At 38.6% G+C, this 288358-nt stretch overlaps 1 protein-coding gene across 5 annotated transcripts; it reads right to left on the bottom strand.

Moving 5' to 3' along the window:
• Positions 1-65929: 65929 nt before the first annotated feature.
• sema6a (semaphorin 6A) lies at positions 65930-198818 on the bottom strand. 5 transcript variants are annotated; one of them, XM_018090709.2, is made up of 20 exons: positions 198414-198818; positions 147510-147646; positions 143257-143374; positions 137516-137576; positions 135630-135692; positions 134600-134701; positions 130219-130309; positions 127127-127246; positions 125587-125675; positions 122591-122808; positions 120262-120393; positions 118725-118880; positions 117520-117696; positions 116984-117124; positions 116611-116691; positions 114462-114520; positions 114131-114151; positions 113944-113997; positions 108875-109015; positions 65930-68347 (listed from the first exon to the last, which is right to left on the bottom strand). In XM_018090709.2, the coding sequence occupies exons 2-20, from the start codon at positions 147607-147609 to the stop codon at positions 67740-67742; spliced, it is 2532 nt and encodes an 843-aa protein (XP_017946198.2). In that variant the 5' UTR covers positions 147610-147646; positions 198414-198818; the 3' UTR covers positions 65930-67739. The 5 variants fall into 5 exon arrangements, with proteins under 5 accessions (XP_017946198.2, XP_017946201.2, XP_017946194.2 ...); XM_018090705.2 differs by lacking the exon at positions 65930-68347 and adding an exon at positions 86147-88063 and having other exon boundaries at positions 198414-198817; XM_004910486.3 differs by lacking the exons at positions 65930-68347; positions 113944-113997 and adding an exon at positions 86147-88063 and having other exon boundaries at positions 198414-198816.
• Positions 198819-288358: the final 89540 nt, after the last annotated feature.

Here is a 288358-nt window from a genome sequence, read left to right as displayed (position 1 = left end):
ACTCTTTATTAGCCTTTCCTTCTCCTTTAATTGTAAAATTAGAATCCATTCACTTTCTTCTTATATTCTGTATTTGGTAATTAGATTCTTCTTTTTGTGCAGTAATTTGCTCCATTGATACTGGGCCGTTAGTAGTGAGCACTGAGAATGTTCTGTCTATTTATCCATGTATAGCAGAGCCTGAATGCTGTTCTGATTAAGGACAAAAGCTTCTTATTGTCATCGGCTTCACAAGTCAGAACATAATGCTGCTGGGAATAAGAGGAGGGGTGAAATAATTGTAACTATCGCCGCTTATAAAATGGTTTGGGGCAACTGACCCCCTGACCATAATCCCAGAGATCGGCTGCATTTCCTCAGAGCTCTTTTGTGCTCGCGTATTGGGGCTCACATTATAGCATAGAGAAGCCTTAGAAGCTTTGAGTCCTGTTAGGCAGCTTTAGTCACCATGGCGGCATTCTAGGCCTCTTGCTCATAGGCCAAATAGATTAATAATGTCAGTCTACCAACAGCCAATCAGACTTCACCTATTGAACTTTTTTGGTTTAAATTTATAATGCTGCCTTTCTCACATTATTTATATCAGGGTTCCCAAACGGCACAGTCACTGGGTGACTACATATTCAGGGTTAGAAAAAGTGAGCGGAGCCACCAACAGCTGATAACGTTTCTTTAATTGATTTCAGTGGGGAAATTTTAACTGCTGCCATTCTCACACGTTTAATGCCAGTGTCCCCAAACTTTTCACAGCTGGCCACTGAGGGACAAAGGTTAGGAAAAGTGGGTGGAGCCACCAACAGCCAATCCATTTCCACCCATTAAATGTCATTGGTTTATATTTATGCCATTATTTAAGTATTAATTCTAATGTTGTTAAACTTTGCAAAGTTAGTCACTGGGTATTTTCAGTTCAAAGTTAGAAATAGTGGGCGTAGCCACCAACAGCCATTTCACCTATTTATTTGGAAAAATGCTGTCAGTCCCACAATGTTTACGCCTGAGTTCCCAAACTTTGAAGAGTTAGTCACTGTGGGACTGCAGTTCAAAATTTGGAAAAGTGGGTTGGGCCACTAACAGCCAATCAGATTTCATCCATTGAATTTCATTGGCTTAAATATAAAATACTGTCATCCCACTGGGCGACTTTGACACCAACCACCAATCACAATTCACCTATTGACTTTCATTGGTTTAAACTTAAACTGCTACCATTCTTTAATTATTAATACTAGGGTCCCTGAACTTTGCAGTTAGTCACTGGGTAACTGCAATTTAAGGTTAGAAAAGTGGGCGGAGCTACCAACCACCAATCAGATGTCACTGATTGACTTTCAGCAGGGAAATTAATATTGCTGCCATTGAGCAATTAAAACCAGGGTCCCTAAACGTTCCACAGTGGTTTTTACTATAAAATTGTGATCCAAGGTTAGAAAAACTAGGTGGAGCCAACAACGTTTTTCAAACCAACATGAAGTTTGTTCTCAAATTTCCCTTTCTAGTTTAATATATATTCCTGTCAAAAGTCAATGTAAAAATCAGGGCGTTCGGAGCAGCGCCACAAAAAGACTGGGGCCGGGATCGCTTAGAAAAGCACATGCAACCTGCTCCACTGTAGGGCGACGAAGTGCCGAGAGTCTGGGTATTGTACCCCTAAAACTGTATGGGATATAACAGAAATGGAAGAACAGTTTTTTTTTATTTTTCAAACCAACATAATAAAAGAACCCTTAAATGTGAGAACACAAAATGTAAAAAAAGCTTCATGAAGTAACATTTTTGGAAAACTGGCGTGCAGGAAGAGTTTAGAGCAGAACCCCTTCTTGTTGTATATAGATTAGTGCTATTGTGAAACCACTTAGTAACTTGATACCACTATTGAAAACTCATTTGACCATAGTCCAACTGACCAATTCACTGCTAGGCATGGAAAAGAGAAACAGCAGAAGATAGCATTAATATTCATTAATAATCAAGCAGACAACCAATACAGAATATGTGGTATCAGATATCAAGCAAAATTATTTTTTTAATGTGATGATTGAAATGATTTGAAATATGCTTTGCAGATTGAGTCACATATGTTAAGATTTTGAAGAATGATTTAAAAAATGTCTTGCCCCTCAAAAGACCATTTATTAGCTGAATAATTCAACTTCAGGGAGGATTCTGACTAGGGTTTTTATTAAAAACTTCACAAAAAAGAATTAACAGAACTCAGACCGACATGCCGGCCAATAATTACAAGTTATAACCGAAATTCACCCCCCCAGTCCACTGGCCAAATGTCCCGATGACAGAGTCAACAGATGGTTTCAGAATGATTCTGGAAGAATATCCTTATACAGAACAAAATCTAGTGCCTGCTAAGGTTTTCTATTTGTTGCTATGTATACCCAATGTAATGCAGTGGTGTTCCCTTTACAGGTATTTCATTAGTTAAGCATCAAATTGTCCAAAAGCCCAATGTTTCAAGGAAATACTGATATAAAAATAGAAACTACTTTCTAATTGTTCTATTACTTTAATGTAGAGCTGCTGTTCTATTATAGGTACAGTACTAAAAGTCACAGGCAGTGATTTTATGCATTTACACACTCGTGACTACTGAACAAATAGTGTGTTCTGAAAAAAACAATTGGCATCCCTAGGATATTGGTTCCTGGAGAGGAATAATGTGCAATAAGGGGACAGGTATGAGAACACACACACAGCCTTTATGAAGGGTGAACTGCACCAGCATGGAGTTCACTGTTTCCTGCAACGCTTTCTGTTCCACACAGGAGGCATCAAACAGTTGCTCCTGCCCATGACAGACGCAACTCCCAGGGCATTTTGGCCAGAATAAAACATATTGTGCATTTCTGCACTTCTCCATGAGGTCTTTAATGGTATGTAAAACATCATAAACAGTTTCTGCTGTTGTGCCAGGATGTGTATTATATACAGTATTTCTAGAGCTTTATCTCTAATAGTGTATAGCAGGCCTACAAGCCAAGTTGCATAAGGTTTCTCATAAAAACCAGATGTTGTAAAATTCAAGGATTTTATTTATTGATTTGGTTTCCATCTTCTCTAGTATTCAGCCAAAGTTTCTGCCAGGCAGATGGGCTAAGAAGTCCTGAAATGATCTGGAGAACTGGTTACTCAATATCTAACAGAACCCTAGAGAGCTGGTTACTTTGTTATACATTTGTTATACATTCATGTGCTTGCTTTAAACAATATATTTTGGATTCTTCCTTTAAACACGTAGAACTCAATATGTCTATAGACAGTCTATAGGAGCAGCTCTATAAAACTTATTTCAGGAAACAACTCTAAAATAAATGATTTCAGTCAGGTGAAACAGGGAGTACATAAGAAAGGGTGGGCTTATGCACTGCGCATTATCAGATTCTCTACAAATTCTGTATTGGTGTGACCAGTGGGTGTTTATGAAAAGAAAATTAGCAACAACCCAATTCAACAATGGTTGAAATCATTTAAAACCAACATCACCCCCAAAAACCATCCAGTAGCTCGTGCCACACAGCAGTATCAGGATACACTGTTTACACAGCAAATAATTCACTCTACGATTTAAAATGTTATTCTTGGTAATATAGGTGTGTCGGATAGTGATGAGCGAATCTGTCCCTTCTTGCTTCGCCGCAAAATTCGCAAATCTTTTAAAAGATTTGCGAAATGGGGAAAATGTTGCATGTCAAAAAATATTTTTTGACACAGGTGACATTTGTTTTTGACATGCAGCAAATTTTTTCATGGTGAATTTTGTTGCCTGTTTCGCCCAAAAAACTGCCAATGGCAAAACGTGGTAATTTGCCGCAAATCCATGCCTGCCAAATTATTTCACCCATCACTAGTGTAGGTGCCATCTCAGTGCATTGTGCCTGAGTCTGAGCTTTCAGAAGGAGCCAGTGCTACACATTAGAACTGCTTTCAGGTAACCTATTGTTTCTCCTACTCCCATGTAACTGGAGGAGTCCTAAGCCGGACTTGGATTTCTTACTATTGAGCGCTATTCGAATATCTACTGGGAGCTGCTGTCTGCTACCTTCCCATTGTTCTGCTGATCGGCTGCTGAAATTTCAAAATTAAATATAAAAAATCTGTTTGTGTTTTTGAAAAACAGATTTCAATGCAGGATTCTACTAGAGAAGCTCTATTAACTGATGCGTCTTAAAAAAAAAAGGTTTTGCCATGACAGTATTTCTGTAAGTTTTACATTTATCCCACTTTCTAATTTTACTTTTTCCTGAGAAAAGAATCTACCCAGAGAGCCATGTTAAGTTTTAAGACACACGGAGCTACTAAGTAGCAGCTACTTGTCACAGCTATTAAAAGCCAGAAAATCCCCTGCCATAGACAATACTGAGAATTGCCTCTGCTAAAATACACACAGACAATTATCAGTAAATGATCAGCATTGTTTATTTAAGTAGCCACGACAAGTAGCTGCTACTAGTAGCTCTGTGTGTCTTCACCCTTATTGGGGATGTATCCTGAGTTTGTAGCCAAGGGAGGGAAATTTCAGGAAGGTGTCATTTAGCAAGGGCACTTGAACGAGCCACCTGGTAATTAAGGGACAACATGGGGGCCAGCAAACTAGCTCACAGCTGTTTGCTGTATAATATTAATTTAGGCACACTGGTCTATCAACAATTTTGCAAATGTATTAAGCAGAATACCGCATATTATTTAGGGCCACTAATGGTAAAAACAGAACTGTTCTAAAAAAAACAAAACGAAAGACATCAAATGTAATTAATATCCAATGGTCAGGGGCCCTGCTGCCATGGGGCGAGAAACTCATTTCAGGCGACAGTGCTTCTTTAGGTCTAGAAATGCCGCTGCCAATGGTTGGAGAAGTTCAGAAGTGCAATGATTAGAAACATTCTAAGCTCAGAATGGTTTTATCTGTTACATTTTTGGACTTCTCCATCTGTCTTTATTTACTTGCTCATTCCACTATTGCAATTCACTTTGATATCCATAAAATTTGTATCCATTTTGTGGTGCTTTCAACAACATCTTTTGCAGCCAAAAGGAGACAACACAGTGGAGTAACTAGAAGTTAACATTTTTTTGCTCCTCCATTATCTAAACCTTCTTTAATCTTATCAAGTGGAATTAATGATAAAAATATATGCAGTGTTGATACGTGTTGGATTTACAAAAAAGGTAGCTCAAGCTGTGTTAGCCATTATGAATTTAGAAATGTACATGTTTGAACATTATTTGCATTATGCACAATGCAGTAAATGATAAACATAATCTCCTTTTAGGTGGGTCTTCCGTTTCTTCTCATTATGGAATTTCATGCACAGTCCAACAGACATAAAGGGACTTTAGAGGAAGTGTATATATGTGTTAGTGAAAAGAAGAGCCAAAATGCACACAAAAAAACTGAATGTAAATATCTAATACAATGGGAAAGGAAGCAAATAAAATGATTCCACATTAATCCATTTGGCAATGTCTTCAGAATATCTATGCATTCTCCTATGATATGAGGATAACATGCCTATAGAAACCAAAAGCAGAATGGTTACTGTTAGATTTGGCACTTGGAACTGCTAGACTGAGATATTTGAAGGACTTTTGTTTGGGTTGTTTCCCTGGAACATTTATGAACATCTGGTCAATGTGCTGTTTTGTGGTGAGGGAACATCTGTTTGCTCTTTTCATCTGTGAAAATGCGATTATGAAATATTAACCTTTTCCTGTAGATATCCTGACAGTCACTTGTTCTTTTACTGGGAGGTTTGTTCCACTGGTGCCAAAAGAGAAAACCTCGAAAGGCACTCTCAGAGAAACTTAGAAGAAAGTAGTGTTGGATTTCTTATTCACTTTATGTGAACGTATTGGTTTTCGAAAATTAATCTGTTTTTCCGTTAGAAGAAAAAACATCAAGTACCATATGGCTTTGATTTTAGGAAACTATCACTTACTGAATGATGATAGAACAACAACCCATAACGTCACTATTTGCCTATGGCCCATCTGTCTGCTGGTAGCCTCTGTATACATAACATAGATCAGAGATAAGCAAACCAGTTGTCAAGTGTTTCATCCGCAGGTTGGTTCTGGTTCAGGAAAAGCAAGCCATAAAGAAAACAAACAGCCTCTTAAGGAAAGACACTCCACCATATTTCCCGTTCCCTGTCACTGGATGTACAAAAGTGAAAGAAGAGGGTTTCTGTCAAGCAAGCATTTCTCAAGCAATGCCCGAGGAAGAGATTCTCACTTAACTCCTTACATTTATCCAGGTATCCCATAAAATGACTGATTTTATCTGTGCTTTCATATACCACTGTGCATCTGTTCCCATAGCAATTTGTGTGATGGCTTCATGTAAATAAGAATTGGCAAAGCACTAATGCTGATGTCAGGGCGATTGAAGTATAATGTAAGTAAAGTCCATACAACAGCCAGCTTACTCGCACATTTTATTCTGATAATAAATTGTGTTCAGCCCTCATTTAATAGGGTATATGAATTTATTTTTAGATATACTGTACCTTTCTTAATTTAAGTTTGAGTCATGTGACCCTGACTGGCTTAATCTGCAGTATGCCTCCTTTTAAATTAATCTGAACTATAATATTTAAGTTTGCATATGATTTACTTCACATTGATTTAGCAATCATAGATTTCCTAGAAAAAGCAATTTATCATTCATCCAAAATATTACACTAATAGAAACTCATACTGGGGCCCCCTCAGCCACTTCATTGTCTTTCCTAATGGGGGGTTTCCCTACAGTTTGGCAGGACCTGATCTCAGATCATTGTTTGTGAAACAAACCAGTTTCCATGATTCAAGTGGTTGTATTCACAAAGACAAGAAAGGGCTTGAACATACTGCAGTCAGGACAAGATCAATCAAGATGGGGAGTATTTTTAAAGGATTCTAAAGCATTTTATGCTGCTCATGGTCAAGTTAGTCCCATCAAATGACCACTGCCTCCTAAGCACATCTGGTTGTCTGGCTTGGGAACCAACTGTTTCCCTGTAGTTAGAATGAATTGATCTAAGCCATGCCTGTAGAATATTGAAAATGACTTTCTTGTCTAAAACTGAGCCATAAACTCCTTTAGGTAATTATAACTTTTATAGATGTTGAATGTCTGAAGTTACTAGTACTGTGTCCTCTTTTCTCAAGATCCCTTCTTATTCTTCTCTGGTGCCCTCAAGAGAAAGGTTGAAAGTCATTCTCCAGTCTCAATAAACTGGGTTCCTTGGTGTTCATGTCTAGAGCCTGATAGAAAGCTCTTTTTGTATGTTTTCCTTCTACAAGCACACTGCCTGATTTTTCGAATGTATGGTTCAACAAAGGTTACAGTTTTCACATCTGAAGAGATTTTTTTTTCTCTTTTAGAGAATTTACTGTGAAACAAACCAGCTGTATGTGCAGAATAGTGAGCTACGTTATGTCTGTTATTTTCATGAGTGTACATGTAGAGGTTTTTTGGGGATGGGAACAGAAAGTAACACTTCAAAGGGGAATGTCTGACACATTTTCTGTGATGCCTCTATATTTCCAGACAAGAAGCACTTTTAAAGGATGAGTCTTAAAAGAAAACAAATTGTATTTCACATAGTAGGAGGCACAGACATGCTGATAAAAGCTGGCTATAATTGCCTTTCTCCTTATTGCTATCACCTTCACTACTGAAGTCTAGCCACAAGGAAGTTAATGAATGACTATAAAAGTTAAACACAATACTGCATCATTGTTCAGCTGATGCTCATGAATGGTACAGTTCAGACTTTAATCCTTATACAGCTAGTGCATGTACTGGTATTTAATATATAAAAAATCTGTATATTAGTATATTTACTACTGTTTTTTTTGTCTATGATTTTTTAACAATTGCAGGTTTATTGGAAAAAAATTTCAAGACATTTTTTGAGAAATTCAGGCTCGCCCTTGACTTCGCCAATGGAGAGTTCCAAAAAGTATTCAACTAAAAATACTAAAAACTTGAAGGCAAAACATTAGGTCAGTGTCGGACTGGGGGATGCAAGGTCCACTGGGGCTACGGCCGGGGGGATCGGTAACAGGGATTGGGTCTGGGCCACCAGGTTTTTTCCCGGTATCCCGGCGGCCCAGTCCAACCCTGCATTAGGTCTACATACAGAACTCAGTTGACATTAACGTAGAAGGTTTGTCCTCCGTGTGATACCTGGGGGGCTATGCTGTATACTTATACTACTGGTATTTGTACGTTTTTAATGAATTAACAAATTTATCAGTCCAGTTACATGTGTTGGAATGTGTTTAACTGATTTAAGCATTCTCCTTTGCGAGGTGTTAGAGCTCAGCAGGGGAATAACTGAAGGGGAATAACTATTCAGACACCTTTTTGAATGTTTGCATTCATGTTTTCTTTTGAACCTTTATTGTGAAAAAAAAGATCTCAACTAAACTCAATGAGATGTCAATGGGAACTGTCAAACTGTAATAATCATCAAAATGGTTTTATATTTGTTCAGGATTTTTTTGGTTTGGAAGTTCACAAAAATTTGTACAAAAATGTAAAAACCACAAAAAATTTGAGGTTTTCATTTTTGTTCCACATTTTCATTTGTTTGTGCTTTTTCAGTCTGGATCTTTTAACAACTTACTAGACATTTGTTATTTTTGTGGAAATGAGTTTATTGATTTCAAAAGACTCTAAAACAGCGGTTCTCAACCTGTGGGTCGGAACCCCTTTGGAGGTCGAACGACCCTTTCACAGGGGTCGCCTAAGACCACTGGAAAACACACCATTTCCGATGGTCTTAGGAATAATTTTATAGTTGGGGGTCACCACAACATGAGGAACTGTATTAAAGGGTCGCGGCATTAGGAAGGTTGAGAACCACTGCTCTAAAACCATAAAAACCTGAATTCTGATAAATCTGCCCCAAAGGGGGAAATGTAATGAAAGAAAAAAATATTCGCAATGCCTCCGTGCAAACAAATTTGCCATTCAATATGGGCTTTGTGAATGTGGACACAGTTTAGCGACCACTTCTGACAGTGAAAGAAATATTATTGATTGCGACAGGGCACAGTGTATGTAATAAAACTTCTTAATGAAGAAGCTGTTACATTTGCTCCAAAAGATTACGCCACCTCCAAGCATGACTTTAAGAGTACGCAATGCACAGTTAAAATTCGCAGTGCAATAACAGTCTAATGAACAATATTACATTGTGAAATGTGAATTTTTATTTGTGTGCATTTTGTTCCTTTTACGACTTTTATTACATTCCCCCATTAGAGTTTTATCACCAGTTGGAACATGATCCTCTTATTTTTGCTCCTGGGTATGGGGTTTCACTTCTCATGATACTTTGCAAACTTTCCTTAATTACAATCCCAATGGGCAATCACTCCAACTTCTTTTCCTTATCGGCAGCATTACTTTATTGTATCATGGATACAAATCATACAGGAACAATGAAGTTAATAATCCGCTAATGTGTTTTGTGCCCTAAACAGTGGCATTTTCTCATCTCATGACAATCTACTTGATACCAGGAGGAAAACCTACAGCTGGTCAGTAAACTGATATGTATTGAATGTGGTCAGAAAATAAATAGTACATGTTAAGAAACACATAACATGATAAGTGATAGTGCGACTCTCTAAAATTGGTTAATTAGTAAAACCTGTTTCTCCCCCTCTGAAAGTAACCTATTTACTGAAGTGCATAAGAGTAGTGATGAGCGAATCTGTCTCCACTTTGCTGAAAAATTTCCTAATCTGTGACTTTTTTTGACGTGACCATTGCTTTTTGATGTGTCCACAACATATTTGATGTGATCGCAACTTTCTTCCTTACTCAACAAATTTTTGTTGCGCCCAATTTTTGCAACAGTTTTGCGAAAAGATTTGCCAATGGTGAAATGAGGAATTTCGTAGCGAATCCATGCCTGCCGGACATAATTCCCTACATAAGGGCATTTTTCTGCTATTTCCCTGTGAGGTATCCTATGATTATTTGCATTTGTGTCCCTACATTATTCGTATACACTGTGTTGTTGGACACAATGGGGAGTTTTTAGCTATTGCTCAGTAGCACTTTTGGATTCTTACCAACAAACAAACCAATCAGAATAAGCAAGCGACTGACACACTAGTACTAATAAATGTAGTACTTCCTGTGTAATGAGTAAAGCTGCACCAACATTTTTAAGGGAAATGACTGTGTTTTAAGAGCAGCTGCACTGGTGAAATGTCCATTATATAGAGCAGGAATTCCCAACTTTTTTTTACCTGTGAGCCACATTCAAATGTAAAAGGAGTTTGAGAGCAACACAAGCAAGAATTTTTTTTCTGGGGTTTCAAATAGGGGCTCTGATTATTTGTTAGCCCCTATGTGGACTGGCAGCCTACAGGAGGTTCTGTTTGGCAGTACCCCTGGTTTTTATGCAACCAAAACTTGCCCAAAAGCCAGGAATTTAAAAATAAGCATCTGCTTTGAAGCCACTGGGAGCAACATCCAAAGCACTGGTGAGCAACATGTTGGTTGGGGGTCAATGATATAGAGTTTAGCATCTCTCCCTAATGTTTATGATAGCCATGGATATCACAGTAACTCTAAAAGCCACTGTAGAACATGTTGCCAAGAAAGAAAGACACCATGAGTAGCTCAGAAACCTATGAATGTTGCATAAAAATGTAGATTGACAGGTTCAGAGTTACTCACACATTTTCACATTCTTGGAAATAACATGTGATTCATTATACTTAAGAGAAATACCATACAAATACCACAGATGGAAAGTGAGAATGAACAGATATATTTTATTGATTAATGGCCAGCTAATGTTAGAAGACATGATCATGGTTGCTCCTCGGCAAGACCATGGAGATCATCCCCAGATGTATACAGGAGGGAGGATATACAAAAAAGCACAAGATTTCAGAGTGGAAGATAACATGTTACAGCATTGGTGGAAACATTCAATTCCTTTCTCCCTCCCTAAGTTTTCATCATTACTCCCCCCTACCTTTGTAACAATCGGAGTCTTTTTCCCAGTATGTTGTAACCTTTAGTGCTTGTCTTTCAGAACATCTGTCATTTAAGCCTTAAAGGGATTCTGTCATGATTTTTATGGTGTTCTTGTTATTTCTTAATTATACTGTTTACACAGCAAATAATTCACTCTATCATATAAAATGTTATTCTTGAACTATCAGTCTACTGAGTCTGAGCTTTCAGAAGGAGCCAGAGCTACACATTGGAACTGCTTTCAAGTAACTTTCTGTTTCTCCTACTCCCATGTAACTGGAGGAGTCCCAAGCTGGACTTCTTACTATTGAGAACTATTCTGATATCTACTGGGAGCTGCTATCTTTCTTTTTCAAAAAAGAAAACAGAAAAAAAGTCTAAGCCTGTCCATTGCTACGTAATACACAGGTAACTTCCCTGTAAGGACCTATCTCCCAAATCCCTACAAAGCATTTTTCACTTACAAACAGTGTTGGACTGATGTGTCTGGGCCCCCCACCCCAGTCATGAAAAACGCTGCTAGCATACACCTCCCCTCTGTCCTCTCCCCTTGACTTGCTTGGGTCCCCTTACACACATACTCAAACAGGGGAATGGCCAGGTCTATGTCTGTCCTTCTCATGTCCAAGTAAATAAATCAGAAGCAGTTTTGGAAATATTGTTCAAAATTGCCCCCTTTTTTTTTGCATTTCTAATGAATTTTTCACAGCGCCTTATATTAAGTATGAACTGGTGTACAATAATGGAGTAAAATATGGTGATTGGGTAAGATGAAATGAAATAAATACCTTTATGAATAAAGTGACCAGTTCACACAATATGCTGTTTATTTTACACAGCTTTTTAGGCAATTTTTCCACTGTAAAATAAAAACTTGTACACACAAAAATGTAGAGATAAGTTGATTTCCGTTGCATACCATAATGCTCATAGAGGTGGAAGGGGTGCATTAAAGAGATACTGACACCAGAAATTAACCCTTTTTTACATTTATCATAACATTGTCCTTGCACCTTATTTATAATTTTGCCTTAAAAGTATTTGACCAATGTTTGTACATTCCCTATCTGATCCCCCATGTCCCTCTATGAGGGGGCTGACTTATTTGTGAAGCAGGAGTCCCTTAGCATTAGAAAATTAAACTGACAGGCTGAGAAGGGACAGTCAGGTTGGTAAAACAGTCAGGTTTAGGAACTTCAAGCAACAAAAGCAGCCCTATCCGCAAAAAACCATCAGCATAATCTGTAGGTAACTTTTAATATACATTCATATTTTGAAGAGTAGTTTTTTGGTGTCAGTATCACTTTAACAGTAGGTGGAGAGGCCACCTCCACACTAACATTGTGTAGAATACAAATCCACCGGAAAGCCTTAAAGGGAAACGAAAGTCAAAGTCACTTGGGGGTGCCAAAATGTTAGGCACCCCCAAGTGACTTTAACCGCTTACCTCGTACCCCGGGCTGGTGCCCCTGTTAGGAGAAAACAGCACCAGCCCGGGGCACCTGGAGCGCAGCGCTTCCGTCTTCCTCGCTTCCTTTTCCTGAGTGCCAGCGGTGGGCGCATGCGCAGTAGAGTGAAAAGCCGACTTTAACATTTAAAGTTCGGCTTTTCACTCTACTGCGCATGCGCGCGCAGCGAATCAGGAAAAGGAAGCGCCGGCAGCTACCCCGGGCTGGTGCTGTTCCTTCCTCACAGGGGCACCAGCCCGGGGTAAAAGGTAGGCGGTCAAAGTCACTTGGGGGTGCCTAACATTTTGGCACCCCCAAGTGACTTTGACTTTATTTTTCCTTTAAAAGTGCAAGAAGTATAAATGTATTCTACAATATGAGTCCTTCCTCACACGTTGTGTGTTGTGTGATGGCTCTTTGCCATGGAGACTTGCAAATCACAATCACCGTGTTTTATACTGTGACACATACACATAGAAATGGATTAGACTGCATGTTCTATGGCATTAGGCACTGATGTGTGTGATTAAAGAAAAACACTTTAAAGTGCAGTGTAATATGCAAGTGCCATAAATAAAGTACTATAATTATGTGTAAGATAGCAGATATCAACTATTGTCTGGCAAGAACATCATATGGAACTATGAAGAATACCAAATTTAAGGGGGGAAGAACCATAAAATTCAGGAATTCACTGTACTTAGGCTAATATAACAAGTTGGAATGGAGCCGATGGTTTTAGGTTAAAGTCATGAGTATTAGGGCTTAGTCAGCAGAATTCTATGGCAATCACATCTATTGCCTTTACGAAATAAGGCAAAAATGTTCTGCTAATGTGTTCCTGCCCCTTTACCATTGGCCATTAGTGCACAGGCTAAACTGCTGTTAAACTAGAGTAATTTGAAAGAAACTAGTGGGGTAAAGATCTTTGTTGGTTATAATTGCAGTAGGTTTTGCTGTGAAGTAGCTTTTCTCAAGGCTGATGAGGAACAACACACAAAATGACAGATTTGCAACTAAGCAAAAGGCACTGTAACAGAAACCTAAAATATCTGCCTTTTCATTTTATAATGTGAATATACTGCCTTGCATACCTGTCAACAGGACATCAATGTTTGCCCATCACTTCTTTCTTAACAGACTTCTCCCTGAGTCATATAGATGCTCATTAAATGCAGATCCAGTATAAAAGGTGCCTGAAGTAAGTCCAGAATCTTGCATTACATCAACTGGATTATTTCATTTTCCTGGAGCTAATAGGGTATAACAGTAGAAGAAAGAATCAAATGAAATATACTTTTTTACCTCAGCTGCTGGCCAGTACAACAGATTACACTGTGTCCCTCTCTCTCTCTCAGGTGGGAGCTTGTGATTGTGTTGTAGAAAGGGTGATGAAAGTTAAACTGTAACTCTCAACATACAAATGCTTGAGACAAAGAATAGGCAATGGTCATTCTTAACCATCAATAGGATTTATTAATATTAGCAAAAGGTTCTCTCTCTATACAACAAAGAGTGAAGTATTATTCGATGACTGGCAAAGTAGCAGAAAAGTAGAGAGGGGGGATTGATCAATGCACATTCCCTGGTCCCCTGTTTCATAAGTAAATTATCTATGCTAGTGCATGCATTGACATAAGATTGGTAAGCCACCATACCACGTCAAGGTAAAAATATGACCAGAGGTAAATAGATAGGACCACCATACGGGGTTTACCTTGACGTGGTATGGTGGCTTACCAATCTTATGATCATAATTTTGTAACTAAAAACCCCTGTTTTTTGTCAACACATGCACTAGCATAGACAATTTACTTATGAAACAGGGGACCAGGGAATGTGCATTGATCAATTCCCCTCTCTTTTTGTATGCTCGTAGGTAATTTGGCCAGATCAGTGCACTTCCATTGTATTTGTATACCCTATTTAGCCTTGGAGTGCTCCCACAACCCCTTTCTGTGTACCTAGCAGAAACAAGTACATGGGATCATACAACATTACCTGTAAAGAGAGACAGTTTGCAGAAGCTAGAGATAACCAGTAGAGCAATATCCTTTAATGGTGTGGATCCCCACCTGAGCGTCCTTACACTTTAGGCAAGATATCACCTGAGAGAGCTCCTTTCTAGACAACCTATCTCACTCACTGCTCCTAACAGAATTCAGCTGAACCTGGACTCCATTACTAAGGCCTACCTCCCCCTTAAGGCCCTGATTGTCCCAAAAAATAAAAGCTAGGCTGATCCAGTTTGCAGTGTGCATCAATTGACAAATCAGTGCACAAATGAATGTGCAACACTTCTCAAAGATACTAGTTCATTCCCATGTGGCCATATTGCACTAATATTGGTACCCTGGGATATTAAGCCAGGTATTGCCAGTGTGTGGCCAGTATAAATGGAATCATGGTATCTATAAAACTTTTTTTCTTAGTAAGTTTCAGTAATTTCAATAATGTCTAACGACTCCAGCACACTATAGGGCAGTGATCCCCAACTAGTGGCTCTGGGGCAACATGTTGCTCCCCAACCCCTTGGATGTTGCTCTCAGTGCCCCCAAACCAGGGAGTTATTTTTGAATTCCCGACTTGGATGCAAGTTTTGGTTGAATAAAAACAAGATTTACTACCAAATAAAGCCCCTTGTAAGCTGATAGTGTGCATAGAGGCCCCTAATAGCCAATCACAGTCCTTATTTGGCACCTCCATGAACTTTTATGGTGCTTGTGTTGCTCCCAGAGTCTTTTTACATTTGATTGTGGCTCACGAGTAAGAAAGGTTGGGGATCACTGCTATAGGGGAACTATAGGGGAAAGAGAAACATTTTAATAATTACTGCAAACGTTATTTTGGTTCAATTTCTTCTATGTACAGTTTCACTTGTCACTTTTTATGTATCATTATCGTACAACTGTGCCAACCACATTAAGCCATTCATCCATTACTCAAAAGAAAGCATAAGCCAATAAATCATCTCTGTGCAACTAGTCTGGAGGTTAGGGATAACACCTGGATGCTATTTAACTGCTAAAAATGAGATTTAGAGGCAGATTTACTAAAACACTAACATTTACTGTTATATTTTTATTTTAAAATTCGAATAGACCCGTTTCAACAAATGTATTACATTTACTAAAGTGCCTGAACTGAAAAGGTCCACAGTGGAAAAGTCACAGAAAACATTCAGAATTTTTCGACTAGTTACATGAAAACTGCGACTTTTTCATATTGTCGCAAAAAAAAGCAAAGAAAAGGATCCTCCACCGAAGGGAAGGGACACTTGCCATTGACTTCTACATGAGCTCAGCAAGTTTTTGCTGGAAAATAATCGTATTCTGATTTTTAGCCATTTTGACGCATAGTAAATGTCGGAAAAGTTGTGAATTTTTTTCTGCAACTAAAAATACGAATCATATATTTTTGTGTTCCAATAAGCTCGCTATTACCTTTTGTTTCTTCACTACTTCCTGTTTAAATCTTCCAGCCTTGGTCCTCACACGCCTTCTATATATCATTTTGCAACTGTGCTGACATTGTTTACCCACCCCAGACATTTTCTCTCCATTAGCCCTTTAACTTGTAGCCAGAAGCTGTCTATTAACTCTGCTGTCTCAATGACAAACCATGAAGGAATTTTACATTGTTAATGTTGCTTCTCACCTTGTTCAACCCTATTTGCTCTTCTGCTTCTGACAATTCTGTAGCTAGGTATTCTGGTACCAAAGGCATCCTATTCTTCATCCCTAGGTCTTCAATGACATATTGGTAGTTCTTAGACACCCAGCAATGTCAGTGTGCTAGTGACTGCGGAAGAACAGAACATTCTGCAGTATAAAATAGCAACTAAGAATATTTGGTGGGAGGTAGTTTGGAACAGATGTGGTGTTGGCATATTATAAACTGTGACAACTGTACTCTGAATTGATTTGAACACCAGTGTGCCCAGGCTTTACTCCTCTGCCTAGCACTTATACCCTCTCTGGTCTCTGACTCTGTGGAGGTAATTTAATGAATCGTGCAAAGTCTGCTACTTTCTAGTGTTTGATGCATCTTCTGTTTCATACTGGGGAGCTGTAAGAAATTGTGAATTGAAGAAAAAAAACCTTCCAGCACTGTTACCATATTCTCTTTTCTGTGTGTTGCCTTCTGATCTGCAAACATATGTACTGTATATGCTCTGTTTATGTATAGCCTAAAAGGCTCATATAACTGCTAAGCGCATTTGCAGTTGTGCAAAGTTAGCTACAGTTGTTGCCTGAATGTATGCCATTCATTGAAGGTATTTGCATCTAGATGGGCCTCCACATAGTTGAGCTTGATGCTGCTTTGATAGGGTTACCACCTTTTGCCGTGGATAACCCCAGCCACGTCAATCTGAAAGAGTCCTGCCCCCTTTTCTAAATTGGGTGGTTTTGACCCGAACAGCCCTTCTGAAAAACGGGATGTCCAGGTCACAACTCAAAAGGTGGCAACCCTATGCTTTGCCCATCCAAACCCCTCTTATGAATAATGTTCAGTGTGCCTATTGAGCCACGGCCACCTTCATTTGCAACCTGAATAGGGCTGAAGCACATATTCAACTGTGAATGTTTTTATTGCATTGCCCACCAACACATGCCTGCAGTTATACTGTCATTTTTTGGGGAAACGCTGTATTTTTTGGAAAAACATTCCAATTGCACCCTAAATTGCACTTTGCACACTTGTGTCAGTCAGTAAATGACCCCTTAGATGTGAACTAAAGTATTTGGCCAAAGGTTATTCTGTACAGAAATTTACTTACTGTATGTGAGAGCAGGAACACTGCTTGCTCTTAAGCTGATGCCACAAGTAGCATGAAAAACTGGGTACAGGCACACACAGGTATAGCGGTGGATCGTCGTCAAGCGTTTTTCTATTTGCTGAGGGTTTAGATTTGGTTCAGTGGAACCCTTAAAATCACAAGACACCTGTATATTTTTATATATGGGCTATATAATAACATATTTTATTTAATCATTGGAATGCTAGGGAGGCAATATTTCACAGATTTAATGGGGCCAAAAAAACTGAAATTTATGATGCTTATTGCAAGCAAGGTTTTACAAGGCAGATTTTGGGGTGATTGCTTACAGCTCATTAGTATTGCCATAAACTGCAACATTGGCAGTGACAAATCTCCAAGTTTTCCATTGCCCTAAGTCTGAGCAGCTTTTACCCCATATGGAAGTCAGAGTACAACAACATACATTTATTCTCAAATTAAATGGTTTGAAAAGTGTATATATACTTAGTATATATATATATCTATTTCTAATTTCTTTAAACAGGTTAAGCCTGCTTCTGAAGAAGATATTTTAAAATTGTGTGATTATGTTTTGCAGGCATAACAGATAACAGTTTGAAGCTAACACTTAGCAGGCAGTGAAATAATTGACTTAGATTAGACTCAGCTGTGCAAATTACTCATTTAGCCTTTGGCCTAAAATTGATTGTTAGTTGGGTTCCCAACACAGAAACAGAAAATGTGGTCTTGTTAGAAAGGCATTCTGTAAAATTGAAATGCTGCATATTTTGGAAGAAATAAAGATGAAAGAACTATATATATATACACACATATATATATATTATTATTAACATTTATTTATAAAGTGCCAACATATTCCGCAGCGCTGTACAATAAGTGGGTTTCATACATTGGACATACAGAGTAACATAAAGCAATCAATAACCAATACAAGAGCTCTGGTCTGGCCTGAAGAGAGCCCTGGCCAAAAGAGCTTACAATTAGGGATGTAGCGAACCTCAAAAAAAAAGTTCGCGAACTTACGCCAAAAAGTGCGAAAGTTCGCGAACTTTGCGAACCCCATAGACTTCAATGGGAAGGCGAACTTTAAAACCTAGAAAAGCCATTTCTGGCCAGAAAACTGATTTTAAAGTTGTTTAAAGGGTGCCACGACCTGGACAGTGGCATGCAGGAGGGGGATCAAGGGCAAAAATTTCTCTGAAAAATACTTTGTTGACACAGCGTTGAGTAAAAACGAAAAGGCAGCTGGCAGACCTAGCGGAAATACGCAGCGTTTTTTGCTATTTCGCACTATTAGCACCATGGAAACGGGATTTGCTGAAAAACGCCATGTGTGGCTTGTGCGCCGTTTTTAGGCCGAGAAATAACGGAGCGGAAAAACACCACGCGAACCCAAATTGCGAACATACGCGAAAAGTTCGCGAACTTGCGAGCACCCGATGTTCGCGCGAATTAGTTCGCCGGCGAACAGTTCGCTACATCTCTACTTACAATCTACAAGGAGAAAGGGTTGAGACACAAGGTGTGGGAATGGGCTATATATATTTATGCAGCTTATGTTTATGTTGAGATGAAATGAGAAACAAGTTCTTTATGCTTTTTATACTATTGATTGACAAGTCCACTCATACCCTACAAACGTTACATTACTGATGAGCTGATTGAATTCAGTTGTAATAAATAAAGGAAGCATTTGTATAAGAGAACAGCATGTACACCAAATGGCCTACACATGTAATTTCCCGCTCCCTCAAAATTCTAAACTAATAACAGGTCCAGGATATTATTGGCAAGTTCTACAAACTCATAGAAAGTAGTACTGAGCAAGTTGTTTCGCCAGGTATGGATTCGTTGTGAAATTCTTATTTTCTCAGTGAAGTTTTTGTCACAGTGAATTTTCACAGCAGTTTCAAGAAAATACTTTCTAATGGTGAAATATAATTTGCACAACATTATTATGTCGAATCAAAATCACCCCTATAGTGATACTCTGCATAGTTTTAGAGCCGTCAAAATGCTCTTATGCCACCAATCAGATTACTAGGCTGGTGTGAAGAAGCACCAAAATAGTTGCTCTAGGTGGAGGCAGGTAACTCTGTTATTAAAAGCAGGTCTGGACTAACATTCAATATAGGCCCTGGTATTTCAAGTACACAGGGCCCAAACAGCCCCCCCAGCCCAATAAATAGTGACTATGGCACCTTACAGCAGCCCCTCTGGTATTTGCCAGAAGCCACACATTGGCATTCTGGTCCTGTATGTTATTATGTTCTAGTAATTACAAAAAAATGGGTTATCGGTTCAGTTAGTGGAACACTGAGCAAAAGAAAACCATTTGTCTTGCTGTTCCTAAATAAAAGGAGGTTCTCTTAACTCCATTCCTTCTATTCCTGTGGATCTCTTTATAACCAAGGGTCATGTGCCATCCTGTGAATAGGCAGCTAATTATTCTACATAAGCAATAACAGTTGCATTGTGTATTTTATTCTATTTTCTGCACTCTATTTTTAACATAGAATGAATTAATGAGACTGTCATATGGAGGATGAGTGTGTTAATCTCTTCCCATTCTGACAGCATGATTATGGTGCATTAATTCTGTTTTTCCAAGTACTGTAGGTGAAAGATTTTCTTGACAAAAGATAGAAATATCTTAGGAAATGAAGATTTCCCACCTTTCAAATGATTATGCATTTCCTTTTTTGCTAGTGATAAAATATGTGCTTTACTAATAACTATGCTGTGTTTTTAAAAAACAATGTCATACTCCAATAAATTGTACTGCGCCTCAGTGAAGCGGGCACTGTGTCCAGATTGAAGTTTCTTCTGTTAACTGTAATAGCAAATGAGCCAATATGGTCCATCATTCCCAAATGACCCAACTTTCAGATTAAAATCATTGTGAGAGCCAACGATTTCTGACTGCACATGTTTGTACACCCACTTGGCCAATAGTACTTTGGTGGCAAACTGAGAGTTAGGTAATGCCCATGTCCAGCGGCATAACTATAAAGGGAACAGACCCCAGAGCAGGTGAGTAAGTAATCTAAGAGCTAATTTGAAGAGACATGCCATTTAATATCACTTTGCCCGCATTCAGGTCCTTCTGAACAGATTGACAATTTTAACCACTTGTTTATTACATTTTATTCACTTGTTTATTACATTTTATTAGATTGGCCTGGTTGAAAGTTCTAATATGTGTGCCGTATCTGCTGTCAGATGGTGGTACCAAGAGCTTGAAATCACTTTCCAGAGTAGTTACACTGAGAAAATCATATCGCATACAGTTACAGCAGGTTGCTTGACCACAACCAGTTTTATACTTCATACATTTTTAACACAGTGTGCAGATTTGCAAAGCAAATCATAAAGTAAAATGCCTAGGCCTGTCCAGCTCTAATTCATTCAGAGTCCCTCTATACCTTTAAGGTGGACCTAGCATCTGGTCCTCACAAAACATACAGTGTCCTTTCTGCAAAGTGCTACTACAGTTTGCTGACTTACAACCTATTTTCAGAGCTCTCATTATAATCCCATATCCTCCTTTCATGATTCACAGGGCAAGAGCTACTGAGCTGCTGCACCATCATGGAGGCACTCTGAAGCTCATGCCTTACTGCCCAAGGGCAGTTACCGTAGGAATTCTGACTTTTTTTCCAACTTGTAGTAAAATGAATTGCTGACTGGTTGCTATTGGTAACTTCTGAAATTCAGCACCTATGTTTGTAAAGCAATCCCAAAAAAGCCTCAGCCGCCCCCCCAAAAAAAAATCTTCAGGGGGCCCTTAACTCCCCACTTCCCGCTTAGTTTTTGGCAGACAGTGAACTTTTTAAGGCAGAAATGGGACTGGGGAGAGGGGACTTCTATAGAGCAGACCTGGCCCATGGTGTTGAGCTGTACAGTTTAATGGGATAGTTTACTAAAAGAAATTAAATCACCTTACTTATAGTATGATGTAGGCAATAGAATTCCTGGACATTACAAAAATGTATGGGCTTTTAATTATTTTATTTATTGTCTGTGTAGAATATAAAACAGGTTGCTATGCTCACAGCCCCTAGTGTTAAGGCAATTGACTAAATGTCAGCTGAAGCATAAAGATGAAAGATATACAGTCACAATTAATAACAACAATAAAAATCAACTTCACATTCAAAGCTAAGAAAGTTAATGATATCAGTAAATTAAGTGTTTAGAATAATGCAAGGTTTGGTCTGATGGAACAAACAATTAATTTCCTTGTGGAGTCATGAAGAGCTAAAAGATGTAGTTGAGTGGAGCACTTTAGAAAATCTTAACTACCACAGCAACACATTTTGTATGCTCTAATGCAAAATTTATGTTTCAAAAAATTTATATACAGGTAAATGCTTTCCAAAAAATTATACAATATTTAGTCCAAAAGAATAAAATATGTATCTATTTTAGCATTCTTTGGTTATCTCGTAAGTCAGTAACTGCTACCTTTTGTACAGTCTGAGGAATGAAAGAATAATCTAGATGAAAAATGTGTTAATAGTCTTCTAAGTTCCAAATATTAGCTCAGGCCAGCAGGATCTCCGTGTAAAATCTTATAAAGTAGGTTGGTTCTTTTATATTCTTCTGATGTTGCTGTGTTCCTACACCAATCCAGTTTTAGGCAGGTTCTGAATGATAACAAGGTAGGAAGCTGAACTGTCTCTCTGAAGCAATGCTACATTTCTGTTCCATATGGTATGAAAAATAGAACTATATTTTAGGCAATATTTTTTGAACTTTGCAATGTAGCACAAAGACTTGTGCCTCTCCAGTATACAGTATATATATACAGTATATATATATATAATCAAAGTTAGGAACCACTGGCACTCACGTGTAAAGCGCAAAAAGATGCCTGGGTGCAGCCTTCAAAGTAGAAACAGAAATTGGAACTGAAGAAGCCGCTCTCACAGGACTTATGTACAAAAATTAAAATTCTTTTTTATTAAATGGTGAACTGACGTTTCGGCTGAACACCTCAGCCTTTCTCTTCTTCGTTTCCAATTTATATATATATATATATATATATATATATATATATATAAAATATTAGCAAAAGGGCACTCTCCTAAATCAAAAATTGGCTGGGTGCAAAAAAAAAACACGGCACTCACAGGTCCCAACATGCTGACCTGAGGATATGGCACCAGCCAGTAAGCTTGTATGTCAAAGCTCATGTCCCCGTATTTTTGTATCGCCACTAGAGGCACGTCTATGTAAAGGCGAGTTGCCATAGTAATCAGTGCCAGTGACAGACATGGAGAACAAGCGCGCCGCTGTGCCTTAGCATGCCAAATCAAGGTTTACAGCTGTGGAAGCACGGGCATGATCAGGGCCCGCCATCTCTTAATGTGGTTATGGTTTTGCCCACATACATCAAGCCACAGGGACAAACCGACGTGCAGGTCAGTCTATAATTGATTTTATTGATTATCTTTTGCCAGAATGGGGGTGAGCAAAACTACCACCTGTTAATAAAGAATTACATAGAATACAATTATTGCATTTATAACACCCTGGTTTAGCTTTGGGAAGCCATCAGCGAGTTATAGTGGGAGTGGGGGCAATGTCGGTGTGTACCAATAAATCCCTAAGATTGGGTCCCCTAAGAAACCCCAAAGCAGGGGGTTTCATATTACAAAAAGGAGACTTTTCATATGAAGACACCATAGGCCACAAACTGGTGATTGATTTACGTAGGGATAGACTATCAGTGTCAAATTGTGAACTGTAAACTAAACTCTGCGTCTGTTTAAACTTGTGTCTCTGATCATGTCTTGACCAATTATGTCCAGCCCTTTGTATCTCATGTTGTAGAAAACCCATAACCTCTAGTATTAAACCTTTTTGCCATTTAATCACATTGTATTAAGGCGGTTTGTTCAGAGGTGTTATTTCTGAATACCCTCAAAAATTGGGAGTATGAAATACTATTCACCAATGATCTGGGGTGGAAACTAGAGGCATGAAGTATGCTATTACGGTCCGTCTCCTTACGGTAGAGTTTGGTACCAATCAGGTGATTTTCCAAAAAACATTGAGAAAATTCACCTGTATGGGGCTGATTCAAGAGATAATTGGACATGGGGTTGTTCCATTTCCATTAAGGACTTGTTGGACCCATGCCAGATCATAAACAAATCGTCAATAAAGCGTTTGTAAAAAACAATCTGTGGTATATTGGAAAAATATTGTTGCCCGAAATTATCCATGTATAAGTTGGCATATGAGGGAGCCATGGACGCCCCCATTGCCGTACCAGAGCATTGTAAATAAAATAAATCCAGATATCTGAAATAATTGCATTTCAATGTTAGGCGAAGTAATTCTGTTAAGAATTCAGTAGGGGGGGCTCTCTGACCCGATGCATATAAGGCCTCTCTGCAAATATCAATCTCCAGATTTATGTGGAATAATGGTATATAAACTCTTGGCATCAAGAGTGGCCAAAAGACACTCATCTGGTAATGTAGGTATGTCTTTTATTAATTGTATAAGATGTTCACTGTCATGGATATGACTGGGTAATTTTTGGGCTAGAGGTTGTAAAAAGGTGTCCAGGTATAGCGAGAGAGGTTTTAAAAGTGAACCCACCAGCGATACAATAGGACGTCCGGGGGGCCTCCAGTGACTTGTGAACCTTAGGTAATGTGTAAATAATGGTAGTTTTTGGAAACTCTACCAATAAATAGAGGTATAACAATATTGTTTTTGTTTTTTTTTTTAACAATTCTTTTATTGAAAATTAAATGCACATAGTTTACAACATTTGTTTCAATTGGCATTTGTTCATTGTACATAAAGTAAATAAAGTAAGTTAATAACATAACTATTGCAGTGTCTTTCTTTTTTATTTTTGTTCATGTATTATTCATCTTACAACTTTTGTTTTGGCTAGTAGCTTGTCTTTCTGTGTGTTATTGAGGTATTGCTATTGCCTTTTCCCCTTGTATCTCTGTATGAGGGCTATCTAAGGGGGGGTTTGGGTGTGGGGTCTTCCCTAACCTCCAGTGTTTAGGAGGGTTCTGTGTCTATCCATGATGACCATATTTTTTCAAATTTTTGAGGGCACCCCCTCCTTATGTAAGTTAGCTTGTATAGAGGTATAGCCTTATCAATCATAGATTCCCATGCTGCCACTCTGGGGCCCTCTGGCGTCTTCCAATATAGGGCAATCGTTTTTTTGGCATACATACATAGTATTTGAATTAGTGTTCTTTCCGCCCTTTTGGGTGATAGATCCTCAACTTGGTTTAATAGGGTTACTGTTGGGTCTAGCTGAAGTACAAGATTTGTTCTGTCCTTTATAACCTTTGCTACTTTCCCCCAAAACCGTTGTGATCGTGGACAACTCCACACCATGTGTAGGAAATCTGCCGGGGAGTGACCGCATCTGGGACATTCTTGTCCTAGGTCTGGATGCATTTTATACAATCTTTGAGGTGTCATATAGGTACGGTGGAGGTACTTCAGTTGTGTTAGTCTATCTCTGCTACTAATGATCCCTTCGAATGTTGACTCTAGTATGTCCTCCCATTGGTCGGGGGTGAGCTGTGGAATGTCTCTTTGCCACTTCTCATATAGCTTGGTAAGATTTGTGCTACTTGCCCTCATCAATTGTGCATAGAATGCTGAGAGAGGTTTTTTAAGGTCTTCTATATGAGTTAGCGTCTCAATGGTTTTTGGGGCTATATCCACTGTTTGACCTCCAAATTGCGTTCCTGTGGCATGGCGTAATTGTAAGTATCTAAAAAGCATGGTGTTGGATAGTGAAAAGGATTGTTTCAATTCTTGGAAGGTGAGTAGTGTACCCTTTGGCATAATATCCGATATGTATTTAATGTTGTAGCGGGTCCACAGTTTAGGGTCAGGTATTGTTTGAAATTGCTCCAAGTTAGGGTTATGCCATATGGGGGTATACTGTGAGCAGTATGGTTGTGCTATCGGAGAGGTTTGTGATACCTTCTTCCATGCGTTAACCGTGGCTTTCATTGGTTGAGTGGCTTTTTTGGTAGATTTTATACCCCTATATAACAGGTTTTGTAAATTCTCCTGTGACCCCATAATCTGTGCTTCAAGCAATGTGGCTGCGTTAGTCGTGGATGGTGATACCATTAGACTTTTAAGTTTGCGAAAGGTTGTTTGGGGAATTGTTATGGGGGATTGCCTGTAAATATATGTTAGCTTAGGGATGACTACCATTTTAAACAGGTTTATTCTTCCCATTAGGTTAAGGGGTAGGCGCTTCCATGCTTCTGTTTTGTTTTCTAAGTATCTCATAATCGGACTGATATTTAGTTCTGTGTATTTTGTGAGATCTCTATGGATCCATACCCCTAGGTACTTAAATGAATTTACCCATTTTAGCTGGTGTATTTGGTTGGGCGGGTTGGGGAAAGTATCTATTGGGAGGATAACTGATTTGGTCCAGTTTATTTTTAGGCCGGAAAAAGAGGTGTGATCATTTATGATGTCTAAAGCCAAGGATAGAACGTGGTGCGGATTATAACAATATTGTTTAATATTGTTATCAATCCACCCTTGACATAAGACCCTTTTCAAAAAATCATTAATAATGCCTTTTAACTTATTGGTGGGATCAAATGTTAAAGGTATGTAAGTTGTGGTATTGCTGAGTTGGCCCATAAGTTCTTGTGTGTAGTAATGTTTATCTAGCAACACAATGCCCCCACCTTTACCAGCTGATCTGATTACCAATTCAGTATCAGCTTGTAGTGTTTTAATGGCAGCTTTTTCATCCCTGGTCAGGTTGTCATGTTTTCTGGACATACCTGTAGACATTTTTTCATTTTCAATGCACAACATGCGCTGAAAAATTTCTAATGCAGGTGAGTTGGTACCAGGATCAAAATTGGAGTATGTTCTGTATTTACCCGGAGGATTTCAGTCCTTGCCTTGCCTTGGAAGTATTCTTTTAACCTTAATTGTCTAGTAAATTTATGTACAGTATATCAATCAAACACTGAAAAGGTTTGTGGGTTAAAGTAGGTATATATATATATATATATATATATATATATATATATATATATACACACTGTTGTCTGCTTATAGCATCACTATATTAATGAGGGATAGGCTCGGGTTAGCAAGTGGGCAACTCCTATCTAATCCTCTGACTTAAGTGTCATGTAGACCAACCATTAGGGTTGCAACTTGTGCCAGATTCAAGGCAAAGTACAGGCTGCACTCAAATCCCCTTTGGCAAGTACTCTGTAAATAAGCACTAAGAGCATTTGAAATGATCCCTTTTGGCTTATAAGCTGCAATACTGTATAAAATGTTATCAGTTGTATTTTCCATATATTCCAAATATATTTCCATATAGTGTTTATTGTATACACCCATTTATTGTACATCGCTGCAGAATTTGTTGGTGCTTTAAGTACATGATGTTAGTAATAATAATAATAATACTAAGGTCAGTTGAATTGGAATTGAGTGTTTGGTTGATGGCAAGGATGGGTTACAGAACACTTTAAATCGTGTAACTAAAGGTGTTTAACTTTAAAGTTGTGTAACTACGAGTTGCACTGTTCTGTGAATGCTGACTGTGAAGAACAGTGTGAAGTACTGTGAAATATTATTGGCTTGTGTGAGTTTTGTTCTCCAGAAAGAATAAAGCTACAGTTATTTTATAAGTCAAGGCATCTTGTTCTACTTTTTGTGCTTTAGTGTTGGTTCCAATAATAAGAGGTAATTACAAACCCAACCATGCAGGTCAGAAAACCATAAGAGTTCCGAGGTGCACTGGCCGGGTACCTACGTGATTTTGCAGTTAATTGTGCAACTGATCATTCATAAAAATGTCTAGGGGGTCTATATAAACTGATGGCCCCCCTACACTGCAAAAAAACACCAAACTGGGCAGTGTGTGTCCTGCAATTTCATCACTACATAATTAGTGTTGTTTAATTTAAAATCAGACAAAAAGACAAAATATACTGCAAGTTCTGTACTGTACAGTTCAAATGACTTTATTCCAACTTCAGCTGCTGATAACTCAGCCGCCTCTAACTATAAATTCTCAAGAGCAAAGCAAACTCCACATCTTGTTTCAGTTTATGATCATGTTATGTGAAATTGCTCATAGTTCCTTTGTGTTGCGCACCATATCTCGTCAGCATTTCATAAATAAATGATAGTTAATCAGTGTTTGGGAACTTCCTCTCAGTGAGGCAAATATAAAACAGAAAAATCATAATGAAAAAAAACTGACTTTTTCCGGGTGTCCTTATTTTGCATCAGCAAATAGCAGTATTGCTCCTTCCAGAAATGCATGGACTGTATATTTTTTGTACAATGATTGCAGCTTGTACTCCATTACAATATCACCATCCAGGTGGCCCAGAGATACATTGGGGCCTATGTGTAACACTAGCTTTAAGCTTGCTGTTTCTTAGATGGTTCCTGGGTTGAGCCTGCTCTGAGATACCCACAAGTAAGCCTTAGTGCACTTGGAGCTATCTAGTGGTTCAGAAAGAGAATGCCTGTTGACTGCATGCTGTTATGGCAAATTCATTTAGAATGGGTGTGTCCAAAATTAACTGTATTGAAGAACTGTTGACAAAACATGGACTAAAGCCTCAACATTTTGTTGTTTGTGTCAACAGTTCTTCTAAAGCAATACATTTAGAATTATTGCACAAAGGCAGGGAGTGTGGAATGGCTATGATTAAGAACAACATGTATCATCCCATACTCAGCATTATTCACTGAATCATGTCATTTTTGTGTTCTTACAGTAGTGCGGTCCCATAAAATAGAAAATATGAAGCCTTAGTATGGCCATAATTTACATGCAGACTCGCCATATTTAACAATTAAAATAAGTAAGAACATTTTTCTATGCTTCACCAAAACATGGTGTTATAGGGGACCTGGCCACGCAGAAATAGAAAGCTGTATAATAAAATTGATTTTCAAATTAAACATGAAACCCAAACTCCTTTTTTATTAACATACTTATACCCATTATAAAGGCATTTAAAAGTCCCAGCTGTCAATCATATATTGCCTGCCCCGCCTCTATGCCTTAGGCATTTACTTTCACTTCCATTCAGCACTCGCTTACCCCCTCCCTTCTCACCATCTATTTGTGTAGCCAGTGCATGGGCATTGGTATCAAGTCCCCCATTCTGGCACATACACAAGATTTTGTGGTGATACAAAACTTGACTTAATAACAGTGTCCAAAAATGGCACCCTCCTGCTTGCTTTGATTGTGAATTCCCAGACTGCAGGAAACACGATTTATATCATTTATATAGTGTAAGTGAAGTTTATTTTGCTTTACAAACACAATGGCAATACATTTGGAAAGGTCCCCTTTAAAGACCATCCTATCAATTTGCCCAATTAGTACTCAGCACCCAGGGGGAATTCTCAAAAGTGGACATTTTTTTTTCTAAATAAAGTAGTTTTAAAACTGGTGTAAATCCCCCCAAATTCCAGCTCACCAATTTTAAGTTTTTGGTGGAAAAAAAAGGCAGACACTTTTCTCAATATGTTGTTAAAACCACAAAAAATGGTGAAGAAAAGTGACATTTCTAACAACATTTTTGCCCAACATTTTTAAAATGGAGTAAAGCTCAGTGTAATTCTCTGCATGTCCTCAGCTGTTCTGATCTCCATTCACCCCTCTTTCACTGGCAGTATGGGGGACTCACATATTCATGGGGATTAGCACGTCCTTAAAATGTCATGTGACAGGCAAATTTATCTGGCAACTGTCAGTTTAAAAGACAAATTTAGTGAACATGGCAGGAAATCCGACAAATCTATCACCCTCTTTATTTGTTCTCAATATCAGCACTTTTGTGAACTCCCCGCCCCCCATAGTTTGATGCAATGCCATTACTACAATTAAAAGAGTTTAAAAGATTTTCTTTTAAAGGTAGCAAGCAAACAGTAGCCTTGTAGCAAATTAATTCCCTTGTGGATGGAGATGTGCAATTTACAGGCCGATGCCTATAGTGAGCTTCATGCTGGTTTTTATATTACCAAGTGAGGGATACTTTGTCTATCCACTGAAAGGTGTCAGAGGCCAATTCATTTATTCCTTAAGCACCCAATAAGAGCAAATCTCGATGGAGCCATACATTTTCTGAGCTGTTTTTTTCCTACTTTATTCGCTTACATTAGCATCATAATCTGTTCAGAAAGCAACTCAAATGTTTTGTTCCACCATTTACAAGTATTCTATTTATGTAAGTTTTATGTCAGTTTTATATGGGAAACTCCCATCTGTGATCTATGCAACTCCATAAAGATAAAGGTGAATCAGATCTTGTACAACTGCAAGAAGGACCCAATTGCTCAAATATGCATTGTAGTGCCGTAATCTGATTGGCCAGACCACCAGACGGGGCACAATGCACTTCCATATAGCTGCTCTCAGTCTCAGTGCCACTCAGCCAGTGTTAGACTGGGATGCCAAGGGCCCACCAGAAAACTGTAGACCATGGGCCCACTCTCCAAACTATTTTTCATCCACTTCTTACTCAGTCTCTATATTGTCCTAGTTTTTTATCTTTACATACTATAATATATTCTTCTATATATTTAGTTGCTTTGTTCCCATATAAAAATAAGTAATGACCATGAATTAAACAAAATGGCTAGAAGCAGGAGGGTCCACTGACACCTGGGCCCACCGGATATTTTCCTGGTATCCCTGTGGGCCCAGTCCGACACCATTCCTGCCTTCTGTTCTGTATCAGGTGCTGCTGCATCTATTGAAGAACAGGAACCCTGGAGCTACACCACTGACCAGGCAGTAGGGCCAAGGTTTCCTTTGTGCCCTGTGTCAATAGGTGCAGTATACTTGCGCCTAAAGAATTGGGCACAGGTGTCACTTACATGCCTATGACGCCATAAGGACTTCTGTGCAACGGTGTCCCATTTGTGATGAAATGCACATGCAATTGCGTTAATTTTGCTGAATTGGATGCAGTTGTGTCAGATGCAGCACTACTGTCTCAGCAGCAATCCCTGCTCGCAGTTGCAATAACGCTTGAATTCTAGGGGAAAAAAATGCTGCATTGTGTTGCTCATTGCAGCTGAGGACATAAATGATCCCTATAAATTGTGTCCATGTTCATAAAGATATATTAAATTTAGACTAAACAGTACCCTATCAAAGAATGTCTATGAGCCAACTCCACCGGCCAAAGCAAATACTTCCGTTACTCCTTACTGAGACGCTCACGATAGCAGTATAAGCACTTAGATTGCTGCAGTTTTTCATTTGAAGATATAAAAACCCGGTGTGCCAATTTCCTGCTGACAAGAACATTATACTGATATGTAAACATATCAGTTAATCCACTTAGTTCATTCACTTTTGGGCCCTAATAAATGATAAAGGCACATTTTCTCACTGTTCCATGATGCTTAAACAACAAAGTACAGCAAGCATCAGCTTTAAAATACTTTGAAGTTCTTTTTCCAGAGACTGGTGACAAAAAATGTTTTCCTGGCACTATTCCTAGTTTTTAAAACTAACAAAGAATATAAAACTCTGGAATCATAGGCGCAAGCCATATACAGCCATATTTTATTGATTAAGTTAAGAAGTTAAAGGGAAACTGTTGTTATAAAAATCCACTAAACTACAGTGGATGTTTAATAAACCAGTTTCACAAATAGGGATTGTCATTTTTTCTTACAGTTGTTTATATATTATTAATGATTTGCTTGTGAGTCGCTCAACCTAACCTTTTTACTTCAGCTGCAACCAACACACTCGCTGTGAGTCGCTGACAGATCTGACCTGCCCTAATGAAAAACAGCTTGGCTCGCTTCACTTGTTTGCAGTAGGGGACAAGTGTTAGGCTGAGAAAGCACTAACTAAACTAAACTAAACTATTTCACAAACAATATGAAAAACTGATTAAATCTTTTTGAGAAAAAAGAATAATCAAGTATCTAAAAATTAGAGAATTTTTACAATAGTAACAATTTCCAGCCAGGGTCAAATGCAAATCGGAAATACTTGCTGCTTGACATAAATGTCTTCAAAATGTAAACATAGCTTTGGGCAATCAGAATATTAATTGTTCATACATTTTTACCAGTGCCTTACATGCTGCAAAATGATTACAGGTATAAGATCTGTTATCCAGAAACCCATTATGCAGAAGGCTCTGAATAACAGGTAGGCCATCTTCCATAGACTCCAAGTGCTGTTGATGACAATACTTTGCTTCTTGATATATTAAATAATGCCTCACCTCACTGCAATTATGCAATTAAGTAATTAGCTATTAGTCTCTAGTCTAGGGGGGTGACAGAAAGCTTAAAGGTTGCTGCAACATTTTTTAGGGTTAAGCTAAGGCTAGTGGCAAAAATAACATTCTAGTGGCAGAGAAAAATCTAATTCAGGTTGCCTTGAGAGGAAACTTCCGCAATTTTGGGAAATCGCGGCGCCGCATATGCCATCCCACCAGTGATTTACATTCTAGCTGGTGGGATGGCTTATCAGGGAGATTTGTCGTGGGCGACTAATCTCCCCGTCTGCCGCGGCTCTTACAATGACAGTAAAGCACATACCTATATACAGGAATGATATTAATACAGAGGGGCGGATTTATTATGTTGTGCAAAAAACAGCGTCTAAATTCAGTATACATCACCGGGCTTTGCCATACAAAAAACGTCGCGAAATCAGCGTAATTTTTTACACGTTTTTTCTTCTGCCGAAACTTATGTAAAATAACAGCGTCAAATCTGCTGTTTGGACGGTGAACTTCTCCATTCATTTTACACAGCTTTTTACACTGTTTTTTTGGCGCATTTCCTTTTACACAGCATAATAAATGGGCCCCTGAGTGTATGAAGTATCCAGCATGTTATGGTAATTTGTAAATAAGAAACACACAGGTTTAGGACACAAACATTGTGATTCCAATGAGCGCACTAGACTGACCTTTCTCTAGACCCCAGAGCTATTTTGACCATGAGAAAATGGTGCTTTGAGTAAATTGTACAAGATGGTACAGTTATGATTGCAAACCCCGTCTCCAGGTTTATGGACGTAATAACATTTCTTTTACAGAGAAACCAAGGGGCTACTAAAATCCACAGTTGCTATGTGAGAGATTCATGTTAAAATAGCTCTGCATAGCAAGTATCCCTATATCACTGCAAGTTCCTAATCTGCTAGTGCCATTTAAATTCTCCTTTGGTAGATGAAAAGGCATAAAGGAAACATAGCCAGGAAGTTTTAGCTCTCCTCTTCAACCATTTCAACTATGTATTTATCCATCACCCTGAATATCAATATAAATGGAACTGTGTGCCGTATTTAAAGTTTATAATGGCAATGCTTATGACATTATTACAAAATGCTGCCTGTTTCCAGGAGCTCATTTTCAGGCCTTTTAAATGCAGCTTGGTTACACAAGGCCACAAGCAGCCCATGGTTACAAGGGGGTTATGGGAGCAAATCTAATATACCGGTAACTGAATTGTAAGTGATATTGCCAGGGAAGGGAAAGCAATGGCAACATATGCTTACCCAACAGGATGGAATTTTTTCCCAATACTTGCTATATTGGGAATGGCTTACCTTCCCATTCTACTCTAGTTAAAGCACCTATCACTGGTTGTTTACAACATAAGATTAATTAATACAGATTAAATAGTCCAACACACAGTCCAATTTGTCATCTCCTTTAGAATATATGTATACAAGAAATCATATGTCATTATAGAACTCTGCCAGTCAGTCTGTAACCTAAAATCAGTTATTTCACAGAGTTACTGAATGCAGTTTGAGATTTCGTTATCACTAATAGATTGCCGCTTGCTGAGAGCTGAGTTTCAAACAGTGCTGTACATAAGCTTGCTGAACTAGCCTGGTTCCAGGTTATTATGGCAATGACCTACTGTTCCTTTAGTGGTGGTGGCCCCCTGCTTATTAATTGTATAAATGTGCTCACTGCACAGTGTGGTGTCTGCTTATATGTCTACATTTTTTCCCCTTTGCAAGACTTTATAAGCTGTGATGTATATATATAAATATATGTATTAAAAGTATTTAAGGTCTTTAAAGAGAAATGTAGCTTTAGACTCAAAATAGGGAAGAAAATGTAGGAAACCATTTTTGTTCTCCTTCTTGTGGCTATGTGGAAGTGAAAAAAAGTCATATAGAAATAAACAGTTTTAAATTAGTATTGCAATTTGTCTTAGCAGCAAAGGCTGTCGGTGCAACATAGCCCAGCTGTCAGTTTAGATCTACTACAGTGTAGACTCTCTTTATCCCTATATGACTTTTAAAATATAATACTATAATTACTACATTATGTTAAAGATAGAAACTCAGCTGTCTTTAAAAGGGTCCAAGAAGCTGTGATTTCCCTGGGCCCCCTACATTCTGGAGCTTCATAAAGGAGCATTTATTATTAGGAGGTAGGAGGTAAAGCTAAATAATGATCTCCTAAACCATCTTTTGAAGGTGCAGACAGCACACCAGCACCTACAGGTACAGTTATGTTGGGGTAGTATAATGACAGCAGCAAAACATTGAGATGGTTATTCTGTATAAAATGCAACTCACCACTATTAAAATATAGCATTAGCTATTGCTAGAATACCATCCTTCTAGTAAAAGCTTCAAGCTACTCCTCATTCTATGTGTAAGTGAATATACTCCTCCTTTTTGTAAGAACAGATTAGAAAGATAAAGACACTATTTTTTCAATAAGAAAAAGATTTCTTAGATTTTTTTTGTAGGCTGTAATGCATGGGTTCAGCTGTCACTGTTCCTCTGTTATTCATTTTCAAATGTCAGCAATTCCTTATCCATAAGTTAACTTTTATGCTGTCTCAAAAATGTAATAAAATTGCCAGCAATTTATCTCCAGTACGCTTGTGAGATTTACGTTGAACCTAGGACAATACAGCAGAATTCAGGATTACGCTTGGCAAGGAGCCCAGGTAAGTGCTTGTCTGTGCAACAGAGGCATTGCTGGATTGCTGCACTGCCTGACTGAATCCGTCAGGAATATTCTGGGATACATCTGTAGTTCATATGCATCAGGTTACTTCAGGATAGTCTAGAGACACGTGGAACAGAAACTAGAAACCCAAACCTATTACAGAGAAATATTAACAATAATATGAATGCTGACATGCTGGGATAAAACACAGGCCCCTCAAATTCATTGCCTCTATTTAGAACCCCCCGTACAATAGAATGGTTTATAGTTATTAGTATTGTCCTATATATTTTCATTGACTTTCAAATGTTCACAATATGCACATCGACCTCAGCATGGTGGGCAAAAGTTATTACTACAGCTCTGGTTTGATTCCAGTTGGGACTCTGTTCTCCCATATCTTTTTGGGTTTCTTCCGGGTACTCTGTGCAAGCAGGGTAAGATTGGGTGAATAAAGAGGTTGGGTGAGGAAAGGAAGAAAAATAGTTTGGAGAGCGGGCCTATGGTCTAAGGTTTTCTGGTGGGCCCCTAGGGTCCCAGTCCGACACTGGCAGGGTCTAAATAAATGGTATACGGAATATGTTGGTGCTATAGAACTAAAGAATAATAATAATGACAGGTGCACTTTAGGGCAAAATCTTTTGCTGTATTTGGAGAAAATTGGGGGAGTAAATCATGAATTGGAATATTTTCAAACTTGACTTTTCAATATTTTCCAGTTACAAAGAAATCTCCAGATCTCAACTGAAAAAAAACACAGAAACTAAAACCTGGTAAGCTTCTATTGAAGTCATTGGGGGGGGGGGGGGGGTGTATTTTCAATATTAGAATTATTTTATGATTCAAATATATTTTTTTATGGAAAATGCGATTTTATAGACAATTGTGTTTTAAATTATTTGTGAATTGTACTGATACAAGTTTTTTTTACAGATTATCTAGCAGTTGATTTAAAGGGGACTAAGAAATAATTCCAAATCTTTCTATATCATGTTAGTCCAGAAAATTGAACTTTACTTTTGCTGTATAAATTATTTCAATTATGTTCCTTTCAGTCTTGGAATTCACAATCACAGCAATCAGGCAGACGCCATTTTGTGGGCACTGTTATTAAAGGACAATGAAAAGTTAATATAAATTAAAAGTAAGTGTAAAGGCATCTTTTTAAGTACTTACTGCATATCTAAATTCCCAGATCCCTGCTTGCTTCTCTGAGATATGGTGCTGGCAGCCTACAGCAGTGTGAAGACTACTGTGACATCACTGAAATCTCTCTCCCCTTCCTGTAGGTGCCAGCGGCAGCCTTCCTATTCTCTGAGCATGTGTGTAACTTGATCCTGTCTCCTGCTCTGAGCTACACATGCCCACCAGCCAATCAGAAGCGGATCTGGCAGAGGGGAGGGGGGGGAGGGAATGAAACACATGTGCAGTATGAAGCAAGGAGGGAAAGGAAGGGAGAATACCTTTTTAGAGATGGCTGCCTGTTCTAGAAAATGTGAAGTAAGTGTGACTGAGTAAATATTAGATTAGGTGAGCCAAAAGTATGGGGTTTTTACGAAACAATAGGAGGACTATTGGGCAGTATGCTTTTTACATTTAGGGGCTGATTTACTAAGACATGAATTCCGACAGAATTGGAAGAATTCCGATTGGAAAACGAACATTTTGCGACTTTTTCGTATTTTTTGTGATTTTTTCGGCGCCTTTACGACTTTTCGGAAATTATCGCGACTTTTTCGTTACCAATACGATTTGCGCGAAAAAACACGAGTTTTTCGTAGCCATTCCGAAAGTTGCGATTTTTTCGTAGCGTTAAAACTTGCGCGAAAAGTTGCGCTTTTTCGTAGCGTTAAAACTTAAAAGGCGCAACGTTTTGCGCAAGTTTTAACACTACGAAAAAATCGCAACTTTTTGCGCGAGTTTTAACGCTACGAAAAAATCGCAACTTTCGGAATGGCTACGAAAAACTCGCGTTTTTTCGCAAAAATCGTATTGGTAACGAAAAAGTCGCAATAATTTTCAGAAAAAAATCGCAAAATACCGATCATTACGAAAAAAACGCAATCGGACGCATTCGGCCCTATCGTGGGTTAGTAAATGTGCCCCCTTGACTTGCATTCTCCTTTATGGCAAGTTTTGTATAATAATAATGTATGTGCCAGAATAGGGGACCTGATGCCCATACACTGGCTACACAATAATAGATTGTGAGGAGGGAGGGGGAAAGAGAGGGGTGCAGTGGCATCTAGGAAGTAATTTACTGTCCAACCTCTATGACTGAGGCATAGAGATGGGGCATGCCATATATGATTGACAGCTGGGATTTTAAAATACATTTATATCAGGTATATGTGTTTAATAAAATAAAGAATTTGGGTTCCATGTTAATTTGTAAAGGACTTTTGTTTCACAGCTTATTATGTGCCGGTCCCCTTTAATAAAAGATCTGTTTCCCAATTGAGTTTGGGAATGAAAAAAATTAGTAAATCTGCCTTAATGTAGCTAATTATATTCAAATGGAAAAGAAATCAGGTTTTCCAGGCACATTTTCTGTCATAATTACGTGACTTTGATAAACAAATCCTTTTGGCGTTGCCAGTTATATGTATTTTTTTCGCCCTGCAGGATATACAGCTCTGTTTATTAGAACTTTCAGGTTTAATTATAATTAATGATGGAATTCTGCTTTGCTCACAGCCTTGCAGCGTGTTTTTGAAAGTCAGTCCTACCGTATTACTGGCGAGAAATATTCAGATATCGCAACTTTCCTGCAAATCAAAGTGTCACATTGCCTCTGGCAAGAAAAGAAAGGTAAGAAAATACTGATTTGAATCATGGCTGTGAGGAACGTGGGCTTGCGACATCTCGCAGACAGCACTCACTTTGTGATTCCTATGCCTGTGTGCCAGTCTATAATTTGGGCAGTGCCAAGCTGGGAAGTAAATAATGCACATATCATTATGTGATAGATTGGTTTCAGCTTCTCTCTACATCATTTTCCCCCTTTTTTCTTAGTATCATAAAAACCAGAAGTTCTGAGGTGGAATAAATCTCCCCAGCTAACGATCTGTGTCAAATGTAGGAAATTTCATTAAGAAGCGGCTCCAGTTTGATACGGCCACAAGCAGAAAATTACAAAGGAAGCCGCTATGTTTAAAGTGCACCTTACTGCGTGTAGTTCCAGCCGTATAAATATTGCATGCACTCCATTTATTCTTCTCTTGTCACAATGTATTAAAGGTGAATATACTGGGAAATGAAGCATTTAATTATGGTAATGTTTCCTTGGGTGCTTTCGTTTTTTTTGACAAAAGGTGCCCTTAGGGTTTTGTGAACAGTTCAGCCGCTCATAACAGTGGAACCCAGAAGTTGTGCATGGCAGGTGTAGAAGAGTAGAAGAGTCACTTCATTCCATAGAATACGGCTCGTCTACCACATACAGCCCATGATGCCATTACAGTATGTATGGCTTGGAATTATGTCATTCTACTGCTTTCTTTGCATCAACAATAGTGATGAGCGAATTTTTTTGCCAGGCGTGGTGTCACAGCGAATTTCTGCATTTCGCCTTTGACAAATTGTTTTGCAAAACTTCCGTGAAAATTTGGTGCGTGTCAAAAAAAGTTGCGGTGCATCAAAATTGGGCACGGGTGTGTCAAAATGGGCACAGGCGACAAAAAAAGACGCAGATGACAAAAAAGTCACACGACAAATGCATTTTGCAGATTTCGCAAATTGCTAGGCGAAGCGAAACGGGACAGATTCACTCATCACTAATCAACAACTGTACCCTAAGGAACTTACCTGGGGACATTACCATTAGGTGGCACCTTTGCAGTTTTGTGACCCATACAGTTGCTCCTAGCAATGGAACCACATGCAGTAAAAACCATTATGCAATTTTATATGTCAACCATTCTACTGCTTTTCCTTAGAGACCCTTTCCAGCAATACCTCTACCCCAATGCACATAACTGGGAATACCCCCATTAATGGTTAGACTGTTTGGTGCACATGCATTTGGTCTTGTATTAGAGCGTTACATTGTGGGGTGGGTTCTTTACTATGCGGTTTTGTGAAAACTACAGTTTGGAATCTAATGAATAACTAGGAATTTGACAGAAATAGGAGACAGTATTATGGTGTGCCTTAGGACCCTTTATTGTGTTTAGCCTTTTCTTGTCCTTTATTAACTGGTATACCACAATACATATGTCAGGCACTCACAGATCCCATGAGCAGGCAATAGTAAATAAAAACAAAGAAGCTTTATTGTAGACAAGTAGACTGCACTGTAGCCTTATGCGTTTCGTGCACTTGGCACCTAATCATAGGCTAGAAAACAGGATACAGAACACACAATATATACCCTATATTCACAAATCACAAACACAGGCTCATTAGCCAATAGAATCAGGGAAAAAGGGAAGCACTTTAAAAACAAAGGGAAAATACAAATATATATACATACATCTTGGTTTGAAATTTATACAACATTATAGAAATATTATTCATAGTAACAAGAGAAATCAAAAGTGGAATTTAGACCTGCAGGCTACCTAGTCCCCAGATCAATTTTATTTACTGGTACCCTTAGGATTTTTTAAACTAAGCAGCTTCCCCTAGCAATGGAACCCTACCACATAGAGTGCAAGTCATGATGCCAGTATATATGGCAGCTATTCCGTTGCTTTTCCTCAGAGTTCCTTAACAGCAAAGCCTGTAACCAATGTTGCTCTCCAGTCCTAGCAATATTTAACTAAATATTTAAACATTTTAGATAATTTATGCACATAAATAAAATTAATTGGTACTATTGGACCTGGTACTATGGAACGTGCATTAATCTATCCCATTTTTTTAAAGTTTGAAGCAAATGTGGCCAGGTTAGTCGCACTTCCATTATAATTTACTTTTACTTTAATTAGCCTCGGAGTACAACCCAAGTTGTAGACAAAGGACCAATACAGATATATACTGTAAAACCTGGCTTTGCCATCCCATTAACAAACTGATGATCCTGTGCAGAGCCTAATCACACAGATTACACGCGGATAGTCTATATAGACTAGGGATTTGAGCATATATCTTTCAATAAGATTTTATACATTATACCATCTGTCTGTTTATATCACATACTGTGAAAGGCTCTACATAATGAAACAGGGAATCCAATATTAAGCTTCGTTTTTTCTAGAACTCAAATCTTAATAATATTCAGCAGCTTTCCCTGTCTCATATTACACATATTATTACTGAGTTTTACTTGACCCATTCTCCTAAGCACAAATACATGCTATAAAGTACTTATTACTTTGTGCAATAAAGCGGAACAAGAAGCTCGTATTACTCAATGGCTGGCTAGAGAGAGAGAGAAGCATTTATGATTTAGTCCAGACAACTGTTCTTTTACTTTGCCTTACTGACCCTTCTAATTTAGTTTTTTTTATCAGGACACCTTAAGCAGTGCAGCACCTCATCAGCCTCAGCTACGATACGCAGTTTGTCATTTTACATTCAATGGAGTTCATATTTTCAAAGGCAAACTCCACTCAAAATTGTTTTTGCATAATGAAAAAAAGATGTAATTGTATGCAGCTTTCCAAAATACATTTATTAACAGTGGTTTTAAAGTTATATGTTAAAAAATCACAGATGGTATATGTTATATAATTGCAATTAAAAGCAATATTTGTTTATCCATTAAAGATGTCTGGTTTTGACTTTTGAAACAATGTAGCAGAAGACAGCTCTGCTACATTGTTTCAAGAGTCTGAATCGGCAAGGCAGAGAATATGATCTAGACCAGTGCTGTCCAACTTCTACAGTGCCGAGGGCCGGAATTTCTCTAGCATACATGGTGGAGGGCCGCTAATGGAAGCCAGTTTTGACCACTCCCCTTTTTGAAACCACACCCACTTCAAACCACACCTATTTTATCACAATGGTGGTAGCACAGCAAAATCCCAAATGCTTGGTCCTTACTGTGGGGATATCAACCATCATTCATATGTGAAAGAATTATGTCATATTAAGATATACCCTTAAATTCCATATGCCTCCTCCTCCCCTATGGATAGCAGAGCAACCCCCAGTACATAATTACACACCTTTGGGACCATTTAATGGCTATTTCCAACTGCTAACAAACTCCCACAACAAACCCCTGCCAGGTTCACCTCCCACAAGCAGCATAGGGCAAGCAGAATATGGCACACACAGGCAGCACTCTGCCTGTCCTATGCTGCCTGTGTGTGCCATCCTCTGTCTGCCCTACCTTGCCTGTGTGTGCCATACTCTGCCTTCCCTATGCTGCCTCTGTGTGTCATACTCTGCCTTCCCTACCCTGCCTGTGTGTGCCATACTCTGCCTTCCCTACCCTGCCTGTGTGTGCCATACTCTGCCTTCCCTATGCTGCCTCTGTGTGCCATACGCTGCCTTCCCTACCCTGCCTGTGTGTGCCATACTCTGCCTTCCCTATGCTGCCTCTGTGTGCCATACTCTGCCTGCCCTACCCTGCCTGTATGTGCCATACTCTGCCTGCCCTACCCTGACTGTGTGTGCCATACCCTCCCTGACCTATGCTGGCTGTATGTGCCATACTCTGCCTACAGTACCTATGTCGGAGGTGTGAAGAAGTGAACAATGGGAGTGATTACAGGCTGGTGCAAGGTGTGAAAAACACAGTGGATTACATTTTTAAACAATACAGAGGGATTACTGCCTGAAGATTACTGAATCTGAGGTGAGAACCATGCAGGGGGGGGGCAGTTAATCTCAGTACTGATACCATTTAATGCTTACTCAAAGGTAAGCCATCAAAGCAGCCAGACAGGTGGGGGGCCACACAGAGGGGGGTCGCGGGCCGCATGCGGCCCGCGGGCCGCCAGTTGGACAGCACTGATCTAGACAGATACTGCATTCAGTAACAATTGTATTTATAAGTAACTTTAACACTATTGAACATTTTTAACTAATGTATATTGGATATATCTTCTTTCATTGTGTAGGAAAAGAAAAATATTTTCAAATGGGAGATCCTCATTCATACAGCAAGTTGCCCTGGATCATCAGAATGCAGTGCAAATTGTTGGGACAATAACTCCAGATGCTAGGCTTTCTATAGCATTTCCTTTTGCTGTTAGTGGCAATGACCCAAGCTTTCTTGCAGATGATTGATTATAGAGAGGCCCTCTAGATTACAGCAGTTTTTAGTAGCATAACCCATTGTACTGTATGTGATTTTTCAATCTCATTTTTATCCCAGAAATAAGCCCGCAGCCCAACAGGCTTCATTTTTACAGATCCAAATCAACATTTCTGTTCACCAATAAGGTCACCATTGAGAGAGTGCGCCAGCTAAGGCCATCCCTTAAGGATTTGACTGAAATGTCATCAAACTGGGAGCCTAAAGGCCATTTTGCAATGTTCTAAGTATCCAGTTGCTTTGAGCAGGTCCTCCCTCTGCCTACCTATAGCCCAAACTCTAAGTGGAGCCACATGAATGTAATAGGGTCACATCAGTGCAACAGTAACTTTAAATGGGAGACTTTATATGTGTTTAAATACCATAGGATTTCCCCTTGCATTCCAGCTAACAGCAATGAGCCATGGGATTGCTAATTAGTTTCATAGGGAGAGCGTTGATTACCCTGATCTCCGTCTCTCTTTTAGGACTTGCACTGAAGGCATATTCAGTAAATGGGTTATGGATTATGCTGTAGTAAGGTAGATGTAGATATAAAAATATTTTTACTGACAATGCAGATATGTTGTAGCACGTTATTTTATGCTTCAAAAAGCACACCTCATATTGTGAAAAGTAATAATAGATGTTGTTTATATGATTCTGATTAAGTAGGATGTTATGTTATCTAAAAGCCTGCCACATTGGGCTCATTTCTCATTCTAGAGCTGCACTCTGTACACTCTAGATTTCTCCTCTGAATTATCTCAATATTTAAACAGGCCACTAACTTGTACCAAGTGAACTGCACACTAAGGGGGGTTATGCAATGAAACACACTAAGGGGCCCATTTACTAAACCCCGATCAAGTTATTTATGAGATAAATTTGTATTTTTTCTAACTTAAAGAACATTTCCTAATATCCACAATCATTTTGTTAAAATTCCACAACTTTTTCGTGGTTTTCAGTAACTTCCATGAAAAAGTCATACTTTTCGCAAAGACTACGAACATTTCGGAATTCATTCAAGCTTTGGTATCATGACTATCTTTTCGCCAGGTTGGATCTGTCGAGTGTCATTGAGTCCTATGGAAGGCTTCCAAATACACTGAAGGTTTCAAAGCCAGAAAGGCTTTTGTGCCGTTTCTGAACGTTCGGATCCGAAAATGTTGTGACTTTTATATTACATATTGGGGTAACACTCTTATTCATGCAGTATATCAAGAGCAAGTTAGGGTTCAGACTATTATGCTGGAATTCTGGGGTAAATGTAATGTTTAAAAAAAACATGCGTTTAGCACTTTGCGCGTGGCGCTTGCATTCATTACAAGCCTTTAGGTCTGTTAGCTTTTTGTTAATAACTGATTCACGTCTTCCTTGTTTATCATTATTAAAAAACTTAATAGTGCTATAAAGTGTGATGCAAGGGCCCTAAATTCCTTAAAAGTGTGTGGGGATGTAAAATAGCAACTCCATCAATTTTTCTTTGCTAACATATCCTTGGTACATTTGCTATACAAATAGCAGCATTGTCTGCATTGCACACTCCCTAGAAATCATTCCTCGTGATCACACACAGCCGGCTTACATACCACGTACTGTCATGTCAGCTAAAGGGATTTTGGAGAGCAAAAAAAAGGACCAAAACTGCCCTTAGTAATTTCCCTTTCAATAAGTTTGAATCTCATCCAAAAACAACCAGGGAAACACCATGGTTCTGGCTCAACAACTGCTCCTGTCCCCCGGAAGTGAAGGCATTTAGAGACACTATTTTTTGTGAGTTGTGTAATGTTACATTTATGATATAGATGCTTTAAATGCTTGGAACAGTCTGCAAACCTCAGTGATGAAAGCTTGCTGGAATGTTGTACTTTATTGCTCGGTATAGGGTATGTGGGACATGTTTGTAACTTAAGAGATGTGCTGGTTTTATATACAAGCTAAAATATTTCTCTTCATATTTTAGATAGCTATAGAAAGAATCTAAAGAAAGAGTCTCGGCAGCAGGATAATCCCTTGCAGTTGATACCTGACCACATAAACCAGTTATATCAGAGAATCTTCTGACTCTTGAAGAACTACACTTTGCCCTGATCACTAACACCCAAAAAAATGAAAATAAATGTGGGCAACTATTTCTGAACTACAACTCCCAGAATTCCCCTGACAGCTGAAGACCATGGAAGAGCACAGATTTCTTATTTAATACGAACATGTTTATTTCTGTGTGACAGTTGGTGCCGCAATGCTAATTAGGCACAGCAGCCAAACTTAAGAAAATTCCTAGATCTTTGGTATTTCAAGCAGGGAATTTCTAAGTGTTTTTAAAAGCATACTGCCTTAGGGAATGTGCAAGTCTGCACTTAGCGTAGGCATGTGTAATGCAAGCCAGTGCATCTGAGCAATGGGAGAACAGGATCTAAGAGGATCCATTAAGAATGCTTTTCTGTTGCTTCCATGAATAATGTTTAGGGCTTGGGAGCACAGATGTGGAATATTTCACATTCTTACTAGAATTACCCGTTCAAGAATCCGTTCTGGGATAACCAAGTGTTGGAATAATGGCTGCTGAAAATCCTACTTTCGGAGCTGAAAGACAAAAGTATTTCTACTGCAAGCTTTGATGATTGCTGTTGCAAATGCAAATATTAAAGTAAAAACTATGCAAAATTTCCAGGAAATATCTTGTAGGCCAATGATCCCAATGTAAAACAATACCTGTTGGCAAACTGTTATACAAATATGTATGCCATCCTGGTTACATAGTGCAAAGAAATACAGGCAAATGAAGACATAAGAATCTATTCACTAAATTATATATTCCAGTGGCACCAGAAACAGACGAATAAACAACACAAGGCATAACTAATTGTATGATCATCCTATATTTATATAGTAACAGCATATTCCTTACTGTTTCACTGTTGGCTCCAGAGATTAAACATTATGGGCTTGTGCTTATGTCTACAAATAGATGCAAATGTGTTTGTATGGCTTTATTTGTATTGGTGGCACAGCTCACTGGATTTATTTTTGGAACAAACTGCTTACTAAAACTAAACTTCATGCTTTACTCACTCTTTCATTCCTTCTATTAAATTTATTTTTACCTTACACACTTGTTCCAAGCCTCCACCAACCAAACTAACCCCTACTCCAGCTCAGCATGACTGCTGCTACCAAATTCCCACACCTCTTGCCATCTGCCTCCTCTGCTGCAACTGCATTGGAGTATCCATTAAAGCTAGCTCCCAACCTTTTCAACTCCTCTGTATGTACTTATTTTATGATAATCTCTTCATTTAGTATGTATTATTTCTAAAAGTATTTCCCCATGGTTATACCTTATATTTCTGTCCTTTGGACTATTTATGATCTTTGGAGCTTCTGAACAGATCTGATAATGATACGTGCTGATATTCTTAACATTGTGGCCATGTATTTCTGCTATTTCCCCCCTGCTATTCACTCCACTGGTTACTTTTAACAACTCTGCTTTACCTTTAGATCTGTTCACAAATTATCTGTGCCCCAGATTTGGAAAAAAAACACAAAAATCTATTTTTGATCTGTGAATTATTTCTTCTCTATTATTCAAGTTTTGCTTTCTTGCATCCCTTTATAAACAGAAGCAGTGCTCCTTGAAAATTGCAGTCATTTTCCCTGAGGCCAACCCTTTACAATTTGGATTTTAAAGGCTTATTAATCAGATTTCATTTAGCAGCTGCCTTTGACTTTTAATTGAGCTCTCTACTATTTGGGTACTTTCAGGATAATTTATTCCAGGACTGAAGTAATGAGAAGCAATGCAAGTCCCAGGGGTGTATTTATCAATTGGTAAAACAACAAATTACTTGCTCTCTATAGCTCTCTATTTGATTGTATAGGTGAGGACAGACAGCAAAAGAATACAAAAAGGGTACATGGCTAGTTAATGTATTACACAGAAGAGCATCCTGGAAGTGGAGTAACCCGACTTAAGGTGGCCATACACGGACCGATTTTTTACTTACAAACGACCGATTCCCGAACGATCCGATGCTATTGTTAAGTTATCGTATAGTTGGTGGTGTACGAACGATCGTCGGCCCACTAAACGAGCCGACATTATCGTCCCCAAAATCGATCGGCCAGGTTTAAAAATTTTGGTCGTTTAACGATAAAATCTGCCAGTTGGTGTGAGTGTCAGACATTTGTCTTTCAACGATTGTTCTCTGCGCATGTCACGATTGCCAGCAGCGGAAGTCAACGACATCGATCGTACGTAGATGTACGATCGTAGGTATTTTATGATAATGATGCGACAAAATCTTTCCCGAATTATCGTTGCCCGTGGATGGCATATCGTATGGGAACTCGATCGCCATACGATCGTTTGTCGATATAATCGTTCATCGCACAACGAGCGAAATCGCCTCGTGTATGGCCACCTTTACACTTAGGTAGGGAGTTAGGGGAGCAGCCATGTATTTAAAGGACCAGTCATGCCACAAGCTGAACATATTTTTTTTACATTTAAAGTTTGCATGTTTTTATTGAGCCCCTACAAATAAACAATATTTATTGTCAACAAATAACAATTTTGTAGAAACATGAATGAACTAAACCACTGTATTCTGCACAGCTAATCTGTTATATTTTATGTAAATGTGCACCCTATACCATTTCAACGTTAATAGCCACTCCCATGGCTACACAGCAGCTAGCGGGATTTACTAACATTCAAATTTCTGTGGCTTTATAGTTTTTAGTAACCACAAATGAACGCATTTCCACAAATGTCAGTCATGTATTAAAAGACACAAACAAAAAAAGTCACAGAAAAAAGTCACAGAGAAAACTCAAAAAACGTAGCTTTCTCAATTTGTCAAACGAAAACTGCAAACTGCAAAAGTCCCCATTATTATACTCCTTATAGCAATACCATTTTGTAGGCAGGGAGTCTCATAACTGTGATAAACTAGACCCTGTTTAAGATTTGTGATTGTAAATATAGAAAAACAAATATACTTCATTTTTGACATGAGTTTATTCAGTTGGGTTTATTTAGAAAAGGTGCATAAATGTTTTTGAACTGCCAAAAAAATATAAGCATACCTGATTTCTCATACTGAAAAGAAACCATGATGGTCCATCGCTATTACTTTTCACTGGGAACCTCCCCTCCTTAGGCTCACAGTGTAATGCCGCCCATTTTTCACCTTGTTCCATTGTGAAGTGATGGATTCTGGGACCTGAATTACAGCCAAAAAGGGGTTACACTTTCAATCTGTGAAATCACGTATGTCTGTGTAAAAAAAAAAACATTTATATTTACTGGCTGAAGTTCAGATGGAATTTATGCACCTTTTGCACCTTTTTCTGAGGGTATATTTTCCCTTTAAACAACAGTGTATGTCTTGCTCTAAATCTATTAAAGATCTTTGCCTCTCTTTTTGACCTGTATATATAATAACAATTGTGCATTTTGCATTTAATTAGAAACTTTGTTAACAAAAATGAATGCCCTTCTTCCTTAGCAATCTCCCTATGAAGAGTGTTATAGTCTTTAGCTTTTCAACTTACCATTTTAATTTCAAAGTCCGTTAGAAGTAAACACAGAACATTAGGTTAATTATGAAAAATAGCTGCAAGCCATATCATGGGGAAAATTCCAACGGTGAGTAAAGACACTGTTTCCCATATTTGTCCTCAGACCTCCTCCCCCCGAGGCACTTGGTTTCGGCCTATACTCGCAGGAGCACAGGTGGATCATTAAGGGAATGAGTAATTCTGACAGATCCACTTGTGCTCTGCTTGGATATCCAGACAGCAAACGCATCGCTGAGGGCTTCTCTAAACTGTCTGGGAACACCTGAGCTTACGAGATAAATTACCATAGAAGACATGTTGGAAATGAGAAATAAAAGATACTATTGCTTGTTTGCACTAGAGACACTGTAGCTGCAGCCTTGTCCAGAGAAAAAAGTTATTTTGCACTAACAAGACCTTACAAGACACCTGCAAGTGTGTGTAATTATAACAATGGCAATGTTAAAAATAGCAGATATTATTTCAGCATGGATTCCTTGAGTGAAATGTTTTAAAAACTACAATCTGCTGCAATAATAATTTGCAAACAAAGTTTGAGTGCACCACCCACATATGCAGTTCAATACTAGCAGTGTGCCGGGTAGTTAAACTAGTAATATACAAACAACAAAACCAAAAAGAAAAATCCATACTGGCAACTCCCCACTTAGTGAATCCTTATTGAAAAAGCAGAGTTCGATACTATAAAACTTAACTTTTAATAGTATGCATTAAAAATAGCTATTCAATCCAATAGACCAGACACCAAACAGATATCCATTGAGGTGAAAAACCCCGCTCCGAGACACTGATCCTAAGTGGACCTATTATTGCAGAATCTTAGGTGAGCAATTGAACTAACCTAGGGCAACGTCAGGTGGGCTCAGCCTCACCTCTATCCCTGCCTCACTCTTCTCCCCTGTGTCCTTCTAGCCCTCAGGTGTATGGCTGACTCTGTGTTATGCAGTTGCTCTCACCTTATCTTAATCTGCTGGCACTAAGTACCATTCGATCACTACTCGAGCAGTCACATAAACTTAAAACAAAAGTAATGTCTGACATACATTTCGCTCATAAAAAAGCCTGAGACCCCTTAGCTCAGGGAAACGGACAAGCCCTATGCAAAAATGAAGAAAAAAGATGGGCGTTGGGCACTATAATGACCAGGGTTGGAACAGCCCGCTGGTCTCCCTCCCCTGATGTGATAACTTATGCAGGTTCAGGAGAGGGCATGGGGCAGGTGGCGGGTTCCCCTGCGGGGGGTTATGGGGGAGCGGTGGGGGCCCCTGTAGGGGGTGAAAGCAATGCAACGAGAGTTGTTGCTAGTGAACACAGTGACAAATGACCACACACATATGCTGACTAGGGTCTTTACACAAAAATACTGATCCGAGGGTCACCTGGTCAGAATTTGTTCCATCAGATCCCTTTAAACAATTGCTCTGTGTTCCATACCTTTAGTGACTCAACTAATTTAATCTAAAATGTCCAAATGGCAGAGGAAATCTGCATCCCTTAGAGTGTGCTATTAATGTACTATGGTTATTTATGTAGACTGGTGCTTTGTCCCCTGTGGGAAATCACGTCCCCCCAAAAAATACCTCCTCATCCTTATGAAATAAATATGGCACGATCTATCTTAATCATGCAAAAACGTTTTTGTACTATATAAGTGCACAGCAGCTCACACTGTGGCCGATAACATTCTGTACCATTAATGCATTAGGTTGCTCAAGTATTAACCAAGGTAATTATGATCTTTCTGTATTATACATTTCTTTTACTTGAACCTTAAGAATTATTTAAAGGAACTCTCTGCCCCACTTAGCACAACCTTATAATATTGTTTGGCACATAATTCAACATTCAGTCTCACAAATGTCCCTGTGTTTATTTGGGATCTAAAAATGTTTGTGTTTCATTTAAAGTCTTCTGTAGCCAGTAGTGTGGACTGATGTGAATGATGAACTGCCTGTGTGCAAAGTGCTGCGTAACATGTCAGCGCTGTATAAATAAAGGCTTAGAACAATAATTATACAGTTGCACAGTTTGGGAGGCAATAGAATAGATAGGATTTATAATGGTACTGAATGGAATGAGCAGTGAGGTTCAAAGGAGAGAACAAGTATTTTGCAGCTGCCAATGTGACAAGAATGTAAAATCATATTATAAGGCTACAACTGGAAGGAAGAAAACAAAACCACGGTAAATTTTAAATTAACAAAGAATAGAAAAAAATAGATTTTTTTGTTAAATACTTAAATTTGAAAAATTGCTTGACTAGTTATTTTATTTTTATATATTTTTATTCTAATATATTTATAATCTATTTATTTTTATATTACAATATCTGGAAACCCATTATCCAGAAAGTTCCAAATTACAGGAAGTCCATCTCCCATAGACTCCATTATAAGAAAATAATTCAAATTTTTCAAAATGATTTCCATTTTCTCTGTAATAAAACAGAACCGTGTACTTGATCCCGACTAAGATAGAATTAATTCTTACTGGAGACAAAACAATCCCATTAAGTTTATATAATGTTTAAATAATTTTTCAGTACACTTAAGGTATAGAGATCCAAATTACAGAAAGATCCCTTATCTGGAAGGTCCTGGTTCCTGCGCATTCTGGATAACAGGTCCAATACCTGTACTAATAATCAAGCTGGGCAACATTAAGGTAGTCACGCTTTTTACTAGGACAAACACAGTCCTGGCTTCATATACAGGTATAGGATCTCTTATCTGGAAACCTGTTATCCAGAAAGCTCTAAATTATAGAAGGCCATCTCCCATAGACTCCATGTTAATCAAATAATTCACAACATATTTTTGTTTTCCCTGTAATAATAATAATAATAATAATAATAAAACAGTACCTTGTACTTGATCCCAACTAAGATATACCATATATACTCGAGTATAAGCCGAGTTTTTGAGCACTAAAAATGTGCTTAAAAAGTGAACCTCGGCTTATACTCGCGCTTATACTCGCATATATACGGTAGCGCCGACCTAACGTGCGTGCTGACGCGCGCGTGCGCGTCATTGTACGTGCGGCATCGTTGACGAGCATCGGCTTCTCCTCACAGGTATGCGCATCAGGGCACCGGTCTGTAGCGCCGCTTTGTGTCATTTAATTATTAGTTTTTGGGTATTCGCTGAACTTTCAGGGCACCGATCTGTAGCGCCGCTTTGTGCCATTTCATTATGGGTATTCGCTGAGCTCTCCCCTTGCGCCTCAGCAGCACAATCTCTCATTGCACCTCAGACACCAGACCTTTAGCCCTGAGAGACTACAAATATCTGCATAGTTATTTTTTTAAAGGTTCATTGGGAATGTCAGATCCCTCAGACATAAGGCAGACATTATAGGAGGGGTGCAGGCACTTTCACATAAGGATTTCCTTGTATGCCCCCCTCCCATATTGCCAATAAAGGGGCCATAAAGTGGGGTGTAATCCAATGCAAACACCTTGGTTCCCACTTTCAATGGAGCCCCACAGAACAGTAGCTGCACACAGAGGCAATTGTGCCCTACATACCCATCCATAGGCGAAATGGAACAATATATATAATTACCCCTTATTGGGGGCAGAACAATCCTATTGGGTTTATTTCATAATTAAATGATTCCCTATCTTGCTCCCTTCCCATTGTTCTGCTGATTGGTTGATGGGCGTGAGGGGGGGATATCACTCCAACTTGCAGCGCAGAAGTAAAGTGTGCCTGAGTCTGAGCTTTCAGAAGGAGCCAGCGCTACACATTAGAATTGCTTTCAGCTAACCTATTGTTTCTCCCACTCCCATGTAACTGGAGGAGTCCCAAGCCTGACTTGGATTTCTTACTATTGAGTGCTATTCTGCTATGTATACTGGGAGCTGCTATCTTGATGCTTTCACATTGTTCTGCTAATTGGCTGCTGGGAGGGGGGTGATATCACTTCAACTTGCAGTAGCGGCTGCATTTCCCTCGGCTTATACTCGAGTCAATAAGTTTTTCCAGTTTTCTTAGGTAAAATTAGGTACCTCGGCTTATATTCAGATCGGCTTATACTCGAGTATATACGGTAATTAATCCTTACTGGTAGCAGAAGAATCATTGGGTTAAATTAATGTTTAATTTATGTTTAAGTGATCTATTAATAGTAGTAATAATAAGTAAGTCCCGAACATGTGGATAGTAGGTCCCATACCTGTATTGTTAATTAAAGGTAGAAACAATAATCATTTTCAAGTTGCATCTCACTTATAAAAAATATATCTGTACTTTTTTTGGTTTTCCTTCTTCAAAAGTGTGACTTAAACCCGTGCTTATTTCAACATAGAGCTGATAAAACTATTAATAACCAAAGGGCTGTTTTCCCTTTGATCCAGGTTGCGGAGCAGAGTCTGCTTATATCAAAGTGTTTTGTCGTGTTCTTTAATAATATGAAATACCTTAGTACAGCTTTTCATCATTTTAATATTGATGAAATTTGAACATGAGGAAGAAATGCTACTGAGCAATCAAAAATTTTCCACTGTTACTCAGCAGAAGAAAAAACCTAAATTGCTGATTTAAAGGAAGAATGTACATTGTTTATAGTTAGTAGAAACACCTACTATTCTTGTATATTCAATCATATTGATTAATGATCAGTGCAAAAACCTTCTGCAATCATATGCCTATTTGAGATAACTCTTGCATGCAATAAGTTTCTTCAGCTGCTTTGCTTTCAAGAGCAAAGAGAAATGGCCAGTATTCTGTTGAAAAGAGTCTTACATAGCGGTGAAAAAATATTGCCCCATATAGACTAGTCAGCAGGCCCGGACTGGCAAACTGGGGATCCTGGCAAATGCCAGAGGGACTGCTATAAGATGCCACAGACTGGGGTCCCCAACCTTTACTCGTGGGCAACACAAGTATCATAAATAATAATGAGCAAATCTGTCCCGTTTCGCTTAAAAATTTGCGAAACAACAGAAAAATTTGTGAAAAGTGTTTTTGCGTGATTTTTTTTGTTGCTTGCGTCTATTTTTGTTGCAACCACATCTTTTTTTGCCCGTTCCTATTTTGATGTGACCATGCCCATTTTGACGTACCACTCATTTTTTCCTTTTCGTGGAAGTTTTGTGAAACCAATAGCGAAATGTGGAAAATCCATGCCTGGCAAAAAAATTCACTCATCACTAATCATAAAAGTTCATGGTGGTGCCAAATAAGGGCTGTGGTTGGGTATTTGGTAGCCTCTATGCACACTATTAGCTTACTGGAGGCTTTGTATGGTAGTAGATTTTGTTTTTATGCAAAATCTGGCGTTCAGAAGGCGATCTTCTCCGTTTATTTCACATAGCTTTTTATGCCATTTTTTTTGGTGAATTTGTTTTACACAGCATAATAAATATGCCCCTATATGTACAGAAAACAGACATTTAGCATGGATGTGACTGGATTGTGGAGAGGTGCCTCTCAATTCCATGTTCCAGCAGATTGTGCCCAGAATGACTGAATATTCAGCTGAACATACAAGCCTATAAAACAGCTTTGGATTAATGTTATCACTAACCCTGCACATTTTCTGCCTGCTTTGGACACCATTCAAACTCCTACAGACATGAAACAGTCATTGATTCATTACGAAGTAGTAAAAATAAAAGTGTCTGGAAAGGGTGGAAAGCCCTCATTTCATTGGCGACAAAAATAAGTACAAGATCATTTTTCTTTCCCAGACATATTTGATATTTGCCAGTGTCTTTCTGGTGATACAAGTGACAATAAGTCTGATGCTGCTTTATTTCAGCTAGAAGATATTAAAGTGTCTCTCCAGTCTGCAATGTCCCTAACATAATAAAATCCATGGAACATATCCCAGCACACACTGCTACATCTGCTGCTCTATATATTGATGCATCTAAATAATGGAGTTCATACTAATACTGTCACAACTAAAAGAGCTGTTTTACTGCTTCTCTCGTGACATATCTATTTTTAGGGAAATGTGTCTGAGTTCATGCAAAAGGAACATCAATTCTCCCATTCAGTGGTATAGACAGAAGCAGCATGACCTTAAGTCTGCAAATGTCCTTCCATAAACACAAAATGTGGAACACTGGATATTAATGTGGTCATTTATGTCATTTATATACTGTATATATATATACAACTTTATAGTTTTTGAGTTATCTGCCTTTCTTTTTTATTTTTTTCCAGCTTTTAAATGGGAGTCACTGACCCTTCAGGCAAAAAACGTTGTTCTGTGAGGCTACAATCCTATTGTTATTGCCACCTTTTGTTACCTATCGTCTGATTCAGTTCCACATTTTCAATCAAACCACTGCCTGGGTGCTAAGAAAAATATTACCCTAGCAACCAGATAGCTGCTGAAACACCAAACTGGAGAGCTGCTGAACAAAAAGCTAAATAAAAAAACAAAAAAGGAGACCATTTGCAAACTGTCTACGTCATACTAAAAGTTAATTTATAGGTGAACTACTCCTTTAGTGGTATGATTGACAGTTATGCTCTGAGAAAGATATAAATAAACAGACTGCCAGGATAGATAGACAGATAGAGATAGATGATAGATAGATAGATAGATGATAGATAGAAAATGTGTGTGTGGGGGGGTCATTTTACAGCTAATTATATATTTTTTGCCATGATGTACGACGGATCTTTGTTATTTCTGTTTGCCAGAAATGATAATCTGAAGGCTATTTTTTATTATATGGAGGTGGCTTTGTAGATACAGCTCAGTGAAATGTGGCAAATAAATACAGTTATGTGCTTTAATATTATCATTGCATAGGAAATCTATTTTGTTGTAATAAAACCATTAAAATAAGCAAATGGTTTCCAATCAGAGTTGATGTTTCCTGTATTTAAGAAAATAATGTTAGCTATGTGCTGTTTACTCAAGGTCCTATTATTTAAGCAAAGGGCCCTTGTCTAGAAACAGAAGCCAGTCAGGCTTAGAAACCCTATTGCTTTTGTTAGTGCTGAATGCAGTTATGTATCAGCGAGCAGCATCAAGGTTTGCTCTTGCCTCTAGCTTTTCTTTACGGGACAGAATGGAGATAAACTGTAGAAAGCTTATACTTAACAAATAAATATATATATTTAGTCCTTGAACTTGATAATAACAGAAATTCTACCTGTTCACTGTTTCCTAGGAAACACATTTGCTTTTATTGAAATATATAAAGGGTGGAATGGCCATCAGATCACAAAAATGATTCTTACAAAATGATTGTAAAAAAAATGGAATATAATGTAGGAAACTATAATAACAACAATCCCTAAAGCTTTAAACCCTTCCTTATTTCACTGTTACTGGGCAGATTCCCATATATCTATCTTGCTATTATGCTGTATACTCACTCACTTTGCACAAGTGCACTTTGAAAATGTTATGTGAATGACATCTGCGCTTGATTCTTTAGATGCAAGTGCATCTGTATTGACACAGGCTGCTAAGGGGACCCTGAAACTGCCGCCTAGTTTTGAGGTAACAGTAGCTCGAGGGTGTGTCTACATGCAGCAGCGCTCAGTTCAGAATGGAAGGTAGAAAGGACTGCGATGAGTGCAACTATATGGAAGTGAGCAGAGCGCACTAAAGCAGTAAAAGTTGTTGTAGATGCAACTCACTGCAGAGAAAAGTGCAACTGCGGCTGTGGATGAGCCCTACTAACTTTGGTTGAGTTTAAATGGTAATTATAATACCCACAGATATGAACCACCCAGGCAGAGTGTCCCAAACGTTAACAGATAGCAAATCTATGAATTAAGCTCTTGCACTGAGCAAAGCATCTGCACTCTGCATTGAATTCAAATTTAATGAAAAAGCCTAGAGCTTAGTGCTGTCTGATCTACTCAGCTCCTTCCATTTCCTAGTGCAAAAATCGTATTGGTAACGAAAAAGTCGCGATAATTTTCCGAAAAAATCGCAAAATACCGATCATTACGAAAAAAACGCAATCGGACGCATTCAGCCCGTTCGTGAGTAAGTAAATGGGCCCCTAAGTGTGGCCCATGTTCTGTCCATTTCCTATGCAGTTTATATGCACTACTGCTGAACAGACATCGCTGTATACAAAGGGAGGGTGGAACTCTTTGGGGGGAAATTTACAAAAGTGTCAGTAAGTACACAGTTCTCAAAGTGTCGGTTGCCAAATTGTAAAAAATTTGTAAGCACAAAAAAAGCACAGAAGGTATCTTCTAGTTTTATAGATTTGTCATAATGCTGCCATAGTGCAAATTTGTTGCTATTGCACTATGAAAATGTTGTTTGTGCACCAGAAAATTTTCTTTTTACAGACTTAGGTCAAGTTAACCTATTGACATATATTTTCTGACATTTTTTGTTATGGCGGAGACACTTTGGTTTAAAAAAATGTCTGTAAAAATGTTGTGGGTACAATTAATTCTCAAAAAGCTTGTAAACAATAGCCACAACCACTTTTTAACAACATTTTTGAAAATTGTCGGCAGAGGAGGAAAAATGACAGAAAATTGGTCTGTGATTAAGTCGGAGCACAAATGACATTTTTATACTTTACCGACATTTTTGTGAATTTTCTCCTTTGAGTTTCATTCTAAGAGCCCAAGGACTTGCTTCTGATGGCGCACAAATGAGATCAGGGCAAAGTGCAAAAAAACAGGGTACTTTGTTTTTAGAGAGCTGCTTTGGTTTGTTTCTGTCAATACTGAGCTTTTTTCAAGCAGTTGAGCTTCAAGGTACTGGCCCCACATTTCACTGACTGAACTCATGCAGGGATTGATCTTATAATTATTGAAGATTTAAACTCTCAATATGCCATGTTGTCAAGAAATGTCTCGCTCCAAACTCCATTCAGCGGTTCGGCGATACAAAATAGTTTCAGCATGAGCCCTGTCCAATACTTGTGTTACCTCAATATGGATAGTGATTGTTGTATGCCTCTTATTGACATGAGCTCATTGGCTTATAAAGAAAAGGTGCATTAACACTATCTGAACATGCAAAAATAAATATAAACGCAGGAGGTGGGATGTTTTGTTGCCCACTGCAGCCAAAGGAGACAAAATGTCCTATGTGTCATTGCCCTAGGGCTGCGGCACACGGGGAGATTAGTCGCCAGCGACAAATCTCCCTTTTCACGGGCGACTAATCTCCCCGAAATGCCATCCCACCTGCGATTTCGGGAAATCTTGGCACCACGTATGCAATCACCGGTGGGATGGCATTTTGGGGAGATTAGTCGCCCGTGAAAAGGGAGATTTGTCGTGGGCAACTAATCTCCCCGTGTCCGCAGCCCTTAAGGACTGCAATGGTCTACAAAAGCCTTTTGATAAAGAGATTTTCCCTAGAAACAAGAAACTAGCAAAAATGTCATTGAGCCTGTATTTCCCATCTAATTATAAAGGTTTATAATTTATCCAATACACTCATTAACAAGCTCTATTGATCTATATTTAAAGGCACTAAAATTGCCAGGGGTGCCAATTAGTTAGGCACCCCCGCTCCAGTGAGCAAAATTGCTTACTGTTTGCTCAAAGCCAGTGCTTCTCTACTAAGAAAAAACAAACTTTCCTGGGCTACATTTCTGAGTAGTGTGGTTTCTTCAGGGCCTTTTATGGGTGGGCTTGGACTAGGTGTATGGGCAGGAACTCCATGGGAGCAAAAGAAACATGGCAACACCATGCTTACCAGTGAATTACCATGGGAATAGTCCAGGGCAGAAGTATATAAATGATGCACATAGAAGGTGCCTAACATTTTGCAACCACACAGTGATGTTAACTTTCCTTGTCCTTTAAAAACTAATGCTATTCTGATGTCATTATATTTAAGAATTTGATTAATTTTGTTCTGGGATTTGCATTAAAAAATGTATTATCTTCTGGTGCTTCTCACAGTCATTCTACTGCAATGGGCATAGCTACTTGGACTTTGAACAAGCACAAACACAGTGTTCCACATATGACTTGATGGAAAGCTTCTTTCAGTGACACATTGATGCTTTCTATGAAAACCCAGGGGATCGATTAAATAAACTTTACAAGAAACTCTTCAGCAAGACTTATGAGTTTGCTGAAAGCCTATTAGGCATATTACCCCTCTTTTGATAAATTCTATTCACTATTTTACATTCCTTGCTAGAATATCTTTCATTTAAGTATTTCCACACTTCCATTTAGATGTTCACCTGCATATATTTGCCTCAGGCATTACATGTTCAAATGAGATAAGCCTTCATAACAACCTTCAGAACCTCATTTTTCAACAGGAACTGAAAAGCTGTAATATAACAAAAATAACTGTTCTCGAGAAATTGTACTTAATTGAAAATCTCTTTGCATTACTGCCAGATAAAGGAAAGGCTATTCAAGTATAAATGTTAAGTAGAAACAATAATTTACACATAGGGCAAGGTTATAAAGTGACATTTTAAATACTAAGGAAAGCAGTTTAATAATAGTGTATTACATGAATCATGGGTTTCGCTGTACCCTGTGCATATGCTTTAGAATGAGCCACAAGCACTGAAGATTGTGTAGAGGTTTGCATTTCATAGAAGGATACTGTGATCACATAATTAGTCATTTTTTCTTAATATAATCATATCTGGAGAATGATTAATGCTGTTTAAAGAGACTTAGGGGCCCATTTACTTACTCACGAACCGGCCGAATGCGTCCGATTGCGTTTTTTTCGTAATGATCGGTATTTGGCGATTTTTTCGGAAAATTATCGCGACTTTTTCGTTGCCATCCGAATGTTGCGCAAAATCTGGCGATTTTTTTGTAGCGTTAAAACTTGTGCGAAAAGTCGCGCCTTTTTCGTAGCCATTCCGAAAGTTGCGCAAAATTTTGCGATTTTTTTCGTAGCGTTCGGATTCATTCCAGCTTCAGTATGGTGACTTTTCTTGGGCCAGGTTGGAGCTGCAGGGTGCCATTGAGTCCTATAGGAGGCTTCCAAAATCATGCTAAGTCTGAAAGTTTCGGCCGCCGCTTACGAGCGCTCAATACGAAAAAGTCGCGACAAGATACGAGCGAATCGTAATGGCTACGAAAAACTCGCGTTTTTTCGCGAAAATCGTTTTGGTAACGAAAAAGTCGCGACAATTTTCGAAAAGTCGTAAAGGCGCCGAAAAAAATCGCAAAAAATACGAAAAAGACGCAAAATGTTCGTTTTCCAATCTGAATTTTTCGGATTCGAATTTGTGTCTTAGTAAATCAGCCCCTTAGCCTATTTAAAACAAACTGCCATATATAAGTACACTACTATAAGCTCTTCCACGAGAGGGCATCTATTTGTAGTCTTCCCAGCACTAATGAAAACATCCTAATATAATTTCAGAAGTTGTAAAAATAACAAGTGCTGTTCAGCTGAAGCTTTCTACTGTGTTGGACTGGCCAGTAGGGAGCTGGACTTTTCCTGGTGGTCCCTGACCTAAGTGGGCCCTTTGCCCTTTCTGGTGCACAGAGCATTGGCTTCTTTCTACCTTTTCCAGGTTCTGCTAGTGTTTCATTTATTCCCATCAGTAAGAAAGAGAGCAAAGAGTTAGATAAGGAGTCTATGATGGGGTCAGGAAAATTTATTGCTACACATAAGCAGAAGAATCCAGAGATGCTTGTAAATATATAGGGCTGGCAAGGGGATAAATAAATGGCAGATTGAAATTCCAAGAGAATATTTCCTCCTTTTGCACAATGCTCTGTATAGTAGGTCTATGATAATATGAAATGGCATGCTTTTCTTAGTAAGATGGGCAGACATACAATTTTGGGGTACATATTTTGCTGCATTGGTCATAGCCTATGGAATGCTGAAATCAGATTGGTCAGAACATATGATGAATTTTTGTTGCAGAGGTACTAAAGCTTTGCAAACTAAAAGTAGTTCTTTACCTTCTCTTGGATAAGAGACTGGTACCTGAAAACCTATTTGAAGCATTCCACAAATGATTTGTGGTACCATGAAATAACACATGGCATTGCGCCCCAGGATATGCAGGGTCATCACACATGGTGGCTCATGGTTTTAGAACCAAAACTACTTGCTGACATCCTCGTGAGTTAGAAGATGGAGTCTTAGATGTTTCTTTGAATTCACTCATACTGTGTCCAAAAGCATAAAGAAAAAGGCAAAAAGGACACCAACCTCTTCTAAAAAAAGCATATAATTTTAAGGCAACAACAAAAGACTAATGTAAATACATAAATGTAGTCACACGCGCACACATCTATGTGTCCCTCTGGTTTGTCAGATATATGTCATCATTTTGAAGTAAGCTGTAACTTTTTGTGGATGAAGTTCCACCCTAGAGACCCCTTTTCTATTTGAACAATAAATTAACATTTTGTTTTTCCCTACCAGGTCAATATTTTGTGTATAACTGAAATAAGAAAGGCTGGTGTTCTGTCTAACACTAGATCCTCCTGACGTTGGAATCAGAAATAGAAATTTGCTCATTGCAATGAATTTAAATTGAACTGTCATCAAGAAAAAATCCATCTCTCTCAAATAGCACCGCAGTGCTTCAATAATCAACATAGCCGCACATGTCTCTGCGATGTAACAGGTTCTATTAATGATTATTTTGTGATTCAGAAAGGCATAAATAAAGTAGCCAAACCTTATCTAAAATCCTTTGGTAAAAGTCTGGATTGCAAATAACATATAGAGACATTTCCTTTGTAGAAGAAGGAAGATTTGCCACAGCTATTATAAGCCCACATTAGAGGTCACTATGCCTACAGAATTCATAACTTACCATAACTGGACAGGGATCTGGAATTAAATTAGATCATGGTCAGATCCACTTACTTTCTGGCTGGGTTTGGTGCCAAGATATATGAAACTACAGCCTAGGTTCCTCAGTTAGCCCTCATTTAGCATCTGTTAGATGTTCACTGGTCCTGTATAATTCTTTAGAAGGAATCTGACATTTTGCCAAGACCTTATGGTGCAAAAAGAAGGTGAAGAAACATTAGACCTACAGTTAGTTACAGAATTGTTAATGACACAAGGTGATTTTAGACAATAACACAGGCTGATAAAAACCGGACCGATGGATTTTGCAGATTATCGGCCCATGGATGGTGCCTTTGGACAGGCCCACCCAACAGATATCTGCCTGAAAATTGGGCTGATAATGATTGGGCAGATTTAAAAATCCCATTTGGATGAGGAGCGAATTGGCACGTTGATGTGGTTCTCAATACTTTATAATGAAACAAATAAGAGCTGGATACTGGTAATAAAAATTACATTTACTTATGGATATAAATATATAGTAAAGGTATATGATCTATTATCTGGAATGCTTGGGACCTGGGTTTTTCCGTTTAAGGGATCTATATGTAATTAAAATCACCATACCTGAATGCTGCTAAAAATAATTTAAACATTAAATAACCACAATAGGATTGTTTTGCCACCAATAAGGATTAATTATACCTTAGGTAAGATAAAGTAAAAGGTACTGTATTATTATTACAGAGAACATGGAAATCATTTTTCAAGATGTGAATTATTTGCTCAAAATGAAGTCTATAGGAGATGGCTTTCCTGTAATTTGCAGGTGTCTGGATAAGGGATCACATACTTGTACAGGTATAGGATATGTGCTATAAAATGCCTGGAACCTGGCGTTTTCCCAAGAAAGTGGATTTTTGTTACTAAGATGATCATAGCTGAAGTCTACTTTAAAACATTACATAAACCCAATAGGATTGTTGTGGCACCAATATGGATCCATGCAGCTTAGTAAGCTTATTAGGTTAACCTTAGTTAACATACATACATAAGTTACCTTTAGTATTACAAAGAACATAATTTTCAAAGTGTTTAAAACTTTTCTTAAATGCTTTCATCATTTATAGTTCTGCTAAGCTGCTGCCAAATGACATGGTGTCCTGCTCACTGGCAATTTTAGAAAAGCACTTACACTAATCCAGGCTTCATCATATGCTCCTGTTGTTCAGATGCCTGAGTTGCAGAATCATTGCCCACATACTGTTAGCACTCCACCCTTGCTTAAAATTATCTAGGGAAGATGTGATAAAATATACAGAAACGTTATGATCGTCTGGTTAAATATAGACTTTAGCTTTGCTCATTTAAGTTAGTACTTCCAAACTTTTTCCATGGAGTGGGCTGATTTTCTGCTATACCATATGTTCAGGGATGGACGAAAATAAAATGATGATGTCATAGAAGTATATGGGGGTTTTGGAAAACTAAGGGACCAAAAGAAAACATTTAGGGAGACAGATCTGGTCCCAAGGCAATAAATGGATGACCCCATTGTAAATTATTTGAATGTAAAAGTTTTTCCCTTTTTTTTAATTTTTACACTGAAATGGAGTAGCTCGTTCCTTGCATATATCCAGACTCATTGATATTAATTAAAGATGCATTTAATTTGGAATTTTATCATTTCAATACCCTTTTCTGGCATGGAAACTTCCATTTAAATCTCCAATTTCATTCATCCTTTGCCAGACCAGGAATACATCATTATTACAATGGCATTTATGATGTATATTTTCTTTGCATAACATTTATCTAGTGCCCCATAATTTTATGCCAGAATTTTACATCTTAATCTACACACAGTTTTATAAATAAGCTGACGTTTAGATGTTATATAATGACATATGGCAAACCAAAAGCCCAATAAAACTAGTGTGAAGCAAAATGGGCAACTATATCAGTCCTGGTAAGCTACTAGCATTAAGGCCAAATAATGCAATATTAATGTCTTAATGGGTTAATTAATAGTGATTACTTGACTGTGCATGTTAACATTACGACAATTACTTTTTAAGGAGTGTACTTCTGGTACTGAATAGAACTAGTAGGGCCTATGTGGGTGATTGGTACCCCAAGCACTCAGAGTCATTGGTTGTAATAGTGTTATAAGATCAGAGGAAAACATAAAATTATAAAATTACATTATTTAATCAATTTGATTCATTACTTGTTAGCTCCAAGTCCCTGTCACCTTTATGTTTTAGTGGGGAGACATGATTCCTGATCATATATCTAAATTGAGCCAAGGAATGCTTGGCAACATTACAAGCCAAAGTCGTTATGAAGGTGTGTATTTTCTTTACAAAACATTTTTCAAGCCCACTGATGTTCAGACATTTTAAAGCGAAATCCACACACTGTTTTATGAATAAGCTGAGGTTGAAATGTTATGTAGTGTATCTGATCACCTTTTTTGTATAAATAGACCCCAAAGTGTTATGAACAGTGGGGGCCACAAATAGAAATAAATATTTTTAAAGCTGCTAACTAACCATTGAGTACACGGTCCATGCTCCACATACTTGTGAGTGACAGTTTCTTGCCTGTCTAGTCATTTGACAGTGTCCTTTTTTATAAGTGTGGTGAAACTTGGGGGGAGGGGTATTTCTGCCAACCAGGTTTATTAAGTGGGCAAAAATGTAAAAGGGGACTGTAAAAATAAAAATACTGTCACTTCTAGGCAGATCCACAGAGGTCTAATTTAGCCTGATCTCTGCACTGGCACAAGTCTAACCATATCCATTCAACTGAGGGTGAATTTTAGTTTTCCTAGGAAATCTATCAATTTTAGGACAACCTGGACTTTCTAATGTTTTCTAATTTTTTGACCTGAACAGAAAGTGAGGGCGGAGCTTCACTCTGAACAAGGAAGGAGAGGTATCGAGCAGCTTGTAACTCAGAAACCAGGTCAGAAAGAGCAGAGGCACAAAGGTAGGCAATTCTGGGAAGCTGTTTAGAGTAATTTTATTAATAGAAAAAAAAGGTTTACTTATTCTTTAAGAAGCAAAATCAATAGGTTGCTCCATTCTTTGTTGAATCTGTGATAAGACTGCACCTATAGCAACATCTGAACCATCACAGGAGGAAGAAGTCACTTTGCTGATATCCAAGAGCTGAATTTCGGTGCAAGGGTTGGTGCTGAAGTGATACAATGTCTCAGGGTACAGACTGCTTGTGAACAAGCTGGTGTCCACTCTAATTGTACATTTTTTTTTAAGCAAGGCACGTAATAGTGTGATTTCTGCATAGTCAGCTACAAAATACAAATAATAGTTTGTAATTCTCAGAAAAGAAGCCAGTTCTGCTCTGTCTTTTGGTTCAGGTAATTGATGTATGGCCTCAACATTGGATTGTAAGGGTTGAATTCCTAGTGATGATAGTTTATGACCCACAAAGTCAACTTCAGATTGTGTGAAAACACCTTTTGCTTTTTTCAAGATGAGGTTACAGCCCATCAATATGATGAGTATGTCATCCAGATAAATTGTTACCCCACAGATTCCTGCAAAAACAGAGACCATCATTTTTGGAAACAGCTTGGGGCAGAACACAGCCTGAATGGTATGCTTTTGAACCAGTAAAGCCCCTGATGTGTAATGAAAGCTGTCAGGTTTCTGGCCTGCCAAGAGAGGGGTATTTGTAAATAGCCTTTACAGAGGTCCAGCTTTGTCAAAAATGTTGACCCATGGCATTGGGGAAAAAAAAACTTTTGTAGTTGGCAAAGGGTAACAGTTGGGTATTATTGCTTTGTTTACGTGACATAGCTCAACACTTAGCCAAATTGGCCCATATTTTTTCTTTGCGATTACTAGGTAGGAAACCAATAGGGAAGAGTCAGTTGGTTCTATAATATCATTTTGCAACAGCTTATTGAGTTCTGCTTCTACTGCATCAGGACTGCATCACTGGAGGTAACTACCGTATTTTTCGGACCATAAGACGCACCGGACCATAAGACGCACCAGTTTTTAGAGAAGGGAAATGAAGAAAAAAAGATTCTGAGTGTCCTAAAATATTTTATGTGCATTAAAACCAGCAGCACCCAACATATTGCCCCCATCTGTACCAGCAGCAGCAATCAAGAATTGCCCCCATTTCCTGTAAAAGCAGCCTACCTGTAAACTCCCAGCCAGCGGTCCTGCTCAGGCCTCAGGATGGTTTTCCCCGCCGCACAGCACACCAGCGCCTCTGTCCCTCTGGCTGCCATAGTTTGAATGACACGCATGCGTATGGGCGCGCTAGTGTCTATTATGCATGCGCACAGTGCCGGCCCTGCACAGAGACCACACAGAGCTGAAAAATACGGTAGTTGTTCACCATTGGACTGTGAGAAAAATTGCATACGCAGCCCAGTCCAGTAAATGCCTGAGAATGTTTTCCCTTCCAGACAGTGTCTACTATGTTTATTTCAGCATTTGTCTGGTCAAGAACTTTAAATCCCAGTGCATGAAACAAGTCCAGCCCCAGTAGGTTTGCCAACCAATTCCGGGGCATGTATGGCTAGCTTTAGACTTGTTACTACATGTATGGGACCTGTTATGCAGAATGCTTGGAAACTGGGCTTTTCCAGATAAGGGACCCTTCCGTAATTTGGATCACCATACTTTGTCTGCTAAATAATAATTTAAACATTGTTTTGCCCACAATAAGAATTAATTATATCTTAGTTGGGATCAAGTACATGGTTCTGTTTTATTATTACAGAGAAAAGGAAATCATTTTGAAAACTTTGAATTATTTAATTATAATGGATTCTTTGTGAGGTGACCTTTCTTTAATTCAGAGGTTTCTGGATAACAGGTTTTAGGACAATGGATCCTATAACCAGGGCCTCCATTAAAGGGGGTACAATGGGGGTACAATCGTCCCGGGCCCGGTGAGTTTTGGCTCTTAAGGGGGGCCCGGCCATGCTACGCTTACTTATATTAGCCGGCCCCCCTGCTGTCAGCACCTAAAGCTGGGAGCTTTCACTGTACCCTGCACTGCCTGCCTTATTACCGAGTGACCTAGCCCCCCCCCCCACAGCACTGATTGGCCTAACCCACCCCCAGCCCCGATTGGCCGAACCAGCTCCAGCCCCGATTTGCCAGCCCAGATTGGGCAGCAGACTTTGCACTTGTTCCTTTTTGTTTAGGTTGATTATGTAAATAGCAAGGCAGCAGTGGCGCAGCAGTATAAATGTACATTTTTTTTTATCATCTAACAATATTGTGCTGTCTGTGTGAAAAGAGCTGGAGCATTTCAATGAGAGCAGTTTGAGTTTCTTGTATTAGGGACATTGGCTGACAAGATTTGTTGCCCATGAAAAATTTGTGCTACATGCAACAGATCCGGTGAAAATACCACTCCCTTTACTAACATTCACATCACAGCATATAAAACACAGTGCTTGTGGCAATCCAGCATAATTACTGAAAAATTTGTAATCGTGAGATTTGTCGCCCACATAGAGCAGAGTTCCCCCAGTCTCCTCTTGTGCCATAACCATTAGCACTGCTGTTATCACATCAACTTTGGTTATACAGTGCCCCTGGCCACCAATATATGTTCTGGTTTTTAACCATTAGGCCTCTGGGGGGCCCTGATAATTTAGTTGTGGGTACAGATCCGGCCCAGTAGCCACTTCCATCCAAATTAAAGTTGGGGACAGGGCCCCGTGAATGAGGAAAAGACAGCATAGCAACATTTGTAATAGCACCCTCTAGGAGGTGTGAGATCAGTCAGACTTATTTAGCATCATATTCTACCTGTTGATCGTTTGCAATACCTATTGTGTTTCTGCATGCTGGTCTGTTTAACATCTGAGTGAGTATATTGAAATACCCTGAAATATCATTGTCCTGGACAATAAAGTATTATCTAGTTGATCTGCAACAGCTCCTGGCGTCCATTATCTATTCCTAAATCAGCATCTACACCTATTACACTACACCGTGGCAGTGGGAGGTATAGTCCAACAACATCCTCCATACAAGCTCCCATATAGCGGAGGCCCATCCTGATGTATGAGAGTCCAATGTGCCCCATGCTCTAACCATAGCCTGGGTTTAAAGTGCTTTTTAGCCAAAAAGGGGTTACAACTGTTTTAATTATAAACAGCTGACAATCATTTCCACATAAAGATAATCATGAACCTTGTTGTAAACAAATGATTACTATGAGAATAAAAAAGTTTTTATTGCATTTTGAGTAATACAATGACTGTAACTGCTTTGATTTCATATCTTTATTAAAATACCATATAACAACGTATTTTTGTATCTAACTAACAATAAATAGAAGCAAGTCAAAACAAAAGTGTGCAACTGGATAGTTTGGGTATAGTACAAATACTAGGAAAACATTTATACTCACTTTGAGGTAATATGCTTTTTTTCCCTAAGACTATATTCTAGCTCTCTAGCATTCAGTCTTTCATGCTATTGCAAAAAAACTAAGGTTCTATTGATTAGGGTATTCTGTAATGCTATCTAAGGCACACAACAAATTACACTTGAATGTCTTCACATTTTGAGTACATGGTGATCCTATCTGAATGCCAAGAATTCCTTTAACACTGTGTTTATTTTCCAGATCCCAATATTCCTGTGAAGAAGCAGCAACGTGTTTGTAGCAATATGCTTAAACAAAGCCCTGTATTTATCTTCCTACATGAAATACTATATTTTCCAATAAGAATATAGAGCAAATCTTACTCCTTGCACCCTGCTTCCTAAAGATATATGAATTGAAATGAATGATACCATAAAAATTAGGAAACTGCACTCGATGGACTACTAGTAATCCCCACTGTACTGTGGGATTCACATGGTTCTAACTTGCCCTTTGTGCAGGCAAAATCTGACCATTCTGGGAGTTTACGAAAACTTAAGAACTTCAGTATCTAGTGGATAACATTCTAGTTCCTTGTAGGCCATGTGCTTAGGGTTGCCACATTTTTGTCTTTAAAATACTGGCCTTCGAGTTTGGGGGGCAGGCAGGGATGTCACTTGGGACAGTGATGATGTCACAGGGTGGTGAAATGGGTGTGTGGGGTAGGGAAATGGGCAGGGCAGATGCTGGGGCTCATTTATAAAGTTCGTGCAGTGCAGAATTATTCGCACAATGAACATATTTGCCCTGCCCCTGTTATTTATTATATATATTTATAAAGCTGAATAAGATTGGTGCATTTAATGTGCAAACATAGTTGCGAAATTTTTTTTCGCAGTGTGATTGTCCTTAAGAGTTTTTTTAAATACGGCATAATTGCAAATCTGTGTCCGAAATTAAGCCACATCTTTGCTGGCGTAAAAAATATTTGCTAAATGGATTTCGCAAATTGCTAATTTATATTCAATAAGTGAAAATTGGTGCTATATTCGCGCACAACAAAACCGCACAGTGGCCATGCTCATGCAAACCACAACCTTATTTGTGGGCCAGGGAAGGGTGGGATATATAGGTAGGGTTGCCAGCCTGGAATACCAGCACTGGCCCTAGCTGGCGATTTGTTTGCTAGGGTGGTGAAATACATGTTGGGTGGCACATGTAGTGTGAGTCATATTTATTTCTGCCTATAATTAATTGCACTGTTTCCTTCCTAGTCTGTGTCCAGCAGAGTTTTGCAATTACTTAAACTAGAAACTAAACTGAAATGAAGCTTTTCATTTCTGCATATAAATGATAGGCCGAAACCTTTGAATGAAATGTTTCCCTACAAACAAGCTATTATGGTCTGTATATCTGCTTAAGAACAAGCCAGGCAGAGCAATCTCCATTGGAGTCATATTTATAAAGCAACCTATTGAGACAGCTATGTTTACAGATAATATCTATAAAAGAACTAAAACCAAATGCAGAATTAGGCTGATTTGAATTCTCCAATGTTTGGCATTGCAGATTTCCAGCTGATTGGTGATAACAGACCAAATGTGTAGGCAGTCCTCATAATGATTGATTCAGGGGCACTTTCTAATTTCAATTTCTATGATGTATCGCATATACGTTCACTTCTACAGTTGGAAGATGTTTCCTTAGATGAACTTAACACGTGTATGCCCTGCTGAATGGCTCGAATAAACTGCTGTGTGGATATCTGATGATGCTGGGACATTATTAGAAGGTTGGAAGCAATTTTCTCCAAGATTGTGTTCTGCTGAATAATCAGCTGGGAAGTCGTTTTTTGTGATGCTGTGATTTGCTTGATGGACTTACTCAGGTCCTTCACATGTGTATTAAGGATATTTAAATTTCTTGAAATCGTTCTTCTATACTGTTTCTGCTCTGCATAAAGAAATTCATTGTGTTCCTTACTCTGTGCAGGTATTTGATCACTGAAGAGTTGAGACATCATATATGGTACATTGGTAGGCTCGGGAAATGGGGCATCGAGCATTTTTGCTTTGTGATCTTTTTCCGTTTTTGAAACGACTTCCTCCATTTCTAAGACAACATAGTCCTCCCGTTTGATCGTCTCAGCATTACCTGCATGTGGAGTCATCATGTGCAAAGCAGCCACTTTCTTCTCCTGTGGTTCAATGATTTCGGGCTCCTCATGTTGTACAACAGCCACGTTTTTCTTTGCTGAGTGCCCTAAATAAAGCAATTGATAAAATTAAGTTTTCAAATTAAATAACTAAATTGTATGCTCAATTTATAAGTAAAAAAACAATATCTTTGCCTTGGAAAGTTAAAATTACAATTAACATTCCTTTCCAAAGTCTGTGGAAAGTCTGTATTTTTAAAGTTGGTATTTGGGTACTTTGTTGCATTGTTTACCCATCTGTCTTCTTACAAAGACTCATACCCCCATATGTAATAAAAGGCACTAAGTTTGTCCAGTAGCAGTAACCCATAGCAACAAATAAGGTTTGCTTTTAAACAGGTGACCAGTAAATTCTACCTGCTGAGTGGTTGCTATGGGTTACTGCACCTAGTGCCTGTTACCTAGTGCCTTTTATCACATAATTCCCTTAAAAGCTCTAAAGCAGGGGTACCCAATCTTTATAACGCATAAGCCACAGTCAAATGTAGATTTGAGAAGCAACATAAGCATCTTAAAAGTTCATGGGATGTGTTATTTGGTAGCCTCTATACAGAATCTCAGCTTCCAGGAAGCTGTTTGGTAGTATATTTGGTTTTTATTCAACCAAAACTACTGCTTTGGGGACACTTGAAGCAACATCCAAGGGGTTGGTGAGCAACAAGTTGCTTACAATCCACTGGTTGAGGATCACTGCTCTAAAGCACCTCCCACAAGCCTCTATTGTAGTCTAATGGGTACATTTTGATATTCAGCATTTTACTCATTGAAGGCATGTCTTGCTGTTGGAAACATCACAATGCTGTTTAAGACTGGGCAGTGTAATTGAACAACTGAAATAAAAATTCTAATTATGTGGTAACAGTGTCAGTAACTGGGCAAAGAACTGGTATATCGTACAATACCACCTGCTACCTCTGCATATTATCAAGGGGAAAGACAGTGGGTGGGTAGTCTGGAAAGGAAATACATTCTAATAGCCTAAACTTGGATCTGGGAGGGAAATAATCACCAGTGTTTATCTACTGAAACAAACATGTATTTCCAACAATATTTAATTCAGAAATTTTGTCGGAATGCTTGGTAGTTTTCCATGTTAGCAGATTCCATTATGCTCAAGGGCAATAGCACTAGATACAGCTGGTAATAGACATTTTATATGTAATGGTTTTATTAGATAACAAACTGCCAACCAAACTTTTTTTTCACAGCTGTTGAACTTCTAACTGCTACATGAACGGGGATTCAGAACTCCCAGCTAATTAAATTAACCATTTTGTTAAATAAAGCAAAACTTTGTCATGAAATACTAAACAGATGGGGAACTGATTTGTATTGGAGCCCCGGAGCTGAGCTACACTGCTTTCAGGCCAGAGTAACTGAAGTGGATGATTTGACATAACACTGATTTTATCTTTTGCTATTTCTCTGCTATTAGCCTTCTGGAATGAAATGACAAACCACTTGGACTAATGATATAAACAAGCAAAAGACTGATTGATATAAAAAAAAGGGCACGACACCAGTATTAATCATGTATAATTAGAATTAAACGCAGATGTTCTCCCACATACTTATTTTCACCTCAATGTGACTGCAATTATAGTCCTTCTCCTAGTTTTAAGCCTGCGTACATGGGGAGGCAAGAAGGAAATGTGACTTCCATCTACTTCACTCTGCATCATCTTTGCTGCTAAACCCTTTATTTTAATAGATGTATCAATTAACCTTTTAACCCACATTCCTTCATATGTAGAAATACATATTGTAGAGTAATGCAGTTGCTGAGTGTATGTGCACCTAGATGATCTGATCAAGATCTACTTGGTCTTTTTTTCCTATGTTACTAAACTGTCTAGTTAAAGAATCTGAATATCAGTTGTTCTTGTGCAAAAAAAATCTGATATAAATCTGATATGATATATATATAATCAAGTTAAGCTCACTACACTTGGAGAGAGCATCAGAGTGTTACCTATTGCTAACAATAGTTCTTAGGCCCATTGATGTAAGCTGATCCTTAGAAGGAACCTGCAGGCATCCTTTTCGGTACCTTGGAGATTAAAAGATTAGTCTCATGCGCCCATTCCAAGTTCATAGCCATAGAGTTATATTTGCCTCTATCAAATAATGACATTTTCTTATTTAAAACATTTGTGAAATCACCTTTTTTGTAAGTTGTTGTAAACTTTAATGAATGTTTATTATGTACTGAATACTTTAGCTTCCTTTCTAATATAATACTTTAGCTAGCTATATGTTCCCAGATTTTGGTGAGCAAACACGGCTGATTTTAGCCATACAGTAGAGTCCTGCGTGGATCAGGTCGGACAGACCCATGCGTAACCCACAACCCAAACTGCACCTACCACCCTGCTGTGGCCCCCTACCCTGGCTTTCTACCCAAACTAACCTGTAATGAGTTAATTTACCACTCTCCCGGGACCCACAAAACCGGAAGTGACACCACTATGGATCGGAGGTGACATCACTACGGAGGTGGATCAATCACATAAAAAAAAGTGCTTGAGCATCAGGGGTGGGTGGTAGGGCTAAGAGCTGGACTTTACATGGACTTTACATGTGGACTGCCCACACTGTTGGTAAATCAGGAAATTCCTACCCAAAACCCAACCACTTTGCGGCTATTCCATGGGTACCCATTGGTACCCAACCTGCTGCAGGTCTCTACCATACTGCCCCCACCACCTGGGATATGTTTGCCAGTATCAAGAAACTTGTTAGAACAGTTGACCAAAAGTAAGGCAAGAGTCATGGTTCCCCTTTACTTGCTGTTTCGATTGTTTGGGTGGTCAGCACAAATGGAACAATGGAAAAAGGCCATTCACTTGTACAGCCACTTGCACAATATCCCTCTGTCTGGCCTGAGGGTAGATCGGTTAGATGCTGTTCAGCCTCCCGAAAACGCAACTCTTTAGGAAGAATGCATTTGATCTGCTAGACATCTGCTAGCTTTTCACTTAACAATCTTAATAACACATTGTTATGCTGTTGGTTGACTCCTACAATGCAGATAAAGTTGAAACCGTATCTGTCAATAAGTAGTATCCAACAGCAAGTAGTATCTGACAAGAACTGAAAGTTCAAACTGCACAGCCTTCAGCCTCAGAATGAGATTACTGACAGTCCAATCATAACATCACCTGTACTGCCTCGATTCAGTGAGATATGCTCAACCCTGTCACAGATCTAAGATTAAAAGACTGAGGATCAGTAAAAGACTCTACAATCTTATTATAAAAAATGAACAAAAACTTTGTCTTAATTTAAAAAAAAAAATAATGATTGCCTGGGCTTTTCATCATTCCATGCTATCTTCATTATCATTTAGATATACATAACTCTTAATGAAAAAGGGTCTAGCTAGAGTGAGGTTTATTTAACACCAGGATTCTGGTTTACAATAACAGCAATGGAGCAGAGAGCCATTATTTTCATACCATGGTTTCATGGCGTCCCATAATTTTCTTGCAGGAGAAGTCTCAATGACTATCACAGGCTGAATTGTGGAATTGCTTTCAATATTTATTTCACCGAAACAAGTAAAACTAAATAAAACATAAATCATGAAGCTGGGATTATTATCTACCTCTGGATTTTACCTTGGCCTTCACAATAAACACTACTGTTCTGAGACATTTATTTTGGCTTGCCTAGCAATATTTTGAAATAAACAAAGATTAATTTGGATTTTTAATATTCAGGGCTAGAATTCTGCATTAGGTAAAACATAGCACAAATAAAGGCAGAGACCTTATTTCTTTCATGCTGTCATGGTTTTCCTTGCAAACAATGTAAACTCAAATGCACTCTATGAAAATATATTTTTTTCTAGAAAAGTACTTTTATAGAGATCACCAGTGGCTTCATTAACCAATTATTAGCTGGAATTGTTGAGAGATACATTGTGTTATGCAGTTTCTTTTGTTTGGCGATGTATCTGAGGCAGGTACCAGCATGTGTATATGTAAGTCAGGAGGTGTACAATATGGGAAAAAATATGCTGAATAGATTCTCAGCCCTTAGTTATTGCTGACAAAAGTGTCCTGAGACTCCAGTTAATTATGTACAGTGACCTTTCCCAACTAGCTAGGGAGCAATCTAAGCGTCTGCACTAGGGATAAGGGAATTTTCACTGCTCTAGAGGTTTAAAAGGCAAGGCTGTCTCACCTGAGATATGTATCAAGTTTCACTAAACAGGAGTATTAGTTCACACAACCCTATGTTCTAATTGTCACAGCTAACCTAAGCCCAAGATAGGAGCTAGATGTGACACCTGCATCTTCCAGATGCCTAAGTGACTGAACCTGCTCTTATTACATTACTGCCCTAGACAGGGGCATAACGGGGAGCCCAAATCTCTCACACTCACATTATATATATATATACCGACACAGAAATGAGACCTATTATCCAGAATTTGAAGCACCATACCCCAAGTCTGCAAAAAATCATTTAAACCTTAAATAAACCCATTAGCATTGCTTTACATAATGATTTATGAAATCTTCGTTAGGATCAAGTTTGAGGTACAGTTTTATTATTACAGAGAAAAAGGAAATCATTTTTTAAAAATGTCATTATTTATTTATAATTGAGTCTTTGGGTCATGGGTGCCAAATAAGGGCTGTGATTGGCTGTTTGGTAGCCTCTATGTGGACTGGCAGCCTACATGAGGCTCTGTTTAGCAGAACACCTGGTGTTTATGCAACTAAAACCTGCCCTAAGCCAGGAATTTATAAATAAGCACCTGCTTTAAGGCCAATGGGAACCACTGGTTGGGGATCAATGCTATAGCCATAAGACAGTTAGTTAAAACTTTGTGCTCAAAGCCTGCAAATTGTAGTTGTCATTGTTAACACAGATAGTGTGCTTTGTATATTCTAGTGCACAAAATCTCTATAAGTTAGTAAATAAACAGAATGTGAATATAGGTTAATGGTGCCATTTGTTAACATAGCAGCTGGCAGGAAGGGTTGAACTTCATCAGAAACAGCAGCAAGGATGGGCAACAAAAAAGAATACTGATAAAGCCTTAGGGCTCTGGCACACGGGGAGATTAGTCGCCCGCGACAAATCTCCCTGTTCGCGTGCGACTAATCTCCCCGAATTGCCATCCCACCGGTGAAAATGTAAGTCGCCAGTGGGATGGCACACACTGTGCAGGCGATTTCGGCAAATCGCCGAAGTTGCCTTGCGAGGCATTTTCGTCAATTTGCCGAAATCGCGCCGCCGCATGTGCAATCCCACTGGCGACTTACATTTTCACCGGTGGGATGGCAATTCGGGGAGATTAGTCGCCCGCGAACAGGGAGATTTGTCGCAGGCGACTAATCTCCCCGTGTGCCAGAGCCCTTAAAAAGAGAGAGATTTCATTGGGTGAACCTTGTTGCCTTGCCTTGTCCAATATTGGATGCACATTTGTAAGAAAGAGCTGAAAGCACATGAGAGCACATTTAGGACAGTCTCTAAAGCAGGGGTCCCCAACCTTTATTTCTCCAAGGACTGGTTGCAAGGAGAAAAAATTTTCCACGGACCAGAGCGGGGAGCGTGAATTGCAGGCGCGGTCTTAAATGCATTTGCGCATTGCACGCGGTGCATTCGTTTGCGCAATATTGCTTATGGCACGTTCGTTCGCGCCTTAAAATGCGATGCTCTTTGAATTATTGCCTCTCTGGGTACGACTTATTATGCTCCAGGGGAATGGCGGCGGCCCAGTGCCAAGCAGTCCACGGCCCGGTTGGTTGGGGACCCCTGCTCTAAAGCACATTTTGCTATGTGTGATGAAATTAATGAAAGCAGTGAAGGCTGAGCAGACCCTTCAGAATGTAAGGTAAATACTATGCCATCAATCAGTACAACAAGCATGATAGTTTGCTGCTCTGGTACAAAGGGTCCTACTATTGTTGAAGCTAAAATCCTTGAGCATTTGCCTGCATATACTATAGGTTCCTTCCAATGTTGCTAGACTGAGATTTAAAATCAAGTACAGCATGTTCAGCAGTACACTACTGCAGCTAGTACTATTTTGTTATTATGGTGTAATTAATTATTGGGTTCTGCCATCACAGCCCAATACTGATGCACTTCACTTTAAAGGAACAGTAACATCAAAAAAGTGTATCAAAGTAATTAAAATATAATGTACTGCTTCCCTGCACTAGTAAAACTGGTGCGTTACTACTACTACTACTACTATAGTTTACATAAATACTCTGCTATGAAGCCATAGGGGCAACCATTCAAAAGGAAAAAAGGCACAGGTTGCATAGCAGATAACAGATAAAACACTATTGTATTCTACAGAGTATATCTGCTATGTAATCTGTGCCTTTTTTCCAGCTAAAATGGTTGCCCCGGTTGCTACACAGCAGCTTATTAATATAAACTATAGTAGTGTTCCTCAAACAAACGCACCAGTTTTACCAGTGCAAGGCAACAGTACATTATACTTTAATTACTTTGATACACTTTCATGGGACAAGGGGAATATACTGCCTGGTATGGTTCCCACAGAAAGTGCATAAACTAATGTTTTATCATTTTTTAAATGGTAGTGGGTGTGTTTTTGTTACTGTATTCCAGTTACCGTATTCAGGTCCAACAACCACCCTCAAGAAGGTGAGAAATGTGCATGGAAGTTAAGAACAAATACTTTCAAATGTATTATGTTGCAAAATAAATTGTTTCCCCCACCTTTAAGGAGCATCAGCTGGCTGTTGGAGTAGAGAAAATACAGCCTTGGAGAAAGGTTTAGGTTGTAGACATGTCAGGTTGTTACGATCAGGCACTAGAGAAAAGAAGGTTGTACGGCTGCTTTGGAGAGGAGGAAAATGGTCAGTTATATAGAAAATAGGTTGTTAGAACAGTAACAGACTTTAGAGAGATGAAGGATGATGGGCTAGGAAGTTGGAGAAAAGTAACACTTTGGAAAGAAGAGAATGTTAGGTTGTTAGAAGAGTAATAATCAAACCCTGAAGGGAATGATGATGTTAGGTTAGAGGAGCAAACCACTGTCAAACTATTTTACTTATTTCATATCATAAAATGATTTAACTTCATATATTTTATGTGTAATTCTAACAATATAACTGGGAGTGTGATGATTTTGCCAAAAATACTCTCACTTATAAATTCAGTTATAATACTCAAATAAGCACCTCTATTCAAAAGATCATACTTATTGGAACTCTGTCTTAGTACAGGTATAGGATCTGTTATCTGGAAACCTAATTACGGGAGGCCACCCCCCCCCCCCCCCCCCGGTACCTTGTACTTGATCACAACTAAGATATAATTAATCCTTATTGGTTGGCAAACAATCCTATTGGGTTTAAATAATGTTTGAATTATTTTTTTTTGGTAGACTTAAGGTATGAGAGTCCAAATTATAGAAAGACCTATTATCTGGAAAACCCAAGGCCCCAAGCATTCTGAATAACAGGTCTCATAACTGTAATTCTCAGTCACACAGTGAGCAGAAATACTGCAACCTATCAGCTGAACATCCAAAGGCTGTGAATAGGTTTACAGTACCAGCAGCATTTTAGGTTGGACATCTTAGTTTTAAATAGAACATAATATTATTATATTAGAATTTCTTATCTTTCTAACAGAAGTCATTAGAGATTACAATGTGGGCAAGAAAGAGAGAGGGAGGAAGAAAGCTGGTTGTGGGCTTGTTTCTTTCCAGTACTGCTAGGATCATCAATTAACTATGGTACTAGGGGTTGTGACTCTGCCCTATCAATAAAGAAGCAGGTTAGGCATCTCAGGGTTAGAACAAACTGTTACATTACTCATGTTCATTGAATACAAGACATCATGCATGAAATCAATTCAAGAGAAATCAAGCAGATTCATTCACATGGGGTCAATCCAGGAGAAATCAGGCAGATTCATGCACATGGGGTCAATCCAGGAGAAATCAGGCAGATTCATGCACATGGGGTCAATCCAGGAGAAATCAGACAGATTCATGCACAGGTCCTTATTTATTAGAAGAAACAGAAGGTAGTGGAGCAGAAGGCATTTACATACCTCAGAGATCAGATGTGGCTTTTTGCAAGCAGGTTTGTCCTTCATACCTTGTACATGCCACATAACAGCTTCAAGGGGTATTAAAAGCATCTGTGTGATCATGCTCAAGAATTTAAAGAGAAAGGATGAAGAGAACTTTTTTTGAAGAAGAAAGGGCAGAATAAGACAATACATTCCAATAAGCAAAATTATCACCTACAAAGAAAAACTTAATGAAGTAGCAGAGATCCTTCATACAAAGCACAGACCCCTAAAGCCAGTGAACATTAGAAGTTTAAGTATGGAGAGGGACTAAACCTCTATTTTACTATAAAAATACACAGTGGGTCTAAAGCATATAGAAAAGCAAATGTCACTAATTTGTGACATAGATCAATAAGTAACAGCAATGTTTCGTCTCCTTGGAACACTTAGCAATGGGATAAGCTTGTTGGGGCTTTGTATCTGCTTGTACTAGTAGCTATTCTCCATACAGTGTAGTGGAACAAATATACAAAGATAACATATTCTCTTCTCTCCCACTTTCCAGTCTATATAAGGGAAGTTAATAAGAACCATGATATTTATAATTAATGTATTTATCCGTTTAAATGCCACTCCCAAAGAGCCTCATGTAAGCCTGCGTAAGAGAGCAACTTGTAATTGGAGCTTTTATTTTACAATATTAGCAGCTGTTTTGATTTTTCAGTAAATTTTCTTTGCTATGACTGTGCAGTGAACCACACATAATGGATGTACATAGGCTGTACGTACAGGGATTGGCTTTTAGAAGTGTTTCTGTCATATTTGTTTTCCTTCCTATCCATGTTCATGATTTCCTGTTACTTACGGACAACAGCTCAGTTGAAATTTGTTACAAACCCTTCCTCCAAATGAGCACACAATATATTGCAGAGAACGCTGAAAGCTGCCCAGTTTGTGTTTGGCAGCCAAACTATACATAATTCATACAGAAGAGATAAACACGTAGACTGCACTGTGCTAATTTTCTTGCTATCTCTTTCTTCTGATTCTTCCGAGTTAATAGAAAATTGAAGCTACTAAATAAAAGAACAGCTTGTAAATGTAATATTTCTCATAGTAAGATGTGTTTGTAGTCCATGACTGCCCATTGTGACTGTACTTAAACCGAAATATTCCTCATTTAACCGCTCTTTGCATATTAGCTCTTATTATCAGGTATTATCTCTTTAAACAAGGCCTTTTTTTTTCTTATTTTTTCTCCTTGTTTGCGCTGTTAAACCAGAGCTCAGGACTTGGCAACTGCATTGTCTTCATTAAAGACTAAAAAATGAGGATGTTTTGTGTATTTTCAAATATAACATTACCTTCGACTGTTAAAAATTGTATTTTTGATTCAGAAACACTTCTACAATAAGCTGCTGAGTAGCCACGGGGGAAACATTGGAGCAGAAACAGAACTATAGGGCACATATTTGAATAGAACATAATAGATAAGATGTGTAGCATACAATGGTTTTAGTTCTTCTAAAAGATGATAAACAGGAATCAAATGTCATTTTCATAGCCCTACAGAACTATTGAATAAAATGTATTTTATATAAAAAAAAAATAGACGTTTGATGCTAAGAAATAGTGTGTTGTTGCCGGCTAAACAGACATCAAATAAAAAAACTTCCTCTAAGGCATTAACAGTCTTTTAACTAATCTCCTTTCATATATGGAAGGGACTTTATGCAGATATTATTTTAGCCCCTAAGCTAGCAAGAGAAAGCACTGTAAAGACCTTTTGCCCAGAATGTAATTACTATTGCTTTATATACAACATATCATTTAGTGTTTTAAACAACTATAATTTTTAAGAAGAAACGTAAACATGTTTTTGTGCTAATACTCGGATCAACTGAATGCACTTGCTAAAATACTTGTATACAGTAGGGATGCACGGAGTCCAGAATTCGGGATTCGAGCAAGATTCGGCCTTTTTATCGGCAGCCAATCCACACTCCTGGCCAAACCAAATCCAAATCCTAAAAATCATGTGACTCATTGTCCCATAAACAAAGAAGTTGATTTTTTTTTTCCAATTTAACCCTTTAATTTTAGAATTTAACCCTTCCAAAGCCTATTTAACATATGCTAATTAGGATTCGGATTCGGTACGGTATTTGGCCGAATCCTTTACGAAGGATTCGGGAGTTTGCCTAAATCCGAAAAAGTGGATTCGGTGCATCCCTAAAATACAGCTTATATTAAAGCAACACCAAAGTATGTTTGAATACTATAACCCCCAAACAATGTAGGTCTCTATAAAAATATATTGCATAAACAAGCTCATATGTAAAACCCTGCTTCATCTAAATAAACCATTTTCATAAAAATATACTTTTTTAGTAGTAAGTGCTATTGGGTAATCCTAAATAGAAAATTGCCATTTAAACAATTAAGGGCCTCCCCCTGGGATCATAGGATTCACAGTGCACACAAACAAGCCAAGGCACACATAAATGCTAGGCCCCATCAGCCAATGAATGGACAGAGTTCGGCTTTTTGCTTCCACACTTCTTCCTGTTACAGTTAGAGCTGCATTATTTCCTGTCAGCTGATCTCTGAGGGAGCACCCAGCCCATCACTAAATGGTGGCTCAAGGGAAAGAATGTAAAAGGGCAATATTTACTGATATATATATTCCAGTTTGGTGAGATTCTTTAATAGGTCACTTAACATGATATAAACTATCTGTTGGTTAAGTATTTATTCTGGAGGTATAGTTTTCCTTTAATATTTTATTCACCCCAAAACTTCAGCTGCTGATCAAAAGATTAGGTACCGAAGGTCCTCAGGTGTGAAGTTAACTTTTAGTTCAGCGCATAAAGGAATGTTGCCCCCTTCGCCCTGCAACTATGATGCATTTTAACAGTAAAATTCTGCCTCAAGTTTTCAATAGATCTAAGGGGGAGTTAAGTACAGGTATGGGACCTGTTATCCAGAATGCTCGGGACCAAGGGTATTCCGGATAAGGGATCTTTCCGTAATTTGGATCTCCATACCTTAAGTCTGCTAAAAAATCTATAAAACATTAATTAACCCCAATAGGATTATTTTGCATCCAATAAGGATTAATTATGTCTTAGTTGGGATCAATTACAAGGTACTGTTTTATTATTACAGAGAAAAAGGAAATCAGTTTTAAAATTCTGAATTATTTGATTAAAATGGAGTCTATGGGAGATGGGCCTTCCGTAATTCGGAGCTTTCTGGATAACGGGTTTCCGGATAAGGGGTCCGATACCTGTATTAACATGTTTTGGCATTACTGTTCCTTTAAGACATGCATACTGTCATTTGAAAATATATGTTTGTTGTGGTGGAGTAAAACTAAAAGCACTTTCAGTTTGTCCTTCTTTCCACCTCCTTGGTTCTTTGGAACAACTGCGGGAGGAGAGGGTATTTAATTACATTTCCCTTTCGAGTTCCCATTTCCTAATGTTCTACGGTCAGTTCTTCCCAACTACAATAGAAGAAAAAATGGTATTGCCACTAAAATTCTTGGGAAATCTGTAAGAGAGGATTATTCTACCCTAGTACAGAATCTTCACTTCAAGTGAAAACAAGTGGCAAACATTAAGAACATAGTCATGTCTCCTCCCACTAGAAAGCTGCCTGGAGTTAGGATTTTGTATTTGTATTGGGGAACTGTTGCTGTACAAGAACATATATATATCATGTTAATGGCCTCTTAATAATTTGGATGTAGCATGTAATTTAAGGAGGGTCAGAAAATAGTGAGCCCAAGTGTTTGTAGAGGGCTTATTCTAAGTGTCTGTTTCTCACCGTTGCGGATAGATGTGTGGAAATTTTGTGGCTAAGTTGTAGTTTTTTTTAATGAAGGGAGCGCACATCTGGCACGCTTGTTAAAAACAATGCCCTTTGCCATTTGCAAGTATTCCTTTGTGTGATACTCAGTGTCTGGCTGACTTCCTCAGTCATCATGTTCCACAGCGATGAGAGATGTTATATACAATCAGGCGGTTTATGACTGTACAGCAGTAACACCTCAAGAAAATTGGCATTCATCTATTTTTCTATTTAAGTAACACATTTTGGCAGTCAAACAAAACTGCATATTGAAATATACCATGTTGCATCACACTTAAGTGGAGAAGAGAAACATCCCAATTTGCCAGAGCTAAAGCAAACCATTGTGTCACCATATCACCCTTTAAAACCTCACAATTTTGCTGCTAAGTTTGCTTAGTACAGCCTCTTGCTAAGCAACAAATCCATCCTTCCAGTTTTGTACTCACAAATTTTTATAGCACAAAAAGTCGTGATGACACACAGGGGATGTTTGCAATCACTTCTTTTAATAACGGGTGTATGGCACAGGTACAAGTATGACCTGATTCCCTTAAAGGAACAGTGACACCAAGAAATTAAAGTGTTTTCAAATAATAAGAATATAATGAATTGTTGCCCTGCACAGGTAAATGTTGTGTTTTTGCTTCAGAAAGACCTCTATAGTTTATACAAACTCTGATGCTCTGTAGCTATGAGGGTAGCCACAGAAGCTGAAAACAGTTCTCCAGTATATTCAAATCACTCTGCAGTGAAACATTCTACCGGTATAGGACCCATTATCCAGAATGCTCGGGACCAAGGGTATTCTGGATAAGGGGTCTTTCCGTAATGTGGATCTCCATACCTTACGTCTACTAAAAAATCAATAAAACATTAATTGAACCCAATAGGATTGTTTTGCATCAAATAAGGATTATTTATATCTTAGTTGGGATCAAGTACAAGGTACTGTTTTATTACTACAGAGAAAAAGGAAATCAGTTTTAAAATTCTGAATTATTTAATTAAAATGGAGTCTATGGGAGACAGGCTTTCCGTAATTCGGGGCTTTCTGGATAATGGGTTTCCGGATAAGGGATCCCATACCTGTACATGGAACCTTTTATTTAACAGAATTTAGTATCTGCATGAAAAATAACTTGTTTTCGAGCAAGAATTTGTTTTCGAACAAATTAAAAACCAAAGGATCAAGGACAGACCCCTACAATGCTTAACTATCAACACTGGTTCACCTAGAAAATGTTTCATTTACCACCACTGCAATTTATCCCTCAACCAGTATATTTGAGGTTTGATATATGTAAATATATATTCCAGAGCATCTGATACCAAAGTGTGGTTCATTTTTATATGTATTAATAATTATTGCACCATCCCAGTACATTTTTAACTAAACACACAGGGTTCATCTACTCTCAGCTACCTAAAAATATGACCTCTTGGTTTCTAACCTCCATAGTTAAACAAGATGTTGCAGCCACAAGCCATATTATAACCTTCCTCCTCTTGATCATAATTGAAAGTATTTTTTTCCATAATAAGTATTTTACCCAATCAATTTGTACAGATAAAGATTACTGAAGAATTCAAAAGAATAGAGAATGAAAAGAATGTGAAGATTAAAGGGAAAAAGGGAATGCTAAAGAAATGGTATCAGCATGGGCTTTATTGCTATTCCTATCTGCCCTCAAAAGCAGCCAAAAGCTTCATGCTCTTAACTAGTTCAAAATCATCCCAAATTGAAAAGACAGAGGAAATTTCTGTATTCTACGAGCATTTCAGTGCATTCATGTAATATATTCAGAAGAAGGAACTCACACTCAAATATACTTTAGGAGTTGGGAGTGCCTGGATCAGGCTTATATGTGTATTAATAATATAAGAATAAAATATTATATTATTAAAACACCAGTATATACACAGATGTTACTAATTCTGTTTAAACAAGAATAGAAATTCATCGGCTAAACAGGCTATGTTGCATTCTCTCCCCCATAATTAATAGCAAATGTATACAGAAGGAATATTATGGGTATAAAATACGCAGCGCCCTTATCTATTTAACACTTTCCCCACTGAGGTTTAGTCCCGAGTTTCTGAATAACATTTTACCATATGGAAACTGCGCATTGCCTAGAATTTTGGTGCCACCATAGCCACTATTAATGAAAAGGTTAAGCCTAGAATTCTTCATAGGGCACTGGAAAAAGTCCAATCTACTTGATCTCCTTATTGGCCCCTGTAGATAAGCCTAGAATTCATCATAGGCCACTGTAAGAAGTGCAATCTACCAGATCTCCTCAGTTACTAAAATAAGCTTTGAATTCCTAGACAGACATGCATGCCCTTTGGTAGCACTGTTCATCTATTTTCATGCTGTAGGACAATTATTCCCCATACTGCATATTTGAGGACCAAACTATAACAAAACAGGTGATGTTATTAACCAGTAGTATTAAAGAACTCAAGCTATGATTTGTCTAACAGCACTGCTTTTCAGCAACTGTTGTCTAAACATCTAGTATAAATAAATCTAAAGCAAGTGGACTTGTTAAGTAATAATTGAAGACGTTTCACTACTCATCCGAGCAGCTTCTTCAGTTCATATGTGATATTTTAAATACACAATGATCACCAGACCCAGAAAAAAAGTAATGAACAGTGATACAAATATGAGTGGTGCTAGGCAGGTACCCCTACTGCTTACCCCTAGTGCTCTCCTCCTGCCCCGCCACTGTGTCATTGCATGTTTGTTTGCGTATATGCATGGGGAGGGGGGATGCAATGCTGCCCCGGGTTGCCTAGGGTGCCTGGCTAGCTTGGCCAGCCCATGGTTGCTCTTATAGCTTTCATTTTGGATTTTCGTGAGAGGTAATTTAGCAGTTAACACACAAAAGCCAAAACATTTTTTTTGAACAGTCTGTTTTATTACCTTATGTAATAAAGAATTTATCCCGTTTTCATTTTTTTTGTACAACATACATTAATTTGTGAATCAGATGTTAAGGGATGTGAAGGTGAAGAAAAAAGTTTATGACATCACAATATTTTACAACAGTACACAATTATAAGTCAGATTCTGTTTCCAACTATCTGTCAGTGTATAGCAAGGGTGGAAAGGAAAGGCACATGTAGGTTTATGGATATAAGCCTGGAATACCAAAGTAACCGTTAAATATTAGAGTTTTGAATATCATAACAACACTGTTTAATGTCTTTTATTATGAGACATTTATGTCATTCTTGGTTCAAGAAAAAAGAACACCAAAGCAATGCAATATTGGCAGTAATGCATGTAAACAGGTTGTTGCAATTTTAATTGATCAAGATTAAGGAAATGTTAGTATAGTGCTGGAAAATTTCCATTCACCAGACAAACTAATTACTGGTGCCTGAGCTTTCAATTCTAAAAATAGAGAAGATGGTGTGGGGCAAGATTTGATAGGAAAGCACAGGGAGACTGCTTCCAGTTCAAGTGCAGCCTGCCAGTCAGTATGATTAGATCTATTCTCCAATTTAGTATTTTATTGGAGAACCTCCGGCCGTATAGGTATAGGATCTGTGCCAAGAATGTTTTGGTGTTTTTCTATGGCCAATAAAAGATGGAGAAACATGTAATAAAGCAAAGACACAGTCATTCTTTTCTGAACCAAATTAATAATGTGGCTGTGTGCAGCAGATGCATCCCTTAGAAAAATGCAAACAGGAGACCATTTAAACACAGGATTATCAGGTTATTCTCTATGCTGTTAAATAGCATTCAAGCACCAACAAAAAATATAAATTTGTTCTTAAGAATTAGAATCAGACTATGATGTTATAACCTATCTGTACCAGTACAGTCTAAACTTTGCACAACAACGTGTGTTTCAGATATGACACCTAAAGTGTAAGGCACTGCAAGAGTTCGAGAACATAAACTCTAATGTCTGTAATGGGTTATTTTGGCAACTGAACGTCTAACTTGTGGCTTCCCTAAGGTTACAGGACTACAAATCCTTCTATTATTGATCCACAACTGCTTGGGAAGCAGGAACACAGGGTAGACATCCCTGCCAAGGCACTGCGGGTTAAAATGTGTTACTCTTCTAGCTAGGCCACAGTTGGCTCTTAAAGATGACATTTTTTTGAAAACACCATTATCAACAAAAGAACAAAACAATAACTTTGAACATTTCCCAAGTATTCCAGAATATGCAGCCTACTTGATGATGATGATGCTCAATCAGTTTTTAACTTGTATGATAACTACTTTATCTTGCATCGTCAGAAACTTTCTGTTATGGAGTCTCACATGGTCTTTCCTCCATCCTTATTATTCCCCACTACCCTCAAGTAAAAAAAATTCTGTAGCAGAAAGTTTACCTTTTGTCTATTGTCACACATGTATGCATTTGTATTTTTGGGCCAGGCTTTAGAGTGTCATTTGTCATGTACACATTTCAACTTAATTTAAAAAAAACTCTTGCAGGGTCTTACACTTCAACAATTCAACATTGAAGTCATATTCATCAGTTTTCTTAAATAATATTAGTGAGCATATATGACTGTGTTTTATTTTTTGAAAACTAAAAGGGTAACTCTCACCATAGAACACAAAATGACAAAACAGAATTAGAAACACAATGATCTGCAACCACCCTTGTTATACACTGCCATACTGATTTTCTAAAAATCACATATCAGTGGATTTGATATCGTTTATTCAAATCAAATAATCGGACAAAATATTTTAAAATGTTTTTTTTGTCTTGTAAAAGAAATGGTATGTTCATTTTTTTTAAAAAAGATTCTGTATAAAGAAATTAAGGGGAGATTAAAAAAATTAAAGTAATTGAATGACAAATAGTTTTTTTTCTTATACCAACCAACCAAAATTCAATCATAGCAGGAGCCAGCCTGCTGTAAACATTTCATTCCAGACTGTACATACATATGGAGTGTAAGGTATTGTAAGTGTAAGGGTATTTCTTACGGAAGCCGGCCAATCACATTCCGTAAAGCAACCATTAAGCACAACAGACTTGATAAGGGCTTTTCCATTGGAAATCAGCCATTCTAAATCCATTTTACATCCAGTGATCACACCCAACAATAAGACAGTACATTAGTTGATGCTAATCACCATACTGTAATGATATGGTTTAGTAAAAAGGGGAGAGTAGAAGGGAAAATGCCACCCACAATAGTGTACATACTGCTAGCATGATACAAGAGTGGTTTAGAGAAAGAATTGGCACATCCAGAAGGGTTACATAAAGTACAACCTGTAGTGCTGCCAGATGTTCTGAGAGAGTCATGAAGCTATATATACCTGCTACATTCTTAATCCTAATATCTGGCAAGCACTACATTCAGTGGTGGGGAAAAGGATAGAAAGGCAAATAAATAGCTGTCTGAAGTGTAGATTTATAAGAACTTCAGTTCACACGTACATACAACTGAGGGTGTAAGGCACAAATTTACATGTGGAAGAAATGTTCTTCACAGAAAGAATTCTATGAAGATTCTGTGAGATAAGACCATAATTAATATGGATGATTTCAAAGCTGGCATATTACTGAGTTCACATCATTGCTGGATTGATTACCAAACTACATGCAAACAGGAGATGGAACAGCACAACATCAGCTGGTGCCTTCTTCACGAAAAAAGAATCACTACTGACAAAGCCATGTTTACAACTATGGTCTGGGCAGAGAAGTGCTAGATGAACTAAAGGGATTTTCTAACACTTGCTGCTTAAAAAAAAATCAAAGGACCAGCCAATGAATTCTCAAAATTAAAGAAAATAAATATTCCCCTTGGAATCCTATCAGACCTGGATGAATCTGCAACATATTCTAGAACAGCAAGTCACATACTCATTCCCAGAACTGAAAGACTTGAGATAAAACATAGCGGTAGCCAAGGAAAGGAATGAAAATGAAGAGAAAAGTAAATGAAAACGTAATCCAAAAACAAAGTTTACAATGCCAGCCCAAATGATTTCCTCGGCCAATTTATTGGGAAAAAAATTGTAATAAAAAGAACTCAACTACTCCAGTTAGCAGTATCATGTTAAATAGGAATCAAGTTCATTGTCTTTTTGTTTGCAGAGCTGCTCATAGAATGATTTGCAGGACAGTCATTTCCTTAGGAAAGACAAAATGAACAATAAATAATTGAAGTTACTATTGTTAATGGTCACATGTTATTCACTGACGAGAAGAGTAGCAGAGATATCATGTAGCTGTGCCCAGTTCGGCATTCATCGGCTAACCAAGTGGCTGTAACACTGATGGGCATTTCACAGTATCTGCACATAGTAAACTTCTGCCATTATTAATTTTGAGTTAACAGGTCTCTGAAGTCAGGCATGTTTCTCCTCCTTGTTATCTTTCACCATCCTATACCAGTCCTTGAATTTCAGGAGGTGAAGCGGCATTCGACATTCATCGTTGTGCTTTTGGCTCATTGGTCGTGATGTTTGTAGTTATTAACAACTGTCCACATCGTGCGAGAGTCCTGCAGTTGTAAATGTCAATCATACATCACATTGTTTCATAAGAAAATAGTTCACTTTCTTTTCCAAAGAGTCCTTAGCTTAACAATATAGCCTTCTTGAAAATCTGAGATTATTGAGTAAAACTGCAGTACAATGGCTCAAAATGGCAAAGTCTGCTTAGCTGGTGTTGTACCTTTCTACCACAATTATGTACATGCATCGTTGGATGTAATGGATGATGACAGTGGTGAAAATGTGGGTTTAGGTGGTACATCTGGTTTTATAGATGGTGTGCGTTTCACACCAGATCTTGGGAGAGAGTTATAGGCATTGATACTAGGTTGCCTTGTTAAAGTCACTGCCTGCCCTTGAGCAGCACTGAAATGTATAGAGTCTACTCTTTGTGGAGCAGGAGGTGGGTTGTCCCCTCTACCAAAACTCTGATGTCTGGAGAGATGAGAGGAATTGGAAGAATTTGTGTTGTTTCTTTTGAGTGTTGATGTCTGGTGAGTTCTTGTGAGAGAGTTTGTTGGATAGTTTCTCTTGTAATCCACACTGTAAGCAGATGAGTGTAAGTCTATACGTTTGCCCATTCCATTTTGTGACACTGAAGAGCTTGGAGGCCCTAAAGATGCTTCTCTTTGTGGTACCTTTGGTGGAATGCTGTCTAGATTTTCCACCAAATTTACACCATGGTTTGGACTTTTACTGGCAAGGTGTTCTTTAATTGTTTTGTATTCTAGGGTGGAACTCTGGTTTTCAATGGATATTTGAGCCACCTCTGTTAGTTTTGGCTGGTCCACATACTCATGTTGATAACCTTGCTGTGTTATAGGAAGGACCACGACACTGGGAATATGACTTGGTGATGCATGAAGTGGCAAATCGGTTGGGATTACTGGTGATACCATAGCAGACATGTCTTTTGTACATGCATTGATAATATTTTGGTTTCTTTCCCAATCTCTGCTTCCCCTGCTGGGTTTTCTTTTTTGTTGCAAAGTTGGTGTGGATTCGGGAGTTGGTAAAGCTGCAAGATCAAGATGATGTTGCTCAGCTTTAATTAACATTTTAGCAGTTGTGCTAGGTGTAGCAAGTTTCCCATTATGCATCAAAGGTGTAAGGATAGCCTCTGGCTTTGACTCTTTGGACTGACTGTCACCGAAGAGTCCACTTAGTTTGGTGACACTTGCCATAGAACCTCTGCGTGAACGACTCAGATCTTTGTCCTTCCTTTGGACAACATCAACATCCCTCCGACGGTGGTCACAGATACAGTATACAATAATTCCAGAGAAGACTGCACCCATGACAAAAGCAAGAATAACAGCAATGGCCAAAAGGGTAACAGGAACAAGTTGATCGTGACCTTTGAGATAACTTTCACGAATCACTCCTGCAACAAACATGACAAACAGTTAAAGAAATATGCACAGCATGGCCTGTCAAAATTCTCCTTATAATTTTGTTCTGCAAAGTGCCTGACGCAATACCATATTTAATATACTAGTTTACCTACTATTCTTTAGAACAGGAATCAATGTTAAAGGGGTGAAATAATGTATTCTGCCCATTAATATATATATTTGAGAGAGAGAGAGAGAGAGAGAGAGAGAGAGAGAGAGAGAGAGAGAGAGAGAGAGAGAGAGAGAGAGAGAGAGAGAGAGAGAGAGAAAGAGAGAGAGACTTGTTATACTTAGATGCCTTCTCTATGGTTCTACAAACCGATTGTTGGTGAAGAAAGCATTTAGTTTCCCAGACCAGTTAAACCACCAGTACAAGACACAGGCAGTTCTGACTGATATTTTAAAGAATGAATGAGCTCTGTATAATTAACTTATAAAGTGATAGTAAAGGTAACATAAAAAAAATATATAGGATAGGATCAAGGAAAGAGACAGAACACATTTCAAAACAACCCCTGTTTATATGGTTAATGTTTAACAAAATGTTATAATAAAATTTCAGATTAGCAATTCCATAAATCTGTTGGCAGCAATCAAGTGCTATAATAGCTTGAGCTAAACTCCAAATTATTTTCTTTTTTATTTTATATTCTTTCATTTCTTTTCATAAATAGCATCCAAAATTTAAGTCACAGCATGTGCACATAGTTGGTTTTGAACTGTGGAGGTCTTTGATTTCATGAGTTTTGCATGTAGGATTCTAACTGGGAAAAAAATCTACTTTATCAGGGCAATTCAGGGAATGTTGTAATTGTATGAAAAACTACAGAGAGCTGGGTCAACTGTCCAAAATTTGAAGAGGAGTTTAACGTCCTGTCTCTGGACAAGGCCTTAGTTTTTGGAACTGGACAACTTTCGTGGCCAGAAATCAGTTTTAATTGGTGCCTCCTCTTACTCCATAAACTATAGTTATTAAAAAGTTTAACTACAATCATGTGGGAGTGGCATGATTGCCTTAAATGTCTTTGATTTGCATGCAGATGTGACCAAATCCAGTTTATGTTTTTCTTATAGAGCTTGTGGATCTCTACATAATAATATTTCATTATCAGATAGTTTACTACAGAATATTTATCATAAATGATAGCTTGTTTCAAGAATTGGCATTGTGGATATATTTCTGTGAACAAACGCCAAACTGAGTATCATTTTGATGACTCATTTATGACTATTGACTTGCAGGATTAGGTTTGGGATTCAGCAGAATACTAAACACTTTGTGCAGGATATGGATTTGTCCAAATCATTAGGGTTCTCAAAGACAAAATCCAAATTCAATGTCCTAAAACTTTAAAGTGCTTGACAGCCAAAGAGGATAACTTTTTTGTTTATAGACCATGGAATATTTTTGAAAAAGAATTAGGGTTTGCAAAGGTTCAGGCTCTTTAGTGGAGGATTTAGTATTCGGCTGAATCCAAAAATTTGTTTTGTACATCCCTGTTTGTGACTGGTTTGATTTTGCAAATTAGCAAATATACAGCGAATAAAATGAATTACGCAAGTGTCATTTTTTGCACATTTGATCTGATATGAATGCATGCACAAAACATGCACTTGATGTCAAATGTATGTGTGTTTGGGGGGGCATGTGTGATGTTTGTAAAGAACTGCTAACAAAGTGTATTAAACAAACACATTCTCTGTGAAATATAATTATGCTGCCAGCAGATGTTAGGAGGGTTCAAACTGAAGACACAATTCTAAGATTCCTTTATTAAGGATAAATGATTGTACATGCTGGCTTGCCTTCAGAATGTCAAACATGAGGGACACGTCTTGAGCATTTCTTTCCAGAAAAAAAAATGAATTGCGGAGAAATCTGGCGGCACATTGGTTCTAAATTCTAAGCTTTATGCCATATTAGTTCTCTGTTTCAGAACAATGATTGAGCAATAATAAATTACCGAAGCAGGAATTTATAGAGGAAATTTTCTCCACTTGCCATTTCCATTTACTCTGAATTCAAGCGCACTCCGTGCAATTACACATATGTTGTCCCATCATCTAGGCAGGCTACAAACGAGCGTGTCATTTTGTCATGTTTGATTAAGTAGATCAAAATAACAGATACTTTTCTAAGTGCTCTTACACTAGCCGGGGGATTTTTTTCCCTTAAATCGTGTTTAATATTGACAGCGTCACAATTAATGTGGTGAATAATTTGAAGCAGAGGCAGTAAGTAATGAAAACATAGTTAATGCCAAGAAAATGTTATGTTTTAAGAAATGTTAAATTAGGCAAAGGACAGTAAGCAACAGCTATGTCTATATACAATACGTGGCCATAGCCTTCATTATGACACATCATATTTATGGTTTGCTATGCAAAGATCTACATTAATATTGCCACAAGTTTCACCAGGGGGCTTATTTAGCAATTTTCGAGTTTGAGAATTCAAAAGTGTTTTTCCAATTTAAATAAACTCGCATTTTAAAAAAATTAGAATGCTTGCTTATTTATTAATATGGAAAACCTGTTCCAATATAAAACCTCAAATACTTTGAATTTGTGAGTTTATAAACTCGAAAAGCTCGAACTGAAAATATGGCTTGACTTGCCTAAGACAACTCCCAGTGACTTCTAAATACACAGACAAGCTTTTAGATGGCGAAGTTTTACATTTGAGTTTTTGGGGGGTTTTTTTCACTTAAAAAATATCAGACACTTTAGTTATTGAAACATAATTTGAATTTTGTTAAAAAGCTCAAACTGTGAAAAACATTCAAACGTGAATGTTGATAAATCACCCCCCAAGTTTTATCAGTAAGGATAAAGTCCATTGTAGAAGTACAGCCCCCCCATCTTTTTAAACCCAAATGATCTATTTTACCAAGAATTTAGGAACCACCCCTATAGAGCCAGCAACCACATTCAACCTTATTTTTATTGCAAACACACATACAGAAGTATTTCATATACCACATTTTTCCTTGTTTGAAGACTTTCAAAGGCTCCATACATTTAGCCAAAGCTATTCAATACTGACTGACTATTGCAAAAACAAGAATTCAGTATACCTTGGTGTGCCTATCTTTGCTTTGTTATTACTTACTTTTGCACTTAGGACAAAAACTAAGGCAAAAAGAAATGAAAATTAATAGTCTCATATATCCTGTTCTAGTGAGTAAGGTCAAAACAATCCAGCAGTCCACTAAGAAGCCTCTATATAATGAGCTGCTCCTTATCTGACAAAGATGTAAGAAGGGACTTGTTTATACAGAGGGATTCTCAATGGATTGCTGATTCATTTTGATTAGCAAAACAAAAATTCTTAATTAAAACAACAGGCAAAAAGTTATGCACAAGCACTATTCACTAACCTACTACCCCTTAAGGGCTCTGGCACACGGGGAGATTAGTCGCCCGCGACAAATCTCCTTGTTTGCAGGCGACTAATCTCCCCTAGTTGCCATCAGTTGCCATCCCACCAGCGAAAATTTAAGTCGCCGGTGGGATGGCACACGCGGAGGCGCGATTTGGGCAAATCGCCGAAAATGCCTCGCGAGGCAACTTCGGCGATTTGCCGAAATCACCTGCGCAGCGTGTACCATCCCACCGGCGACTTACATTGTCACCGGTGGGATGGCATTTCGGGGAGATTAGTCACCCGCGAACAGGGAGATTTGTCGCGGGCGACTAATATCCCCATGTGCCAGAGCCCTAAAAGAAATGGCTACATCTCCCTGAACCACTTTGGACAAGTCTATCTTAAATTGGCAATACATGTACAGATGGCCACCTTGAGGAGGGCACTATTGGGCTAATCTGATCATTTGGCCCAAGGGCTAAATAATGATATGGCATTGAAGGTTTTCAGGGCATCAGGATGAGGGCTGCATCAATGCGCAGATGCAGTCCTTGATCCAAAGGCAAAATCAAACCTGCCTGATCGATATCTGCCCCATTTGGTGCAGGACAATAACACCCTTTGAACAAACCCTTTACTTGTTCAGCTGTCTCTCAGGAATTGGTTTGTGTGCAGCAGTGATTTTATCACAATTGTAAAATCATATGCACATCAGGGGAGGAGCTATGATAGTGTGATGATGGATTTGCAAAAAAGTGTGGCTGCAGATTGACTGGGGCTTTCATCAATGAATGCTTCTGTGAATCCAAAACAGTACAGGGCCACCCTCTGACTGCTGTCCTATCGGTTAGGTCTGAGGATAGAAATCTATGTGAACAAATTGCACAACATTGAGCCTATTAGCCAGTGAAACAGATATCCCACAAGCCAGCCCATGAGTGGCCAGCCTATAGATGACCATACACGTCAAGATTTGCTTGTCTGGCAAAGTTGCCAAATGAGATTCTCTCTTAATATGCCCATTTAAGGACAATATCGGGCCAAATCATCAAATCAGAAACATGGGTATATAGGCCATCAGACAGAGGACTAAATCAATGAGTCAATGTGGTCCCTGACCTGACAGGAAAATCAAACCTGCCTAATTGAGATCGGTCTTGTAGGCCCATCGGGGGTGCCCATGCACTGGCAGATAAACTGCCAAATCGGTCTGAAGTACCCAAATCGGCAGCAGAAATATCCCTGTGTATGGCTACCTTAATTTTCCTGGAAGTCACTAGAGATTATACTTGGGTGACCTGTGATACAATGTGAAAATAAACAGCCATATACACTAACAGGAGTAGTTTTTTAATTGTGTACGCTTCCTAGGCTACAAAGATGCCAAAGCCAAATTACTTTGCTTACTCTGCTGGGGGAATGTAGTGATTGGAAAAACTTAACTTGAGAACTGCAGTGTTTTCAAACAGTATTTGGCAAGAACTTTAGCTGGTTTGTTTAGGACAGTGATTAACAGTAAATAGATCTTGCCCCTATGTACAGACCCACTTAGGAACATTAGATCAATTAACGGAGAACCCCATGGCATGGCAACGCATTTAACAAAATGCACTATGAGCCCTGGGTAATGTGCCCTTTATGTTTGTCCCATAGCTGAGGGACTCTACCTGCCCACCTTACAATGTATGCAATGGTCATCGTTCATTTGAAATTGTATGCACATATGTAAGTGGGAACAGTTAAATTGCTTACCTTGTAAAGGTATTCTCTATAGAGAGCAATGGAACATTATACTTTATTGTCGTATAATGTATTACATTTTACAAATGATGTCTATAGAGAATGCCTCACAACAGGTAAGACATATAGCAGCTCCCATCACACACATATAGAAAGTAAAGGAATATTTGGTACATACAATATGCCAGACCCCTGTGTTTTAGTGTTTAAGTCAGAAATAAACAACTGATCAATATCCACAAATCATTACTAAGCAAATCTGACTTAAAATTCAACAGTTTTATAAAACATAATACATATATTTGAATGTTTAAGTATAAAATGGCTCACAAAAATCACTAATTACCAGTTCATTAATTCCTTAATTCCTTTTGCAATTAATATAATTGATATTCAGCTATGACCATTAAGGAACAGTCTCTTAGCAGTCACGTCTTTAACGTGCTCCAAGCTCAGGTCTCGGCTATCTCTCACTAATCATATACACTGCAGAAGTAGTATGACTGAATGCTCTGAACACAGACGCGCAGCACTTCTACTAATCTTTATCTTGCTATTATTTCAAGAGGCTGCCAGAAATATAATCTATTGATTAGAGCTGGTTACATGTGATGGATGTGTCAGTCACTGTACAGCACTGAAGTGATAAATAGGCATCTGTGTAGAGCTGAACAAATGGCCAGTGGCCTCCCCAACTCTCCACAATAATCTTTCTGTGTCGGTCTTATTTTTATTGAGAAACAGGAATTCTCTTTATTACAAGCGACTGCGTTAACGACAGTTCTGCAAATTAGACAGGGGCAGCCGAGTATACAAAAATTAATGTAAAAAGTCTCAATGTCTAAACCTCGGGAAATGCCACTTGGTTACAAACTGTTGATATTCTGTTCACTGACAAATTCAAATGGATTACAAAGCTACCTTTATCAATACTTAAAGCACTATGTGACGTTTTTCAATTTCTAGTCTTGCTTTGCCGAGCTAATAAGCTATACAATATAAAGTGAAATCCGAAATACAATTTATTGTTAAGTGTAAAGGATTAAGAGTTCCATGTTTTGCCATTACCCTAATCCTGGCAGCAGAGGATTTTATCCCTGAAAGCCATTAAAATAAAACAGCTTAAGAGGAAAATATAGTTATAGCAAGAAAACTATTACATGTGCAGTGCAGATCCCTTTACAAAAACCAAGGCTGCATTATTTTGCCATCAAGCTCATTATTAAATTGGGTTAATCCATGTTTTGGGCATAGGTTGTACTAACAAGTCATTATTTACAAGATGAATCTGAATTAAAGGTGTTAGCACTGCTATAAGTATAGTTGTGTTTGCCAGCTACATCAAACTATCTTAATGTAAAAATGTTAACTGTTTTATAATATATTGCCATCCATATATATATATATATATATATATATATATATTCCCATAAAGAGCAGCCAATCAGGAGAGGAATGCTTCATGCTTGGGGTGTACAGAGATGGGAAACTACAAATATTTGTTACAAAGCCTAAATATTCTCTTTGTTAACAAAAAAAAAACATGTTTTATCCAGCTTTGTGTTTCTTGTAATTGTGTCCTCTATAGATATCAACATTTTTGTCCAGGTGATGATGAAGTACAACCCCTAGCATTATCTGGCAAGTTACATGGAAACTGCAGATGCAAAACCAGCATTGGGCTATAGCAACTTCTATGTCACATTAGGAAAAGGCTTTTAAAGCCTGCAGCACTTGTAACTTTATTTTTAAAACAGGTAATGGGCAGAATTTTCATAGATATCATGAATGGTACGTACCCTATACAGCAGGACCCTGTCTGAATCTGGCTACTTTCACAAATGCCCTAACAACAGCATATATTTCAGTAATGTCATGCAAAAGCCAGCTCGCTCATTTAGTTTATATTTTCCTAGGGGTGAAGGGGTGGAGGCCATGTTCAATGCACCAGGGCAATTAGAATTCTAAGCAAGTATTTATTCCCTTATGCCCAGTCTGAAGAACACAACAGTTGGAATGTGGAAGAGAGGTCAACTCCCACTTAAAGGCATTAATCATTACCAAAGAGGGGACGTCTACTTGGCGCAAACAGAAGGTTCTTGTGGTACACAGACTATAGATTCTTTGCAAAGTACATGGATTCAGCTACATTATACTTACAGTGTAATATGTAACATGCATATTATTTGCTTTCTGTACAGGTATGGGACCTGATATCCATAATTCTTGGGACCTGAGGTTTTCCGGATAAGGGATCTTTCCGTAATTTGGATCTCCATAACTTAAGTCTGCTAAAAATCATTTAAATATTAAATAAACCCAATAGGCTTGTTCTGCCTCCTATAAGGATTAATTATATCTAAGTTGGGATCAAGTACATGGTACTGTTTTATAATTATAGAGAAAAAGGAAATCATTTTTAAAAATAAGAATTATTTGCTTATAATGGAGTCTATGGGAGATGGATAATGGGTTTCCGGATAAGGGATGCCATACCTGTACTGGGTCCAAAACATTTATTATAAACATTATAAACACCTAAACAAATAAAAAGACTTCCAAAAAAATGTACTCTTAATGATTCCCAGTATATTTCTGCAATTAAGGACTGGAATCTGGGATAAGGAACTGAATTATTTGGGTGCAACAGCAAGTTGAGACATCAGATTTGAAAGCTTTGGTGGGACAGGAGGTGCTTCAGTCTCAGACAGGGAAGTCTCACACATCACAGCAGAATATACCAAAAGAAATAAAAACTACATCATGAAAGAGGATGGCTCTCATACAATGAAGCTCGGTGACAGGAAAAGAGAGACACAATTGTTATAACGAAACTTGTTTCATTCCGACTCGAGAGAGGAACAAGTTGCTGTTCCATGCTATATGATCAAATGTCTGTATTTGATTTGGTCTCAAGTATAGAAAAAAGAAAATAAACAGACATGAAGAATGGCAGTTCTTTTGGACTGCAACGGAAAACTGCACAAGTAGCCCCAAACTACAATTATTGTCTGAAAACTTGTCAGCCTGCCGGCACAGCCCTTGATCTGTTAGACAATAAAATACAGACTGGGTGCCTTAAAATGCCTTATTAACAAATACATTTCTATAATAACAGGGAAAACATATCACAGGAGTTTGTATACTTAGGGCTAATTTGCACCAAAGCAGTGACTCTAATCCCTACTACACCAATTAGTTTGTATTGGGACTAGCTAAATCTTGAATGCCTTTTCCTAAAATATATAGATACACAACAAACCAATCTGAACCCTACCTTTCAAATAAAAGGACTGCATACCTAATTGCAACCCATCAGCCACACAATTAGAACAAAGCACTGTATATAGAATAATAAAAGCATCTCTCTATACAACCTTAACAATTTCACGGAACTTCCGCTGTTCCACACATTTTACTGTTGTTTCACAAATTTTCCAGTGAAGCGAAACGGGCGAAAAGTTTGCTCATCACTAATAGGCATATTTTAGGAGCAACTGAGCTTTATTATTTCGCTACAATTAGGCAAACACCACTGAGTATGTCTGAATTCAACCAGAATTGTATGGAATCCTCCTCAGGTAGCAGCAACTACACCATAGGGTGCATATGATCCTACTTAAGGTCGCCATACATGTGCCAGACCTTAAGATCCACAACATCGCCAAGCGAGCGGATCTTCTCCCAATATCTTTCACCTACGGGTGGGTGATATCGGGAGAATCCAGACTAACGATAGAATTATAACGACGGGTATAGGAAAAGTTGGTCTGGGGACCGTATCAACTAGCCGATGCGGTCCCCGATCCGACTAGATTTTTAAATCTGCCCGATTGATATCTGCCCGATTTTAGGCCAGATATCGGTCGGGCAGGCCCATCGGTAGTGCCCATACACGGGTCTGGGGACCATATCAACTAGCCAATGCGGTCCCCGATCCGACTAGATTTTTAAATCTGCCCGATTGATATCTGCCCGATTGATATCTGCCCGATTTCAGGCCAGATATCGGTCGGGCAGGCCCATCGATAGTGCCCATACACGGGCCAAATCGGTCTAAGGGACCGATGGGGAACTTTAGGGTACTCCAACTAATTGGCCCAAAGGCTGTTTATGGCCACGTTGGTTTTTGTATTATACTGTTCACTAAGGCCAACTGCTAGACTGTTCAGAACAGCAAGAAGGGAAAAGAAGATGGGGTTCCTCTTCACATCTTTAGACCAACATAAGAATCTGTGTAAGCATGGAAAATCTGTCTCAGTGGCTCCCAACTAGCTATTCATGCCCAGATGGCTGAGTAGTATGGTCATATGTGCCCAAAATATATGACTAACTCTGTGGATATTCAGCCAGTTTACTTCTACTAAACAAATTGGTCTAATTCTACCTGCAGGTAAAAGAGTGTATATCACTACTTTCCTCAGTTATTCAAGACCATTTTTAAATCTGCATAAATGGCAAGGACCTGTGCCTAGGCTCTCAAGTGCCTATACAGAAAATAAAAATACGTTTTAGCAAAAAAAAAAATACATATATGTATAATTTTCACAACCCATGGCTGGACACTTACTGCTATATCCGGTGATGTAGCTGAGGGTGGTTCTTCAGTGATCAGCACACACGCGCAGGCAGTACTTGGCGACGTAGGAGCGAAGGAGGTGGTTGGAGGTCTGGTGCCTAGGACAGCACTGAACCCAGACACAGCACTGATTTTATAGTCCTGTTTGCGGCCAAATGTTTACAGGGTTGTGTTGATGGGTTTGGAATTTTGGAGTAGGACCAGAGACACTACCTCCTAATTTTGTTATAAATTATTGAACTTGGTGCAAACTTGTATTCATTAACCCCAATGTATAATAAAATCTGCCACGAACTCAAAACACATTGCTTCGCAATGTGGCACATTACTGTTGTTTGTTGTTAATGTAAACATAGCACATTTCAGTGGCTATTAACTCTACTGCATATATGCAAAGCCTGGACAGGAGCACCAAGCAGGGGTTTCAGGTAAGCAATTACAATCACTGGGGGGTTGCCTAACATTTTGCCACCCCCAGTGATTGTAACTTCCCTTCTCCTTTAAAGGACACTGGAAATCATGACGAATTAGAAATTTCTTTCCTTCTCTAATCCATTAATTGAAGCAGCGTCTGGGCAGTAAGCTCTAAGTAGGACCCATTAGAAAAAAAATGTTTTAAGAAGCAGCCTCCGTTTTTTTAGTACTTCTGCAGTAATGTCTAACAGATGGTGTTGTATGAAGTCTAAACATTGGCAAATGGATGTGGAATGCAATAAATTAAAGGCAAGATATTTCACGAAGCTACTAATTAGTTGCAAACTCTAAATGACTGGATACGTTGCAGCTAGTAAGTTGCACATTCTGTGGGTGTTAAGTTATTTCAAGCTTCCCATCCTTAGGCAAAGCTTGTAGATAAATGCTATTCAACCCACTTGCCTTTCTGCCACCTACAGATTGTTTTTTATATCTAGCAGAAAATATTTCAATAATTTTTTGTTCCATTATTTCTATTTCCTATAATTTTTCCACTCTGAGAGTGGAATATGTTTTATACCAGGCTTAGGAAGGAATTACTGGGAACAAACATTACCAATATATATTCAGCACACACTAAATTAATATTTTTTAGAATACAATATCATCTATTGTCTGGGGGCATTCATCCCCTAACCAGTGGCTTGTAAATATGTTGCTCTTCCCCTTCCCAGTTGCCTTAAAGCAGGTGCTCCTGGCATGGAGGCAAGTTTTAGAGGTATAAAGGCCAAGTGTACTGCCAAACAGAGGCCCCTGGAGGCTAGCAGTCCAAATGGAGTTACCAAATAGCCAATTACTGCCTTTATGTTGCAACCTTCTGGAAGTTTTATCATGCCTTTATGCTGGTACCAGCTTCCTACCTTGCCTGCACCCGGAAGCATTTGTCTCTGCCCGGGTGTAGGCAGACGAGGCTGATTCCATAACATGCAGACCGAGAATCAGCTCCGTGTGGCACTAGCCTAAAAGTGTTAGGCTAGTGCCTAAAAGGGAGAATTAGCCTTTGAATGTAGCGCACTGGTAAAAAGTGTTGGGGACCCCCAGAGCATTAAAAACCACATGTTTACATGGTTGGCTGAACACTAAAGGAATTCATTGAATCCTGCAAAAAAGCTTCAAGTCATATGTCATATGAATACACTTGAATTAGTCCTAAAAAGTGTGATAAAAACCATTTTCCAACCATGTTTTAGACCAGTGCTCTCCAATTTATTACATGTCGTGGGCTGATTATATGATGATGTCATACAATAAAGTTTATGGATCCCCTGAGCTGATAAAAACCCCTTTGGAGGTCCACATTCAGCCCACAGGCCTCCAGTTGGACAGCCCTTTCCCAGACCATTTGGACTCAACCCATTAATATGTATTCTTTGAAAACAATGAGAATGAATGTATAAGCTATGCATAGAGAAAATAGCTCTTGGCACTGAGCAGACAATTAAAGACAGACACAAAATTATTGAATTGTATGTGAAAGTAACATATTGATGTTCCCTGTGCTTTAAAGGCATATTGACTTTGAAATATCAAGTCAATGTCCAAGGACTGGATATTGCAAAGCAGGGACTTTTTTTTTTTTGAAGTGCTTATTACAGCATGCAGCTGCTTGTATCAGGGAAATGTTTAAATAACTATCACGAAAATTGGATTTTCTTAAAAAAAAAAGTACCCTATCCCTGGGGTGAACACAGACTTTTTCTTTGATTGCAGTGTTCAGAAGCAACCAATCTATTTAATTGTCTCATTTTTCTCAGAGCATGTTTTAGCTGAATGTAATATATAAATCCCATAAATCCACATTTTTGACCCTTCGGTTCAATTTCGCATAAAGCTGTCCTAAGTAAAGTACAAACCCAATGGGAGTATTATATTTAGAAAGCTGTCCTGACCTTTACATAAGGAGAGGAGACACCACAAAGGTTTAAAAGACTTTCTCCTCGCCCTAATAGACACCAAGTCAAATAAATCAGAGCAGAGTCCATATTGTACAGAGCTAAATACAGCTAATGCCTTTCCACTTAAGCTCCCTTGTTGTAATGCATCTAATTGGCTGCCACCGTGTCTCCTTGAAAAAACATAATGGTTTAGACAGTAAAGGTAATGCATGGTATATATATATATAGATATAGATTGTAAGCTCTACGGGGCAGGGACCTCCTTCCTCTTGTGTCCTCGACTCTTAACTTATTGCTGCTGTATTTATCTGTATTTATTATTATACTTTGTATTTATCTATTATCTTATTAACACCTTGTTTGTATTAATGTATTCTACTGTACAGCGCTGCATACATAAGTAGCGCTTTATAAATAAAGATATACATACATACATACATACATGGTACAGAGGCACTATGGAGCAGAGACAAAATGATACTGCTAAAGGTTTGTCACTTAAATCATGACAGCATTCAATGGAAAGCAAGCAGAGTTTATAAAACTCATGGCAGGGATGAAAAAGTGCACAAAATCACAAAACTGACCAATGTGACATATACATAATATGGCACCCACCTACTAGCACTGGAAGACTAGACATGGAGATTTGTTTGTGCATCCCTTAAGTAACATAAAAATACAAATACTATGTACATCACAGCTGTAGATGAACAAGGTTTGGTACCCTTAAAAACCTCTGAATATTTTGTCGGTAACCTACTTTAAACTATAAGCACTTTCAAGTATGTTCTCTGCCCAGACTAGCTATAACACCTCACTGTCTCTAACTGGGAATCGTTTATAAAGAATCACTGTTGGCTGTCAAAACAAATCCAGAATCCATGTACCCTTGATCTGAAAATGTCTGTGGTTGCAATAGCTTTTAATAAGATTACAAATGATTCACACTACACTTCGCTAAGGTCAGACAATGCCAGAACACGTATGCCTTAAACAGATGGTCCTTATCATATGGAAATCTTGGTCTGAACTTGCTTGCTGATAATGCAAAACGCTCTCTCTTCTTGCCTCTCAGAAACAGTGGAAATATGTGCATATGTTAAGTGATCAACCCCTTTGGATTTACTCAGTAAAACAGCTTCCTTGAGCTATGTGGATGACACTGGGAAGCTACCACATCTTACAAAGTGGTATTACGGCTAAGCATAAGCTCTCTGGCAGGATCACTATTCGAGGTTCCTTTGAGGGATGTCCAAAAAATAGGCTTATAAGTCTGTTGACATTTCTAAAAATCAGTTTTGCCTTTAAACCAGTGAAGGACAATGAGCATCCCTTAGATTGTATACAATACTACAAGAAATGTAATATACATATAAAAATGTGAGGTAGACAAGAATACAAGATGGAAATTTATACGTCTTAAAATGTTGACAACACTCTGGACATGATATCTGTTTAAGCAACAAACAGACGCTCCGTTATAGTGTGCCGAAGACCAACACACATGTCAAGGAAGACAAATATGAATCTGTAGTGCAATGGGCAAGTTACAAATATATTTCCCTTCAACTGACTCTCTTGATCTGATATCAATAAACTAATAATGCAATGCTATCCAACTCTGTTCCATGGTTATTCCTTATACCATATGTTCCCATGATCATATCATCAAGAATTAAATATGGAACCCTCAGCTGCATTTAGCCTCTCAAAATTTTTTAAGAAAAAGAAGTGAGTAGAACGAACTACTACTAGTGGTGGATTGTGACTGACCACTGGGAAAGTTTATTCAGTATCTCGTGGTCAAATTGTCTGCCCCTTCTGGTGAAATTCTCAGAGCTGACCGATCCCTGCTACCTAGTACTGTTATCTTCCTTGAAAGCCCTAAGGGCATTTATGAAAACTGGCACGAAGATGAAATAGAAACAAAATAAAGATCTGTGCCAAAAACTGTAAATATTAATCCGCTTGCAATACAAAGTTTGCATTCTAATGTTGCCTGGAGTGCTAAGGAATATTTACACGTGAAAATGAGCAATTTCCACATTGCTGCCACAAACACAACTTATTTATGTGAATTGGTCTGATTACTACTTTATGCCACACTTAACCTTGAAAAATATTCCAGTGCTAAATCTGACTTGATTGTGTTCAGGTTTCCATTTTATTGATTTGATATTAAAAAGCTTAACTGTTGTATAATTTCGTAGTTGGATATTTTAAAAAGAATGCCCTTTTTACATGTAGGGTGGTGAATGTTGTGATACACATAGGCAAAAGCTAATTTGTCCTGATATCCTAATTATAAAAATTCACTCTTAGCTCCACAGACACAAATATTTGATGCCTCAATGGGCTTGGAGACATCCACAGAAGCTAATGGGACCAAAAAAGTCATGCTGAAAAAAAAAAATTGCATAAATGATTGACTTTATACTGACGATTTCTATTCTAGTCTGTCAGTACGTCACAGCTTTCAAACTCTGGGGGTTTTACAGGCTGAAAATGTGGCTCTGAAATTTGTAACTCTGTGCTGCTTATTATACTGCTTTCAACAAAATGGCTCTATATCATAGTAATATCATTTATTCATATGAGTGTCAGCTACCAGACCAAACATAATTAATATCCACAGATACAAGTGAAAAAGTGGCCAGTAAAAGTGTTTTTGTAGAAATGGCTCTGCATTTCAGAGCGTCACTAAGCAGGACAATGAGCAATCATGGCAGTTGCCATATAATTTAAATGTGGGTGGGAGATTTGTAGCATTTTGTTCCTTTCCCTCAGAGCTCCAGTGCTCTGTGTATCCTTGCCATTAAATATAACATGTCTAAGGAATGGTGCACCCTGGTTTTTAAAAATAGATAAACAGTTACAGTTTTCAGCAGAAATATGTCTAAGGGCTGTGACACACAGGGACATTAGTCGCGCCGCGACAAATCTTCGTCATCGCGGGCAACTAATCTCCCTGCAATGCCATCCCACCAACTAGAATGTAAATCGCCGGTGGGATGGCATACGCGGCGCCGCGATTTGCAGAAGTCGCTGAAGTTGCCTCTCAAGGCAACTTCGACAAATCGTGGTGCCGCGTATGCCATCCCACTGGCGATTTACATTCTAGCCGGTGACATGACATTGCAGGGAGATTAGTCCCCCGCGACAATCTCCCCGTATGTCACAGTCCTAAAGCAACTGGTATTTTTGAATGTGGGAACTGTTTGTAAGATTACTCAGCAAGTCCAGTTGCTTTCGACTTATCACTTATCACTACTAGACACTGTATATCATGACCTGGATAAATGAAACTCTTAATAGACATATATAGTTATAACTATTCTCAAAACATATCATGAGAGTTGGTGTCATTATTTATTCCCTTAGTATACTGCCGGAACCCTTGGCTACTGCCAATCTCTCAGTTATGGAATTGATTAGATTGCCTATGTTATGCATGTGTCTATGCCTATGTGTTACAGTGACTCTGAGATAGATAGAGATTTAATAGACAGGTATTATTATAATATCCATCCCAGAGTGCATACTTTTGCTGCCGCAGATTTGGCAGATTATATTTCCTTTTAATCAAGAACAGACAACATGGAGCCTGATGTTGTTCTCTCGTAAAACTCATGAGGCGCATAAGGAAAAGATGGTCCGTTAACTTAATACAGTTTGTCATCTCTTTGTTTGGTATTTCTGTTTATTTCAAAACCCGAGCTCTATGTTGAACGTAGCCAACTTTGCTTCATGAAAATCAAAGCCCAGACTAAGTGGCCAAAGGAAAGTCAGCATTCAGTCACTGGCCTCCCAGCCTGATGAGGGTATCTGGGGAAAATGCAATTACTCTGATTTTGGCCTGGGATGTGCATTCAGTTATAAATATACATTAACATCCCATGTGCTCACTGGGCTGCAAGGGCAGATGATATATGGGATTTGGATTCCTTTTTCCTATAGGGAGCCCTTTTGTAATAGTAGAATTGCTCTTTGTAAAAGGTTTATCAATCCAGAAAGATATCTTTCTTGTCATGCTATGTGGGTGCAAATAAATGGGTTAGGCACCATGCACCCTTCAGTGTGTGTAGCCCCTGTTTTTTCTCTTTATTTGCTTATCACACAGTTCTTTTAGTCAGCAAGGGAGTGCGCACAAGTCATTTTGATGCAGTGTTTTTAGTGTGGAAAAATCAAGGTGTGCCAAATGCCCTAAGCATCTCTGTCTGCCATTGCCCTAACTATATACATGTTTGAGGTTAATGGTCTTTAGAGGTGGTCTAACTTATTAAAGAATCATTTTCACTTTACAAGTGCCTGTTTTGTAGGAAAACCATATCAGGAGCCAAAAAGTAATCCAAAACAAACTGTACCTCATGTTAACAAGGCAAACATGAAAAAATGAACATTACTCTTGAAGAAATTACATTACTAAAACAGAATTCTACCCAACAGCAGATGGCACTAAATAATATGCCACTGATCTTTGAAGGCCATTATCCTTACAGTTCAATAAGGTTAAAAAAAAAACAAAAAAACAGCACAAATGATAAATGAACATATGCATTTGCCTCCGAACACTGGCATTCCATTTTCATATAAGTGTTCAAAAGAGAACATCTCTTGGTCTCCACGATTTTTTACAAAATATTATTGGTAAAATACATAACTACATTGTATTTACATTAGCATGGCCTTTCAGCGTTTGCTGTTAGTGGTTCTATATTAACAGCTTAAAGACTGCAGGTTGAGTGTCCCCGATTTACATCTTTGTCCATGATGGCATCTATTCTATCTCTAGCTGATGGTAATGAAACAAAAGCTGAATATTTTAATGCTGCCAAGTAGGTTATGACAAATCCCCTAATTTAAGAAGGTATACGACAATATAAGTATTAAAGGAATGCAAAAGCAGCTACTTATAAAGGCTGAAATACAAGCTGCTCATTGATAAAAGTGATTCAGTCATGTAATAAACTAGATATTTTTGATTGCCAAAACATTTTTCTGTTACTTAGGAAAAAAAAACAGCTTAATTTCCCAAGATTCCCTGGTGAAACCAACTATCTATTACAAAAAAAACCCTTCTCTGAAAATTTCTCTTTATGCATTTGAATGAGAGGGGCTAAGCTGGTTGCCGCAGCAGACTTGAATCCTGTGACTGAAACAAAAAAAGCTCAGATTTATTTTATTTTATGTTGTTGATTTCTATGATGAGTACCAATACTCCCAATCACATGTACAAATTTAGAATGTAGAGAAGGTATGAACATGGGATGTAGTGAGCTTAGCTACCATTACTCCAGATATGGTCTGGTTAAGGCAGCTTAAGTATAACATTACTCTTCTATGCTCAACCACTTTAAAAATTATTTTTCAATAGGAACAAGAACTTTAGCTATAGTTTTCCTACCTTCAATAGAAAAGGTTAAACTTGCCTTTCAAACATTATCGATCAAATTTTTTCAGCATTATCCAGAATAAATTGTCTGCTAGTCTCCACAATATCTTTCATTACAAAATCGTAAGCAGAAGAGAGACAAACATTGAATTGTTCAGACCAACCTGCAGTTCATGTGTGCTTAAAAAGACAATGCTTCTATTACATGAGTTCTGAGCAGCTTACGACTGTGGCTAATTTATCAACCTCATTAAGCAAACTGAGAAGGCTCCAGACGTTCAGGGACGTCAAGATAAAACAAGGGAGTTGGCTGCATTTACCTCTAAGGAGTAAATCTCATCTAGAGAAAGGTGTAAAGAAAAGAAAAACCAGACAAGGACCGACAGGGAAGGTCATGGGAAATGGGAGTTTCAGTATGGAAGAAAATAGATTCATTTTCTTCTTCCACATTCTACATTGACATCTACAGATTTAGTTAGTACATCTATGACACATAAACAAGCATTATGCCACTACCGAGAGGGTAAAGCCTTGGAACATTTCACACAAAAAAGGACTTGTTCTTATAATCTATTTATCTTCAGGGAAGAAGTCAGGGAGAGAGGCTAAGTACAATGGCAGCAGGGGGGTGGCGTTAGTGGAGAGAAAGTGAGGTTACATTAGCTTTGCGAGGTGAAGAAAACACACAAGAATCTGTGAAAAAAACACTGCACAGGAGTGAAAGATACACTGGAGTTCTCTTTATTTAACTCTCTTAATCTCAGAGGTAACAAGAGGGCAGCTTGTTCATCTATTATACAAAATGCACAGGGAGATTGCAATGTCAACAATCAGGGGCAATTATTGCAAGTACAAAAGTGCCCATGGGACAAATATAAATATATATATGAATGTTTATGTATATATAATACAAAGAAAATTACACATTGATATTTAATTTAAACTTGGGTGGCAGTTAAAATAGAAGGCAAAATAACTCCAGAGTATCTTTGTCTAATTAAGCTGTGGTTAACAAATGTCACATCCCCATGAGCAAAGCCAGTTTAAAAGCCAACTCCCGCTTCCAATGCCACCATGTCCCTGTACCTGAAACACATGCTGAGCATATGGATGTGACATCATAACACCACACGTGTCATAGCAAACAAAGCAGCGAGTGAATTAAGGATTAGTACACAGAAACATTAGTGTCAGCATGGAAATTAAAGAAACAATCTTCCAAAGAAATTACACTAAATAACACCACATCGCACTTTGCAAAACAAAAGTAAAAATTGTAGATTGACAAAACTGAATCATCAGCCAAAAGTCAAATGAAAATAAAAAAACAAAAAACCAAAACACACCAAAGAAATTAAACATAAAATCATAACAAAACGTCAAGCTTTACTTTGATTTGTATTGTTTTTATAGCAAAGATACTCCTTGTCTCTCTGGGCATGTGTAAAGAGTCCCTGTGTAAATGCCCAGAGACAGGCAAGGAGTAGTAAGCACACACATGTGATAATGAGGAACACCCATGCGTAACCACTGCTACCATTGTCTCTTCTGTATTATGTACATGGTTCTGTGAATGATGCTTTCAGCTAAGTCAGTATGCTCAGAGCAAATTGATTCCCCGATTATGCCTTGATATTCAACAACATCCCAAGGCTTTCTGGAAAAGAGATTATCTCAGAGATTCCATTGCATCTTTACTTACAAAATGCAGAAAAATAACAGAGAATGGAAAGAATTATTACCTTCTACATTTTGCAATTCAGAAGCTGCTACAATTAAGGTCTACAAGAGGTTATACTGCAATAGCAAGTTGTATGTTATGGTTCTTTTAACACCAGACAAAGAAATCCACCTCATCCCCCTGCACAAATGATCAAACCACACAGGGAAACATGTCATTGTTAAGCACATACGTTTCTATTCTACATACATTCTTCAAGGCAATCATCCTATATTCTAGTTATATTTCAGAGAACTTGTAGCCTAGGTCTCTCTTTCCTTAAATGCAGGTTGGTACATGGCTATAAACATATATCAGGGTTGAAGACGTGCATTTTACTACCTGTATGTAGTAGCAGGAACCAAGCAATGTCAATTAGTTGTTCAAATGACAGGAGAAAAAGCATTAGGATAATTTCATATTTAGTTCTTTAGATGATTTAGATGATATAATGTCCCCGGTGAGGGTGCTGTTTCTTTTTGAAATGATCAGAAATTGAAAACAGAATGCGTTCCAGATTTCCTACTCGAGTCTTTCAGAGCAGATGTTTAATTTACCTAATACATAAAGCATTCCGCTCTTTTCTGCAGGTTAATATGATGGGGCAGAGCTTTAATCAGTAAAAACATCAATGTTAGGAATTAGCTATGCTTTGCTTTCAGTGGGTGGAAAGAGAAGACAACAACCGTCAAGGGCTGATCACCGCAGGTTACAGGTCAATGGCTTCCATCTCAGATGCACTGCTTCAGTGTAAAAATAAATGATGCCGCAATTCACTTGTTTAATATCCTCCATGACGTAAACAGGACCTGAAAGTCCTTTATATCTTAATGCTACAAAACAATAAGTGCCTTAAACTACTCTACCTCAGAAAACATTCTCGGTTTAATCGTGACTCTAATATATCAGAAGTCACCCCCTGTGAATGCAGGTAAAGCAGAATGAAGGGGAATGTTAACTAAATCTAAAGCCTTTTGAAAAGTATTACTTGTTTTCATTCTGCCAATAAACTGTGAGGGCAGAGAGTTTATGATGAGGAAAGAACATACATCTAGAGGATATTTTTACTTGTACAAAAATGAGTAGCCATGCTACTAGGCTTAGATATTTTCCATTGGCCCCCAGTAACAGCAGTAGCCCTAATGCAAAGCGTAATGAAATGCTTTTTAAGGATAATAATATGGCAGCTCCAACTAGTGTATAAAAGCAAACGTACACATGGAAGATAACCCGACTTTAAATTATAGTGAAATACTCCTTGAACATTGGCCATGCCTCAGAAGATCCTGACAGTCAGCCAACCTAGCCTGGCTATACTATGGAGTGATTAACTGATTGACATGTATGACTGCAAAGAATCTGAAAATAGCACATATTTTACAGCTCCCAGCAGTGTAAATAATGAGTTGTATATTGTTAATGTGAACAACCTTTTCCTGTGTGGTTTTCATAAGTGTTGGAAAACAAACATTTGGACTTTTAGTCCATGATGGCATTAATGTATAGGTCAAGGAGGGTACATCCTTTGCTTAACATATTGCATTAGGCTGAAAGCATCAAGGTCACAAATAATACCTCCCTCCCGTTCACTTCTCAGTGTTTATCTAGAAGAATTATTTCCAAGGCCTTACCCTTTTTGTCTTGGTGATTATGAAAAGAGTCTGCGACGTGTGGATCTGTATTCTCAGAGGAGTCATAGATGTCTTTCCAATCCAACATGCTTCCCCTATCGTATCCCTCATGCACTCTGGAGTAGGAAGTGGTGCTGGGATCTAAGGAATTTGAGCGTTCTGGTTTAGCACAAGCATGGTGAGACATTACATATTTTAAGAAAATACCTTAACATCTTGGCCTCACACTTGAGAAATCTTACACACTATATGGCTTTTTCCTACTGGAAAGGAAATCCTTGAAACTGGGAAGGTTCACTGGATCCATTTAGCTCTCAAAACAATTTCAGTTGTATGTTTATCCTTTCATTAACTCTATAATATAAAATGATTATCTCTTTTTTTTTTACACCAAGGCCAAGAATTCCAGGTCTAGCTGTCAAATATGCATACAGATTCCCAGAGAATGCAATTAGTATCTTAACATAAAAATGTAAATGGTTTTAAATTCTAGCTATAGTTTAGTAGTTGAAAGTCATTTATAAAAACAGGATATTTATATGTATATATATATATTTTTTTTTTTTTAAACACAAAAACTATGCTGAATAACAACTTTCCCCAAAATAAAATATAAGGATACAATGTAAGTTTGGAGTTCTAAGACCTGTATAAAAGCACTTATAATATCCATATATTTTACATCTGTGACTCGCCATGTTATACCATATGTATACACAAGAGCCACAAATAACCTGTAAATTATATCCTTTTAAACGGTGCTTAGTGATGTCATTAGTTATAATCGGTGCTTAGTGATGTAATTCCTGTCACAGACTCACCGAAATTTGTGTATTTGTTTTATAATAAATGTACACCCTTTTGAAAAATATGAACTTCGGCCTAGTACTTTTAAATGGCCATGGCACTCCTCGGTGATAGGGGATACATTATTCACTATATATAAGCATCAGGTTTGCCATTATATATAGTATATCACATATATATTATCAGTGTAAATAATACATTTCCTTTGTTTATTTAAGTTGAATAAAAATACCATGCCTTATAAGTTGATATAACCTTCTTGGTAAAATATTTTACACTACATGAATAAATCAATAAACTCAGCAAACAAAGCTGTTTGTTCGGGCTATTAAGCTCTCAGGCATCTGTCAGTGACGTTGTAGAAGAAGTCAATAAAATAAATCTTACAACAAAGGCACAATGTAGGCCGAAGACAAACGCTACAGTGTTTGACCTACTTATGTTGTTTCTGTAGGTAACAAAGCAACGCCCTTCCACCCGCGAATAGAGACATATTGTCACAGAGAGTAACACTGAGTAGTCAGTGCTGACTGAAAATGAAAGACTATTGTGGCGCCTGTATATACTATACAATGGGGCTCAGCTTGGTGTTGGAGGAGAGATCAGCTACCAGTGGAGATGATCAGCCAGCACAGCTTCTTCATTGTTGTGCCGATTGGTGCTTTCTTTAATTGGCCTTCTTTTCCTTAATGCATGGATGGAATTATTGGAACAAATACATGTCCCCCACATCAGCACTTTCATTGGGTCTACGGCTAACATTGGCTAGGAAATAAATCCATTCTGCAGAAGAAGAATGGGGCTATTATGATAATAGTATTGAAAACTGTAATTGGTATTGTGATTAGAATGATCATTTGAATCTCAGCTAAATATGCTTTGGGTGATTTGTGGTATAATAGTTCCAATAAAATCATCTTAAGTGACAGTGACTAAATTGACTTTCAGTAATGTTAGTGATTATCATGAGCACGCTGCCTTTCTTGCAGGGTTTCGAGTTAAAATGTGTCGTCCACTGTAATCCAATAGCAAATGTATATCAGGCAACTCTCAATGAGAAGGGAAAATGCAGCAATAATGCTCCTATAACTAATAATTAGCAGTAATTATGTCAGCCCTTTTGTTTGTATTGCTACTGGCTGTCTTCTTTCCTATTACTTAATCCAGCATAAGGAGCCAGGATATAATAGCCACATGCCATTGCTTATATGTCTATTTACATATACAAGTATTTGCCTTTATGTTTTTTGAGTAGATGCTCAATATTGCGCCTTGGCAGTACAAAATAGTAGCATGCCCAGATGAGATATGCCTGAGGAATTTTAAGAATGATCTCAGTTGGAAAGAAGCAAAATTAAATTTCCCATAAATGCACTTATACAATGGCAGAACATTACATGTGCACTGTTATTTATGCCCCTATTTATTACATCATATTTAGATTTGAATAAATTGATTATTACTTAAAAATATTTTTCCTTGTGTTAGCAGTAAAACCTAGATAGTTAGCACCACAACAGAAGCAAGGCATATTTAGAATTAAATGTTGGCTTCTGTATGATATACAAATAAACCAACAGATCTCTAATATGCTTGTAGAGGTTTACACTATTGCAGATAGGTTTGGTGCAAAAAATTAGGTTGCCTGAGGTTAACATCACTTTAAGGCTCATCTAAGATCTATTTTGGGAGGTAAAAGGTACACAGTATGGGGGCAGACATTGGAAGGAGGGCCCTTTAATTCACAGCCCTGGTGGCCCCCCAATGCCACAGTCCGATATTGCATCAATAGGCACAATGCGCATGATATAGAAGAAGCGTGGGATAGACTGAACAGCTCCTAATTCAACTATGTGGAAGAGCAAGGAGTGCCTTAACATAATTACCTTTAATAAATAGACTATTTTAATTTATCTGACTGCAGCAAACTGGCAACTAGCAGCCAAAAATGAGTCTTTTTGTGTATATACTCTGGGGCTAACTGTGCTGCACAAGTTCCCTTTGTAATCTGGTTGACAGGCTGAAGAGCAAATGCTTGTAAAAGTCTTTTTTTGGTACAGCCCATGGGTGACAATATTCGCCAAACCTTTTGTTATTCAGTGAGCAGGTCCAATCAGTGGATCTATATGCATATAGGTGCATTATCTAGTTACCAAGATACTATATTCTCTGGGATGCAATGTGCCTATGTACTTTAAAGGGATTCTGTCGTGATTTTTATGGTGCAATTATTTAAATTACATTGTTTTCATAGCAAATAATTCACTCTACCATTTAAAATGTTATTCTTGAACCAACAAATGTATTTTTTTAGCTGTAATATTGGGGTGTAGGCGCCATCTCAGTGCATTGTGCCTGAGTCTGAGCTTTCAGAAGGAGCCAGCGCTACATATTAGAACTGCTTTCCGGTAACTTATTGTTTCTCCTACTCCTATGTACCGGGAAGAGTCTCAAGCCGGACTTGGATTTTTTACTATTGAGTGCTATTCTGATATCTACCGCTTTTAGCAATACAGATGAAAGGGAGGGGGTGATATCACTCCAACTTGCAGTGCAGCAGTAAAGTGTGACTGGCGTTTTTGCGATATTAATACAGCGATAAACAACAGGCGAACCCAAACAGTCAGTTTCTGGGAAATTCACCTTTTTGACATTGTAGTAGAAAGTTCACAAGAAATTATGGAGTTTTATAAAGACATCTAGTATGTGTTCTACATAAAACAATTAATAGTCAATGGAAAAAGATTCTTTTAACACTAGCTATTAACAGCTATAGCATCCTAATTAGACAGCTATGGACAAGAGGAAGTAGTACAAAGAGGATGGAATGTAACTTTAGTTATAGCAGTACAAAAAGGTCCCATTCACGAAAATTGCCCTTTTTTGCCAAAATACAGGCCTTTTATATTAGCAGGTTAATAACTCATCTCAGACTTTATTTAATTAGATGTTCAAAGCACGAGTGTTCGCTTGTCCATTATGAAACCATCAAAAACATGAAATAGCTCTCTACAAGGGACTAAAAGTTCTCTTTAAATTACAGCATGCGGTTTATTCAGCCACATGTTAAAAGAGGCGGCTATTGTTCATTTGTATGAAAATACTCTCAGCCAGGCAATTTCAAAGTCCATTACACAAGTATTATCAGATTAAAGGAGCTGAATACATTATTAATGTGATATCAATTTATTAAGGTTAGCAGTGGGGCTCGATGTGCCTCCCACAAACCTTAATAAGGTAATAAAGAAGAAAAGATTTCATTTGCTCTGTGGTGTTCTTGTTACAGATCTCATATCTATAAAGTAACCTGCTTCTGGGATTGTGTGCCTCTACTGCGTCCCTCCCACCCTTTCTATTCAGCAATCTACAGAACAGTTAAATGTATATTATCTACTTTACTGACCATGTAATGTGGCATGGAAAAAAGGGCCCTGGTTTAAACGTAGTGAAATCTTCCTTATTAAAAGGAACAATTATTTTAAATGGTGGCACAATTTGAGTTTCTTCTAAAAATTAGCTTGTGTGTAATGGCTCAGAACCATTAACTTCTGCTAGAACCATTAACTCCTGTTAGTTTAGTGGCTGTTCCATATATATTTTGTTTGCACAAACATGTGCAAAGTCTAACGTATCTTCTAGTTTAAACAGCAATAACATACAGCAGATAAACACAGGGCTGCAGTTTGTGGCACCTGGAAATGTCACCTGTGGATCAAGCATTGCTCTCTTATCTATGGGGAAACACATGCCTTCCCATTTCTTCTGCTGCTCCTTTACCAGAGTGCATTTTCCATGGTCTACCCACACTTTTAGAAATATGTATTCATTCTTCCATAGCATGCTTCTCTCGAATGCAAGCTACCTTAGATAGGAGAAAATCATCTGGTTTGGCTCTATATAGTTCTAAACTAAGATGAAGCCCAAACAAACCACTTTTAGCGTCTTTACTCTTAGATGGGTACAAATGTTGCCCTAATAGCTAATCTACTCATTAGTAAATAAAACACAACTACTAGTAAGAAGCAAAAGTCTACAAATTCTACATGGGCCAGCAGAAGCAGGTGGCCAATGGGTTATGTTTTCATACATCCAATCACAATGAACCAAAATCACTGCTGCTTTTTTAATGAATTAAATAAGTTAAAAAAATGGCAATTTTAGTAAAACAGGACCCACGTGAGAAAAATGGAAAGGCAGCTAATGCTAATGCTACTATTTAGGGTGCTTTGAAGGAATTATTTACACAACACAAATAAACTGACCATACACTGTGTGGTAATATATTTCCTGATCTGGTGGAGGAGAAGTTGCAAATTCTATGAAAAAAATAGTCAAGGGGTAAAAGATTTTTTAATCAGTGAAGCTGAAAAAACTGAATTTATGAAAAAGAAAAAGAAAAGAGGAAAGAGAAGGAATTCAAATTTTGAGCTTAAATATCTTATTTCTTACCATTCAATGCCACAAAAGAATCTGAAAAAAAACAGAAAGAGAAAAAAAGTTATTTCTACAATTTTCTGTGAAAACTGTGATGAGTGAAATGTAACCCCATCCCCATGGACCCCGGCTTCCTGCTGAGAGCTTCACCACATCAGAATAAACAGTGCATGTGGCGGCTATACAAACATGGAGATCCCCTTACACCTCAGGCACACAATGCTAGAATTCTTCCAGCCCATTACTGCAAAGCGTCTTTGCCATTATTGTTGCAGGTAATGTTGACTCTGGGAGTTTGGAAGGTTTATTTCACCCAAACTAAACATAGGGCTGATTCTTTGCTTACTTTGGCAGTCGCCTAAGCCGTCTGTATTGCCATGCTCTACGTCCTGCTCAAATGGCACTCTGCAAAGGCAAAAAGAAACACAGGATTACAACTCCCAGCATGCACAGCTCACACAACTGGCATAAAAACATCAACGCTTCACAATTTGCTGTCTCTAAAAGAAAACCATACAGGAAAAATACATAGCAGTAAGAAAACATGGCATTCCTGAAGAAGAGAAGGCAGTGGCCTGGAACGTTCCTTTTAATAACATCGTTACGCTGCAACTGAGCTCTATCTTTCCACTTAGTTAAAGCTGTGCTTCCTTATAATGTAAGCATTATGCATATAATAGGGTACATTAAAAGCACGGTGAATCCATTTCCAAACATGATACCCCTTTCTATTTTCCTCCATTGTTATATCAATACCATCCCAGGTGTCTAGGGAATGCAAAGGTAGCAGTAACATTTCTCAAGCTCAGATTAAGAACAGATGGACAAGGTGGCAGTTAGAACATCTTTGCTGTCAGCCTGAGGCCCTACAGCTGAAAGTATGCAACATAAGATGTTGTTTGCACTTTTATTCATGGGTGTATCTACAGAGGAAGCAAACCCTATGCTTGCAGGAGGGCCCATGAGTGTAGAGGGACCATAACTCCTTAAATAATGAACATCTTCAATATATCTTGATATCATAGGTCAACTTATAAATGTTTTGTGCCCCTGAATTGAATTAGCTGTGGGGCCCAATATCTTCTAGTATAACCACTGCATTTATCCACATTTTTTCAAGAGCCCTATTTGATTCTTAAAGACTGAGGTCAAATGTTCTGTTTCCCCTCCCCCAAAACCAGTCCTGTGAATACTCATTAGAAACCTTAATATTTAAAACCCACGTTTAACGAGATCTGTTCATTTAATAGAATCCTAAAAGTACCCAAGGGGCACAATTACTGTTTCCTATATGGAAGCCAATAGTCCAGTCTTGGCAGTATTTTTTATAGAGCCTATAGAGCCTAGTGTTAAACTCCGCACACAGTAAGTGCTATTTTCTGTGCGTCACCCAAGCATCCTCTCACACCCCCGCCTGCTACGTCACTGTTGCCTGAGGTGCCATATTACTCAGACGCATGAATAGTATTTTGGGAAACATAGCCACTCAGATGTTTGGGTTTTATCCAAAGCAGTTTGCTTTTAATTTAGTAAAATAAACAAAGACAGAATGAAAAAGGTTTTACATTAGCATTTATAATAATAGTCTTTTTTCCAGTCTGACTGTAATGTAGTGTATGAGATTAAAGGGGAACTGTCACAAAACTTAAAATGTAACAATTTTGATAATATGAAACATGGTCATGAACCAGCAATCCGTTGTCTCTCTACATGCAGTTTTGTTTCGGAGTCAGTTATTTTGAAACAGTTCCAATACATTGTCTAGCCAGAGCAAGCACATGACAAAGGGAAATAATAAAGAATAAAAATTTATTTCAGAAATGATAAAGAATTTTAAATTGATCATATTTACAATATTTCCTGTTTCTATGAGATTACATTTTATTTAATGTTATAGTTAGGGGACTGATTTTGAGAGCACCCTGGTATTAGAGCCAAATAATGAATTCTTTTATGGAAGACTAGCGTATTGTACTGACTTTCCCTTAGTAGCACTGCAGTTGCTTTCCCTTTATTCAGCATTTACTGTTGTCTTAATGCAACTGCAATTATAATATCAATATTTTTTCATTACTGTATGTCAGGCTATTTTTATTTATTGTTGACACAGGCTTCCTATAGAATTTATTTCATCTGTATTGGAAAAGTCTAAATATGTAAAAAAACATAGTGCAGAGAGCAATCAGCCAACTTTGGCTGCCTGCCATTTACACTGTCATAAATCAATCTAGGTAAGCCACTTCAAGAATCCTACAGTAGGTACTGGTCTGTTATGCTGGATCAGCTTCACCACCTACCACATAAATAAATTGTATACATAACGTAACTACTTCTAATATGAGATATGGCAGATGGTTACCAGGCATGGAATATAGGGTAAAGGATTGGAATGAATAACATTGTGCCTGACTGTACATTTTTTACTCTACCACTTTAGTATGATTTTCCCAATAACCCAGCAGTCAAGATTTCCAAGCTGATTTGTGTTGACTTACTTAGTACCAGTTAACAGCTGTGAACACGTCCCACCTTCCCGTAACCACACACAGTATGGGTCTCTGGAAGCAATGCAAGTCCTAAATTCAAACAAAAAATAGTGAGAAGAATGATTCATCTTAATTAATCTTAATTAAATGAATGCACTACTAACTAATGACAGACAGGGAATTTTGAGCAATTTTGTAAGGTTGGGAAACACACTCAGACACTCAGGAGTGTTCCTTGAGCTTGTTTTGACTGCTGCTGTTTTGAGCTTGATTAGAGCAGCAGTTGTAAAGCCCTGGGTGCTATAGCTCTTTGTACTTGGATTCATTTAAACACAGGAAAAATATTCTGACTGTTCTAAAAAATAAAGGCAGAGATACATACTTTTTGCACTTTGTATGGCGATCACATCTTGCAAGGGGAACTGAAACTACACAGGTGGAGAACGCCACATACAGAGCATTGTTGTGTTTGTCAAGTTGCATCCCCAGGATTCTTTTGTCTTCTGCACCATCAAAGCTGCACCTACGTTCAAAGAACATTAGTCACATGAATTCAGAATACTGAAGCAATGGCAGTTTAGCATTGTATTTCTTTCTAAATAAAATAAAGCAACTCTCATATGTAAAAGGAGCTGGGTTCAAGCCTTGCTACTTGATAAAAAAAGCTTAGCATGAATTCTACCAGACCCGATATCAAGACTCTATACAATAGTATAAGGCTTAGTCATTTTACCTAAACAATAGTACGCAGTATGAAATTCTGCAGAACTACAGAAAATGTAACAAATCTAAGCCAAATGTGGCAGTTGAAGTATAAATACCAGTGCTTCACAATGAAAAACCTTATATTTTTGTTCAAACAAAATGCAGAAGAGAGCAGGAAAAAAACAAAGGAAAAAAACAAAGTTGGGAACATACTTTTCTGAGTTGTAAACATTCATCTCCTCCAAAAAGAGACTGTCGCTAAGGAAGCCGCTGTATCCGGTCCTTGCCAGAAATTTGAGAACAATGCCTCTCTCTGATCCCAAGAAAACGACTGTGTGGTTCTGGTATGGCCCAGCTGCCGTGTCAACTGCTATTTTGGTTAACCGATACCTAGGATGAAAGGCAAATTATTGAGATTAATAAGGCGTTAAGCTTGCGTCTTTTAAAACCAGACGAGGTTTGCATTACACTCAAGTCAAAAGAAGTCGTTTTTGTACTCGATAGGCAGACTGATGTTAAAAATTAGCCGCAACGCATTGAATTCAAAGGAGCAGTTGACTCTACAACGGGCCTTTGCTGCAACAGGTCAATGAAACATGAGGAAACAAAGAGGCCGTTATGGATAATTAACTATTGCAAATTTGTGAAATTTCATAGCCACTCCAAAGAGATCAAAGGAGTAAGAGTTCAGCAATTCAGACGAATACCATATACACCTCACACACACAAATATGTCCAGAATATTAACTATAGTATGAAATGTTATCTGCTTTTAGCAAAAACAGCGCTGGTTGTGCCACGTGACAACCAGAGCAGGGATGTTCAATGAAATAAAGGTTGAATAGAAAACTGGAAATCAGTCCAAACCTGGATAAATACACAAAAATGGCCCATCCCTAGAATAAAGTCATGTTGCAAGAAAAATTCAAGGTTCATGTGAATGAGTCCTAAATTTTTAATTACCAACCAAGTAGCTGGCATGCATTTTCACGTTAAGCGCTTTTGTATATAATCTAGATTATTTCTGTAATATATAAACATTATCGGCCACCTCCAATTTCTATGTACATTTAGTTACATTTTAAATGGAAATAATAAATAAATAATAAAGCATGCCTAATGTGTCAGAGAGACATTTAACACCTTCTCCCTTAAGCACTAAATTTCAGCTAATAATGGAGGACCTGCCTGATCTCAGTCTACACTGACATCTGCTTTTAGCACAGCTGAAATGACATTTCATATCTTGAAAGCAGCCCTGGGACGTCTGTGGCATCTGCCCTACACTCTCATCGGTTCACACTGGAGAGGAGCCAAGAACAGCAGAAATGTTTACAGACCTTCAAAGTACCTGAAACATGCATCTTAACAGCAGTGTGTGCTGAGCACTTGGCTTCAGGACATCGCAAGCTGCTTACCTAACCATGGTCCGGAGAAATAAAGGTCTGTTTATTACTGATGGCACAGCCTCGTCCATGAGGGGATGGGTTTTAATGAAATTAAGAGTATCGTCAGGAAGTTCGTTTGACTTTGTTATTCTTTCCACTGTTGCAGACCCAGCACAGCAGCCTGGCCTAAAAAAAATGAAAAAAGGGACACTTTTTACAATGCCTTAAAGCTTAGCTTTGCAAAAGGAGGATAACCTGAATGGAGTGTGGGCTTATCATAGAGAATTACAATGATTACAGGTTTGAATAAAATGACAACTGAATATTAGGATGTAACCATGACATTAGATGGAGATTTCTTACAATATAAGCTGCACTTAAATTTTAATATGTGATGTCACCATTAAGGCAACTGCCATAGCCATTATGATTCAAACCCATGACCTTTATTTGTCCCTCTCCTGGGGATTCTGGCATAAAACAAATGCATTTTCACTACTAACTACTACAACAAGCTGGATCAATTGCCACTACGAGACACCGATACCCCAGTGACACCGGACACAAGGCTATGCATGTTATCACATATTTTACTCTCCGTTTAACAGAATAATTATTTTGCATAAAAAATGGCATGGCATGATGTAGTTTTATGTTACAGAGGGGTCTGGGATTTCACACAATGATATTTTAATGGTATATGGATTTGGTTGATGTATGTACATAATCTAAAGTCCTAATAACACAAACGAGAATTCAAAAATGGACTGCTCCAAAAAGGAATTTTCTACATGCAATAAACTCTTGGTTAAAGGGAATGTATGTTTCTAGTATTATTTCCTGCATAGGCTATTATAGCACTAGAATGTTATGAATCCCGGAGCTTTTTGTGGTACTGGCCAGCGGTATCGTTGGGAAGTGGCTATGGCTGTGGAATTGCTCAGTTGCCAATGTCTTAGGCTAGTGTCACATGTTGCATTCACTCTGCTGCCTTCTAACCTGTCTTTAGAATGTACTGATGGGCAAAGTATCTGCCTGTCACACATGGGGCAGATTTCATCAAGAAAACATGAAAGTGTGTGCATTCAGGGTCAGACTGGCCCACCAGGAGACCAAGAAAGGCCAGGTGTCAGTGGCCCTCCTCCTCATCCAGCCATTTTCCTTGTATGCCTAAACCATGGCCATGGTCATTTCCTTATTTCTATATGAGAACAAAAAATAAATAGAAGGAAGAATAAATAATAATATGCATGGGGAAGTGATTAAGAGAATAAATAATGCGAGTGAAGATTTTTGGAGACTGGGCCCACGGTCTAAGGTTTTCTGGTGGGCCCCTGGCACCCAAGTCCGACACTAAAAAAGTAGGCAGCGATTTGTAGACAGACCAAACACAACATGTGAAACTAACTTTAACTCTACTCCTCCTCATTTAAGCTCATATGCATCAAGTTGTATTGTGTATTTGTATTGTTTTGTGTCTCTGCAGTCTTTCAGGCAAAAACTGCAACAATTCTTCTTGTCCTGCACCCCCAAAAAGACTCATATAAATGGCTAGAGCCTTGTGTACCTCGGCTTCGGCACTCGTTCATCTGGTACTGGGGTCCATGTTGAATCTGGGGACTTCTGCTCCTTGAATCTCCCAGTGAATACGCTTGCAATGTCAGCCATATCATAGGCACAAACAGCCGAGCCGGGGATGCTGCAATGTGACATTTCCCAGAAATGATTACTCATTGCACAATTATGCATACAATTTTTGACTAAAACAGATTCTGTACTGAAGCTTTCCTGCAAGTTGTGAACTTTATAACCTCTGTCTATGGATAACACAGCATTTCCATGTAAAGCAGACAAATGTACCATCAGTTCAGCCTCACTTAGCATTAATAGATTCTTTTTTATGTAAAAAAAAAAAAAAAAAGCTAATTATAGTGAACTTAAGAAGAAGGAATCCCCCCAGAAACTCTCTCTCCCATACGCACTGCACTGACATTTCTATAGCTATGGTTTATTGTATCTGTAGAAATTAGCAGCAGATGTCCAGTGTTTATTCATAAAATTCCTATTGTGCTTCCTAACTAGGCAACACTGTACTAAATGAAGCACTGTACCAGAGAGCTTCAACTGAGGTACTACAATCACCTCACCACTGAATTAGCATTGTTTTACTGGAAAAGTGGTTGTGTCTTAATAAGGGTGATACAGTAACGGTCACATCTGCACATTATAAAAATGTAAGTATACTGCACCCCTCAGTCAGATTTTATTGGGCAGTTAATAAGCATATGATACTTGTAGTACCGCCATAAGGAACTATGTTTATTATGATTAGGACAGAATTAGCAGCTTACAAAGAGCTGATAGGTACAAGCTACAGCTGCATAATGTGTATAAAATATACTGCAGTCCAGATGTCTGTTGCCCAGTGATTCTGGATTCTATATTTCATATTGTACAGTCCCACTGGTAGACTGGTACATCTCAGACACAGAAAGAACGGAATATAAAACTACACAGAACAATGGGCCAACAGCAAGCGAGTTTCATATCTTTTTAACTAATATGCCTGGCAATACAGATTGCACAGCCCTTATAGGCAGCTAGAATTAAAGCTTATTACTATGCTGCTGATGTTGTCAACTCTAACCTGGTGTATTGCAGCAACTAGACAAAGCTACACTGGCCATCTTTGGAGGGAATCAGATTAATTGACTGTCAACCCAGACCACCAAAATAAAAAATTGTCCCTTAAATACCAATCAAAAAGCTACTCTTTACCCAGGTAAACAAAGGCAAAGTAGGCCTCTCATCTCACAAAAGGCAGGTGAGCTTGTGCCTTAATCAACACCTTAACAGGAACCCTTACTCTGCTACTGCGTAGTACTGCTGTACACAGGCTTTACAATTACAGGTAAATAACACATATGTGGGAAACACTGGTGGCCCTTACAAAGAACAGCACACCATAAAAAGGCAGCCTTAGGCAAACTAGAAAACTTGTAGCAGACAAATGAAAACTGAACCGAATAGTATTCAAATTTACTTTGATCTCTTTAGAATGTAAATCCAATTTTTCCCCTTTGAAAAGACAGGTTAACACATTTCCCCTGTTTTATTGTGCTAAATCCTCTATGGCTGACAAAAAACAGGCTATGGGATTTAAGTAATCATCGTTCAGAAATCTGCGCCTTCATCATTCTACAATCTGCTGTGTCACCCAGAGCGTAGTGAAGGCAGATCAGCAAGTATTAATGTGCATCAACATATTTATAAGCAGATAGTGTAATAGTGTAAAGAATTATTTTAGTCAGGCTTCCACTTGCATTCAAATGAAGCATGGAAATTGAGGATAGCTCTTTGCCTCGCTGCCTAGGAGTATCCATCATACAGGGTTTCACTGCTTTGCTTGAATGCATTGGCCTTTATGATTTGGAATGGTAAACACTTTCTGCCATTTAAAGCTCTAAGTAATGCCAGTAAACCATGACCACTTTCGTGTCCTACTCAAGTTTCTTCATAAAAGCATTCCAAGGTGAGAGGCTGCAGATAGCTATTGACTTATTTACAGGTCCTCAAGGGGGAAAAAAATAGGCCACAGAGAAATTCAGAAACGTTTGCTGGTTTATTCTTTGTTATCATTAAAGCAAATTCTTCAGGCGCTCTAATTTATTCTCCATTGAGTTAAAACCTGCAACTGAAATTCAGTAGAACTTCCAGCCTACTTGAAAGCCCTGGCAAAATATGGTGGCGGTGGTGATGGGGGTACTAAAAGTTGAACACAGATTGCACTTCCCTTGTTTAAAGTAATTGGGTAATATAAGTCAAATCCCAAAAAGTTAAAAAAAGAAAAGAAAGCAATTTCCCAGGAAGGCACATACACCAGTTACACAAGTTACCTGTTGTATGGTGTCGAAAAAGTAGCCAAGACAACATCTCGGCCATTAATATGAATCACGTCTGTAACGGCTTGCAAAATGTTGAAATAGAAGTGTGAATCCCCGGGAACCGAGCAGTTTAATCGAGCTTTAAGGAATGATGTCCACTGTTTTTCGAGCACCCTCTGAGATCCCCCCATGTCATTTTTGCACACCTGGGCGACTCTTGGGAAAACCACCTAGAAAGGAAAAACAAGGTTTTGTCGTGTCAGGTTAAAAAATGCCAGAATGCGTTAAGCGATACAAAGGCACCATCATCCTTTAAGAAGAAATGCCAACAAAAGGGAAATTCAGTTTTAGAACCATGTGTTCCGGAAGATAAGAATGTGCCATTTGAAGCAAAGCTATAAATCCCCTGGAAGATCACATGTCTGCAAAATATAAATTAATTTCCAGGGAGTCTGCTTAGCTTTCTATTTCTGCAGACAAAAGCATATTCGCTATCTCCAACACAGCACAGGGGCAGAAAGCTTGCAGCCCTTCCCAGCTGTTGCTGAACTCCATCTGATCCCATTTCTACCTCAGCTGTTGTCACATTTCAACTTACTGGCCCTGTCCAGCTGCTGTCAGGGAATTCAAATGTCTGAGGTTGAGAATGATGTTGGTTCTGCTATAGATGGAGAGCCTTGTGTGCACAACTCCCCGTCACCACCAGTAGACACTTTTCCAATCAGCTGTTCAGACTAACTGGGACATGTATTTCAGCTACTGTAAATAGGCTACAAACCTAGACTGGAAGAATTATTAACAACATCATTTGTCTAGGTTTCATTATAATACTTTAATTAGCAACTGGCAAATTATAGCAAATTGCTGTCTTTTATGAGCCATCTGGAATATAGATAAATGGTCAGAGGCCAACATACCAAGGTGGAAATTGCTTTATACAGTACAAAGAGAACCCTGTGTTTGGCAACTGGTATGAAGCAAAGAGATGCAAGATGATATTAAACCTGAATAAATCTGATCATGTTTTTATTATTATTTATGCCTGAGCCATGGATTGTACTTTCATGATGCACTAATCGATTGATGCACTATTGTTTCCTCAAAAATCAGAAGTAATATCCAGAACTTATTCCTTAGAAGCTCTTTAACCTGTTAGTCAGAAACATAAAGGGGGTCACCTGCATGCTCAGGATCAAAAGCAAACAAACTGAACAGTTATGCCCCATGTGGCCCCCAGTCACTGACTCATAACAGGTTAGAGAGATGCAAAGGAGAAAGTTGGGTTCTGGCTATTACGTTAAACGTTCTTTTACTTAAGCCTTTATACATTACATTTTGGCCAACTATATTTTTTTAACAACATTTTTTTTTCACAGCCTATTTGTTTAGTTTTAGTTTTAAACTGAACTGGTCCTTTGACAGCACTATACTCCACTTTAATGTAATGGTACGTTCATGGTTCTACTTCAAAAACATTTGGTTACTAAGTGGGAAACGCAAGATATTCTGGTTTATTTTCTTAGGGGCTGTCAGGTATAATAATATATAAGATACTTTATGTACCTATGGCAAGAGACATCCATCCTGAATCACATAACTTTCATTCATAAGGGAATCATAGCTCATAGGGAACACAACTCACTCACCCAACTGGAACTTGTCTTGTACTGGCCCCATTGATGTCTAACTAACCGGAAAAACAAGATCCATGTATTGAACTGACATTTCTACAAATTAAAAATTCTGTGTATATCCGAAAGGGATTTATGATGGGAACACGCCACTATGTATAAAAATATCATCGCAGTAAACACATTCCCAGCTGCCACAGTGTTGTTAATGATTTATAGGTTTCTGCATAACAATTCAGCATTCTTTTTATTACTGAAAGCAGAAAAAGTAAAGGTCTACGGTCTATGAATTTTATTTTCGTGGCAGAGGTTGTGAAGGGAGTATTTAGAATGAATAAAACTTTAGGTCAGTTAGAAGGTATCACTGGGACCCAATCTGTCCAGCTGTCTTCTTGCAAGTCAAGCAGAACCCAGAGACCAGCTCTTTCAGATGATGTCTGGCATCTAACATGAATTTGCCTTTCATTATTACTAAAGATAAAGAAATACCAAGGGCAGACTGCATGCAAAGATAAAGCTGCTCCTTCTTTTCTGGCAGGGCTTTATGATGGAGAGTATGTTAATCATACAGTAATTCTGTACGATTCAGGGTCTATAAAAAATTATGTTTTTTATTCCAGACAAACTGTGTGTTGCCTGGAGTTCAACAGCCAGGGGAGTACTGACAGCAGTATCGGAACAGACAGACATAGGGAAGCTACTACATTACTTACATTACTGCAATGCTCAGGATTTCAACTTCCAAGGTGACATATAGTTAAATCTTCATTCATGCTGCAAGTACCAAATGTTACCATGTCCAGTAACCCATAGAAACCAGTCAGATGACCTTGCTGATTTTATTACATTAGCCCCGAAGTAACCCTAGAGACTGCTAAATTATTACTGAGCATTCCCCACTGCAACTGCTATAGGGAAATATTGGTAGTTTTTACAGGATAAATAAATATCACTGCTAGATTTTTATTAAGAGAAACAAACTGTACTTCTCTGTATCACACAATAGTTTACATCTGTAAACATTTTGAAAATGCAGTAAGATGTAGAATTATATTTGTGCCTTTGGGGGGTTTTATGGAATACCAGTACATAGCTTTTAAAGGAGGAAAAAAATATTGCCACGGAGAAACACAGATCATTCTTGCATGGCATTCCTTTACAACACTCCAGTGAGGAATTAATGGTGACTTCTCTTGGTAATATCCCACATAAGGGCACTGTATTCAAGACACATTACAAAGTTTCAGGATCTGCAATGCAATCTTCCCAAAAGGTGGCCTTGTCGTGGTGATTAATGGCTCTCATAGCAAGGTCGTTCATTGCTAAAATGACTTAAGAGCAGTAACACAGGTAATTTACGTCCATTGCTATCCTTACCTTTCCCATGCTGTTGTATTCGACTGCAATTTCACGATAGAAGAAGTAGATAAGGTCACCATAATCCACAGCGTGCACAAAGTATGGCTCTGAAAACAAAAGAGACTCAGGATTTATTACTATGACATATCACGAATACTACTAACCTGTCTCCTGGGATGCACTTTACAAGAGGACACAGCAGGACATGCAAGTGACATTGTAGTATAGAGACCTTCAAGTTAATTGTGCATCTGTTTTCTTATAATGAAATCATAACATGTGATAGCTCATATTGGATTATTCTTTATGGTAAGAGCTGGAGACTTCCAACAATTGCTGTTAACCTATAGTTCTCTTGATTGGCAGCCAGATGTCTACAAGCTATAGTGGAATTTTAGCCAATCATCCAATGTGGCTGAGAATGAAACAAACTGTACTTTAATATCCATTTTGTAATTAGACCCTATTGTACTCAGTTTAACAGCAAGAACTAGCTTTAATTTGTGTTCCTGGTTCTTATGGCAGGCAACAAAACTTCTTAGCTCAAAAATGGCAATGGGACTAATCCTGGATCAGCACACACTGCATTAATGCCACTAGGTTTGTACTTCATCATGCCCTTCAAAGGCATCTAACCTAAACAATCTATTATACCTGCCAATGTAATGTAACCCAGGTGCCCTGCATAAACCATTACTCATAACAAAAACAATACTTTCCTATTGAAGGTGAAAACTACCTGCAAGAGATGCCCTTGTGGTACAGATTATTCCACACACAGCACATTCCTTGTTTACCAAACTGAGGTGTACAGACGAGAGGGAGCCGAATTTGCTTCAGCAGAGGTAAGCTTTCCAATTCCCCACAGATTAGAATAACTACAGGTGCCCTAGTGGCCACAAATAAATGGAGATGTTGCAGGCAGTTCTACAGGGCAGATCCAGTTCTCTTGTAGATGTGCAAACATGTAAAGTGGGCACAAAAAAGAGTGGGTACTGTTGCATCCATCATGGGGAACATGTTCTGGGCAACTTTCTCTAATATTTAATCAACACGGGAAACTCACAGTGATTAATCTCAGCCAAGACGGTAACAGCCGGTATCTACAGTGACTTGTGTATTTGATAATATATCAGATAAAGGAAATCGGTCTTATAAAAGTCATTTGGATGCCTACCCAGAAAAATATTGTTCTGCTGACTTTGTAGCTGGCTTATCTTTAAAACAAACTAATTGTATAACAAATTGGCAGAACTTCAAGCAGGCATCTTATATTACTTTAAAACATTCAATTTAATGTCACCTGATATAATTAATTTTCCACATTTCTAAGGCATAAAATTATCTAGACAAAGTATATATGTGATAACAGTAATAAGTCAAAATAAACTGCAGACTTGTGCCAACATGCTACCAGCCCAGCATTAAAATGCAATTGGTTCTAGTGAATGGAAATGAAACCTTGGTAGGAGACAGTCGCTGGCAGATTTATAATGACGGGATGGAATTGCACATAGAAGAAATTCCTCACATTGGAGACTAAGGGGCACATGCTTACCTTTCAGCCACTTGGAATCATACTTGACAGTCCGCAAAGTTGGACCATCCCCCAGACTTCTATAAATGACAGCATCAATGGCGAGGAAATCGGTCACGGTTGCAGAGTAAAGCTTGCCATCTTTGGAGATGATAAGAAACACAACAATCAATACTGCAGAGTTATTGCTTAATGTAGTATTTAATACTTGGTAAAAACCTTTATGAAGTTATTTTAATCATTAGTTTGTAACCTTCATAAGGTCAGTCCATGTTCTTGTAACTCATAGCACCCAATTAGCAGCAAGCGTTCTCTGTTTTTTTATTCTCTGCTGGTTGCTGTAGGTTACAAGGCCTAAAGTAAACTAATTTCCTATTATTCCATTTAAACAGCATCTAGAGCCCTGAATATTATTGAAACTATTGTGATAATTGAAATGCACAGAGATTCTTCTGGCTTGGAAATATATATGACTCTGTACCACCTCTATGCAAATTAAATTATCAGCCTTACAGGGTCTAAGTCACATTATAGTCCTGTCAACAGGAGAGGGCCAGGGCAGAAAGGCTGCACTGCTAGTGATGAGCAAATTTTTTCATCAGGCATGGATTCGCAGCAAATTTCCACATTCTGCCATTTCGTTGCGCATCCAAAAAAGTTGCAGTTGCGTCAAATTGGGCTTGGTCGCATCAAAATGGATGCTGCCAGGGCAAAAAAGGATGGAGGAAGGGGACAAAAAAGTCACATGACAAACGCATTTCGCAAATTTTTCGCCATTTCGCAAATTTTCTGGCAAAGCAAAATGGATCAGATTCACTCATCACTATACACTGCATATACTTAAATATAATTGCCTGGATATACGGATCGTGGATACTTAGACAACATTTAGAAGCAGATAACAGAGGCATATAATTTTCACTGTAGTGCTGCACATAACATAGTCCCAATCTAATTTCACTAGCGAAGAAGGAAATTTAAAAAAAAAGTTTATCAAGTTTTTGCGCCAAGAAAGGTAAATGATGAAAGGATATGGTGGTTTGGAACATGCTTGTCAAAGACCATGGGAAGCAACATCTGGTACAGACATACCACCAAACCATGTCATCATATATTATTCACCTAAGCCATGTATCATTTAACAAGGAAAGTTTTAAAGTCTGCTCTAAGCCCAGTGTGCTCAATATGAACCAGCTAAGTCACTACTCCAGAGTAAAAAATAAGATTCCATTAATATTCCTAATACATTATGTAAGCTTTACACCACTGAGATGTGTGTGAATGGAAAGTTCTCATTGGCTGAATACAAAAAGTTACATGTGAATACAAGACTCTGGGGTAGCCTGTTAATAGTTCATATGGTTCACGGTTCATATTTTTAACAGAACTCCCAGGAAAACTTATATTATATGAAGATTTACATGACGCTGCATATCCTGTTACTACGTGTGTTTTACAGTTTACCATTTTCTTATTCAGCGGTTGAATCATGTCTGCTTATTCTGCACACTTCTTATTCTAGCTATGTATAGAGAACACAAAGTAATTACTTAATGATCTAAATCCCTCGTATTACCAGCATAGAAATTCTTGTTATACAAGACATGGCTGCAATCAATATCTACAATACATTGTTTATGCAAGATTATAAGGTAAATGTAATTGGGAAGAAACAAGTAGCTCCCTTAAGCACAAACAAGGCCAGGCTTCCTTTGGATTTGTGTCTTATGGTTGATTGTTTCCAGAACAGAAGTTGAAATAGGTCTTTGTTCAACCTGGAAGAGACTGGAGTAATGTTTTGGAACTTCCATGCTAATGAAGATCTTAAGGGTGATGTCCCATGGGGAGATTAGTTGCACCCAGTTAATCTTCGCTAACGCAGGTGAATAATCTCCTCAAAATGCCTTTCCAATGTCAGTTAAGTGAACCACATATGGAAAGGAATATGTGCTACTTATTTTTTCCAAAACACCCTAAAGTAGCAGCAGCAGATTTTCTACACCTCAAGTCTAAAGGCTTTGTGGATACAGTGTTTATTTATGTTATTCATTTATTTAAATGGTGTTTTGGATGAGGACAGAAACTTGTGTTGAGTTATGGAAAATAATCTAACTTTCCATTCTCATTATTCTCAGTGGATATTTTTTTCATTTAATGCAATTTTTTTTTTGTATGTGTTTTTTAAAGGCCAGAAATAAAAAACAGCTTTATGTCCTGGCTTCCTCCAAGACTGAAATGCCTTTCACACTAGCTAGTGATAAGTCTCTACCTTACATGAGATTTATGCCTTTGGGGATTATTCCAGCGTTGGTGGTGAATTACAAACTACACATGCTCGCTGGAGAAGAAATACAACATTCTAAATCTTAGCAAATAACAGAAGTTTTCATACAGGGGTTTTATAAATGATCCCCAGTGTATAATAACAAATATAGTATTCTATGAACTACCCAGGAGCCCTGTTCAAAAGCAGGTTCCTTTTGCTAATGATAACATTTCATCCAGAAACATCTCAGTTTTATAACATTGCTGTGAAGTGTTAACTTTCTGTGGCAATCCAATACAGTACATTTCCGCCAGTTAATTTTCTTTCCATTATTACAGCCTTTCTTTCTCTTCACTGGAAAACATTAAAGTAAATGTATCATCTCCTAAATAAAGACTGCTCATGGTCTTATCTGAAAATGAACCCATTCATTTGTTCAATGTTGCATAAACACATATTGGGAAGGTGGGCTGTGGATCCTTTATATCACAAACCAACTGTGTCTATATGTGGGTGTATATTTCCCCTGTAAGCATTCTTTCGAAAACGACATTTTTAATTTCAAAAGATGTTGCGGAAATTACATTCAAGGAAAGAATAATTGAGCTGCACTCTCACTCTTGTACAGAAATAAACATTTCTATAAACAGCTTAATAAGCAAGGCTGGCTTCAGAGAGTGAGGCTTTGAAGATGCCTATAGCCCACTGGAATAACATGGGGTACAGTAAATGAAAGCTTAACAAAAGTTCAATCTTTCTCACGTGCAGAGGGGTGAGTGCCACTCTGCAAAACAAAGCACGGCTCAGTATGGGCCAGTAATAGAACATTTTTCAGTAACTGCTGTACCTGCAAACAATGCCACGTTGGCATGCTTAGCATCATATGGGCACCTTGCCATCCCACTTATTTCTTCATCAAGAAATTCAAGCGTATCCATCTGAAATAAAACAACAAAGCCATGAAATTATGAGTGCATTTGTAGTCACTCTTTAACAGCAAGTTTTATATGACCCCCTCCGATGCATAACGGATTGTATTTTGAATAATTAGTGTAGTGTAACTCCCTATCTTCCTGCTTTTAAACCATAGAAATGCCTTGGTGGTTACATGAATGGACACATAGGTACAAGTAATAATCAAATCACCCATTCTTTTGTCACACTATCCAGTGTATTATGGTAGGGAAGATTATAGATTTTATTAAGTCTTGGCTTTAACCTTGTGCTCCAAGTTCAAGCTATTCAAATAAAAAAAAAAAAAAGATGCACAATAGGAACATAACAAAACAAGATGATAATATTGCTTCCCACCCCATCGAGTTTATTATACTACATTCATAATTTCATGCTAAATTTGTAATTTCATAAAAATAAGTCTGGTACTAGCCTATTTATTAGTAAACTTTGCTTCTGGAAAAGCACAAAGTCATCTTTGCTAGGGTACTTAAACCTTCTTACCACCACTTTCCTGCTACCACAGGGAAAAGGATTATTAAAGGCTTCAGAAGATATCTTATCCGTTTATGAGATTGCTTCTGAGCTATGACAGACTATGTGGTCTGTGGTGTCTGGCTTTTTGACAAAAGTTCTCCTCAGCACACAATGATGCAATAAAAGAGCCTCTATCCAGAGGAACAAACTTGGAACACAACCAGCTAGCAGCCAAGCACTGGGTTATTTTTGTTGACATTTGCTCTGTACAATGAATGCTGCCTAGATGTTCCTCTATACCAAGAAGCAATTATCATTTAATGAATATGTGTGAGATAAAACTATAATGAGCTTGCTTTGTAGAATTGATCCTTAACTAAACTGCTTTCTTGTTATATATGAAAAATTTAATGAGCTGGATATAGATTCAGTATATTATATATATATATATATATAATGTGTATAATATGTAATAGCCCAGACATGCTTCTTGGGGTATCTATACCTTGCACTACGCAAGAGATGTGATATGTAACTACTGAGACTGTGTCCAAAAACTTTGTGGGATGTGAATGGCATCCAGAAGAAAACTGAGCAGAGCAAAAAACATATATCATCCTAGGCTTTGTGGTTAAAGTTGAATATAATCCATATAGCACAATTATGTCCCTAATATAAATCAAAAACAGCTTTAAGTAAAAAAAAAATGTTATGCATAGCAGCAATTAACTTTTCTACAGCTTTTAGCTTTCACAAAGGGGTTTGTCATTTGTTTGTGGACTGCAAACATAGGCTTGGATTTATACTGTAGTTTCAGCAGATGACATTACAGTGGGCATACTCAACATGCAAAGGCTGCACAAACTGATGGGCATCCACATTTGCATTTTATAGCCAAGTAAGAGGCTCTCTCGGCTGTTCAGCATGTCAGAGGTTGATTGAATGCCATCTGTAATGTGAGTAGAACAGACAGGGACAACACAGGTGTCCATGTAAGCTTCTGTGATCTCACATAGCTATCCCACTTGAGGTTCAAATGGCATGGGTAGCAGGTGATGAAATCAGCAGAGGCTAACAGATTGGTGTGAGGAAACATCTGTAGGAAAGAGTGAATTGGATCATTTTTATTCCCTAAATGGAGCTGCCAAATGGAAAAAAATACAATTCTTCTCAAAGACAACACTGTAGCTAGTGAGCAGGGGGTGCCTTTTTGATGCTTTTTAGAGGCATTAATTCTAATACGAATGAAGCAGTGACAAGGGGAGTAAGAACAGTCTCCGCTTGGCACAGGGATGAGAAAGCCAGCTGCAATCTCTACAGAGAGAGGGACAGAGAGAGGATTTTCTAACATTGAGTTGGCAATGAGCGCACACAGACCAAGAATTTGGAAAAAAGAGAACCTGATAAAGACACTATTTTCCCCATGGCAATTTGTTTTCAGATTCCATTCATTTGTCATCTTGGGTCTTTTAATATCTGACTGGTCAATTTTATTGCTGTAAAGCAATAAGAATGAGACTTAAATGTCTGCCTAAATTGTTGGTGTAGCAACCAATGATACTAGCCTGGATCAATCAAAAACAATGTTTCCCTCTACGTTGTGAAAAACATTTTATTATACATATTTTGAGAGTGACAGCTTGTGAACCACAATGGTGTACTAGCGAACAAAGAGCCAGTTATTCTCCGCAAAAGTAATATATTATCACAGAAACAGATAGGATAAAGCACAAGGTCTGGAGGGGGACACAAGATAGACAGAAAGGCGAACATTCCAGTACTTAAACGCAGGTGTGTTTGCCTGACAGAAAACATATATTATCCACCTAAAGTTTGCTCTACAAACAGCTAATTTATCACCCGAAAAGGAGGAATTTGGTGTGAGACAATTAGATATTGTTTGTTCGGCATTAGGAAATGTAAGCAGAATTGCCCAGACCAGAGAAAAGTGAGATAGAGGTGATCATGTACAAGGCTTCATTCTGCACTTCCATTACCTGTTATTTATTCTGCATGCTCTGCATTATATCTCACTGTCCTCACTAGAAGGTGTCCTTTTACATTTTTTACTGCTTATAATGTACATATATTTCCATTCAGTTTCCATTTTAGAATCCAAATGCTTTTGGGATTTTACATTGTATAACTTCTGAAACTCAAATTTAGAGTTCTATTCTCCAGTAAAGGTGCCAATGTAACCAGGGCTATAATCATACATATAGGCATACAAATTAAAACCAAAATCACTCATGCCATTATATAAAGTAAAAAGCTCAGCACAAATTTCACAGTCCTCTATTCACTTGCATAAGATGTATATATCAAAGGGTCAAAGTACTTTTCAACCCTCGATAAATATAACCCTGAATAAGCAGTAAAGTTTCCCTCTGATAAACTGTGGATATCTCTGTCGAGTTGCCCTTTTATGATTATGTCCCACTCAGTATTGTTTCCCCTACAGTTGCATATAAGCATGATAAAAGCCAACAAAGAGTTCCATGATGATTTAAGAGCACACAGTCTCAAAAAGTACTTAAAAAACACACAAAAAATAAATTTTAGATGAAAAAAAAATCTTAGGATCGGTGCTAATTTACATTTAGATGCCTACAGATTGCATGCAAATTGATAGTATAATTTACTAAGAAAAAATATTTCCTCATAAACAGAAAAACATTTAACATATGAGGCTTGATATACCCTATGTTTCACCATGGAGTAGATCTTATTACATTTAAATATCTGAACAATACCAATAATTTTGTTTCACCTTTTAAAGCCTTGTCCAATTCTTGTTATATATTTATCCCATAACATTAATGGATTATTTTACAAAACAATGCTATGGCACAGAGACCCAAACAGAGGAAGCTGCTTAAAAGTTGAATGGGTTTGGGGCAGGGTGGAGACATGGAAAAAGTATGGAGATAGCATATTCTATCATCGTTATATGTAATGGTGATAAAGCTGTGGAAATAACTGCTTCGCTACCGACTGGCTACAACAGGAAGTACAATAACAACCTGCAGTTCTGCAGTTATCAACTAAATCCACACACAGACATTTTTTTGGCAATGACTGATGGCAGTAGACTTCTTTCTGCACTTCCTATAGCTTTAATCCTCCCAGGAAAATAGGGGCAGCAGGACACAGTGTGTTTCATAGCTGTCAATGATTATGGATGAGAGAGACCATGGTATCCCATGAATGTACAATGGATTTTTCCAATGCCCCATTGAGAATTTCACACAGAGTATTCTGAGATGGCTTCAATTCTCTCATGGAGAATAGTTACGGCCAAAACCCCTTGCAGCCATAAATGCTTTCTTCTATATAAAAATATAATAAGTTTACTAAGAAGGCAGAATGATTGTTGTTCAGTGGAATAGGGAGACCTACTAGATGTGTATTTAAAGCTAATGTGAACCAGGTACTAACACCCCAGAGATTAGTCGCCCGTGATAGATCTCTGTTGCCGTGGGCGACTAATCTCTCCTAAATGTCTTCCCACTGGCAACAAAAGGAAAGCCAGAGCGATGTGTAGGCCTTTCCACTGGCAGAAAGGTATTTAGAGGAGATCTAGCGGGGGTGACTAATCTCTGCATGGGACATTATCTGTAAACTCTGTACAATCTGCTTGCACTTATTTTGGACCAAAAAATATATAAAGCAGCAACTTTCCTCTATGTCAAGTCCAAATCTCAGCCATTACACATCCTCTGGTGTCGTTAGTTTGGTATATTATTACTTACAGAACATACGTCAGGTGTGATGTGAATACAATAACCAAAACGTACCTTATAGTACCTGCAGGAAGGATTAAAAGCATTGGTTCCACAGACAAACAATGTATCTTCATCCCTCTTTAGCAGGACCTTAATAAAATTATGGCATTCATCCTGTATGGGAAAGACAAAAAATATCATCTTATCTCATTCATTCTGCAATGCAAACACACATTTGGTATACAGTATATAAGTCTTGGAGAGGTACCTGTAAACCCATATAGAACATCTCTCTAAGCTTATCAAAAAAATGACCTTGATCTAGAAGTTGCGGGCGGTGGGGGAACAGACTATACTGTGTTCCTACCAGATTATTTCATCTGCTGATGTTCCTACTTGGTGAGTGGACCTTCAATAGCAGATGTGGAAGGAAAAGAAGCAATAGTTTTTGCTTACTTCCTCTCAGATGGCCCAAAGGAACCCAAAGGTACTATTTGACTATCAAGTCAATACCTAAACTGTTTTATGGATATGGACAGGGAAAATATACAGCACCCAATAGATGCTGGGGCTCATTTTTCATGGCAGAACGCATTGCTGACAAAACAACATCATTTTTAAGGAGTCAACCACGTTCTGCGGCAAAATTTTCCAATATTTTCCATAATTCGTGTTGCATTTGTAATTGAAATTCTATAAATGGTGCGATTGTGCCAAAAGCAACAGGCCATCTGGGCATGCCCACCCATTTAGTTTTGGCAGCAGCTACAGTCGACAGCAAGGTATATGAGGTAGTAAGAGACAGCTCACTTTATAACTAAACAAAGAAGCTACTATTTAAATCAAGCTAAATTATTCATGGCAAAATCCAGTCCAAATGTATCTTTAAACACTATCATATAGATGATCCACATTAAAACCCGATCTTTATCAGTAAACAAGCAATTGTTCTCCAATTTAGAGACATAGATGAGTTAATTGAAAAGGCAATTACTACTGAAGCAGTAAGTGGCACGATCCATAGCATATCACACACAGCTACCACAGATAACCATCAAGAAGCTAAGCCCTAGTGGCAGCAGAAGAGATGGAAACTGCCTACCTTATGCTTCCCCTTCATTCTGCAGGTGTCTACATCAGACTGTTTAGATTTCCATGTCAGTTTCTGCAAAGAGCAGGGGAAAAAAATCAATTAGAGCCCCTGAGGTTCCACCGCCTTTGATTTTTAATGTCAGAGTTGAATTGAGGAGACAAGCTGCAGGACATGTGTTATTGAATACATCTGTGCTCCTTATGATTAATTGTCATCCATATTAAGCACCATACATCATGTTTTAAATGTCTTAAATGCCCTCTACGGCATTTGTAATGCTTATTTTTTATTAGGTCTTACACTCTCTTCCCCATTACGAGACATGTACCCGTAGGCATGTTTATAAAATACAGATAAGGGCTGTGACACATGGGGAGATTAGTATGCAGCGCGCCAATTTGCTTAAGTCGCCAGAAGTTTCCACTCAAGGCAACTTCCGCAACTTCGGCAAATTGCGGCACCGCGTATGCCATCCCACCGCCGATTTACATTCTAGCTGGTGGGATGGCATTGCGGGGAGATTAGTCGCCCGCGACACGGGGATATGTCGCGGCGCAACTAATCTCCCCGCGTGTCATGGCCCTTAAGCATCAAACAGTGCCAGGTCTGGACTGGGCTTCAAAATAGGCCCTGGAATTTCAAGTACACAGAGGCCCAATCATCCCCCCACCAGCCCAATAAATATTGACCGTCTATGGCATCTTACAGCAGCCCCTCGGGCATTTGCCAGAATCCAAAAATTGCCAGTCCGGGCCTGTTTGGAGTCAAGAAAAACACAAGCATAGGAAATAATAAAATGTATTAATGATAAGAATGTGAGGTCCCTGCAGTAGCCGATATTTTACCACTGCCCTAAACAACTTACAATCTAAAATTGTGGATTATGCCGCTACAATGCACAGGAGGAGGACAACCAAACTTAATAAAGGGAATAGATACCCCAGTTTGCCAATAACGATTCACCAAAAGGCACCTAAGAGGGCAATATGTACACTAAATATGCCCACCACCTGCACTTGTGCTACTGCTGTTTTCTATATACATGACATAGGTTTTACACTATATAGGGACAGCATCTTCCCCAGCCCAGTAGCCCATGGCAGCCAATAACATATTTCCTATTATTATAAAGACAGCATTAGAGCAGAAAATGCTCATTATTGATTTCTTTCTGTGTGTTATCCTATGGGTGATTAGACCTTTGAATTTTTATTTACATTACAGTCATTATTAAAACAAGGCTTTACTGAATGTGACAAGAACTGGAAGGGTTCTTCAACAAGGAAGAACACGATCAATGTCTTAGTGCATGTTACTTAATGCATGTTAGTTTAATAAGTAATTTGTCTAAAAAAATATAAATATCTTGTTTATTGTATGTTCATTATAAATATTTCAGTGTTTCTGACATGAAGTTGGGCAAATAATTCAACAACTATAAAAAAAATATATAATGAAGACCAACTGAAAAGATGTTTAGAACTGCCAATTCTATAGCATACTAAAAGTTAACTTAATGGTGGACCACCCCTTTAATTCTATAGTTGTTGATTATAGGAGTCTTATTTTATCTTATGAATTATTGATTCCTTAATAATTAAACATGTTTACAGTCTTACAGAATTCAATATTCAGCCGGTGTGCTTAGGTGTTAAAATGCTGAAGCCCTGCAATTATACACACAGCTCTCTAAAAGCCATTTGACGGATAATCCTGCTGGGGATTCGGAAGCATTTTGTTAAGGACTGCATTTTGCACTGGATGAACCCGACATCAAAAATGAAGGCGGAATAAACTGTTGTTTTCGGCTTCCAAATCTGCTTTGTCATCATAACGGCTGACAGGCGGCAATAGGAATAGCCTGCCTTGCTCAAGCAGAAAGGAACAGGACTTACTTTGCTGAAAAAGATTTCCTCTGTGTATGACGTCTCCAAGTCGACTGTGTAGATGTGGTCCCTAACAAAAAAAAAAAAGGAATAAAAAGGAAAAATGTTTATTGTCTTGTTTCAGAAAATGAATGATGGTTCTTGCTTAGGGAGTGATGGGACATAAAACATATAAAAAACGAATGATGTGTAACAGGCAGATATACGATGGAATCAGTACAACATTGAAAATGGTCCCTGGTGATTCCATCAAGGTTATAAAAATGACGTTGCTATCATAGCACCTCAGACTCTGATTAAGCAGAGGACTTGTTAACGTGTTGCATTGCTAACTCCCTGCTTTGAAAACTTTCCTTCCCCAACCCTTCAATAAAGGGAATCGAAAGTAAGAACAAATATTCAAAGAGTTCTGCAGTTTTCTAGGCTATTCTATTACATTATTATTATTAATAATAATAATAATAATAACATGGTGATTCAACATACACAACAAATCTAAGGGGCAGGTTTATCAAAATGTGAGTTTAGAGCTTAACACTTAAAAAGTCACCCACATTCTGTTAATTTCTATGGGATTTTATGAAGCGTATTTATCAATTGGTGTATTCTAATTTTCACCCACTGATTAATGTGCTTCTAAAAATCAAATAGAAATGAATAGAATGTGGGTGACTTTTTAAGAGAAAACAGAGTAAATTGCATGAATAAATTGCCTGATTACAGCACAAAGTTTATCTAAGCCTTTTACTGTAAAAGTTATCCAGGGAAACAATGGCAATGATTGCTGTGATTGTCCTTTATGTATACAGTGCCAGCATATGCCACAGAGCTTTATAGAGATTGTGCAACATTCACTTTAGTCCCTGCTCACTTGGAGCTTACAATCTAAGGTTCCTATCACGTTTATACACACTATGGTCAGTTTTATCAGGAGCCAGTTTTGGGAGTGTAGGAGGATACCAAGGAAACCCACACAAGCATAGGGAGAACTTTCAAACACCTTGCAGAGAGTGCCCATGTTGGAATCGACCCTAGGACCCCTATACTTAATATAATATGTAATTGATTCAAACATAAGCTATAACCTGCTACTGTTTATGTTTTCCAATAATAGGTCAGGAGCATCTTCCTGTTGTAAAGAGCAAGTGTACTTAAATCCATCTGATTCCCAGATATACACATGTACACTAAGTGAAGACAATATAATGATATATCTGCATGCCCTGGATCCCTTGTGGGAAAGATCCAATCAATCAAACCCTAAATAGTAGCTCTGTTCGATCGGTGAAGCACTCTAACATTAATTTGAAAGAAGGTGACATCCAACGAATTTGCATAGGTCAAGGTTCCCTGTAGTAACAAGTACATTGCACATAATGAATAGGGCACATAGCGGCATTTCGGACTGTTAATAATAAGAATAAAGATGGTACGTGTATCTTACAGCTTGTTCCTTGCCATTTTTAACACTACAATTCCACATAGGGCAGAGGAGTGGCCCAATTAATTGCTGGACTTGCAGGTCTTTAGTCAAAACTGTAAAACAGCCAGACTGCTGCACAGAACTAGTAGAAGATATGGAGGGGAAATGTTGGCAGCAGCTTCTAGACTACCTTTTTTATCACAGTTTGATGCTCCATTAGTTTGTACAAATGTACCCAAGCTAAAAGTGAACATTGCTTGACTACATTTACCTTCCTGCTTTGCTGTGAGCTAGGCTCTCTTTACAACTGTCTGTTAATCTCCCTCTGGAGAGCAGAAGGGAGTCTCAGGTGCAGGCCTATATTTAAACACTCCGGCAGTGTGAAAAGGACACAGGGGCATATTTGTCTGGGAGGCATAGACAGGGGAAAAAAAACATTTGTTTCTAATTGTGAATGAACACTAAAATCAGCAGTGTGGATAGTAGCAGCTATTTGCAGTTGCCCTTGGTGCATTACCAGGACTCGTGCTTCTTAAAGAGGCACATATGAACAGATGTCCAAAAAATAATTTATTCCCCAGGAAGGAAAAAAACATATGGCACCAAGGCAGCATGAATAGGGAGTGGCACCAAGGCAGTATGAACAGTATACTATACATAATGCACTGCGGAATATGTTGGCGCTTTATAAGTAAATGTTAATAATAAAAATACTGCATTTCAGATATACGGTTATTACACCTAGCATGGTGACAAAAGGGATTCTATATATTTTGTAATAAAGATTTAAAAGCCTGATAGTTAGGTAGATATGACTGCAGTGAGATATATTCTTTATTGATGGGCCTCTTTGGTCTCTACACTGTGGTTTAAGCTAATGGCAAAACAAGTTAACAGCAATGTATTGCTTTTCTCATTATCTAATGTATCTATTGAAAATTTAGCAATAGCGTTCATGGAAAGTAAGAGCCACGCAGGCAACATCTGTTGGCCCATATGTAGCTCAACTGCAGCCTCAAGACAACTGCGGACTTCTCAAGAAGGCTCAATACAGTTGGCTGCTTGGCATGTTGCTACATGTTGTGGGTCAAACTGCAGGGCTGGCTAATTATTGGTAATAACCACCACCATCTTTAGGGCTCTGGTACACGAGGAGATTAGTCGCCCGCGGCAAAACTCCCTGCTCGCGGGCGACTAATCTCCCCGAGTTGCCTTCCCTCTGCCATCCCACCGGCGAACATGTAAGTCGCCGGCGGGATGGCAGACGCGGCGGCGCGATTTCGCGCAAATCGCCGAAAAAGACTCGCGAGGCTTTTTCGGCGATTTCCCGAAATCGCCCCGCCGCGTCTGCCATCCCGCCGGCGACTTACATGTTCGCCGGTGGGATGGCAGAGGGAAGGCAACTCGGGGAGATTAGTCGCCCGCGAGCAGGGAGTTTTGCCGCGGGCGACTAATCTCCCCGTGTACCAGAGCCCTTATAAGGACAAACATGAAGCAACACGCACATCTCTTAACAGACATTCTCTCACATATGTGACCCTTTACAGGGAACTGATGACATTTAAGGCGCCTCTATCAATCCAGCTGAGTTGTGTGAGAAGCCATATGCCATCGAAAAAGGAAAATATCCACTTTAAAGGTTTATTATTCATTTTTTAGAGAAAAACTATACCCACACAATAAATACTTAAACAAGAGATCATTTATATTTCAAGTGACCTATTAAAGAATCTCGACAAACTGGAATATATATATCAGTAAATATTGCCCTTTTACATCTTTTCCCTTGAGCCACCATTTAGTGATGGGCTGTGTGCTCCCTCAGAGATCAGCTGACAGGAAATAATGCAGCTCTAACTGTAACAGGAAGGAGTGTGGGAGTAAAAGGCAGAACTCTGTCCATTAATTGGCTGATGGGGCCTAGCATGTATGTGTGCCTTGGCTTGTTTGTGTGCACCATGAATCCTATGATCCCAGGAGGCGGCCCTTAATTCATAAAATGACAATTTTCTATTTAGAATTACCCAATGGCACATACTACTAACTATGAATGTGGTTTATTTTTATGAATTCCATTGGGATTAGTAGCCCCCCACTTTTCTGGTTGTGGCGCTTAATCATTGGCATGTGAGAAGCCATAACAACCCAAAAATAAAACCAAGAATTGTAAAACTGGGATCCATAGAGTTGGAAATCACAACTCACAGGACAAACTGAAGACAGAGTTGTACAACTGAAGAGATGCAGTTTGGGACACCCCAGACACAGCTTATTGGTATTTTTTTGCAAAAAAAGGGTTAATTAAACTCTTAAACAACAACTCAACCGTTTATATTCACACAGTGCCAAAATAACTGAAAACGAGTTAGGATTTCCAGCTACTATTTACTGCTTGTGGCTAAATTCTTTTGTAATTAGGTTCTGTTGTCTGCCAAATGCTGCAATATGGAGTTTTCTGGCTTTTACTAAAGAAAAGAACTTCTGTTTGCGGCCTTGGAGCTGGATGCTGCAGTTTATCATGCAGTTCCCTTTAATGGCTCAACCACAGTCAGGGTCGTTAGAAGAATAATATTGGCTTTCAGCTTAATTTGCTGTGTCCACTTTGCTCTGTTGCAGGAGTAACATAATCATAGAGAAATCCATTCTGCTAAATGCTATAAAGAAAATGGTGCCGACTGCTGTTGAGCAACATCAACTGCAGGTTTTTGGTCATCCTCTTTGTGTTTGATTAAAGATTGTAAGATAATATATGAGTAATCTGTGTAAAAATGTTGATTTAGATGTGGTGGTCGGGTTGGCGGGGGGCACTAGAGGTCCTGGTGGGCTGCAGGTACCCCAGTCTGATGCTGTTTTATAAAGACAAGGTAGCTACAATGTAACCCTTATAGTGGGACAGAACTACTGGTTTGTGGCAAAACACTAATCCTACACTGGAGTTAATTTGCCCCATAGGATTTTTCTGCCCAGACAGAAGCACAATTAGTACAATTAACATAAGCAGTACAAAAATAAACCTCTTAAAATGAATACAGCTTTTCCAAGAAATTTTTTCAAAGAATTTCCTTGAGGTAGAACTGGTCACAAAACCGTAAACCTTTAAATGCACACTATTCAGTTACCAATATCTTGGTAAAACCCTTCACCAAAGTCCCATTATGAAATGCAATTGGGAATATGACGACTAATAGTAAAACAATTGCTTCTTCAGTTCTTTTGAGTGGGTCACTGTGTTACGGAATGAAAGTAGGAAATAAAAACCACAAGCCTTTTCATGGGGAACAATAAGACTTTGTTATTCTCAAAAAAATCGAGTTCCATAAATTCTATGTTCTATGTTCTGAATTAGCTGCATTAGCACAAAGTAAACATCTCTGCTTCTCACACCTTTATTCAGCAGTACTGGATTGTGTTTCCATGACATAATTGTGAGCAGGAAGGCTATTTGAATAATGCAACTGGCTGTTCGTGACCCATGGCCACCCAAACATTGTATGTCTACAGGAACTCCACAACAGCAGCTGCTGAATGAACAGCTTGGTGGACTGCAAAGAGGATGTGAATCTTTTGACATGGGTTCACCCAGCGCAGTTGGAAAACATTCCAGCTTTGGGTCAGGTGCTTGCCTAAACATGTGAAGACTTCCTTAAGGTTAACCCTTTATTGCAGCAAAATATTTCTTCACCAACTAATGTATATAGACTAGTATAATATAAATTAAGGGAGGTTCTACAATGACAATATTTTTCCCCTATGAATAATACGGGTTGTGGCTTAATGTTACTTTGTAGAATAAGCACCCACACTGAAAAAAAATATCAATTCTAGAGAATTATAATATTCCTTGTAAAGGCAAGATTTTAATACATACATCGGACCTATGGATGTTACAAGTATGGGATCTGTTATGTGGAAACCCGTTATCCAGAAAGCTCCAAATTAAGGGAAGGCCATCTCCCATAGATTCCACTGTAATTAAATAATTCACATTTTTAAAAATAATTTCCTTCTTTTTCCCTGTAATATTAAAACAGCACCTTGTACTTGACCCTAACTAAGATATAAATAATCTTTATTGGAGGCAAAATAATCCTGTTGGGTTTATTTAATGTTTAAATGATTTAGTAGACTTAAGGTACAAAGATCCAAATTACAGAAAGAACCCCTTATGCATAAAACCCCTGGTCCCGAGCATTCTGGATAACAGATCCCATACCCATATAAAACTACCTGTTGGAAGTCAGAGTTTGTCTCTCATTGTACAGAGCTGCAGTTTATGTCGGCACTTTATAAGCAGTAAATAAATGAAACCCAGCAGGAAACTACCAACCTAGCGGCAATGTATAGAGTCCGGTTCATTATCACGATCTGCTGGATGTCCATCTTATGCCTCTGTGTGCTGTTTCTTCCTGGTTTGTGCCCCACAAATACCGGATACTGTTTTGTGTCTGGTTTTAGAAAACAGAGATAAAAGGGAAAAGAAAATTGAGAAATGAGAAACTGCACGCTAAAATATACAGCTCTATGACTAGAGGACACCATCTTTCCTGGTGTTTCTTTGAAGCCTAACAATGAATATATCACATAATTGGAAATTCAAGAAACCGAGGCCTTGAGAGAACAATACTTCCCCCAAATAGTTTTTGCTTTCAGGCAGTGTCTTTTCACACCAGGTTCCTTTTATTCATGGCAAATTTTGAAGTGGCTTAAGGGCCTCTGGGATCATCTTTCTCCAGAGCATTTTTTCTTCTGTTGCTCAAGATTTATTGTTAGAAATATGAGACTTATCAGTTGTTAGATTGCATGCAATGAACTATGCACGGATAGGAAACCTTGACATAGTCATTTTTTCCCATGGATTAGAAGTAGGGTTCTCATCCATTCACTTTTGTAAGACTTTTCATTGATCAGTTATAAATTAGATACTCCAATGTCTGACAGATGTGGAATTCAAAGAGGAAATCACTATGTAATGCAAAGCAAGCATTCTTGCATTTCACAAGGTCATTTGGTTACCAGAGGCTAGAGGTTTGCAGGAGGTCATTCATGTGATCAATTAGTTGATCTGAAAAAGAATAATATGGGAATTCCACACCATTGGGCCATTGTAACAACAAAGGCAAAAAATCCAATATCTAGCAACCAATCAGATGCTTGCTTTCCAACAGCTGATCAGTATAGGACACCTGCTAATTGGTTGCTTTGGGTTAATAGAACTGTAACAAACTTGGCACCTTTGATTACTCCTTATAATAATAAAGACTGATTTAATTGCACAATTTCCTAAAAATGTATATAAAAATATATAGATCAATGTAAATTATACCTATATTGGTTATATGTTATTATCCTTCATTTATGGAACACTGGGACAGTAATATGGTGCTTAACAGAACCTGTTCAACATTTACATCAGTGGAGCTTACAATCTTAGGGGCACATTTACTAACCCACGAATCCGAATCGGAAAAATTCCGATTGGAAAACGAACATTTTGCGACTTTTTCGTGTTTTTTGCGATTTTTTCGGCGCCTTTACGACTTTTCGGAAATTGTCGCGACTTTTTCCGTTACCAATACGATTTGCGCGAAAAAACACGAGTTTTTCGTAGCCATTACGATGCGCTCGTATCTTGTCACGACTTTTTCGGATTGAGCGCTCGTAAGCGGCGGGCGAAACTTTCAGACTTAGCATGATTTTGGAAGCCTCCCATAGGACTCAATGGCACCCTGCAGCTCCAACCTGGCCCAATAAAAGTCACCATACTGAAGCTTGAATGAATCCGAATCTTTCGTACGCGGCGCAAAGGCTACGAAAAAAGTCGCGACTTTTCGCGCAAGTAGTAACGCTACGAAAAAATCGGCAAATTTTGCTCAACATTCGGAATGGCAACGAAAAAGTCGCGTCAATTTTCCGAAAAATCGCCAAAAATACCGATCATTACAAAAAAAGCGCAATCGGACGCATTCGGCCAGTTCGTGGGTAAGTAAAGTGCCCCTCAGAGTAATGTCCCACAGGGAAATAAGTCACTACTGCTATGTCACCGAAAGGTCTTTCCACCATCAATAAAGGCAATTGCCAGTGGAAAGGCCTATGCATCACTTTGGTTTTCTGAGGTCGCGTGAAATTGCCTGCAGGAGAAAACTTGATGCGACTTTGGAAAGCCGAAACGATGCATAGGCCTTTTCACCAGCGATGAAAAGGCTTTTCGGTAGGAGAGATTTATTGCAGGTGACTAATCTCCCTGTGGGACAGTACCCTTAGGTCTCTATCACAGCCACACTATAGCTGCATATTTACCAGGAAACATTTACATTACCTGTATGTTTTTGGAGTGTAGGAGGAAACCGAAATACCAAAGTAAACCCATGCAGACACAGGGCTAAAATAAAGCACCTTAAACATGACTTTATTAGCACTGTTTTCATATATCCTTATTATATGGTATTCAGAATTTTGGGATTCAGTCCTTTTTTGTTGCTCAGCTTTATGATTAATGAGCAAGAAGAAAACTTGGAATAACCTTTAATGGTTACTAAAACTGTACATTTATCAGAGCCCACAGAACATGTATGTGTGCTTCACAGGAGCTTTTTCAAGTGCATCAAAGTTCAAGAATACAACTGCACATAGCATATTCCTTCTCTGTATATTTGCAATTTTCTGTTCCAATGCAGGCAGCAAGACAGCTTCCAGCCCTGTATAAATGAAAATGCCCTGCCCTGAACTATGCCTTTACACCTTACTGGCAGATAAATGCCCAGCAGCTAATATCTAATTATAAACAGTCTGTATTTCACCTTGAAATAATCAGACAAATCAAGGTACAAGTTGCTGATGAAATGAGAAGGACAATATCAACATATTCCTTTATACTTGCTGAATATCAATATATGCCTGTTTGCTTTTAATTTCTTTGTAATTTAATAATCTTTTGTGTAAATTAGAGTTAATTACCCTCTCGTTCATTTTCAGACTTGTAATTTAATTTACAGTTATTATTGTTTGCAATTACAGACGCCTAGCTTCAAATATGATCGGTGGCGGCATTTCTGATCTTAAAACCAAACACACACAGAAGCCCAGCCGAGAATCGCCATTTTTGTTTCCATTCTATGAAGTATACAGATTATGCTAAATTCTTGCAAAGCATGTGGCTCGTTATTTAGTCTGTAAATAGCTATCAGCGTGTAAGATTATGGGAGGCATGCTTGTTAGTAACTTGGAATCCCTTCTGCAGGTAGATAAGACAGAAAAACTAAAGGACTGGCCATGGATTAAAGAAAGTATAGCTTTTAAGAAGGTTACTGGAAGAGATTAGCACCAGATATGCCCGGAGATTATCCCTTGCTCAGACAAGCACTTTATGTGCCGGCCCTTTATACGAGGCAACTAGCATAAGCCATTTCTAATTCATCAGGACCTTCAACAAAATGATTCCGCCATTAGCCCTGCATCTTTTTCCTTGTGGAGAAAATGAAGAATATAGTTCCAGTTTGTATATTGTGAGTTCAAATGAGAATCTGCACTATAGAATAAAAAGTGCTACACAAGTTAATTCTACACAATAGCTTGCTCTATTACCTAAAAAAAAAGTATATAAAAAATAAAGTATCATTTCAAAATTGATTGTTCACCCTGGCACAGCCTAGAGGGCACAAGAGAACATGGCATCGATGGACAAAAATGTCAACAATGTAATAAAATAATAAATAACCATAGCTTCCCAGAACTAAACATGATCAGTTTAAAAAATAAGCATGCCCAGGCTCCCGGGCAGTCTACATGTCCAACAGTTCACCTTTTTATGGGGGCAAATACAGTTTATTATGGAAGCACAAAATAAAATTAACTTGGGAAGGGCACATGGCATGGATGTGCTAGTATATTTCTTATATTTCTATACTTCACTCCCCAAACACTGAACTCTTCAGTTCCATGTCAGAAATTGGTATCTTCTTTAGGGGCATGGAGTGACACTATCAAATGAGTGTAAAGAGCATTTTCAGATCAGGTACAGGTATGGGATCCCTTATCCGGAAACCCGTTATCCAGAAAGCTCCGAATTATGGAAAGGCCATCTCCCATAGACTCCATTATAAGCAAATAATTCTAATTTTTTAAAAATGATTTCCTTTTTCTCTGTAATAATAAAACAGTACTTTGTACTTGATCCCAACTAAGATATAACAAATCCTTATTGGAGGCAGAACAAGCCCATTGGGTTTATTCAATATTTAAATGATTTTTAGCAGACTTAAGTTATGAAGATCCAAATTATAGAAAGATCCCTTATCCGGAAAACCCCAGGTCCCAAGCATTCTGGATAACAGGTCCCATACCTGTACAATATTTTAGGCTAGACCCTTGCCAACATGGCACTGTACCAATTACAATCACAACATTTTAGCGTGTAATGTAACATCTAGTAACAGTAGACAACCTTTTAAACCAGATAAATTAAATATAATGTTAGCTGGAAGAAAGGTGCCATTATTTAAAAAGGTTATAGAAGTCCTGATATCCCTTTAGGTGAGCATTTACATTTAAAAAATGTGAATATGTGAGACGGTCGATACTTACAGTTGCCATGCGAAATACTGATAGGCTCTGAGTCTTCTGGAAATCCTGCCCTAGCAAACTGTAGTATCGTGAAGTATAGCAGCAAACCTTCTGACCTCATAGTAGTTTAGCGCAAAGTCTTTACGTTTTACTTCACCCTAGAAAAAAGCATGAAAAGAAGTGTTAATTAACTTGCTTGAAACTAAATCCACTTGAGAAAGAGGTCGATAGCAATTTGATGAGAATGCCCAATTGTGATGGGTTGTGCCTAGAAAAAGAACTTAATGGTTAAATATCAAATTATCTACAGATGCCTTCTGAAAATCCAGCCCAAGCACAATGTGGTTCAGTGTAACTAAAGAGAAACAAAGCAGACCGAGTTGTAAGGTTGCCACCTGTCCAGTATTTTATTTAAGTGCTCTAGTATACAGGGGCCTTGCTCAGTTTTCAAAACCTTGTTAAACATTCATATCATCAAGAAACAGGGTGGCCACAGATGGGCAGATTTAAACTGCTGATTTGAGTTCTTCAGACCTATTCAGCAGCTTATCTGACTGTGTTTAATTTTACCAGGTTTCATTTTTGTGTTGGATCAAGGACCACATAGGCTTATTAATGCGGTCCTTGCTCCGATGTCTCCTAGGCCCAAATAATCAGATTAAGCCGATTTTGCCCATATTTCCCAAATGAGTGCATGGTATAGCGTATGGCCACCTTTACTTCACCCACATCCTGATATTGAGTTTGAAATAGTTGTATTGTACCTTAACATCAACCAGCAAATAAGGTGTATCCTCTTTGTAAAGGAGGGTTTATATTCTGGTGTTTTCTTGAAAACAGAAAATGCTGATGGCAAGCCTTATTCTGTCCATTGATGCATACTGGCATTATGAACTCAGATAGATTCAATACTGATGAACAAACTAATAAATTGCTCATATTTATGCATATATGGGGATTTTTGATTAATGCTTAATTTGCCTCTTTTCATATAGCATTCATTTACAACTAAAGAGAAGTCTCCTGTTTAAAGACAGCATTCTAGGCAGGCAGAAAAATAAGTTTAAGAAATAAAATGGTAAAAGCAAAAGTATTTTCATTAAAAAATACATTTTTATTACCTTTGTGTAAAGATCTAAATAGAAAAGGCTTATTTAATATTCCCTTTCAAGTATCCTTGGGGGACATTATATAATGAATCTGAGAATCTGTTGAAATGAATAGATGCAAAGGAATGTACAAGTCTATCTACAGGGGAAAAACAAAATCAAAGAACTCTAAAATAATCAACATTGCTGAAGAAGGCAAAAATGCACCAGTTTTTGATCTTAGTTAAAAATCACTAAAATGTATGGATACGGAAAAGCAGGGAACCAAGAAAGATAAAAAAAAAGAACAAAGAGTAGCATATCCCGTGAAGACAATGGAAATGGAAGCATGAAGCAGCTGAATGTGGATTAGTGCATTATACACGGCTTCTAATCTTCTAGGAAACTTTTGCTAGCATCAACATTTCCCTTAGTTACTTGCGTTTTGATATTTTCTGCCAGAAAATAAAACGATCTTTTATGAGAGAGCTTGTCATGAATCATTCAGGGCTCTGTGTATAAAACAATATGATGTGCATTTCATGGGCTCTAACTTTCAAAATTTGTCATGAACGCACCTTCTTATCCTTTGTAATATTTTATTCATAAGGCTTTCTTCTAGCTCAGCATCAGTTGTCCCAACCTACTCCAGGGAAAATGGTTTGTCATAGCTCGGACTGCTCTTCTTTAAATGGAAGGTTGCTCACAGGTACAGAGCTGCATAGTTTTATCTGCTTTCAAGCCTTGATTATGGTTGGGGAATGCCCTGCAGGGTGATGTAGTGATGGCAGATTCTATTAATGCCTTAAGAGGGGCTTGGATGAATTCTTGAACAAGCATAATATCCTAGGCTATTGTGATCTTAAGAAATACAGTTAGTGCATCATATAGTGCACACATAAATATACTTACATAATTCAGCATAAAGTGACTATGTAATTATGGTTGGTTCATGAAACAACCTACTTCACTGTTAATTCTTAATATTTCCTTAAAGGAAAGGACAAAAGTTAGGCACCCCCAGTGATTGTGACCACTTACCAGGTACCCTAGGCCAGTGCCCCTATCAGAAGACAAATGCAGCAGCCTGGGGTTCTTCCAGCGAGCACCATGGAGCAATCCTATTCCTGTTTCTGCTTTCTACACACTAGCACACATGCACAGTGGAGGGAAAAGCCAAACTTTAAACAAAAAGAGCTGACATTTTCTCTCTACTGCTCATGAATCAGCCCCAAGACTCTGAAGAAAGAAGAAGAGCAACAACAGGATTGCTCTGTGGTGCTCGCTACATACTATCAGATAGGTGATCACTTGGGGTGCCTACGTTTTGTTAGTATTAAATCTCCAAAAATGTGAAAAAAAAAAAACACAAACCCCTCTTTGCAATCTAAATTGCATTTCATATCCTTCTCATAAAAAGTAGAATACATAGATTTAAGTATGCAATCTATTAAATGGGGGCACTATCGCATGAACAAGGAAGATATTATTTTGGTTGCAGTAAGACTAATCATCCATGAAATGTAATTCAGCTGATCAAAAGCTTCAAATCTGCACTCGTTGGGTGTCATTTGGCACAAAACAGACTTGGCTTGTGATCTCCTTATCAGTTCCAAGGTAAGTACTTGTAGATTAAATATATATCTCTGCTCCTGCTCCAGGGTTTCTTAAAAAATTTTTACATATCCATAAAAATCCTATAATCTTAAATCTGTGTTAAAGAAAGTGATTGAAGTCATTCCATATATACTATTGTAAGAAAATCTATTTCTAAAGATAGCAAAGGTCTCTTTTCTGCGTGGCAGTTTACAGGAGCAAGAGAATTGCTAAATGTAATGCTTATTTATGTATTGCATTAGTCTAAACATCCAATATAGCCTTCCCCTTGAGGATTTTACTCCTGTATGTCAACAAGTTAATACTGTCAACAAGTTAAGAATACACGTGTGGAACAGACAGAGGCACTGAAAGCAATACACACACATCTTTCACTGGTTACACCTAGCTGGCTTACATTTGCCTCTGTTATTTATTTTTATTTCATTTGCCATCAGTTGACCCTGTTAGCTCTGAAATGCTTCTCAAAGTGTCACACAAACTAGATTCAATTGCATCTATAATTTGAGGGCTAAAACTACCATTAATAAGGAGTATTCACTTTCTATGTAGTGTACAGGATGTTCAGTAAGCATATTCTTGGCATGTTTCCTTGGTGTTTTGCCTGCAGATAAACAGTCTATAGACACCCTGATAAATCCCATGTCTCACATGGTCTCAAATATGACTCCAGTTTAACTAAAGAAGCTGCTCGGATAAGTAGTGAAACATCTTCAATGATTACTTAGCAAGTCCACTTGCTCTAGATTTACTTCTACAAGATATACTATGACGTGGATGAATGAAAACCTTAATAGTCATGTCTTAAGGCTACTTAAAAACTTTGTGTTCAAAGCATCCCATATGCTTTAGGCAACATTTAAAAGCCAACAAATTATCTACGGTAAAGAGTTAAGGTCCTCATACACGGGTTGATAGTAGCTGACGATATTGGTCCCTTGGACCAATTTGGCAGCTAATCGGGCCGTGTATGGCACTTCCGACGGGCCTGCACAACCGATATCTGGTCTGAAATTGTCCAGATCTCGATCGGGCAGGTTAGAAAATGTAGTCAGATCGGGGACCACATCGGCTCGTTGATGCGGTCCCGGGACCGAATTTACCTATGCCGTCATTATAATTCGATCCTGGGGCCAAACGATTGAATTACCCTAGATTCTCCCGATATCGCCCACCCATAGGTGGGGGATATCGGGAGAAGATCCGCTCGCTTGGTGACATCGCCAAGCGAGCAGATCTGCCAGTATATGGGGACCTTTAGGCTCACTGCAGAAATACCAGAAGCCATTGAAGCCTCCAACACAGGAAAACTAGTGCCCAGTCCAGCCCAGTAATTATTCCCAGAAATTATGAGTATAATGAGGATAACATTATTATTACATAGCTAAAAATGTTCTTATTAAACACATATCAAACACATTATCACACATTTCCAATTAAGGTTTAAAAAAAAAAGATTTATTGGGAACTTGATACAAGGTTGTTAAAATAATATATGCTACACTGAATAAGGACAAATAGGGCAAAGTCATTATCAAACTATTGACTGTGAATTTTCTAGCCAATTTAAGAAGGCTACTGAAACATTATAATGAGCATGATATTGATTTCAGAAACTGAAATTAATCTATTAAAGATTCAATGTATTTATCTACACGGGATATAGCTGCTGTCATCCAGGGAGGCTTAGAGTGACTGGAAATTGTTTTCCCTTCTACCCAGTAAGTACTGAGGATTTATTGGCTATGCTTTAGCTTCAGTCATTTTCCTGTGTTTCTTCTGCTAAGGTTCTTGGTTTACAGAAGCGAAAAGAAAACTCACAAAATAAAAGTCGTTAATGGAAGTAACTAGTTTCTATTTTCTGGAGTCTTTTCTGGTAATTTTTCAAAAGTCTCACCACATCTTGTAACAAATAATGCTATTTAACCCATTCACTCAACTATATTCCCGTTTACAATTGTTTAATTACTAAGTAGCTGTGCCACTTCCTAATTGTCCAGAGACAAAAAAACTATCTATACTGTTTGTATTCATTCACCCACTCACTTTGCAGAGTTAACAATAATAAGTGCAATAAACCAACCACGTCAGAAAAATGTAATCACTAAACATTTTAGTATCTAATACGGACGGGTTAAATGCAAAGCTGATCAATGGCATCTCGGAAGCCAGGTTGCTGGTAATTCACCACAGTAACACAGTCAATGGTGCATAAGCCTGTAGGGCAATAAGTGTGTTGGAATTGAGTATGTATAGTCATGTTCCAAACACCTACAGCTCCCAACATCCCTATTCTTCCACAACATCCAGTATGCCAAAGCTTGTCTATCTCTGCTCTAGATCCTATTAGACATCATATAATGCCAACTTCTATTGCACTATTTTTACAGACAGTACACACTTTAGAGGTTACAAGTGCAATCAACACTGCTCAAGGGGCAAAACTGCAATGAACAAGAACCTAGGGTGCAAGTTTGTCCAAGTTACCAACCTTGTTACTGGCAGTTTGTCCAGATCCAAGACTCAACTCACCAATCAGTAACTATCAGGTGCCTATAATGTTATACTGGCCCCACCTATTCTGAAAAGCTGTGCAAATACCAACAGCAGCCACTTCTATGAGTGCATGGAGCCAGCTACAAAGCGGACAACTTTCCTGACGTAGCTTATTCAGCTATTATATACTACAGACATACAGATTATGGAAAATGTTGTATTCCAATCCAATCTTTTATAAAGATATTTTAAATATTGTCTTTTTTAACCTGCCCTTATGGACCTTTATTTCATATTTTAAAATGTTTCTAAATTATTGAAACCATGTCATTATACAATAAATCTATAACTAGATATAACTACAAATAAGAATGCCCTTTCTTGCTAAAACACCTTTAAAATGGACAGCCTTTATGCTGTGCCAGTCCTTCATTTCTTGGCCAGTATAGACATTAAACTAGTTTGGAAACATTAGGCTGTGACTCTGCTACCTAATCAGAGACAAGTGACTTTAATAAATGCAGCACTAATGAGACGCTGATGTTTTGGCCAGTAAAGATGAACAGCCCACAGTGAAACCAGAAGCAGCTGAGGATGATCGATTCTGGTTGTAACCTTTACTGTAAACAGTCCCTAGGGATCCCATAAGCCACCTGTTCAGTGAGATTTGCATTGATATATCAGAGAGATAGGATGAGAAATGGCTTTTAATAAAGCATCTGCTCTTCTTTACCTTTTATGTTTGTTAGAAAGATACCTTTCAAAGTAGGGAATCTGAATGGTAGAAACTCCCAGGGTGCACTAATTCAAGCTTAGTTAGACCAAAGTCTGTTTGTACACATTGCGTTGCAACATAAAACAGTTTTTATTAAATAAAACTTTCAATCTAAGAAGATCAACAAACAATGTACTGTAAGATGGTTACATTAAGAGGTTTTCTTGTTTGGTAGCTTGTGTTGCAATGCTAATGTTGCACAAGGCTGATGTAATGGCAAGGTAAGAAGGTGCCCCCAAACTAACAACTGTCAAGCTTGTATTTGATAAAGGTCTCTGAAGGTAAATTGACTGCAAAAACATGTGCCTATACTTCAGAACATAGGAGACATGAGATATATTGCTGCAAGGCAATACTCATTAAAGATGTCCCAGAAGTGGGCTACTGGGAATGAAATGGTGAGACCTAGAACATGCTATTTTAAGGAATGACAACTGGATCAATCTAGGCACAGCCATGCATTTGCTGTAGTTGCCTTTCCTAGCAGGTATCATCATTGCAGGACTACACCAGCAAATACATGTCTGCGAGTAGAATCAATCCATCAGCAAGTTAAAAGCATGCTTGTGTGATATGCCCCACAGTCTTCATCCAAACAACGTGCTCAGACCCTAATCAATAAAGCTGAGGGTTTTGATGTACAGTTGGGAGAAAACCTTGCCAGCTTCCAAACTATATCTTTATGGCTGCCGCAGTCAATCGCAACCTTGAGCAAGGCTCAAGGAAAAAATACTTCGACACCAAGAGGATATATGAATCCTCACCACCTATATTAAACTGTCCTGTTTTAAAAATGAGAGTAGATTGAGAACATTTTAAATAATCAAGTGGAACATGTATTAGATTTACAACATGGTTGTCTTAGTACCATAAGCTTGCATATATAAAGTCATTCCAGGGATTTTGTGATTGGGTATAAAATGGGGATTGTTGCTTCTTATGGTTATATAGACAAATTGCCACACGCCCTCACCATTGTGGTTATCCTGCACACTGGATAATGAGCATTTTACACAGTCAACTAAACCAATTGGTACATTCAGGACTAAAGATAAGAAACTGCACGGTGTGTCATCAGCCTAAGAGGACATATTCCATATAAACATATAAAAATCCACATAGAAGCCATGAAAGCAACAAGCAGACAAGGGGAACCCTAACCCAACTGAGTTGCATGAGCTTCGGGACAGTAAGCACCATCAAAGCTGTTGACATTATTTAGAAGTAGAGATGTAGCGAACTGTTCGCCGGCGAACTAATTCGCGCGAACATCGGGTGTTCGCAAGTCCGCAAATTCGCGAACTTTTCGTGATGTTCGCAATTTGGGTTCGCCGGCACCGAAAAAATCGCAAAACTTACGATAACGGTACGAATGCTCCGAAAAAGTCGCAAAACTTACGATAACTTTACGAATGCTCCGAAAAAGTCGCAAAACTTACGATAACGTTACGAATGCTCCGAAAAAGTCGCAAAACTTACGATAACGTTACGAATGCTCCGAAAAAGTCACAAAACTTACGATAACGTTACGAATGATCCGAAAAAGTCGCAAAACTTACGATAACGTTACGAATGATCCGAAAAAGTCGCAAAACTTACGATAACGTTACGAATGATCCGAAAAAGGCGCAAAACTTACGATAATGTTACGAATGATCCGAAAAAGTCACAAAACTTACGATAACGTTACGAATGATCCGAAAAAGTCGCAAAACTTACGATAACGTTACGAAAGCTCCGAAAAAGTCGCAAAACTTACGATAACTTTACGAAAGCGCCGGAAAATACGAAAAAGTCGCAAAATTACCGATCATTTCGAAAAACGGCGTGTGTCAATTTTTCAGAGGTTTTTGCCCTTGATCCCCCTCCTGCATGCCACTGTCCAGGTCGTGGCACCCTTTAAACAACTTTAAAATCAGTTTTCTGGGCAGAAATGGCTTTTCTAGGTTTTAAAGTTCGCCTTCCCATTGAAGTCTATGGGGTTCGCAAAGTTCGCGAATATTCGCAATTTTCGGCGGAAGTTCGCGAACAGGTTCGCAAACTTTTTTTTTGAGGTTCGCTACATCCCTATTTAGAAGATATCCAGGAATCTAATTTTATAATAATTAAAGCAGTTTTTTGTTGTTATTAGGTACACTGCCTCCGTGCCATGTACAGTAGAGGCAGCAAACACACACAAACATACACACGCACACACACAAAACACACCAAGTCAGCCAAGGAAATCCAGGAGCAGCCTTCAGCGCTTGCAGAAACCCTGTACAAGGAAAATGATGAAACTCACATGCACTATTGCCACCTATCCATATATCACCAGGTAGCTTTAACGCTTTCAGTGCCAGACAGTTCCTCCCATAAATACAGACAGTCTGATACATGGCTAATGGGAATTTTTTTGAATCCCAAGTCAAATCCCATTAAAAAGAAACAATGATACCAATACTGTCAGAACAGACTGCTCTTTTATATATATGTATATATCCATTATTGATTTATTTTCTCAGCCAAAATGCAAAGCCATTAATAACAGTGATCCCCAACCTGTGGTTCAGGGGCAACATTTGCTCGCCATACCCTTTGATGTTGCTCCCAGTGGCCTCAAAGTAGGTGCCCATTTTTACATTTCTGGCATGTAGGCAAGTTTTGGAAGCACAGAGACACAATTTTACTCCAATCAGAGCCTCCTGCAGGCCAGGAACCTTTTTCATGCTTGTGTGGCTGAAAGACACTTTTTTCATTTGAGTGTGGCTTATAAGTAAAGAAGGTTGGTGATTTCTGTTCTATAGAAACCCATGGGTGGGGAATTTTAGCATTTTCCACAGGGACAGCAGCTGAAAAAAAGGGATAAAAATAGCCCTGGTAATTAAACATGGCAACCTAATAATAAACACAGTGCTTAAAGGGACAGCAACACCAACTGCTTATATACATTTACACATAATGATCATGTGTTTGTGGCCATACACGAACACATTTAAGCTGCGTATTCAAGCCCTTCAGACCGATTCTGCAGTTTATCTACCCTTGCATGGGAACCCCCAATGGGCCTACCCAACCAATATCTGGCTAAAAATCAGCTAGATGTTGATCGACAGGATCACAGATCTTAAACCAGTCATTGAAATTCAATTGTTGATTGGTCTACCTAAGTTGGGTATATAGTGTATGGCCTATTTATTCAGAATGTTCAAAAATTCACCTGCATTCAGCAGTTCAGTTGGGGCAGTGGGTACTGTTTCTATGGAATGGGTTTGTGAATTCATGCATTCCTGGTTGGTAAAACATGTAAAAAATTTATGGAATCACAAATGCCCGTGTGTATGTACCCACAAGAGCCTATTGCCAGGTTACATAGCAACCTATCAAGGAGGGCAGCTGCTGGTTAAATCTACTACAATCACCCATCAGCAGAAAAGTAGCCATTTTACTATCTGTTTTCCAGGCACATCTATATATGTTTAAAGAATGCTCAGTGATGTTCTTATATAGCCTATAGAAGAAAACCCATTGGAAACTTCTATTATAAGAAACATAAACAAACAGTTTCATTCCAACCCCAACTGAAATGTGAGTAATAACCAGCAATACAGCATGACTCCTATCACATGCACAAATCAGAAGCCATTCTTCTAGAAATTTTCCCAAGCCCCTGCAAATGAATATGGTAATATTCACCTTTAACGGAACTGTTCAGTAACTAAAGGGCATGCATTATTTTTTAAAGGTTCTGCTTATTCAGTATTAGTCACATTATGCAGCTCATTAATTGAATGAGAAGTAACACACTCCATTAAACTAGTTTCTTCATAGTAATCATGGATAAGGTAATAAGAGAATAGAGTCTGTAAGTGCAGATAACTGTAAATAAACTAAAGAACCCAAAGGCACACATTTGTTTTATAAGATAAATGTAATGTCATATATAATAGGAAAATGTGAATTAGATTGCACTGTTTTGCCTGGGTGATATTTTTTCAACAATCTCTTTGATGGGTATGAGTGACTGAAAAACTGTATATACATATATACTGTATCTATATATATATTCGTAAAGTCACTGCATTCCCTAGAGAGATATTCCAAAAGCACATTCTAGGGAGAAATAATCGGACAGTTGTTGTGAAAGCTGATTACATTATTATAGATACAACCCCCGCATGTCTTCCACAAGTACTGCATGCCCAGCAGTAGGAAATGAATGTAATAATTCTTTTTCAGCACATATATCAATGTACCAAGATCCAATAAAATAAGTCTGGTTTTTCAATCTACCCGGCCCTGCTTTATCCACACAGGGCCTGCAAGGCTTGAGTTGCCACCAATTATCCCGCTGATGTGTAATACCAACACTTACAGCAGTGCTACCCCCACAGAATGGCTCCTGTGAATCATTCCTAATCCTTCTTTATAAAAAGCATCCTATACACCTAATCCAGCAAATACAGGCATGCACAGAGCCAGACAAAAGCAGCTGTAAATCAGTCTGCAGAAAAACAGAAATATTTAATCCAGGATACGGAAAGGGTAATTTAGGGGCATTTACAAAAAAATTACAAAATACTAAATAGGGAATCCTGAAGTTTGACTTTTATTACATGCTACACACCAACCACTTGGATGTTGCTCCCAGTGTTCCCAAAATCATGGCTTGGTGGCAAGTTTTAGTTGCATAAAATCAAGATGTATTACCAAACAGAACCTCCTCTAAACTGTGATTATGCATAGAGGCTACCAAATAGTCAATCACAGCCGTTATTTGGCACCTCCATGATCTTTTTACATTTGACCGAGGCTCAGAAGGTGACTAAGAAAGGTTTTGGGCCCCTGCCTTTATAGGCACATTTATAAAGCGTATCTGCCTCTGACAAATATACCAGTCCATCAGCAACTGATTTAAGCAGCTGAATTCTGGTCATCCCTAACTAAGGAGCATTATAGAGGCAGAACCATAAAACCCAAACACAAGGAAAGGCTGCCGAATGAAAGAGGAGTATTGTGTGAGCTTTAGATTTGCTAAACTTCTTTTCCAATTTTTGCTTACATTTTCTACGCAGTAAAAAAATGATCAAAACTAACTGCTGATTGGTTGCTATAAGCAACTACACTCCAGCAATATTCTGAGAAGACTCATAGGTATGATTATCCCTTGCATAAAACTTGCTGGTTGGTCTGCATTTGCAGCCCTTGGAGGCCCCCTCAACAACTGCAATGGGAAAGACAAAAGGGTTGCTAGGCCCATCAACAAGAGCCAATGGGCAAAATATGCAAACTGCAGTAAATCTTACTATAGAATTGTAACACACCAAGCAACCAGAATTTAGTTTATTAGCTCTCATTTGCCCCTTGTATTGGATGCAATGGGTTACTATTAAGCTAAAATGTTTTTAATAAAGAGTCTCTTACTATCTTTTTAAAGTAAAAGCTAATGAATAAGTCAAAACACAAAGGATCCCTAGGGTAACTGAAAACACAAACACTATTAAGCTATTAATTAACAATAAAGTCCAGACATAGCAACCAATATACAATCAGCTTTGAATGGTCTGGTCTCAATTGACTGATATGGATTACTGCACTGGTGTAGAATAGTATCTATGCTCTGGAATTATCCTTAAAGCCAGTTCCAAAATGAACCCGTCATTAAGCAGTGTCAGTAAAGAAACAAGGAAACAAATGTAGGAGTGCCGGCCCAGAAGTTTTCACTGGTTTTATTATCAGTTTCACATATCCAGTCAAACCAGTTAATTCTAATTAGGTCTAATTATTAGGCTCCTGACAGCTGGTTGAACAATAGCACACCTGTTGTTATCAAGAATAAGGGAATGAAACAACATATCTTGCTTATAACAAAGTCTCAAATATAACACCAGGGGAATTACACATGGTACAAACTGGATTGTGTTTTCTTTCTTCCCCTATTGCCAGAGGAGAAGCATCTGTGTGCATTATTGTGCCAATTTATCAAAGGCCTGGGCACACAACATATAGCAACATGTTCATAGCTGAATTTTAGAGGGAAATACACCTTTTTATAAATAGGAATTCCTTTTCATTTACTTGAACTTATTTATGTGATACTAAGTCTGCAAATATATTTTAAGATGGGGCTAATCCAAAAAAGGGGCTCATGGTCAAATCAAATGCCATGCAAAGTTGTTAGCATATTGGCCTGTCTATATAGGATTGCTGTGTGTACAGAGCACTCTGTCTCTCTCACCACTATTTCATTAGAACTTTGCCCTAAATAACCTACTATTAAAGATGCTCTATTGCACTTACAGTACCTTGAAACAGGCAAACAAGCATGAAAGCCAAGCACCATTGCATGTAAGTCAAGGTATGTAGAGAAGAAATCTTCTATGTACACAATAATCTAAGCCAGAAGTGTGCAACTGGAGGCCGCAGGCTGGATGTGCCCCTCCAATAGATTTTTATCGCCCCCGTCTGCTCAGGCTTAACAGACTTCCCTGTATAACATAATTTTAATTAAAGTTGGCCATCCAACATGTTGTGATATAACTGACCCACCACATGTAATAAGTTGGACAAACCAACTCCTTGTCATCAGATCAAAGGATGATTGGCCATTAGTTAAGGTACTAAACTTGAGCATACGGTGATGCCTGAAACAGACCAATTTGTCTAAAATGTCTGTGTATAAACCGATTTCTAGTACAGTTCAATATCGTACAGGCCCAAGCCTCAATATTTTGACTTGCACTGTAGTTCACTATCTGGTACAGCTAGCATAGAAAGAATGGCCTTTATTTCTACCAATGAAACATTCTCATCTGCCCTATTACTCATAACATAAATAGAACAGATAAAAAGGCGTTGCACTTCCCAATAATGACAAGTTTCCATTGTTGGTTTCTGTTTTATCTACTAAACAAAACAATTCCAGAAAAAAAGCATAGTGTTCTAAGCGTCACAGCCTTTTCTTTTATTTTTTTTGCTATATGCGTAAAACAAACTGGGATCAGGTTTCTGTACAGCTTAAACTTGTAGCTTGAGCTTTTTTTTAACATATATATGCCACATAGTTTATAGAAATCTCTGTAGCCTTTGAAGAGTTTGAAGGCCCTAAAATCACTTGGAGGGCTACATCAGCTTCCAACTTGGTAGCAGTGGCCAATCAAAACAGCTGCAGCTTACAACAAGAAAAGCACAAAGACAGATTCCCCCCCCCCCCCCCATAAAAAATGATTGAGTAAGCAGACCCAATACATAAATATGTTGCAACACTATTTGCGGTTTACCACTAAATCTCAGTAGAACACATGTCATCAATGTATGGGTTAAGATTCAGAAGTCAAACTTGTCTCCACTTTCATCCTCTGCTCAGCAGATCAGGTAGAGTTCCCCTTTATTCAAGGTCTTCACACTTTTGGGTTCTACCCCTCCTCTGCATTTAAAGGGGCCCCAACCTTTGAACTCAAAAACACTGGTGGACTTAAGAAAATTCAAGAAATAACCAGTAAATAACCATTCAGACTTTAGCCTGGGCCCTACTTTAACTGCTTAAGGTCCCTTAAGGGGGCAGCCCTGCAGTGGCTTTACACCTATAAGTTTCATACCAATACAGACACAGATAAAACTTTCTGACAGGATACATATTTTATTTTCATTCACATTTTTAGCTTTAATCTGTGTGACTTTAACACTCACATGGTATTTATTATTTTCAGTTTACCAGTAAGAGGCTAATTTCCGTCTTCTTAATAACATATAATGACTCATTAGATTCAAGCTAGATTCAAGTAAACTCTTTGTTAGAAAAAAACTTGAAAGTTAAAGTAATGAAAGGCAACACTCGGTGTCCAGGGCTTTTATATGGATTAGTCTCAAATATCCACTCAGCTAATTGCCAATTGCCCAGACATGACAGCACCTTAGACAGATAAAACACCAGTGTCCCTTATCAACTGACTTTCATCTCAGTAATATTGGTATAGACGTGAGCACTGACCATGTAGTACGGATGTTATACATCAACACATGTAAGGCAAAAGTAAATAACAAATAAACAATCCGTATACTTGAATGGGAACCATATGACAGTGCCAGCAATGGTGCTTTCAAGCTGAAAATGCTGCAATCAGTAATAATAGTTCTATCACGTTTCCCATTCAAGTGAACAGGAGGTAGCAATGGTGGGTTCGATCTCTTCTCCTCAGTGGTGAATACACCTATTATTATTAACATTTATTTACCCATGTGCCATAGCCATAAGAGAAATTTTATATTTTACTTTAGGTGAATTTGGAAGAGGTCCCATGGAGCCATACATTCCAAACAAGTACACTAATTGAAGACTTCAGGAAGAATTTGGGGGAGTTTTTTTTATTTAATAAAGAAGAAAAAAAGAACAGATCTTGAATAAAGCCAAAGGCAAGTGTTCAGTGCAGCAACAGCCCCATTTTACACAGCAGCATACATAAAGCACTAGGAAAGGCTCCGCAGTGATCTAAACAACAATGACTGAAAATACTACGTATGTCATTGCCCTACAGAGAGTTCTTGTTACTTTGAAGGGATACTGGTAGGAATTTCATGTAACCATTTCCCACAACAAAACATGAGACATGATCTGCATATGGCAGACACTGGCGGTGGCAGACAGCCACTTCTAAAAAATGGATGCACCACATCAGTTAAAAACCCCCATGCACCACTGGCCTTAGAGTCCTAGCTAAAGCACAACAATTCAACCACTAAACTCTTATAAAGAAAATAATATGAATAATCTGACTCCTAACCAGTCTGAAATAAAAAATGTTTCTAATCTCTTTCATGCAGTCTTGGTCAGATGTACTAACCCTTTTCAGGTTCTTTTTACCAATGTAGCACCCTATTGGCCAGTGCATAGGGCCAGAATCTGATCAGAACTTAGCAAATAAATGGCAGGGTGGAAATCTTCAACAGCCTAGGACAGTGCTGTCCAACTAATTAAATACAGCAGGCTGATTTTTATATATATATATATTTTAATGTCTGATGTTCGAGAGCATTATTAAATTAAAATGGTGATGTCATATAGTAAAGTTGTTGGAGCCTTTGACAAGAATAGGCCATTAATATGATCTGGAAACATTCACCCTGCACAAGTACAGCATGTGTTACAGTTGTTGGTCCAAGCTCCAATAAAAGATCTGCACATTTGGCAAACTCTAATGGTGTCCATACATGGGCTGATTCTAGCTGCCGATATCTGATATTGGTCCTGACACTGATATCATTCACTTAGACCGATTCGGCAGCTAATCGGCCCGTGTATGGGCACTACCGATGGGCCTGCCCGACCGATATCTGGCCTGAAATCGGGTTGGACCAACTTTGCCTATACCCTTCGTTATAATTCGATCGTTTGGCCTGAATTAGCCTACACGTTCCCCAATATTGCCCACCCGTAGGTGGGGATATCGGGTGAAGATCCGCTTGCAAATCTTCAAGTAAAATGCCGGTAACTGTTCCCGCTTCTCACTCCATTTTAGTCAGCAGAGTAAAACGCCCACCCTCCCTCCCTATAGAGGTGGAGGTAGCGGAGTGTCGTTGGCGGGGTGATTAAGTTGGGGGAAAGCAATGGTTGGGTTAGGAGGGGAGTTTTATAGTTAAGTGGGGCTGGCATGCTTGGAACCTCAGGGGTAAGAAAGTGGATTAGGAGGTGAGTTTTGTTGGGTAGTTGGTTCCGGGCCAGAAGGGCAGCTGGCAGCGCCAGTTGCGCTGCGCAGTTATTGGATTGTTACAGTGTTTGGCTATTTAAAAGTTGATTTGTTTGTTATACAAACATTTGTGTTATGTTTGAGATGTTGTTTCACATTTGTTATTTATGTTATGTTTTAAATTAAAACTTCACTTGTTGTTAATAAATTTTCTGCGGCCATTTTTATCCCAAGAATTGGTGTCTGTGTGTTTATTGGGGATGGTAAGTAAAGAGGTAAAAGGGGGTTGTTGGTTGGGAGAAGGGCGGGTCAAGTTCCAACGTTACTCATGTCATGTGTATGGGGACCTTAAATGAGCAGTTCTTTGTGCATATGTCCAGTATAAGGTGTGTAAGGGCGTGGAGGCATACAGAATTGCAGTTCATGATTTTGTGTGAGTCTTCTTTAAGGAAATGGGAGGTGCGTATTTTATCAAAAATAAAATCTAGGTAAAACATACAGGAACCAGCTTAGTAACATTATACTGGAAAGGTGTTTACCTAAAGGCCTGCAGATGAATAGAACAGATTTCCTTACACTGTTTTCATGCAAAGGCTTGGGAAGCAGAGTAATGAGCCAATCTCTCAGGCTTTGAGTGCAATTAACTAGGGATTTTTGTTGCAAATCACTAGTGTAAGAGTCTAGGTACACTTGTGCTCTCATTTATAAAACAATAAAAATACATTGAATTCTCTAGTGGAGCAGCAGCTTTTAAAATAGGTCAAGCAATGTACTGAAATGCCTTGTGTTACTGAATTCTTAAGGGTGAAGGGACCACAACAAAAAAAGGCAGGTAAAAAAAAAAATATATATTAATATATATATAAATATATATTTATATATATCACAACAGAGATATTTAGGTAAACTCGCATATATATTCCATATAACAGTTTTAAAAACAAAAAAGGACTTTGTTTTTTTACGTAGATAAATCATGTTCATATCCATATGCACAGTCTTTATAAATGTTCTCAATGTTATGACTGATTAGGTACATAATAATAACAATAATAATAATAGGATGTTCACACATTTTTATCAAGATATTTTTAACCTTTTGGGATAAAGCCCAATATAAAAGTACCACTTTTTCTTTCAGACATGTGCCAGCTATAGATAGCAGCTTTCATCCCCCATTCAGTTCTATGATGTGCTTCTGATGTCTGTAGAAGGGGCACAACACTGGCACAAAGCACTTATCCAATCCAGGGTTCCATGTGTGTGTGTGGTATTGGTAACCTATTTATCAGTTACTGTTACTGTGCGCTCAAAATTCTGGTTTTAGCTGGGGTGATGTTCCTGAAACTCCCTTTTAATGTCTTATTCACCATAGTATTTTCATGAATAGCAATTAGCCCCACAAGACACATTCTACCGCTCTATTCATAAGTTGTTAGTTATGCATTGGTAAATAAGATGTTGCTCTAATGGCAATTTGTATGTCTTTTGTGAACCCTCCCCCTTTGCGAGCACGGCAATGACTCTTGTTCATGCAAACAAACCTTGACAACTCTTCCTGAGAACAAAAGACTGTTCTGCTCTTTAACAGGCTTGAAAAATAAACAAGTGCTCAAGAGCCAGGCATTCACTTCAAAAGTATAACCATTCTAAAGAAAATACATCATTTTTATAACAGTATATTATATCCAAGTAGATATGGAACTGTTTGCTTTTTCTACATTACAGTCCCCTTAACTAAAGTGCAATATTATCTGACATGTACTTTGCTGAGGGCTTCCAATTCTCCATAAGTATATGTTATAGTACAGCACAATGTTAGAAGATAAACTGCTTGTCAAGTGTATTATTTAGGTAATGGTTGCAAATTCTAGTAGAAATCATTGTGCAAATAAAAAATAGCACCTCAGAAGGTTACACAGGTATGGGATCCATTATCTGGAAACCCGTTATCTAGAAAGCTCTGAATTATGAAAAAGGACTTTTCCCAAAGACTCTATTTTAATCATATAATTCAAAACGTTAAAACATATTTCCTATTTCTCTGTAATTATAAAACAGTACCTTGTACTTGATCCCGATATATAAGATATAATTAATCCCTAATTAATTGGAGGCAAAAGAAGCCTCTTGGGTTTATTTGATGTTTAAATGATTCATTAGTAGGTACTGTCACCCCTTATCTGAAAAACTCCAGGACCTGAGCATTTTGGATAAGACGTCCCATACCAATATGCTATCTGAAATGTAATGAATAAATGTTCATTTCCCGGGCACGTAGATTGATTTAAAAGGACATTAGCTCCCTTTCCTGCATCATTGTCTGCTCTTACCCAGAATGAAAAACGCATAAAGAGTATTTTAATAAAAGGGTCAAACAAACAGATGCACACAAACAGGCCAAGAAACTGCAAGAAAGAATTCAAGGGAGAAGCTAGCCGCCATTCAACCCAGCAGCTACAAAAAGGGATAAAATGTTTCCTATGAAAAAGTTGCAGAATCACAAGGATTTGTTTTAAAAAGGTCAAACTTGCCACAGAGCAACCTGGCAAATACCCAATTTTTGTCTGCTCTTGAAAAGCTCATGCTGTTAGCATTCCCTGTGGGTTCTGTACTGTCAACAACAAGATGTTCTTAGTCAGCAGTAAAATACCGGATGCTCAATACGAGAAGCAAATGAATGCTTGACCAGCCTGATTTTTGTTTTTTATAGTACGAGTTACAATGGCAAGACTGGTGCTCTTTTGTTCATCATGATCATATTATAGAAGCTGTGCCCTTAATGGACAATATCTGATCTTGGCGTAGAAATAAAAAGAAAACACAAGATCAACTGGATAGCAATTGTCTGACTACAACAAGGCAAGTGTGAAGTGAGAACACGCTGTATGTTTCCAATATACTGCTTTATATTATGAAAAATATCTTTCTTAGAGTTGTGTATCCTTACAGAAGTTGAATTACACAACTGCGGATTTAGAAAGTTTAGGACAAGCCCCAAAATGTTTAAAAGTTGTCTGGGATTTAATGCTTTTTTAAGTCTATGCTTTCCATAGTGGTTTCCAACCATAGCTTGCCTAAATCCCTCTGTGGCGTGAAGAGGTTTTTAAAATAAAATACATAACAAGCAATCCAACAACCACAGTCTCTTGGTCATGACTAATTCAAGGTTGAAAATAAATAAAGAACCCAGCAGCGTATTATTTTAGCACTCGCTAATGGATTGCCCTACCCCAAATGGGTTGAATACAAAAAAATTAAAAATGGAAGTGCCCTGGGCAGCCATAGCAATTTTACAAAGAGCTAATTGCCTTCAGCTGAATTTTATGATCAACTGTGACAAAGGCCTTAAGGAGGTCAGTAAATGCAGCTTTATGGGCAAGGCTTTTATGCTCCTATAAAGCTCAATCATTATAGGTTATAGGCTATGGAATAATTGCTCAATATTCATGCCAGGTTATTAGTAAAATAAAACCAGCATTGTTTTTCCTTTAGAAACGAAAAAATCATTTATGTTTTCATAGACGTAGCTATGCTTTGCCAAATAGAAATTGTATTCCTTAAAAAAAGTGTTTAACCCTTTTTCTTTTTTCAAAGGAAAGCACAAGATCTGACAATCAATCACAAAATGTATTTGATGTACATTTCTGACAAACAAGTCACCCATATGATCGTAGCCTAAAGATATACTACCTTGTTCTAGAAAAAATATATGAGCTTGGACAGATAGGGGTCAGATTACAAACCGCCTTGTCAGAGAAGCTGTCCTTGCTTTGCCACATATGTTACTTAGACCTCCACACAATAAAAGCCCATTAAGGTCAGTCCAGTGACAATGTGGATCAGGATCTTAGGCCTGAGGCACATAGCATACAAATGCCAGTCAATGCATGCTTTCTGCTGCTGACTTCAATGGCAACTTCTGGTGACAAGAGGCTCCCATTTATCTCTGTAAGGCAGCTTTGGCAGTGTTCTGTTCGGATCCATTTCTTGGCTGGTCCATGTGCTTGCTCATGAATGTCATCAGCTATCAGAATTTCTAATGATGGGAAAAGGTATGATAATGTGAGGGCCGTACAACTAGGAAGATAGCCAGTCCTTTGAAAACTACAAAAGTAGCAGGTTGCTGTAAAAAGAAACCTTAAAGAAGCAACTCTGCCTAATCCCATCATGTTTATTAGATAAAAGGTACACATGAAACCAGGAGCAGCAACCTTGTAATTGCTTAGTAAAAATTCCCCCATTATATAGTGTTTGCTTTTTATTGGGCATAAAAACCTGCATCTCAATATCACGTCGATAGCATATGTTATTGTAGCTACTGAAACATTGGGGCCAAAGTAATAGGTTAATTGCTGCCTACTTATTTTCAAATTCCACCCCCACAAATTTCGCTTGTCAGAATGGAGCATGCATAATTGTCAGAGGTTCAGATGTTAATTACTACTTCCAGCGCACTTGACAATACCTCACACGAGAACGGAAAAGATAACAAAGTTCAAAGGATTTGTTTTTGTCATTTGCATGATAAAAGCTCATTGAACTCAATGCATACTTTATGAATTTAGCGTTATAATAAACACAGGCTTTCTATCTATAGTTTTCCCTTTGAGCAATTTTATTGTCCATTTTGTTCACCAAAATAACTTCTAAATAAAAAAAGATATTTATATTATCTTGCTGTGCCAAGATGTAACCTAGAGCTTTAAAAACATTAAATTAACCTGCCGTATGCCTGTACCTTTCCAACAGAGATCTACTGACCCCCAAACTCTGGCTGAAGGGCAACTAAAGCTATTAAAAGACAACCATACCTCAACACTATCCTACAGGGAGAGAAAATACATATACAGTCAGTCATGCAGAAGAGGTGCAGTTTGGCTAAATGGCCAGTGGTGCCACAAAGCAGGCATTTCATTATGTTTGCGTTAAACTTATGACTGTTTATAAAAAAAAAATCAAAATTACGTGATTGATGAAGCAAATAAAATCTTGACTTTCTGCAGAAAAATATACATAACCTTATGAGAGCAGAGTCTCAAGGGGAGATGAGTAATATTTGTAGCTGGGTAGAAAGAGATTTGCCAACTACATATAGCAGCCAATAGCCTCCCTACGTAACAATAATGTTTGGGAAGCTCTGATATGACATTGGAGTGCTGGTTTCAATGCAACATGGCCACAGCTCATACAAAAACCAGAACCAAACTCAAGCAAGAACACTAGACTCAAGCAAGAACAAACTAGGACTGAAATAAGACCAAACAGCACCACAATGCTTTACACAGCGGCTGACAAGTCCAACAGGAGTGGGGGTTAGGTCTCTATTTAGATTTAGCCACTGGATGGTTACTACTATGGCATGTCAATATGTCAATTGTGCTATTGATTAGGGCTGCAGTATGAAGCTTTTACAGTCATTGCCCTTTCCCCCTCAATTGTTAAGCAGGGTAATTAAATTAATAGCCCAAAAGGAATAATTCTGCAACGTATAGATTAACAGTGCAGCCCTTTCATACATTATGTGAATTAATAGTGCTCTATTTTAGATAGGACATTCACTTGCTTTTATTGTTAGTGTAGAGATGAACTGCACATTATGTAGTCTTCCAGCTGCTTTTGTACATGCCATTGCCATATGTGCTAACATTCCTGTACTGGGCCATAGCAAAATGTACAATTTTACACTTACTAATAATTTAAATTAAAAGGGAGATTTTTAGCTATGTACCCTCATCATAGATGCTCCTAGCTAGAGGGTTTAAGTATAGGGAAGTGGCCTAAATATCCATAACTCACCCCCTCCTCATAATACATAATTATAGCATTATATATTATATTATTATATTATAGCAATAATATTAAAGTTGTAAATGAAATAGGGATATGCTGGTACACTGCTGAATTAACTGTACTACATTCCTCTTATTTAAAATAATACATTTCCATTCTATATACACAATATTGCTTAAAAAAAAAAAAAAAATATGATATGATATTTCTGGGGACAAGTTCAAGATGGTATTCCTTCAGCTGCACAGTCATTTACAATTATAGGAATATGGCACTTCAGGCACAGTGAGTGATAAATGATTGTGGAATGACTTTGGTAGCCCACATCGCACAAAGCTGATTGCTCACCTTGACCTTGCCACAGATGATTAATAGAACGGTTGGGAAAAGGTCGCCTGTGTTTCTCGTATAACCTAAACTCAGAGCACCAACAACCTTATCCTTTTCAGTCATCAAGTTTCAAAGCTGGGAAGCACATATATAAGCCTGAATAAAGAATGTGCTAAATAAACAGAAAGCAGGCCATAGTTATGACTGGTAATACAATTTACCTTTCTGATACAGTTGTTCCATTCTGCAGTCAGGCTTTATTTGTCCAGATAGGACACGGCTCCAGCCTTATCAACTGCCTCCTTCTTACTCACAAGATCAGGTGCCGCTACCCAAGCAATGCTGATTGCATTTTCAAAGAGAATCGGCGTGTTTGTCTGGCAATAAAAATGGGTATCTAGTGCAAAACAAACGAGTCCCAGACTCCTGATCAATCGCAGGGCTAATGAGAACACAGAAATTCATTCATTTAATACCAGAGCAAAAACACTAGCCAAACATTTACAGCAAACAGATGTCTGAGAGGTTTAATTAGGTTTGAAAAGCAACTTGACTTAAAATTGTTTTAAATATCATTAACATGGCGTTCTGCTTGTTGTAGGCAACATAATAGTATTATGTCTAATGCTTTACTGGATAATTATTGTTAAAAGAAACAAACTGGAATCAAATACCATAACCTATTCAGATACAGGGTTATTATCCCTACTGTCTGGATATTACAGGCCTACATTTCAAAAATAGCTTTTATTATTATAGCACTAATATTTATATGCATTGCTGTATCTTGCCCTTTATGGCACCATAAGCATTTCCTAAACAGATTAGATTGCACGTTTGGTGCAGGGGCTAAGAACCTTGCATATGGAAGGGTACCAAATCTAGGTCACCTTAATGTCCAGTTAATTAAAGGATCACTGTACCATTATTATTTTTTTATTTCTTAAATGAATTTCTTAAATGGGAAAATTAGGAGCTGAAAGCATATTTATAAGCATATTTATATTTAATTCACTTTATAGCATCAAGTTTTTCTGAAAGTAATTTTGCAGTTTTAGCCTTGGCTAACCAGCCATTATCTCACTGACAGGATGACCACAACTCTCCTTTTCAACTTCTACAGAACTTCTGCTAATAATCCTAGAACAAGATGGAATGAGGCATGACCTTTTAGTCTAGAGCATACCTCCCAATATTTTGAAAATGGAAAGAGGGACCAAAAGAAATGCAGCGCAAAGCGGAGTGAAATTTTTTGACCACGCCCATTTTTGCAACCACCCCTCCGCCTAAATACCACCCCTATTTGACTACATTTGGCAGGTTATTTAAAGTTTGAACACATTTCTGGGGGTTTGGGGCTCTTGTTTTATGTGTTATTACAGTTTTGTTGAGCTGCGAGTCTCAGTTCCCCCTACAATTGAATCTGTGCAGGTGTGGCTTTGTTAACTTTCTGGGCTCTCTGCCAAAAGCTACATTTTAATTAAGTTTAATTGTATCTTCTGTAGCATTCAGTGCAGGAGATCAAAGGGAAATGAGGGATTTTCAGTAAGAATCTGGGACTGCGGGTTGAGCGGTCAAAAGAGGGACTGTCCCGCGAAAATCAGGACAGTTGGAAACTATCGTCTAGAGGGTGAGGTTTAGCGTAATTGGGCTACCTGAGTTGCACTATAAATTGCACTTTCCATAGCAGGGACAACTTCTTAGGTTGTCTCATAACTTACAAATGACAGAAATCATAAATGTCTGCTGCAAAATCAAGTATCATGGCTGCTTAATCCATCAACTATTCTTTCATGTATAGGGTTTCTCCTCACAAATAGGACAAAGGTAGCCAACAGGATGACTATTTCAGTGGCAGTAGCCACTCCAGGTGCCCTAGTCTACATGGTCTTGGTTTCCTTAGAGAACTATCCTGCCAATAAATTTCAAGCCTTTAAACTGAGGTCTGGTACAGTTCTGTTTAAGCAGGCTGGTTCTTGGCATTACAGTCAAATATAAAACATATGAAAAAAATGCAGAAAACATCAAATATCAGTAGCATTTGCAACAACCTGATAAATTGGTTAATTTGCCCAAACTAGAACCTGATTTCACTGTAAAAGGTTACCTGTCAAATTGAAAAGAGGCTATTGCTATCAAGTAACACATTTTATTGTGGGCTGATCACTTATTCCTCAATGTTAGCATTTTATAAAATATAAATATATAAAAAAAGGTCACCCATAAAAATATCGATTCTGATATCTTTAGATTTTAGTGCTGCCTTGAAAGGCAAAATACAAAAAATGGTACATTAGTCAAAATTAGGAAAATGTGAGACCAGTCTGGCCTCTTTACAGATGATGAACTATTTCACCAATTTGCCCCTAATTGCTGCATTTTTTTCTCCCACCAGCAAAATAAGTCAGACCAATAACCCAACCTGTTGGGTACATGTGGTTATTTCATGAACTGAGATGCATGGGTTCCCACATCTCCCACAAACCTATTTGACCAGCTGGTTGGTGAAACTGGTGGAATGAATGCAAGACAGTCAAACATATGAGACCCAGTTGTGCAAATAAACTTGTAGTTGGCCATCGACTACCACTAAGCTGGTCTATGGTAGCTATCAACATAGTAGACTCCACAATTCTTAAGGTGAAGACAGACGGGGTGATAAGTCGATGCAATTTTTAAAATACAATTGCGGCTACTAATCACCACAGCCAAAAAAAAAAATAGCAGTTTCACCCACACCACATATTTCCATTGTGGCGACTTGTACTTTTCCTTATGCAACTTGGTGCCACTGCAATTAGATTTTTACAAATCGCTGTCTCTAATCGCCCCATATGTCTTAAAAATACTACTTCACACAGACTAAAATAATATTGTCATTAATATACATATATATGATATGGGACCCATTATCCAAAATGCTCTGGACCTGCAGTTTCCCAAATAAGGGGTCCTTCTGTAATTTGGACAGTAATTAAACCCAATAGGATTGTTTTGCCTCCAATAAGGATTACTTGCATCTTAATTAGGATCAAGTACAAGGTACAGTTTTATTATTATTAAAGAGAAAAAGGGAATCACGTTGTAAAATTAAAATTATTAGGTTTTTATGGAGTCTATGGGATATGGACGTTCCTTAATTCTGAACTTTCTGGATAATGGGTACATGCATTTCACTGGTAAATAGCAGCAAACAGCAAGTATATGTTATACCATGTTTAAATCAGGAGAAAAATGAGGTGGTCAGAACCACAAGGGTCCTATAAATTCTATACGCAGAGCAAACATCCCTATACATTAAGCAAAAATAACAAGTAAACAGGGGTAGTTCCAGAGTTTGCTCCAGTTCTAGTAACCAACTGCAAATAGCGGGTACCATAAATAGCCAATAAAATGTATTCAACAAACAAAAACTTCTAAATAATCCCATTCATACTGGGAAAAGGAGGTACGGCAAAGTTCCTACCTATAAACAACGCCTTATACACAATATAACCTACCCCCTCCTATACTTATAACATGCTTCACAGTTAAATTAACATGAAACATCTCTTTTGCTTCACATCTTAAAGCTTCTAAGCCATTAGCAGAATGTTGCTTGAAGGACGGATCCTGGAGACATTGCAAGCTTTGTCTGCTAGGCTCATTAGTATGGCAGTCATACATAATTCCGTATCCCATTTCAAGAAAGCTCAGAATATTGGAGATGAGAAAATATGATAGTAGATGCAAGCCACCTGACAAAGGGGGAAGAAAAAAGGAACAAGAAAGCATGCTGTATCAGAGAAGTAAACAATTTTGCCAGAGAATGTGCAATACATAAGATATAGGTCCTCAATTCAAACAGGAAAACAATAGATTCAATAGCACTGGGCACTGCCGATTCAACTTGCCCTGGCTCTTTTAATCGAGGCTGTTTTCCATGCAAGTCGTAGTAGCAGAGGAACAATCAGAGCCCTTACATTTTGAATGCTATCACGTTCCACGGAGCACTGCCCCATGAATAAACCAATTGAGCCAGGAGCCATAAACAAACATTAACACAAGAAAAAAAATGCATGTATGCAGATTCATTTATAACTTGCATAAGACTGATCTCTACTGTGTTTGGTACAGTGGCTCCCAAAATGTGATCATTATGCAAAAACAAACAAGCTTCTTCATTCATACGCTGTCCCCAAAGAAGGGATCATAAATACAAATCAACAAAACACACAAGAACAAAGGAAATCCTGCTTTCTGTGCCAATAAAGGGACTTTATTTACTAACTTGTATTAAATAGAAATATACCCAAATTTAAACATGGTTCACTTTATTCTAAGTTCTAAAAGAGCCATAGTTTCCCCCCTCCATATAAGGGCTTGTTTATTAATGGGCAGGATCCGCCCTACATTCTATTTTACACAAAAATCAAAATATATTGTAAATCAAACACTGTCCCATTGGCCAAACAATGAAAAACACAGTGCTCCCATAATCTACTGCCTGCTTGAAACATAGGCCGAAACTGGCATTATAATGGGTGTGGCATTTAAATGAACAGGCAGTCAGAGACTTCAACTAACACCATGTCATTAGGGTGATGATCCATATCTGGATTTTTTAATCCTAATTTCTCTTCATACTAAATGGTAATATTAAAAATAAACTCTGAAAAATGGATCATTATCACCCTAATGACATGGTGTTAGTTGATGTCTGTGGGAAATACATAATGATATTTTTCAAGGGACTTTACCTGGCAGTAAGCAAATGTGGTAAAACTAAGGAATGGGGGGAGGCACTGTTACAGGGATATTTATTAACAAGCAGATCCCCTTAAAGTCATTCTATATTTTGAAGCATAAGGTGCTCATATAGCCACCTTTCCTGAAAAAATGACTGGCAGGCTCCCTTGCCATGCATAAAGGCTATTGGCTTGGAGATTTCTAGTATAATGCGTCTATGTAATGTATTGTAAGCTCAGCTCTGAGCTGCAAATGTCTTACTCTCATCGAAGAATTTCTTTTTCTGTTATTAAAAGAGCATTTGGTTTTGGCCCCGATTCAGCCCAGACAGTTTAATGGTAACATGCAATGTGAGGCTGCCAAAACAAGCAGAGAAAAGCTGAGGAAAAAACTTATTTCTTGAAACATGTCCTACTTTTCATCCGCCCCCTCAGTTCTTCTAAAGAACACCGGGCCCCTGTAACACTGAATAAAATACCAGCAATAATGTGGTGTGTAAATCACACTTTTTGATAAGAATGAAGTCAAGTTACATATTTCATGTAGCAGAAATAAATGCAAACACAGAAAACCTGTTAATTTCAGCCAGACCATACGTTCAAACACATTCCACAATGGAGAATCTGTTCATCTTTAAAAATAAAAAGCGGAATAGAAATGCCTTCCTATCATCCATGGGAAAGCATTGTGTGCATTGATTCTGAAGAAAAATACTCTTTAATAATCCCTCAAAGGGGCTGCCCGAATATTTGCACTACGTTTATTTATTAGAAATGGACTTGGCTGCTTGAATCCTCTCTTTCCCAAACAAAGCTCTGCTGCTCTGAGAACAAAAGACTCCCCAGACCTTCGGTGGGCTCGAGAAGCAAACAAAAAGCCCACCAATAAGGCACACCCTTTTTTTCAGACACGTACACCAATTGCTATTCTGACTGTGCAGGTGCAGGCCAGGGGAACATTACATTTTAATAGGTTTGAAACAACTGACATTACACATCAGAACCCTGTATTGACTGCATTAGATATGGGGTCACAGATCTGACTCCATATTTAAGGATGCAAACCCATCTACAGCCCATTAGAGAAGCAGCATGCTCCCATATGAAAGGCATTGGAATTATTTCCTCCCCCCCATTCTTTTGTCACCGAGGGATTCTCTCTGAATGATACAGAAGCCACAAAATGACCAAGGGCAGAGTACAGAGCAGCCAGGCGACGGGGGTGAAAGCCATTATATCTGCCTGAGTGACAGCTACTTGATGAGCCTGCAATTCAGTCCCCCCCTCCCAGCGCTCTCAGCCGAAGTCAGAAGCTTTAATTAAACACAAAATCTTATAATATGTAATGCGTGTCTGGGTGAAGGCACACTCTTCAGTGAACTTGGCAATACATTCATGCATTAATAGCAAATGCTGCTGGGCACATCAGCATAAATAGATTGCACCAGGCAGCCAGTTAAATGGATTCTATCAATTAATTTAAATAATAAACTAAATTCAACTAACTGTGAAAACTCATGTTCTGAAGCAGGCAGGGCTTAGGAAACCTTTCCTACACAGGGCCGAATGAACAAATTGTAGATGTGTGCAAGCATTGCCTCAGTCTGTACAGAGATATGGAATATGTTGGAGCAATATAGAGGATAATCACGTCATAATCAAATGAACAGACCTTGTCCTGGCTGAGCATGGAGGGGGTTGTAGTTGCTTTTCAGAGCACAACTGTGGACAGGGCCTGAATAAAAGGGGAAGGGACATGCAATGAAAGAAGGCTGTAGCTCTCAACTAGACAATACATAAATTAGGTAAAAATGAAAAAATACCTTGTACTTGATCCAAAGAAAGCTATAATTCATTCTTATTGGGGACAAAATCCTTTTGGGTTTATTTAATGTTTGAATCATTTTCTGGTAGACAAAGTATGGTGATCCAAATTATAGATCTCTTATCCAGAAAACCCCAGGTCCTGTGCATTCTGTATAATATGTCCCATACCTGTATATCCTTACCTACAGCCTTATTGCATTGTTGCACTGCAATTCCCTGCATTCCTTTTTGTAACACTGTATATAATATCCCCTTTGTTTATTTATGAATATAATTCCCAACAAGGTACCTATTTTAGGCCCCTGGGCAAATGCCTTTCCTGCCCTCCCCTAAAATTGTCCCTGAAAATAGAAGGGGAATTATGAATCCATCAATGGGCCGCTGTTCTCATCACTTATTTGAGCTTCAGCCAACTTATTTATGTCAAGCATCACAATAGTGATCAAATTATGGCGTATGCAATTCAGCTCTCAAGGTAACAGTGAATCGTACAGCTCTACATATACACAAAATCCTCTGCAACCCATAAACAGATGATTTTTCTGGGAATTATGTCCTTTTCCATTTGAATCTGAGATCATTTCTCATAAAGCAGCTATGAAAAAAAAATCAAAATACCAAAGTCCCATACAAAGATTTGAAATCTGTCTCTGTTTATTGCTCGGGTGTACTGCGTGTTTTCATCCAGACAACTGGAACACAAAGGCATCCAAACAAAACAATCTTTAGCAGTCTACTTGAACAATGGGTTATGGAAAAATGGCGCATTACAGGCAATCATAATGGCTTCAATTAAACCAAGCAACATGGGCATGTGAATTATCTTTTAATTTATATGGGGGGGCAAAAATCTTATATAAAGCCAAATACCTATTGAAAGTATAATGCAAAACAAATAGGTAAGCGACAATTAAATATTCCAAAAAGCAATGTGTATTTAAATGGTTGTTTGTGAAATCGCATCTGGAAGAGCAAGCTGCTGGATGAGATAGCATAGAGCTATTTCTGCACTCCATTACCATAAAAAAAGAACACAATGAGGGAAAGGAGAAGGGTTGCTAAACATGCAAGCTGCTCCTGTATTCAAGTTTTGTAAATACATTCAAGTTTTCCCAAACTAACACAACAAGAGGGCTAAAAATGAAATATTAAGAGTGTGAGAATGGCTTTGGTGCGCTGCCACCAGTGCAATGCCAGTTAAAGATGCACCCAACAGACTTACAATGGGACTTCCAAGACTGAGCATTGGAAACCTGACATATCAGGAGATTTGTACATGATACAGACTTATATATATGCTGCTATAACTATATGCTGTTTTCTTCCTTGTCGTTTTCATGCAGTTATAGGTGTGGTAAGAAAATACATGCGTGTTGTTATTACTGGCTTCTAAGAATAATGAGATGAATAATCATGGGTTATGTTACACACAGTCATTTGCCCACATTTTACCTCCATTACCTTTTAAAGGTAAAATTAAAGTAATAAAATTCTACAGAACTGTCACTTTCTTTAAAGGGCCACTGTGTAATACAAAAAACATACGGAAAGTTTTTCTAAACAATTGTGGTCCCCAAGACCTTCCAGGCTGTTCTCAGTCTACAGTGACTATGGAGATCTGGTAGTCTGTTTGCCACCCATTCTTTTCCAGCAGCCTAACTACCCAGTGGTGTTCCTAGCTGTTACTCGACCCCACATTGTTGACCACAAGTTGATCCATTCTACCAAGTTGTTGCTTATTATTTTGCTCCTTATTGGCTCATCTACACACCCCTGGTTGCCCCTACAACTGCTGGGTCTGCTTTCTCTAAAGCTATGCCTGTGACTACCTAAGGCAGGGCTGTCCAATTGGAGGCCAGCAGGCTGGACAAAAAGTTTTTATGGCCACCAGTCTGCTTGAAGGCTCCATAGACTTTGACATGATTCTTTTCATTTAATCTGGCCCTTGGCCATGCTATATGAGAAATAATCAGCCCACTACATGGAATAAGTTAGACAGCACTGACCTAAGGTGCTGTCCTTGACATAGTGGTTTTCACTGCCAACAGCCAAAATAATGCAGGTTAGCCCTATGCTCTAGTCTACCAATGTGGTTCTAACCAGTCTCTCTCTCTTGCATGATGAACACTAGTGCGTTTCTACCATAAATCCCGTCTATTCTGATCCAAAAATATATCATTATACAATAAAATATTAATCCAGCAAGCTTAAGCATCCCAATATCTTTGTCTAATAGCAAAAACATTTCAGCAGCCATCAGCAAAAACACCACCAACAAAAAATGCAGAACCTACAGAACTGTTCTACGTATATCCACTTTATAGCCCCTTGACAATCGACAAAATCAATACCACCTGTTAAAAGTATTTGGAAGCTGTTTGTCGAGATTGCCTATTAAATGGCGCATACACAAGTAATCAATTCAAATAAACTGTCAGGGACGTGTTTCAACAATTGGGAAGGTAGCAGTAAAACAAATATGATCCTTTTATGATAGAGAATTTGCCTGTCCCTTTAAATTGCTGCACAATTTGAGCAGTTACAGGAGCATAAGTGGTGCACAGTAGCAGCCCTGCCAAGACTAAGAGGAATGTCACATTTACATTTCAAGACAAATCTGTACACTGGCACACAATACCTGTGCTGTGGAAATGCCCCTCTATTATAAATTCTCAGCATCCTATGCCAGCTGTTTCTATGTATGTAACAAAAAGTCTAGATGGCATATGCACAGAATAAGGCACACACAATCATATAGACAGATGCCCATCCAATAAGTACAAATAAATGGTCATAGGATATTGCATATAAAGCAATAAACTGTATAACCAAATGAAATAGATATCAACACTAAACACACTTATGCTTGCTTGGAATAACCCAAGTGTGACTATTTCTATAATTTTTGGGAAATGCCTTTTCTTGGCTTATGACTGTTAAGGTGGCCATACAGGGGCCAATAAAAGCTGATCATTGACCATGTTGGAAGCTTATTGGGCCATGTATGGGGCCCTCTGACAGGCCTTTCTGACCAATATCTGGCTGAAAATTAGGTTTATGTTTCCTGTCAGATCGAGGACCAGATCTGCTCGTTGATGTGGCCCTCAATCTGACTGCCCACATAGCATTACTATTGGCCAGATATGCTTGTTGATGCAGTCCTTAAGGTGCCCATACACTATAAGATCCGCTCGCTTGGCGATGTCGCCAAACGAGCGGATCTTCACCCAATATCCCCACCTACGGGTGGGCGATATCGGGTAGCAAGGGACTTAAAAAAATAATAATCATAATTACATTTGAGCTTATGGGGCAGTCGGTTCGGGGACCGCATCAACAAGCCGATGCGGTCCCCGATCCGACCGGATTTTCTAACCTGGCCGATCGAGATCTGGCCAATTTCAGGCCAGATATCGGTTGGCCAGGCAGCTCTGTTCTGCCCATACATGGGCCGATTAGCTGCCAAATCGGTCCAAGGGACCGATATCGGCAGCTATAGTCGGCCCGTGTATGGGCACCTTTACTCTGATGGCCTGTATCCCTGTCGTTGTGATCCTAGGCCCCTAGGGCCAAACAATTGTTCAGTCCAATATCACCCACCTCAAGGTAGACATATCGGAGAAAGATCTGCTTGTCTGGAGAGAATCTTTCAAGAGGTATACAATCTTGAGGAGAGAGGCTAATCTCCCTGAAATGCCTTCCCACCGGCAATAAAGTAAATCACTGGTGGGAAGTCATATTCGAATCTTCATTTTTTTGAAGTTGCCCAAATTTGTAAATTTAACTTTATTGCTGGTAGATAGGCATTTCGGGGGGATTAATGGCCTACCGTAGCTAAGATTTAATGTGGCCCACTAATCTCCCCATGTGCCATTGCCCTAAATATATGAATATCTGAACCTCTAAAAGCTTGTTAGATTAAACTTGTGTAAAAAATGTAAATGATATTCTAATAAACTGGGATAATTATGTAATTACAGTATGCCATTAATAAACTTGTGCCCTCCCCCAAATTTAACACACATAAAATAATACACATTATATAATAACTAATAATAAGTTGTGTGCCAGCCTTAAGCAGGCCAGAAAACAACCTGCCATCCTGGAAGCTGGCCAAACTCTACAGCTGGCTGGTTCCCTGCCAATAACACCCTGGCCAGTGGCATTATATAAACTATCAGTGATTATTACCTTTCAACTAGAGAACTATCAGCACAGTATTTTAGGGTGGGGTTGCCAAAAACACTGCACTACAAATCCCAGCATTCCAGTAACCTTCACCTGGTGCCAGATACTCAGAGATATAGTTCACAACTGCTACAGTGATTTAAGTTTGATATCACACATGTACGGAGGTTATGGGCCTTTAAATAAATAAATAAAATAAAACATTTAATTTGCTGATGAGCAGCATAGAGCACCTTTTTCAAATTCTATTGTACTGTTGGCTGCCAGGTAATTGGATATCTCATACTACTTGTAATAATGTAGAAAATATCTTGGGATGCAATAAGATTCCCCACTGACTGCAATGCTTGGGAGAACTCTCCATCATTGGCAATCTGAAGCAAGACCAACTGAACTATGTTGCTGTTTTGTGTTTGCTCAGAGAGTATTTTAGGTCACCCATTTTGTTCCTCAGGAAAGAGCACCCTGGCACTGTTTCAAGGCATATATCTCCATTTGGGGAAAAGACACAAGCATTCTATTGTTTCTAACACAGCAACAATATGGAGAGTCATGTCGCAAGCAGGGAAGTGTAAATACACAAGAGCAAGTCAGACAAGAATGCTAATGAAATCTAAAAACAACAAAACTCTGTTACTTAGGTGCATATCCATACCTTATAAGTGTAACTGGATAGGCTGTTAGTCATAGTCAAAAATAAAAAAAAACAAAAAAACTTTTTTTCTTTAGAATATTTCATACAGGATGCAAGGAACTAGAAGAAAACTAAATCCCCTCACACTCCAAGGGGAGAAAGGTGTTTGGGTCCAAATGCCCTCTACATTACTACCAGCCTCAGGATCATCAGACCTACCTTGTGTCTGCTTTATAGAACAAGGCAAAAAGTCATGGTAGCATACACTGAAGATCACATTATCATTTGTTTAATGAGGCCAAGTACTCACAAAGGTATACCATCACAGATTATAGCAGAGGTCAAATGTTACCAAGGTCCAGGGACTTATATAGTAATGCAGGCCTTGAAAGGATGGATGATAACGTACAAGTCATGGCCACATAATAGACATGACATGCCCCTGTCAACAAATCAGTTTTATAATACACAAGAGCCATGAATATCCTGTAAAATGATATCCTTATAAACAGTGTTTAGTGATGCCATCAGTTCTAATCAGTGCTTAGTGAAATGTAAGGGCTCTGGCACATAGGGAGATTAGTTGCCTCGCGAGGCTTTTTCGGCGATTTGCGCGAAATCGCGCCGCCGCGTGTGCCATCCCACATTTTTGCCGGTGGGATGGCAGGGGAAGGCAACTCGGGGAGATTAGTCGCCCGCGAACAGGGAGTTTTGCCGCAGGCGACTAATCTCCCCGTGTGCCAGAGCCCTTAATGTAATTCCCCTGTTGTAAAATATGAGGCAAGTAGAAGTCACTTTGCAGTTCCATGACCTGTATACAGTACGACCTGTATGACCTGTATACAGTCATGGAATTCTTGGCGACATAATCTCTTTATATTTTACAACAGGGGGTACATTATGCACTATAAAATATCATCATCTATGACAGGGAGTACCAGCTGTCTAAAAATGTAGTTTTATTCAGCCTGTGGATCTGTCGTCTGCCCATGCATTCTGTGTGTTTCTGGGACATGGGGATGTGTAACAGGAGCTGCAGAATAACAGGGCCCCACCCGTAGTACCTCTAAACTGAGGATATTTCTATATATTAATATACTTGCATAAATGTACTGCCCATAACATAGCCAAAGACTCCTATTATTTGTTTGATGAAATATAAATAAGTATAAAGAACATTTCACCTATTCTTCACACTCTTTCAGTGTATTGTTCTGTAGAAAATGATTTATATTTATTTGCAGCAAAAGTGACCAATGCAAACTGAACACTATAAATAATGAGCTCAAGTGTTTCACTAATAAAGCAGAAAATTAGGGTATGGAAATAGCTGCATTAGATCATCTGTCACAACACTTAAAAAGACGACATAACCTAATTAGACAGCAACCTAATTCTCAAGTTTGTGGCTAGACTCTGCAAGGTTTATAGGCATTAAAACTTGTTGTTCACACATTGAATTAAATTCAGATGTTAGCAAATGATCTGTGCTTTCTCCTTTTTCAGAAGGCGTCTATGAAGCTTGGCGCTGAATTGTGCCTGCAAATTGCATGCCGGGGTTGCTATGATGCTAGCAGCATGCAGGGAAAGGTGTTGCTCACAAGATATGATGAGGTTAGGACAGCAAGCCAAGAATTTCATACTTCAACTCCCTTTAAACAAGGGAGTGCATTGTTAGACCTGCTCTACAACAGCCAGATCATCATAAATGTTATTATCGCTTGGGTTCAGTAGGCTCACAGCATGGTAATGACCACTGACAGTAGATTTGAAATGTATTTCATTGCAGAAAGAATACTGTTTGCATATAAAACAGGGGGACCGGAAGAAACCCAATGCTAATATTATGGCAAGTCAATTTCCACATATGATTTATGCATAGAAGTCATACTCAGCTATCTGTAATCAAAATGATTCTTTTCTGTTTCTAGCACCCACACAATCATCCCACTGCACCTCTAGTAATCGAAGTCAATCTTTGCTATAATTCCTTTTATTTTAAAGGCAAACTAAAACCAGGCAACGGATAATGGTAATGATCATGTACCTTATGCATATAAGTGGAACCATAGGTTTATGACAGTGAAGGTCCATGCCTAGGAACTCCAGCCTCTGGCCTGCTGGGTATGCTACTGTTTTTGGTCAGGCAAACCCTAGTGTGTAAGTAACTGCACATTTGCCCATTGCATATTAGTAACTCTTTGCATGCCCAGTGATATCCCACCTCTACCTATTCTAACACTTAAACAGCGGAGCTACCAGTAAGTACTCAAGGACTATCATCACGGGAGGGAAAGCAGATGTTTGGCATATACAAAAGTGATATATTACTTTTTAAAAAGAAATCTTGCTATTAAACCACAAAACTGTTGGGTTAATAAAGTATCTGTGTTTCAATTCAGCCATTTGTTACAATATCTGCACAGGAACAGCAGCATAAAGTTACAATGGTCTATGGACACATTTGCCAGGACTCTGATCACTGCTAAAGCCCTTCTGTAAACTGCAGAGCAACGGGGACATGAAATGAATCTTATCCTAACAGCAGGGTAGATAAGTGCTGAACCAGTTTGCTCCATATCAGTTCCAGTTAGGAAAGAAAAAAACCCTCTTTCTCTTCCACAATAATGAGAAAAGCGTAATGTGACCAGGACATATCCATTTCCCACTCTTCGCTCATCTCGCCATCTCGTACACAGAGGGCAGGATAGGCTGGTACATGTTTTCTTTAGTTTCGAGCTGAGGCTTGGCTACTAATTGCAGTATATGCTGAAGTCAGTCTGGGAGATCAAAAGCTACTGTGGTGCTTGAAAGCACAAGGCTACTCCCTAAAGGATTTTGGCGTCTAGGATTCTGGAAGAACAAGGTCCAATAAAAGCCACGTTATCCCTTTTTTATTGACTCGGTGAAACGGTGCACTTGCAATTCAAGCAACCAGGTTACAATTACATGAGCGCAAGTGTTGAGGCCAGGGAAGGAAATAATCAAATGTACAGTGTTTTTGGTAATAGAAGTGTATTGTGTACAGAGTAGGTGTGGCTTTGACAAACCCCACCCTATTATAAATCATTTTAGCTAGTTTTTAACTTATAAATATAGTATATATGGGAAAAAAAACTTTCAAACATTTACAAGAAAGTTGTTAATGATAGGTGAGGTTAATAAAAAAGATACATCAAGTTCAACCTTTGTCCAAGTGAAACCTGCCTAACTGCTATCTGATACAGAGGAAGCTAAAATAACCCCATGTGAAGTTTTACATGGGACATTTTCACTAGTCCCTGCATCAGCATTGTCCTAAGAATTCATTTCAGAAACCTTCAGAAACCCATTTCTTAAGGTCGTTACCTGCCCAGACCACATTCATTGTTTCATTACAACAGAGCCTATTGGCTGCAAATTCACACACATTACACAAAGTATCCATGAAGATGATGTCACTTTCCGTTATTATATCAGACTGCAACTGTCAAAGGCATTAAGCAGGGGAGACATTCCATATACCCACAACTGAAGACAGGTGAGTCGCCAAAAGATTGAATAAGCAATGATCTCACCTGTACTGAAGCAGGGATAAGTTTATATCCTGAGGCCTAGAATCGGACAGACCTCTCATACACTCCCTGATGAATAGTGCCTATACATTTACATAGCCTACAGCAGAGGTGGAAAGTGCTGTGTTTAGAAAAAGATCAGACATATTGTTTAACCAGCAGACAAAGCCTACATCTATGGACAGGCAAAACATATTTCCTTATAGATCCTTTGATTAGTGCAGTACTGGCACAAACTGACATACAGGAAAAAATAGATTATATTTAAAGGAAACTAAATCTCCAAGCTGCTCTAATGAAAGAGGCCTAATTAAAATGAAGACATGGTATGGAAACTGCTTAGATTTAACAAGCAATAACTTAAAGGAACAGTAACACCAAAAAAGTGTATAAAAGAAATTCCAATATAATGTACTGTTGCCCTGCACTGGTACAACTGGTGTGTTTGCCTCAGAAACACTACTATAATTTATATAAAGAATGCAGCTGTGTAGCCATGGGGGCAGCCATTCAAAGGAGAAAAGGCACAGGCACTTAGCAGATAACAGATAAAACACGATTGTATTCCACAGAGCTTATCTGTTATCTGCTATGTAACCTGTGCCTTTTCTCCTTTTTTCTAGCTTGAATGGCTGCCCCCATGGCTACACACCAGCTTATTTATATAAACTATAGTAGTGTTACTGTAGCAAACACACAACTTTTACCAGTGCAGGGCAACAGTACATTATATTTAATTTACTTTAAAACTCTTTCATTTTTTGGTGTTACTGTTCCTTTAAGACCTTTCTCTCTCTGCAGTATCCGACACTCTACTTCCAACACTTGGTCAAGTCAAAATTTGTTAGTTTTATGTACTTTCAAAGGGCTGGCTCACCTTTAAGTTAACTTTTAGTATGTTACCCAGCAACTTTGCAACTGGTCTTCATTTTCTATAGTTTTTTTACTTATTTGCGTTTCTCTTCTACATCTTTCCAGCTTTCAAATGTCCCCAGCAGCCAAAAACTATTGCTTTGGGAGCTTACAATTTCATTTTAATTATTACATTTTATTCCTTACCTTTCTAATCAGCCCCTTTCCTGTTCATATTCCAGTCTCTCATTTCAACCTCTGCCTAGTTGTTAAGGCAACCACAACCCTAGCAACAGGATAGAGTTAAATAACTGAAAAACCACAAAGAATATAATATGAAATAGTTTCAGAATATCAATGTCTATGTAAACCAAAAGGTAAGTTAAAGGTGAACTAACACCTTTAAAGATTTTTACAATTAAGGTTGGATAGAACTATTTATTGTTGTTATTTCATGAATTACAATGCTGCCATCTCAGAGTATCTCAGCTGGTACATGCTCATCTGGCTGCACTGCGGCAGTCACAGGGGAACTCTGCAGGGCATTTCTGGAGATTTATTGTGGAGTTTCATAGCTGCAGCAAAGTAACCCATCTCAGTGCGGCCTAAGAAGCACTCAAATATTTAGTATAAACATGGATTTAGGGAGAGGAAAACAAAAGAATCCATCCAACAGTTATTTTCCTTTATACAAATAATAACTATTGTTAAATGTTGCTATTGCATATGCAGCATGGCAGCTCCCATTCATACTGTATGCATGAATGCAAATATATTAGGTTGGACTGTTCTAATATGCCTTTATACTGTCGGCTTAGAAGAATTACAAAAAAACCCCCAGTGTGCCAGAGTATCAAATATTAAGTTGTAACACTGGTGCACATGGCAGCTTCTTACTGTTATTCGACAATACACCAAGGATAATACCGCTTGCATTTTATTAATATTAAATCTGTACTTGTACAAGCATGACTACCATTAAATAATAGCATCCTGAATTCAGCCTGCATCGAGCACTCATCTAATTTAATATTTATTGACACTCTACCAGGGAAATGATAGAATAAGTGAATTTACATGCCGAAAAAAAACTCACTTTGGCCACAAAATATATATATTTCAACTCAGTTTACTTTTTGAAATATCGTTTTTTTTTTCATACATTACAACCATTAATAATGGATAAGGTTTTATAAATGTTTTACAAAATGAATTTAAAATGCTCCTCATAAACCAGCAAGAACAAGGTGATTTAAAGTGATGCTGCCCTTGTATTATCATCCTGTGCCATGCCCTGTGTGTCTGCTTTCATTTTCAACCCCTGTTCCTCCGTATTCATATGGGATTTGTACATATAAGTTCTACCTCCTGCAGTCTGACATCCAAAGGTAGATAGAGGGGGTGTAGGGGAGTTAACCAGCTATTGATTAAGGAAACAGACCTTTGCTTGCTGAGTAAGGGCACATACCCATGCGTGTTTAAACATGAGCTTGACATGTAGTTTAATTACACATGCCACTTCATAGTAATGTGTTAAATGATTTCATTTTATCCTGGGGGTCTTTACCCCTAGGAGCAAACATGATGACCTATTTTTTCCATGTGCAATGTACAGTGTCGGGCAGGTCCACTAAGATTCCAGAAAGACTTCAGATGGGCTCAGGTGTCAGCAGACCCTCCTGTTCACCAAACTATTTACCATGTATGCCTATACCATAGCCATTCCTCATTTCTATATAAGAGATTGGGTCTGCGGTCAAAGTTTTTCTAGTGGGCCTCTAGGACCCCAGTCAGACAGTCGGTAGTGTAAGTGCACCCTGCAAAAAGCAGGTGTTTGTGTGGGAATGTATCTTTAAGATAGTCCGACATGGTATTGACACCAAACAAATGCTTCTTTGTCAGAAAAATCAAGTTATGGTACATACTGAGCTGAGCCAATCTATTGGCCCATAAATAATCAAATCACACAAAGGGTTCTCAGCTAGGAACCATATCCATTCCAAGATGCAATCCTCATAGGACAAGATTATCAAAGCGTCCTAAAAAGATGGGTCACTAAGATGTCAACTGGTATAATAGTGGCCAAGCTAGCAGCCAATAAATGGGGTGTGTAAGAGAAATGCCAGTTATGGATATAGCTTTTCTTGCTATGTAAAACATTGCTTGGATAAGCTAAGTAGAAACTGTACTTTTTATTTACTGGGCACTATCTTGATATGTTGTAGGTTCTACAATAACTTAGTAAAGCAAATTTACACTTAGGGGCTGATTTACTTACCCACGAACGGGTCGAAATGAGTCCGATTGCGTTTTTTTCGTAATGATCGGTATTTTGCGATTTTTTCGTATGTTTTGCGATTTTTTCGGATTCTTTACGAATTTTTCGTTACCAATACGATTTTTGCGTAAAAACGCGAGTTTTTCGTATCCATTACGAAAGTTGCGTAAAAAGTTGCGCATTTTTCGTAGCGTTAAAACTTACGCGAAAAGTTGTGCATTTTTCGTAGCGTTAAAACTTACGCGAAAAGTTGCGCATTTTAAGTTTTAACACTACGAAAAATGCGCAATTTTTCGCGTAAGTTTTAACGCTACGAAAAATGCGCAACTTTTCGCGTAAGTTGTAACGAAAAAATCGCAAAACATACGAAAAAGTCGCAAAATGTTCGTTTTCAAGTCGGAACTTTTCCAATTCGGGTCGGATTCGTGGGTTAGTAAATCAGCCCCTTAGACTTTAAAAAAAGATGCCCTGCTCCTTTAAGCGGCCCTCTCTATTCCTTCTGTAAGCGATCATGTAAGTTTATAATACAACATAAGTCATTTAGAAGGCAGAATGGATAGAATTTCCTATCCTTTTCTTTCAGCTGTTTACTAAAGTAACACTCTACTTAACCTATCTCTAGGACAGACTTTTTGCTTAATTACCTAGTAAGGGAGATCACCTCTATGAAGATACGCAAGAGGTACCAACGGCTGGAAATAATTACATACATGTACAATATACACAAAGAGGCTTTTTTTGTCTAAAGAAATCAGTGGAATGATGGCATTGTAGTTTCGCATATGAAGGGACACAGGCTTTTCACCCTCTGTCTAAGGAAAAAGATCATCCTGGTTAAAGGTTTTTTTTTACTTGTTTCAGCTTGTTAAAAAGATATATGAATAAACATAAATATGAAGATGAGCAAAGTGTGCAACTGAAGCCAGTCACTAAGAGAACCCAAGAAGCTAAGCTCAAAGCAAATTTTTGTGCCACAGACAGTCACAAAGTCTCCAGTATAGTTCAGGCCACTGCAGGACAAAGCCCAGTGCATTAAGTCAATATAATACAATTAGAGTTTTGCTGAATCCAAAACACATACTGCAGGCACGTGTCTTACACGCCTTCCCTTAAACCACACATTAAAGAACTGCAGATTGTGTCAGATGGACTCACTGTTTACTCACTGATAAACCACCAATTATGTGTGTGGCACAAATGCTTTCTCCTTATGGAAAACTATGCCCTGTGACCCTGTTTGTTAACCATGGTTGTCCAGATGTTGCTAGGCTTACATATCTATGGATTCTGGTAGTTCTAGTTGAGGGACATCTGGGGACCCAATGTTAAGAAACAAGGACCTAGGAGAACTAAATTGTTTTTGACCCTGTACAATATGGCATATGTCTATGTGAACAGACAGACAGCTAAGCTCATCTATTGTAAACTAAATATTTTTTCTGCCAATTACCAACAGCTGCCTACCCAGTGACTAAATCATAATAAAAAGGTGCAGAATACTGCAGGTTCCTGCGTGTGGTCCCAATGAGAATGCAGAAAAATTATTGTCGATTACCCCATCAGCAATGTTCCCAAAAACTGTCCTGTGAGCAGCCACATGTACAAATGAGAGGTGAGATCAAGCAAGGTCAGGAAGGGTTGATGACCCAGTTTCTCATTAGATCATTAGCAATTTTATGTAAAGTGACCCAGCACTTATGGTGTTCGTTAGAAACCCTGCCCTGCTAATAAGGGCCTAAAACAGAACAGTGGCCAAAGGTCACATTTGCTGTCTTTTCCCCGTCAGAAACGCTCTGGCCTATTTATGTTCATAATAAACAAATATTAGAACTAAACTCATTCTGGACAGTATAAACAAGCACAGAAATCCAATTGTGTATTTGAACTTTCAAGTTAAACAGATTTGAAAACAATTTAATTGAATTACCCAGCAAGTTGAAAGATTTCTCATTAGCCTTTGCATTTATCACATGCTGGGATTATACCAAAAAAAGACTCTCGTAGCATAAATGTAACCTCAAGACTAGAAACTTCTTAGTTCTATTTTTTAAAGAACAAAGTAAAAAAAAAAAAAAAGTAAATCTTGGAAAAATATATCGGCTGGATTTTCCCATAACAAGGTCCACAGAGACACATCTAGGAGCTGCCTCCTTTAATCCAGAGCTGAATAATGTTCGAAATCGCTTTCTGTTCTTTTTCAACTTCTGCTTTCTGCCAAAATAACTGCAAGGCTTGCAAGTCCTCTTACACACCAAACCTTTCCCAAGGCACCCCAACACTAGCCGAGGCACTGAAACTATAGCAACTGCATGAGAAAGCACTTTTCATGATTAATAGATGAAGATCCAGCTACGGTCTCTAGCTGGGCCATAATTTAAAGATGTTCGAGGAATTAACTAAATAGCTCACGCTGAAACGCCGTCAGATGAGATAGGAAACATGAACACAAATACGGCGTGACATCAATCAGTACATCAGAACTGAGACCTTTGTTTATAAAAAAACATATCAGGCTCGCCTCTACGTTCTTTGTTCTCTGTACAGATGGCTCCTAATTACAGTTGGGGAAAAAAAGACAACGCAAGAATTATTGCAGTCACAGTTCTTACTTTGAAGAAGGTGATGTCGGCCAATGCTGAAAACATCTGACAAGGTAGCTATGCCTCTGTGGAACTGGGGTATCAATAATGCTGCTGCAAATGAGGGCACGTTGTATGGCAGGATTTTATGTTTTATCATCAGGAACTAAAAAGAAAAAAAAGAAAGAAAAAGAAATCCAGCACAGAGCTTTGCATCAGCTCCTTTCTGCTGGAGGGGTTTCTCTGCCCTATGTAAAATTAATGATGGCTGAATCATTTAGCACACAGATATTCAGTCTGAAGATCTCCAAACTATACTGAAGCTACATCATTCCATCGCTTGTTGTCACAAAATGGAGTCATGGAGGCCAGGAAAATGAGAAAAGGGCAACCAAAGGAACCATTATTAATATTACAGGTATTGGACCTATCATCCAGAATGCTCAGGACCTGAGGTTTTCTAGATAAGGGATTAGTCCATCATTTGGATCATCATGATTTAAGCCAACTAAAAAAAATCATTGAAACATTAAATAAACCCAGTAGGATTGCTATGCCTCCAATAAGAATTCATTATGTCTTAGTAGGGATTAAGTACAAGGTACTGTATAATTTGGTTAAAATCATCTATAGAAGATGACCTTTCTGTAATTTTGAGCCTTCTGGATAACAGGTTTCCAGATAATGGATCCCATGCCTATATTATTCTTGATACAGAGACTATGGGGCACATTTACTAATCCACGAACGTCCAAAAAGCGTCCGAATGTGTTTTTTTCGTAATGATCAGTATTTTGAGACTTTTTCGCGAATTGTCGCAAATTTTTCGAGCACTCAATACGAAAAAGTCGCGACAATTCGCGAAAGTCGTAATGCCTATGCAAAAGTCGCGACAATTCACGGAAGTCATAATAGCAATGCAAAAGTCGCGACAATTTGCGAAAGTCATAATGGCTATGAAAAAGTCGCGACAATTCACGAAAGTCATAATGGCTATGCAAAAGTCGCGACAATTCGCGCAAGTCATAACGGCTACGTAAAAGTCGCGACGGTGACAAAAAAAACGCAAAAAATACGAAAAAATCGCAAAAGGTTCGTTTCCAATCTGTTTTTTTCCCATTCGGAATTCGGATTCATGGATTAGTAAATCAGCCCCTATACATCATTCACATGAGCCCCATCCCCGCTGTAACTCTTATCAGGAGCAGATAGTGGGCCTCTATGGGAGGTAGGCAGAGTTACCTAGAGGAAACCCATGCAGAAGTGGGGAAGAATCAATAATGCTAACCGCTGAGTTGCCTTCTTAGAGTGAGAAAACCTCTAGGGATACTGTCAAGAGCCAGTTTTATAGTATTTACATGGCCACTGCATCTTGTCACAGAACTAAAACTGTACAAGAATGCATTGCAGAAACTGCCTCATACTTTGGCACTGAAAGCAATATGGCCTGCCATTTTGAGTAAAGCCATTAAGAATGTTTCAGCCATCCAAAAGCCTCATAAAAACAAAAGAAATAGCCATAAAATCTGGGAAAAAGAAAGAAACAGAAAAAAAAGGCCCAGTGTTGGCGTAGTTCCTGCCAGAGCAAACATTCTGAAGGGGAAAAAATACCCTTTGTTTCCAAAGAAGCAGCTGCTTTGTTTTTATTTGCTAGCAAAGACAATGGAGCCACCAACCAGATGATTTGTCTAGGAAGTTATCCAGACCTGCCTCTTTACATCACTTCACGTCCCAGGACTGGATTAGTATCTTTAGTCAATGACTTGTCAACAAAGTTTCTTATTTTAAGGCTGACATGGAAGTACCTCAGATTTTTTTTTTTTTTTTTTTTTAAAGCAGGGATGTTGGGCATGGCTGATAAACAACTCTGGGTGCTGGGAGCACAGTTCAGGGACTGAAAAGGGACTAAGGTTAGTTCTTCTGGCTCAGCACAGACCTCTCTATCCTGTGAATTAAAATGACCAGTGTACGCCACAGGAGAAAATAATACATCCATACAGACTAAGGGCCAAACAGCAATATACGAGTAAAAGCTTCCTTGGAGAAAGCTGCTAATTAGCCTCAAAATGGTCACTGTCCTCCTTTGATTTGATCCTATCACTGTCCTATCATTTGGGTGCACTTTCTGAAGTCTTTGTAGTGGGTGCTCCCTTCATCTTTGGCCATCATGGACATCTCTTTGATGTTAAGGGCTGCATTAGTCTGTCGCAAACACAGAGAGAACTTTATGTCACACACAGTACAATATTGTCCATTGGTTCTGTTATTCTGTGACCTAGTGACAGTCCAGTTAAAAGTTTAACAGTTTATATGTCACCATCTCTGTGCAGCCCATGAGCATATCTTTCTCTATTATACATTGAACTGCCATCCTGGTAAGATATGCCGATGTGTGGCATGCATACATTAAAATGCCAACAGAGAGTCAAAGCTAATCATTTCATATTTTATTGCATGCTTATCATATGACTAAGGCAGCAGCATCACTTACTATAAATGACTGACACGTCAGTAGTAGCAGTCATTGCCACATTAGACTAGTACAGCCAATACTATTTAACTCTATAAAAAAATGAAAGATTCCATTTTGCAATTGTACTGGATACAATCAACAGTCCAGCTGGACCCAAACAAATGCAATATACTCAGTGGGTGGGTATTAAAGTCCAACAAGACAGACCTACTGATTTGGTCTAGTGAAGAAGTGATAGGATTCACACTGCCAGAGGTCACACTGAATTTCACAGGTATTTCACAACCCTCCAGGCATGGTGAGCAGCAATTCCTGGAATTCTGGGCAGGGATAATGGAATCTGGGAATTGCTGTTCATTAAATCTTGAGCCAAGACGTTTAACAACCCTGGACCATTACATAATTTAGTGAGCACGCAGGGGCCACAGAACACCTGGGAATTATCCCTGAGGTGTAAATGCATCACTGCTGGTCTATAGTTATTTACTACATGCCAACTCACAAAGCAATAGATAGGTGCTGCATACATATAGGACTGATTTACTTGTTTGCTTTATAGCAGAACTGCCCAATGTATATTCATGAGTCAGATCTACATAAACAATGGCTTCATAAAGAAATGTCTAGAATACTAAAGGGAAGACAGTGCTCATAAAAGCCAATTAAACTCTAGTAACACAACCGTGGTGCAAGATGTTAAAATTGTATTATGATTTATCATCCAAATCAATAACACAGACTAAACTGTATACAATACATACACATATTTATCAAATAATGTATATTACACAGGTGAAGGCAACAGACAGTGCACAATTCTAACAGCAACAGGGCTGCCCAACTGAAGGCCTTTGGGTCAGATGTGCCCCTTTAAGGGATTTGAATGGAATGCCCAGTGCAATATTCTCTGTCTGATGCCATCAATTTATAAACTAGTGTAGCCTATGCCTATTATTTATGACTATTATTTATGGTACTTCCCTTTTACAGCACTATCCTGCTTCTCTGTATCGCAGATACAGCCTGCTCTTTAATCCACAAACACAATTCTTGTGTACATTCTTTAAAATGATCAAAATGAGCACAATGTGACAGAAATTGCACACACATAGCTACAATATTGAAACGGTCAGTAGTAGAGTAATCCATCACTGCAAATCACATTCTCTCCACCAGGGGAACCATGCACACACAATTCATTGATTAGAAACACAAGTTCTCTCTAATACACTTTATTACTCAATTGTGTCCTTTTTTTTTTTTTACTTTGTAGGATTTTCTATAATAATAGAAGTTAAACATTTTAACCTCATGTATGCCACACTTACTATCCACATGCTTGCAGCCAATGTTTTACACATTATATACAGAACAAATATAGTTGGATATTTAAGCATATGCATTGTTAAGTGGATTAAACTCTGTGCGCTTGGTAATGATAACTATAACAAAATCCCCCCTAAGCCTTCAGTTGCTGGGGGTGCTACTGGCTACAAAATCTTTAGAGGGCTGTGTGTTTGACCTCTGTGCCCTAGTGGCAGAGGCCAATACAATAATTGTAATCAGGACAAATAAGATTAATAATGTAAAGCTCAGTCAGTAACAAACAATACTCCTCTTTAACACACTAATGCACAAAGTAAAATCGGTGAAACTTAAGGGCACTAATAGCTAACCCAAAACACGGACACACATTTGTCGCTCTTTATTCACTCAGTTCCAATACATTTATCACAGGACACGCAGCCTGTCAGTTTTATCAATGAAGGCACCGACTTGTCTAACCACATCAAACCACCCCTCAGTTCAGCTCTTTTATGCCCCCCCTGCCCTGCAAAGCACTTTAATTTGTAATACACTTTTACAAGATAAGAACTTGCCCTTTAAATCCATTTATATTTTTAGGTCTTTACTCCTCTGTAAAAGCTTTCACTGGACTTATCAATCAGTGAATCAGAAACAGTAGGGAAGATAGGGGCAAGTCATGTCTGCTATTCCTCAGCTAGGCAAGGAAAATGCTGAAATAGTACAGGTTCTGTTGTTGCACAGTAGCCACAGTATGATAACTTTTTCACCTTTTCCTACCTAGTTCCCCAAGTACTGCCCTCAACAGCACTTAAGTTACCCAAACATTACAACTGTTTTGTTTCAGCCACAAAACTGTAACAGACCGTCTGGAATATTTGTCTTTAAATTGAAACAATATCCCCATATACTTTGCAATGAAAGCCAAAGGATAAAGGTTCTGATCAGATTTCAACAATGCACAAAGCACTCTTGCAAACTAAGGGGTATTTAAACAAAACAGGGTTACCTTGCCTAAATCCTCATTATCTCTACACTGAATGAGGTAAGGCTTAGTGAATAATAAGAGAGTTATACCATCGCTGGGGAAGACAATAGTTAGTCTCTGCCTATGCTTGTTTAACCTCCCACAGTTATTTCTAGCCCCTAGAACATTTGCTGATAGGACTGTCCATATAAACAAACGATAATTTCCAATAAAAGGGACATTATCATGGCACTTCTGCAAATGCACCCTGGAAGGACAGCAATTACCACAACTAAATATTTGCTCTGACCGAGTACATTTCAGTTAAAAGCCTTGGGAAGATCCTCTTTTTTCAGAATCCTTGTAACAAGCAGGTCACAATTTCCAGCCAAGCTAAAAAACCGAAATCAATAGCATTTATTTATGTTCCGAAAAGATTGGAGCCACGTTTCTGACTGGCTATTTAAAGTTGGGTTAATGATTAGCATTCAGACTCTGGAAGGGCATGCAGTAAATACATCAGAGTATATCGATATATTTTGGGCTTATTATGGATGGCTACAAAATAATACACACATACCCAGTAAATACTTTCTTCCCTGGGCTGTAAAGACTATAAATAGTTTATGCTATAATTGTTTCGCCTGTTCCATCCAGATTCTAATTCTCTGCAAGAAATGTGCTTTCAATTCTGAGTAGGACAAGGCTCTTGCGCTGGAGAGATCCAGACCGGGCTTAAACAGACATTCTTTGTCCACACTTGTGTATGTATAACCTGCTTCCCTGAAGCTGAAAACCAGAATCTACACTAGCCAGCTATCAGGGGATACTGGGAGTTGTAGTTTTAACTGTTACAGTTAGGCTATACCTAAATCAGGAATCCTGATCTATATTAAAAGAGAGCTCATAAGCAATTATGTAGCACTAGCAGATCTACTGTTGTGGGTGCAATTTACGTGTGTGTGGTGGTGAAACAACTGGGTGTCCATATTATTAGGTGTATTGCAGACACAGAGCAGACTGAAAGGTTTTGCACAATTAACCTTTGTTTTATCTCCCAGGCACCACGTGTTTCATTTCTATTCTACCAACAGACTAAAGAAAAAATGTCATGTTTAGCACAATCAATGAGAGCTTTAAATATAGAATGTGCCCAGTGCTCTCAGAGAGATAACGGAATGTAGCTTGTTTTGAGCTCTCCTAAGCACTTACTGGGGCGAAAAGAAAATCAGTGTATTAAGTCATAAACACAACAACAGCCGGAAGGGTTAAAGGATAAGTATAATATAAGATAAAAAAAAAAAGCCAGGGATCATATTTATATATATAATTCCTTTCCAACAGTGGAGTTATTACTTGACTCAGTATGAACCCTCTCCTAGCATCCCAGATTCAGCAATACAAGCAGAATATATTTAGCAGCAGAAAACTGATGATGTGTGCTTGCAACAGCATCCAGCTCCTATAACAGAGGTACCCTTTATTTTCCCCAATTCCTCCAGCAGCATTTTCTAATAATGATCTCATTTGGCTTTAGGGGCCCACTGGGATGCTTATAGCCAGTCCCACCAGCTCCCTGCCTTTCTGCTCCATTTACCCAAATGAAGCAGGCAGGACCCAGGCAACAGAAGGCAGCGGGGGAAAACAACACATGGGGAGGATTTACAGCCAGCTCTTCCAAAGCTCCCACTGTATCTCTCTGGTGCAAATTCCCAGCCAGAGCACTTAGAGCACATTACTCTCAGCTGACTGACTTCCATGCACATGGGACAGAGGGAGGCACACACCCAAGCATACGAGAGGCACTGGCAGGGCTAGGGGGCAGTGAGTTACTGTAATATCTGCCATTCCCAAACAAGTGCACAGAGTACATAGTGCAGTACATATTTAATACATGAAACAGTAGACTGTACATAGCACAGGGCTGGAAGAGTTTCCATTTCTTGCTTTAATGCGTGGGACTGGGGATGGGAGTAATCCAATTTTGAGGTTCTCATAGTGAAAATAACAGCTTCCCCCTACAATACTGATACTGTAACACAGAGCATTATATACACACACACACACATCCACCAACGTAAGCCCAATGAGTTTGCCCCTCTACTAGTAAATTACATTACACATACATAATACATAATCTAAATCATATTGTTTATATACTGGGATGAATAGGTGCCCTGCCATGCATTTTAGAAATGTTGTTTAATCGTCCGTTTACCCAATAACTCAGCAAAGGCCAAATAAGGCACCCCCTCAGCTTAAACCTATGGTGGGATACATGGAATTGTAGCCATTTCCAATATACAGCCACATGCAAAAGGCTAAAACACACACATGATGTACAAGGTTACCCCATTCATCATACGTGTCAATAGAAAATTAAGGATGCATTGAACCTGGGAGTGAGTGTATAACTGTACATCCCACCCTGTTTCCAGGTTACACGGGGCGCAGGGAACAGTGGCCGGATCTCTGGGTGGGAGAGGGAGGAAATGGCTTTGTTATTTGCCAAGCGACCCTTACGCGACCCTCTCAGTCTCGCTAAGCCCGGAGCGCCGGAGAGAGAATACTGCTAGTGCTGCTGCTGCGCCGGCGGCGTTAACTGCTCGGCCGGGAAGAGATCACAAGCGGCTGTGCGGGGCCCATTACCCGCCTCCTCTCTCTCCCTCGCCCTGAGTTGTCCCCTATCCGCACAACGGGAGCGCTGACACTCCAATTTGCACGCTTGGTTCCGAGCCATTCCCTCCCAATACGAGTGGGAAGAGCCAGCCAGGCCACCCCTTGCCTTTGTGCTTGGCATCAGCCAGCGTGGGAACAACCCTTTGTCTGCCACAGAGTAGGAGATCGCTGCCTTGCACTCACACGGCCAACTCTGAGCACATTACATGAATGAAAGGCACCATGAAATCTAGTTGTGCACGGATTGTGCCATTCATATACCTAGTAGTGCACTGAGTATGCCGTCTGTATCCCTAATAATGCATTGAGTGTGCGATCCATATCCCTTGTAGTGCGCTAAGTATGCGATCCCTAGCAGTGCGCTGAGTATGCGATCCGTATCCCTAGTAGTGCATTGAGTATGCGATCCGTATTCCTAGTAGTGCATTGAGTATGCGATCCGATTTCCCAGTGGTGTATTGAGTATGCGATCCGTATCCCTAGTAGTGCATTGAGTATGCGATCCGAATTCCTAGTAGTGAATTGAGTATGACATCCGTATCCCTAGCTATGCACTTACTATTCGAGCCATATCCCTAGCCATGCACCCTGGTCCCTGGCAGGACCCGTGTAGCTAACAGGGCACATAATATGCTATCAGTATGCCTGGCAGTGCACACACTATGGGAATATGAGTATGCCTGGCAGTGCACACGCTATGGTATCATGAGTATGCCTGGCAGTGCACACACTATGGGAATATGAGTATGCCTGGCAGTGCACACACTATGGGAATGAGTATGCCTGGCAGTGCACACACTATGGGAATATAAGTATGCCTGGCAGTGCACACACTATGGGAATATGAGTATGCCTAGCAGTGCACACACTATGGGAATATGAGTATGCCTAGCAGTGCACACATTATGGGAATATGAGTATGCCTGGCAGTGCACACACTATGGGAATATGAGTATGCCTGGCAGTGCACACACTATGGGAATATGAGTATGCCTAGCAGTGCACACACTATGGGAATATGAGTATGCCTAGAAGTGCGATCCAGCCAAGCCCCCTTGAGACCCAGGCGCAGACCCCCCCATCTCTTACAGAGATCCGTACCTTGGGATCAGGCAGCGCAGTACTCCCGGCTAGCTCATGTAAAGTCCCATTAGTAATCCAATGAGAGGGATGCGAGCAGCTCTCCCAGGCAAGCCTTGTTCATCACTGCTCATGGAACTCAGCTTGTCCCGCACGGCTGCGCTACAACTCAAGGCGATCGCACAAAACTTGGGATAAACCCTTCTCTTTCCAAAGCAAAATCCCACAAGGAATCCACAGGGTTAAACAGAGAGAATGACCCCCTTCAGCAGAACCTGGAGTGAGGAACGATCATTTCAGAGCGGTGATGCTGCTGCGGCTGCTGCCCCTATGCCAAGTGATGCCCGGGTACGCTAGGCAGTTTCTCCCAAACTCCTATAGGATTCGCAGCAGGGAAACACAGCCCGATCCGCACACTGACTGCTGCTCATTGAACTGTATTTGGAGAATAGTTGGGATCAGCCTCGCTTCTCAGGCACCGCCCCCTCTCCGAACTCCTCAGCTACTGGCATTGGCCTGTGCGCCAGGGAAATCCCGGACCGGATTGACTCACTTGAGGGGAGCGCTGGTACCACAAGGAGGCTGCGCTTGGTACGTGTAGGGGTACATAATGTGTAAGCGGGGTGCTGCTCAGCTGGACCAGTTCCTTTCCCCATATATATTATATATATCCTATATATGTTAGGAGCATGATCTGGTACTGGGAGCATAATAGATACAGGTTCAGTGAGAATTGTGCCCACATGTGCCTCAGGTAATACGATGAAGCCAGGCTGAGTGATGCCACACCTGCCACTTTCTGAAATTCATTTTCATAATTCTGAGTAACCAGCCTGCCTCGTATTGTTCAGACAGCTACAGAAATAGGGTGTCAGCTTTTTGAAATCGCTCTGAAATGCGACTCCCTATGGCACCAAACAACAAACCTTTAGTATAATGTAAATCCCCCACAATAGATGGGAGTCAGTTTTGTGTCTGTTTACCCCCCCCCCCAGTCACTCAGCAAACGGACCAGACTAACCCAGTGCTTTCTGTAGTTGCTGTTCCCTTCCATAAGCCAAATCATGGCAATTATTCGCCAATACAGAAGACTTGCTAACATCAGGAAAAGTCTTTTCTAGGGGCTGTACAGTCCTTACAGATCATCTGGTAATTGGTGGCTACCAGCAAATGCAATTAGCAGGGCTGCACTGATTGCAAATTAATTGGATTTAAACTGTAGTCATTCTCATTTAGCAGTGCTTCCCCTGTACTGGGGAAAGGGTTACTACTAGGGAGTCCAGTCTGGTTCCCCCAGTTTCTCCTGTTGGTCTACAGTTCCCAGTTCCCAAAGAGTTATTCAGGGGAAAAATTAGAAGGGCTGAACTGATTGCAACTTGGGAGCATTACAACTGCACTGGAGCCCACCTGCATGTGTTTTGTACATGTGATGTTTCATCAGTCTGGTAACACTGGCTGGGGAAAGAGAACAGTCTCTGCCAGGCGCTGGGTGGGTCTGGCACAGAGAATGGGAGTCCCTGGAGTCACTGCTGAGCTGTGTATAGATGACTTGCTCACACAGTCTTGCTCAGCCAGCAGCAGGTGCCAGACTAGACCAGCTATAGGAAAACAACCAGCAAGCCTCATTTGTTCATACTGGCAAAGAGACCCCTCAGCCTTCCCCTCTCCAGCTGCTGATGAACTACACCTCCCTGCATCTCTAGTCGTGCACATCTAGACAGCTGCAGGCTTGGATTGCTTTAACTCCTTTGATACCAGAATGGCAAGCAGAAACTGACCCTGAAAGTGGTGGTACAGAGCCAACCAATTAGTGACATCATTTCCCAACGTGTTTTATTCATTTTACTTACTGTAATGTTACTGAGTGATTGGTTTGTGCCAAGGTAAATATACAATTTCTGCACTCCAGTTTCTGCACTCCAGTTAGCATAATTAATAGCAAGATTGCAGATGGAATAGCCATTTCCCCCCGCTGGCAATGCTGAGCCAACTAGAAAGGCAGTTAGGAGTCAGAAGACCAGCCAGCATGGTGGCTGCAGCTTGTTTTTATACAGTTCATCTCCTCTAATGCAATCTCTGGTTAACTGAGTCGAAATCAGTTGCCGAGAGATCTGGAAAGCTTATGTTTAATAATAAATTAAGTACCTGTCAGTATTGTCCCATTTTAGAAAACAAAGTGCTGGTTTTGGACGTGTTGGTATTTATTGAATTTGTTACGGTGCTTGGAGGCAGTCAGGCACATATGGTTGTCACTTTGATATTCTGTCTGGGATAAAGGTGCCTGCAGAGCTCAGTGCAGTTTTGCCAGCAAACCTGGGGGATCTTGGGGCTGACTTGCTAACATAGCTGCTAAACTGCTTCAGTGCAGTAACCTATAGCAACCTATCATATCTATGCTTTCATTTTATAATGCTAATTGGTTGCTATGGGTAACTGCACCAGTGCACCTGTTTTTGGGGGATGAGAATTTAACAATGTTTATGGACAACCAGTCTAGAACCATCACTGTCTTGTCTATAGGCTTCAATAAGAACTAAAGGTCAGTAAAGAAAAATTGCCCTTATGTCCTGAGTATCTGAATCAGTCCATACACACCATAGCCCTTTAGCAGTGAAGACCTTTTCATCTGAAGATGCCCCTCGGTAACTCCCCATCTTTTCTGCTGATGCACAGCACATGATATGGACTGCTCACTTACCTGAGCTTACAGGTTTACCCAGGAGAAAATGAAGGCTGCTTAGTAAATAATTTGAATTCATATTAGCTGGCAGCACAGACACCACAAAATTGTACACCAGAATTGATTATCAGCCCCATAGCAGTGTCTTTTATCATATACAATAAGTTACCTCACTTTCTGCTAATGTATTCTGGATTTCCAACCACCCCTAAGCTTAGCTTCTCAACAGCTGCCCAGAGCACACTGAGCATGTGCATTGCCACTGACATTCAAATGATGGCCTAACAAGGTCCAAAATGGGGAGCTGTTTTGGACAACTTTGAAGATATAAAATATAATTCTTATAGGGCTTCTGGATCTCTGGGTTAGTACTGTAAATTAGCAAATAAAATGCAGTATTTCTATCCTTGTTCTTTAACATGTTTAGTTCCTTTAACCAGTAATCAGATGCCTGTGGCCCAGTATATGCTGTTAAACTACAATTCTCAGAATCCCACCAATGGTACATATATTAGCACTGATTTTTAATTTATCTTGCTGATCTGGGGTCTTTTAGTGACGATAACCATCAGCCGTCAGGCTCCCTTATAGCAAATCAGTACTTTTCTGTTATAACAATCCTCCATTCTTATTGCTTCATTCCTTGGACTGTGACACATGATCCCTGAAAAGATGGCTTTGTGGATGATAAGATCATTAAAGGAGAGAGGTTGTGTCTGGTTACTGCTTTGTGTACATATAGCTCACAGACAACAGAAGTTTTCCTGGTGTGGTATTGATTTAAAGGGAACCTATCTGCTAAAAGCTAAATGTAGTATGTTGTACGCTACATTAAAAATGTATCAGTCTTTCTTGCCTTTATGCAGGAGTTTACTAACTAGCCTGGTTAACTGCATAGCATTATATAATGATGTGCTGAGTTATCCGAGAAAAGCTATTAAAAGCATGTTTGTATCAGTACCTCAGTGGCTAACAGGGCCAATCAGGGCCTGTATTTGTTGGAAGGCACACAAGCACATAAAAGCAGACCTAGGGGCTGCTAAGATCTTTGCAATTTCAGCATTTACTGTATGTATGGAATGGGAGATGCTGGACTTCCTTAGCTTAGCAATCAAGGGACTATACCATGTTTGCCAGGCTAAGTGAAACATTTGTGAGGAATACGTAGTTGCCATCAGCAAAACTCATAACAAGAACTGTTTTTAAGTGGTCCGAACGGGTGGAAGGGGGCACAGCCCAATTAGGCAAAAGTTATAGGCAAAAACATTGTGGCATAGATCTATGGCAGTGATCTCCAACCCGTGGCTCTTGAGCAACATGTTGCTCACCTCTCCTATTAATGTTGCTCCCAGTGGCCATTTTTAAATTCCTGGCTTGGATGTGAGTTTTGGAAGCAAAGTTTTACTCCAAGAAGAGCCTCCTGCAGGCCAGCAGTCCACATGGGGCTACCAAATAGTCAATCACAGTCCTTATTTGGCATCCCCAAAAAACTTTTTTCATGCTTGTGTGAATCACCAACACTTTTCACATGTAAGTGTGGCTTACAAGTAAAAAGGGTTGAGGATCTCCGATCTATAATATCGCAGATATAAAAGATTGATAGGCAAACAGCACTTTATATTTGATTTGTCAATCAAGTGGTCTTTTGGCTGTTGGTTAATTACAAGTGAGACCACATCAATCACAGACTGGCAGTCTGTAGACTCTGGCAAATGCCAGAGGGGCTGCTGTAAGATGCCATAGACAGTCACTATTTAGTGAGCTGATGGGGGGCTGTTTGAGTCTCTGTGTACTTGAAATGTCAGGGTTCTTTTTGAATCCCAGTCCAGACCTGGACCTCATCCTTTGATATCACCTCTTGATAAATATGCCCTATGATGTTCCATTGCCCTAATATCAGAATGGGCATATTGACTACTGAAGTCATCAGCCATGAAACAGCAGCTGTTAGAACACCTCTCTCTGCCTGTCACTGCTTCCCATATGAATCTATAGTAAAAACTGCCTGACACTCATAGTGGTGACAGGTTGTCTTCCGCTCATAAAGACTGCTTAAGCACTTCTCCGACTGTCACCACTAGGTGTGCTTCAGACACAGTGTTTCCCATAGATTAATATGGGCAGCAGTGACAGATGGAGAGAGGTGTTTTGACCACTGTTGATTTCTGCTTGATGAGAGCAGCAGTCAAAACACCCAGTCTGACATTATTGACAAAGCATAATGCTGTGCATCCCCGTGTTACATATTTACACAATTTACAGCAATTTATAGCATTTAAAGGGGAAGAATACCCTCTACATTTTCATCTCTGCTAATTCAAGCGGCAAATATTGCACCTAATGTAGCATAAACTTCTATGTATGTCAGTGATCTTATCAGTATTAAAGCAGCAATACACTGGCTGGTCTTCTGCTGGATGGAATGGACAGATACCATTTTAGATGTTGAAGACATATATGGCCATCTTCCTATTGTTCTGTTCTTTTGGGCCATTCCCAGATGGTGAGGCAGAATGGTTGAAATCAGTCCAAACTGCCTGTCCAAATTTTTGCATGTATAACAAGCCTGAAGCCTGTGACATATATAAAGTTTTATTTTCCTAATGTCTCTTTAGCATATTACTATATCTAACAGAGACGCCTGCAGTGGATTACCTTGAAATGTATCTAATATAATTTTGCCACCCAAATAGTGATTTAATGTCTGTGACTTCAAAGGGCTTTAAAAAAAAATATAATCACATCTGAAATTTCAGGAAAGTAGAATTATTATATAGCAATCAATCGGAAAGCCTTCTATATTAACCTCCTAGTAGATGAATATATTAACAGTGGAGGGGGAAGGTGCGGGCTCACAGTTAATAGGTGACAAGCTTTGAACATTACACGGTTATTCATTGGGTGTCATTGTACCAAAGCTACTTATTCTGTCTAAAAGTGAGTCATGACTGCGCTCTGGCATTTTAGCCGTATCTGCTTACACAAAGATAAGCGCTTTGAAAATATATTGGGTTTCATTTCATTAAAATCCTTGCCTGCAGAATCCTTGCCTTTTATCATTTGTTATGGGCAAATTAGATCCTAAATGAAACATTTCTGTGACTTCTTGCAACTTAGTCCCTAAATACTTTATTAATAGGGAGAAACTATATAAAATGTATACTAGCCATAAATAAATCTAGGGTATTCTAGTCTGGAATACAAAAAGACTTAAGATAACCATACATTTTAAAGAAGCAGCTCTTTGCCTAATTTGACTATCCTTGCAGTGGGCCAAATAAAGCTGATCCAGTTGTTGCCCCAACCAGCCAATAACTGGATCACATGGGCATGCATGCAGACCCGTTGGCAGCAATTTACATTCAAAGCCCAATACAGTCTTCAGTTTGGCAGTATATTTTGCCCAGCCTGATCTACTAAGCTAAGAAATACTGTATATCTGAAAAGGCATAGTATCAATGGGCTACAGACACCATCCAAGACAATATCAGTAGGTTTAGAATTGTTGGTATATTTATATAAGACAGCAGATGTCTTTTAATAATTTTGTGAAAGATTCCTATTACTAAATATACACGACCAAAAATTAATCATACATGACCAGATTTATGTTTTCTGCTGCCTAAAGCTGGCCATACACAGGCTGATATAAGCTGCTGACTCCAGAAAAAGTTGTCAGCTTATTGGTCAATGTATGTGGCCTCCTGACAGCTTAGTCAAGCAAAGGGTGGAAAATCTCCCATTGACCATCAGCCAATGACTGCATCACACATTGATCTGACCTTAGGCCCAATGTATGATAAGATCAGTGACCTTGCCAAACAACTGAATCTCAAAGTGAATGGCCAGCATTAGGCTGCTTTTGTTGTTATGCTCACATGGCAGCCAGCTATAGATCCAAATAGTGTCTTATTCCATCTGTACAAAATAAACTGAAGAGCCACTATCAGCCTTATAACGTGGAGTACCCATGCTGCCATACATTTGTGTCATCCCTTTTTTTTAAAACTAAAGGAGGCCTATGGAAGGTGAGAATGGCCCCGAACTGACAGGTGCCTATACCCGTCATTCTAATTCGTGGCACAAAAAGCTTTTTAGGTAAAAGTCCCCCATAGCTACCCCATAACCCAGCAGTACCTGCTCATCATGAAGGGGGCCAAAAGCAGAAGGAACCACACTGTTTCCTGTGTCATGCTGGGTCGGGGGCTGCATCATTCTTCTATAGGTTAATTACAAATGGAAATAGTACTGCAGCGAAGGATCGCACCGCCCCCAACCCAGCGTGATGGACACTACTGCAAAGGATCCTTTTGCTGTGTCTGAGTGTCCCTCAAGTAAGTACAGCTCAGGTGGGGGTGCCTTTGCTAGCTACATTTTTATGCTGCAACTCTTTCATAAAACTGACACATTTCTATGGATTTTCATAGGGATGTGTCAGCGTCCCTTTAAAGGAAGCCATACACATACCCCCTAAGATACACACATTTGGGGAATTTACCAACCAAGCGGATCTTTTGATCTTTGCGGATCATGCTGTCAACCAGATATCTATGGGCAGATAAGCATCCAACTTGATCTGAAGGGGCTGAATCGGAAGCTTAAATCTGCCTGTGTATGGACAGCTTTAGACAAATCCATGTGAAAGATGGAAGAAAAAAATGTAAAAGTATGTAACCTACTACATTTTTGTCAGCATTACCTCAGTATCTCATTAAAACACCTGTTAGGCATATTGCGGCAAAACTGTATGTGCTATATATATTCCTTTCACTTGCTAAATTCATTTTACTTCTGGGACCAGCTAACATAATTCTCTTTCCTTTAACCAGTTACTGATCCCATAAGCTCCTACCCTTCAATACATCACTTTCCTCTTCATTCTATTTAATTAATTTAACTTCTTCCACTACAGTTTTTTAAATCTAACTTTAAATTAGATTAAATTACACAATAAATTGCCAAACTCAGTTTGGTAAGAAGTTTACAGCACAGCTTTGCCCATTTTTTTCCTTAACATTACAACCCTGGCTCTTTTTTTACATTTTATCTTCCTCATTAACAGTTGTATTGCCCCTGCCATCTTTAACTTGCTCCCACTAACCCCATGCTTTAGTCTGTCACAGTGCATTAGTTCTACCCAATGTGAAGGCCATTCCCTTGACCCTGTTTTTTCCACTCTTTGTATAATCTTTTCACATTGTTCATTCACACTCAGTGAGCAGAATTTGCTGAAATACCATTGACCTTCCTTTACACCACCCATCACCATTGTAAATAAACAGAATTTACCAGCTTTGGTTGCAAACTATATATCTCCTTATAGAGTGCTCCTACCAGCACCATTTTTAGTATTAATGATTTGTAGTTAGTATTACTGGTAGTCAGGTCAGGGCTAATATAAAGCAACATTGGAGAACGTATTTTACATCCTGTAGTGTATCTCCTAATCTGAAATATAAGCATATTAAGAGTCAGGCAGGAGTCCCACGACCATATTAAAACAAGGGGCCACGGGCCTCCCACAAGCCATTAACTCAGCTAAAAAGCAGATGTCCTGAGTATCACACTGTGTGGTTACTTGTATTTACTATAACCAATGAGTGAGTGTCCGTTACTTCCCAGAGGCAAATACCCAGGGTGCTGAAAGCATTATTTTTGTTTTTGGAGAGAACAGCTACAATGAGTACTCCTTTTTGAAAAAGGCATGTCTTAAAGCTGAATTGAGAGCTGCTAATTGATATTTAAAAGAGCTAACCTAACTAGTAAAAAATTCAGTTCAGATTGCAACACTACCATGGGGGCAGCCATTCAAACTGAATAGGGCTAAGGCTAATGCCACATGGGGCTGATGGCCTGCAGAAAAACGCTGGCTGAGAATCAGCCATTATGGCGGCATCAACTTCTTTTCTGCACCTGGAACCATTGACTTGGCCCAGGTTCTGGCACATGCAGAGGTCTATCGGCAAAGAAACGTAAGAGTTTGAATTTCTTCACAGATATCCTCCACGTGTGCCTGCACCCAGGCTGATTTATTGGCTCCAGGTGCAAGAAAAAAAACAACCTAAAGGGCTCATGGTTACACAGCAGATAAGCTCTGTAAAATACAATAGCGTTGATTCACTAAAGGTCGTTAAGTGTTATCGCATGTTTTTTTGTGTTAAAAAACGCACGACTCGTATTATCGCATGCGTTAAGTCGCATATTGCGTGCGTTAAATAGAGTGCAACCGAATGCGTTAATTTTAATGCATTGCATTAATTCGCGCGCATAAATAATACTAACGCATGATTCACAAACACTTAGACGTGCTAAATATCGCATTAGTCTGTGAGAAAATTAACACCTACTTTGGGCAGGCGGTAATTATAGAAAAGTACAGTTAATGAGCTTTTGGCAATAAAATATGGACTTTGCAGTGTTATTTATTCAAGTCTGTGTTGGCCCTAGAGTGATGCAGCCTCCAGTTTGCAGGAAATGGTCATTTTCAGAACAGTAGTTTTCCGAAAGTAATGGTGTGTATGGCTAATATGGTGTGCGTTTTTTTGCACGTGGTGACAATTTGTGCGCGTTGCATTAATTAACGCGCGTTGCATCAAATACCGCACGAAAATAGTCTTCAGGACTTAAATAACGCAAACAGCATGGCGTCTAAATTAACGCAAGTATCCTTTTAGTGAATTGTGCGTTAAGTCGCCAAAAAAATTAGATGCGATAAAATTTTTAACGCATGCTATAAATAGCGCTCGTTTTATCGCACTTTAGTGAATCAACCCTAATGAGTTTAATTCTTACATAGGAAGGATAACAGGGGTCAAACATGGTTCTCTACAGGACTACAGGCTGAAACATTTTTCATACAAAATTAAATTACATTTTTGTCAAGGAAGTTTCTTTGTAGGTGACCCAGTCACAGATATAAATCTTATATGTAAAAAAAAATAAATTTATTTTTGAATTTGCTGCTCCTTTAATTACAATTATTCAATGATTTTTAAATGTAATTGCTACTGAAAAGCAGTGTCCTTTGCCATGCTCTGCAGTCACTGCTGGTTCTGACTATTGAAACATTGTATGCCTGTCACAGCACAGCCTGTTTCAGCAGTGCAGAGAATTGCAAGGGGCAGACAGATGACACTATCAATGACAATCACATTTACAAATAACTTTAAAGAAGTGGTTCAACATGAGGTTAATTTTAGTATGGCCTCTTCTTAGCAACTGTTCAACTGGTCTTCATTTTTAATCTTTTATAGCTTTTGAATTATCTGCTTTCCTCTTGTGTCTCTTTCCAGCTTTTAAATCGGGGTCACTGACCCTGGCAGCCAAAATATTATTGCTCAGTGAGGCTAGACATTTATTGTTGTTGTTACGTTCTTTCTATCACGTATCTTTCTATTTAGGCCCTCCCCTATTTATATTCCTGTCTATCTTTCAAAGCACTGCCTGCTAGCAACCAGATAAAACTCCAAACTGAAGAGCTGCTGAACAAAAAGCTAAATAATTTTGGCATCTCCCAGTGATTCAACCTTTCCTTCTCCTTTTAAGGTGAACAGCCCCTTTAAAAACAAAGATAATTTGTAATGAAGGTGTACAATGCAAAGTTTTTTAATTATTGGGTTTAAATCCTCATTAGTGAAAGAGTTGTGGCTCCCTTATAATAGTACATTTGGTAATATTCGAAATAAACAATTTTGTGAACTAGATGTGCATTTACATACATGCCAACCAGATGATGTTTTTTAGTAAAAGGCTTTTGGGGGTGTTTGGTGCTATAGGCCAACATCATGTTATCATTTCAGCGCAGGATGCCTCATTTACTAGCAAAGTTAGCAAAGTTAGTTATTTATTGGCAAAGCCAATTGCAACCAATCTGTTCTTTGCTTTCATTTTCTAACTTGTGGTAGACTTAAAAATGTTTAAAATGTTTAGAATGAATCCCTGATTGGTTGCTATTATCAAATTAGCAATTCAGTATCTTTGTTTGTAAATCATCTCAGAAGGTGCTAAAATGATAAGGGAATTTGCTTCTCTAAAGGTGGCCATACACGTTAAGATCCGCTCGCTTGGTGAGCAGATCTTCTCCCGATATCCCCACCTACGGGTGGGCAATGTCGGGAGAATTTAGGCTTATTAGGTCGTTTGGCCCTGGGGCCAATATATAAACAGTATATATTACCTGCACCAATATGCAGTATTGTTATTTAGGAATTGTGGGTCCTGGTAAATATGTAATATAATATTATTATTTTGAAACTCATGGAATTTCTAGCAGGGTTGTATGAATTCTTTGTTAGCACCCACAATTTGGAGAGAGTGTAAGTGCATTAAGGTAAACTACAGAGGTAAAGGATTTGTTCTAAAGAATTGGATGGGTTCTGAATAGTGATGAGTGAATTTTTTTTGCCAGGCATGGATTCGCAGCGAATTTCTGCATTTTGCCATTGGTGAATTGTTTGCACAAAAACTTATGGGAAAAACGGCGCACAAAAGTTTGTTGCACGGAATTTTTTTTGTTGCGCATCAATCTTGACGTGGTCGTGTCGAAAAGGGCATGGACGCTTCGAAAAGGCCGCGGTCGCGTCAAATTGGGCGCAGTTGCAAAAATAAAACTGCAGGAGACAAAAAAATAGCCACGGTGACAAAAAATAGATGCGGGCGACAAAAAAATAGCCGCGGCCGACAAAAAAATCTCGCGACAAATGCTTTTTGAAAAGTTTTCGCCGTTTCACAAATTTTCTTGCCGTTTCGCAAATTTTATGGCGAAGCAAAACGGGACAGATTTGCTCATCACTAGTTCTGAAGTCTTTCTGTAATGTGGAGTATGAGAATTAAAATAGACTTAAGGCAATTAAATATTTAAAAATCCAATTCAATTGTTTTACCATCAATGTGGATTTATACTGGCTTAGTTAATGTCAAGTACAAGGAAATATGGTCTTATTTATTTATTACAGAGAAATAACATTGTTTAATAGTGAATTTTTGGTAAAGGCTTTGTCAGTTTTCAAAGCTCTCTGGATAATGGGTTTCCAGATAATACATACATACAGGTATAGATACGATATAGTAGGGATGTACCGAATCCACAATTTTTGGGTTTGGCCGAACCCCAAATCCTTCATAAAATATTTGTCTGAATACAGAGCTGGATCCAAACCCTCATTTGCATATGCAAATTAGGATAGGGTTAAATTAAATAGAAGCATGCACTTAATGTTTTTTTCTTTTGTGTTATTTTAAGGATTCGGATTCGGTTTGGCCAGACACTTTGCGAAAAGGTGGAAATATTTGCATAACGGAGAAAAGTTTGCAAAATTGTTTATCTATATATCTATCTATCTATATATCTATCTATCTATATATCTATCTTTCTATCATCTATCTATCTATCTATCTATTGGAACAGGTTACAAAAGACAGATGTTCCTTGATGTTATATTATTTTAAAATATCTCAAATTTTCAAATGCCATACTGAAAAAGTAACAACAGATACGTTTATGTTTATCTATCTATCTATCTATCATCTATCTATCATCCATCTATCTATCTATCATCTATCTATCTATCTATCTATCTATCTATCTATCTATCTATCATCTATCTATCATCTATATATCTATCATCTATCTATCTATCATCTATCTATCTATCTATCTATCATCTATCTATCTATCTATCTATCTATCTATCTATCTATCTATCATCTATCTATCTATCTATCTATCATCTATCTATCTATCTATCTATCTATCTATCTATCTATCTATCATCTATCTATCTATCTATCTATCTATCTATCTATCTATCATCTATCTATCTATCTATCTATCTATCTATCTATCATCTATCTATCTATCTATCTATCAATCATCTATCATCTATCTATCTACAGAAACAAATTACAAGAGACAGAAGTACCGTAACCATATAAAAGTGACAAACTGAGTGCTCAGGTAACTTTAGACTTATGATGTGACTAAGTACTGGTTCTAAATATATATATTGCAGGTTATTCATGACTTTTATGTTTCTGAACTACAGAAAGGTATAGAAAACACCTAGTATAGTAAGTACAGATAATACTACAAAATACTGACTCAAAGAGGAGCAATTTATATTATAAAGGCCCTTGGCTTTGAATGTCACTTTGTATTTATTGCTAAAGAATAGATGGCATTGTCACTCTCCTAAACTGATTTATATGTAGATTGGGACCTAAAAAACTTTGCTAATTGTTAAAATTAGGCAGAGCAAACAAATTGTTTCACGGGCTGAGCCGCATTAATTCTGTGCTTTCGTTCCTTTCCTTAGAGAAACAAACAATTAAGTTGTCTTGTTTGCCTCACAAATGCACTTGAAAGAGTATGCATCCTTTTCCTTGCCTGCTTAATTAAATCATCACGAGTGCTACAGTAGTCATATGGATTCTGTAGAAGAATAAAGACGAATCTCTTCTCTTGTTACTAAAGGACACATTTTGCAAAGGCTTTTAGCTCATAAACTATAGTGTGACATTTGTAACTTCTGCTACTAAATTGGTCACAATGCCACTAATATCCAGGGCTGCCACTGGCCGGGTTGCGATCCTTAAATATAAGTGCTAATGGTGCAGTTTGGTCTATTTGTTTTGCAGCCTTTTGTCAATAAAAGTAATTAAGAGAAAATCTATAGTGGGATTATTGCAGCTGCATGCTTTGTTTTTACATTGCAACCATCTATTTTTTAGTACATATATGACCGCATTCAATGAATTGCTTTATTGTGGGTTACTTATAAAAATACTGCAGGTATTCATATTGTGCACAAGATCTGTGTTTTGGGAATAGTTTGTTTAAAGGGACAATATACTGCTATATTTACATAAGGTAGATACATAAGAAACATGTTATTCCTTTTTTGTTAATTGAAAAATCTTAATGCTTTACACTTATATTAGGAAATAGGATAATGCATCATTGTGTTAAGTAAAGGTGGCTATACACGGGAAGATTCGCTCGTTTGGCGAGGTTGCCAAACTAAAGGTGGGCAATATCAGGCTAATTAGGGCCAAATGATTGAATTACAAAGGCGGGCATAAGTGGCGGAAAATCATGCCTGTCTGATCGAGATTTGGATGATTTTAGGCCAGATCTCGGCTGGATAGGCCCGTCGGGGGTGCGCATACACAGCAGATAAAATATGCCCGTGTATTGCCACCTTTAATCTCAGATACTCCCTTCCACTGGAATGAGCAGGTTTTATAAAGTCTGTACAATGGGACCCAGCCATTTATTTGTGCTAGGAATATAGACAGGTAAACCGAAATTAAGAACAACTGTAGATTGTTTTTAACATTAAAAACAAAAGAGAGAGAACCCATTCATAACACCAGTCCTATTTATTTAAATGTGTGTTTATTTTCTAAGGCACTTCATGAATAATTATTAGGCACAGTTCAGTTGAAAACAATGACTATGATACTTGGGTGTGGAATTGTGTATAACACATACCTATTGTAAGGCTGATGGCAGAAAGGGAGATTTGTCAGCAATGGTAAATCTCCTCTAATGTGGGAAATCCTTCCTTCACTTACCTTTAGATCACCGTAAGTAGAACTAATTTCTCCATGTGATCAGGTTTTATTGCAGGAAATTGACTTCTTTCTGATTTTCCTGCCATTAATCCAGATCACTGCAACTAATAGATTGAATAAAGTTCAATGGAGATGTTTATGACTGGGCTGCTGCAATGTTATTTTGACCAAAGGTGTGCCTTTATGTCCTTTCCTATGCATTACCTTTGTAAAACGTGATGGATATGAATTTTATATTTTTGTTGGTTGAAATCAATGTTATTTGCTCCTCAGTTGCATTTAGATGATTATTAATCAACTGCAGACACAAGAAAACACAAACAGTAAAAAAAGAAAGAACTCTAGTAACTGCCCCCCTTAGGTTGCCCTTGGCTTAAAGGGCATCTATTACAATAAATACTATTTGGGCCCAAAAATGTCACTAGCAAGCTTCATGCTGCCTTCATTGGGAGGGACACTTTAACCACCATAGTGCAGCCAATATGATTTTTGCTTTACACGGGTGACCAGTAAATGCTTCCTGCTGATTGGCTGCTATGGGTTACTGCTCTTGGGCAAACTAAGTGCTTTTTATTACATAACCCCCCGTAAATATAGAAATAATAAGCAGTGTTCCAGCTGGCTCATAATACACATGCATGTAACATCACATACAAGCACATCTGCCCGAGACTCAATCATTATTTGGGTTTGTTTGACCAAACATGGCATAGCACTCGCAAGGAGCAAATAGTATTGGCCCAAATAGGATTGTTTCCCCTAATTGAATTGTGGGCCCGGCACCTCTGGTGGGGGAAACAATTTTAGTATAATAGCTGCCCTGCCAGTGGCACTGTAGTTTATTTCAGATTGTATAGAAATGCAGGCAAAGAAAGGCTGACTTGCACATTGTGTTCTTAATGCACTGACAGGTACGGCATCGGCCTGTCAGCGCAAACCTGAAGTCAGACAATTGACTTCCTATTTGCCTGCATTTTTACACAGATGGAGAAAATACCTAGTGTGCCACTGGCCTAAGTATATTGTCTATTATTTTTATGTATTATGAGCAGAGACACTGCTTTCATCACCCACTCCATCATTATTCACAAAGGAATAGAAATGGAGCAGGAGCAGCATGGGAGCTTAAAGTGTAGTTGAAGTGTGTAGTTGCACAGTTCAAAAAAAGTTCAGTTTTTAATAGTGTTCTGCATTGTGTCATTCAACATGTTTTCTGCCCAAGATCACAGTTTTCCTTAAACTCAAATGCTTTAAATTATACATAATGTAAAACTTGTTATTTGAGTTCAGCATGCTTAATAAGTTTCCTAGTGCTCCCTATAAATCTATCACTGAGCAAATCTATCTTGTCCTTGAATGCCTCTCTCACATTCTCAGTCTCACATTGTGCAACTATTGACATTCCCCCCAAGGAAATGTTTCTTTTACTGCTGTATGTTGGTTATAACATTATTAATATACTCGTGAGAAATACATGTATCCAGATACCCAAATAATATTCATAATTGTAATAGAAATATAATAATGTACTTACTAAGTCACCGAATATGCTTGCAGCGAGCAGCCATGCACCCCCAGGGAATCTCAGAAGCTAATTCTACAGGCAGCGTGCTTGTTATTTAGAAACGCTGAGCCAAGATTGAAATACTGGCTAAGGGCACAGGAGATGGTTTGGGTCCTACCTATACTAATGATCCTAGCCAGAATGTAATAAATGAAATGTGATGGCTCACCTACTGACATGGCTCCTTCCATCAGTCTCTGATGCAGGCAATGTTGCCCCCCTGTCAGTATTTGACTGACCCAGTTGGTAAATCACGAACTAGGGCCGGAATTACAAATTTACTAGCAAGGCCGGTATTTAATTACAAAAAATGTGGCAACCCTAGAAGCAGTGAAACCTGCTCCTTATTCTTTTCATGCCATATCACAATGGGTGTTAGTGGCAACAGCTATAAGTCAGAGTTGTTTATTGATAATTCGTGCAAGTATGATGTATAGATGCTGAAAGAAGGAAAATGGGCTTAAAGCGGAAAGGAGAGAATAATGTAAAAGCTAACAGCTAAGCAGCAAGTCTGCCAAGCCAAAATGATTGCACCCAAACTAATGTACAAATTCAGTTTAGGTAGTTTTGCCTATACAGGTATAGGACCCGTTATCCAGAATGCTCGGGACCAAGGGTATTCCAGATAAGGGGTCTTTCCGTAATTTGGATCTCCATAGCTTAAGTCTGCTAAAAAATCAATAAAACATTAATTTACCCCAGTAAGGATTAATTATATCTTAGTTGGGATCAATTACAAGGTACTGTTTTATTACTACAGAGAAAAAGGAACTCAGTTTTAAAATTCTGAATTATTTAATTAAAATGGAGTCTATGGGAGATGGGCTTTCCGTAATTTGGAGCTTTCTGGATAACGGGTTTCCGGATAAGGGGTCCGATACCTGTATAAGTAAAACAATGATAGTATTTTGAGTCTTTTCGAATGTGCAAATGGGTACAAATGCTTTTAAATTTTTTTTCTTGGTATTACTGGCCCTTTAAAAGATTTTGCTGTTTTGGAAGCATTGCTAATATGAATAGCTGTATGAGAAACTATTACCAAAAGGAATGGCCTGATAGACAGGGCTTAAACAAACAGAACTGTGTTTCAGAGACCAAAGCAATAAAGTTTGTGATAAAAATGGGTGGTTGCATTCTTCAAGGCAGCAGAAAATTAAAGAAATGTTAAAGGGGCTGTATGTTACTTTTTTCAACATTAGGTCAATGAAGAAGCCCTCTGTATAAACAAACCCTTCACTTTCCAAATCTGCAGCCTGTTAGGCTATATGATATGGAGTATAAGAGCATAGAAATAAGACTTCAAATAGGATTTTTTTTAAGGAGGCTGTTTACTTTTTTTAATGTGCTCACATGAACAGAAAGGAAAATGTCAGTTTCCATGTTTGCCTGTTAAGTGCAAGAAATAACAAAACACACACATGTATTTCTTAATTAAAACAACAGGCAAAAAATATGTTCAGAACAAGCCCCTTTCTTTGAACTAATGTTGAAAAGGGGGTATACCCTGGAACACAGGTCCTTCTGCTCCATTTTGGACCTCAGAGAAAATTTAGTGCAGATCAGTGTGCAAAGTTTGCACTCTTTCCTACACTTAGTAATTAAAGGTGGCCATACACGTTAAGATCCGCTCGCTTAGCGAGGTCACCAAGCGAACGGATCTTCTCACGATATCCCCCACCTACAGGTGGGCTATATTAAGCAAATGTAGGCTAATTTGATCGTTTAGCCCTGGGGTTTGGGACCCTGCCCGAACGATATCTGGCCGATTTCAGACCAGATATCGGTTAGGCATGCCCGTTGTTCTTGCCCCTACACAGGCCGATAAGCTGCCGAATCGGTGGACCGATATCAGCAGCTACATTCGGCCCGTGTATGGAGACCTTAACTCCCAGTGTCTCCCAGACCATGTGCCCTGCTTGCCTCTTGTTGTGGGATTATAACACAGAGGAGCTGCGACAGATGATAAGCAAAATGCAAAGCAAAATAAAAATAATAATACGTTTACCTTTTACTGTTTCCTTTACACAAATACAAAAACAAAACATTCAAACTGAAGGAAGTTATTCTTTAAAGGGATACTCAAATATATATTTATTTTAGAATCCCAACATATCTAAATAAATCATCAGTTTAGCGCACATCAAATGCTTATCTATTTATTCTAATTTCTTCTGAAGGAATTTGTTCTTTCTGTGTTGTTTTAACTTGTATGTGGTTATATAAGTTGTATGAATAATAGTCTGACAAAGATAATAGGTTTAACAAAGATGTGTTACTAAAAACATCCTTTTTATGTGGTGACATGGCCAAATTGCTGTTATTAGGTGTAAATTCGTACAAATAGGTTTTGTGCATTTAAATTCACCTTCAGACTTGAATACACTCACATACCTGTATTAACTTGTGTCTAATGAAATTCTGTTTTGTTGCTTATTTTGGCATTTGGGATGAAATATGTACAGGTATAGGACACATTATTCAGAATGCTCGGGACCAAGTGTATTCCAGATAAGGGGTCTTTCTGTAATTTGGATCTCCATACCTTAAGTCTACTAAAACATCAATATAACATTAATTAAACCCAATAGGATTGTTTTGCCTCCAATAAGGATTATTTATATCTTAGTTGGGATCAATTACTAGGTACTGTTTTATTATTACAGAGAAAAAGGAAATCAGTTTTAAAATTCGGAATTATTTGATTAAAATTGAGTCTATGGGAGACAGGCTTTCTGTAATTCCGAGCTTCCAGGTTCCCACAAAGACCCCTGTAGTCATCAGTAAATAGGAAATACCTCAATGAACTTTTAATTAGTGATGTTTTTTAAACACTTTGTTCACAAGGTTATCAATTTGAACCTTCAACAGGGTCATCACTTCGAACTTCCAACAGGCAGTTTCGTTTCTCTTTGGAGTCTATGACCACTCTTCTGTTCAACGGATATTAAATCCTAGGGCAGCAAAGCCTCAAACAGCAACAGGTAACTTTTAAATAACTTTAAAATGATTGAAAATGTATTAATGGAAACTGGATGGAACTGCTTAGCATAACCAACCTTAGAATAGCCTGACCTTTGGGCTATCCAAACAACTAGCCCTTGGGCTGAAAAGCTGGATATTATTACATGTGACCACTCATTTAGATGGTTAAATAGATTTTGGTTATGTTTGTTCGGACTGATGGGCTGATTAGGCAAGTATAAGAAGTGAAGCAGAAATGCATCTCTTCTGACTTGACACATGCATAAAGAAGTTGCCTCGGCAGATGAAAATTTCAGTTTGGGCAGACTAATGCAGGATAGTATGTTAAAACTGCCCTATCCCCAAAGTTGCCTAATACACTTAGATAGTTCTTTATAAGCTTCAAATTAAAGGAGAAGGAAAAGCTAAGTCACTTGGGGGTGCCAAAATGTTAGGCACCCCCAAGTGAATTGAATCGCTTACCTTCTACCCCGGGCTGGTGCCCCTGTAAGAAGAGAACAGCACCAGCCCGGAGTACCTGTAGCGAGCGCTTCCTCCTTCCTTCTTCGCTGCGCGCGCATGCGCAGTAGAGTGAAAAGCCGAACTTTAACAGAGAAGTCGGCTTTTTCACTCTACTGCGCATGCGTCGGAGTCGCAGCGAAACGAAGGCGGAAGGAGGAAGCGCTCGCTACAGGCAGCGCCGGATTTCTAAATGACGTGCCCCGAGGCCGCCCCCATTCTAAATTATTAAGAGAAAATATTGCTTATGCCAAAAAATATGGTAAAACTAAAAGATGGTTTCTAACAACTACGCTTAATGAAAAGAATGTACGGAAGCAAGTGGTTTATGAAATCTGAATATAACAACTGAATGAAATTATTTTCATAACATAAGTAGAAAAATTGTACTGGAATGTAATTACAATAAACACCAGAGAATGTTAAATACTGTATATTCACATATAGTTTTAAAGGAGTGGTTCACCTTTTAACTTTTAGTATGTTATAGAATGGCCAATTCTAAGCAACTATTCTATTGGTCTTCATTATTTATTTGTTATAGTTTTTAAATTATTTGCCTTCTTCCAACTCTTTGCAGTTTTTGTAACTTTCTTTTCTATTCAGTCCTTCTCCTATTCATATACCAGTGTCTAATCCAAGCCACTCCCTGGTTGCTAAGGTAACTTGGACCTTAGCAACCAAATAGCTGCTGAAACTCCAAACTGGAGAGCTGGTGAACTAAAAATGAAAACTACAAATAATAAAAAATGAAGACCAATTGCAAATTGTCTTGTCTTGTGCAGAATAGTACTCTTTACATCAGTGATCCTCAACCAGTGGTCTGTGAGCAACATGTTGCTCCCAGTGGCCTCAAAGCAGGTGCTCATTTTTGAATATCTGACTTTGGGGCAAGTTTTGGTTGCATAAAACCCAGTGTAAAGCCAAACAGAGCCTTCTATAGGCTCCCAGTCCACATAGGGGCTACCAAATAGCCAATTACAGCTCTTATTTGCACCCCCAGGAACCTTCTCCATGCTTGTGTTGCTCCCCATTCCATTTGAATGTGGCTCATAGGTATGAAAGGTTGGGGATCCCTGCTTTACATCATACTAAAATTTAACTCAAAGGTAAATAACCCATTTAAAGATAAATGTAACCTGTAGAATATATATAGTTCAACAAAACATTCAGCCAATCAGATAGGCCGTTACTTTTCAGCAATATAAATCTTGGAAATTTTTAGTATAAATAATTACAAATAGTAATAGAAATATTATAATCAGCTTTGCCATGATCCTAGCTAAAGGTATTGTGAATGTTAAACTGCTGTAAGTAATTCTGTTCAAATCCAAATAGGTTATGGCTCAACATATTTATTAAAATATCTAAAGGAATACATTAAGTAAATATTGTTTACAAAATAAGCACAAAAGCTAAACACAATGGGGCAAATTGGCACCTGGGCTGTAACTCATGGCAACCATGGTGATTGCTTTCAGTGTTTTACCTACAGCTGGCTGGAAAAATCTAATCACTGATTGGTTGCTATGGGTTACTGCCCAGGTGCAAATTTGCCCAGTGTTTATAAATGAAACACAAAAATATAACATATTAACCAAAAATAAAGATGCACTTTCCTTATTTAATTGGATAATTTTATAAGTAACGTTACCATGCAATCGGATGATGGGATATTATTACCTCTCTCGAATGAATTTTTCAGAAACTTAAAATAAGCCAAGACAATGGTAGAGAGTAGGCATGGATTCACGGCGAGTTTCTGCATTTTGCTGTTGGCATAAAATAAATTGTCACAGGCGGCAAAAAAATACAGCATGTCAAAAAGAATTGTCATGTGTGTAATATTTTGCATTTCGTTAATTTTTTCAAAGTTTCACAAATTTTCTGGAGAATCGGGAAAGATTTGCTCTTCACTAGTAGAGAGGATACTATGCAGGTGGAAAATTTTCTTAAAATAACCTGAGCTTACTGTAAAGCAGAGAGAATCTTCTTCATCCAAATATAATTGTGTTGGCCACCACAAAGAAAGTGGTTACACATCAAAAGACTGGGGAAGGTCAACAGTAAAGTCTATAGAGATATCAGTCTAAAGGTGGCCATACACGGACCGATTAATTGGCCCGTGTAGGGGCAGCAACGACGGGCCTGCCCAACCAACATCTGGCCTGAAATTGGGCAGATAACGATTGGGCAGGTTAAAAAATGTAGTCCGATCAGGGACCGTATCGGCTCGTTGATACGGTCCCCGAACCGGTTGCACCCATTACCGTCATTATAATTCTAGCGTTTGGCCCCAGGGCCAAATGACCGAATTAGCCTAAACTTGCCCAATATCGCCCACCCGTAGGTGGGGATATCGGGAGAAGATCCGCTTGCTTGACGAGGTGCCAACGTGTACGGCCACCTTTAGGGAAATCAAGGCACAGAGAAGCTTGATCTTCAGGAGCATCAGGATTTTGGAAAAGAAACTAGTCGAAAACAGCAGAAACCTTGGCTGGATTCATTCTGAAACATTCCACAGGTATATAATAACCAAGAGAGGAAATCTTAGATTGACAGAAGACATATTTCTCAGTCTTAGCTTAAAGATTAATTTCCCTTATTCTTTGAAATACAAGTTTGAATGGATGAATATGTTAATTGCTGGGAGATTAGTAAAATAAAAGGCATAACTACACATTGAGACCATCCTAGTATTAAAGAATGTTTTCTACTAAACTCCTGTGTGTTTGGAAGTACTGCATTCTAGAAGGTGGGTGGATCACGGGTATGGCTTGGAACACCCCTAGCTTGAGTGTCAGGAAGCACAGGGAAATAAAAGGTACTATGGAGTCTTAAAAGCCCTTGACTTCACACACTGCACTGTTGTTTTAATCCAGCACAATCTTCATGGAAGATTTTAATCATTCATGAGCCCTATGATCTTCTTATGATATGTGTGTAAACAACAAATAGAACTGATGAATATTTTTGATGATTTTTGATTTATATAAAAAATATGTATTGTTTATAAATATGAAACAGTGTACATTAGGCACCATGAAGTAAAATGCTGTCACCATCAAGGTAGAGAAGTTGCACCTCTTTATTTTGTTGGTGTTGTCACAAGTAGTTGCATTCATCAGTGCTATTAATTAATTGCCCAATCTTAATTAACATATACAGATGTTATTACTTCTTGGCATAGAAGATGAAGAAACAAAAACAGTATTTTAGTGGTTGTCAGGGGTATTTTTCTTTCTTATCTGATTATCTTAGGTTGGTTATGCTCACAATAACTCTTAACAGAGACATTTCTTAAACAATCAAGAGGCAGGTCTGGGCATACAATCCATTCAGTCCTGCCATAACTGTAATGCTTGTTTTAAATTGTACAGACTTCTCTACATTCATGGAATCTGGTATGTATGGGTGTTTTGTTTTAGCAAGGTTTGGTTCAACAGAATGTGGTTCAAAATCATAACCTATTATTACTGTAGTTCACTAGCGTAGTGCTTCAATCAAATGGAGCACATTCTCATTTTGGCATAGACTATAAAGTGTAGTTGACGTGTCAAGTTTATTTAGGACAGTGCTGTCCAACTTCTGTGGTACTGAGGGCCAGAATTTTCCTGGCCTACATGGTGGAGGGCCAATAATAGGCCGTTTTGACCACTCCTCTTTTTTAAACCACACCCATATTAACACAAACATTTTTAAGACCATACCCACATTAATGGCAGGCAGAATATGGCACACACAGGCAGCATAGGGCAGGCAGAGTTTGGCACACACAGGCAGCATAGGGCAGGCAGAGTATGGCACACACAGGCAGGGTAGGGCAGGCAGAGTATGGCACACACAGGCAGGATAGGGCAGGGAGAGTATGGCACACACAGGCACCATAGGGCAGGCAGCGTATGGCACACACAGGCAGCATAGGGCAGGCAGAATATGGCACGCACAGGCAGCATAGGGCAGGCAGAGTACGGCACACACAGGCAGGGTAGGGCAGGCAGCGTATGGCACACACAGGCACCATAGGGCAGGGAAAGTATGGCACACAGGCAGCATAGATCTGAGTCCTGAGGTGTGAACAATGAAGGGGCTTACAGATGTAAACAATGCAGTACTGATACCAGTTAGACAGCACTGATTTAGGAGATAAACCCTTGTGATCTGCTGATTTGTCCCACAAGCTAAACAGTTGCATTGTACCCTTGTAGATTGTAAGCTCTTTTGGGCAGGGCTTTCTTTACCTCTTGTATCGGTTATTGATTTCTTTATATGTTACTCTCTATGTCCAATGTATGTAACCCACTTATTGGAATATGTTGGTGCTTTTTAAATAAATGTTAATAATAATAATAATAATAATTATAATTGTACATAATGCGACTACACATCAGTGGCTAGATTGCATATATTCCATTGTTCAACTCATGGATTGCACTAAAAGATCTCAAGGCATTGAGGAGAGATACAAGCCGTAGCACTTTCATTCTAGAGGATGATTATCCCATTAGCAGACCAGTTCTTCTGTACCAGTGGATCCTTACATGGAGTAAAAGTTGGACAGTGCAGTTCAGTAGTGTACCTAAGACCTTAATCTAAGTTCTACACACCATTACCAGGATTAGGGTTTTTTTCCTTATAATGGTGTAGGAGCCAGTTATTTATCACAACATCTCTTCCTCAACCAATGTGAAGACTTTAATAAAGCGTATGTACTGGATGGTCGTAGAAGTCACTGCTTCATAGCATAATGGTAACTACTACAAGGGTTCTGGGTGCAGAAAAGAGAGGTGAGCACTGTTCCATCATTTTTTACATTGCAGGAAGGCTTAAAGCTATAGAGAACAATCAAGGCACTCAATTGCCCTGATGAATATGCCATGTGAATATCTTTTGTCTGTCCCCATATCTATACACATTTGCTTGACACAAGTACAATAAATGTTAAAAATGTTCCCAGTTTTTTGCTATCATAAGGCACTCATGAAAAATTATTTTCTTTTCTTTTGAACTCCCCTCTACTTGCTCCAGCTATAAACAGAGTCATTTGCTGAAATGGAGATGAGTAAAGCCCTCTGTTCTCTGAGTTGGAGCCTTCGTTAGGCTTTGACAAATGGAGCGAAAGAATATCTGTGGAAAGTTCAGGAACCTAGAAAATGAAAGTGGTTTTATTTTTTCATTTGGTGCAAGAAATAACCATAGATTATTCTTTATTTAAAACAGTAGGTAAAAAAGTATATTTAGCGTAAGCCTTAGTAATTGAGCTTATCTTGATAAAGAGGTAATACTGCCCCTTTAAGATTTCTGAATAACTTAAACTAAAAGTGTGTTGTAGTACAGGTTTAAAACAACTTCTCATGTGGAACATTCTAACCTTGCCACGCATCAGTAGATTCAAAAGGAAGAATTCCAGCAAAACACTTAAGATAGTGCTTGACAAAGCATTATAATGAGCCAAATGCAGTTGCCTCAAAGCGTGATTAAAAGAGTAATTGTCATTTTCACAAAACATTTATAGAGAGCTGGAATTACATTTGGAACTTTGTTGGCTGTATAACAACAAAAAACACGGTGCTGGAAAATAAAGCAGATGTCATTACCTGGCCCTGCCTTCCACATCAACCAATAGGACTGGAGCCTAATTTTGAGAATTTTTGGCCTAAGCACCTGGCAGAAAGTATATCTACATGGTACAATACTGTTGGAAAAATTGTTGCCGTGTTTGGAAAAAGTTGGCAACTTGGAAGGTTTTTTTTGAAGAACAGTTGGGGCATAGTGGAAAGGGGCTTCTCTAAAAATGTAGGGCAATGTATATGCTATTGCAGATCTAAAAATACCTTAAAGGAGACGGAAAGGTAAAAACTAAGTAAGTTTTATCAGAAAGGTCTATGTAAATACAGCCATAAGCACTCACAGAAACGCTGCACCGAGTCCTCTGTCTAAAGATTTGTTGTCTCTGTTTTCCTGTGCCAGAGACATGCCGCTCTCTCCCCTCTCCTGCTCCCCCCTCCCTCAAGAACTTCCTCCCCCCCCTTAGGAATGTGGATTTGAGCCAATCAGCAGGAAGCTTCCCCATAGTCTAAGTAACTGAGCATGTACACTGGTCTTGGTCTCAGTGCAGGAGCAAGGCATTATGGGAACTTTCTTTACTTTCTTTTTTCTATGAGGCTTCTAATCATCTGAACGGGAGAAACATGGGGAGACTTAAGGGCACTATTGAGAGAACTGAAGGTATTCCTGCAGCTTGAGATTAACTCTTTATTAGCATTTCCTTTAACCACAATGTAACTTTGGTTTTCCATAAACTCCAGTGCATTTTGGCAAAAAAATTATGTGGTTTTGTGAACCTTTAAGCAAAGTGAAAAGCTGTAAATTGACTCAGCACTACTTTTAGCTCATAGTAACCTAGGGGGTACAGGAGGTACTCTACTTAGAAGCCTTGAGGCACAGAATTCCAGAATTCACAAGGTGAAAATGGGTGGTGCTTGATTGATTTTAGGTGAGTTTTGGGTAGATCACAGGTGGTTTTTTGGCATAACCGAGCATGACTCTGTACATTATAAGGGTGCTTATGCATGAGCGGGCTATTTTTTTATCCAGTGGTGCCTCATTCTACATGTTAACATGGCCCTCCAGGGCTCCTAGATGACCAATGGACAAATACTTGGGCTGGTTGCTGTGTGTCTGTTTATATTCAACACCCCATATGCTATTAATGTTAAATGTCTCTAATATTCTCTCTCAAATAAAGCAAGCCATCTGGTGTTAATACTCTTATGACATGACAAAACATAATGTGTAACCCTGCCAGTATATGGCCAAAAAGTCAGAATTCCAGAACATTTCAAAGCACCAGCTCTCAAAGAAAGTTTGTACCACAGAATTCTCTGCCTCCCCACTGTAATATCACCCACTGACCGGAGATTTATTCTCACAAAATATAAGGTCTTTTACAGCCGTCCAAGGAATGTGATCTCAGTTCATTAATCGTAATTTAAATACACATGCCACAGCTTGAACGCCCAGTGGAGTGTACATTGCTTTCATACATTACATTGACACCATTGACTTTCTCCGGATTCTCTGTGTGTTAACAATAATACCACTGTATGCTGACATTCCTGTCCCTGTGTTTGATCTCAGTGTTTTGTATGAAATATGAAGGTAATATTTAATTATTGCTGAAATAGGATTTTTATTTAACTAATAGTGTTAGTGACAAAATCTCTAAAAGATATATTGTCCTTTAGGATAACATGTTTCATTGTATTTTTTTGGTTTGTAAAAAAGAAAATTTGACATGAATATATAAAGAGTATTTTGTTTTCATTTAGGGGCACATTTACTAAAACGCTATCATTTCTCATATTTTTTCATTTTCAAACTCGAGTAAACTCATTTCCCCAAATGTCTAATATTTACTAAAAAAAAGCCGATGGGAAAAGTCGGTGCAAGAAAAGTTGCAAAAAAATCTTATTTTTTGAGTTGTTGCTCCGAAACCACTACTTTTTACAATTGTCGCACAAAAACCAGCATTAAAAAATCTAAAAACTCTAAAGTTTCGAGATAAAAAAAGGATCTTCCAGGAGAGTGAAGGGCCATCTGCTAGATTCAGATTTTTAGCCCTAGACATAGTAAATCTTGAAAAATTTAGTGCTAAAAAAACTGAATCGGAAAAAAAACAGTTGGTAAATACCCCCTTTGTGTCTTTCATCTATGTTATTTATTTGCTGGACTTACTGGTGGGTCACTTGCTCCACTGCTCCTATGTACTGTATGTTCTATTTGGTTTGTATTTGGTTTGTATTGTACTGTATGTTGGCACCATGCACCCAACATGCTATAGATCTTGCTTAGGACCTCTAGTGTGATCCAACTGCTGCTATATATATATTTTTTTGTTTTTTTTAGTTGAGTACATATTTGTAAATTAGACACACACACAGAGACACACCCATATATTGTGGGAGTTTGTTCATATATCAGAGAACGGCAACACCCATTGTAGTTTTATGCAGATATTCGCCTGTGTTTTATTCACAGCAGGATTTTCCACTTTATAGGACACTTTTAAATTATAACAACAACATAAGCAAATGAACAAGTTCATTAAAAGTTCATTTTTCTGAATGAGACTAGTTAATTGACCCTGTGCATTTTGAGCTCCAGGAGCACTTAGTTATGGGCTTATGACTAAGTGCTCTTGAAGCACAAAACCTGTAGGGCAATTTAGATGTTGTATTAATATTGATTTTAGTTTTACATATACTTTTTTGTGACCAATGTGGTTTTCTTGAGTGCCTACCCCTTGATTTTTTGGTATATTGTATACTTCCACAAATCAATAAATCAACACCAAACAGAATTTATTCTTGAGGAAAATAATGAAATGTTTTAGTTGATAGAACTGCAACAAATAATGGACATAATTCATTTGAAAAGGACATATCCACTACAGTTAGTCTGTTATATTAAAGACTGTCAATTGACATATTTGGAATTGATTTCCAGTATCATTTTTTCTTATTCAGTTGGATATAGTACTGTATCAGTACCATTGAGAGGATTCATGTTTCCCCTTACCTTCTTTAGTGCACTAGGCTTTCTTGTCAATTCTTCTTGCTGCATTGATGCAAAACAATCCATATGCTATCCCATTATAAGCAAATAATTCTAATTTTTAATGATTTCCTTTTTCTATGTAATTATAAAACAAAACCTTGTACTTAATCCCAACTAATATATAGGTAATCCTTATTGGGTGTATTCAATATTTATATGATTTTTAGCAGACTTAAGTTATGGAGATCTAAATTAGGGAAAGATCTCTTATACGGAAAACCCCAGGTCCCGAGCATTCTGGATAACAGGTCCCATACCTGTATGCCATAATAGGGTTTGATGACACTAAAGAGAATCTACTGTAATATAGCAAAGCATTAGGCCTAGGGCACAAAAGAGTTTGTCATGGCAGTTTGACCACTGCTACTCATTCAGCAGTGTATGTCATAGACATTGCATTTCCTATTCACATGAATGGGAACTACCTGTCAGTGGTTATCAGTGTTGCAATTGCCATAGTAATGTAGAATATCTGTGTACCATAGGCCTTACAGTATATATGTACATTACAATATGTATATTAACAATGACTAATTCCCCGGATAAGGGATTTTATAAAATGTCTAGCCGTACAATGAGAGAAAAGGACTATATTTGCATAGCTGAATAGTACTATTTTCTTTTGAGAGAAAGAGATCTGGATCAAACTAAGAATCTAGGAGCCATGTCTAGGCAGTGTGCCAATGGCAGTGGGGCTAATGTAACTATAAGGTTAAAAACTAGATAAGAGTTTAAACATTATTATTTCTATTTTATGTATTGTGTTTAAACCTATGAAAAGTGATTCTGGAAATCATGGGGAACTTCTAGAAAGAGTAGAGAAAGAGTAAACAGGTTTACTAGATGCAAAAATACTGTAATTTCCTTTAAAATAATATTTATTGTATCCATTCTCTCCCAGATTTCTTTAACAAATGAATGATGTAATTGGTAATGGTTTGGATCAACTTCCTGCAGAATAGAGTATATATATATATATATATATATATATATATATATATATCTTACTGTTAAAGAGATACTGACACCAGAAAGTAATTTTTTTTACATCTATCATAACATTGTCTTTGCAAGAACTTTATAATTTTGCCATAAAAATATTTGCCTGATGCATTTACATTACCTGTCTGATCCCCTGTATGAGGGGGCGGCCATATTTGTCTGTTAGCATTAGAAGCTATAACTGACAGGTTGGGAAGGGACTTCAGGTTGGCAAAAGAGTCAGGTTTATGAACTTCAAGTAACAATTACTTACAAAACCAAACCTGTCAGCGAAAAACACAACCTATAGGTAACTTTTTATGTATATTCATATTTTGAAAAGTAGTTTTTTCGTGTCAGTATCACTTTAACCTTTTTAGTGCCATAGGACGTAGATTCTACGTCCTAGGCACTAAAGGACCAAAGTGCCATAGAACGTAGAATCTACGTCCTATGGCACTTTCGGGTTTACAAGCGCTGCGCTCGCTTTTAAAGCAGCGCAGCGCTTGTAAAGCCTGCACAACCCCCTAGGCAACGAGCAAGTAAGGTCATACTCACCGATCCGGTCGCCCAGCCGCACCGATCCGGTCCCTCAGCCAATGACAGCAGTGGACACGCATTGATGACGTGTCCACTGCTGTCCCTTTAAATGTCGCCGCCCCCGCGTCGCCTCTTCACTCCTGCTGTGCACGTGTGACTGCTGGAGCCCCCCTGCTGCCTTCCTGCTGCCTTCCTGCTGGATTGGTCGCCCTGATTGCCTGCCTGCATTGTGTGAGCTGAACTACAACTCTCTAACCACTGTTTATTTTGCTTATTTTATCTCAACTGTCTAAAAATTTTTTTTTTTTTTTTTTTTCCATTTCTTCTTCTATCTTTGTCATTATTACACTTTTACACACATACACACTTATTTACAACTTTCCAAAGCACACACAGACACTTACACACACACTTACACTTAGAAAAAAAAAAAAAAAAAAAAAAAACTTTCTTTCTTTTCTTTTCTTTCTTTCTTTGCTTTCTTTGGCAGTCTTTTTTTTTACTAAAACTTTATTTCTGATCTTGCTCTATAATTATCTGATTTATTTGGTTGCATTTTAGTGTTTTTTTTGGCATTTTCATAATTGATTTCTGTTTTTATTGCACTGTAACTTTTGTATTGCTATTGGGTGCTGAATTTGCAGTGACGTTGGTGGATCCAGGGCTCTGGCCACTGATTTCATTGCAATTATTGTTCTTCTGTTGGTTTAGGTGGTTTTATTCGGTTTTACTGATTTTATGGTGTTTTATCCTTGCATTGTTCTTTATTGTGTGTTTAGTGCCCCAAAAAAGGTTGCTTTTGCAGTGACATTGGTGGATCCAGGGCTCTGACCACCGATTTCATTGCAATTATTGTTCTTCTGTTGGTTTAGGTGGTTTTATTCGGTTTTACTGATTTTATGGTGTTTTATCTTTGCATTGTTCTTTATTGTGTGTTTAGTGCCCCAAAAAAGGTTGCTTTTGCAGTGACATTGGTGGATCCAGGGCTCTGACCACCGATTTCATTGCAATTATTGTTCTTCTGTTGGTTTAGGTGGTTTTATTCGGTTTTACTGATTTTATGGTGTTTTATCTTTGCATTGTTCTTTATTGTGTGTTTAGTGCCCCAAAAAAGGTTGCTTTTGCAGTGACATTGGTGGATCCAGGGCTCTGACCACCGATTTCATTGCAATTATTGTTCTTCTGTTGGTTTAGGTGGTTTTATTCGGTTTTACTGATTTTATGGTGTTTTATCTTTGCATTGTTCTTTATTGTGTGTTTAGTGCCCCAAAAAAGGTTGCTTTTGCAGTGACATTGGTGGATCCAGGGCTCTGACCACCGATTTCATTGCAATTATTGTTCTTCTGTTGGTTTAGGTGGTTTTATTCGGTTTTACTGATTTTATGGTGTTTTATCTTTGCATTGTTCTTTATTGTGTGTTTAGTGCCCCAAAAAAGGTTGCTTTTGCAGTGACATTGGTGGATCCAGGGCTCTGACCACCGATTTCATTGCAATTATTGTTCTTCTGTTGGTTTAGGTGGTTTTATTCGGTTTTACTGATTTTATGGTGTTTTATCTTTGCATTGTTCTTTATTGTGTGTTTAGTGCCCCAAAAAAGGTTGCTTTTGCAGTGACATTGGTGGATCCAGGGCTCTGACCACCGATTTCATTGCAATTATTGTTCTTCTGTTGGTTTAGGTGGTTTTATTCGGTTTTACTGATTTTATGGTGTTTTATCTTTGCATTGTTCTTTATTGTGTGTTTAGTGCCCCAAAAAAGGTTGCTTTTGCAGTGACATAGGTGGATCCAGGGCTCTGACCACCAATTTCATTGCAATTATTGTTCTTCTGTTGGTTTAGGTGGTTTTATTGGGTTTTACTGATTTTATGGTGTTTTATCTTTGCATTGTTCTTTATTGTGTGTTTAGTGCCCCAAAAAAGGTTGCTTTTGCAGTGACATTAGTGGATCCAGGGCTCTGACCACTGATTTCATTGCAATTATTGTTCTTTGATTGCTTTTAGTGGTTTTATTCCATTTGATTTCAGTTGTTCTAGAAAGGTCCAGAGGTGCTAAGTTCAGATTGTTCTGGTAGTTTCTATTGCCAAAGGTTAACTCCTGGTCATCTCTTGCTGGCTTGAGTTTATCAAAAGGTTACAGTGAGTTTTTTTTTTCTAGCTTCTCCTATTACAAGTGTTCTCCTATTACATTATTACATCATTACAAGTGTTGTCTTGCTTTTTTTTTTTTTTTTTTTGCTTGCTTGTTTTGACTTTGCCTGCTGATTGCTAGATTTGTAGTTGTCTGTATATTTCTGGCACAATGGCCAAACGGTTTTACAGCACAGAGGAAGCTGCTAGGTATTGCATGGACTCCAGCTCAGAAGAATTTAGCGATTCTGGGTCTGAGTATGTTCCATCTGACCACTCTACTGAGGAATCAGAGATAGAGGATAGTGACACGGTTAGCGCAGAGTTTAGTAGTGGTGGCACGCTTACTGCTGAAGAGGCAGAGGCTAGTGGTAGTGCCCAAGATGTACCCATGGATGTAGAAGAGGGTGAGGGTAGCACTGATGCAGCAGTTGGAGAGCCTGCGTGGGGGCCTCCCTGTAATTATGTCCCTGAAATTCCCCCTTTCACTGCAGTCCCTGGCCTCAGTGTGGACACCACTAATTTTGAAATTATAGATTTTTTTAATCTCTATATTACAGAGGCCATCCTACAGGACATGGTCCATTACACAAATTTGTATGCTGAGCAGTATCTTGCCAGCAACCCTTTACCGGGTTTTTCAAGAGCCCAGGCATGGTATCCCACAAATATAAACGAAATAAAAAGATTCCTGGCTCTTACATTGGCAATGGGACTCGTAGAACGTAATTCTTTAGCTTCCTACTGGGATACCAATACAGTCCTTTCCATCCCTCTTTTTTCAGCTGTTATGGCAAGAAACCGTTATCAAATTTTATTGCGGTTTCTTCACTTTAACGACAACACAACGGCTGTTGCCCCTAATGAGCCCGGTTATGACAGGCTTTATAAATTGAGGCCCCTTATAGATAGCCTGTCTCAGCGCTTCGCAGAGGTTTACACCCCCTCCCAAAATGTCTGTGTAGATGAGTCCCTTTTGCTCTTCAAAGGGCGCCTAAAATTTCGCCAATATATCCCTAGTAAGCGTTCTCGCTATGGGATTAAATTTTACAAACTCTGTGAAAGCAGCACGGGCTACACTAGTTATTTCATGCTGTATGAGGGAAAGGACACTAATTTGGACCCCCCCGGTTGTCCCACTGACTTGACTACCAGTGGTAAAATTGTTTGGGAGCTCATAACTCCACTGCTGGGCCGAGGTTACCACTTATACGTGGATAACTTTTACACAGGCATCCCTTTATTTAGAGCCCTAAATTCTTTGGACACCCCAGCCTGCGGCACAGTCCACCGTAACCGCAAAGGACTGCCCAGGGAATTGCTGGATAAGAAACTGAAGCGTGGAGAAGTACATGCTCTAAGAAGCAATGAGCTCTTGGCCATAAAATATTCAGACACCAAAGTTGTTCTTATGCTTACTACTATCCACGATGAGACCATGATTGTCCAACACAGAAGTGGCGGTAGGCCCTCAAAAACAAAGCCCCTGTGTAGTAAAGAATATAGTAAGCATATGGGTGGTGTTGATAAATCCGACCAAATACAACATTATTATAATGCCACCCGAAAAACCAGGGCCTGGTACAAAAAAGCAGCAATTTATATGATCCAAATGGCCCTTTATAATTCTTATGTCGTTTACAAGGCGGCAGTACCAGGCCCCAGATTGTCTTATTATAATTATTTGCTGCAGTTGCTCCCTGCCTTGTTGTTTGGTGATGTAGAGGAGGTTCCTGACATGCCAGGTAATGACAATGTTGCCCGAATGGTGGGTAAGCATTTTATAGCACAAATTCCACCAACACCTAATAAAAGATATGCCCAGAGAAAATGTAAGGTTTGCCGTTCCAAGGGTGTTAGGCGAGATGTCCGGTATTATTGTCCCAAGTGTCCTAGCAAGCCTGCTTTGTGTTTCCACCCATGTTTTGAAGTGTACCATACTGTGGTACACTATGAGAGGACTTGAATTTTGTGTTTTTATAGGTAGGTTATGGTTCTCTGGGTTTGTTGGTGGAATAAGGATTTAGCATATCAGAATAGTGGACTTGGCATGTTCTAGGTTTTTATGCACAAGGTTGCAGGCCTCCAAACTTAGCTGTGCTGGCAAAGTGACGCTGTTTTTTATTTATTGAGTTTATCTATTCTGGCAGGTCCGTACTTTACTTATAACTAGGTTATAGATATATGTGATGAAAAGTTTGGTAAGGTGTGTCATATTATTGGCAAAAGTTTTTTTTTTTTTAGTAAAGTAGGGTTTTATGGTATGTGATTTTGTTTTTTGCACAGGTTGTCAGAAAAACAGTGTGTGCTTGTAGCTTGTGGTTGTTTAGACTTGTTCTTGGGCATTCAGATTTTTGTGTTTGAGCTATGGTTATTCAGGCTAGTTGCAGTGTTTCTTTGGTTATGGGGTAGGACTTGTATTGTGCTGTTGGTATAGCGAACTGAGGTGCTGGGTGACTGACAGGGCGCATGATAAAACTTGTGGTGTGTGATGAATCAATGAGATGTTTTTATCTCTAAAGCTGATGCCACAAGTCCTTTTACTGGCACCTCAAAAGCATGCCTGTCAGCGCAGTTATCTGTGCATAGTTTTGTATTATATACTTTGTATTTCTGGGCAGCATTTAACTACTGTAAGTGTAGGCCTTAAGTTTTTTGCAAAGGTTCTTGAGCACAGGATGACAGATACATTACGGTTTTTTGTGCTTGTAGTACAAATTGAATATCTACTGTATGTTCTGGTTAGGTTACACAAGTTGCAGTGGCTCTCTAAATATAAAAACTTTGCGTAATACTGGTGTGCCACTGGTGACTGCTGCACGGCACGTAATGGTGCACATAATTTTATCTCTGATGCTAATGCCCCAAGCTTTATTGTTGGCACCTTTAGTGCAACTTCTAAGGACACTTGCATCATTTATGGGCCAAATTACTATGGATTTTTTTGGCAAATATCCTTCTAAATGTGGTGCAGATTTTGTCATTTCTAAAGTAGTGTAGGAAGAAGCAAAAAACTGGTATCATAACACCACAGGAAAGATGGAACTCAAATCAAAGATGCTCCGCTAAACTGAAATAGGTGAGTAAAGTACAATTTAGGGGTTTATTTGGGGGGGGGGGGTTAAAGTTAAAAAACTGCAAGGGGTGCATAGAGTGCAGCCCCAATATTATGCATTTTCAGGTTTGGCGGCCATGTACTTATGTGCAACCAGACATATGGGGTGTAATTTTATTCAGGGTAACTTGCTAATTGATACTGAGCAAGTTTTTTGATAGTTGCCATTGAGATTTTGGGGAGAAATCTAACTTTATATTTTTTTTCAGACTAAAGTCCAGCTTGTATAGGGAACTGCATCCACAATTTTGCCTGTAGAAAACCAAGAATGGTGTTTCTAAATAGCTGAAGTTGTCTATTTCAATGTATAGTTTATATGGGTTTTTTCACAGGTAAGGGGCAATTTTGTCTGAAAAACTTTGAGATGTGCACATAAATTGCAGCCCCATTATTATGCATTGCCCCTGTTTTGGGGCATTTGGTGGCTGCATCTTTATGTGCACCCATACATATGGCATATCGTTTTATTCAGGGGAACTTGCAGATTGATGTTTAGTAAGTTTTTGGTAGTTGCCATGGAGATTTTGGGGAGAAATCTAGGTTTGTATCTGGTTTTTCCTTGATTTCTGACCAAAGCGCTGACTTCTGCAAGGGACCACGGCCACAATTTTCCATGTAGAAAGAGGAGAGTGGTGTCTCTGAATAGCTGAAGTTGTCTATTTTTAATCAATGTATAGTTTATATGGGTTTTTTCACAGGTAAGGGGCAATTTTGTCTGAAAAACTTTGAGATGTGCACATAAATTGCAGCCCCATTGTAATGCATTGCCCCTGTTTTGGGGCATTTGGTGGCCACGTCTTTATGTGCACCCATACATATGGGGTATCGTTTTATTCAGGGGAACTTGCAGATTGATGTTTAGTAAGTTTTTGGTAGTTGCCATGGAGATTTTGGGGAGAAATCTAGGTTTGTATCTGTTTTTTTCTTGATTTCTGACCAAAGCGCTGACTTCTGCAAGGGACTGCGGCCACAATTTTCCATGTAGAAAGAGGAGAGTGGTGTTTCTGAATAGCTGAAGGTGTGCACTTTTCAGAAATATATAGTTTGTGGGGGTTATTTTACAGGTAGGGGGGGTTAACACTGAAAAACTGCAGGAAGTGCACATAGAGTGCAGCCCCCAAAATTTCAACTGAAATTGCCCTTATGCATTGCCCCTGTTTTGGGGCATTTGGTGGCCACGTCTTTATGTGCACCCATACATATGGGGTATCGTTTTATTCAGGGGAACTTGCAGATTGATGTTTAGTAAGTTTTTGGTAGTTGCCATGGAGATTTTGGGGAGAAATCTAGGTTTGTATCTGTTTTTTTCTTGATTTCTGACCAAAGCGCTGACTTCTGCAAGGGACTGCGGCCACAATTTTCCATGTAGAAAGAGGAGAGTGGTGTTTCTGAATAGCTGAAGGTGTGCACTTTTCAGAAATATATAGTTTGTGGGGGTTATTTTACAGGTAGGGGGGGTTAACACTGAAAAACTGCAGGAAGTGCACATAGAGTGCAGCCCCCAAAATTTCAACTGAAATTGCCCTTATGCATTGCCCCTGTTTTGGGGCATTTGGTGGCCACGTCTTTATGTGCACCCATACATATGGGGTATCGTTTTATTCAGGGGAACTTGCAGATTGATGTTTAGTAAGTTTTTAGTAGTTGCCATGGAGATTTTGGGGAGAAATCTAGGTTTGTATCTGTTTTTTTCTTGATTTCTGACCAAAGTGCTGACTTCTGCAAGGGACTGCGGCCACAATTTTCCATGTAGAAAGAGGAGAGTGGCGTCTCTGAATAGCTGAAGGTGTGCACTTTTCAGAAATATATAGTTTGTGGGGGTTATTTTACAGGTAGGGGGGGTTAACACTGAAAAACTGCAGGAAGTGCACATAGAGCGCAGCCCCCAAAATTTCAACTGAAATTGCCCTTATGCATTGCCCCTGTTTTGGGGCATTTGGTGGCCACGTCTTTATGTGCACCCATACATATGGGGTATCGTTTTATTCAGGGGAACTTGCAGATTGATGTTTAGTAAGTTTTTAGTAGTTGCCATGGAGATTTTGGGGAGAAATCTAGGTTTGTATCTGTTTTTTTCTTGATTTCTGACCAAAGTGCTGACTTCTGCAAGGGACTGCGGCCACAATTTTCCATGTAGAAAGAGGAGAGTGGCGTCTCTGAATAGCTGAAGGTGTGCACTTTTCAGAAATATATAGTTTGTGGGGGTTATTTTACAGGTAGGGGGGGTTAACACTGAAAAACTGCAGGAAGTGCACATAGAGCGCAGCCCCCAAAATTTCAACTGAAATTGCCCTTATGCATTGCCCCTGTTTTGGGGCATTTGGTGGCCACGTCTTTATGTGCACCCATACATATGGGGTATCGTTTTATTCAGGGGAACTTGCAGATTGATGTTTAGTAAGTTTTTAGTAGTTGCCATGGAGATTTTGGGGAGAAATCTAGGTTTGTATCTGTTTTTTTCTTGATTTCTGACCAAAGTGCTGACTTCTGCAAGGGACTGCGGCCACAATTTTCCATGTAGAAAGAGGAGAGTGGTGTCTCTGAATAGCTGAAGGTGTGCACTTTTCAGAAATATATAGTTTGTGGGGGTTATTTTACAGGTAGGGGGGGTTAACACTGAAAAACTGCAGGAAGTGCACATAGAGTGCAGCCCCCAAAATTTCAACTGAAATTGCCCTTATGCATTGCCCCTGTTTTGGGGCATTTGGTGGCCACGTCTTTATGTGCACCCATACATATGGGGTATCGTTTTATTCAGGGGAACTTGCAGATTGATGTTTAGTAAGTTTTTAGTAGTTGCCATGGAGATTTTGGGGAGAAATCTAGGTTTGTATCTGTTTTTTTCTTGATTTCTGACCAAAGCGCTGACTTCTGCAAGGGACTGCGGCCACAATTTTCCATGTAGAAAGAGGAGAGTGGTGTTTCTGAATAGCTGAAGGTGTGCACTTTTCAGAAATATATAGTTTGTGGGGGTTATTTTACAGGTAGGGGGGGTTAACACTGAAAAACTGCAGGAAGTGCACATAGAGTGCAGCCCCCAAAATTTCAACTGAAATTGCCCTTATGCATTGCCCCTGTTTTGGGGCATTTGGTGGCCACGTCTTTATGTGCACCCATACATATGGGGTATCGTTTTATTCAGGGGAACTTGCAGATTGATGTTTAGTAAGTTTTTAGTAGTTGCCATGGAGATTTTGGGGAGAAATCTAGGTTTGTATCTGTTTTTTTCTTGATTTCTGACCAAAGCGCTGACTTCTGCAAGGGACTGCGGCCACAATTTTCCATGTAGAAAGAGGAGAGTGGCGTCTCTGAATAGCTGAAGGTGTGCACTTTTCAGACATATATAGTTTGTGGGGGTTATTTCACAAGTAGGGGGGGTTAACACTGAAAAACTGCAGGTAGTGCACATGGAGCACAGCACCCACATTTTTAGCTGTAATTGCCCTTGTGCATTGCCCCTGCTTTGGAGTGTTTGATGCCCATGTCTTTATGTGCACCCATACATATGGGGCATCATTTTATTCAGGAGAAGTTTGTCTTTCAAATTTGCCTTTGTTAGAAAATTTTTATGAGATTTTTTTTTGTCAAATCCACATTTGATCATGCGTCCAAGTTTACGTTTTAGAAAAAAAAAAAAAATGTCAAAAAAAGTTCCAAATTTCACAATGCACTGACAAAAGGTATTTGGCTTTTGAGTGAAAACTACATTGCACCTGGAAACCTGAAGGTCTGTAGTTTCTAAAGATACCAAACATGAGGGGATATTCTAGATTTACATATAAGTTATGCTGCATCAACTGTTACAAGCGCTTTTCCGCTTTGTTCTGGTGTGATATTGTACTAAGTATTGCTTTAGTTTGGGGGTTACTTCTGGACAGGAACTGTGGGGTACCACCACATATTTGGTATCGTTGGACTTGGGAGTATCAGGGCTTTTACAAACAACAAAAAAAAGTGTGTAAAATTAACTTTTCTATGGAAAAAAAACTCAAAATATACAGAAATTTTTCATAATTTTATTTTTTTTTTACATATTTCACCCAAAATACACATCATATCTCCAGAAAAATTATAAAATTTGGTATGTATGTCGAAGCCCAATTAGTGACGAAAAAAACGATATATAATTTCCCTAGTTTCATGGAGGTTTTCCTACCAAAAAACATTTTTAAAGTGAATGAGTACAAAATGCTTAAAAAACGTCTGGCACTGGGGGGAACTGAAATGACGAATTCGGCTGGCACTTAAAGGGTTAAGATATAACATATCTTTTTCTGAGATACACACAGAGTTGGAATACAATTGTATTCAGGACCTATTTATGAAAACATTTGTCATTTTAACTTAAGTGGATAGCTATGCAGAGTCATTATAATGTTCACTGTGTACATATAGCTTCAGAATAAATCTAAAATCTATCAGAACAAAATGACTTTGCGGAAGGTATAAGAAAATAAACTGTTTAACCATAACAATGTTCCAATGGAAGTATATGTTTTTAGACATTAGAATATAAAAACTAGATATGTTTAGCTTGAGCTTTGCTACTAGTACACCACATCATAGATCTTTCCTGAAAGCAGTGTCCTTTACATTTTCTCATATCTATATATCAAGTGTAGAGTTTGCAGCAAGCCTACTAATGCGAGATAAATACTTTGTGCTTAGTCTGCTGATTGTATTGATTGATACTGGATATGTAAATAGAGTATAAAATGACAAGAGATTTTTCACTCCAGCTCAAGTATCACATTGCAAAAAAAATGACTTTAAAAAGCCCAGGCATCTGCTACAATATTCTTGGCTCAAGAAATAGACTAAAATCATATGATCTTGAGCATTTTTGTGTCCTTTTAAATATTATGATCTTATATTCTCACCATGGTCTATGTAACCTTAATTAATAACCATTTCTCCAAGTGATGCTTCCAAAGATTAAGGATACAATGTACTTTATATAAGTGTCTATTCAAAGAATAGGGTTATCAAAAAGTCTCAAAATCACTAAATTAACAGTTTAATCTTGCTGTAATTCTTTTTTTCAGATACACAGAAATTTATAAAAGTGATAATGAAAATTAAATTAAAATGTTTACTTACTTGGGAAATCCAAACCTTGGTTTGATATGATCTACAAGCAAAAAATTACCTGGAGAACTTAAATGCATTTAACAATTAATTTTCATCTCAGCTTTGTAATGTATATTGTACGACTAGGAAACTCATTTTCATCTTATACAGGGGTGTGAAAAACTATTTGCCCCCTTCCTGATTTCTTATTCTTTTGCATGTTTGTCACACTTAAATGTTTCTGCTCATCAAAAACCGTTAACTATTAGTCAAAGATAACATAATTGAACACAAAATGCAGTTTTTAAATGAAGGTTTACGTTATTAAGGGAGAAAAAAAACTCCAAATCTACATGGCCCTGTGTGAAAAAGTGATTGCCCCCCTTGTTAAAAAATAACTTAACTGTGGTTTATCACACCTGAGTTCAATTTCTGTAGTCACCCCCAGGCCTGATTACTGCCACACCTGTTTCAATCAAGAAATCACTTAAATAGGAGCTACCTGACATAGAGAAGTAGACCAAAAGCACCTCAAAAGCTAGACATCATGCCAAGATCCAAAGAAATTCAGGAACAAATGAGAACAAAAGTAATTGAGATCTATCAGTCTGGTAAAGGTTATAAAGCCATTTCTAAAGCTTTGGGACTCCAGCGAACCACAGTGAGAGCCATTATCCACAAATGGCAAAAACATGGAACAGTGGTGAACCTTCCCAGGAGTGGCCGGCCGACCAAAATTACCCCAAGAGCGCAGAGACAACTCATCCGAGAGGCCACAAAAGACCCCAGACAACATCTAAAGAACTGCAGGCCTCACTTGCCTCAATTAAGGTCAGTGTTCACGACTCCACCATAAGAAAGAGACTGGGTAAAACCGGCCTGCATGGCAGATTTCCAAGGCGCAAACCACTTTTAAACAAAAAGAACATTAAGGCTCGTCTCAATTTTGCTAAAAAACATCTCAATGATTGCCAAGACTTTTGGGAAAATACCTTGTGGACCGACAAGACAAAAGTTGAACTTTTTGGAAGGTGCGTGTCCCGTTACATCTGGCGTAAAAGTAACACAGCATTTCAGAAAAAGAACATCATACCAACAGTAAAATATGGTGGTGGTAGTGTGATGGTCTGGGGTTGTTTTGCTGCTTCAGGACCTGGAAGGCTTGCTGTGATAGATGGAACCATGAATTCTACTGTCTACCAAAAAATCCTGAAGGAGAATGTCCGGCCATCTGTTCGTCAACTAAAGCTGAAGCGATCTTGGGTGCTGCAGCAGGACTATGACCCAAAACACACCAGCAAATCCACCTCTGAATGGCTGAAGAAAAACAAAATGAAGACTTTGGCCTAGTCAAAGTCCTGACCTGAATCCTACTGAGATGTTGTGGCATGACCTTAAAAAGGCGGTTCATGCTAGAAAACCCTCAAATAAAGCTGAATTACAACAATTCTGCAAAGATGAGTGGGCCAAAATTCCTCCAGAGCGCTGTAAAAGACTCGTTGCAAGTTATCGCAAACGCTTGATTGCAGTTATTGCTGCTAAGGGTGGCCCAACCAGTTATTAGGTTCAGGGGGCAATTACTTTTTCACACAGGGCCATGTAGGTTTGGATTTTTTTTCTCCCTAAATAATAAAAACCCTCATTTAAAAACTGCATTTTGTGTTTACTTGTGTTTTCTTTGACTAATAGTTAAATGTGTTTGATGATCAGAAACATTTTGTGTGACAAACATGCAAAAGAATAAGAAATCAGGAATATAGTTTTTCACACCACTGTATGTAGGCTGTATTCAGGAGTATTTATGTATCTATGCATGTATATGTATATATATATATATATATTTATTTATTTATATACACACCCACAGAAATTAATACCAGGCACAACCCTATTTGTATATGCAGCATTGTACATTTTTGCAATTCATTAAGAGGCCAAACAAACAAACAAAAATATATATATAGCATTTTAAAAATATAAATATACACAGTCACAACCTTTAAGTGTCACCTGTTTAGAGACAGAAGGAAAGTCCCTGCCCGTAGAGTTTATTGGCACATGTAGGAGCTGATGCTCTTGACAGTGGTTAGGGCATTGGAGATTATGTGCCAAAACTGAATCAGATACTGTGCTAATGCTCTAAGGGGGTAGGATTTAAGTTTAATCTTTAATAGGAGAGATTATTTTGGAGGAAATTATGAAAGAGATGTATTAAGCAGCAGAAAATCATTTGAGATGAGAAATGGCAGTGGATAAAGGTGGTAGAAAAGGTCTTTTGAGAGGACTGAGGCCAGTACCAGGATGATATAGAGGCACAACTGAATAGATGTAGAGGAGGTGATGAGATGCAGAAGAGTAAAGGGCTTTGAAGGTTGGCAGAATGATTTCATAAGTTTACCATTCTTATGATCATAATTTTGTAACTAAAAACCCCTGTTTTTGCAAACACATGCACTAGCATAGATAATTTACTTATGAAACAGGGGACCAGGGAATGTGCATTGATCTATTCCCCTCTCTTTTTGTATGCTCGTAGGTAATTTGGCCAGATCAGAGTACTTCCATTGTATTTGTATACTCTATTTAGCCTTGGAGTGCTCCCACAACCCCTTTCTGTGTATCTATGTATTTTAGCAGAGTTATTCTGCAGGAAGAATGGCCAAACTTCCATGTGGGTTAGCAGCCCCACACCCGTCCCTTTAATGGTGGTCTTATGCCTTTAATAAAATGGGTGTTGGTTAATGGGCAGTCTTCTCCTTTACAAGCCGCAAGTGGGGGAGGATTAAGCCTGTAGAACCAAGCTGTGGTCCTGGCAATCTCTCTCTATAAAAGCTGAAGGCATGGGAGTGACTAAGCCCTCTGACTCAAACCAGCCCCCAGGTCAAGAATGGCAACACAGGAGTGCCAGCCTTTGAAAAATATTACCAGAGGTAAATGATCTTATGATCATAATTTTGTAACTAAAAACCCCTGTTTTTTGTCAATACATGCACTAGCATAGACAATTTACTTATGAAACAGGGGACCAGGGAATGTGCATTGATCAATTCCCCTCTCTTTTTGTATGATCGTAGGTAATTTGGCCAGATCAGTGCACTTCCATTGTATCCTTTGCTTAACATTGAGCCATAACATAGATTTTAGTAAAGGAGGAGTAGCTTTGTATGTGTAAACAGGAGGATTTCAGCAGCAGAGTTTTAAGTAAACTATAAAGTGGAGAGATGAGAATCTGGGGGGCTAGATAGTTGTAGGTTGCATGAGTCTAGTTCCGTAGATGTCGGTGTTCCTATCATGTAATGAAGCAATTTTGGTCACAACACAAAGACCATGTTCCTGAGTATCCAACAAACTGCACTGGTTATACAGGACAGCTCTTGTAATTCCTATATTGTTAGCTCCACACCAAATCTTGTCATACACCCTTCCACTTTTCTTTTTAGCCTATCGTATTTTTTTTTCCTTTTGTATAAGAAGTAGATGTACCACATCCACTGTTTCAGGACCCACTTACATCTGCCAGCATGCCATTTAGTAGGAAACCTGCCTAGTTGCACAAAAACATGTGTATGTATTGCCAAATTAAGCACATACCTGTTATTCTAATGATGGCCTTGACTTCGCAGAGATTGTGTCCTCTCAGATCTATTGCATGTGTAAAAATATTTTCATTTGATGAGGCTAGGCAAACCTGGTCACTTTGAGAGATTGTTTATCGTTGGAATGACAAATAGTCCACTCAGTTTTAAATGGAAGCACATTTTTAATAAGTAACTGCTTCATTTAGATGCAAATGCATGCGTAGCACTTACTATATATATGTTTATGTCAATGCAAGTTTGCTGTTACATTATGCTACTGATTGCTTTCAATGGGCTGCTGCTTGCTTGTCAAATATTTATCACAAAGTGTGGAAATAATGGTACTTTTCCTGTTAGTCCTACAGAAAACTGGCATTATAGCTATTGTTAACCAGTTGGTTTCTCAGCAAGATGCGCCTGATATCTGATCGACCAGTTATTGCATTGACTGGTGCATGTATTTACTAACTGTTCAGTCTGTCTGGAGCTGCTAAATTATAGTTACATAGTTACATAGGGTTGAAAAAAGACCTGTGTCCATCAAGTTCAACCCATCCAAGTAAACCCAGCACACCTAACCCACACCTACCAATCTATACACTCACATACATAAACTATAAATACAACCACTAGTACTAACTGTAGATATTAGTATCACAATAGCCTTGGATATTCTGATTGATCAAGAACTCATCCAGGCCCCTCTTAAAGGCATTAACAGAATCTGCCATTACCACATCACTAGGAAGGGCATTCCACAACCTCACTGCCCTCACCGTGAAAAACCACCTACGCTGCTTCAAATGGAAACTCCTTTCCTCTAATCTAAAGGGGTGACCTCTGGTGCGCTGATTGTTTTTATGGGAAAAAAGAACACCCCCCAACTGCCTATAATCCCCTCTAATGTACTTGTACAGAGTAATCATGTCCCCTCGCAAGCGCCTCTTTTCCAGAGAAAACAACCCCAACCTCGACAGTCTAACCTCATAGTTTAAATCTTCCATCCCCTTAACCAGTTTAGTTGCACGTCTCTGCACTCTCTCCAGCTCATTAATATCCTTCTTAAGGACTGGAGCCCAAAACTGCACTGCATACTCAAGGTGAGGCCTTACCAGGGACCTATAAAGGGGCAAAATTATGTTCTCATCCCTTGAGTCAATGCCCTTTTTTATACAAGACAGCACTTTATTTGCTGTAGTAGCCACAGAATGACACTGCCTGGAATTAGACAACTTGTTATCAACAAAAACCCCTAGATCCTTCTCCATTAAGGATACCCCCAACACACTACCATTCAGTAGATAGTTTGCGTTTATATTATTTCTACCAAAGTGCATAACTTTGCACTTATCAACATTGAACCTCATTTTCCAGTTTGCTGCCCAGTTATCTAATTTTGTCAAATCGCTCTGCAAAGCGGCAGCATCCTGCATGGAACTTATAGTTTTGCACAATTTAGTGTCATCAGCAAAAATAGAAACAATACTGTCTATGCCCACCTCCAGGTCATTAATAAACAAGTTAAACAGCAAAGGCCCAAATGTTAGGATTGGTACATTTATTTCCAGTTTTTATGCTCCAAACTTGTCAGCCTTGATGTAATTGACTCATGTATAGCTTGTGCTATAGCACCGAGCCTGAACAGACGCAGCTGTGTGAGACTTCTTAAAATCAGTCTTTAATTTGCTTTTCCTTCATTCTATATTAGCGATACATAGGTACATTTAAAGGACAATGAAAAATTCCCAGATCCCTGCTTGCTTCTCTGAGATATGGTGCTGGCAGCCTACAGCAGTGTGAAGACTACAGTGACATCACTGAAATCTCTCTCCCCTTCCTGTAGGTGCCAGCGGCAGCCTTCCTATTCTCTGAGCATGTGTGTAACTTGATCCTGTCTCCTGTTCTGAGCTACACATGCCCACCAGCCAATCAGAAGCGGATCTGGCAGAGGGGAGGGGGGGAGGGAATGAAACACATGTGCAGTATGAAGCAAGGAGGGAAAGGAAGGGAGAATACCTTTTTAGAGATGGCTGCCTGTTCTAGAAAATGTTAAGTAAGTGTGACTGAGTAAATATTTGATTAGGTGAGCCAAAAGTGTGGCGTTTTTACTAAACAATAGGAGGATTATTGGGCAGTATGCTTTTTAAATTTTGACTTGCATTCTCCTTTAAAGACCACTGGACCCGTGGGTCAGGCAGGTTAAGACTAAAAGCAATTAGAGGGAGCATATCCTGCAATTAAAATGCTTAAAATTGTGGTGGTGGAACGTCTGGATGTTGTGTCTCAACTAAGTAACCAAAAAGTAAAACAGAAGGTAAGCACTTTCCAAAGCTGATGCCAGTTTATGGCACATTGTTGGGTGGGTTCAGATTACAAAGTGAGCCACTGTTTTGGTTTCAGAGGGAGCCACGTCCATTAATGCTAGACTAGCTGCCCATGCACATACTCCTTTGCCTTCATCCTGTGACACCCCCTTCCTTCATGACATCCCTGGCAGCTCGTGGTTATAGGAAGAACTAATTAGAATTGCTCATTATAATTGGAAAGTCACTGTTTTGACCTAACAAACTTGGAAACTGTTGTAACTTTATGACTGTAATTTAACTTTGGCAGGCTCATTGCAGTTAGGTTGCTAAACAGGGTAAAGCTGTGTACAAACAGGTGGACAATGGTGAAAAATTGTCTGTTTGTAGGGATCCACTCAACTTGAATTGCTATTGCAATCTTCTTGGAATCGTGACATGCAGAATGGACATGTTGGCAAATCCTTTCAGCTAGTCATTATATTGGCACAAGTATGCAACCAATGGTCAAATGGAATTAAAGGGCAATATAGACTTGTGTTTAACATGAGTTCCGTGAATAGAACCTGCACTGAAATATGTAATTAAATCAGTAGCTTTCATTATATATTGTACCAAACCAAATACAGCAATGAACTTAAGATGGCCATACACATAGCAATTACAATCTTTCCTGCGACCATTGGTTGCAGGAAAGATTGTTCATTTCCCCCACTGACATTCAGGGCTGAATTGTCAGATATGGAGGTAGAAACAATAGGAATTCTACCTCCACCTGCCGATTCTGCCCTAAACGTATATCTTTTAAACCGCCCGATCAACAAGACGACCAATTTCACAGCCTTTGTGATATTGGTTGCCTAATTGATCCGCCATACACTCACCGAATATCGTATATAACGAGGTTTTGTACGATAATATCGGTGCATGTATGGCAAGCTTTAGAGACAACTTGCAGCTTAAGATTGCCATACACTGGCTAATAAAAGCTGACAATGGTCAGCAGCTTATCTGCCTGTGTATGGGGCCCTCAGATGGGCCTGCCAGAATAATATCTAACTAAAAATCAGCCAGATGTCAATTGAGTTTAAAAATCCCTTTAGGGTGAGGAGTGCATTGCCTCATTAATGCTGTCCTTGCCTCGACAGCCTGCATCCCATCAGTATGATCCGATCTTTCAGCCCAAGGACTAAACAATCGGATCAGTCTGATACAACCCACCTCAAGGCATATGGCTGACCTCGTCAGACGAGTGCATCTTTACTTATGTGGCCAGCTTTACACTTGATCAACCAACTTAGTCCTCAGATCATTTGTAAGTTATTTTTACAATTATCTTGTTCCTGCACTTAAGGGCAAATGCCCATACCTGGTGCACTCTTACCTTCCAATTTGTGCCTATATGTTACCCAACCACTTAGATTGTAAGCTCTACGAGGCAGGGACCTCCTTCCTGCTGTGTCTCATACCTCATGGCACTTATTCCCTGTGCATTTATATATATTTATTGTATTTATTTATTATAACACTTCCTCCCTGTGTGTAATTTTGTATATTGTAAGATTCTACAGAGCTGCATACCCTTGTGGCACTTTATAAATAATTTTGAAAAGCCGAAGCAAAGCTTAGGCCTTTCCACCAGCGATTCCCTTTGTTGCCAGTGGAAAGGCATTTCGGAACGATTAGTCACCCGCAGTAGCAGAAATAATTTGCGGCCCACTAAATTGCATCATGGGACATTAGCCTTATGTCTCATGGTTGGAATTAGTTGCCCAAAATAAATCTCTGCTGCAATGGGCGACTAAACTCCACAAAATAATTCCCACAGGCAAAATGCATTTTGGGGAGATTAGTTGCCCGCAGTAGCAGAAATTTATTGTGGAGACTAATCTCCCCGTGGGACATAAGCCGAAAGGTAAAAAATAAAACCATATTTATTTGCCCTTTATAACAGGTGATGAGTGAAACTGGCCCATTTTGTTTCACTGTTTCGAATCCTACTGGTTAGTTTGAAAGGTGAGAGGTGCACAATATTGATGGCTGTTTTTGTTCCAGTGCAAAAAGTGCAAGATATTTTTTTGTCAAAACAAAGCGCCTGGTGCAAATTCTAGTGCAGATTCATTTTCATTACATGAATTTTGCTGCAAAACTGTATTGGGCAAAAAAGTTCATTTATCCCTATCTACAACAGAAAATAAAGAAAATTTTCAATTACATTTATTTTCAATAAAAAAAAAACCACAGAACATGCATGCCCTATTTACTTGTCTCATGTTGCTCATAGGTGTTTATTAGCCTTTTGATGGGTCACCCACCCAATATGTACCCACCTGATATGTAAACAGCTATAATTGCTTGCAAGTCTATAGGCTAAAAACCACATAAAATGAAAAAGACATTTCAGATTTTTTTATTCACACCAAATCGAAGCCAGGGAAAGCATACAAACGCATAAATAATGCTCATTTAGTAACATAATAGGAGAACTGCAAACAGAGTTTTTCTTTGGAAAGGGAACTAATATGAAACAAGTATGGCTGTAATGCAGAAAGATTACTCCAATCTGGGCGGCAAAGCCTTGACTCACAGTTTCCTTAGTTCTAATTCCATCTGATTTGATATACAATATCTTCTCTGTGCATAAACTTAATTTTGGTGTATGAATTCTGAAAATGAGTATATTTTTTAGCAAGACCCTTCTCTGTTTTGCTTTGAATGTTCATTTTTTAGCACTGGTAATTAAAAGACATCATATAGTCTGGGTGCGTGCAAGGAATTTCACTTCAAAAAACAAAGGAAATCTGAAGTGAATAGTGTTGTTGTATGCCAAGGATCTGTTTATTTTAAAAGGTAGCTCTTATTTTCTTTTCCTGTCTTTGCTGATGAGCCTGTTCTTTAACATTTCAGTGCTCACATTAAGCCTATGATATATGCCTTGCTAAGCAGACCATGTATGTTGCACGATAACACTACGATAAGGGGCAGTTAGACATTAACTAACAGAATAATAGCAGATGTTTGCCATAAAGACATAAAATACAAAAGGTGCCATTAAAGTCGGAAATTTTTGTTTTCATATTAGAAGAATAGAGCTACCTGATGTAGCATATGTGTGAATGGCGCTGTTACGGAAATATGAGTTGATATTTCATCCGCACCTTTTCTGGTGCCTTCAGTACCATTTATATCAATTTTTTTTAGTGGAGGATATCATGCTGGAGCCTATAGGCAGATCTGGACTGGCAATCTGTGGTTTCTGGCAAATGCTAGAGGGGCAGCTGTAAAATGCCATAGACAGTCATTATTTAGTGGGCTGGTAGGGGGCAAATGCTATAGAAGGGGCTGCTGTAAAATGCCATAGAGAGTCATTATTTAGTCGGCTGGTAGGGGGAAAATTCCAGAGAAGCTGCTGTAAGGTGCCATTGACAATTACTATTTATTGGGCTGGGGGGGCTGTTGGGGCCTCTGTATACTTGAAATGCCAGGGCCTATTTTAAAAACTCAGTCTGGGCCTGCTTGTAGGGCTTTAAGGTCCCCATACATGGGCCAATTCTGGCTGCCGATTCGGCAGCTAATCGTCCCGTGTATGGGCACTTCCTGAAATTGGCCAGATCTCGATCGGGCAGGTTAGAAAATCTAGTTGGATTGGGGGCCGCATCAGCTCGTTGATGTATGGGGACCTTTAGGGTCCACATTTCATGCTAGAAGGCAATTTAGAATACAATGGTTTTACTACTAAATATGAATGAATTCACTATGGGGTGTATTTATTAACATAGGAGACAAACATTACTGCTAATCAGCAATTAGATTTCAACAGTCACCTACAAGTTAGAAAACAAAAGCTGGTTGCTATGGGCAACATCACTGGGGATGTTTGTCTCCAATGTTAATAAATACTGCCCTTAATGTACATTATTTGATCATTAGCTAAACAAGAAACTCCCCCTGCCCCCCCCCCCCCCCCCCATCAAGTTGCTAGTAATCTTGACAACATGCATACGGAGACTGGTTTGACTAAATATCTGGTTGTTTTGCAATTTAATGGATCGCCGAGATCTGTCCGTGGATAACCATCATAAGGGAAATGTCACACAAGCCTCTTTGATTGCTGAAATCTTCTTATTGGTGGTCAAACACCTTTAATAGCAGACAGCTGCCTCCCATTACACGTTATTAGAACCCGCTGTATACACTGGTGCACACAGACAGGACAAATGCAGAATGATTGCAGATCTTTTCCTTACTACTGTTTTCTCTGAAAGCCTAGTTTAACATTTGCCCTCATTGTTTTACTGCATCTCATGAGAGGTTTTACCAATTAGTTAAGTAGTACCGATTAGTACAGTAGTGCCCTTTAGATAGTTTCCCGTGATGTAGCCAATCAATGGTTAAGCAAATCATTTTCCATTTGTACTCCACTTTGGTGGCTTCTCCCCTCACAAGTTATATCTACGATAATAATCTCACTCGACAGATCTTGGGATCCTATTTTGTTCTTAAAATAGGCAGTAATGTTATGTTTAATATGACAGCACTTTCCCCGGTATAATAAAAGGCTTGCTACTGTTATTGACTCATCATAAAGATACACAGCCATAATGTCAGATAAAATTGCAAGTTATTGACATAGCAGGGAGTAGGTGATGAAACCCATGACAACATATTAACATGGGATTTGCAGTATAAATTGTCCTCTTGATTATTTTTGCAGCCATTATATCTAAATCCTTGTAACATTTATAAGAGCACTGTATCCCTATAATAGTGAATAACAGCAGTAGTGAACTCTAGCAATCACAGTGCATTAGGGTATAAGCTTAGCTTTTTACTGTTCATGTTTCCTAACCAAAGTATAGGTCTCATTACATGTGTAAGGATTTCAAGCTGGGTTCATTTACTGAAATTCAGCTATTTGGTATTAACATAATTTAATTCTAATCTACTGAACTCACAGCATTTCAAGCGGGGGAGAAGGTGAATTTGAGCTGATTTTCCCAGGATGCCCAAGCAGCCACGTGAGTGGCAATTATACAGTGTGAACAATAATAGCTTTATTAAAGAACCATCACATTTTGTCCCCCGCCTGTGTCAGAGTGTTTCTCATGAACTGCTGGTAATTGCCTGCGGGCTTGGTGTTCTCAGAAAGTTCAAGGATAAAGCAGTTACTCTTCGCTTGATGTTAATATTGGCAGATCACCTAACAGCTTTATGCATTTTCTTAAACTCTCATTGTTTCCTCTAGGAATACACATGCATTGCACTTTCTGATGTTATTTGAACTGGAATTGATATATTTTATTTTTCAGGATGTTTATGGTATGTTCAATAAAGTGCCTGCAGTTTGGACATTAGGAAGGCTTGCCTTTCAGTAATAAGTGTCCAGACCGTATTTGTAATAACATGAAGCCAATGGGTCTAATTAATATTTAGATACATATTGTATGGAAAAAACAATATCAACTAATCTTGGCCTGGACAGACAAACTCTGGGAAATGTAACAAATGTTCCTACCAGCAATGAACTTTCACTGATAGAGGTTATATTTTCATTGCATATACTGATATATATGCTATGGATTATTATATTATGCATAATATGATAAGCTTACAGTAATAAAATAGAAAATTATTAGAAAAACCTCTTACTAAATGGCATTGCTGCAAATGGTCCAGATGTTTTTGAAACAGGCCCTCTCAGCATTTCCCATAGAAAAGCCACAATACTATTAAGCTGATTACCTTTTGAGGTCTGTAATCTGATTAAAGGGGTTATAAGGTACAAAGTTTCCTGCAGTTCTTTTTAACTATAGCAACCAATCAGCAGGCAGCATTTCCTGGTCACTTGTTTAAAACCAAAGATTTAATTGGTTGGTTATATGGTTTGCTGCACCTGGGCTAACTTTGTTGCTTTAAAAAACATATGGGGGGTCTATAGTATGAGCATGCAGAAAAGGGAGGCAGTGGTGTAACTATGAGGGAAGCATTCTAATTGGAGGGTTCCAGGGTGCCCCGATGGGGAAAGGTGCAAAGGGAAGAATAGTGAATTGCCGGTTGGCTAGGGAAAGCAATTTGTCATTTGTATGCATTGTGAGTTGCACTTGGGAGTGTGTGCATGGAGCAATAAGGCATATTTGCTTGCAAGACACTAAGGTTGGCAAAGTCAATGAGAGCCTTTAGAGAAGAAATCAGTTTCTACTGAGCAAAAACATGATATGTCCTATGAGGTTTCCAGTTACTCTTTTACTTTTAAAAATCACTTAGTTCCTTGAGTTTTTCTTTGGCTCGTCTTGTGCATGTTTAATATTCCACAGCACTCCCTTTAGCTTTTCCTAGACAGCCCTTTAGAAATATGCAGAACATAGAATAAATGACAGTTGTGCTGTTAAATTAATGAATGTTTTTAAAACATGCACGGGCTCGTACAGTGTACTAAATAATTTTATTTTATACATACATTTATTTCATAGTTGAAGTTAAAATGACAAGTTAATGCTGAAGAGGGCTTAACCTGATATGGCCACCAACAAGGCTGGGCCATATCGGAAAGATCCAATAGTCCATACCCAGAGCCCATGAATGGATCATAATGGGGCTTACAGAGACCAGTTGTGGTCCTCATCCAACAAAAGTTTGGCCAGATCTACTAAATCCCCCGCCTGTGTCAGAGTGTTTCTCATGAACTGCTGGTAATTGCCTGCGGGCTTGGTGTTCTCAGAAAGTTCAAGGATAAAGCAGTTACTCTTCGCTTGATGTTAATATTGGCAGATCACCTAACAGCTTTATGCATTTTCTTAAACTCTCATTGTTTCCTCTAGAAATACACATGCATTACACTTTCTGATGTTATTTGAACTGGAATTGATATATTTTATTTTTCAGGATGTTTATGGTATGTTCAATAAAGTGCCTGCAGTTTGGACATTAGGAAGGCTTGCCTTTCAGTAATAAGTGTCCAGACCCTATTTGTAATAACATGAAGCCTAATTAATATTTAGATACATATTGTATGGAAAAAACAATATCAACTAATCTTGGCCTAGACAGGCAAACTCTGGGCAATGTAACAAATGTTCCTACCAGCAATGAACTATCACTGATAGAGGTTATATTTTCATTGCATTTACTGATATATATGCTATGGATTATTATATTATGCATAATATGATAAGCATACAGTAATAAAATGGAAATTTTTTATAAAAATGTCTTGCTAAATGGCATTGCTGCAAATGGTACAGATGTTTTTGAAACAGGCTCTCTCAGCATTTCCCCTAGAAAAGCTACAATACTATTAAGTAGATTGCCTTTTAAAGGTCTGTAATCTGATTAAAGGGGTTATAAGGTGCAAAGTTTCCTGCAGTTCTTTTAAACTATAACAACTAATCAGCAGGAAGCATTTCCTGGTCACTTGTTTAAAACCAAAGATTTTGTTGCTTTAAAAACATATGGGGGTCTATAGCATGAGCATGTAGAAAAGGGAGGCAGTGGTGTAACTATGAGGGAAGCATTCCAATTGGAAGCCCAGGGTTCCAAGATGCAAAGTTTCCTTCAGTTCTTTTAAACTATAGCAACCAATCAGCAGGCAGGATTTCCTGGTCACCTTTTTAAAACCAAAGATCTCAGTGGTTGGTTATATGGTTTATTGCACCCGGGCCAACTTTGTTGCTTTAAAAACATGGCCTGTAGCATGAGCATTCAGAAAAGGGAGACAGTGGTGTAACTATGAGGGAAGCATTCCAATGGGAAGCCTAGGGTTCCAGGGTGCCTGATGGGGGAAGGTGCAGAGGGGAGAACAGTGAATTGCCGGGAATGGCTAGGGAATGCGACCACATTCCTGTGCTGTGTTTGTATGCTTGTGTTTGTGTCACCATTGCCTTCTGATCCAGTCCACCATCTATTTCATATTCTCAGCTTCCCTGCTACCTTTGACCTGCAGTCTTGTCTGGGTCACAAAATGTTTTCTTTCCTTTCTATCCGGTTTGTACATTATTTTCTATTTTTAAACACATTGTTTACTGGCTTCTGCACCTTCTTTTGTACAGTTTGCTCCCTTTATTCCTTTAACCAGCTCCTTTTCTTTGTTCTCCCTTTCCCTTCTGACTAGTGCATCCTCTTCTGCTCATGCTTACATCTTCCACTCCCTCCTTCAGCTTTCCTGCCTAACTTTCCAATCATCTCTTCAGTTCCATACCACACCAGTTCTTTTCCCAACACTGCTAAAGGCTTTATTGGCTTACCCAAACCTTGGGCAGTAAAATCACCTGTTTTTCATCTCATAATTTTCCATGGCGCAAGTACTTCTACTGGAAAATTCTAGCTTGTTTGTATAAAATAAGGCATATTTGCTTGCAAGACTAAGGTTGGCAAAATCAATGAGAGCCTTTAGAAATATGCAAAACATAGTATAAATGACAGTTGTGCTGTTAAATTAATGAACATTTTTAAAACATGCACGGGCACGTACAGTATACTAAATAATTTTATTTTATACATAGTTTTATTTAATAGTTGAAGTTAAAATGACAAATTAATACTGGAGAGGGCTTAACCTGATATGGCCACCAACAAGGCTGGGCCATATTGGAAAGATCCAATAGTTCATACCCTGAGCCCATGAATGGGTCATAATGGGGCTTACAGTGACCAGTTGTGGTCCTCGTCCAACAAAAGTTTTGGTCAGATACTTCTCAGAAGTGCCTCATACATGGCTTAATAAAATACATACTTGGTCTGAAGGAACTTTTTTTTGGGGGGGGGGGGGGCTGTGATGGCCAGCATAAGGGGCTGGTTTATTACAATTAAAAATGTGTCAGTTACTAAACACTGACAGTCAGGAAAGTGTTTAACAAATAAACATATGTATCACAGCAGATCAATGTGTCAGTTTGCCAAAATGTTTTATATATAGGGTGCCCCACCAAACTGTTAACCCCCAAGAACTGGAGAGCATTTAATTAAAATTTGTGTTTCTAGGGGCACAAATGGAGTTGCTTCAAGTAGGACTGAATTGTTTCAGCTTTGAAAAGACCTTGGTAAAAATAAAAGGATTGATATTTTTTTAGGTGGAATATACCGATTTAATAGATCAGCCCTTAAATCTACAAAATATGGTTTGATTTGTAAAATGTAGTTTAACCAATTGGGTAGTGGTCATAGATTTTTTTTAAGTACAACTGCATTCTTATCAGCAGTAGTCTCAAATATTATTCATAGTAACATAGTAAGCTAATTTGAAAAAAGACATACATCCATCAAGTTCAACATAAATTTATATATGTAACCTGCCTAAATACTAGTTGATCCAGAGGAAGGCAAAAAAACACATTTGAAGCCTCTCTAATTTGCTGCAGAGGGAAAAAATTCCTTCCTGACTCCAATATGGCAATCAGACCAGTCCCTGAATCAACTTGTACTAAGAGCTATCTCCCATAACCCTGTATTCCCTCACTTGTACTGAGAGCTATCTCCCATAACCCTGTATTCCCTCACTTGTACTGAGAGCTATCTCCCATAACCCTGTATTCCCTCACTTGTACTGAGAGCTATCTCCCCTACCCCTGTATTCCCTCACTTGTACTGAGAGCTATCTCCCCTACCCCTGTATTCCCTCACTTGTACTGAGAGCTATCTCCCATACCCCTGTATTCCCTCACTTGTACTGAGAGCTATCCCCCATACCCCTGTATTCCCTCACTTGTACTGAGAGCTATCTCCCATAACCCTGTATTCCCTCACTTGTACTGAGAGCTATCTCCCCTACCCCTGTATTCCCTCACTTGTACTGAGAGCTATCTCCCCTACCCCTGTATTCCCTCACTTGTACTGAGAGCTATCCCCCCTACCCCTGTATTCCCTCACTTGTACTGAGAGCTTTCTCCCCTACCCCTGTATTCCCTCACTTGTACTGAGAGCTATCTCCCCTACCCCTGTATTCCCTCACTTGTACTGAGAGCTATCTCCCCTACCCCTGTATTCCCTCACTTGTACTGAGAGCTATCTCCCATAACCCTGTATTCCCTCACTTGTACTGAGAGCTATCTCCCCTACCCCTGTATTCCCTCACTTGTACTGAGAGCTATCTCCCCTACCCCTGTATTCCCTCACTTGTACTGAGAGCTATCTCCCCTACCCCTGTATTCCCTCACTTGTACTGAGAGCTATCTCCCATAACCCTGTATTCCCTCACTTGTACTAAGAGCTATCTCCCATAACCCTGTATTCCCTCACTTGTACTGAGAGCTATCTCCCCTACCCCTGTATTCCCTCACTTGTACTGAGACCTATCTCCCCTACCCCTGTATTCCCTCACTTGTACTGAGAGCTATTTCCCATAACCCTGTATTCCCTCACTTGTACTGAGAGCTATCTCCCCTACCCCTGTATTCCCTCACTTGTACTGAGAGCTATCTCCCCTACCCCTGTATTCCCTCACTTGTACTGAGAGCTATCTCCCCTACCCCTGTATTCCCTCACTTGTACTGAGAGCTATCTCCCATAACCCTGTATTCCCTCACTTGTACTAAGAGCTATCTCCCCTACCCCTGTATTCCCTCACTTGTACTGAGAGCTATCTCCCCTAACCCTGTATTCCCTCACTTGTACTAAGAGCTATCTCCCATAACCCTGTATTCCCTCACTTGTACTAAGAGCTATCTCCCATAACCCTGTATTCCCTCACTTGTACTGAGAGCTATCTCCCATAACCCTGTATTCCCTCACTTGTACTAAGAGCTATCTCCCCTACCCCTGTATTCCCTCACTTGTACTGAGAGCTATCCCCCATACCCCTGTATTCCCTCACTTGTACTGAGAGCTATCTCCCGTACCCCTGTATTCCCTCACTTGTACTGAGAGCTATCTCCCCTACCCCTGTATTCCCTCACTTGTACTGAGAGCTATCTCCCCTACCTCTGTATTCCCTCACTTGTACTGAGAGCTATCTCCCATAACCCTGTATTCCCTCACTTGTACTGAGAGCTATCCCCCATACCCCTGTATTCCCTCACTTGTACTGAGAGCTATCTCCCATAACCCTGTATTCCCTCACTTGTACTGAGAGCTATCTCCCATAACCCTGTATTCCCTCACTTGTACTAAGAGCTATCTCCCCTACCCCTGTATTCCCTCACTTGTACTGAGAGCTATCCCCCATACCCCTGTATTCCCTCACTTGTACTGAGAGCTATCTCCCGTACCCCTGTATTCCCTCACTTGTACTGAGAGCTATCTCCCCTACCCCTGTATTCCCTCACTTGTACTGAGAGCTATCTCCCCTACCTCTGTATTCCCTCACTTGTACTGAGAGCTATCCCCCATACCCCTGTATTCCCTCACTTGTACTGAGAGCTATCTCCCATACCCCTGTATTCCCTCACTTGTACTGAGAGCTATCTCCCGTACCCCTGTATTCCCTCACTTGTACTGAGAGCTATCTCCCATACCCCTGTATTCCCTCACTTGTACTGAGAGCTATCTCCCATAACCCTGTATTCCCTCACTTGTACTGAGAGCTATCTCCCATAACCCTGTATTCCCTCACTTGTACTGAGAGCTATCCCCCATACCCCTGTATTCCCTCACTTGTACTGAGAGCTATCTCCCATAACCCTGTATTCCCTCACTTGTACTGAGAGGGGAAGAATAACCCCCTCCTCCCGTGAATCTATACCCCTTTTAATACAGCTCAAAACCTTGTTTGCCCTTGCAGCTGCTGCCTGGCATTGCTTGCTACAGCCAAGTTTATTATCTACAAGGACTCCAAGGTCCTTCTCCATTATGGATTTGCCTAGTGCAGTCCCATTAAGGGTATACGGGGCTTGCATATTTTTACATCCCAGGTGCAGGACCTTACATTTATCCACATTTAAGCTCATCAGTCACTTAGCCGCCCAGATTGCCAGTTTGTCAAGATTCTGCTGCAATGATCAGATTTGTTTTTTGCAGAAAGGCATGGTCTTCATCTAATGACTGAGTTCCAAAACAACATGTAAAGAGTTGTGAGTTTTATTTTGATTTCCTGAAAAAATTGATTTAAAGAAGAAAGAAAAGTAAAATCCCTGGTGTGTGCCAAGTTGTTATCCACCCCACTGCCCTGCCATTATAGTCACTTACTTCATACCCTGGGCTGACAGCTCCTCTTCTTCAAAAAATGCACCAACCTGCAGAAACCTTTCCTCTAATTTTTTGTACTGCTGCCTGTGGAACTTAATAAAAACTTGTTTTTTTTTCATTTAATTTTAAATAGCTCTACTTTGTGATGAAACCCCCCTTGAATTTGTTAAAAAACTTTCTAAACCAGAGACTGAGCCATGCCAGACCTCCACAATGAATTCCTTATGGATTTGGCCATTGTGTTCTGCATTTTTCTTTTCATATGCAAAGAGGTACTCCAATATGTCCTCTAAGCTCTAGAAAATGACTGCAAGAAAAGGGATTGGGAATAGGAATTCTATCTTCAGGGAACATTTGACAAGCCTGGCTTCCATCCAAAACATTATACTTACAAGTCAAAGCAGCAAGAAAATACAGTAATGTTTCCAATCCATTTTAAAGCCAAAAGCAGTTTAGCTCTGCGTCTCTAAGAGAATTAGCTATGCCAAGAAGAGATGGAAGATTAAGTTAAAGCAACAATTCGATACACTTTTCCCAAAAAACAAACATAATCTAAATCAGGAACAAGAAGCAATGCAGCCCATCATTTAATTGCATTATGGTAATCCAGTAAAAGCAGAAATAGCCCTGCCAGTAGGGGAATAAAATTCCTCATCAGACTGCCCCGTCACGCCTTGGGCATGTTAACATGGCATTAACTCATATTTTTATTATAGTAGTTACTTATGGCAACGTATATGTGAAATATTACAATAAAAACGCAACTTTATGCATATGCTTAACAATATATCAGAAGCAACTGTACCATATGTTTTCAATATAACTAGTCTTTTAATTTTAAAGGATAATATATGATTTACATAGCAATTTACCTCACACAGGTTAAAGCCGAAGGTTAAAGCCAAAGACACCCAAAATGATGGATCTGATGTATCTAGCAGTCATTTCTTCTCTCTTTCATTTCCAGCACTGACCATAAACCACATCAGCTCCCTTGCTGTCAGTTATGGAATTTCTCATAATTAAAACCAGGGCAAATAGAACTTAAATTTTTATCACACATTTTGACCCACAATTTAACTCAACCCTTAGAGTTCTGACAAAAGGGTATTGGTGCCCCAAAATGTTAATTTCCGTAAAAGAATTTGAGTCCCAAGTGCCCTCATTTTCATGAAGTTGTCCTAAAAAGTAAACATAAGGACCAGGCAGTAGGCCTGTGCTGAATACTGTGCCCATCTGTAATATTAGTTATTAAAACCATATTTGGTATACCATCCCCTTTTGAAATTTTAAATTGCTTTGAGTTTGCAATCCACAAGTAATATCACCTCTCCGTTACTTTAAACTTGCCATAGAGCTGATGTACAAGACTGTGCGTACAGTAATCTTCATTTATGACCCTGCGGTGGCATCTCACGCTGCTTTTTCCATTTATGTCTCACTCTGTCCAAAATAGATACCATTTCCATTGTCTCTTGAGGTTAATTGGAGCTTTCTCCCTTGTGACTACGTATACAAGATGAAAGATTCACCTTCGAGACTCCGACCCTGTTTAATCTGATCCTACTGCTGCAGAAAGCTTTCTATGGAAGAGCAGAGCTTTGATGGTGGGTAAGGCACATTGGTTAGGTAGACTGGAGCATACTAATGTCATAGATCAATATAAAATAACTATTTTAAAAAATGGCAATAGGTTCTTATGAACATGAAATAACTATACAACCCTTAGATAGACAGTAGTAGGCATAGAGAAGATGAGCCAAATGGTTCTTATCAGACTTAAAAGTTGATATGTTTCTAGATGGAACTAAAAGCTGATTTTATTTTTGAACCATGTTTTATCAACATGAAACAATGATACACTAGTAGAGTATGTTTTTAGCTGAAGAAACAGTAAACTAACAGGCCCATCAATGGTACATTGTTTAAAAGAGAAGGAAGTCCTTCCATAGACCTTCCGCAGAATTAGCCATTAACATTTTTATAGACTTTTTATAGACTTACATTATTGCTTATTTCATTTGGCATTTATAAAAGTGAGAGGGTTGTTTTGTTGAATAGATTTAATTAGGTTGTGCCCTGTTGACATGTACATTTTGGGAAAAAAAAGTCCTGGCAGAAAAATGATGTACATCTGAGCAGCACATCTGTTTGGCATCAAACTACAAACAGTAAGCATGCACATTTCCAGAAAATGTGTGAAATTAACTCCTTGGAAATAGATTTCTGTAGATTGAAAAGAAATGATTTTGTAGCTTATAAAGGGAATGCTTCATGCACGCTGTATGTGAACTATAGAGATTCAAAAGAAATGTACTCGATTGCTGCCTTCGGTTCATGCAGTTTGGACACTGTAACTGTGGTGTCAATAAAGAGAGAAAAATGATTGAATCCGCTCTGCAGTTCCTATGAAATCATATAGATATATTGTAAGATTTCAGAACAGATGTGCCCATCTTGTATTCAATGGCCTTCAAACTCCCAGCATCCTTTGTATAACAGATGGCAGGGGATAAAACAGAAGTGTGGCATAGTGACAAGTAGTATGCTTTATTAAAGGGGAGTAGGGGTCCTGCCACCCACTCATGATAAACTCTATAACAAAAGTCCAAAAGTGCTTTTCAAATGAAACATGAATCCCTAATTCTTTATTCTTTATTAAAACATACCTTTACAAATGTATTTGAAAAGCTGAGCTGCCAAACATAACTTGCCTGCCCTGCATCTATGCCTCAAACATAGAGGTGGGACTACTTTTACTTTTCATTCTGCACTTACTGGATGACACTGCACTTCTCTCACTCCCCCTCCCTCCTTACCGTCCATAATTATGTATCCAGTGCATGAGCATGGGCATCAGGTTCTCCATTTTGGTGCATAAACAAGATTTTGGGATGATGCAAAATGTGTCCACAAAATGGCACCTGTCTGCTTGCTATGATTGAGTTATTCCAAGACTGAAGGAAACAAGATATAGATAATTTATATAGTGTAAGCAAAGTTTATTTTGCTTGACTAACATGATAAGAATGGATTTTGAATTTTTTATTAGGGTTACAGGTCCCCTTTAATATTATTAACTTGTATTTATTAGGCACTAGCATATTTACAGTAAATGGGTGTACATATCAAAAATACAGCCTGCAAACAAAAATCCATCTGATAACCAGTACCAGAAGTAATGAGGGCCCTCCGCAATAGGTCCGCAATCTAAAAGGAAAGTGGGTACTAGACAAAAGGTGTAGGGGTGGGCAAGATCATGTGTCAACAATGTGAGAGATGTGTCATTTAGAAAGTGGCAGTAACATACAATAAATACTAAAGGAAAATTTGGCTAGATGAAGGATGGTCTCTATCTGTTTTCAGTGGTTATTTAAGGCAAAGAGATGGGAGAGAGGGAGAGAGCCAGATGGGGTATGGAAGGGAATCAAGGAAATTCGGGCAGTCCTAGTAAAGCCTTAAATGTGAGCTAGGTAATAAAGGGGAGATTGTTAGAAGAGAATAACAATTGTTTTGGTGAGTACCTGGGCATAGTTTATGGATGTGGGGGGGGGGGGGTTCAGAGTTGTAAACTGCTTCAAAATGTCTCGGCCTCTAGTTTGACTTTTTATTCTGAATTGCAGAAAACCAGTGTAGAGACTGGAAAAGTGGCATAAACCAATCAACAGCCTTTGTTATGGACTTAAGGGGTGAAGGATAGAAGGGGATGGGGCCAATTAACTGAATCAGAATTTTATGGTTTATGTGAAAAAGCTGTCTGAAACCATTCAAATGTGCATATTATCACGTTTATAAAATGCCAACATATTCCTCAACGTTGTACAATAGATGGGTATATACAGGTATCGGACCCCTTATCCGGAAACCCGTTATCCAGAAAGCTCCGAATTACGGAAAGCCCGTCCCCCATAGACTCCATTTTAATCAAATAATTCAGAATTTTAAAACTGATTTCCTTTTTCTATGTAGAAATAAAACAGAACCTTGTAATTGATTCCAAGTAAGATATAATTAATCCTTATTGGATGCAAAACAATCCTATTGGGTTTAATTAATGTTTTATTGATTTTTTAGTAGACTTAAGGTATTGAGATCCAAATTACGGAAAGACCCCTTATCCGGAATACCCTTGGTCCCGAGCATTCTGGATAATGGGTCCCATACCTGTACATTAAACAAGAAAACATACAAAACAACCAGTACAAGAGGTAAAGAGGGTCCTGCCCAAAAGAGAATAAATATGTAACATAATGTGAATGAATTATTAAAGAGTGTTAGCACCAAATGAACAAATATTTCACCATGATATCATATCTCCCAGACATACCCAGACCTCCCTATCTGTTATCTTTATTACCATTTGATAATATGAGTACCAGGAACCATTTTTACCGCACAGCTGATGAAATATCTGCCAGGTGGCAACCGTAGATGCAGTGATGAGCAAACAATTCAGTGTGGGTGTGCGGCGCTCACACACTGTATGTAGATACGTATTTCTTAAACTTATACCTATAGGACTGTTTCCCCTCCAATAAGGATTAATTATGTCTTAGTTAGGATCAAGTACAATGTACTGTTTTATTATTACAGAAAAAAAAAACATCTATTTAATTAATTTATATGTAATACTGAATAAAACATTGCCTTGCTTAAACAGCTTTCCAGTGCTGGTGGCTGGGACTCCTTTTAAATATTCAGCCTTAATGGAATGGGTCAGTGTCCCTTGGAGAGGGGGTTCCTCTCTCATGGCAGAAGTGCATAGTTATTTCTGAAACAGTTCAAATAGACTAAATTCCCAATGTAGGATGTGTTGCCCCAAGCACTAACCTTATAAGGAATGTACGTTTTCATGCTTTTTTTGGTTTTTGTTTCAATTTTGTTCAATTTTGCTAAAGGCGTATTTACCACACAGTAATAATCATAACAATAATAGTAGTTCTAGATTTATATAATGCCATTCACAGAATTTTACAGTTTGATAATATTTCTGTGCAAGACTTACTTACATCAGTCTTTTTGAGTGAAGTGTTATGAGAGCTTCTAAGCTGAATAATGGCTTATTTAATCAGATAATTGCCATGTATACTGACGCTCTGATTGTGCTCTATGGCCCCAGACACTAGTATTGCTCCACACACTGCTTGAAATGTGCTCCAGGGGGTCACTGCTCTGTAGAGCATACTATCCAATTTCATGTTGGAGGCACTGGGAAATAGTTTTCATAAGCTCACAAGCATTATATTCACATTCCCCAAAGAAGAATGATCATTCTTTCTAGCAGGAAAGTATAAAAACAGGCATCTGCCTACATGCCCTTAAATTATTGCTGTTCCTATTTGCTGCATGATAATATATTGGAAAAACAATCATCACACAATGTTATAAATGACATTTTGATATATTGTTTTGTAGTTTTTGTTTAACAACATAAATAGAAGTGATAGTATATGTGTGAAATACTGTGGCTGTCAAACTTTCTACATTCAAGCCCTCTTGCTGTACCAACCTTTGGCCAGGAACCACTTATTAATACAGACATAGAAAAGAATCAGTTATTCAGCCATGAATATCTAAAAAAGCAAATACATATCCATCCTAAATACCACCCTAACTGATCTTCAAGCTGGGCTTTTAGGTGTATTTAGGAAAGCAAATCTTTGAGATCTGGGTCTATTAATTTTCAATGCTAACGTTCAAGGCACATGTGGTATATTCTTCCCAGACATGTGGTTTGCCATTTACCTTAAGGAAATGTTTTTTTAATGGCAGGATGCACGGTCAGGTTCAGGGGTGTTTCTTAATAACAATGATGGAGAATGAACCATGTGTGCCATGAGTCTAATGCTTGATTATAAAAATATCCAGACAACTGAATGATAAGAGGATCAATTATGACCTCCTAGGCAGTTTTCAGAATTCCTTTTGTGCTCCGCAGAGACCTGCAGCTGCCCCAAACAATATTTTGCCCTTTGTGATCTAGAACTTACTCCCTGGGAAAAAGTAAATGTCCCTCAAGATGTTTTAAGGGCTGTTTTGTACAAAATACCCATACACATGTTTTATTTACTGATTCAGCAGTTGATCCTGATCAATACATAAACAGGACTCATTTAAACTTAGAAAATCCTGTTGGTTGCAGACTGGATTTGGCCATAGATGCAATTCAGGACTGACTGCTCTGCTTTCTCTTCCATTTTCATCCAATCTGAAGTCAGCCAGTGCTATTAAAATTAGTATACTGTTCATCCAAAGATTAAAAAAACTAATTACAAATACAAGTATGGGATTTCCAAAAACCCAGTTTGCAGGAAACTCCGAAAAGCCATCTATCATAGACTTCATTTTAAGCAAATTATCCTCATTTTTAAAAATGATTTTCTTTTTCTCTGTAATAATAAAAGAGTAGCTTGTACTTGATGGTAACTAAGCTGCATGAATCCATATTGGTTGCAAATCAATCTTATTGGGCTTTTTTTAGCAGACTTAAGGTTTGGTGATCTAAATTATGGAAAGATCCCTTATCGGGAAACCCTTAGGTCCCAAGCATTACAGATTATAGATCTCATATCTGTACAAGTATGGGATCCCTTATCCAGAAACCCATTATGCAGAAAGTTACGAATTACGGAATAACCATCTCTCCATTATAAGCAAATAATTCTAATTTTTAAAAATGATTGCCTTTTTCTCTGTAATGATAAAACAGTACCTTGTACTTGATGCCAACTAAGATATAATTAATCCTTATTGGTGGCAAAACAATCCTATTGGGTTTATTTAATGTTTAAATGATTTTTAGCAGACTTTAGTTATGGAGATCCAAACTACGGAAAGATCCCTTGTCCGGAAAACTCCAGGTCCAGAGCATTCTGGATAACAGGACCCATAGCTGTACATGGAAAATAAAAGTATTGTCCATAATAAAGTAACATAAGGGTTCATTTAAGAAACACAAGTGCAATTGCGGTCACACAAAGTTATTAGGTGAACTGATGCCATTTATTAAACATACTTGCGCTAAAGCCACGCCTTGCAGTTTCACATAGTTGCCCTTAGTGGCATACGATTAGTGATGTGCGGGCCAGGCCCCAACCCGCAGGACCCTCAGGGTTGGGACATCTATTTATAGGTCGGGTCGGGTGCGGGTTGACAAATAGTCGACTCACACATCACTAGCAGAGGGTATGTCCCACCCCCACTTTTGAAGTGCACAGTGTGCCTGTTGACACAGGGATACCCTACAGCAGCAGCTCCAAGGTTTCTGTAGTGACCTGTGTCAATTGATGCTGCAAACTCGTTGCGAAAGTATTGGCACTGACATCATTTTAACATTTAGTGCCAGAAATTAGAACATCCGGAACACATTTTTGGTGCAATGGCATTCAATTTACATAGAGGTGCACACACAATCTTGTACATTTTAACTCATCAGGCACAATTGTTTTAGGCCCATTGTCGCCTTATGACTGCAATGAATCTACAAAAAATGCTGCATGGTGTATATATATCAAGGCATCTTGCAACAAATATTGGACTTTGCTCACTAACTAGTGATGAGCGAATTTTTTCGCCAGGCATGGATTCGCAGTGAACTTCCACATTTCGCCATTGTGTCGCAAAACTTCGCTGGGGAAAAATTTGTTGTGCAGATTTTTTTTGTCACACGTCAAATTGCCCACGGTCACGGCAAATTAGGCGCGGTCGCGGCAAAAAATGCGGTCGACAAAAAATAGACGCGTACAAAAAGGTGAGGTTGCGGCAAAAAATACGGTCGACAAAAAATAGACGTGGACAACAAAAAAATTCACGCCACAAATGCGTTTCGCCAATTTTTCGCCGTTTCGCAAATTTTATGGTGAAGCGGGACAGCTCTTCTGCCCTAAAATATTCCATCCCCAGAGTGGAGCATTCCTTTGAAATAACAGGGGGGTCACTGAGATTTACCCATATTGTTTGTCCTCTGGAAAAATCTGACCGACCTTTTTAATGTTTAATACCTTCCCTTTCTGCTTTAACAGCAGGTCATTATACTGATTGGAAAAGCATAGGCTCTGTACATTTTCATTGGCCCTATGCAGAGGCTTTTGCCTATCTATGAAGCACCATGAATTTTGCAATGCTTTTCCGAGCAAACAAGAAAATTGAGTGGCTAAGTCAAACACAGACAGATAAAAAATCCCCAGCATTCCACGGAATGTATCTTCTTTTTCTGTCCCCGAGGAATATGGCATATGAAATACAGGGCCATAACAATTGCAGATATTGCAGACATAAATTGTCTAGCAGGGACATAACATGGAACCACAAATAAAATAAAAAGTAAAAATGACTGTGGGAAGAAGCTGAGAAATGCTAAGACAAGCAGGCATAACATACAGCACAATTTAATTCCCATATTTTAAAGGTCTTGTGAGGAGAATAAGGGTGATAGCAAAGATGCAGATGGCACCCTCACAGCAGTGCACCTACCAGTGATACATATATTATTTTTAACCCTTGCACAGCTTTTAACTTAAATGTCGGAGCCTCCCTGGTTGTTATATGTGGTGTCAAATCTTGCCATATAGTGTAAAAACAAAGCACACACTGCTGTCAATAGTGGCAGAAGAATAAAGGTCTTTTAGGGACATGACTGTGACAGGCACTGAAACTAAGTGACATAATGTAGCTTGCTGTCATTACCAAGTCTGCTTCTTATTTGGATGGGTTCTTGAGCTGCCGTAGGATTAAACACTTACCATTCGTTCTCGCTGGGAATATCTTATATTTATGACAGTATATAGGTTTTTAAGAGTCATATAAAACCAGAAGGGAAAAAAATAACTTAAATATCCATATTTTGAGTTAATCCTTTTCTGATACTCATTTTAATTTAGATTGTATGCGTGCTTGTATTAATGAGTATAGTCTGTCAGACCTATTATGTTCCTGAATGTAGGCACATTAGTCATTATCCAATTATGAGCAATAAAAAAAGTTTTAGAGCAGGTTGGCTTTTGTTCTAAATAGGGAGATGTCTTGCAAACTGTATAATAAAATATTGGTGTAATGAAATGTGCATTTAAAGGAACAGTAACACTGGAAAATTAAAATGTAAAAAAGTATTTCAAACACTACTATAGTATGTATAAACAAAGCTTCTGGGTAGCCTTAGGGGCAGCCATTCAAGCTGGGCAAAATGGACAAAATGTGTAGGATCATGTGCCACCTCAAGACCCCTCATTGTATGTGAGTCCTACACTGCATATTAGCATATCCGTAGTGCATTTAAAATCAAATCCCCCAGCAATCAGTGTTACTGAGTAGTAAGACCATGTTGCACTTACCCTTAACTCAGGAACTCTAGTGAGAAAGCATGGAGCTTTTAAGCCCCAGTGTATTAGCCTACACCTGGAAGTAGTTCCTTATTCTAAAGGTTGAATGGCAGCTAGAAGCAATATTTGGCTACAATTTGTACATGAAACACAGAAAGTTCGGGCCATACACGGGCCAATTGTAGCTGCCAATATATCGGCAGTTTATCAGCCCGTGACGATTATCGAACCTCGCCAAGCGAGCGAATCTTTACGTGTATGGCAACCTTGACCAGCTGTTAGAAGCACCCTAGTGCCAGCACTCAGTCTAACCTACATTCTGGAGTTGCTAGAAATGATAAGAAGCCATTATTTGAAAAAAAGGAGAAACCTCATCTCCTAGTACGTTAGACAAGCGCTGCTACAGGTCCTGTATATACATTGATACTCTCCCTTTTTTTTAGTTCTATCCAGATGTCCACTCTGAGTAGGTAGTTCCATCTCTGTCCTGGTGTTCTTGTGGCTTACTGGTCTGGATTCACTGTGGTTTATCTATTATCTAAAACAGATGGCAAAAAAGTTCATAGAAGAGTCTCATTTTATGGGAATATGTAGGAGGTCACTTTTCCATTACATTCAAGGGGAAATTGCACCATTGTAATATTGTACCATTGTGTTCTACTTCGATTGTAAGCTCAGGGACCTTTTCCTTGCTTACCATGTCACTGTATATTTATACTTATACTATGACTTTGTGATGTTCTATTCCCTGTGTGTACGTTTCTATACTGTAAACCTGATACTGCTCTGGATAGCCTAGTAGCGTTTTATATATACAGTTATTCATACAGGTGACTGTAACATTTTATATTCAGGTCACAGTGCAGTTAAATGAGTTCATTTATAGATATCCTTTTAAACATTTATGCATTCAAAAAATATGGAAATTTTTGTGCCTTGCTGCAGCTTTTTTTTAAGAATACTTTATACTTATAATGCTTTATTAAAATAAAACACAATGGCCTGGATATAAAATTACTATCCTTCTGAGAATTAGATTTCTTCCTCTCAGTCCTCTCTTTCCAAAAACCCTCTCCCATCTCAGGCATTGGAAACCCTACAATCTTATAATGCAGACAGGAACCTGATAATTCTACACAATGCCTCTACCCTAAATAAATCAGAGAAATATGCATTACAATTCAGTAGAGACTGTAAAGCTCCACCCTTAATAGGATAGTCTTAGAACATAATGCCTTTGGTAACCTACACAAAAATGCCTTTGGTAAACCTACACATTTTAGGTGCAACTAGGCTAAGAGTTTTCTGCAAAGGGCAATAAGAATTACTAATTTGACAATATTTGTAGTTATAGAAAACCTGTCTATGAAGATTCTCATTCATCCTGGTCATGATATACAGTATCTAGTAGTTTTTTCTTGAAACGCTTAAGGGTAGTACAGTCACAGACATCCAATCATAAGGGTTCCATTTAATTTATTCAGTTAGGTGTTGGCTGAAACTGACAGGTGTAAAAAGAAATGATCTACAGGTAGTCACAATAGTATAGAAAACCTGTTATTGAGTAACCTTTTCCAATGTCAGTTATAATGCATTCATTGTAGCAACAAAGTCTCCCACTTAAAACCAAGCCCAAACCCTTTAACTTATGATTATTTGAATCTTTTTTTTTTTTTTTTTGAAAGGTACAGTAGAAATATATAGACTGGATTATATAATTTTGTCATTTTTCATTTAAAAGCTGCACAGATTCCATAGTCCTGATCCTGAAGCCAATTAAAGTAAAAAAAATTGAAGTCTGCTAAATACATCAAAATCCTATCTTTCACTGCCCATCAGGGTTAGTGGAGCCACCGGGAACATTAAGTAGGCATGTTGCTTGGTAGCACTCATTAATCTTCTAGAGCCATGTAAAACTGGATATTTTACTTGTCTTTCTTTAAGATTATTACATTGAATTTATGATACCCACATTTTTTACTATGCTCAATGACGAATGGGAAAGATTAGCAAAAAGGGCAAACATTAGGTCATTGAAGGGGAAAGGCTTTGCAATATGACTAGGATGAGTTGAAGAAAAGAAGGTTTTTTTTCTTTAAATGGGTCATGGGGTAATGATTCTGTACAAGCTGTAAAGTCAGAATATACTAGATTGTTTGAATGTGACACATAAATTGCATTAGCTTCTTCGATTCTGAGAAGACCAAGAGCTGAATGCGTGTTCATTCTTGTGCTTATCATGAAAATAATTGTTCAAGAGACAGGGTAATTAAATATTCTGTCCCTTCCACTTGTAATCCCTCTTCAGTGACTTGCCAGTTCATTCTAAGTCATTTTAATGTTCACTCAGAAAGCACAGTAACATGGCAGGTATCCGGGACAATACAGTGCATTTATAGTATTGCATTAACCTGAATGTAGGTGGAATAACTTTGTTAGAATGTATTGTGGCAGTGGGGAGGTGGCTGCCTAGCATTAAGGCACCTCCATGAACTTTTATGATGCTTGTGTTGCTCTCCAAGTCTTTTTACATTTGACTGTGGCTCACGAGTAAAGCTGGCCATACACGTGGCGATCTGACGATGTTTCGTGCGACCATTGGTCGCACGAAACATCGTCAGATCCGCCACACACCATTCAGGGCTGAATCGGCAGGTAAGGAGGTAGAAACAATAGGATTTCTACCTCCTTCTGCCGATTCAGCGATGAAGGGAGATTTTGGTCAGGCGCTTCTATGGCGCCCGATCAAAATTTTCAAACTGGTCCGATCGGTGAGTTGGCCGATATCAGCAGCTTCCTGCGATATCAGTCGACTCGCCGACATACCATACACGCACCGAATATTGTACGGAACGAGGTTTCGTACGATATTATCGGTGCGTGTATGGCTACCTTAAGAAAGTTTGGGGACCCTGGGTTACACCATAAATAAACAAACAGAAACTCTTTGTTGAACAGATAATACATTAATACAATTTGGTTTTGTGTTTTTAAGCTATATTTTTCTTTTCTATAACTTTAAAGGAACTGTAACATCAAAAAATTAAAGTGTTTTAAAGTAATTAAAATATAATGTGCTGTTGCTCTGCAAAAAAATGGTGTTTTTGCTACAGAAAAGCTACTAAATAAATAAGCTGCTGTGTAGCCATGGGGGCAGCCATTCAAGCTGGAAAAAAGGAGAAAAGGCACAGGTTACATAGCAGATTACTAGTATATAAGCCCCATATAATGGGGGTTTATCTGTTATCTGCTAAGTAACCTGTGCCTTTTCTCCATTGAATGGCTGCCCCCATGGCTACACAGCAACTTAAGGTGGCCATACACGCACCGATATTATCGTACGAAACCTCGTTTCGTACGATAATCGGTGCGTGTATGGCATGTCGGCGAGTCGACCGATATCGCAGGAAGCTGCCGATATCGGACGACTCGCCGATCGGACAAGTTTGAAAATTTTGATCGGGCGCCATAGAAGGCGCCTGACCAAAATTCTCCCTTCAGAGCTGAATCGGCAGAAGGAGGTAGAAATCCTATTGTTTCTACCTCCTTACCTGCCGATTCAGGCCTGAATGGTGTGTGGCGGATCTTACGATGTTTCGTGCGACCGATGGTCGTACGAAACATCGTCGGATCGCCACGTGTATGGCCACCTTTACTTATATAAACTATAGTAGTCTTTATGAGGCAAACACACCAGTCGTAGCAATGCAGGGCAACAGTACATTATATTGTAATTACTTTTATACACTTTCATTTTTTGGTGTTACTGCTCCTTTAAATTGATTTAAAAGGCTAATTTTCTAAGCCCCTCTGAACAAGTGCAAGGGGGGAAGAGATAAAGATAGTGGAGAGATACTGTGGACTTCATGCTACTTTTTCTATAGAATTGGACGGTCTGCCAATATAAACAATAAATAATAAGATACATTTGGTTTTCCATAATTTGTATAAAGGAAATCAGACTTCTGCATACATATGATTTATGCACTATATTTTTTTCGCTGAGCACATAATGGCTTGGAACAGAACCTAGGAGGAATATTTGGGTAGGTAACACTCATACTTCTGTAGAATATGAAGAACTTTGTGCCCTTGTGAACTGAATATTCCAGAGATATGTCTCTAAAACAAGGTAGGACTTTATAAAGGCACAAGGAAAGGCACTAGTGTGCATTTTTTCCAGGGGTACTTTTTGTCCTCTTAATGTCTGTTAGGGACAAACTTATGCTGCTCCCCCTCACCTGTGTATTTGTGCTCTTTACACTAAGAGAGTAACAGTGCTGGCCAAAATTGTAATTCTGCTATTAAATTTACAAGAAGATGCGTTTTTCTTTCTCTGGTAAAGTACAGTCTGTGGTTTATCAGTTTGCCTCATGAGTGATTTATCCCTGATTTGTTCTTCTGGGTCACCAGACAGCCAACTTCTTTTTAATTTGACTATACAATTAGATAAAAAAGGTAATGACTTGGGCTCTTCTGTACACTATTAGGCTCCCATACCCAAATGCTCATTTTTTCGGAAGTGTAGACAATAGGAAATGCTTCCATGGCTGGTACTTGTTCCTGTGGCATGAATGCACTTTGGAAATTATTTTGCAAATTTCACACAGAGGCTAAATGCACACATACTTTTATTATTACTGTGGTCCTTGATGAGGGAATTTCTCATACTGTTGAATGCTAAATACACTATCTATGACAGACACTGGTATTGACAATGGATGCTAAGAGTCTTTTATGGACAGTTTGGTCCCCATAGCTTTTAGAGGTATTACTGGAACATGTAGTACAAATGCAGGTATTTTCATACTATCAAGAATTGGAATTATTTTTCGCTAGCACATAAAACAAAAATCAAGAAAATAATATTATAGATATATAAATGTAAATGTGATTATAGTCAGTGATAGACTGTCCAGTTACAAACCAGAACTAACATTTAGGTGAGCACTCTACTTCTATACCTGACATTAGCTTTTATACAAAAATGTTGTTTTAGGGCCTTATTAAGCAAGAAAACCATGCTTGCAGATCCAAATCATGAGTATCAAAAGGTCAAGCAAAGGGATTTGTAGCTCTCTAAAAGCTTTTAAAGTGCTTAAAAAAGAAAAAAAGAAAAGGGAAATGTGACGTCTGGTAATTGGAATAAAAATGACTGTAATCAAGCAGGAGGTGAACTTTACTGTCGTTAGACCATTTGACATATGAAGTCATTTTGCACTGGACTGGTCCAGATTTGTTTGGAATTATCAGGCTAGACCTATGTTTGTAATTTAGTAGTGGCACAAATTCTATACACACACCCTCAGAAAATGAAGATTGCCTTGAACATCTGTTAACCTTGCACACCTTTATTTATGGATTCATTTGGTACTGCAGCTTAATACAGTGTACATCAAACTGAAATACTGTACAGAATTCAAACACTAAACTAAAAATACCTGGGGAGTAAGCACCAGAAAACAGACGCTGTAATTTTAGTGCTGATGACTTGGGAAGTGAAAAACAAAACCTGCTAATCAGTCACCTTTTATTATTGCATTCCAAGGAAGTGGAATTATATTTTAAAACTAAAAGCGACTGTTTGGATCCCACATAGCTAACAATAAGGCAGCAGATGTATACCCAGAGGCAAAACAACAAGAGCTAGTGAAATGCATGGGAAATTTTACAGGTCTAGTGTGGAAAAGGTCACCAGGACAGCCTTTTTCAAATGATTATGTACCATTATAAACTAGCTAAATGGGTGGAATATATGAAGATAAAAGAAGCAAAACAAAAACAAATCCATACACCTCCCCAAGATTAGTTACCTAGCAAATAGTCCCATTGCTTACAATCACAATAAACCAGATCTGCTTTCCATGTTATTACCACCCAAAGAATCAGCAGTTATGTAATGTAGCAGCAGATATAATGATAGTGGCAGCCATATCTAATGAGCTCTATGAAACTCAACATTTAAAGTTTGTTCCCATAAGCATTTTCAAAGGTACCTTTCTAACATTTGAGACACACTATCTTCTGGAGGATACAAAATTATTTTTATTTGTCATAGACAGGAAAGATCTGAAATCTGCTGTAGAAGATTTTATTCATAGCAGATTTATATGGGAGATTTCTCAATACAGGTATGGGATCCCTTATCCGGAAACCAGTTATCCAGAAAGTTACGAATGACGGAATTACGGAAATTAGACTCCATTATAAGCAAATATTTCTAATTTTTAAAAATGATTTCTTTTTTCTCTGTAATTATAAAACAGAACCTTGTACTTGATCCCAACTAAAGGTGGCCATACACGGGCCGACTAAAGCTGCCGATATCGGTCCCTTGGACCGTTTCGGCAGCTAATCGGCCCGTGTATGGGGAGAGCAGAGCGGCCTGGCTGACCGATATCTGGCCTGAAATTGGCCAGATCTCGATCGGCCAGGTTAGAAAATCTGGTCGGATCGGGGACCGCATCGGCTCGTTGATGCGGTCCCCGATCAGACTGCCCCATTGCCGCCCACATAATCCGATCGTCTGGCCCCAGGGCCAAACGATCGGATTATTATTTTTTTTACCTAAATGGTCCCCGATATCGCCCACCCGTAGGTGGGGATATCGGGGGAAGATCCGCTCGCTTGGCGACATCGCCAAGCGAGCGGATCTGCTCCTGTATGGCCGCCTTTAGATATAATTAATCATTAATGGAGGCAAAACAAAACTATTTGGGTTTTCAATATTTGAATGATTTTTTGCAGACTTACATTATGGAGATCCAAATTACAGAAAGATAATACAGGTATAGGACCTGTTATCCAGAATGCTCGGGACCAGGGTATCCGGAAAACCCCAGGTCCCGAGCATTCTGGATAACAGGTCCTATACCTGTATTATTTAATTTATAATTTCAAAGTCATTATACCATATTATTATGAAGTTATATCATGTGGGTATATCATTTTGCGATTGTGATACTTACTATTACATTTATATAGAGTGAAAGGTAAAACGGTTAGACTTCTCATATCTTTGGGACTGTTTTGGGGGTTAATGCTTTTATTGGGGTGGGCTTCCCATTAATATTATGGTTTAAATGTTGTAACGTTCTATAGCTTTTTTTGGCTTTGAGGAAGTTGTGGATGCCATGAAATGCATCAGTTAAACATGTCAAACAGATTGTTCCCTCTATCCTTTCCATGTTGTTTTGATATGTTTTAGTTCATTGGTAATGAAGAAGGATTTTTAATGGAAATACAATGACTTTTCCTAGTGATGCACCATGACAACAGTTTTACTGGATCAAAGCACCACTGGGCAACACCAATGGATTTGCTCACTAGGCACCATGTCTAACAATTTACTCTTTAAGCAATGGAATTCCATTTATCCTGTTCCAGCATGTTTTTGCTGCTTTACCTGACTTTATTACCCATGCAGAGTTCATGGAACAGGTGCTAAAGTCCAATAAGATGTGTTAAGAAGTGACCTAGTTTACTGGGCTCTTTAACCCATGCTAAATGCTCTTTGGATTCTTTGGGTTATGGTAGTGGTGCAAATTGTTCATTGCTGGTGAAAATGAATGTTTAACAGGAGTTAACCTGAAGATGATATTTCACAATGAACGTGGGCTAAGATGGTGTTGATACTGCAATCTGGCGGAAATATATTTAACCATTAAAGGAACAGTAACACCAAAAAATTCAAGTGTATAAAAGAAATTCCAATATAATGCACTGCTGCTCTGCACTGGTACAACTGGAGTGTTTGCTCAGAAACACTACTATGGTTTATATATGCATTATATATTATATAATATATATATTATTAAGAATGCAGCTGTGTAGCCATGGGGGCAGCCATTCAAAGGAGAAAAGGCACAGGCACATAGCAGGTAACAGATAAAACACTATTGTATTCTACAGAACTTATCTGTTATCTGCTATGTAACCTGTGCCTTTTCTCCTTTTTTCTAGCTTGAATGGCTGCCCCCGGGGCTACACACCAGCTTATTTAAATAAACTATAGTAGTGTTACTGTAGCAAACACACAACTTTTACCAGTGCAGGGCAACAGTACATTATATTTCATTTACTTTAAAACTCTTTAATTTTTTGGTGTTACTGTTCCTTTAAATCAGAAAACTACAAATATTACTCTATGATTTGGTTTGGGCCCTCAGGGAAAATAGAGCACAATTTTCTGTAGCAATAGTGGCTGTACCTTTCTGTTACTCCTTTTCTTAATTATACGCTGCAGCTGTAACTACATTAACCTCATAACATTTGAAAAGTTAAACATAGAAACATAAGTAAAGTTTCTTACTCATTAATTATTTTTTACCTGCACCAGCTTTGGAGTTTGGTAAAAATACCAGCTTCAAAATGTAATCTTTCCATAAAACTCTGCTTTTTAGAGCTTTTCAGTTCTCAAAATCTACTTTCCCAGGAGAGTTCAAGGCTGTTCTGTCGCAACGCATTATGGCCACCTGAGTGAACCATCTATAGCAAACACATTCTAGCAGGATAACGCTAAGCTTCATCTGGAAATGTAAAGGCACAGCATAAGACTAAATAATTCTGCTCATATTTTTATTCCCTGACATGTCATTTGGTTTCCAGGTGTGTCACTGGAATTGTTATAAATTGGTTTGTGAAATATATGACCTAAAATGCAAATTTCTCATAGGTTTCAAATTCCGTTGTGGCTATTGTTTAAACCCTGAGGTTAAGGGCAAATCTTCATGACTTGGAGAATCGAATAATGATATTGGTCGCATGATAAAAAATGTTTTGTGAAGAATAGAAAAAAAGGTTAAAAAAAATGAGGAAAGTGTTTACTGGTTTATAGAACCAATTAATTTTGCACTTGGACATAAGCAAAAGGCAAAGTTCCTGTAATGTCAAAGGTACATTTACTCACAGGTGATTTTGCTATATTGGAAATAGTAAAATTCTGGAGAAGTATTGATGGCCCAGTTAAAATACCCTTTATTCACCCATCACCCATTAGTTATTCAACCGTAAGAATAAATCTCAATGCAAAATAACTCCGATTGCTGTTGAAGTGTCAAGAGTTTTGTGATCATCTAAATATGTGTAATTTTAAAAGTGCCCAACGTCAATTGATGAATAAGTAGCCCCTGTGTCAAAGACTGTATCAAATCAGTTTTATTACTTTAACATTTCAAAAAAACCCTTTTAACTGATAAAACTCTGATCCCTGTTTCATTTCAAGTATAGAGATTTCATAAAGCTGTTTGATTGGAGAGATATTTTTCTGCATGCTTGGCTAAAGCCTCAAGGTGACTTACAGTATCAAACAGACAAATAACGTTCCTACATTCGTGACCTATGAAAATAAGTACATGATGTTGTTCCTTTATTAAATAAACCAGTGTTTAGTTTCCCATCTCTGATCAGTCGGGAGTAGCCAGTCAATTGCAAGTAGTTCTGGAATCTACAGCTGGGACAGGTTTGTTGGAGCCAGTAGTAATTATCGTCACAGTAATGGTTTGCTCTAAAACCCTTACCTTTGGACTTCCTCATGAAGATTGTAGATTGTGGTACTTTTAATGAGGTGTTAATTGCGGCGGGAAGCTTGATTTACTTAATACCAACTGCTGTTTCATTTTGTCTTTGTGTTTGTTCTGTAAAAAACAATGCTAAGCAATTTATGGGAGACAGTCATTAAAAAACGGGAAATAACACCAAAACACACGTTAATAAAACAATAAAGAAATGCACTAGTTCACACACAACTGTATTTATCATAGCAAGGCTGGAAACGATGAAGTTGCTCATTAAATCTTTAGATACCTGGTTTTGCAGTACTGACTGAGTACAGGTATGGGATCTGGAAACCTGTTATCCAGAAAGCTCAGAATTACAGGAAGTCCCATAGACTTCCTTTTAATCAAATAATTCAAATTTTGAAAAATGATTTATTTTTTCTCTGTAATAATAAAATAGTACCTTGTACTTGATCCCAACTAAGATATAAGGAATCCTTATTGGTGGCAAAACAATCCTGTTGGGTTTATTTAAGTTCATTTTTAGTAGACTTAAGGTATAATGATCTAAATTATGGAAAACCCCAGGTCCATAGCTTTCTGGATATCAGGTCTCATACCTGTGTTGAGATAGTTAACAACCATTGAATCCCACCACTTTATTCCTGGCTGACTCTTCTATCAGTTGCCCTGGAAACTATAGTAGAGCAGAGAGTTAATCTTTCTTTCTTCTATAAATATGCATTATGGGACCATAATCAGCAAACTATCTGCTTTGTTTGGATCTTACTGATGATGCACAAGAGTCCCTCAGAACCAAGAGGCGCATTGGGTCATGAACAGTATGCCAGCTGAAATATCAGCCACATTTTCTGTGTCGACCCTTAATTGCCATGGGAAAGTTATCTTCTTGATTCCTTATGGCAAGCTGTGAGAATAAATTTTCTTTTGCATTTCTCACTTCCTGGTCAGCACAATATGCCCTATTGTTACGAGACACAGGAATGGCTCAAAAGGGAAAAAATATTGTAAAGCTGCTTCTCTCGTTCCGATGAAAAGAATGCAGGGCATTATACACCATATTAACCCAATTAGGGCAGCTTTATGTTTTATTGTGCATGCGTATGGTTTATTGCATACTGTAACGTCGCAGCCAAACAGATGCAAATAAGTGGCATGGCCACAAAAATGTTCTCTCAGCGGAGCGATAAATTACTTAGTCTTTTTTGTGGTTCATTTACTTGTGAAGTGCTGGGTATTCGAATCCATACATTCTTTAGCTTTTGTTTTGAGTTGTTGTTTTGTCATGGTTATTGGACAGCCTTGTTGTGATAAGTAGTAGTTAAACTCTAACACAAAAGCCCTCCTCTGCCATTTTCCGTACAAGCTTTGTGTCTGGATCTTCTCTTAATACATTTGGAAGACTGCAGCTGTGCACGTCAAGGACTAGCTAAGCCTAATATATTATTTGCAATAAGTTTCATTTTAAGGGAAAATATAAATCTGTAGAACCCAGTTTATATAGTCTTAAAGAAACTCTACGTTAATATTGTTACTGCCTAACTGACAGGAAAATGTGTATATAAGACTTTGCTTTGTACTGAATACATGATATGAGCATATGAGCAGTATTTATGTGACTTTCCTATAATTACTGGTTTATTTAGTTCTGTGAGTACACTCAGTGAGGTTAGACCATGCCCCCAAACCTTTCTCTTACATTGGATTATCACACAAAGCTTAAAGTGAATGGAGAGCTTTGGCAGGAGATTAGAAGGATTTTGACAGGGATGGAGAACAATGACTTTTATAAGCAAAGTAGAATCTCGTCTAGAGAAAACCCTTAAGCAGGAACATAATGTAAATATTAGTAATATATTAAAAAGGGGGTGTGGAGTCAATGCAACTTTAACCTATCTACATATGGAGTGAAATGGCCACAACACAGATCATCTCCCTTAGACTCCATTGCAATATGGGCAGCTGTTGGTTTTAAATGCATTGTGGGTTATAGAGTTTTATGTAATGTAACATATGACACTTGGGGACAAAGCAATGTTCTGCGTAGGCACTAGCTGATCTGCTATAGGGATTCTGTTGTGATTTTTATGGTATACTTTTTATTTCTAAATTACACTTCACCCTACCATTTATAATTTTATTCCAACAAATTTATTTTTTTAGCTGTATTATTGGTGTGTAGGTGCCATCTCAGTGCATTGTGCCTGAGTCTGAGCTTTCAGAAGGAGCCAGCGCTACACATTAGAGCTGCTTTCAGGTAACCTATTGTTTCTCCTACTCCCATGTAACTGGAGGAGTCCCAAGCCGGACTTTGAATTCTTACTATTGAGTGCTATTCTGATATCTACTGGGAGCTGCTGTCTTGCTCCCTTCCCATTGTTCTGCTGATCAGCTGCTGGGAGGGGAGTGATATCACTCCAACTTGCAGCTCAGCAGTAAAGTGTGACTGAAGTTTATCAGAACACATGTCACATGGCTGTAACACCCTGGGAAATGAAGAATATGTCTAGCCCCATGTGAAATTTAAAATTTATATATATATAAAAATCTGTGTGCATTTTTGAAATAAACAGATTTCAATGCAGGATTCTGCTGGAGAAGTTCTATTAACTGATGCATTTTGAGAAAAAAAACATGTTTTCCCATTACAGCCTTCCTTTAAGTAATATACACTGTGCAGTATAATACAGGGATTCTAGTGGCTGCATCTTCTGTACTGAGAAGAATATATATTAGAATAGGTTGCTGGGATTGTTTACATGGTTATTTGGAGTTCTGGGGCTACCATAGCAAGAATTGAAGGTATAAAACTAATGACACATAGAACACTGGGAAACTCTGCTGTAATCACACCACAGTAGTGGTGGTCAAAATGCCCTTATCTGTCTATAATCAGGGCCAATCCTGCCATGAGCCAGCTCTGGTAACTTTAAAATACAAATTTCAATAGTTTGAAATGGAAATTTGGCTTTTCTAGTGCAAAAGTATAATAGTTCTACATTAGCTATGCAGCCCCCTGACCTGCTCCAACACAAAGAGGTAAGTGTGAAGCTGGTAAGGGGGGTGGAATCGGGCTGCTATCTCAGGGAGCAGCAGTTCCAGAACCACCCCTGTCTATCTTTACACACTCCATAGTAATCTATGGGAAATGTGGTGCCTACAGAACATGTGGCAGTGGCAGGAGGACCTTTGCACAGAATCTCTTGCTTGATTAATAATGATCAGAACAGCAACAGACAAAATTGCCCCATATGCTATAGTCTTAAAAAAGCCATCACTAGAATCTCTCCCACATATACAGAAAAAGTGCTTTGGCCAAGGGCAGAGGAATTGTAACAAAGGGACCTATGGGGCTGTAGCTGCATGCAAAGTAGCAAGTACTTTATAATTAGCAATATACTACATATCTTCTGGAATTGAAATCACTCAGGGTTCTTGAAATCACTGGGTTATTGATGCTTCTGTTGACATGTTTCTAATAAAGATTTTTGAGTTTTATTGCCCCACTGGAATAGTTGCTGTTCTACCATTTCTCCCACCGGCGCAATATAAAGCACTGGTCTGTGGCAGTTAACAGCAGCCTCTCTCGCATTTGCCAGAGTTCTGAGATTGCTAGTTTTGCTTGCCTTCTACATTCCTATGCCCTTACGACCATTGGGTCTGCTTCCACCATGTTATACCCTGTACATTTACATTTGTGCATTTTGTTCCTCTTAAACCCTTGTTTTTTCCACTCTACTTCTTCTTAATTTTTAGCCAGTTTATTCCCAACAGTCTGTTTTGCAGGTCTCCTGGTCTTTTTTTTTTTTTTTAGCAATTTTGATTATCAGTTGCCTCTTATTCTAAATTGTAAAATGTATTTTAGTGCATTGGCATTTTATTTGCTGCTGTACATTATTCATGAAAATCATTTCAGGTGCATGTACTAAAATAACGACATCTTTTTAATATTTAACATGGTTTGCCATTTATTTGTTTAAAAATTGGTTTTATTTTAGTAAAAACAGTTATCTCTAATAAAGGGATAATATTAATTTATAATTTAGTGCTGTAAGTTTCTACCTGGCATTTAACAGTGTATAAATATATATTTAAAACCTTTCTTACTCCTAATTGAAACAATGTATTTTTGTTACTTGAGAAGGGGAGGACTTGGCTTGGCAGTAGCCTGGATTGCAATACAGCAGCGACAGGTTTATCTCTTTGATCTGCATTCTCCTGTTATAGATTCCTTCAGATCACATTGTGGCCTAAAGGCAGATACATATGTGGCATACATCAGCAGAGAAGTGCCTGAAAACATAAGGTTGGATTGGAAAAGCCTGACAGTACCTGTTATTGCATGTTTAAGCCCAAAAGTTTTCACTAGATTATCTTTGGGCTGAAAAACTCAAGGAGTGGCACTGTCATGCATTTCCTATTTTCGGCAGAGTGAAGCAGTAGGGGCAGGAATGCCCAGTTTGCCAAAAACCTGCCACTTGCCTGTATGTTGTCCTGGGCACATTTTTTACCAGTGTTTTGACAAGGGTCATCATATTCATGTGATCTTTAACTGTACTTTCTTCCCAAGCTATCATTTTCAGTGACCAGGTTGCCAAGACTAATTACATTATGCTAATGGAAATGCTTAGTGCATGTTGGAACATTTCCTATATCGCCCTCCAGTATTAGTTTTCTTCAACCCTAATAGACAGAATTAACATAAGCCATGAAAATACAATATTATTATCCCCATGTTTCAAATACCAGCAAGAGATACTGCACCAAGACCAGCATGCCCCAGCACAAAATGAGTCATTATGTTTGATCCTTTGAGGTGTGAGCCATGATGAAGCTAGTAAAACCTTCAAACTAATCCTTCCCATCTTTATCTCTATATGACAGCAGATATTTAATGCCAAGGAAAAAAGGTTTCTGCCAGTAAATGTGCTTTATACCTAACTTATTAGGCCTCATGTACATAATCATAAAAGTGCAGCAATAAATCAAATATACATGCATGTTAACCGCAGTGCACCCTGAGTTTCTCTGTAATTGGGCTTGCCACACTTTGGTGCAAAAATTTGTACTGTGTAGTATATAGGGTCATGTATTATAATGGGAATCTACTTACACATTCCTTACTTGTGTGTGGTTCACTAGAAGGAGTTAGGAGCACGATGAGCATCAGGCACAGTGGGATTCCTGTTGTAAATGCCTATTCAATGCTGGTGCTACATACAGGGCTTGCTTGTATACAGAAAGCAAGTATGCACAAGTGCTAGGAACATTGTCTTAAAGAGCACAATGTTGTACCTATTATTCCCAACCTTTCTTACTCATGAGCCACAGTCAAATGTAAAAAGACTTGGAGAGCAACACAAGCACCATAAAAGTTCATGGAGGAGCCAAATAAGGGCTGTGATTGGCTATTAGGCAGCATCTATGCACACTATCAGCTTACAGGAGGCTTTATTTGATAGTAAATCTTGTTTTTATTCAACCAAAACTTGCCCCCAAGTCAGGAATTCAAAAATAACTACCTGGTTTGGGGGCACTGAGAGCAACATCCAAGGGGTTGGTGAGCAACATGTTGCCCCTGAGCCACTGGTTGGGGATCATTCTTGCCCAAAAAAAGTGTTGTTCAAAGTGGACTCTACCAAGGCCGCACCCCCTGACTTGAGATTTTGATTACATCTACTGATAATGTGTAACTGGTTTGTTATTGAGGGTGGCTGGGTGAGTTGTAGGCAAATCAGGGTGACTCTTAAAAAATAAGGGTGAGTTGACATGTTTGCACCAGTGCGAATAAGCAAAGGTAGCTGTAAATTTGTTGTTTTCATTGGATGCAATTTTATACCCATTTTTGTGCCTACCAGCATGTCTAGTCATTAGAACTAAGACCTATAGTGTTGATTGAAACTATTTAGCACAAGTTGAAAGATATTGACATGATAATCAGTGATGACAGTGTATTTTTTATCAAAACAAAATTATCAGTAAGACTAATAGCACATGTAGCATATTCGCCCTGGCATTTTTCAGCTGGCAGAAGAGCAACCTATGCAACCATACAGTCTGCAGCAGATGGCAGGCTGCAAGGACAGGTCCAACTCTTCTGCACAGGCTGGTTTGTGCCAGCAGAGAATATGCCAAGTGTGCTATGAACCTAAATAGGTTTAAAAAACACATGACAACTTCACACTGGATTTTTATTTTGTACTAATTCAGTGGAAAAAAGAAAAGCAAACCCCTTAGTTTATAACAAAGAAGTATCCAAAGCACCAGACAGCAAACCCTTTAGCTTGCCTACAGTTTGGTTTCTTCCATATATTCTTAATATTTTTCATAACTTTTGCATTAACCCTTATCAGTCGCCTGCACTTTGTCAAAGAAGCACTAAGGCAGCAATGCTTAAAACGCAGCACTTAAAATTCCAACCGCCTGCCATTTATTTATTTTTTGGGCTTTGAAGATTTTTTTTTCCTCCTCATCTTCTTACATTCTGTGAAGATCCTGCTTTTAATATGCAGCTCAGCCTTCACTGACACGATAAATGAATTTGCTCAGCAGTTTGGTGGCTTCTTAAATTATGACAGGCGCCAAATTCTGCCAGAACCAAAGAGAGGAAGAAATAGATGAAACGGCACATCCCCCTCTAGAAGACATCTCAAAAGCCTTTCATTTACTCTGCTGCCCTTGAATCCCCAATATACAACGCATACAAGATGGAATAAGTAGAATTAATCTCTTCTGCAAATCAGTAAATTCATAAATGTATAAACATTTTTTTTTCTTGTCTTGCTGAAAAAATAAATGTAAATCTCTTCCTTAAATTTGCAGCTACACCGATGGGCTGCCACAGAAGCTAATACTGGATAGCAGCTAAACTGAATTTGTAAAAGTTTTATTATAAAAGCAATATATTGTGTGCAGGGTGCAGAAAGGTTGAGAACTTTTATGAAGCTGTAAGGAACACGAGACTTTACCTATGTTTTTCTCTAACAAACTTCAGCACATAAAAGTTATTGGACAATAAAGCTTGTGAAAACAATTGCCTAAAGTTCTCAGTACATTCTAATCTACCTTCTCACTTCCTGCATTCCTTCTCTCACTAACAGTACATAAAACATTGTTAGGATTTCCACTGCTGTGACAAAAGAAAGCAATTAACACTTCTTTATTTCACCTAGCAATTACATCACCCGCAGAAAATAAAACAGGAATCATTCTGAGCACAGCTTTTCAACAATTTAACCTTTGAAATAAGGATTGGTAACAATTATACGTTTAAAATATATGTGTGAGAATCTTCCTTGTATATGGTAATGTATATGGAAATGTATATACAAATATACGTTCAAGGATCCAAACAGCTTTAATCTTGTGCAAATAGTCGCTATATTTTCACAAGATTAAAGGTGTGCGAAACCTTTAGTAGATTGAGCCAGCACCCCAGTGGAATGGTATATATATATATACACACACACACACACACACTCAAGGAAGAAGCCGCTCTCACAGGTATTATGAAGTGAATAAAGTGGTTTTATTCAAACAAACGAATTAACGTTTCTGCTGTAGGACCAGCCTTTTTCAAAGTTACAAATACAAGTGAGTGTGAGCCATAAATACAGTGTGTGGCGGGAACATTCAAACTGTGACGCGTGTCTATGACGTAACCCAATCCACCCATAACCCCATCTACTACTTGACGTACAAAACAAAAGCTATATGTACAAATTGTGTACATAACATAATAAAAATATAAAAGTTATAAGGAAATATGAAATAAAAAGAGAAGAAAACCAGTAGTTGTTCAGGTAATTGACTCTGCGGGAATTTCTGGACAAATGTCCAATTGCACAATTACCACCTAAGTGAATAGACCAGGGACAAGACATGTACCTCAAATGTGACACCCGAAAAAATAGCAAGAAAAGTACCAGAAAAGGGGTGAGGAGTGAGGGTAGGAAAAGTGTAGAGCAAATAAAACTCATTTAGCATTCATTATCGCAGAGCGGCAGTTATATGTTCCAGAGAACAGACGGGAGAAGTAATGGTCTTTGACACAGAGCCATGTGTGGAAGGGACTCCATCCGACCTAATTTGGTCATACTTTAGGTAAGTACAGTACAAGGTAACTATAGTCCACAAAATTCTCAGCTACTCAGTATAGTATCGGACAAAGGGGCGAGGGTGTCAGACTGAATGTAAGTATCACGAAAATTACATCATTATATATATATATATAAATGGAATTCACTTCCAATGTAACAGGTACACAATTAATGCACTTTTCAGTTTTACACAGCATATGCAGCAAAAAAAAAGTTCAACCTTTTGATAGCAGAGCAGGTCCACTGGCAGTTTATATATCTAAGAAACCTACTCTTTGTATTTTGCCTCTGCCATCAGTAGGCTGAAGAAAATGTAGAAATCCTTAAGGCAGAATCCTTTGGTGGGTTTTTCTCTCTTGTCTCCCAAACTGGACAAGCTTGCTTCACCACTTCTTGGTTCTTATGCCCAGGCCAGAGAGCTCACTCACAGTCCCTTTCCTTTTCCCACCGGGGATGATGCATTCTTTTTAGCACCTGTACTGGATTTTTCAGCCTGAGTGAACACAACCCCTATTATTTTCCATATCTGCTGTGTTTCACGGGGTATTCTGGGAGATAATAGTATATACATATCTAAATATTCAATATACCACAGTCACAGGTCTTAAAGAGTACCCAAGCCTTGGGTACTTGGGTATGTCCTGCTTCTTTTGTCATGCTGGGTGAGCATGTGCGGTAGAGTGAAAAAGCATGTGTTGGGCCTGGGATTTTGAAGAGAGAAGAAGCGGAAGAAGAGGATCACTCTGAGGAGCTTACACAGAAGTATCCCAGGCAACACTAAAATCAGCAGAGTAGTTTATGTCAATTGCAAAATACAAAAAAGGAAGTCACTCACAATTCAGTAGGTGCAAAAAACTGCCTCCATGCAGGTTTATTGGAGTAATCAGTGAGAAGGATACAGACATTTCGGGAACCTCTCGTTCCCTTTTTCAATATAGCATGTAGGGAATACTACATTGAAAAAGGGAACGAGAGGTTCCCGAAATGTCTGTATCCTTCTCACAGATTACTCCAATAAACCTGCATGGAGGCAGTTTTTTGCACCTACTGAATTGTGAGTGACTTCCTTTTTTGTATTTTGTACTTTATATGTCTATAGTCGGAAGCCACGGCTTTTAGGAATACACACTCCAAGTTAACTTTACTATAGACTCTATTTTGGATAGCACAACCGATTTTTTCTTTTTGCATTATAGTTCATATCAATTCTTTTGTTGACATGCATGAAAATGCAGCCCACATGCCCTATGTAAGGTTGAATATAAAGCTGCCCATGTATAGATGGTCACATTAGTCTGGGATATCCACCTGACTGGCTTACAGATATTTGATTTGCCCATGACATGACTACTGAGGCAACAACCTCAACCAAGAAGAATACCAAGAATATGCCTGATAGTAGCTTTATATGAAAATATAGTATCTACTTTTAGCCTGTTGGATATGGATATGTGTGTGAAAGGGTAACAGAGCATTTTCATTGGTAAATGTGGAATGGTACACAAATGCTTTATGCAATTATGTTGCAATTTCTTAAGTTATAGACAAACGGGCATCCCCTTTAGGTATATAAAAACACCATAAACTACCATGAGTATCAGTGCTATCTTTGTACAGAGGGTGCACCACATATACTTTATAGAACTAATAAGCTTAAAGTGGCAGACCACGACTGGATTTCTGGCTGAAGTGATTGACTGCAATTCAGTAGTTTTACTTTACAGTTATTCCAAATGGTTCATAGATGGTTCTACACTGGGTATGTGTGACCCTTAGGGGCACATTCATCAAAGTACGAGTTTGAATCCTGAAATTGGTAAAATTTGGATTAGATACGATAATTTCTGATGATCGCAAATATCACGAAAATGCTTATGAAAAAATCGGAATAGTCATGATAATATCGTATTGGCGATCCGAAAGTCATGAAATTTTCATATCCGAACAATCGGAAACGGCAGGAAAAAGGTACGAAAAGTCGCAGAAAATACACACGGTACGAAAAAAATACGAATTAGTTGAATTCGGAGAAATCATACTTTAATAACTAGGCCCCTTAATATATTAAGGATTAACTAAAAAGAAGGATTTTTATTGGATTAATATTTAACAATAACGTAGGCATTTTAGTTTTCCATTCTGCAAAACAAGAAATGTTGGATCTAGAAAAAAAATCTCTAAAATGCTTGGATTTTGAGTATAACATGCACAAGTTTAAATTGTCTCTGGTGCATTTTAGGAACCATTTAGAAATGATTAGATATAATTCTCCATATTTTATAGAACCATTAAAAGGGAACAGTTCCTAATAACTGGAATCTTATACCTGCACTTTCTGCAATTATCATCTTTTTTTTTTACTAAAAGCCGCTGAACTAATAAAGGGAAGTGCTTTCTATTCATCTAATGGACCTTCCTTGATGTCATGAAGTTAGTGGTGCCATTTGTATTGATACTCTTGTTGACAATATTTAGAATGCAATAACATGACAGCCCTGTGATTAGTTGAATATGTTTAGACTTTGATGGAAAGAAACATAAAATTGTCTCCAACAGTCTGATACAGAAGTTGACAGCTACTTCTGTGAAATGATTTTAAAATGAGAACTTGTTTGCATAGAATAATTCACTAACAAAGCTCTTTGGAAGCTCAGTATTTAGACCACTTACAAGATATCAATCAAACACCTGCCCAGTGATTAAAATATGCACCATTATATGATATTACTCTGAAGCAAGCAAAGGTCATCCTCAGGAAGATGCAATAATAATATTTTTTGTGTGAGGCAAATAGAAACCAGTTTTTTTCCCCTTCATTGTAAATAAGTAGATGGGCAGCGAATGTTACATCCTGCTTATTGCCCTGGGACATCTTGTTGCTTGTTCTTATTTGGCAACCATTTTCCAGTACACATTAAACCACTCCTAAAAGGAAAACGCACACAAATATCATAAAATGAGTACGAATGTCATAGTGTTTGTTCCATCAAAACAATTGCAGGATGACTGAAAATAAACATGCCAGAAAAAGAAATGGTGTCATAATAGATCACTATTTAAGGATAGTCATGAGAAAGAGTAAGTGCACCCCATGGCAGCTTTTCAACATATAGGCAAATACCACAACTTTGGGAACAATTAGCTTGGGACAGACAAGGCAAAGGTAAAGTTATTTGGTCACAGTACCAGAAGACATGTTTGGTGAAAACCAAAGACAGCATTTTACCAGAGGAACCTGATACGAACTGTAAAGAACAGTGGTGGAAATGTTAGCGTTTGGGGCTGCTTTGCTGCATCAGGATCTGGGTAGTTCATCATCATAGAATCCACTATGACTTCTTCATTGCACCAGAGGGTGGCTGATGATGATGTAAGGCCATCTGTCAGAAAATGAAAATGGACCTTGCAACTTAATCCATAAGTCAAAGTCTGAATCCAAATCCCATTGAAATGCTGTGGTGTATTTAAAAACAGGCATGCAAGAACCCCCTCAAACATCTCATTGCTCATGTTGATCATCACCCCCTTTGATGTTGTTCCCAGTGGCCTCAAAGTAGGTGCCCATTTTCAAATCTCTTATATCACCTTTATTTTTATTTAAATGAAGATTAAATACGGATATGTTCACATGCTAAAAAGAGAAAAATTGACGTGTTGTGTACTTTATTTTTCATGTAGCTGTTTCTGTAAGATATATTACCAGGGTCTTGGAGTACTGTAAGGGGACTCTGCGGGGTTGCAGGGGCTGCTGGTGGGGGGTACTGCAGTGGGGGGAAAGGGCCCGGAACTAGTGGTAGGTGAAAGAAGAGGTTCCTGCCTGGCACCCCCCCAACGTTGCACCCTAGGCAATTGCCTCTTCTGCCTATCCCTAGTTCCGGCCCAGGGCCAAGACTAAGGGTATACCAGGCTGTTTCTCCTAGTGTAGAACCGTAAGTGGAGGAAAAGTCTGCTTTCGCATTTTCCCACGATCAAACCAATCGCTGAGAGTAATGTAATTTTCTTGAAGTGATTACAATGTTAGAGAAATGCAAAGCATTTTTAGGGAGATTTGTCCCTGCAGTAGTAAAACTTTAACAGCGGTGACAGACCTCCTGTGTGTCATTGCCCTAAGCCTTTATAATTGCTAAGATTAGGACTTAATAAGTCAAAGTGAATATCGTATATCACCAGATACCTGTTGGCATGGCCAGTTTAGGCCTCATTGCAGCGTGCCTTTATCCTGAAATGTTAACTTAACATTAAAATTCTTTTCAAAACTCTCTTTGTATTGCATGCTGTTGGTCCAGTTCATGTTCATGACACAAGAACAACAGAAGCAATAGAACTGGACCATCTGTTGACTGGTCTGCCAAACAGAAAGTCATGATAAAAGAGAAAGTGACAGCCTGAGAAAGTACCACATGAAGAGTTATTAAACTCAACATAACCTGTTTCCCACGAGTTGTCAGGTTAACTGGATAACAGTTGATGGTGTTAATGAAAGCAACTCTGACACCATTTTCTAAATAAACAGTGCATGGTATGCCAGCAATAACCATGCAAGGGACATACAACCCATATTGCTTTTCTCATTTTCACTTATTTGTACTTACAACTTTGACATCCTCGGATATGAAGGATATTTAAACTGGAACCACATTCAGGCTTGTGGTGGAATCTTTTGAGGACTGAGAGAATTTAGAGACCAATTTAATCAAAGTTATCATTTATAATTGTCCATACATAGTCTTTAGGGATGTTATACCTCAAACCCCAAAGAACTGCTTGTCTGAAATCCCATGCTAGACTATAGACAATCACTTTTTCTCCTGTGCATCCATCTGCACTTATCAATATGAACTATGTCACAGCATTGATCAGGTTATTTAAACACTTTGACAGCAGCACAGAGTATGTGCAGGGAATCAGCAGAAAAGAAGATGGGGAGCTACTGGGGCATCTTTGGGGGCACAGATCTTCCCTGCTAAAGGGCTGGGGTTGCCTTGGGCTGGTACAGAAGCACAAAATGTAATGTTCAACATTTCTAGGCTATTTCTTTAGTTTTAAGCTTTAAATCTCCTTTAAAGAGTTCCTTATCAAAAAAGTGTTTTTAAGGGCTGTTCTTCTCTAGGTAACTGAAACTTTTCAGATTGGACTTTTTACCCTTAGTCAGTTTTGTGAAGAATTACATTTTTACTTGCTGAAAAATATTTCCATTAGTTAGCATCAATTTAAAGTCAGCATTTGACAATTTAAGCTCAAAGTAGTCTGGGTGTATTGTGCCTAACACAGGTGAATGCCTGCTACTC

Source organism: Xenopus tropicalis, chromosome 1, assembly GCF_000004195.4.
Source record: "Xenopus tropicalis strain Nigerian chromosome 1, UCB_Xtro_10.0, whole genome shotgun sequence".
Taxonomy (NCBI): domain Eukaryota; kingdom Metazoa; phylum Chordata; class Amphibia; order Anura; family Pipidae; genus Xenopus; species Xenopus tropicalis.
Note: the sequence above shows the minus strand (reverse complement) of the source record. Positions and strands in the feature narration are given on the sequence as shown.

What these genes read in the sequence shown, in the direction of transcription:
- sema6a (XM_018090705.2), bottom strand. Translation starts at nt 147,609, where the DNA reads ATGAGGTCAGAAGGTTTGCTGCTATACTTCACGATACTACAGTTTGCT. An exon ending in CAACGTGGCATTGTTTGCAG is followed by an intron (nt 127,247 to 130,218) that starts GTACAGCAGTTA and finishes TCATCTCCAAAG; the next exon opens with ATGGCAAGCTTTACTCTGCA. An exon ending in AATACAACAGCATGGGAAAG is followed by an intron (nt 122,809 to 125,586) that starts GTAAGGATAGCA and finishes TTTCCTTTCTAG; the next exon opens with GTGGTTTTCCCAAGAGTCGC.